A 258,228-nucleotide genomic window follows, 5' to 3' on the forward strand; every position below is an offset into this window, starting at 1 on the left:
TAAGTTACCAAGTCTGTGATGGATGGATTGCCTGGGTTTTGCAAGGCCCCGAGAAGCTCCCTGCAGCGGCTTAGCAGGTCACAGCCAGCCCCCAGGTTCCCAACCCCTGCTTTAGAGGCAAAGGCGCTAACTATCATTTGCCAATTTGGGCACCATGTCCAACTATGTTGAGAGAATATGAAGTAGGGAGTGTGTGCGAATAGAGCTCAAGAGCCTTTGGCGCCTTCCAGAACCTCCGACTGTAGCTCTTAAGACATCTGAACCAGGCCATTATGTTGAACTGGCATTCTTTTATAAGACGATAATGTGGTCGGACACTTATTTTAACCGCAGTGCTGTTTGATTTATAGTTTCCCATTTGGCATTTTAGCTGAACTTGGAGCGGTAAGGCCTGACCGATAAACTTATTGCTTTTGCTGAAGGGACCAGCCCATGACATGTTTGGTGCAATCCATCAGGCCAAGGCAGATACTGGGGCCCTGCGCCCTGCTACGCTTCTTAAGGTCCCTTTCTGCTGTCTTCCTCAATTTCAGTATATAGCGTAGAAGGCGAGTGCAAGGGTTGGATAGTACCCTGAAATAAATGTCTTCTTTCAATAATCATAGCCTCAACCCAGCTTCTCATTTCCAAGAGTCTAGCTGGACCATAAAGAAGGCTGATTACCGAAGAATTGATGTTTTTGAATTCTGGTGTGGGAGGAGACTCTTGAGAGTCCCATGGACTGCAAGAAGATCAAACCTATCCATTCTTAAGGAAATCAGCCCTGAGTGCTCACTGGAAGGACAGATCATGCAGCTGAGGCTCCAATACTTTGGCCACCTCATGAGAAGAGAAGACTCCCTGGAAAAGACCCTGATGTTGGGAAAGATGGAGAAGGGACGACAGAGGCCGAGATGGTTGGATAGTTGGACAGTGTTCTCGAAGCTACCAGCATGAGTTTGACCAAACTGTGGGAGGCAGTGGAAGTCAGGAGTGCCTGGCATTCTCTGGTCCATGGGGTCACAAAGAGTTGGACACGACAAAACGACTAAACAACAACAACAACAAAGGGCTCTGAATTCAATACCAACCAGGCTCAAAACCATGGTTTGGAACCATGGTTCAATGTAGGTTTGCAAGACGTGATCTAGAGGCAGTGCTAAACATAGCTTGGCAATTTGGACATCCTGGCAAACTACGATTAGAGCGTGCCAAGCGACCAAAGAGGAGGAACATAGGAAACTGCCTTATATCAAGTCAGACCAACCTAGCCCAGTGTTGTCTACATTGACTGGCAACAGCTCTCCAGGGTTTCCGGCAGGGAATGTTTTCTCAGAGATGCAGGGGACTGAGCCACTGAGTTACAGGCCTGGAAACATGAGGGAGCGAGGCTGGTGCTGGTGGATTGGGTTCATGTCAACTGAACTGGGAGAGTTTCCTTCCTGCAACTATGCATGCTATGCATGCTCTAAACCAGCAAGAATTCCAATGTCTCCAGAATGTTTGTTTGTCTCCCCCAGTTTGAGGCGTTTTGTTGCCTCGTGTGCATAGTCAAGTTCTCTGCGGATCAACGATTTAGCATCCTTTGATGATTTACAACATCCACATGAGAGACTCCGCATATCTAGCCACAGGGGCTCCAGCAAGGCTTTGCCTAAATCCATTTTCCAGAAGAGAACTATGGACAGAGAGGGGTGGGTGGACTCGCATGAACTCAATGTGATTTCTCTCCCTCAAGTCACCTCACATCAGGAATCCCATGGAACTAGCTTGTTGTTGGCAACCTATGATGTCCAGAAAGCAGTAGACTGTGTTTGCCTAGCCTTCACCGTTGTTGCCAGTTCACTTAAACATAACTTTGCTTTCAAAACTTAAAAGGCTTTGGCAGAGCACATTTAGCAGAGTAAAGCAACAAAAGCCACTTGCCTGCAATTCCATATACCAATACTCTGGGATTGTGCTTCTGTAGGCAAAACCACTCCACCAAAAGAGAAGGGAGATGTATTGGCAGACCCCAACATACACACATATTCAAAAACATTGAAAATATTTTTTTGCCGGGGGGGGGGGGGGACGGGACTAAGGGGGTAGGCAAGACCCCAAAACAGCCTCATAACAACTTGTTGGCATGGAAAGTTGAGAAACTGATGTGGTGGGCGCTGGGGGGACGGGACACTCTGACATTTGGGTGGTGTTAGCTGCACATAAGGTGTCCATGAAGATGAGGTAGTGCACATTATTCAGTCACGATAATACTCAATAGGTATTGGGGGATGTGCATAATGCGCCAACATTCTCTAGGCATTATACATAATCTCCAACAGAGATTGTTTTGAAATAATACACCTTGACTGGGCCAATATGCAGATTGACTGGGGAATGTGCACAATTCCCGCTTCATGGAGAGATTGTGTGTTGAACGTGCACAATGACCTGTTGGCATGCGCATGAACATACATAATGTTCTACCTCTAACATACATAAAGAGTAGGAAGAACCATCTCACTGTCTGGAGGGATCGTGTCCCAGTTCATAAGGAGAACTGAGATGTCCTCAGGGGCAGATCTGCCCATAAACTTCAAGAGAGAAAGCAAATAATTGAAGTTGCTGGGATTCAGAGCAGGAGTGTGCAGCCCAACCACCCAGGATTGAGCATCAGGGTATCCAACTGTCCATCCAAATGAAGCAAAAATGGAGGGGACCCCCCCAAAAAACAGTAAGACCCCAGTGAGGACAGAGCTACTAGCTTAGTGAGCGCAGAATATTGATTGACCTGGGGGAGGGGAGACAGAATGGAGTGACAGGAACCCTGATGAGAAGCACTGCACGCTGCAACAATTTTGATGCAGTGCCCAATTTGTTTTTCTGATCAACAAGTCTTCCTAGCAGGCTTGAGGGCATAATGTGGAAGCCTTGGAAGCTGCTGGGGTCTTAGCTCCCTGGCAGAGCCCACCGGTAGAGTAGAAGAAGAGGAAGAAGAGTTTGGGTTTGATATCCTGCTTTATCACTACCCTAAGGAGTCTCAAACATTCTCCTTTCCCTTCCTCCCACAACAAACACTCTGTGAGGTGAGTGGGGCTGAGAGACTTCAGAGAAGTGTGACTAGCCCAAGGTAACCCAGCAGCTGCATGTTGAGCGGAGACGCGAACCCGGTTCCCCAGATTACGAGTGTACCGCTCTTAACCAGTACACCACACTGATGTAGTGTAGTGTAGTGTAGTGTAGTGTAGTGTAGTGTAGTGTAGTGTAGTGTAGTGTAGTGTAGTGTGCCCTGCTAAATTTCCCACAATGTTCAGTGCTTCCCCAGGGCATTGTGGGAAATGTAAATGGCCGATTTACAGTCACCTGCTGCTGTAGTCAGGTAAGCCCACAGTCGGGGCACCCCACCAACGTACGAGGGGCCCACCACTTTGTCAAGGTTGTCCTCTCAACCGTGGAGCTGATCCTGCTCCCTAGCTATATGTATCAACAGCTTCATGGCCAGTGGCGTAGCGTGGGGGGTGCCAGGGGTGCCGACCGCACCGGGCGCAACATCTGGGGGGGGGGCGCGAGTCCAGAGGGAAGGGACAAGTTCCTTCCTCCGCCGGGCTCCCCGCCGCCACCGCCAGCCTTGCGCCCTAGCGTGCGCGCCCCCCGCCGTTGCTGTGGCTGCGCTCCACTCACTGCTCGCAGGAGGAGCAGCCGCTGCAGCAGCGCCGACGCCGCCACCGACGCCTGGCCGGGCACGGGCAGCCTCTGCACCCTGCCGCCGCCGCCATCCCCTCGGCCCAGCCACAGGCGGCGGCTGCTTCTGCCTCCATCCTCCTCCGGGCAAGCAGCGTTGTTTGCGCGGCAACTCGCAGGTTAGGGGTTGGGGGGGCGCAAATTACTTGCCTTGCCCCGGGTGCTGACAACTCACGCTACGCCGCTGTTCATGGCAACCCACTAGTTCAGAATCCACACATATTTCTGTTTAGTGGCAGCTGCCTCAAATAAGACCACTGGGTATACGTTACGTATTTATTTTGCCCACTAAGCAAATAAACTGATTCCAGCTATGCTATATGTTTATGCAGCATACTTGGCACTTTGCAGAGGATCATAAGCCTACCCTGAGGAGTTTACAATATACATTTCAACAGCGGAGGAGGCATCAGGGGAGGAAAGGGGAGAGCCAAAGGGAACCAAGGCTGAATATCTGCTGGGCAGCCAGAGGTTGTGTAAGCGCCATACATTCAGTTAAAGCACATGGCTTCCCCCAGAGAATTCTGCGAGCTGCAGTGTATCCCTCAAGAACTACATCTCCCAGCACTCTTAAACTACAGTTCCTACAGTTCCTGATGAGGCCCTAAGCTCCTGAAGGTAATGGGGCCCTTTATATGTCCAGCTGTCCTTTGTCAACAACAAATTGTCGCTGTTTTTTGTGCTTTAATATGTGCTATATAAGGACCCGGGTGGCGCTGTGGCTTAAACCACAGAGCCTAGGACTTGCTGATCAGAAGGTCGGTGGTTCGAATCCCCGCGATGGGGTGAGCTCCTGTTGCTCAGTGCCTGCTCCTGCCAACCTAGCAGTTCGAAAGCACGTCAAGTGCAAGTAGATAAATAGGTACCACTCCGGCAGGAAGGTAAACGGCATTTCCATGCGCTGCTCTGGTTCTCCAGAAGCGGCTTAGTCCTGCTGGCCACATGACCTGGAAGCTGTATGCCGGCTCTCTCGGCCGATAAAGCGAGATGAGCGCCGCAATCCCAGAGTCGGTCAAGACTAGACCTAATGGTCAGGGGTCCCTTTACCTTTGCCTTTATGTGCTATATGGTAATTTATGGACCTAATAGGTATCTAAAGCCATTTGCACATAGCAAAATATGTATTTTATCAAAGTAATTGTTGAACTGAAATACAATTAAGAAGAAGTATATTAATAGTGAAATTTGGTGGGGCCTCCCAAGAGAGTGGGGTCCTAAGCTATAGCTTGTTTAGCTTAAACGTAAATCCAGCACTGGTTCCTATGTTTCTTTGGGGTGGCTATGTGTTTTAAATGTCCTATATGGTGTGTACACACCCACAGATACATTGGTCAGCTCCAATGTATCGGGTGGAGCTGCCCTTGGCGTTAACTTCAATAGGGGGCGAGAATGAAAAGCCACAGAAGACGTGGCAACTGAAGGGATGCTGTGTGTGTGTGTGTGAGTGAGAGAGGGAGAGAGAGAGAGAGAGAGAGAGAGAGAGAGAGAGAGAGAGAGAGAAAGAGAAAGAGACGGACAGACAGAAAGAAAGGGACTGAGACAGATAGGTAGTTCCACTTAGGAATTATAGATCCTAGAGGGCAGCCCGTATCATGTCCTCCCTAGGGATGGGAGCCACTCCTCTGGTTTGCCAAGAGGTCACTGTAGAGGTGGCATTGGAGGGGGCATGGAGGTGGTTGACATTGCCTCCAAAGAACGTGCCTTGGATTTTCTGTCTCTGTGGATCCTGCTGCCTGAGGTGGTTGCCTCACCTTGTATCATGAGCGGGCTGGCCCTGTATCACACCATGCTATCCATCTCACCCAGCAGTCTCACAACAACCCTCCAGGTTTCAGGCAAAGAATCTTTCACCTCATCGGTTCCTTCACTGAATATGCCAAGTGTTGAAGGTGGCACTTTCTGCATGCAAGGCCTGTGCTCTTCCATGGAGCTCAGGGTTGCCTAAGGGTGTATAGCCCAAGGAGTTTCCTTCTAGGCATGTTTCTGTAGGCCACATGCCACTTCTGGGCAGGGCCAGGGGCAAACGCGGGCAGCGTGAGCAATGAATGTCAACTTTACTTTTGTCCAGGCTAGCTTCTACAGACATACACGTACCCCTCTCTAATCTCCACCAAAGGAAGCAAGCGATGTTGTCAGAGTCCAAGGACACAATCCAGCCAGGCACTCAAGAAGAGGGTGGAGCGGTGTAAGCAGAGACATCCAGAGGACCACATTTGATCAGGCAGTTGTAGACCAGAGCACTGCCAGGCACATAACTACATTTGCAGCAATCTATCATTCTATGGCTATTCGGGTTGCAGGAACCCAACTTCTTGCACCAACCCTGATCTCTTCTCCTCCTTGTCTCCTTTTGCTGATTCCTAGCTTGCTGGTGCTTCTCTAGACCCAAGAGCTGCCTTGTGGTTGTGTCTATACTCTGCTTAACCTACCCAAAGCCAGCATCTCTTTGCTCTGTGCCTTATCTTAAACCAGAATCTGGCACGGCTGTACCTGAGCTCCCATTGCAGCCTCCAGCCCAACACCTTGTTGTTGTTGTTGTTTAGTCGTTTAGTCATGTCCGACTCTTCGTGACCCCATGGACCAGAGCACGCCAGGCACTCCTGTCTTCCACTGCCTCCCGCAGTTTGATCAAACTCATGCTGGTAGCTGCAAGAACACTGTTCAACCATCTCGTCCTCTGTCATCCCCTTTGCCTTGTGCCTTCAATCTTCCCCAATGTCAGGGTCTTTTCCAGGGAGTCTTCTCTTCTCATGAGGTGGCCAAAGTATTGGAGCCTCAGCTTCAGGATCTGTCCTTCCAGTGAGCACTCAGGGCTGATTTCCTTAAGAATGGAAAAGTTTGATCTTCTTGCAGTCTATGGGACTCTCAAGAGTCTCCTCCAGCACCATAATTCAAAAGCGTCAATTCTTTGGCGATCAGCCTTCTTTATGGTCCAGCCCAACACCTAGTATCAACAAGTTTATTAAATTTGTGAGGTCCATGCCTTTACACAAAATACCATAAAACATTATTAAAAGATAAACAATAAAATTATAAAAGTAAGCTAAAATTTGTGCCATGCTGTCCCAGCAAGGAAACTACCCAATAAACCCCACCATTCAGGGAAGAAGATACAGCAACAGGTTAGGAGAGCAATGGGAGGGACCTCATCGTTTCATCCAGAAACCATACCCTAGTTTTCATAGCCTTCACCACAAAAACCGCTACCACGTGAGAAATCCGTGGATCAGCATCCACCAGTAAAAACTTTACTTGGTCCTCAGAGTTGACTATTGATTTAGGAATAGTTTGTAACATCGCATCCCTGAAGGCCGAATAGATGGGACAATACAGCATGTAATGTATGAGATCCTCTGGTTCTCATATGACAAGGACATATACGCTGCTCTACTGGGATTTTTGCATATCTGCCTGACAGATAGGCCGTAGGAATGGTTTGAAAACGGGCCATAGTAAAGGCTCTCCGAAGAGTGGGATTGATGATATTCACCAAGTAATTGGCGCAGATTTTGACTGCTTTCAGTCGGGGAAACCAGTGGGAGGACCCTAGGGTCTGTATCTTTGTGATATCTAACAGAGCATCTCTCTCCAGGATCTAACACCTAGTATCCCCAAAGACTGACACCTGGGTCTTGACTTTTTGCATGATGATTGCGCTTCTGGTTTCATCCCTCCATTTTGCTGCTTTCCCTGGCTTGATTTCCTAACCTGACCATTTGTCTGAACCTTATCAGTATCTAGGAGAATCTCGTTTGGGTTTTTCTTTGTTCGCTGAATAGTACGCCAGCCCTCATCCTGAGCCAAATCACTCTTAGCCTTAATTTTGCAAGCACACCCCCTGCAACTTGGAAGCTTGCAGCAAGCCCTATTTGCAGCAGCAAGGCAACCTAACAATTCAATTTATCTGGACCCAAATCCTTTCACATTTGGATCCTGAGCGCAGAATCCTGGGTTTCCGTGGCACAATAGTGGCACAATACATGTCTCCTGTATGCCGTTCCATTTGTGGCCTCCCACTCTTGTACAGTGCAATGGAAAACACAGCCCTTACTTAGGTTTATTTAAAACAGATGCTTAGACATGTGTTTCCAAGTTGGTCACCAATGACATTTTTAATTTATTTTAAAAAAACACCCTTTTAAAAATTCCAAATTATGCTGGAAAAGAGGAAATTAATGATGTGTCATCTTCATGTTCTTTTTGGCTTAATAGCATTGCTGCTGTCGGGAGTTACAGAATATAACATTTAAGGAGAGAAAGAGAGGGGAGGAAGAATTCTGCTTCTTTGGATAATTGTGCAGAGTTTTCCTTTTTAATCACCTACTAATAAAGCATAATGAATTCCATCATCTAGTGCAGGCATAGTCACTGTAGTGCCCTCCAGATATTGGAGCCCAGCTCCCCTCAGCTATAGCCAGCATTGGCCCAAGACAAGGGTTGATGACAGTAGTGGCCAACTCTGGAGTGAAGCATGTTGTCTGCTCCAGGCCTAGGGAATAGCATTTTAAAGAACCAATGAAGAGAAATGAGAAACAGAGCATGAGGAAGGTTATGCAAAGAAAAAATACATCAGGAAAGAACATCTTCAATGTTTTGCAGTGATTTTGTGGAGAGTGTGCATCCTGCACAGATGAAATATGCAGCTGAGGCAAGGATAGCATTAAAAGGAATGATGCACATCTTACAATCGATGTGCCTTCATCTTGCTCATAGGCAAGAACCTACCCATGTAGAAAAAACATGTGTATGCCTAGGCTAATTCAGAAGTAATGCTCAGTGCACATAGGGATTGGGAGAGGTGCCAGTAGGTGCATGCGGGTATGATCCTGCTCCCCTCCCTCTATGCACATTGATGCTTCACACATGTACTTGGTGTACTTAGAATGATCATAGAATCATAGAGTTGGAAGAGACCACAAGGGCCATCGAGTCCAACCCCCTGCCAAGCAGGAAACACCATCAGAGCACTCCTGACATATGGTTGTCAAGCCTCTGCTTAAAGACCTCCAAAGTAGGAGACTCCACCACACTCCTTGGCAGCAAATTCCACTGTCGAACAGCTCTTACTGTCAGGAAGTTCTTCCTAATGTTTAGGTGGAATCTTCTTTCTTGTAGTTTGGATCCATTGCTCCGTGTCCGCTTCTCCGGAGCAGCAGAAAACAACCTTTCTCCCTCCTCTATGTGACATCCTTTTATATATTTGAACATGGCTATCATATCACCCCTTAACCTCCTCTTCTCCAGGCTAAACATGCCCAGCTCCCTTAGCCGTTCCTCATAAGGCATCGTTTCCAGGCCTTTGATCATTTTGGTTGCCCTCCTCTGGACACGTTCCAGTTTGGGGGTGTGGGGTGGGTATTTTGTGTGTCTTCCAAGATCTGGGAAGCGATGTTACTGCTTCTCTCAGCTCTTGCAAGAAGACCTCTTTTGGAGTATTGCATTAAGGTCTGGGAAACAGCAGCTGGAGTCCGATGTTGACACCTTGGAAAAGATTCAAAAGAGAGCTAAGAGCATCATGAGATGTGTAGAAGGCAAATCCTGTGAGGAAACGTTGAGGTAACTAAATAGGCTTTGCTGAGTGGGGAGCAGGGGAGGCTGAAGGTCTGTACATTGATTGTTTCCAAATATTTAAAAAAGATGTCAGAAATAAGAGAGGTTGAACGTTCAGGAGTAGGGATGGGTGAAACTAACAGTTTCAGCTTTTCTGCTTCTCATTTTCCCAAACCTAAATTCAGTTCTCCATATTTCCACACTAGTTTGTGATCAATAAAATTCCTAGTGAAAATTCACCAGCAGCTTACCCGGAAGCTGTCTGTGGACAAAGGCCGGCTCCCTCGGCCAATAAAGCGAGAAGAGCACTGCAACCCCAGAGTTGTCCGCGACTGGACTTAACAGTCAGTGGTCCCTTTACCTTTACCTTTTCGTGTACCTTTATCCCAATGTACACATTTTTGTATGCGATTTTGCATAGTAAACATAGTTTTGCAAAGCAACTTCCCCCCAACAGAATGCTAATAATTGCATTTCTATGGGCACTTTACCCTACGACAGGGATGGGGAACCTCCTCTTCATGGGCCAAACTGGGCCTGCCAGGGAGTACAAATTGGCCCTGGAATCTCACACTGCTCACAGATTGGGGTGGTGCACAACAATGCTATCTTCAGACATGATTCCATAAGGTGAGAACAAAATCACTGCAATGCAGTTGCCTATGTGTTTGTAGCAGTCCAGAAAGATTTGAGGGTTTATAGCAGAGAGTGGGGGGAGCTCGCCATACCATTTTTGGATTGGAATTCCCCTGCTCCAAATCCTGGGAATGTAGGATGGAAGAAAAAGAAAACAATGCCCGACCTGAAGAATTTGAAGCAAATGATTCAGCAATGGAAACACAGCCCAGAATAACTAAGGGGATAGTACAAGAATACTTGGCTAGTTTAGATGTATTCAAGTCTCCAGGGCCAGATGAACTGCATCCAAGAGTATTAAAAGAACTGGCAGATGTGATCTCAGAACCACTGGCAGTCATCTTTGAGAATTCCTGGAGAACAGGCGAAGTCCCGGCAGACTGGAGGAGGGCAAATGTTGTCCCTATTTTCAAAAAGGGGAAAAGAGAGGACCCAAATAATTACCGCCCAGTCAGTCTGACATCAATACCAGGGAAGATTCTGGAGCAGATCATTAAGCAAACAGTCTGTGAGCACCTAGAAAGGAATGCTGTGATCACCAATAGTCAGCATGGATTTCTGAAAAATAAGTCATGTCAGACTAACCTGATCTCGTTTTTTGACAGAATTACAAGCCTGGTAGATGAAGGGAACGCAGTGGATGTAGCCTACCTTGATTTCAGCAAGGCATTTGACAAGGTGCCCCATGATATTCTTGTAAAGAAGCTGGTAAAATGCGGTCTTGACTATGCTACCACTCAGTGGATTTGTAACTGGCTGACTGACCGAACCCAAAGGGTGCTTATCAATGGTTCCTCTTCATCCTGGAGAAGAGTGACTAGTGGGGTGCCACAGGGTTCTGTCTTGGGCCCGGTCTTATTTAACATCTTTATCAACGACGTGGATGATGGACTCAAGGGCATCCTGATCCAGTTTGCAGATGACACCAAACTGGGAGGGGTGGCTAACACCCCAGAGGACAGGATCACACTTCAAAACGACCTTGACAGATTAGAGAACTGGGCCAAAACAAACAAGATGAATTTTAACAGGGAGAAATGTAAAGTATTGCACTTGGGCAAAAAAAATTAGAGGCACAAATACAAGATGGGTGACACCTGGCTTGAGAGCAGTACATGTGAAAAGGATCTAGGAGTCTTGGTTGACCATAAACTTGACATGAGCCAACAGTGTGACGCGGCAGCTAAAAAAGTCAATGCAATTCTGGGCTGCATCAATAGGAGTATAGCATCTAGATCAAGGGAAGTAATAGTGCCACTGTATTCTGCTCTGGTCAGACCTCACCTAGAGTACTGTGTCCAGTTCTGGGCACCACAATTCAAGAAGGACACTGACAAACTGGAACGTGTCCAGAGGAGGGCAACCAAAATGGTCAAAGGCCTGGAAACGATGCCTTATGAGGAACGGCTAAGGGAGCTGGGCATGTTTAGCCTGGAGAAGAGGAGGTTATAGGGTGATATGATAGCCATGTTCAAATATATAAAAGGATGTCACATAGAGGAGGGAGAAAGGTTGTTTTCTGCTGCTCCAGAGAAGCGGACACGGAGCAATGGATCCAAACTACAAGAAAGAAGATTCCACCTAAACATTAGGAAGAACTTCCTGACAGTAAGAGCTGTTCGACAGTGGAATTTGCTGCCAAGGAGTGTGGTGGAGTCTCCTACTTTGGAGGTCTTTAAGCAGAGGCTTGACAACCATATATCAGGAGTGCTCTGATGGGGTTTCCTGCTTGGCAGGGGGTTGGACTCGATGGCCCTTGTGGTCTCTTCCAACTCTATGATTCTATGAAAAGAAAATTATCAGTATCCATAAAGGACAACTCTCTGGACTCTTTCAGTGAAGCCTTTCAAAGCCACGACAATTAGAGTCACATATGTGAACCGAACGCTTTTGTCTCCTGTATGTTTTAAGCAGCACTCGTGGGATCAGACTCAATGCCAGAATTTAATTCCGTACATCAAAATAAGTACATCTATTCAAAGTAGAGTGATGAAACAGCCTTCAGAACATCAGACCTTTTTGTTGTGCCAGAGCTGGAGAAGCCTGACGTTAATATCAGCAAATTCCGAATGTTCCAAATCATTTCAATGGCCTTGTGGTTTGAGCCGAGACTCATTTAGCTTCTTTCTTCAGCTAATTAGGCAACTGGGAGATTTATGATGTAATTTAGTCTATTAAATGTTTTCTTCAATTTGACATCTAATTCATCAATGTCCACTGCCTCTTCAGGTGTAATTTAAATTCTCCCATACTAATGCACAGCATTTTCTTATTATCAGAGGAAGTGCATTGAATTCTCCAGGACCACCATACATTTTTTGACCATACTGGAGACAAATTCTAGTAGTTCCCTTTCATATGTTTCTTTAAAAAATGCTGGGGTGTATGGAAGGGAAGGAATGAGATTTAGATGTCTGTGTGCTTTCCTAACCTAAGCAGTACCCTCTATATACCTGGGCAAATCGCTTCTCGGCCTTTTGGCTAAGATCAAGTGTACCATATACATGGGCAACTGCTTCTGAATATTGAGGAACACCTCACCATTGGTGAAACCCACAGGGGAATCACATGACTGAATGCTTTCTCATGTCAGAAATTCCCTCCCAGTGGAAAGATAGCAAGTCTGAGAGAAGGGATCCTAGCTTAGCTTTTTAATCGATGTGCTAGTTTTCTAACCATAGGGTTTCAGCTCCAGCGGAAAGCCTTGAACATGTATATGAAACTTAATTGTCCTATATTTGTATGCAATGAATTTCGTAAACTGGCTTGGGAGGGTTTTTCCTGACAGGCAGCATCTAAATATTATGAATGAATGAATGAATGAATGAATGAATGAATGAATGTGGGCCCCTCCAGACTGTTGGGTGGGTTTGTTTTGCAGGTGTACCGTATTTTTCGCTCTATAGGACGCACTTTTTCTCCTCCAAAAATTAAGGGGAAATGTGTGTGCATCCTATGGAGCGAATGCAGGCTCCTTGGCTTCGGGTTCCATTCACTGAAGTTGGGAGAGCAAGACTCTCCTGGCTTCAGCGAAAGGAACCCGAAGCCTTTGGATCGCAGCGCGAGGTCCCGCTGCGCTCCAAAGGCTTCAGCCACGCGCCTGCCTGGAAGCCTTCTCCAGCTTCGCTTGAAGGGGCGCTGCACAGTTCTCCCTCTCTGCGCAGTGCCCCTTCAGCCACGTGCCTGCCCTGGCTTCTGCCTTAGCCGCATGCAGCCTCTTTGGGCAGGGGGAGCCTTCATCCCACTGCCCTGAAGAGGCTTGGCACGGTTATCCCAGAAGCCAGAACAGCCACATGGCATCCCAGAAACCAGATCCCTCTTGCTGTTCTGGCTTCTGGGATGCAAAATATTTTTTTTTCTTGTCCCCCCCCCCCAATTAGGTGCGTCCTATCATCTGGTGCGTCATATTGAGTGAAAAATACGGTACGGTATTTTACAACATGTCATAGATGCCATAACATCGCATTCGTGGTGGATTTATTCTGAACTGTCCACACATTGTTCGGCTTTATGCGTTGATCTGTGATGCTGCCCAAACGATACTGCATTGTCATCCAGAGGGGAACTTGTTCTAGCCAGAGTAAAGACATGCATCTTTAGCATACATCAAAAACTGTATAATGAAGGTGCCAAACATACACCTCTGCAGAGAAGGAATTCCACAACTCTTGCACTATAGAGCAACGAAAACAGGACAGCCTCCCCCCCAACCTGGATATTCTAGGATTTCAGCAAGAAGCTACAGGACATGCATGGAGCATGAAACAGTATTGAATGCAGGATTAATACCATGATCCCATCATGAGTACAAATCATCACAAAATTCGGAGGGCCCCCCAAAATAAAATGGCAGCAGCTGCCGCAGTGGATTGCTCCCATACTAATATGAGGATCTGTAAGTTTTTTCACTCCACTTTGGTGACTCCGCTGCCATGCCGATGCGTCGCCCCTTCTGAGATCCATCACTTTGTGTGGATGAGGTCAGCTATACCCTCCAACATTTCTCTGATGAAAATAGGGACATCCCGTTCCATAATAATAATTTTACTAGTTATACCCCACACATCTTACTGGGTGCCCCAGCCACTCTGGGCAGCTTCCAACACATATAAAAACATAATTAAACATTAAACATTAAAATAACACCCTTCCCTATACAGTGGCACCTCAGGTTAAGTACTTAATTCGTTCTGGAGGTCCGTACTTAACCTGAAACTGCTCTTAACCTGAAGCACCACTTTAGCTAATGGGGCCTCCTGCTGCTGCCGCACCGCTGGAGCACGATTTCTGTTCTCGTCCTGAAGCAAAGTTCTTAACCTGAAGCACTATTTCTGGGTTAGCGGAGTCTGTAACCTGAAGCGCATGTAACCCAAGGTACCACTGTACAGTGGTACCTCGGGTTAAGAACTTAATTCGTTCTGGAGGCCTGTTCTTAACCTGAAACTGTTCTTAACCTGAGGTACCACTTTAGCTAATGGGGCCTCCTGCTGCTGCCACACAATTTCTGTTCTCATCCTGAAGCAAAGTTCTTAAACCAAGGTACTTTTTCTGAGTTAGCGGAGTCTGTAACCTGAAGCGTCTGTAACCCGAAGTACCACTGTACAGGATTGCCTTCAAACAGTTCAAGGGTTGGATAACTCCATACTCTCCAACATTTCTTGGATGAAAATAGGGACATCCTAAGGAAAAGTGGGGGGAAAGTCTCGGGATCAAATCAGAAACCGGGACGTCTTCTTTAAATCAGGGACGTCCCTGGAAAACAGGGACACTTGGAGGGTCTGGAGATCAGAAGCACGCAGGTGGAGGCAAAGGAATCAGGCATGGAACCAGCTGCCAGAAGGAGGCATCCAGGGGCCCTCAGAATGCTGAGCTGAAACAGATTCCATTCTCTTTAAAGGGGCTTCTATCAGCAGATCTGTGCACATTTTGCTTGGATTAGTCAACCTAGTCATGCTATTCCCAGAAGTGGAAATGTGTCTGGAGTCAATGGTTTGGATCATTCCAAACTCATGAGAAGACATGGTGCAGAGAGGGACAAAGGAGTAGCATTCCTTCGCTTCTACCATTAGTTCACACATTTCATATGGCTGGAGGACGTCTTATTTCGCCGTTAAATCTGGCTTGTAAAATAATCGTATGCACCCGAGAGGCCTCGGTGGACAGAAACACCTTGGCACAACAGTTCTTATCAGCTTTACAATTCCATGTTTACTGAAACGGCACTCCTGTTGGTGTGTCCGTTGCAACATTTCCATTTCTGCTGTGCCAGCTTTTCTCCCTCTTCTGGCCTCAGCCAGTTCCACCCACCCACAGCCGTGGGGGACCTGCTGCCTAGTAGCAATCTTGGAGAGATGACATTTGCATCCCCCGCCCCTGCTGCAGCCGATTTGCCAGTTAGCTGGGACTCTGAAGAGGCGTGAGCCAAGGCAGTATTTGCCAAGGTCCTCATATGTTTCCATTTTGCTCTCCTTTTTACAGCCAGTGAGGCCAGAAGGGACTGTCACTGCCATTTATCATTGCGGGAGACAGAAGGGTCAAGGCAAACGTTCTTTGCATAACATGACACAAGGAATAAAAGTGCTGATGGCACCTAGCGGGGAAATTTGCACATGGTCTACAGTAATGGAGCTGAGCACCGTGACACGTTTGGATTTGGGTCAAAAGAAAGCTCAGGAATGTCCAGATATCTTCGGTTTTGGAGAGGGGAGAAGGGGCGGAAAAGGGTTGGCTGGCAATGGTTGGATGGGCTTGTTTGTGTCAACCCTCTGTGCAGCTCAGATTTGAACACAATGTTAAAAAATCATTTCTTCTGGGAATTAATTTCTCTTCCCTTCTCAGCTTTATGTAAGCAGCATTTTGGAAGGCTGGCCATATAGGCAAGGGGATAGAGATGTTGTTGTTGTTTTAAAATTTAATGGGATTTACTGTATAGTGTGAGTTAAGTGGATTGCCTACTTCTAAGTTTTCACAGTTTTCGCTTTACACTAATCCAAACATGAGGAATTCGTACCTGTTATGTACTGAAGTTCTCACCCTGGGCCAGCAGGGGGATACTGTAGATAGTTATGCAAATGAAGGATTGAAAGTGACATTCCGTGATTGGATAGATACTGTAGATAGTTATGCAAATGAAGGATCGAAAGTGACGTTCAGTGATTGGATAGTTTGAGAAAGTTGCTACAGTAACGTTGTACCCTAGCTCTATATAAGCAGGCTGACTGAGCCCTTCAGTTCAGTTCTGTTCTGGCCTCTGAATAAAGAAGAGCTGTTTGAAGAATCGCTGTGTCGTCTGATATGTTCACCCACAACTTAACAGTACCCAAACCTCACTATAAACTCTGCAGATTCAGATATCTGAACAGTGAGCATTTTTTAACGTCCTTGTTTGCCTTTTGCTGGTTGGCTGAGGAATTAAGGGTGGGGGAAGGGGCATGATTGGATAAATCAGAGAGTGTTTGGGAGAGGGTTCCCGGTGTCCCCCCCTTTTTCCTTTTTCTTTTGGGGGTCAAAGTTCCATGGTTGGGAAATTTCCCCATAAGAATCAATGGAAATTGTTAACTTGTAATCCAAATGCTTGTGTAACGAACAATTTGCAGGGAATGCATTGTGTTTGGTAAGCAGGGCCTGCATGTATCTGTGGCAAAGCAGGAGTGGCAAAGCCATTTACCTCAGAGCGATAACACTGTAATAGTTACTGGGGGGTGAACTATGCTTGCAGTCAAGTCCTCCTCAAACATCAGAGCAAGCCAGAGGGCCGCCGACACAGCCTTCCACATGGCGGCTTTTCGGTGGCCATTTTGCGAAAACAATTAAGGGCCCATCTCCCTCTAGCAGAAGGATGTGGAACCTACGGTCCTCCAAATCTTGTTGGACTACAACTCCCATCATCCCCGACCATTGGCCATTCCGGCTGGGGCTGATGGCAGCTGGAGTTTCCCATTCCTGGCACTTGCAGAAGTTTGCAGAGGGGCTTGTAATGGTTCAGTCAACCCTCAGGCCTCTCCATGGAAGGTCCTCATGTCAGCTGGTAGCAAAGGAATGCAGAAGCAGAAGCCTACACAGATAAAATAGGGTTGATGAGATGGAGAAATTTGGGGCTGTGATGGCAGGACCAATCAGAGGAACCTGTCCTGAAATTCATTGCTGGAGATGGAAGGGCCATTTCTTCTCTCACAGGAAATATCGTGAGAAGCAGGATTCTATTCCGTATGTGGGAACAGAGTGGATTAACTATGTTGACTCTTGTGTATTCATTTAAAGGGAAAATGTACTTTTTAAAAAACAGCCCTGACAGCGAAATGTTTCTTGGCTTTAGAGGGTCTCCGTTCTGGGAAACCTGTTGGCATTTTATTGTCTTGCACATTTGTTTGTGTGTTGTTGCCGTCTTTTGCTCTGAATACCACAAGATGATTGCTATATGTGTGTGTTTTTTAAAACAACCCACCTCCCACAGTTTGGTATTTTCAACAAAGGAAAACAAAACCCTCATTCTTTCCCAGTAAAATGATTATATGTTGCTTTGGTGAAAGTTAAATTGCATTATTCCATTTCAAGGGCAAGTTGTGCAAGCTAGATGAAGAATTGTTTCCTGGGAAAGAAGAATATTGCCCTTCTGTAGCCAACCGAAGGTTGGTTTTAGACCAGAAAACTGGGAGGGCTGGAGGGAGGGGTCCCCATTCCTTTCTCAAGAGTGGCTGCTGACATCTGTGGGGGTAAGGTCAGGACCAATAATGGAAAAAAACCAAATAAAAGTCAATATATAGAGCCACATAATTCTTCATAAAAGGTGCTCCGGTCCAGTGCGTTTGCGGGTTGTAATTTTGGATGAAGCTTTCTTAAAGCCCATGCTAGGACTGATGCTCTGCTCAGGAGGTAAATTGAATAACTTTTAAAATGTGGAACACGTAATCCTTATTTCCTGCTTGCGTTTCTTTTCTTTTCTTTAGCCATTTGCCAGTGTGACATTTGTTTTGATGGCTGTTTTCCCTGAATAACTAAGAATAGAGTGGAACCTTGGTTCTCGACTCCCAAAATGTTCAAAAACCAAGGCTTGGCTTTCGGTTGGCTGCAGAAGCTTCCTGAACTCAAGCGGAAGCCATATCAGATGTTTGGCTTCCAAAAAATGTTCGAAAACCGGAACACTTACTTCCAGGTTTTTAGTGTTAGGGAGCTGATTTGTTCGACGACTAAGCTGTTCGAGAACCAAGGTTCCACTGTATAGGAAGCTGCTGTGCTGAGTCAGTCCACTGGTCCATCAAACTCAGTATTGTCTACATTGACTTGCAGCGACCACCCAGGGGTCTCTCCCAGACCTGCCTCCCTCTTTTCCAGGGCACCCCCTCCTTTCCTGCCGTCCTGCAGCCTTGGCCTAGACCTGACACCCCACAAGCCCCCACAGCGGAATTGGCTGCTGCCACCTACTAGCATCCTGGTGGGGTGAGGGAGCGGTGTGCAGGCAGGGCATGCTGTCATCCCCTGGTGAGCACCTAGCTCAGTCTCTCAGGGTCAGCCTCCGGCCAGGTTGCGCCGCCTCCTGCACCCAGAGCCCAACTGCTCAGGTCTTGGAAGCAGCGCAGCCTCTGTCAGGTTGGGGGGCCCCCTCAGCCTGGACTTGGCTCCAGCCTCCCTCCCTTCGTCTATTGGGAGACCTTCTGGCAGGGGGTGGAGCAAGAGGCTGCCCCAATATTTTATTCAAGTTGGTGCCACTCTCCTGGGAAGTGTAGTTTACCTCTTAAAGGTAAAGAGTAAAGGGACCCCTGACCATTAGGTCCAGTCGTGGCCGACTCTGGGGTTGTGGCGCTCGTCTTGCTTTATTGGCCGAAGGAGCCGGCGTACAGCTTCCAGGTCATGTGGCCAGCATGACTAAGCCGCTTCTAGCGAACCAGAGCAGCACATGGAAATGCCGTTTACCTGCCCGCTGGAGTGCTACCTATTTATCTACTTGCACTTTGAGGTGCTTTCAAACTGCTAGGTTGGCAGGAGCAGGGACCGAGCAACGGGAGCTCACCCCGTCGCGGGGATTCGAACCGCCGACCTTCTGATCGGCAAGTCCTAGGCTCTGTGGTTTAACCCACAGCGCCACCCGCATCCCTTTTAGTTTACCTCTTAGAGAGCTTCAATTCCCAGCACACTGAGGAAACTCCAGTTCCCCATGTGCTTTAAATTTCTGGTGTGTGCGCAAACAAATGAGGATGAATGCTCAATAAAAGGGTTGTTTGGAAGCAAGTGAACGCATACTAGCCTCTTGGGAGGATGAACCGAGTCTGGATTGGGCCTCCGAATTTCCCCTCCTTCCCCATCAAGCCACTGAACAGCAGGGTACAAGCTGTTTTTATAGTGCTGCTGTGCGGTGCACATAAAATTGATCACAATTGCACTCATAAAACTAGAACGCAACGGGTTGGCAACAATAACATCCGGATCTTCTGTTTTAAAAAAACCTCCAAGCCAAAACTGAACTGAGGGACGAGTTCTGTTCCAGACCAAATGGCTAGCATGGGTGCACAACCTTGATAATCCAATATAAACTGCATAACAATGGCATTCTGAGCTCTGCAGCTTTCAGGCTGAGTATGGACATTACTTTGAATGTCACACTGAAAAAACAAAACCCTATAAAAGTTTATTTGGCAGTTGAAGTATAAAATATGCAGCGGTGGGATATATACACATATACTTTGACAGCTTCCTCTGTATTCTGATTGATGCCTTTTTGCTTATGTCTTTCCAGAAGGGCAACGCGAAAGCGCGGCAATGATGTTTCCCTTTTATTGTATTCCAAGGTATAATCGACTACAGGGGGACCCAGCTTATGCTTCTTATTTCATGCAATTATGTTTGGCTCTGAAGCAGGGGGTCTCTTCAGTTTCGCAGTTTTATGTTCCATATTGTTCCAATAACACTTAGGCTGAAGGGAAGGATTTAAGATGGCTGATGATAGCTTTAGTGAAATAATGGGCTGCAAAATTGGGACAATTTCACACAAAATTCTGCTGGAGTAAGGGAACCGTAATTTTGTTCCAAAGGTTTCAGCATCCACGTGGATTTCAAATTACTCAAAGTACCACTGCTTACGAAATAAATTAAATGGTCCCCCCCCCCCCGGCAACACAGGTATCGGCCTGCCCCCTGCCCCGCCACAATGCTCCCGCTAATACATTACCACATTGTAAGATGATTGAAAAGCACCTCAGAGATGAAGCTGCCTAACACCAGGTCCAGCCAAGTCAGAGTATATTGGTCCATCAGGGACGCGGGTGGCGCTGTGGTCTAAACCACTGAGCCTCTTGGGCTTGCTGGTCGGAAGGTCGGCGGTTTGAAACCCTTGAAGGGGTGAGCTCCCATTGCTTGGTCCCAGCTCCTGCCAACCTAGCAGTTTGAAAGCACATCAAAGTGCAAGTAGATAAATAGGTACTGCTTCGGTGGGAAGGTAAACAGCGTTTCCGTGCGCTCTGGTTTCCGTCACGGTGTTCTGTTGCACCAGAAATGGTTTAGTTATGCTGGCCACATGACCCAGAAAACTGTGTGGACAAATGCTGAGCTCCATCGGCCTGAAAGTGAGATGAGTGTCGCAACCCCATGGTTGCCTTTGACTGGACATGACCTTCCAGGGGTCCTTTTCCTTTACCTTTTTACCTGTATTGGTCCATCTAGCCTAGCACTGTCTACACTCACTGGCAGCAGTTGTCAGGGGTTTCAGATAAGGATTCCCCCTGCCCCACCTGAAAATGCTGGGAACTGAACCTGAATTTTTCTGTGTTACACATGAGGCATGTGCTGTCCCAAGGAGCTTCATCCCTTCTGCATGCAGATGCCGCAAGTTGGCAGAAGCTGGGGAGTGGGCAGTGCCATTTCATTCACTCATTCATTTCAGCTATTTCATTCATTGTATCTATAACCCCCCCTTTTTATTCCCAGGAGCTCATGGTGGTATGCATGGTCCATCAGCTCCTCCTTTAATCCCTGTAACAACCCTGTGATGTAGGTTACACCGAGGGGCAACGACTAGCCCAAAGTCACCCAGCGAGCTTCATGGCCAAGTGGGGATTTGAACCCTGGCCTCTCCCAGGTCCTAGTCCAATGCTCTAACCACTACGCCATCTGGGCTTTCTGCAAAACAGATGCTGTTTACATTGCTTTCCCTGTACCCCCTAAACTAGCCTGCTGTCCTTGGGTGCAGTGGAAGACACTGTCCCATCACAAGATTCATCAACCAGTCCAGCTGGTTTCTTTATATGAAACTGGAGGGCATCTTGCTCGTTGCCCAAGGTAGCAAAATGTCTTCAGCTGGCCATGAACCTCATTATATAGAGCCCCCAATTTATGTGCTCTCTTTTTAAGGGACCAGAACTGACTGGATTGGGAATGATCATGTGGATGATAAAAAGGAGGGGTGGCACCATGAGTATTCAGAGTCTTAGGACACTTAGAAATAAGAATCTGGATACTTATCAAGTGGGTGTAGTTTAGTTTTATGATTCCTTCTTTGCCTACAGCCATTATCTGACTCTCATTCTCCCTTCCAGAATCCCCTTTGTCCTATTGGGGCACTCATACAAGGGGGAAAAAAGTTTCCAACATAATTAACCAAATAAATTGATGTCCCCAGTTTGATGTCCCCAAGTTCTCAAGGACTGTCTCTTCCCATATGAACCAACCAGGACGCTGCGATCATCATCTGAGGCCCTTCTTTGTCAGCCACCTCCACCAGAGGTCTGGAGGGTGGCAACACGAAAATGGGCCTTTTCTGTGCTGGCTCCCCATTTGTGGAATGTTTTCCCTGGGGAAACTCACCTGGCACCTTCATTGCATATCTTTAGGCACCAGGGAAAAATGTTCCTCTACTCCCAGGCCTTTTGCTAATTAAGCAAACTATGGCCTTTTAAGCTATAGGTGTGTTTGTGCATGTGCAGACATGTGTACTGTCTTTGTTACTATGTTACTACAGTATGTTACGTATTTTTTGTGTTTTTCTATTGTAAACTGCCCAGTGATCCTCGGATGAATGGCGGTATAGAAATCTAATAAAATCTAATAAATCTAATCTCCTTATGTAGGCACCTCGTGCTGCCTTCGCTGTGTGTCTGTTTTGAGCATCTATCACAGCCTTTCTCAACCTGTGGGTCCCCAGATGTTGTTGAACTACAACTCCCATCACCCCTAGCTAGCAAGGCCAGAGCTCAGGGATGATGGAGTTGTAGCCCAACAACATCTGGGGACCCACAGGTTGAGAACCGCTGATCTATCACATCAGCCTGCAACACACTCACATTACTAATGATGTGGGATCATGACTTAGGAAGCTGCCTTAGTCAGACCATTGGTCTGACCAGCTCACCACTGTCTTCCACACTGTCTGGCAGGGTTTCAGACAAAAGTCCCCTCCCCACACATTGTCCTACCTGGAGATGCTGCAGAATGAACCTGGGACCTTTTGCAAACCATGCACCACTGAGATACCTGCCTTCCACAAAGCGACTTCTACTTCCTCCATTGTGCGACGTACACTCATTTATCTGTGAGCCACAGAAAGCAGAGGACTGCCAGTTTGGAATGTGGTCAGCCCCTGCGCAATCTGGATCTCCTAATTGTCCTGAGTTGATTTTGTGTGGGGTGAATTGGCTCTTTGTCTTGGCTGTGCCCACTGTCTTCCCCCATGGCAAGGAATAAGTTCAGTTTTCCAGATTCTTAACAGTGGCCTTTCAGGCAACTGAAGTTAGCTATCATTACAGGAAAGACGACGTAATATATTTTCCTCCCTTGTGCTTCAGAGATGTAAGGTGCCCTACAAAGGGTAGTGTTTCTATTCCCCAAACTGGCAGATAATCTGCTTCCATTATCAGGAATTAACAGTAATTCCTAGGCAAGGATTCTGTTCTTGTAGGATAAGACAAATCTAATGTTGATTTATGGCTTCTGACGTCAACTGCAGCAAAGGAACAGGAGGAGGTTGTGTAGGCATCATCCATTTAAAGAACATTGCTTTCAAGACATTCAGCTAATTTTTACTCAGAGCCAACCTGTTGAAACTAATGAGCATGGCTATGTTAGATCTGTTAATTTAAATAGGACTACTCTCAGTAAAGCTTAGTTCAGTATTGCCCATTGTGTGTATGCACATTTCAAAACTTGTGGAGCTAAATGTTCTTTACTCCAGTTATTCCAAGAACCTTAAAATTTCAGAATTGTCTTTAGGCATCCAAAGCAGCTGAGAGAGTCTGGACTTGGTTAAAAAGCTGTAGTGGTTGCTTGTCAGATTTCCTTCTTCCCTAACCCACATCATTAGTGCCATTGTTAACTTTTATCTCTCTTTATCAGTAAATATCCTGTTGGTCTCAAAGTTCTCCCAAATCTCACATTCTGGGGTTTTTTGTTCTCAGTCACACACCGTGTGACATGATTTAGCATGACTTCCTGTTCCAATTACAGTGTGAAGACCGGGAATAAGATATATTGTCTATCTGAGGCAGGGTCTGCTGCCAACCTTTTTGAAGGTGCAAGCCAAGTCTATAATTTGAAACGCTTTAAGGCATGTGTTTATGCTCTATGCTTGTGTTGCAGGTCGGGGAAACTTTGCCCAGAGAAATCCACATAAGTACTGCATTGATAGAGGTTCTGGCCTGTGAAATTCCTAGTGGAACCATGTTAAAACACACACATACACTAAAAAGTCAGATTCAGCAAAATGAACAACAACACCCAGGCACAGAAGAAATAACGAACACAAAGGAGGAACCACTCAGAGATTCCCCCCTCCCCTGCTTTCTGTTTGAGTTGGACTGGGAGAAGGTTGTTTCCCCCCTAAATCAACAATAGAGCAAGTCCAGGGACAGCTTGCAGCAGTGACAGAACACACACTTGGCTAATAAAATAGCCATGGCAGAACGTCCTGCATGAATGTGTGCTTTCAAAGCTTATTAAGCTAGCAACCACTGTAACATCTTGTGGCAATGGATCTGATTATGTGTTGCGCGCGCGCGCACACACACACAAAATGACATTTGGTTTGTATACCTTGCAAGAACTGGATGTCCTAAAGAGACCTACCTAAACATCTCTATGACGTGTCCTTGGATAGGGGGCGCAGCTCGTTTCCTTATGTACAATTACTTTTGACATTTTTCAACTGCAGTGTGACCGAGTTTTCTAATCAGGTTTTGCCAGGACTTGGCCCCCAGTGCAAGGACGTACTTCTTTCCCGATGTTCCTTACACAGTAATACAACGGTGGACAAGCACAGTTCTTAACTGGGCAGCAGACATTTCCAAATGGTAAAGAACAGACACTTTTCCACCCAGGGACTGAACGAATGGAGTAGAGGGATGCTTGGCAGAAAAAAATATGGCATACATCAAATTTAAAGATAAACTTCGGATAAGAAAGCTTTAAGGTAGAGGAAATTCCTAGATTTTAATTTAAACATTATTTTCTGAACAACATCCCCTCAGAAGAACAGTACACTTAAGGATACTGCAGTGTTAGAGATAACAAAATTAGATCAGCAGTGACATCCACATTCTACATTAATATTTTCATTTGCACATCCATGGAAGAGACTTGCATAGCCATGGGGATACAAAGCCTGTGGCTGGCGGGTATTTGTAAATCACATACGCAAATTAACACTTACTTGATTTTTGAAAAGGAATATTTTTAAAGTAATGAACTTTCCTCTGTTCATTAGAAGTACAATGGTCAATCCCAAACTCCAGGCTATCCATAGCTCCTGACTGCTCTCTCACCCTGCCATACATTAATATGGCAGCATGTAAGCTTTTTGCGGGCAGAGAACTTATTGCTTACGAGATGAAAACTCAAGGGCCTTGTACTGTCCTATATTGTTATTACTATTGTTATTTCTTCCTTCTATAATACTATCGGTGTATATGGTGCTTTGCAGAGTACACAGGCATAAAGATGAATGTGTACAACTGCAATTAACGTCCCCCAGTCTTGTTTTAGTGGAGGATAATGACCCAGGAGTTAAAAGGTAAATATAGGGGAGCTGAAAACACCAGGAGTTAAAACAATAATAATGAAGTAACTATTAACATATAGGAAACAGGCACAAAAATGATCTAACGCAAAGCCAGCATCATAAAAGTCTTTATGATGCTAAAATTCCAGCCCAATTTTGACATGCTTTGCAGATAAAGAGCCTGCCCCATTAACCCCAAGCCACATTACAGCAATGCCGAAAGGATGAGAAGCCTCTCTGGGCTCTGATGAGATATCTCCAGTGGAAAGATAAAGCAATCTGTGTATGGGGCTGGGCTTGTATTTTCACCCCCCACCCCACTTACAATGTTATCCATGGACTTTCCAATCAAAGTGCCAGAGGCATTAAATCCAGGCATAATATTTCAGAGTTCACCCACACTAGCAAAGACTCGAATTCATGAAGCGGGTGACCACCTGCAGTACTAGCCACAGCTGATAGGCTTGGGACACGTGTGGGTGTGTTTTGGCACATCAGCTTATACGTTCATCACAGGCACCAGAAACATTGTGCTTCAGTGGGAGGTGAAACCAGCAGCGGCGCAGCAAGCCGATTGGGCGCCTGGGGCGGCGCACGTGCCTTGCGCTCAGGGGCGGGGCCAGCCGGGGCAGGACACTCCACAGGGCCTCCAAGGAGTCTGCCTGCATCCTCCCACTCAGCCGCTCTACAGCTGGGGGGGGAGAGGCAGCGGGCAGATTGTCTGGGGTAGTGCAGAGCCTGTGGGCGCCCACGCCACTGCGTCACTCCCAGGAGAGATTTGTGGCTGGGGTGCACTGCAGGCCCCACAGTGAGTCCACCCAGCATTTTGTCACCCCCCTCAGTGGTGCCAGTCAGCCCAGCCTGTACCCACTGGACCCCCCTTCCCCAGAAACCAGAAGAGGTTTGTAGCTGAGGTTTATAAGGAAGCTGCACTGACTGCAGCGAGTTCAGCAAAGGTTTTAATTCCTGTGTTGTATTGGCTTGAATGAATTTACTCTCCTTTACATACCCCAGTGGGTAAGACAGATGGGCAGAACATCCTGTTTACCTCCAGCGCTTTCATAATCTACAATCTCTGTTGCTCACACGTCTGCGACTATCCTCAAAATATTCCAGGCCCAATTTCAATCAATGGGTGGAATTCAACAGTTGAAATTCAACTGATGAGATTGTTCCATCAGTACAAGCATTTCTGCTTGCCTGATGGAATCACTTCCCTTCTGGTTCTCCTACACACTGTTCTGGGGGTTCTCCCGACCCACTTGAATAAATTTTGGGGAGGCGTAGGGGGCGCATGGTGGGAGAAGGCCCAGTTGCATTACCGGGAGTCCTTGCACTGGCTTTTGCTGCTGGAACGGCTTAGCTGAATCCGGCCCAATGTGTACAGACAGGTGTGGCCTGGGAAGATCTCTCCACCCTGTCGCCATCTTGTTAGTGAGCAGTCCTGAGTTTGTGCTGGGTGCTATCGTGGTGGCAGGCCGGAGGCACAGAAGGTGGCAGGCAGGCGGGATACATGCAGTGATGTCAGGGCAAAACATATAGCAGAGGTCATGTACAAAGCCCACCTTGAGTGGGTCCTACATCCACCCAAAGTGCAGTCAAAGTCAGTCGAAAAAGGCTGTGTGGATAAACAGCTGTTGAGATGGTGGTGATAATAAGAGCCATTAATATCACCAGGGCGCACTTCAAGAAAGACATGGTTGGCAGAGCTGGTAAAAAAGTTAAAGGCCTCATACTGCCCCTGGAAAGCAGGGTCCAGGCACTGTGTCACTCTGCACACATGAACAGATTTCTATTGCATGCTACTTAAACAATACTCAGGACAAAGGCAATCTTATGTACATCTGTAGGTATTATCCAAGGAGCAAGATGTTGCTTCTGTAGTGTCCATGTTCGTTCTAGGCACAGAAATGCATTGGTCCCCCGAACAAGCACTGAGTGCACTCAGATATGGGGATTATTGTGATAGTTTTCTGGTTGTAATGCTAGCGCTTCTGTCCCTGTTTCCAACATTCCTTTTATGCTGCATTACCTGCTGCATACAGAACTGTAGCCTTTTGACAGATATATCACCATGCTGTGCTAAATTCCATTCGTATCAATGGCTGTGTCGTAACACAAAAGCAAACACCACTGTATGCATTGCATCCTTTGTGAGCATGCCTGCTTCTGTTCACCCATGAAAATGGTGGGAGACGAAAGTATGCCAGAACAGCACCACCATTTCACGTGAGAGCCAGTGATGGGGTCCGTGAAATTACAGCACAAGACTCCCACAGTTTTTCCAAGGGGTTAACAAAGTTGCAAATGGTTTTTTATTTTTTCTTCCTGGAAGCAATTAACGTGGAAACGAGTGTTGAACTTCCACTAGATTCTGCTAGATTTCCTGAAGTATGTGTGAATGATTGCATAAAACACAAAAATGTTCCAGTGTGGAAATGTCGAGAAAATAGAATAAAGTGCTGCCTGAATGCAGCCACTATAGAACAGGAGAGATTGGAAGCACATTTGTCAGTCTGAAGCAAGTATAGTGGACATGGCATTAGTTGCATTACTCCCCGCACCACTCCTCATAAACAAGGATGTTGCAATGGCGCCCAGCTTGAGCAATATTATCAATGAGGTCTTATATTGCCTTTTTTTCCTCCTTCCGTGACTCAGATGATGAGATATTTTACATATTTGTGTGTGCTATCCTTGTGAATCATATAAACAGGCCCAGAGTTCTTACAAATATGTGGTTGCTTCCCTGCTCTCCCTTTCTTTCGCTTGGGCAACTGCTACGTTAATGCACTGGAGCCATTCCTCGGCATTCTTCTCATCTTTGGCCTTGAAAACGTAGGTCTTGCTGTCCGTGAATATTTCAAAGGCCCGAGGGAGGCTGCGGTCCCTGCGTTTCTTGGCCACCACTTTGACACTCTGGACCTTGCTGAGCTCAATGGGGCAGTCGTCTGGGTCATCTTTCTAAAACAGAGAAGGAAGTGAAGATTGGGGGGGGGGGAGGTGAAACAGAGTTCAAGGTTTGTTCTGACTATACCGTATATACTTGAGTATAAGCTGACCCGAATATAAGCCAAGGCACCTAATTTTAGGGGGGGACGGGGACTGGGAAAACATATTGAATATAAGCCGGTTCACCACACCACAAACCTGGTGGTGGCGGCAGCGGAGGAGGAAGAACAAGCAGCCCAAAATGGCTGCTTTCAGGCTGCTCGTTCCTCCTCTGCCGCTGCTGACAGGGGCAAAGGTGATGGAGCAGGAAGGAGCAGCCTGAAAGGGCTCCTTTCAGGCTGCTTGTCCCTCCTCCGCTGCCACCGACAGCAGAAAAGGCAGAGGAGGAGGAAGGAGCAGCCCGAAAGGAGCCCTTTCTAACCTGACTGATAACCCTGGGCTATGAAGGGCTCCTTTTTCGCCGCTCGTCCCTCTGCCGCCATCCGCCTCACTCGAGTATAAGCCAAGGGAGGCTTTTTCAGCATAAAAAATATGCTGAAAAAGTCGGGTTATATTCGAGTATATATGGTACATGGTTGGTTAATCTGCCAAAAGTGGCCTGTTGCTGATGTGGTTCTTACATATTGTTCATCACCATGCTATTCCACAGTATTGAACTAGTTTAACACCATTTCCTTTCTCCAGCGAACCCGGGGAACTATAGCTGTATAATAAGGGAGAGGAGAAAATTCTCAGCACCCCTACCAAACCACAATTCTCAGGGCCCTTGGAGAGAAGCTGTGGCAGTTTAAATGGCATAACATCGCCAGACGTTTCTAGGGCAGATATACACTCAAAAGTCTCCAGGGAGGAAAAAAGAACTCTTAAAACATAATTTGTTCCACTGGAGTCAATCTTTAGGAGTGCGGCTTAATGAGACATCAATAAATTTTTGCATAGTTTAATGTGCGAGTTTCTCTTCTTTCAACATAAGCACAGTTCTCTAACTGAATCCAGAGATGTAGGATTTGGGCAATTTTCCCACCAGGGTTTAAAGCAGTATTAATGCATGTGAAAGATGCCCGACTGATAACCCTGGGCTATGAAGTGCTCTGTTTCTTCTCAGAGTCAACCTGGCACATGCAGAAGCGTATCCAGCAGGCTTCCACAGCCATGCCACCTGCAACGGTTCCTCTGGTGCAAAAGTACAAAATGTGACAGGAGGTGGGCCTTTAAGATACAAAGGCTTGAACCGAAGCCCATGGTTCATTTATCTCCATCCCATTAGCTGTATGTAAGCCCAGAGAAATTACTAGGGGAGCTAAATGGAGGTGCTGTACTTGTTCTCCTCTTCCAGGAATTGGCCTTGGTAGCATCTAGTGACGATCCATTGGAAAGCTTTGTGTGTTGCTGACAACCTGTTGGTGACCCACCAGTGATGCTTCCCTCTCCATTTTGCTCCATGGTGCCAGCTTTGCACAATGCAAGGCAAGAAGAGCTGGCATGAGGGCACTGACATTCTGGAGTATTGCAGGAGCTGCAATGCTGGCAAATTGGCACTGGGCACGATCTGCCATGGCAACAAGGCTATCATAACTCAGCACGCGAGTTCGCCATGATTATATTTGGTACACTGGTAACCATTTGTTGAGAGTGTAAGGATCCCTTGCCATCTTTACAGTGTATGTAAGGAACTTCAAGGCCCAACTAGGCTGGAGAAATCTTAGTAAAAAGGTAAAGGTAAAGGACCTCAACAGTTAAGTACAGTTGTGAACGACTCTGGGGTTGCGGCACTCATCTCGCTTTACTGGCTGAAGAGTTTGGATTTGATATCCCGCTTTATCACTACCCTAAGGAGTCTCAAAGCGGCTAACATTCTCCTTTCCCTTCCTCCCCACAACAAACACTCTGTGAGGTGAGTGAGGCTGAGAGACTTCAGAGAAGTGTGACTGGCCCAAGGTCACCCAGCAGCTGCATGTGGAGGTGCAGAGACGCAAACCTGGTTCACCAGATTACGAGTCTACTGCTCTTAACCACTACACCACACTGGCTCTGTGCCGAGGGAACCGGCATTTGTCCACAGACAGCTTCCGGGTCATGTGGCCAGCATGACTAAGCCACTTCTGGTGAAACCAGAGCAGTGCACGGAAACGCTGTTTACCTTCCTGCCGGAGCGGTACCTATTTATCTACTTGCACTGGCGTGCTTTCGAACTGCTAGGTTGGCAGGAGCTGGGACCAAGCAACGGGAGCTCACCCCGTTGCGGGGATTCGAAACACCGACCTTCCAATCGGCAAGCCCTAGGCTCAGTGGTTTAGACCACAGCGCCACAGAAATCTTAGTAGCTGTTACCTATTATATGCAAAAATTAAAAAGCGGACTGATCCACAGGGGATGATGCTGTCATTTTATTAGGTGAAACAGCTGGGTAATGGTGTGGGGCATGTAACCAGAGCTTTAATGAGTTTGCACCTGCCTCAATTGCACCTTAACCTAGAAATCCACATTAAAACTGTAATAATTCTGGATGAAATCCTGTTTATTGTTTTAGGCAGAAGAAGAGTGCTTAGAATGTTACTTGGGGGGGGGGGAAACCTGAACAAAAATTAATCTTTCTCTTTTAAAATCCTCAAGCCCGCTAGAAATGGTTGTTCAGCAATTCAAATCTGCCAAATCCATTTGCTTTCCAGAAAGATACCTACTCCTTTGATTTACAAATGAGATCACCCATAAAGAAACTCCTTGCCATTTTTAATGATGTGATATTCTTTTACCATTGAGAATAGAGGTACTTTTATGTGCCTCCTGCTCTGTTATGAAAGCAGGTCTAATTATCTTCCATTACGGCAAAAGTCCTTTTTCTAAGTCAATCAGATATGATACAATTGGTAGCAGAATTCATCCAATTAGGCTGGGAGAAAATCAACCTGAAGTCTGATGTATTCTTAAAACTAACCATCAGGCAATGGGATCAAGATGAGCAGGTGACAGCAAAGGTTGCAAGGTTTTAAGCCGGGGCAATTGGAATAAGATCCACTATTTGACTATTGATTCAAAAACCCCAAATCTATTTTATATAATAGACTTTTTGATTTTTATTCTTTGTATATCGTATTGTCGTTTTATTGTCATGGCCGATGGCTGGCGCAAATAAAAATTCATTCAGCCAATGGGTTAATCTATTTGTTATGGCTTAAGTTGGTTAACGCTTTACAAGACACATTTTAAGTGTTCCAGAAATATAACTCAGGGGATAAATCTACCAATTGTCTTATTTCTAGTTCTCTCTCAAGCCCACACCTCTCTCTTGACATTTCTGTTATATCTGTGACTCACAGGGGCACAACACGATCACAACCGCCTCCTCAAAGCAACCAATTCAGTTTCTGTGTCAAAACAAGGCACAGATTAATTAATTCGTCTCATCCAAGAGTGCCTGGAACAAAGTCAGCCCTGGGAAACCACTAAAAATTAGGGCAAAGTCCTTAATCATCAGCTGGTACTGCCCCGATTGAGTGATGAGCATACATGTTAACTCACTTTTGGTATGTTATGTATAATAAGCTTTTTCAGACATGTGAGTGTCTCGTTAAAGTTTGTGGTGTATGAGAAATAATCATCAAGACTTTTAAGGCCTGATTATGCAGGGACATTTCTAAATGATTTCTTTCCCCTCTCTCCCAACTTACAGATTTCCCTTTGCGAAAGAGAAGCTGATTCCCAGCAAGCGTGAAATAGCGGGTTTTCCACCTTTTGATGAATTTCCACCGAACTTGCTTTTCTTTCAGCTTGCCTTCAATTAAGGGTTGGCCATCTTGATTGACGACTGTGGAAATATGAGAGAGAGAAAGAGAGAGAGAGAGAGAGAGAGAGAGAGAGAGAGAGAGAGAGAGAGAATATTGTTATGAATTCTTGTTTCTCCTTTGGTGGCTCAGACTTTATAGAAAATTTAGAATCAGAAGCCCAGGATGTGGCATCTATATAAGCCATTTCTCTATATCCCCCCCCCCACAAAACAAGCAGCAACAGCAAAGAAACCATAGTTCAGATGAACCACAGTTTGCCTGGGTTTGGGTGACGTGACAAGCTATGGTTCATCTGAAACAGAAGGGGAACCTTCTAAACTCCTCATTGCGCTTGTGTTGGAAGAGGAGTACATGGGCTCAAAGCTTACTGGGTTTCATTTGTACAATAGGAAACTTTAGCGCTATGGCTGAATCAGCCCATTTTTTTCATACCAAGGAGTTAAACTTATTCCATCCATTTGCAAAATAATTTTCAAAATTTGATAAACAAGATTTCCCTTCCTTCTGTCCCTATGCAGCTGTTAGCAGCCAATCTCCCAGAGAACAAAGAGGACATTTGGTGGCTGAGGAATACTGTTCTTGTCAACTCTGAGAAAGAATTATGAAATTTAACAATGTATCTGTTTTTAGAATGTTTTTAATTTTTTAGAATGTTCTTGTGTAGGAATTGTAGATGTGTTTGATGTCCTGGCCTCCTTTGTGGCACAGGGCAGGATATAAATTCAACAAATAAAATAAATAATACACCCAGAATTTGTCTGCAAAAGTAAATCATTTTACACAAATATGCCTACTCTATTCTAGTTATAGATCTGGTGGTACCTGACTAGTGTTGTTTTTTAAAGGAATGGGTTCTAAGTAATGAGTCTTATTTTCTTTACTTTTAGCAAAGCCTGTTTATTTACAAGGGAGCCTGTCGACGCTGCTTTTAGAATTGCAAGAGATTCGATTATTTGCAGCAGGACAAGGTTGCATAAGCTTTGAGAAACGCAAGCTTTTGTGTGATGTTTGAAAAGCAGTTTCTTGTTATGAAACTTCAGGTCCAAGTGAATTTTCTTGGCCTTCTGATGCCACGTCTCAGCAACGTGGGGCGCAAGAAATTCTGTGTCACTGAAGAGCTATGGTGGCCAAGGACAACTTTTAATTCTAACTCCCACTGTGTATATTTGGATAAATCCATGGCTATGCAGAAATGTCAACTTTAAAGGGCGCCCTAACGGATGAGATGCCAACATGTCTGAGGGAGTAATTAAAACAAAAAAAGTTCAGAGGGTCACAATGAACTAGTATTCCAAATACTTCTTTTTTTATTTTCTTTGCAATTAAGCTGTCTAAACATGTACAGTTTTATACAGCAACCTTCTAACCTCCTTGTGGTAGAATCTTATGACTTTAATGGAAGCAACCTTTTCCATGGTATCTTAGTCACTGGATGAAGTGCTTTGGCCGGCATTGTAACAAAGCTTCTTATCTCAATCCGTCCGATTAAAAGTTAAATGCATTACCTTACCGTAATATTGATAAGAACAAAACTGGATACTAAGTGCCTCTCTGGCTAAAGACTTGTGGGCACGTGCATCAAGCAAAATATTCATTTGGGCTAACTAGGCTGGGATGAAGCCTAAGAATTCAAAGTCATGCACACCAAACAATTCACAAAGCAGACGTCACAATCTCATTTGCTGGTGTGGGGAAGGGGGGGGGAGTTCCGTTGCACAAGTGTAGATTCTTGCGCTGAAGGAACAAGTTACATAATGCTACTCTGGCTACAACTCTAGGTTTTGAGAGTGTTCCCTTAATATTCCATCAGCACCAAAGGAAATTTATCTCCTAAGAGGGCTAACAGCAGTTTGGGGGCATTTTAATAAGGGAAATGGCAGGGAAGAAAGGGTAATTTCCCCATGAGCAATGGTCCTGGCTCTTGATTTCTCCCTTCCCTGTCACATATCTGTTATTTGAAGAAAAAATTAAGGGACCAGATGTAAAAGTGAGTATGGAATTTGAGGTTTCCAACCATTTGTTTGAAGCATCCTGCATCAATTAACAACATTTCTCATTGGAACATGCCCAGACCAACCCATTTTTGCGAAATTTGCACATGAAAACACAAATGGCGCGCGTAGGCTATGTCCTAGTCAGCATCCCAGTTTGGGATTTTGTTGCATTAAGACTGCACTCCTACACCTACATACGTGGAATGAATATTCTTGGGGATTTACTTTGGGGTAGATATGTATAGGATTGTGCTGTCAGTGCTGCGTTTAGTTCGGCACTAGGTGATCATTAGAACGGCAGCCTTCTTGCGGTTGCTAAGTCACTGGAAATAAGAAATTACTGTCGATCTGCTGCACACCACCCAGAAACCTACTGTATGATCACCATTCCCCCCCCCCCAGCCTTCACTTCTTCCACAGCGCATGGAAGATGTGTGCTATTTGCATCTATCCTGAAATTTCAATACAGATATTCACAAAGCTCGTGTTTATGCAGACAGGATTCAAGGAAGTAAATGTTTAAATATTTGCCTAACTGGGAAATAAACGCTTCTCGCAACATACGACTTCATTGAGAATCCCTCAACAATGTGAAAAATGTTGGCTGAAAAGGAAAGTTAAACACGATTCTCCTACCCGCATACAAATGCTTTTATCAAGAGTTAGGTTCATAACCCGACAGTAAAGTGAGAACTAACCTTCACCCAAAGATCCCAGGGGCAGTTCACAACATAAAAATACAAAGTGAGAATACAAAATAAAACAAATACAGTGGTGCCCCGCAAGACGAATGCCTCGCAAGACGGAAAACTCGCTAGACGAAAGAGTATTCCGTTTTGGAGGTGCTTCGCAAAACGAATCTCCTATGGGCTTGCTTCGCAAGACGAAAATGTCTTACGAGTTCCTGAGGGTTTTTTCCCCTTCCCCCCTTTTTCTAAGCCGCTAAGCCACTTATCAGCTGATCCGATCAGCAGATAAGCCACTAAAAGCCGCTAATAGCGCTAATCCGTCAATGGGCTTGCTTCACAAGACAAAAAAACCGCTAGACGAAGAGAATCACAGAACGGATTCTTTTCGTCTTGCGAGGCACCACTGTACAAATACAAACTAATAACCCCTCTCGTACAAACACATTTTAAAAACCATAGAGAGGCCTCGATGGCAGCATTCGACCCCCAGGCCCAAGCTCCCCCACCCGGGGGTATAAAATACATGTGTTGGATCTGCTACTAATTTCCACAACATGACTTTTGTTTTTCTCTAAAGGGAAGGCTTTATAAGCCAATGTGAGAAAAAATATAGAACTACGTGTGCAAAAACAGTCTAAAGATGCAATTCTATACACACTTAACTGAGAGTGAGTCTGATTGAATCTACTCTCAATCCCCATAAATCTACTTTGCTAAAGAAAAGACAAGAAAATAAATTAAAACAGCACTGAATTTCTAAGAAACACATTTGCACATCATGTGTAGTTAGCCCCTCCACAGTATTTCCTAGGTAGTGAAGTGATTTAAGCTGTTAATGGAGAAAGGTTGATGTTGAAATATTGGGCTGTTAGAATATCAGCCAACTTTCTGTAACATCAGGCCAACTGGTGGCTGGGTACAGATGCACAAGCACAGGAGGGAAGAGAATGAAGTATGCTAGAAAAGGACCTGATTGGCTGGAAGACTTGAAGACCCAAATCTCAGTTCTTTCACTCAGTCTGGTTCATTTTGCTTCCTTAAATACATCTCTGGGGTTCCAGGGTCCAGACCATGGGTAGGCAAACTAAGGCCTGTGGGCCGGATCCAGCCCAGTCACCTTCTAAATCCAGCTTGCGGATGGTCCAGGAATCAGCGTCTTTTTACATGAGTAAAATGTGTCCTTTTATTTAAAATGCATCTCTGGGTTATTTGTGGGGCATAGAAATTTGTTCACCCCCCCCCATATAGTCTGTCCCCCACAAGGTCTGAGGGACAGTGGACCAGCCCTCTGCTGAAAAAGTCTGCTGACCCCTGGTCCAGACAATAAAACACTGTCAAGCTAGGGCATTCTATGGAATGGTCTTTGGCATCTTTAGGAAACTTTAGGATTGCAATTAAAACACGATATATATACAGTGGTACCTCGGATTACATACGCTTCAGGTTACATATGCTTCAGGTTACAGACTCCGCTAACCCAGAAATAGTACCTCGGGTTAAGAACTTTGCTTCAGGATGAGAACAGAAATCGTGCAGCGGCGGCGGGAGGCCCCATTAGCTAAAGTGGTGCTTCAGGTTAAGAAGTTTCAGGTTAAGAACAGACCTCCGGAACGAATTAAATATGTAACCAGAGGTACCACTGTATATTTCATCAATCTTATTAGCATCAATGAGGACTACACAACCTTAAAGGGATGTGTGGACTGTATGGCCCACCAGATGCAGTTGGACTTCAACTCCCATTACCCCTAGCCAGCATAGTCAATGCTTATGCCACGGGCCAGGAGTCAGCTTCGCCTGTTGAACAGCAGCCTGAAGGGGGAGAAGGCGGATTGACTCCACCTTCAGCTGATCAGCCTTCAAGGATACAGTGGAGAAGGCACTGGTGAGAACCAGCTGGCTTTAGCCTTCTTAAGCATAGCTTCCAGAAGCAGTCAGATGTTGGTAACATTTGTAGTTCCTGACCCTGCCTTGCTGCTTCCTGCTTGTCTTGACCATTGACCGCATGATCATCAGATTACCTGACCTTGGACCATCTGACCATGCGGCTTGCTGTTTGGTGGACCCTAGGACTGGACCTGACTTTGGAAGCTGACTCTACCTCCAGGCAAGTATAATTCAGAGACTCTTCTGGTTGGCTGACCTCCCACTCTCCTGAGCTCTGCATGCTGCTGCTCAGCAATGAGACAATGGCAGCTTAGCGATGATGGGAGTTGTTGTCCTTTAACATCTGGAGAGCCATAGGCTTTCCACTTTAGTCTAAAGTCTCCTTGAGTTATCTCTAGAAATCGGTGTATGAAGCAACTGAAGAAAAATGGTGCACAGTATATCCATCACCAATGAGGGCAGTGACTCTCATTGGAACTACTCAGTCCCTAATTACAAAACCAACTCAGTTGATCTCTGGCACAAACTGCTAGACCCTGGAAAATTTTCAGGATGTACAGGGATATTCATATATGGTATATTATTCACATTAAAATAGTTCATGAAGAACGAGATCTTCATTTCCAAGACTGACCCCACCACAACAGCCTTATAGAATGAGTTAGAAGAAAACTTAATATTTGTAAGGCACAGCAATTCACTAAATACAAGAAGTGTATCCTTCCAAACACAATGGAACAACCTTTCTACCCACTCAAAAATGCAATAAACACTGAGAAAGGAGTCTAGAATTTCCAACTTTGCCAGCTGAAGTTATTGTCAAGGGTACAAAATGTCCTGAAACAAGTCTTGAAATTCCTGACACAGCTACCATAAATCATCAGAGTTTCATTAAAGCAAATTATTCTCTTGTGAGTTTGTGCAAATGAGGATGGCATCGGTGGATTTACTGGAAGGGAGAATTAGCAGTGATGAGAAGAAGTCCTTGGCTGGCTGCGCTTTGATCCCATTGTGAGGTGGATATAACTGGGGGCTGCGTTTGAAAGCAAGAGTGCTGGAGGAAAATGGTCCATGAGTCATTTTCTGTTCTCTACACGTATGGGATATGGGTCCCTTCCAGATCATCTGCTTACTGAGCATTCATCCTGATTCATATGTACAAAGTTTGTGGAGAGGTTACATGATGTCAGTGGTCAAGCATTATGGCCAGGTCAAATGAAGTTGGCGATAGTCAACTTTCCAGCACATTTCCCCATGACTTTACTTACCACAAAAATCTGATTGGGGGTGGGGTGTTACTTGTTGTGCAAATGTGCCAAGCCAACTTTAATTGTGCGAATGTACTGGTTATGTGAGGGACGTGGGTGACGCTGTGGGTAAAACCTCAGTGCCTAGGACTTGCCGATCGTATGGTCAGCGGTTCGAATCCCCGCAGCAGGGTGAGCTCCCATCTTTCGGTCCCAGCTCCTGCCCACCTAGCAGTTCGAAAGCACCCCTAAGTGCAAGTAGATAAATAGGTACCGCTTTTATAGAGGAAAGGTAAACGGTGTTTCCGTGTGCTGCGCTGGTGCCAGTTCGCCAGAGCAGCTTCGTCACGCTGGCCACGTGACCCGGAAGTGTCTCCGGACAGCGCTGGCCCCCGGCCTCTTAAGTGAGATGGGTGCACAACCCTAGAGTCGGACACGACTGGCCCGTACGGGCCGGGGTACCTTTACCTTTACCGGTTATGTGATTGAATTTTGCTCGCAAATAGTGACCGGCTGAAAGTACATATGGAAAAGGAGACCCCAAAATAATATTTTAAGGAGCCATTGTATTGCCTGTTGGCTTTATGGCAGTGGTTCTCAAAGGGTGTGGTGCACCACACTGGCAGGAAGACTGAAGGACAAAGAAACATTTAACCATTCCAGTATAGTATGGTATGGTATGGTATGGTATGGTATCAATTTCTTTATTTACAGAATATGGATAGGTACCTTTTCAAAATGAGAGTAAGAGCATCAAGAGATACTGAGGACAATTCTAGTTGTGTTTACCAATGTATTTTTTATCTTATCAACAACAAAATTGGCTTGAGCAAATTTTTATTTCGAAAGTGTGACACAGAGAATAAAATTTGAGAACCACTACTTTATGGCCTTGGACACATCATCCCAACCTTTCTGTGCCTTGTGCTATTTTAAGTTCCGGATAATAATTTACAAATCCACACAAAGAGATTTCATGAGTAGGTTTGTTTTTTAAACTCTCTGGTTAAAAATGTGTTGCCTTTTAATTGCCTGTAAGAAAAGCTGTTTGGAGCAAAACTACACGTTTACGAAAAACATGGGGTTCCACCCAAAATGGAATCTCCGTGTTACATTTCCCCCCTCCTCCACTGGAGGCAGTGTGCCTCTGAATACTATTTGCTGGGAATCACAAGCAGGGAGTGTGCCATTGCACTCAGGTCCTGCTTGGGGACTTTGCATAGGCATCTGGTTGGCCACTGTGAGAACAGAGTGCTGGACTAGATGGGCCATTGGCCTGAACCAGCTGAGCTCTTCTTGATGTAAGCCTGTGCTCTGATGCCATAAGGTTGTGCTTTTCCTCATTCCACCATAACTGACGGGCAGTGAAAGGATGATGACAGTGTGAAGACATGTCTCACAATGTGTAATTCTACCCTTATATGATAGGGGCACGGGTGGCGCTGTGGGTTAAACCACAGAGCCTAGGACTTGCCGATCAGAAGGTCAGCGGTTCGAATCCCTGCGATGGGGTGAGCTCCTGTTGCTTGGTCCCTGCTCCTGCCAACCTAGCAGTTCAAAAGCACGTCAAAGTGCAAGTAGATAAATAGGTACCGCTCCGGCGGGAAGGTAAACTGTGTTTCCGTGTGCTGCTCTGGTTCACCAGAAGTGGCTTAGTCATGCTGGCCACATGACCTGGAAGCTGTACGCCAGCTCCCTCGGCCAATAAAGCAAGATGAGCGCTGCAACCCCAGAGTCGGCCACGACTGGACCTAATGGTCAGGGGTCCCTTTACCTTTACCCTTATATGAATCAGGCCCTGTTTGCACTTTTCCTGGAGCAGCTCCTCCAGATAATACCCATCTGCTGCCCACAGGGACCAGGGCAGATGGCAGAATTATGAACCACACTGACATTGCTCATCTGGACTCTTAAGGGTTTCTTTTTCCCAGCTTGGTACATGCATATCTGATCCGTCCTAACTCATGGCTGGCCTGTGCATTGGGAAGAGTGAGGAGATGACTCGGGGAGCTGATTTGAAGTCTGATGAAAGGTTTTCAAAATTGTTAATCATTTGATGGTTGTCCTTCTACTGACAGGGAGAGAGGTGTTTGTGGGCTTTTCTGCCTCAAGCGCCAAAGTACATTGCATGATGTCTTCAGCTGAATATTCTGGTTCCTTCCATTGGAAAGTATTCAACTTACATGAGCTGATGGGAAAGCTCTGCCTCTGGGATTTGAGGATGTGTTCACTGGATGATGAATACATGTGCAAACTCATCATTCAGTCACCTACAGCTGTCTCCTAAACCATACTTCTCAGGCTGGGCACCCCACTGGCCAGACCATTATCTCCATATACCCCCGCAGGCCAAGTCTGACACGTGGGCAACTTTCAATCATCTGATTGGGCAACCAACTTTCAATCATCTGACATCACAATGACAACACGTGTCCCACTTTTGTTCACATGGTTTGCACTCAAGCAGAATGGGCAGCGAAGTGTGCTTCCCAGGTGCTGGTGATCAGCTGATATTCAGCACAAGGTAAGTGCTGAGCATAGCGTTTTCCAGGGGCTGAATATCAGCTGGCAGCACTTGGTAAGGGCTGTGCAAGGGGCTTTGTAGGGACCACCGATCAGCTGGGCCAACAAAGCTCCGTTTTCCAAACTCCATCTTTACCTGGATCCACACTTGACAACATTTATGAGATTAAATGTGGGGCAGGAGGGCATGGCTTGGTTGAAACAGCCTGGCCTAGTTATGCCTACAGGTCAGAAGTCCTTCAGCCTTGCAGTACATAAAGCACTGGTTCAAGGTCCTTGCATTAATTTACAAAGTCCCGAGCAACTTAGGCCCAGGGAACCTTAGGGACCACCTGAACCTTTACATCCCACTTGATCACCTGCAGGAGCAGTGTTCCCTCAGCTGCCGAAGTTCATCTGATGACAACAAGGAACCAAGTCTTTGGTGTCTTCAATCTGCCAATAGAGATTCAGCAGGCACCTTTGGTGACAACTTTTAAACGCCTGCTGAAAGCTCTTCTATTCTGTCAGGCCTACAGAATACATCTTTTCATCAAATCTGATTTCTGTTTTTTTTATATATATATCGTTTTTACTGTATGGTTTTATGCACATCTGTCGTAAACAGGTTTTTTTATGAATAGTGGTGCACAAATATTTTTTTATAAATAATATTTTTTAAAATGTATATTTGGAAAGCTGGAAATTGGGAACACTCAGAGATGATAGACTTGGCTGGTAGCAAAACACAATACAGGCACGAAACAAGACGCAGGGTTTAAAGGACCAGTGGGTAAACCACATACACCACATTGAGCTCCTTGGAGGAAAACATGGGATAGAAGCGCACTAAAATAAAGAAATAAAATAACTACTATGAGGGAGCAAATGCTAAGGGGTGAGGCATGGACAGAGCTGCGCATGGTATGTCTCTGGTCGGATTTTAGTGCAGAAATCCCTTTTAAAACCCAGAACTCACATTCAATCCCAGTTCGTAACATAGGACCAAACATTTAGTTTTGATTATATACATGTCTGACTCCCCACAGTCTGCAGTCTGCATTTCTCCTATCCTCCTCCTTTCTTATTTCCTTTGCTTTTTTGCTTTTTCCTTCTTTTAAGAAAACTTAAACAAACAACACAAATGGCTGCAGTGTCACTGGGTGTGACCCACCTTAGGGTGGGTCACGACCCATCAGCTGAAGACAAAGGGTCTAATGGATATCAGTAGTCTCTAACATGTATTTCCAGGGTGAGGAGTCCAGCTGCCTGTAAAATAATATGCTCCCCATCTGGCAGATGACTACTCAAAAAATAAACCCATTTCATTTTTTTGCTATGACAGCAGGAAATGAGCAAAGAAAGCCCCCAATATAGTGAGGTTTCTAATGTCAAACATTTTGATTCAATATGTTCCACACTGGAGTGTTTGGATATATATATATATATATATCTCCTTGAAAGTGGCTACTTTTAAATAATAACTAAGAGAGACAGGAACTGGCAAAACCATACATTTAAGTCTTTTAAACAGACATTTTATGTCTTTTGAGCTGAACAATTTTCCTTAAGAACTATCAAAAGCAGACATAGCATTCCATTTAGGAAATTCAATATGTTAGGAGTCTACTGAAAAATTATGAATGCAGGCTTTTAACGACCTTTAGATTCCTCATTGATTTAGCTGCAGTTGCACATGCAACCAAATTTATTAATCAAAGTAATTTGTTACTCCAAGAGTTAATATTAGGCCCGCAACAATATTTTCTGATTTCAAAATTTGCATTTGATGCAGCCTGAGAGATGGCTGAAAGAGGATCCACCAAATGGAACATCTGATTTGTTTCGTTGCTGACTAGCACACTTTTGTTTCTGTAGTGACAACTCTTCAATTCCCAATTCCATTCTTTTCCTGCACTTGACATCATTTGTCCACACGGCTGTTTAATTAATTGATTTTACTTACAACTTTTTTGTGGTGACATATTGGGCAAAGTGTTGGCACAGCACTGTCAAAAGTACATCAGCTGGCATAGCTGTGAGCAAATTAAGCCATGAACCAGGAATTGGGAATTTGCCACTTTCCAGAACTTGCTGTAATATCATTCTTATCATCCCTGAGCTGCTAGATGGTGGCTGGACCTAATTGAAGTCCAACAACATGTTCATGCCATAGATAGTGAAGGCTGAGAAGAACGGAAATGGTGCCGAGAAGAACAGCATCAAAACCAAATGAATGTTGAACGTATTGGGACTTCCGGTTGAGCCACGGACCTGACGCAAGCGGGGCTTTCTTGGGAGAGAGAAAGTCCGGGTTCTTGAGGGTAAACTGGGGTGCTACAGGGCGCGGTAGCCCCCCAAAACCCCTCTGGAGGGAAACCAGAGGGTCAGGAGCCCAGCGGAGCCATTTGCAGATCGCCCGGCCGTCGGGTAACTCCGTAACAGGAGCGAAGAGAATGGTGGGCGGAGATTGCAGGCACCGGGGAAGCCATTGTCTCACCCTTGAGAACGCAGCCCCAGGCTTGCAGGGCGAGTGATCAATTCTCAAAAATAAAGAATCTAAGCCAAATTTGGATTTTGGAATATAATTGGAGCATACAAAAGGAAGGCTTTGGGAAAAGAAGGTGGAAAAAAGGTCAGTTTTTATCTGAAATCGGGGAACGACGCAAGACTATGAGCGGAGCGCGGAGAGGAGGTTGGTAACACAGCAAGCGGCTAGAACTTCTCCCTCTTAAAAAGCTTGCCAAAAGTGATATAAACTGCTGCAAAAAGTAACAAAGAGTTGCAGAAGAAGGGAATAATTAAAAGAGGGAGCAGAGGGTAACTATTTTATGACTTTAAAAGGCTCTCGATATAACGAAGGGTCTGAAGGAAGTAAAAAGAAAGGATACTTCTCGGTACTTTCACTTTTTTAAAAAACTGCGCAACAAAGTAGAACTTTTGTGCCTCCATTTTAATGGAAAGATAGAGTTACCCAGCTATAGGTAAAGTACGGAAAGTCAATACCAGGCAGCATAAATTATTATCTCACTATTTTTTACCCCTGCTTTCAAACAAATTTGACTGTTTAAACACAACGGGAAAGGATTGTGTTTGAATGAAGGCTTTACCTGCGTAACTGTTGTTTTTTTTTATGTGTATCTGCGGAATGAAATGAGAAAGAGCTGCCTAACAGGCTGTATGAAGGTCACTATTTTTATTTGGAGTTAAGTGAACCAGGATTTGAACTAACAAACTATTCCCTGTTATTTTTACTCGTTATTTATTATTATTATTATTTTGAAAGGGGAACAGTCTGGACTATTAAAAATCATTTTGCTTCTTTCTCCCCTCTACTTGTCTTTTACAGTTGAACTTAAATTTGATATTTTTAAATATGGAGCCCTTGGTAACTTTTGGGTCTATTTTTGGATAGATTCTTCTGGACATTTCCTCTTATTTCCTCTCTTTGGATATATTGGGTACCTTTGGATCCCCTTATTAATACCTTCAGTAACTTTTGCCATTTAATTGGATTATTTTTATTGGATTACAAGATACAGCTATTGGATTTTATTGGAGTATAATATACAGCTAATATACAGTTATCGGATTACAATAATTTGGGCAATATAATAATTGGGAAATCTACTTTTTCATAACAAACCAATATGGATTTAGCCTAAGTGGTGGCAAGAAGAAGGAAGGAAGGAAGAAAAGCTTTGGTGTGGGATTGGCATCTTCAGAGTTTAAATTCATAGGTTAAAAGGTGTTCCGCCATACAAGTAGAAATTATATCTGGAAAATTTATTTAGTAAAAATTTGTTTATATAAGTTAATTGACATATAAATTCAAGTGTATGAGAATCTGGGAGGGGGAAAATTTTATGTCTTTTTTATTTCATATATCATTTGTGGAAAAATGTCTTAATGGTTGAATATCTTGATTGAACATTTTACTACTATTGATTGTATATTAGGCGCTTGGATTTTGATTATAATGTCCCATACACAAAAGAAAGGGGGTGATGGGGGAACACCGGCAGAGAGGAGAGGTTCAAAACAATAAACGGACCTCAAAGGAGAGATTATGAAAATGTTTGCAGAGGTTAACTCCAACATTAAGCAGAGTGAAAAGAATATAGAAGCGAAATTGGAACAAATGGATAAGAGAATGGGCCAAATGGACAAAAAAATTGATGCTACAGTTGATGAACTGAAAGGGCAACTGAAGGACGTGAGTAAGAGGACACAGAACTTGGAAGAGGGAATGAAAAAGACAAGAGTGGAAATGAGGGAGGTGAAGAAGGAAGAAGAGAGAATATGGTCGGGAATGTCAGAAATTAATAAAACTCAAGAGGAGGTCTGGGATGCGATTTCTATGAATGAACTCAGGCAGAGAGAAGTGAATTTAAGATTGAGACTTGTCCCAGAGCTGCAAGGAGAAAATATTAAAGAGAAATTAATAAAAGAAATTGCACAATGGATGGAGATGGATATAGAAGAGGTGACAAAATCTGTGCAAAGTGCATATCGATTGAAGACAAGATCAGCTAAGGCAAGAAAGTTTCCAGGAGACTGCCTGATTACCTTTAAGGATAGGGAGATGAGAAACCAGATTCTCCAAAAGAATAGAGAGAAGAGACTAAATATCGAAGGAAATTATATAATTATTTTTAAAGACATCCCAATCAGGCTTCTTAAACGGAGACCCATATAAACCAACAGTACAGATCCTAAAAAAGAACAACATAGAATTCAGATGGGAATATCCGGAAGGGATCTCCTTTGTCTACAAAAGTAAAAGACATAGACTTACGAGCCTGGAAGAATTAGGGAAATACTTGAGAAAATACAAAGAGATACGAAGCGAGGACGAAGAAGCAAGAGGAATGGAACCAGGAATGGAGGCTGCAAGAGGAGTGGATCTGGAGGAGATAGAAAAAGAAAAAAAGAAAGAAGAAGAGGAAGAAGAAAAAGAAGAAGAGATAGACGGATTATAAAATTTATAACAAAGAATTCAAAATGGCTAAGACGGAGTTGAATTTATGGACTTGGAACATCAATGGGATTAACGATAAAAAAAGGAATAAAATTGAACAACATTTAAAAAAGAAAAAATTGGATATAATCTGTCTACAAGAAACTCATGTGGCGAGAAGGCATAAAAAATTTTAATCAATAAAAGACTGGGAAATGAATTTGTATCTTCAGATAAGAGTAAAAAGAGAGGGGTAGTTTTGTATATCAGGAAAAATATTGAAGCTCAACAAATTTTTAAAGATGAAGAAGGCAGAGTTATGGCAGTTCAAATAAAGTGGCAAGGAGAAGAAAAAAAAATTGTCGGGATCTATGCACCAAACGGAAATAAGACAGACTTTTACAAAAATTTAGAAGAAAAACTGTTCGAACATATGGATCAGAAAATCATAATAATGGGAGACCTGAATGGAGTGGTGTCAATGGAAATGGACAGATTGAAAACAACTGGGGTGAGCAAAGATGGAAAATTACCTAAGACTTTCTTTTCAATGATAAAGAATTGTAATTTGATCGATATTTGGAGACTCAGACACTCACTGGAGAAACAATTTACGTTTTATTCAGAACCAAATCAATCTCTGTCAAGAATAGACCAAATTTGGGTCTCAAATAAACTAACTGCAAGAATCTCGGAAGTTGAAATTCAACCAAGAGTGATTTCGGATCATAGTGCAATAAAACTCGAATTAAAAGGTTTTGAAGAAAGAACGTTTAGATGGAGAATGAGCGACTACCTTTTGGACGATCAGAAAGTAGTGGAAAATGCTCAAAAGTATTTGTCGGAGTATTTTTTGAATAATTGCAATAAGGGAACAAAAATTAATATGGTATGGGATGCCAGCAAAGCAGTGATGAGAGGATTCTTTATTCAGCAGAATGCTTTGAAAAATAAAAAGAGAGAGAAGAATAAGAAGGAAATACTAAAACAGATAATGGAGAATGAACAAAAACTGATAAAGAAACCAAATAATGAGAAGATAAGACAGAGTATAAAGACCCTACAAACACAATTTGCAATGATAATAAATAAGGAAGTAGAAGGGAATATAAAAAGAATGAGACAAAGAAATTTTGAATTCGCGAACAAATCAGGAAAATGGCTGGCGTGGCAGATTAAGAAAAGAAAGGAACAGAATACAGTAAATAAAATCATCATCGACCGCACAGAAATAGAAAACCCGAAAGAAATTAGAAAGGGATTCTTGGGTTTTTATAGACAATTGTATAAAAGCAAGGAGTGCAGAAGATCCCGACGGAGAAAAAAGAGTTATTGAACGCCCCAATTGAAACGGAAGAAATAAAAGAGGTAATAAAGGAACTGAAAAAAAGGAAAAGCCCCAGGATCAGATGGATTTACAGCTAGATATTATAAGGAAATGAGAAGCATCCTACTTGTACCATTGAAAGAAGTTATAAACAACATCTTAAAGAACAGTGAAATCCCGGAAACATGGAAAGAAGCCTTGATCACATTTATCCCAAAACAAGATTCGGACTTGACGCAGGTCAAAAATTATAGGCCTATTTCGTTGTTGAATAGTGATTATAAAATTTTTGCGAGTATATTAGCAAAGAGAATGAAAAAAGTACTGCAAGAATTTATACATAAGGATCAAGCGGGTTTTCTTCCTGGCAGACAGATGAAAGATAACATAAGAAACATAATAAATATATTGGAATATCTGAATGCCAGGAATGAAAAACAAGCTATCTTAATCTTTGTGGATGCTGAAAAGGCCTTTGACAATATATCATGGAACTTCATGTTAAAAAATTTAGAGTATATGGAAGTGGGTAAGGAATTTTATAATGGGATAAAGGCAATATATACAGAACAGAAAGCAAAGCTGATAGTAAACAACTATACTACAGAAGACATTAAAATAACCAAGGGTACAAGGCAGGGATGCCCATTGTTGCCATTATTATTCATTATGGTGCTGGAAGTTTAGTTAAAATCATTAAGAAAAAATGAAGATATAAAAGGGGTGTCTATAGGGAAAAATGAATACAAAGTTAAAGCATTTGCGGATGACCTGGTAATGACGGTAGAAGAACCAGTGGAAAGTGTCAAAAGAATCTTAGAAGAAATAGAGCAATTTGGTCGAGTCGCAGGATTCTACCTCAACAAAAAAAAAGATAAAAATTATTGCTAAAAACATGAATCAAGAATTAATTGAGGAAATACAACAAAGGACAGAGATAGAAGTGGTGAATAAAGTAAAGTATTTAGGAATATGGTTAACCCCCAAGAACATTGATTTGTTTCAAAACAACTATTTACCTGTTTGGAACCAAATAAAAAGGGATTTGGAGGTGTGGGGAAGACTGAAACTGTCCTTTTGGGGGAGAATATCTACGATAAAAATGAGTGTGCTGCCAAAGATTTTATTCCTTTTCCAATCAAAGGGGCATCAATTTTTAAAGAATGGCAAAAAATAATTTCAAGATATATCTGGCAGGGCAAGAAGCCAAGGATTCAGTTTAAGTTATTAACAGACGCGAAAGAAAGAGGTGGCTTTGCCCTGCCAGACTTGAAGTTATATTACGAAGCATCATGCCTCTGTTGGATAAAGGAATGGATTAAATTAGAGAATGGAGAGTTGTTAGATTTAGAAGGATTTGATAACAGATTTGGTTGGCATGCATATTTATGGTATGAAAAGAAAAAAATTCACAAGGGTTTTGAAAACCACATCTTTCAAAGATCATTGATAGAGGTGTGGGAGACCTATAAAAATTTGTTGGAACCTAGACTCCCCCACTGGATTTCACCATTAGAAGTGATGAGTGTGAAAAAAATCAATATGAGGGGGAGGTGGATAACATATGGAGAATTGGTAATAAGAGAGGGGGGGAATGGAAAATGAAAATTAATGAAGAGGTGAAACAATTTGTTTATGACTGGTTACATTACTATCAGATTAATGAAATGTTTAAAAAAGATTGTAAAATGTGTGGGTATGAAGGTAAAGAATCAAAATTTCAAGCGGAGGTATTGAATAATGAGTATAAAAATCTGTCCAAAATCAATAAAATGTTGCTGGAGTGGCATACAAAAGATGAAGAGGTAAAATCAGTAATGATACATTGGGCAAGAGATTTTGGTTATAATATACAATATGACGACTGGATGAAATTATGGAATGAAAGATTAAAATTTACGGCATGTACTGCGTTGAAAGAAAATGTAATGAAAATGGTTTACAGATGGTATATAACGCCAGTTAAGCTGGCTAAAATGTACAAAACATGCAATAAGTGTTGGAAATGTAAAGAAAAAGAAGGAACTTTCTATCATATGTGGTGGGAGTGTAAAAGGGTGAAAGGCTTCTGGGAAATGATATACAATGAATTGAAAAAGATGTTGAAATATACGTTTGTTAAAAAACCAGAGGCCTTCTTATTAGGAATGGTAGGAAACGAAATCAATAAGAGAGACTGTAAACTGTTTCAATATGCAGTGACTGCTGCAAGGATACTTCTGGCCCAAAGATGGAAGCAGGAAGAAATTCCAACAGTGGAAGAATGGAGAAGGAAATTGACTGAATATGCAGAATTGGATAAATTGACTGGGAAGATCCGATATCAGAAAGACCAAAAGTTTATCAAGGACTGGGGGAGATTTACAGAATATCTGAAAAACATATGTGATGTACAGACAACGCTTGTTGGTTTTGAAGAGACTCTGTGAGATAGTAAGAAATAGTGCAAAAAAGAGAGTAAGAGGAAAAGGAGTTCTAAAAGGCAATATTATGTTTTGAAATGCGTTAACAAATAGAAATTTTACGAAAGATTGACAGAGAAACTGAGGAAAGTCAAAAACTGAAAAAATGAGTGATAAATTAGGTGTTGATTGTATAAAATTGTTTGGAAAATGAATAAAAATTATTTTTTTTAAAAAAAAGAATGTTGAACATATTATCACGAAGCACTGAAAATAACAGAAACAGAAAGATGCTTTTTGACACTTGCAAAACAAGGGAAGCCATTTTGTCTCAGTCATAGTTTCTACATTCTACAATGGCGGGATTGAAAAGAGATTTGCCTATTGTCCAATACAATACTCTCCAGTGCATTTTCCCACCACTTCCCTTATTGCCAAAAGGTTCGGTTTTTGGGGGGAGAAGCAGGTTTGTTATGGAAGTGTGGCAAATCAACTGTAATTGCCCAACCTCAATTTGTCACTATGAGATTGAATCCCATATGAAAACAGCAACATTTTGGATTTGCCCTATACTTCACTTGGGACTGTAAGATCAGCCAGAAAAGGGAACTGGGGCCCAAACAGCTACCTAGATCCATGGATGGAGCTTGTCCTGGCTTAGTGGAATTCTTTCCTTTGAACAACTTGCATGGTAGAGTGCCTATTAGTTTGGAAAAGAAATGGGACTGTGCAAGAATAAGTTGTTGGTTTCTATTATCCCCAGATATATAGAAGTACATAAGTTTACAATTTATATATATTGTATAGAAAAGCTTGAAAACCAAAGAAAGATCAACAAGCACCTGTAAACTTCCAGGACTTATGTAACACTGATGACATAACTGATGAGCCCATGGAAATACAGTGGTGCCCCGCAAGACAAATTCCTCGCAAGATGAAAAACTCGCTAGATGAAAGGGTTTTGCGGTTTTTGACCTGCTTCGCAAGACGAATTTCCCTATGGGCTTGCTTTGCAAGACGAAAATGTCTTGCAAGTTTGTTTCCTTTTTCTTAACACCGTTAATACAGTTGCGACTTGACTTCGAGGAGCAACTCATAGAACGCGGTGTGGTAGCCTTTTTTGAGGTTTATGGTGATTTTTGAAGCTTTTCCAAAACTTTTCCGACACCGTGCTTCGCAAGACGAAAAATTCGCTAGACGAAAAAACTCGCGGAACGAATTAATTTCGTCTTGCGAGGCACCACTGTAACTCACCTCATTGTCCAGAGATGGAACTTCTGGACTTACATTAGACACTAAAAACAGGAACTCTTATTTTTTGTGGCTATGCTTTGTTTAGGAGATGGGGTAAGCATGACAAAATGATGCCCCAAATCCTGATCACTGCCCCCCCCCCATGATTGCCTACTGCCTGTGTCCAGAAAGTATGATTCTATAATATTCTATGCAGGTCCCCTGTTCTTAAAATGTCCAACAGTTGTAAAAGTAGTCTGCGATGTGGAATTGGGTCCACTCTTTGAGAAGTAAAAATGCCCTTCATTTAATTATTTGTTGGATCCTGGCCATTTTCAAGTTTGCGATACACAGGCACCTAAACAGCTGTTCTTCGTGGGTTGTCTTGAATCTCATAACAATTATGTTTCCTTTCGCTGTAATGGGATGAAATTTGGTGACTGAAGGTAAACTGGGTTTTAGCAGCCCTAGTTTGTATTTAGATTTTAACTGGTAATTTAGATGTCCTCAGTTTAAATTATTGTAAGTTAAACTCTCAGGATTGGGTAGGAAAACCTTTCAAACCCCTAATTAATTTCTTGGAAGTAAGCAACTTATTATTTACTCAAGTTCTATTAGTTTCACTGGAACATGCTTCCCTGTAGATGTGCTTAGGATTTTCAGTCTTAATTTATTTTGTCCAGGGATTGCATAGAAAAACTGCTTAATCGAGCAATGACTCTGTCTAGATCATACCCTTCAGCAGATTTGCTGCTGAATAAAATGAACCCAGTTTTCTTTGAAAAATGCTGGAAAATTAATTATGACTTGTGCTAAACCGAGCTGGGTAAAATACAATGAAAAGCACTTCACACAAATGCAAAACTCTCTGATGATGTTAGTGAAAATTTAGAAAGTCTTCAACTCTGTGTAATAGCCAACAGTCAGCATTAGAAAGTTGTCCAAACTCCCTAATTGCCAGCTGTTTCCACCCTGCTGTATGATTTCAGTAGTGTCACATCTTCAGATGGCAACTCATTTTAATTGGCATCTGTTTTCCCCCTCATATCTCCATCTGTCCCAAACCATGAAATTTTTTTTGTGCAAACATGCTGGCCCAAAAGAATAATTGGTGTAAGTCCATTTAACTGAGCCACACCCCAAAGAAGCAGAAATCAGTAATAAAGCAAGCCAAGTCATTATAGGAATTAGAGCTCATCGTTTACCAATGGGAAGCCAACCAACAGGTTTCAAAAATTACGTATAAAAAAATCATTATTATGGCTTCGCTGGGCATGGTTTCATTAGCTTAAATATTTTTAAATGGACACATGAAACATGGATAGGTACACTTGCATATGCACACTAGTTAAGTCCTCCAGTAATTTAGCCCACTACTTCCAGCAATATCTGGAGGGCCAAAGGTTCCCCATCCCTGCTATAGAGAGATAAAGTATTGCATTATATTTGTGTATATCAATGCTGGGGTTTTCTTTACCACAATTCTCCCCATGTAAATAAATGTTCAGCCAGTGGCGTAGCGTGGGTTGTCAGGACCCGGGGCAAGGCAAGTAATTTGCGCCCCCTAACCCGTGGATTTGCGCCTCCTAACCCCCAGATGTTGCGCCCGGTGCGGCCGGCCCCCCTGCACCCCCCACGCTACGCCACTGGTTCCAGCACCTTGATAATGTGGCACACAGATTTGCAGTTTGCCCTTTGAATTAAGAAGTACTGGCTTCCTGATCTGGTGAATTTCCACCAAAACATTCAGCCGAGATGCAATACACAGTGGAATTCTAAGCAGCTGTCCTTGGGAGAAAGTCCTATTGAATTCAAGGAGATCACCTCCATGTAAATGTGTTTTAGGATTGCAGCTGTAAGTGACTCTCCATTTGTACATGTTCATTACAGACATTAATGGTTTGGTCGCCTAATTCATATCGTCTGCACAGAGCAGCCCTCAGCACTGTCAGATTCTGAACATTATTACTTGTGTATCTCACTACTACAGGAAAAACTCGTTACCTGTTGCTTTTTCGGGGTTATTACACATGAAGCACTGCCAAGCCCCTGCTTCCTCGCTGTAACCAAATAAATCAAAGAACCTCACTTCTTCCAGATGTATCCACACATGGTCCAGATCCTAGGCAAGTTACAAAAAAGAAAACCGGGGGGGGGGAGGGGGAGAGAGAGAGACACCAACCCTGTTAGGAACAGACTTGACTGATGTGCAATTTATTACCTGCAAAATAAAAAGTAATAAGGTTAAGTACTTCTAGCAATGGGAACTGAAAGTAAAAGTTTATAAGCAATGGGAACTGAAAGTAAAAGTTTATAAGCAATGGATTCAAGCTCTCAGTCTCGTATAATATAGCAATTACGCTGTGTGCTGTTCTGTAACTACTCCAGTCAACTTTTTGGTGATTGACTAATGAAATTTTTAAAAGCTGTACAGAGTGCAGACTGAGCACTATGTCTGATCGCCTGGAAAGTGATTCTCCTGTGGCCCTCCAAATGAAAATGGCTTCTCAGCCCTGCCCCACAATGATTATTTTAGAGATCCTCAGTGTTGCAGAGTAGTCCACACTGAATGGTCTTCACTTTTGTACTAATGACAGGCTAAAGTGAAGGTGTCATTGTGGATTGCAGAGGATCCATGCTGTTGTTTGCTGGGCTATCTGGAATCTAGTGAGGAACATGTGTCCTTTGTTGTTGTTTAGTCGTTTAGTTGTGTCTGTCTCTTCATGACCCCATGGACCAGAGCATGCCAGGCACTCCTGTCTTCCACTGCCTCCCGCAGCTTGGTCAAACTCATGCTGGTAGCTTCGAGAACACTGTCCAACCATCTCGTCCTCTGTCGTCCCCTTCTCCTTGTGCCCTCCATCTTTCCCAACATCAGGGTCATTTCCAGGGAGTCTTCTCTTCTCATGAGGTGGCCAAAGTATTGGAGCCTCAGCTTCACGATCTGTCTTTCCAGTGAGCACTCAAGGCTAATTTCCTTAAGAATGGATGCGTTTGATCTTCTTGCAGTCCATGGGACTCTCAAGAGTCTCCTTCAGCACCATAATTCAAAAACATAAATTCTTCAGCGATCAGCCTTCTTTATGGTCCAGCTCTCACTTCCATGCATCACTACTGGGAAAACCATAGCTTTAACTATACGGACCTTCAAGCCCCTTCGCCACGGCAAGGCAGTGATCCATGAAGGGGAACACGTGTCCTTTCGGATGTCCTAAAACTAACCCAGAAAAACGAATTATTTTGAAGCTAAATTCATAGAATCAGTTGGAAGGGACCCCAGGGGTCATCTAGTCCAACTCCCTGCAATGCAGGAATCTCAGCTAAAGCATCCATGACAGATGACCATCCAACCTCTGCTTAGAAACCTCCAAGGAAGGAGAGTCCACAACCCACCGAGGGAGACTGTTCCCCTGTCGAACAGCTCTTACTGTCAGAAAGTTTTTCCGAATGTTTAGTCGGAAACTCCTTTCTTGTAACAGGCTGAATTTTATTAGAACAGGATCTCTTAGCTTGATGACAAAACAGAAATGCCATTTTATCTCCCACAAGAAACTTGTTCAAAGTTTTCTCTTCTTCCCCCTTTAGGGGAACTGTTACCTAGATTTTGTTGACGCCTTAAAGGACACAGAGTAAGATTTCCTTCGCAAATGACAGCATGAGCTAACACAAATGATTTCTAAATGAATCGCAAGGAGGTTGCCGTGTTTGTTTAAAAAGTAACATAGCCTATGTACTTTCATAAATATCCATGAAGCAATTGACCGGAAATCTGTTAGGAAATAAATACATCTGGAAACATTTTACTTACCAGAATATTTGAACTACGTTATAAAAATATTTTCTGCGGTATGTGCATACTGAAGAGTACAACACAACATTCTTTGCTAGCTAATTTCTTTTTTAAAAAAAGACTCTGTTTAACCCATATGCACTGATTTGGCCATATTCTGCAGTCTATTACAATTATACAAGTCATAAACCCTTTCACTGAAGTCACTGGGGTATGTTCTTTTGCCAGAGAAATTTGCTGATTGTGTAAACTTCAAGTTTACATGAGTGGAAGTAAAGAGAAAGAAGGAGGGGAAAAAGAGGGGGGGGGGAGAAGAACCTCTCACCAGAATTTAGCACCAGCAATTTTTAAAAATAAATCTAACTTAATACATCACCTGTGCATGTACTTATTCAGAAGTAAATTTCTTTGGGTTTGATCAGACTTATTCTCAAGAAAGTGTTGCATGGGATTTCAGCTTAAGAATAACAGGCTATTATTGTCAGGTAGCTGCATAATAAAACACTACTTGTGTATGATTGACAATATGATAAATTGAATGTCATCCTTGTATTTTATACTAGGGGCCTCAGCTCATGTTTCTTGCCAACCTCCCTAGACATCATTTTTGCTCCTTTTAATGGACAGGTGGGTTGTGCTCAGGATAGCATGTATGCTTCTCTGTGTCCATTTAATGCTCACAACAATCTTAGGAGGTAGGTGGTCCTCTCAAACCTTGGCTGAACCTGTCTTTTCCCTTCAGGTTAGGTGAAGCCAAGCAATGGTGACTGGCCCAAGGTCAACCAGAAAGCTTCATGACTGGAAGGCAATCTGAACCCAGTTTCCCCCATGCTGCCTCTTAATCACACCGATACCTGATTCTTCCTCCAAGGAGCTCAAGGAAGCTTACACATGGTTCCCCAGCAGTCTCCTAACTGAGCAGCTTACAGGACTAGGCCTGCTTAGCCTCAGTAGAATCCTGTGCCTTTCGGCCATTCTTGTTTCAACAAATTATTCTGGACCAGGGTAGATGTGCTGTGGGAAATCCACGACTGGCTTTCCAAATATGTTTCTCTTTGGCTGACGAAGCAGTTGCATGAGCCTCCAGTTTGGATTTGGCAGAGGTGCTTAACTCTTTCGTCACAATAGCCTACTAACAGAAATGTCCATCTAATGCACTGCTTTTTCTTGTACACACTGGGAGAAGATTTCCATCAGGGAAACAGCATTCCACGTAGGTGGGATAGTACAAGTCATGGTTTAACAAACCATAGTTTAACAAACCATGGTTTAGCATTATGCAGACTTGGGCACCAAGTGATGGGCAATGCAAAACTGCATCCTCACTAGTCTTTGGTACAAAGCACAATCCATTTTTTAAACCCCTTCAGAGCATCCATGTGCATTTTGAAAGCTACAGCTGGCATACGTCCAGAGGGAACTCTGCCAAATAACTGATAGACAGGATGGATAAGGTCTTCCCTACCTCCTGAGTAGTTGTGACAAATGTTTAAAAATGCTATTTCAATTGGCTAGGGTAAAATGAAGCCTTTAAAAAAAAATCCCCAGCAAAGTGAAGTTTCTTTAACCAGACTGCCCGGCATTCGAAATTTCTCTGACTGATATAAAACATCTGGCTGTCTCTGATGAAATGTAACAGAGGAGTGAAGTTGACATGCTTTATTATGATAGGACGGACTAGTTGTAAATTAAAATAAAAACACAAAATCACCATTCGCAAGTTTTCTTTGCTGTTTATCAATTTGCCTTTTCATGTTCCATTTTCCATTAAAAGGTCTTTCCCCCCAGAAGACCTTGCTTGAGCTGCAAAATTGGCATTCCACAACTGAAGCCAATGGAGTACAAATAATTCATGTCATAAAAACTTAAGAAGAGACCTGGATCAGACTAAAGGTCCATCTGGCCCAGCATCCTGTACTTACAGTGGTCAACCAGATGACTCTTGGATGCCCACAATCAAGACCTGAGCCCCACAGAACTCTTCCCACTTGTAATTTGCAACAGCTGGCATTTAGAGGCATACGGTCTCTGACATTGGCAGTGGTACACAGCAATCATAGCTAGTAACCATGGATTTGTCTAATCCACTTTTAAAGCCACCTAAGTTAGTGCGTAGGGGCACGGGTGGCACTGTGGGTTAAACCACAGAGCCTAGGACTTGCCAATCAGAAGGTCGGCGGTTCGAATCCCCGTGATGGGGTGAGCTCCTGTTGCCCGGTCCCTGCTCCTGCCAACCTAGCAGTTCAAAAGCACGTCAAAGTGCAAGTAGATAAATAGGTACCGCTCCGGCGGGAAGGTAAACGGCGTTTCCTTGCGCTGCTCTGGTTCGCCAGAAGCGGCTTAGTCCTGCTGGCCACATGACCCGGAAGCTGTACGCTGCCTCCTTCGGCCAATAAAGCGAGATGAGCGCTGCAACCCCAGAGTCGGCCACGACTGGACCTAATGGTCAGGGGTCCCGTTACCTTTAAGTTAGTGGGTATCACTACATTTTGTGGTGGTGCATTTCACACTTCAGCTGTGTGCTGAATAAAGAAGTACAGTCGTACCTTGGAAGTCGAACGGAATCTGTTCCAAAAGTCCGTTCGACTTCCAAAACGTTCAAAAACAAAGCTCCTGCAGCCAATCAGAAGCTGCGGAAGGCCCGTCAGGCATTCAGGTTCCAAAAGAATGTTCACAAACTGGAAAAATCACTTCTGGGTTCGCAGCGTTCGGGAGCCAAAATGTCCGAGTTCCAGGGCTTTCAGGATCCAAGGTACCACTGTACTTCATTTTTCCTGTTCTGAATTTTCCAACGTTCAGCTTCATTGGATGATCCCACAGTCTAGTATTATATGAGGGGAAGAAAAGCTTCTCCCCATCTACTTTCTCTACACCATGCATAACTTGATATACCCCAACCATGTTTTCTTTCTAAGCTAAAAAGCATAAGGTGTTATAATTGAACCTTTTCTATAATATTCTTTTTGAGGTATGGTGACTAGGATTGTATATAGTGTTCCAAGTGCAAACTATAGATTTGTATAATGCCCATTAGGATATCGGTCGTTTTATTTTCAACCCCTTCTCCCAGGTGGAAAAAGTCCTGCAAGGCAGGGAGCAGGTCTTCCAGGAATCACAGCCAAGATGTTAAAATAAGTTTAAAAGCATCAGTCTCAACTGAAATTCTTGAGTGCACCTACAGGTTCCTCTTCTGTGAAAAATATCAAATGATACCTGCTCTGTACATCTTGTTCTTTAAACAGTTACTGATCTGTAAGAGGACATGTCATTTGATCCCATGACTACTAAGCTTACTGTATTTTTCTGTGTATAAGACTATGTTTTTTCCTTTAAAAATCATGCTAAAAAGTTGTCTTATACATGGGTAGTGCATAGGGTAGTGCTCAACAACTCGAATTAATCCCCCAAAATAGAGGGCATCTTATACATGGGGGCATCTTATAGATAGAAAAGTATGGTACATGGGAGTCTTTGGTGAGGAATTTGTTGAAAGTTCAAGTTCCCAGTCTGGCTACATGGACTGGTAAGATGTATCTAGTACTTGGTGTCTTCTCAATTCCATAGAATCATAGACTTGTAGAATAGGAAGGGGTCTTAAGGGTCATTCTAGTTCAATTCCCTGAAATACAGGAATCACAGCTAAAGAATCCCTGGCATACAGCCATCCAACCTCTGTTTAAAAACCTCCAATGGAGGAGAGTCCATCACCTTCTGAGGTTTCCACTGTCAAAGTCCAGTTCATGGGTGATCGAAGTCCCGGCAGGGGACGTCAGGACCGGGGGCAAGATGGTGGGGTGGGAGCAGGAACGGGGGTCCAGAAGCCAGGAGTCAGGAAGCCAAGAGTCCGAGGGTCAGGAAGCAAGGAGGCACGAAGTCAGGGGTCCGAGGATCAAGAAGCAAGGAACTCAAGGGTCCAAGGATCAAGAAGCAGCGAGTCAAGAAGTCAATGTTCAAGGATCAGGAAGCAAGAAGCCAAACTCAGCAAGGCAGGAAATGTGTTGCTGTGGCAAAGAGCCAAAGGGAAATGCTGACCCTATATCCCTTCCCACCTCTTGCCACCAGGTGCTGTGAGTTACCAATCGGCGTCACCTGTGCCTCTTCAGAACAAACTTAGGAAGGCCCCAGTCCTGCAAAGTCCTATTGGCATAACCGTCAACTTTTCCCTTTTCTTGCGAGGAATCCTATTCAGAATAAGGGAATTTTCCTTTAAAAAAGGGAAACTTTGACAGCTATGCCTATTGGCCACAGGGCCTGGCTCCTGCACGCACACCTGACATCCACTGTCAAACAGCTCTTATCATCAGAAAGCTTTTCCTAATGTATATTCAGAATTTCCCCTCCTGTAATTTGAATCCACTGGTTTAGGTCCTACACTCTGGAGCCACAGGAAGCAAGCTTGCTCCGTCTTCCATGTAACAGCCTTTCCGGTGTTTGAAGATGACTATTATATCACTTCTCAGTCTTCTCTTCCCCAGGCTAAGCATACTCCGCTCTCTCAACCATTCCTGGTAAGGCTTGGTTTCCAGACCCTTCGTCACCTCTGCCATCCTGCTCTGAACACGTTCTAGCTTGCCAATATCCTTCGTAAACAGAAGTGTGTTTCTGCAGTACTATGAGGAGCAGCAGAAATTGGTAACCCTAGAAGCAGGAATGATGTGGGACTGAAGAACTTCATGCTGACAGCATTAACACTGGCATGCAGGCTGCACATGCCTCACTGTCTGCATGATTGTCTCCATACCTGCAGTGCACATATTCAGGCATCCCTGCAGACTGGCGGCAAACGCTGTACAAACCACAGGGAGTGGGGGAGATCGGATTCATATCAGAAGCACATAGGTACAGAACTAATCTTTGCAAAATCTTTGATGTAGTCCAGATGTTCTCTTGGAGAGCTTACATGAAAATTGCATCTCATCACACCTGAGGCTCTCTGGGCCTAGTTATTTACCCTATAAAGCACAAAACATTTAAGTCAATACTCTGGCTCTTAAGTCTGAGGAACACTGTAGAAATCTATGGGACTAAGGCTGCAATCCCAGACTTTCTTACTTGGAAGTAAGTCACAGTGAAAGCAATGGACCTGATTAGGATTAATTACCCTCCTGGTCATTCTTCTGGTTACAGGCCCAGACTTCTGCCCCAAAGTCCTGCCCTGATAGTCTCACTGCTAGGCTCTGACAATTACTGGAAATGGCTCCAACTGGAAGGAGGCAAAGTGGGAGGTGAGGGTCAGCACTCTGTTTGTTTTCTAAAAGATCCTCTGTGTCCCCAGCTTTGTACATAATTGAAGCTGAACTGCATCGAAACCGACAAGTTTTCTGCTTTCAGCTCTACTTTGGCTCTGACTTTTGGCTCTAGTTTTGGCTCGTCTTTCGTAGGATGAAGATATGCAACCACTTTCAGCGATAGCCAGCTTGTGATAGGCTTCCCCCTGCTTCCTCAGCATCAGGGAATTCCCAGTAAGAGAAAATAGCCATGAAGGGTTTTTTTTAATAAGACGCAAAGCCCACCCTTCAGAAGCTCAGCTGGCAAACAGAGGAGGTAGAAGGAGCTTCCAAAGTTTTCTACGAGGGTTTAGCATGCTCCAGTTCTGCAAAAACGAGACGGCTGTAGCGATAAGGAGACTCAGCACATATTTTTTTACAGAACGTGAGCAACAGGGCAAGCTTGTTCATCTTTCTTATGAGCCCTTGTTCTGCTCGTAATATGATTATGCAACTAATACATTTGAGAGCAATAGCACTTGCTGTTGCTGCATGTTCAATGTCTTTGGGGAATTTTGCATGATGTATTAGAATTCTGGCCAAGACGGATTTCACTTTCCTAAGCACTTTCCTCTCTCTTGGTGGTTCCCTCAGTCAAGTGCTGTGTCTCTAAAGCTCAAACTACACATTACACAGAGTGCCACCCTCAACTTTCTGCATTGTTTAAAAGCCAAAATGAGCTTGGGTAGGCTGTGGATCGGGGAGTAAGGAAGGGAAGACAGTGAGACCTTTCCACTCTAGTCACTTTCCAGCTCCAAATCCCTCTCCCCATCCTGCTTTGCTATCTATACTTTACCCAAAGTTCAAGGGAAGATCTAGCAGATCAAAGCATCACTGGGATGTGTGTGATTTTGAGCTGAAAGCAGCAGGAAACTGTAAGTGAAGAAGCTTCTCTCCCAATGTCCTATGCTCAGATACAACCCCTACTACACCTCATAGGGTTAAGAGCCAGGGTGGTCAATGCTGAACAAGGCTTATCATATTAGCATGTTATATTAAACTAGGAGAAGGACAATCCTTGGTCAAATTTTTACTGGGTGACCATGGTCAGCTCATTATCTCTCAGTCTAACCTACTTTGCAGGATAAAATGAAGGAGTGGAGTAGAAATGGATGCTTTTTGAAGAAAGGGCAGGAAAGATTTTTAAAATTATGATAAAACTACTAAAACTACTACTATTTTATTTATTAGACTTCTGTCCCACCCTTCCTCCCAAAGGAGCCCAGGATGGAAAACAACGAAGTAGGAAAATAAAATGAAAATAAAGAACATATTTCAAAAAATGTAAATGGCAGCAGGTTCACAACTAGTATGTGCAAGGTTGCAGAGAACAGCATCCTTCAGATTCCTAGATTTACTCATTAAATAATGCATGGGTGAGTAGGAAAGTTTTTTAGTTCCTCCTGGATGCTAATAATCAAGAGAGAGGGGAAGACAACTCACCAGGGATGCTTTCCACAAACAGGGAAATGCCACTGAGGAAGCTCTGCCATAGGTCAGTGCCAACCAGGCAACACTCACTCCACCAACAGAGCTTCCACTGCTGATTGTAGGTCCTGAGATGGCTGATACTGGGGAAAGTAAGCACTTCAAGTCCCAAGCCATTCAAGGCTTAGTAGGCTAGTAAAGGTAAAAAAAGGTAAAGAGCCCCTGGACGGTTAAGTCCAGTCAAAGGCAACTATAGGGTTGTGGCGCTCATCTTGCTTTCAGGCCAAGGGAGCCGGCGTTTGTCCACAGACAGCTTTCCGGATCATGTGGCCAGCATGACTAAACCGCTTCTGGCAAAACAGGACACCGTGATGGAAGCCAGAGCACACGGAAACGCCATTTACCTTCCTGCCACAGTGGTACCTATTTATCTACTTGCACTGGTGTGCTTTCGAACGGCTAGGTGGGCAGGAGCTGGGACAGCGCAACGGGAGCTCACTCCGCCATGCGGATTCGAACCGCTGACCTCCTGGTTGGCAGGCCCAAGAGGCTCAGTGGTTTAGACCACAGCGCCACCCACGTCCTACAACAAATACTACACCCTTGTCTTAGGCCTGGTAGCAGCAGCTACTACTACTACTAACTCATGGAACTCAGTCAAATGTTTAGCAGCAAATATAATAAGATTTCCAAAGATACTTCAGTCCTCTCAATAAGAATACAAATAAATTTTTTTATCCCCCCCTCAAAAACTCAAAGCCACACATTATTTCCTTGTCCTATTTTATACTTCTCCTCAAAGGAAACCCCACCCAAACTTTTTCTTAGCAGAAAAAAACATGTGACTTGATCTGATTGCTTTAAATTCAGTCCCACGTCGAATGCGTCTACTCCCATCTCTTGTCATGAGGCCTTTCCATCACAGCTGGAAAGTTAGGATTGGAGGAGTGAGGATTGCGTCAAAAATGTCCCAACATGGCATTAGGAGTATGCTTGTTCCCTGAGAAGTTTTGCTGTTTGCTTTTTATTTCACTGCGTTTTTGTGTAAGTAAGTAGCTCTGGACACAAAGTGAGTCTCTTGTTTGTAAAAAAAAAATAATTTTTTTTACTTACATCATTTTTGTTCAATTTGTGGGGACATTGGGAGGACTTAAATTATTATTTTTTAATGTGATGGTCAATCCTACAGCAGTTTAGCTTCATTCAGACAAAAGTTGCTATTTTCTGGTCTTCATGTTTTTTGGATCTTTTCTGTCAGTGAAAGTTTTAGAAAAGCATCTCTCCTTGCTTGACTTCAATAATACAATTTTAAGTTAGGTTTGTGCATATGTGTGTGTGTTTGTGTGCAGTTTTTCTATTTTTTAAAAGAAAATTGTAGGTAGTTAAGACTTACTTCAAATACATTTTTTAAAAAAATCCATGCTGGTCACTTGCTTGAACACCAATTAAAGGCTAATAGCTTTGACCAGAAATCTTTTGCTTTGCTTTGAAACAGAATTCTTTGCCATCTTTGAAATTGCAATTGCTTTGAAGCAGGGATATTTTTAAAGGGCAAAGGCTGACAGGACAGAGCATGCACAAATCATTACCCCTGCAGAGTCAGTGCCATAGCCCACAATTATGTGAATTTGCAAAAGGCAGCTGTTCTCTCTCTTTTTGTAAATAAGAGCAAAAGCCAAGTAGCATTTTCATTTTCCATACAGATATCAATTGCATGTGCAAGGGATTAGGGACAAAACTCAACGACCTTTCAAAAAACAGTACAAAGGACATCAATGCAAGCACTGACAAGTTCAGAAACTTATTAAACTTAGTTTAAGCAATACGATAGAAGTGCATAAAAGTATTCATGGCATGGATAGTGGACAGAGAAAAGTCCCTCCCCACTTTATTATTATTAATAGAATTATTATTATTATTCAAATTTGTATACTGCCCATCATCTGAAGATAACAGGGTGGTTCACAACAGATAAATACAAAATGAGAAAACAAAATATACAATAAAACGAACCAAAAAACCCTCTCACATTTAAAAGGTCATAGAAGGTTTAACTAGCTAAAGGCTGGTTATTAGAGGAACACTTTGCCTAGCGCCTAAAGATATGTAATGAAGGCGCCAGACGAGCCTCCCTAGGGAAAGCATTTCACAAATGGGGAGCCACAGCATAAAAGGCCCATTCTTCTGTTGCCACCCCCTGGACCTCTTGTGGAGGGAGCACACGAAGAAGGGCTTCATATGATGGTCACATGGTCTGGGTGGGTTCATATGGGAAGAGGCAGTCCTTGAGAACTTGGAGATATCAAATTAAACTGAATGCTGGAAGATTCAGAATAGACCAAAGAACGTGCTTCTTCAAACAGTAAAACTATGGGATCCACTCCTGACAAAAATAGTGAGGGCCACCAACTTTGATGAACTCGTAGAAGATATGACTGTGTTCCATCCCCACTGACAGAGGCAGCAGAGTTCTGATGCCAGTTGCTCTCCGCATGCTGCTGAGCTCAGATTCTGTTTGCAGGCTTCCCATCTTGTTGGCCATGGTGAGAACCGGATGCTGGACCAGATGGGCCACTGGCCTAATCCAGGAGGCTTTTCTTATGTTCTAACGTCCTCTGCCACTATGCCCCAGTAATGGAGGATGGGCCTATGGATTGGTATTAGCCATGATGGCTAAATGATCAAAGGCAACCTACCGTATTTTTCGCCCTATAGGACGCACTTTTCCCCCTCCAAAAATGAAGGGGAAATGTGTGTGCGTCCTATGGGGTGAATGCAGGCTTCAGGAGAGCCCCACCGCCAGCCCCACAAGCTCAGGGGACAGCAGGGAGGCGGAACGCCGCCATCCCACTGTCCCCCAACTGGTGGGGGGGGGAAAGCCTGCTCCTCCCCGTCACCAGCCCCACAAACTCAGGGGACAGCGGGAGAGGGGCAGCGCACCTTTCCCACTGTCCCCCGACTTGGTCAGAAGGCTGGCGGGGGGGGGGAAGCCTGCTCCTCCCCGTCACCAGCCCCACAAACTCAGGGGACAGCGGGAGAGGGGCAGCGCACCTTTCCCACTGTCCCCCGACTTGGTTAGAAGGCTGGCGGGGGGGGGGAGAAGCCTGCTCCTCCCCGTCGCCAGCCCCACAAATTCGGGGGACAGCGGGAGAGGTGTGGCATGGCTCTGGGTCCCGTTCTGGGGTCTGGGGTCAGGGGAAGCTCAGGCTTCCCCCGCCCCAGCCCCGCGCCTGGGGGGGGGGAATATTTTTTTCCCCTTTATTCCCCCCCCCAAATCTAGGTTCGTCCTATGGGCCGGTGCGTCCTATAGGGCGAAAAATACGGTACCTCTGAACAGCATTTAAAAACAAGAGACTGTGCCAAAATGAAAAAGGAGACAAGCTCTGCATGCAAGCTCACATGTGTCTATATAAAAGTATGTATTTACAAAAGTTCATTCCGGTAAGGTAGGTTAGTCAGACAAATGACCAAGATAAAAGGATAGCCTTCATCATTTTGGACAAACCCATATGCTTCCCCTCCTTTTCAGGCTCCAAAAGGTGATCAAAATAACGGCATGTCTAGGAGGTTGAGGGGAATAATACATTTGCACTAAATGACAAAAAAAGTCCACATGCAAGATTTGCTACCCATGAAGCAGAGAAAGAGACTGTGCCCTCTCCTATGTGGTGCTGTTAAAAGTACCGGTAGCAACTTTCTGTTCCCACTTTTATATTTGTGAACATGTGAAACGAAATGTATGCTATGTCCCTTCAAGTTTTCTACTTTATCTGAATTGTATACCCTCTTAACATGCACAGCTACACCACTCCCAGTACTTCTCTGTCCTTTCTAGAGAGTTCATATCTAGGGATAACAGCATCCAACTGATTCTCCCCATTTCCTCAGTTTTGATTATATCCACGCTCTTATTCACAACCATGAATTTTCAGTACTTGAATTCAGTGCTTCAAGAAGCCCATCTTGTCTCAGAGGCTTCTAGCATTCGCACATAAACTCCACACCCAATGGTCCACTAAAATTTCACTATGATCCTGAGGAGCAGCATTGATTTGATCTCTCTGTCCAGATTTGGTGGCCACTGCACTGATCTATCATATAGTAATGTACACATCATACCCTCATGAATGCTCACTGGGGGTGGGGAGGAAAGAGAAATACCTTTTGGTGTGGAAATGTAGACTGAACCATTGCAGTTTCAAAGCTGTGTGTTCCCTTCAGCTGGGTTTTCTCCCACAACGCTTTCAAGGCTTGTACAGAATTATTTTGCATGGACAAAGCTTCTGGGAACAAACTCTGCTGGGCAATATTGAAAGAAGAAAGTGTCATGAACAGTGTTTCCCCCCCAATCTGACAATTAATACAAAATACAGGTTAGAAAAGTTATGACATGCAACCCAGTTAATTATTTGGTGACTTCCCAAAACTCTCAGAGTCAATAGCAAAAGAAACAATCCTATTAATTTTTGTATCAGGGAGAGAGCAGTGGGACAATGGATAATTTAAACTTTCCCCCTTCTCATGTCTTTCTGAGGCTCAAGCTAAGGAAGCTGAGGTACAGGGAGGCATGGCAACCCCATCCTCAACACATTATAACTGATTCAAGCGACCGACACTATACAGTACATAAAACCTGAATCTGAAACCAGACTGTAACTGAAAGCAACAGGGTGATACTGTTATGCTCTGTCATTTTTAAAAAAGATAAAAATTATAACTCCCAGGAAGTTACAAAATAAAGGGAAACCAATGTGGCACAGCGACTGCAGTGCAATTATTAACCCAGTTTTTTTTTAAAAAAAAAATGTTTTATTTTCCACTGTGTTTACCTTCAATCTTCTAAATTCAATACAGTGGTGCCTCGCAAGACGAAAAGAATCCGTTCTGTGATTCTCTTCGTCTAGCGTTTTTTTTGTCTTGCGAAGCAAGCCCATTGACGGATTAGCGGATTAGCGCTATTAGCGCTTTTAGCGGCTTATCTGCTGATCGGATCAGCTGATAAGCGGCTTAGCGGCTTAGAAAAGGGGGGGAGGGGGGAAAACCGCAGGAACTCGCAAGACATTGTTGTCTTGCGAAGCAAGTCCATAGGAAATTCGTTTTGCGAAGCACCTCCAAAACGGAAAACTCTTTCGTCTAGCAAGTTTTCCGTCTTGCGAGGCATTCGTCTTGCGGGGCACCACTGTATTGTTAATACATGGCTTACACCCATCTGTCACCATGTTTTCCTCAGTGCTGATTTTCATCTGTATTTAACTATTTCACCTTATTATTTTCCCCAAGACCAGGTTTTAACCTTATTCTTCAGTGAACTTGCTGGAGTATAGTAGCTTCATTCATCAATGGTGTCTTTGCTCCTTGCATTCCGCCCCCCCCCCCATTCAACATTCTTTCCCCATTAGCTCCTCCAATATACACTTCCTTTTAATATTCTTTATTTCCTTTATTTGATTCAATTAATTCTCTATTCTGTTCAGATTCACTCGGATGCTTCAACCCTTACTTCAGTTTCTCTACTGATGTAGTTCCATATCCTTAACACCGATACCACAAGTTTCTCCTACCCTTGGCTCCTAAAATCCGCCTGGGGCAAGAAATATATTTTCTGATGTCTCAGAGACTGCTTCGGTGGGACCTTTGACAGAGTGCACACAATTATCTAAATAAACATCCAGTTTTTAGCCTCCGGTTAACTGTAAATAGATGAGACACTCAAAGGAAGCGTGCGACTTGAAAGTTTTGCTGAATCATTGCCATAGTACATAAATGCAAATGGAACTGTTCCAATAGGTGTTAAGCTACCTGCCGATTGGTGCTCTTGGGATTCATGCTAGTCCTGTTTCTTCAGCTTTGGCCAAGCATAATAGTCGTGCCACAGCTCAATAGCAGGATTTGTGAATGGCAGGAGTGTCAATTTGTGATTGACAGGAGTGTCAACAGTAGTGACGGGCAGGGGTAATTAAGGAGGAAGGAGAAGGCTGTGAAGAGCTTCCAAGAGGAAAAGAAGATTCCAGTTTCTGTGCCCCATGCTTTCTAGATTCAAATACCTGGTGAACAGGTCATGTTATTAAACACTGCACAATGTAAATAAATGCCAGCTATAACTTTGCGTGGCCAGGCAGAGACCACCCGACCCCAGGCGACCCCCGGGAGGAATAATGACTCATGACAACCTGTTATGGGATTAAAATTGGCCACAACTTTATTAAACTTTCAGATGTAGGGAGACCTTGGCTTAGGCATTGGGCGTTTATCTCTCCCAGCCCCCGTCCGGGGATCTAGGGAACAGCAGTGTGGGGATTGGGCTGGCTCTGGAAAATGTATGTTTAAGCAGAGAGCCCACCCCCCATTTCGCCGCAACACAGGGGAGAGCACTGACAACCTAATGGCGTATGGCCAGTGACTCCCTTCCACACAACCCCTTTAATGGGGAACCCTGGGGTCGCCGCCGCAGGGGGCGCGTGGGTCAGCGCTTCATGCCCCCCCCCCCAATTTAGGGAAGATAGACTAAAGGATTCCACCCAAGGCCTGAAACTGCCTTTGTTGTGATGTTTTGCTATGGGGAAGGCAAAACCTGCCAATGCAGGGAAATTCCTTCCCGGTCCTTCAACAGCAACCATCAATGACTGTAGCAGCGCCCGCATACCTGTAAAGAAGAGGTTAACCTGCAAAAGGTAGGTGTAAACTGAGGGAGGGCAGGGTGGGAGAAGCTCTGGAGCCGACTGAAGACTCCCAGGTAAGTTCCACCATCTATTGTGTGTGCAGGGCGGTCCTAACCCTACCTAGTCAACTTCCCTGGCAACACCTCCCCAACTGGGATTGGTTAACTGTCTGAGGTTAGGCTCCAGGCATCTAGTTTGGGGAGGCGAAGCCAGGCTGAATTGCCGAGGATCATGTAGGATTGAGGGGCTGCACACGACCCCACAAAAAGCGACCCCCCGTTTGAGGTGGGGAGGGGTGTGAGGACAGCCCCATGTCAGAGAAGAAATCTCTATAGGGGTGCTATTTCAGTGGCAGAGAGGCAAATAAATTTGTGCGTATGGATGAGTGGAAGATTCAAAGCAAAATTGTACAATCTTCTCTTTGCTATATTGAAGATTTACGGCACAATCCTGTACTCAGAAGTAAGTCCCAATGGGTTCAGTGGAGCTTACGTATTTCCCTTGTTGGGGATTAAGTACTATTGAACTTAACAGACCTTGCATCAGAGTGGGTATGTATATCACCACATTATAAATTGCCGAAATGCAATGTATTTTAAAATCACTATATATATATATATATATATATATATATATATATATATATATATATATATATAGGTTGTAGGGGGTGGGGGAGGACAACTCCGCCTCCTTCCTCTGGTGCCTTTGTGTCTTGATCATTTAATTTGTCTCTGAATTAGGATATGTAAGAATAAAATGAAATTTGACAGCACTGAAATTGGGTTGGGATTCCTGGACTAATGCGCAGACCGGCTCTCTTCCTGCACACTGCTTTTCCCTTCAGTGGGAATGGGATACTGATACTGAGCTGTGTTTTGCTTTTCATTTGCACTGCCTGTTATTCATACTGTATTTAGACTATTGTGTAGATAGGCGTCAAAATATGAGAGCTGGAATCATCACATGGTAACAAGAAAATCAGTCAAGAACATTAACATTGTTTGAAATGGGCCACATTTTCCATATTATTACAACTTGCATGCAAAAGCAATTTACATAGTCGGTCTTTATCCTTTTCCAGCATGATTGCAAAATCGAGTAAAATGTTGCGAAATAATTAAAATAAAATAAAAACCCAAACCGCCAGAAGCAGCATACAGTACAGTTAAAGCTAAAGGCATGTTAAACAGCATTATTAGCAGACGGAAAATCACAATAATGACAATCCTGGAAGTCTGAGGTAGACATAACACTGGTTCCCTGAAAAATGTAGATTGCAAATCAATAACCTGCCCCCATTTCTGGTGCAATTCCCCATCCATTGCCCTGTTGGTATTAATGGTTTCATGCTAGACCAATGCCAACTGTGCTTAATACAAGGACCAAAGTTCCTTGCAAAACCTCAAATTGCAAGCCCATTCCAAATTCTGCCTTACAAGGAAAGCATAGTTAGCAATGACCCCAGTTAGTATCAGGGCCCCAGTAACTGCAAACCCAGAATAATAATACTCACCTCACAACAACAGTGATAAGGGTCAACAGCATCTCCAAAGAGATAACAATTTAGACTTTAATTGGGGGTGGGGTGGGGGGAACCTTTAAATGATAAAAGTGCCACTGTTGATACGTACATATTGCACACACCTGTTGAAAGAGAAACATGATGTGGATCCAAAGCTGAGGCTGTTGACTGATGAGCGTAAAACTGGATTTACTGTACAGGCAGTAATGTCCTTTCAGGGGACAGCTGAAGAACAACTTTGCTACACAACTTCTGACGGTATCTGGGGAGGAAATACATGTCATTAGCGTCAGCTGTTATTATTCTCCGGGGCGAAAAGGGGCGAGCCGAGGGCTGCCCTGACCTTAAGTGGCCTTACTAAGGCCCGCCCCTGCCGCCAGCCGATTGGCTGGCGCACCGGGGTATGCTAATTGGGGGATTCCCGGGGCCTCCCGCGAGGCTGGCAATCGCCTCGCGAGAGAGTGTGGCGGTGTCGGGAACCCGCAACCCCCCCTCCTCCTGACGATCGGAATGGGCATTAGCGTCAGCTGTTATTATTTAATGGAAACCTAAGCATGATTATTTTACACTTAAGGCTTGCACTCTTCACTGATACCTAGTACTGTAATATTATGGCATGTGATAAAATTCATCCCTATGGAGAGGTGTGGTCAGGTAACATCCGCCAACAAACAACAAATCCATAACAAATATTATGGATGTGATTCTGAGCTCTGCACACGCATACTTTTCATTCTTTACTATGAAATTTCATTTGCATGTTAGAAGATGACCATACATCTAAGGACAAGTCCGTCTTATGGATAATAAATAAGAAGGCCATGTTCCTGTCTACATGGGGACCTGGATGCAACCCACTATTTGGATGTACCACTTCATGGTTGCATACAAGCTAAAAAGACATAATAAACAGCAGCAGTCTCTATCTCTGTCTGTGTTTTCTTAAGTGCATCTAAATTTCTGAGGTCATGAAGAAACGGATAGATCTCTCAGTGTGCTGTCACTTTGGCCCAAATGGACAAGCCAACGTATGCTCAGCTGTCTCCTCAGAATAGCGTTTGCAGAACGTCTTAGGTGGCAAACCATCACATTGGCAGTACTGAAGACCTGAACAATTGCCTGGCAATGATACTACAATAGGAGGAGGAGACTGCCAGATTCTTTTATCTTCTGTTGCTGCAACGAGTATTAAGTCCAATGGTAGGAATATTTTAAGTACAGTGGTACCTTGGGTTAAGTACTTAATTTGTTCCGGAGGTCTGTTCTTAACCTGAAACTGTTCTTAACCTGAAGCACCACTTTAGCTAATGGGGCCTCTCGCTGCTGCTGCGCCACCGCCACGCGATTTCTGTTCTCATCCTGAAGCAAAGTTCTTAACCCGAGGTACTCTTTCTGGGTTAGAGGAGTCTGTCACCTGAAGAGTATGTAACCTGAAGCATCTGTAACCCGAGGTACTACTGTACTATACTATACTGTAAATTACTGTACAGTACTATACTATAAATAGACTGTACTGTCTATACTGTAAATTACAGTATAGATCTGTTTTTTTGTTTATCTCATGCCTTATATTTATATGCCTAGACCCCTTAACATTCAAATGAGTTGTACACGACACACTCGCTTCTTCGACAAGTGGGACTCTTTACCACCTGATGCTTTCTTAAATAAATAAATCTGTATTCAGTTTGCATTCACAATCTTGCTTACTAAAGTATACTTGGTTAACCACTGTTCACTGTTCGTTATTGTTTAATCAGTGGGTTCCATGATTAAAAAGCTTCTTAATTTATGTTAACTAATAGGCTCTTTGAGGCCTAAAGCACATCTTCCAGTTTAAACATAATTTGTAGCTTTACTTTAAAACATGCAGCTGTCATCGTGGTCTTTTTTTATTTCTAGTAATTGTTAATTGAAGAAGAATCTTCCATTTTGTCCTTGAACAGAACCACAGTGAGACACAGAAGAAACGTATTTATGTGGCATCTATTTCGTGGCACTAGCCCAAACACAACGTTCATTCACATGAAACAAATCAGAAACCACAAGCCAGAATCTGCGAATTTCATTTCATTTAAAAAACAAACACACAAATGAAACATACATTTGGCAGTCTCTTATAGCTATCTTTTAACTCACATCTACTATATTCAGAAGTAATTTTCTTCCAAAAAAAAAAAAAAAAATGCAAGGACGAACTCATCCTCACCACAGTATCAAAGGGAGATCCACATGGGTCTGTGTGGCTGTGTTCAGACACCATGTTAAATTACAGTAGATTGGGTAGAGCTATCCCTTTGTTCAGTCCTGTCTGTCCGTTCCCCATTCCTGACTCTGGAGCAGACCACCCCACCAATAAATAGTAGAAGATAGTGTGCTAGAAAAACTGAGCCACAATGTCTTTAGCATGAAATATGTGGAGAAAGACCATCAGTTGTTTTTTTTTATTAGCATTTTAAATAGCGGGTAGATCACAATGACCTAAGCACACAGGAAGCTGAGGTTTAATGCTTTTTGCCGCAGCCTTATTACCGCTGAAAACCACCCCTCAAAAATGGCATTAGTCCCAGAGAAAAAGCTCCCACTGGTGCCAATGGGAGCAGGGGTCTGTGATAGCAGTGTGGTGACTGGTGAGAGTGATTTTTGTTGGGACCATGGTGGGTTGTGAAAGGGTTAAGTCTCCCCTTTCTACATATTGTGGTCCTGATGAAAATTGTGCCTCACCTACTATTATTGTTGTTGTTGTTTTTAAAAAATGATAGCTTCCTAATGAGATGTTTAAAATCACATATACCAGTTTGACCCCCCAAAACGTATCAAGTCTGAGCAACTTTGGACACTGCTGAATGGGAGAGGACGGATAAAATTCATCCTTTTTTCCTTTCCCCCCTGGAATTCCTGGAATTCTCTATATTGTCTGGAGTAGAACATTTTCTCTTGGGAAAGTTGTCCTTCCTGTTCCCCTGGCATTCCATAAGGTCCAAAGCCATTCTCGATTATTCTGTAATGCTTTCTCCACTCTGGATTCTATTATTTCTATCAGTGACTTTGAGACTTAAGAAGCTCACATAGGAACAGCTACCCGCAAGATAACCAAATATGTATATGATTAAGGTCCACAAAATGTAATAGTTTCCCAGACTTTCCTCTACCACTTAAAAGTTAGACAGGAGATGCCAACCATAGACAGGAGATGCCAACCATTAAACTTCATTTGATGCTGTTTTGAAGCAGTAAAGTCAACAATCTATTCAAGATGGAGCTGTCTATCGAAAGTAAAATTAGATAGATAGATTTATAGATAGATAGATAGATAGATAGATAGATAGATAGATAGATAGATGATAGATAGATAGATGATTGATAGATAGATAGATAGATAGATAGATAGATAGATAGATAGATAGATAGATGATAGATAGATAGATGATAGAATCAGTGCAGATTAATTGACCATTTAATTCTTTATATTCTTGAAAGCTCCAGTGAATCCCAGAATCTTGTCTTCTTTTAACAACAGTCTAATACTGTGGGTTAAACCACAGAGCCTAGGACTTGCCGGTCAGAAGGTTGGCGGTTCGAATCCCCACGACGGGGTGAGCTCCCGCTGCTCGGTCCCTGCCCCTGCCAACCTAACAGTTCGAAAGCACATCAAAGTGCAAGTAGATAAATAGGTACCGCTCCGGTGGGAAGGTAAACGGCATTTCCGTGTGCTGCTCTGCTTCGCCAGAAGCGGCTTAGTCATGCCAGCCACATGACCCGGAAGCTGTACGGCGGCTCCTTCGGTCAATAAAGCGAGATGAGTGCCGCAACCCCAGAGTCGGTCACGACTGGACCTAATGGTCAGGGGGTCCCTTTACCTTTAATACTGAATCTAGTCCTGTACCTAGAACTAGCTTACCTAATTTGTTTTCTAGAATCTTTGCCCCTCATGTGCTAAGCTTTGCATGTTCAGGGATATAGTAAGGAGTGATATTCAAGCATGTGATCCCCCAGGTGATGAATGGGGAAACTGAGGTCCTCCAGATGTTGTTGAACAACAGCTTTTTTTAAAAAAAAATATCAATTTATTATTTACACCCCGCCCACCTGGCTGGGTTTCCATCATCATGGTCTGCTGACAATGCTGGCTGGGACTTACTTGTGTTGAAGCCCATAACAAAGAGGCAGCATGAGAACTATTTCATCCATTCATATTCTTCAGCTTTCACTTTCTTCAAGCAACATCTCTGCTGACTCGTCTTTATGAATGTCCCAAGCTAAATTAGGCATTGAGGAAGATGGCTGTCATCTGTAAATGCAAGTGATTATACTATGCCTCTTCACCAAAGGCTCTGAATGACCAAAATATGCTTTCTGAAGTCGGCAAGAATTGAAGGCCATATACATGACATAAGCAGTGGGAACTGTAAGGTGCTGGGAATTATAGCTCTGTCAGGCATAAATGACAGTTCATAGAATTCTTCAGGGGAAGCTGTGTGCTTTAAACGTATGGTATGCATACAGTCTTAATGTCCTTAACTGTTATGTACCTTTTTATTGGGCTGTATGAATTTAATCTCGTCCCAGCAAAATGATCAACAAACAGTGGGAAGAGAACAGTAGCTGTATGCAAATAGAACAGAGATTAGCGTATTTGGGACCTGTGCTTTTTCACTTGTTTGTTAATGATCCAGAGTTTGGGGTAGGCACTGAGGTAGGCAAGATCGCTGGTGATACAAAATTGCTGAAGAAAAGGGAATTGTGGGGATCTCCAAACCTCCCATGCTGACAAAGCCGTACAAGGGGAGGAGGCAGACACACAGACACTTGTAAACATGATATTGGCTATTATTACAGATTGCTGATATACAGTATGGAAACTACCTTTGGAAATAGGTGGGACGTAATAAATAATAAAAGCCGCAGGCATTGCGATAAGCATTTATCACAAGCCATACCCTAAGCAGTAGGAAATCTCTGCACAATAAAAGAGACCCATCATGCTCTGAAATATGGGGAATTTCTTTAAATCAACAACATATGGTGACCTTACATAGTATCCCTTTCTGTGTTTTCCTTGTGGCAGTACGCAAGACGATTATTCGGTTATTGTGAACACATTTGACCTTTGCAGGTTAACAAAGGAAGGTTAGAAAATGCATTCCATGAAAGACAAAAGAGAAAAGGCAGAGCTCTAAAGCTACAGGAAAATGGCTGCATGGATGAATTTAAAATAACAGCCTGGATGAAGTGTGGATATTTCCCCTTGCTCAGACTGCTGCTTGCTCCTTATGTCATTGCTGGCATTTAGCTATCCACTTCTCTTGCATCAGATCTAAGCCTTGGCCCTTCTTTGGGATGGAAGACTCGCAATCAGAGACCAGGGAATGGTCCAACAGTATGAAGTGCCACTACCATTGTTAAGGCTTAGATGTGTCCCTGTTAGGATGGGAAGTGGGCCCTCATTTCATCTGCATTCATCTTCTTGGAGAAATAAAGGTGCAATACAGCTACTGCAATCCCTTATTTGACTTGTGCATTTTCAACCATACGCTGGTTGAAATTGTGCAAGCCAAGTCCCAGGCAAGGTGGGCAGCCCTTAAAAGCCCTTTTCACACCGGGTCCACTTGGGGTTTCCTGGCACAAAAAGAGCTTTCAGCTCACTGCCTTGCTTGCTGGTCAAAGCCCACTCACATGTTTGGTGGTACCTTGGTTTTCGAACAGCTTAGTTGTTGAACAAATCGGCTCCAGAACACTGCAAACCCAGAAGTAAGTGCTCCGGTTTGCGAACGTTTTCCAGAAGCTGAACATCTGACACGGCTTCCAATTGAGTGCAGGAAGCTTCTGCAGCCAATCAGAAGCCGCGCCTTGGTTTTCCAACGGTTTCAGGAGTCGAACGGACTCCCGGAATGGATTTAGTTCAAGAACCAAGGTACCACTGTACTTAAGAGTTTCTGTGCACATGGCAAACTGATTCATTCTAAATCCACAATTTTCAGGAGCATAACACCAGTCTTTAGAACAGCTTTAAAACACTGCATAACAACCCAAAATGCAATGGAAAGCAGCAGCAGCAGCAGAAGAAGAAGAAGATGAAGAAGAAGAAGAAGAATGCTAATCTAGGTGGTAATCAGTAGTGCAAGAAGCCAATGTCCATCCGAGTGTAACTGCCTGAGAAGGCAAAACTTGCAGATAAAAATGTCCATAGCTTCTTGAAGGGCAAGACGGAAATTTCCATATAAAGGAATAAATTCATAAAACATGAAAATAATCACCTGGGACATGTATAATCATGAGGATTTATTCTCTCTATGTGTCCATATGAACAGTCCAAACAAGGATATGCAGATATACTTCAGGATTCAGAGTATATCACAGGAAAAAGGCAGTAATAGGTGTAAAGTGTAATGCTGAAACCAGCCCTTTAGTTCGTTTCACAGTAGCTTAAAGTTTAATCAAAATGGCCAACAGCAAGCAACTTACGGTGCCTGTTTGGCAGCGGCATAAAGATTCAGCTGATGGGGAAACTGCTTACATCAGTGTTTACTACACACCCACCCACCCACTCACACCCACTCCACTTCTGATCCATTCCAAACCACCTCACAGAAACAGAACCTCTGCTCCCTTCCCAAGGAGTTTCTAGCTCTGAAGTAAGATTTCCCTAGCAATTAAAGCAAACATTTTAGGTGATGTGGGAGTTCCATGATAGGAATTATCAACCTATATTTCTTTTACAGAAAGCAGCTATTGAGAAGAGCCCCAGACAGGACTGTGGCATCAGGGGAAGAAGGTTTAACTCTTCCCCACATTGCACTTCCTCGCCCTCTGAAAATTATCCACTGAAGCTGCTATCCGCACCCATTGGAAAAGGTAAGGCCATGCTGAGCTGTGACATCTGGCTAAATAATGCCCCCCTCCTAGTCATGAAAATGGGGAAAGGTCCTTAGTTCTATTTCTGAGCAGCAGATTAGTGCCCCTCTTATAATACTGGCTGTGCTGCCATGGGTACTAAAGTGCAATTGGTAAAGGCAGCCTACATAGAAGAACCGGTTTGAGTGTTGGCATGTGAACTTTTCACAGTATGGGAACAGTACTTTTGGGTCTGGAGCTTAACATCAGATTTAAATAATAAGAGGCCAGCTAATTTTTTATTTTTGGCATAGTGAAAACACAACTGATTTTCAGAAATGCTGCTCTGCGTCTCTGCAAGTTTGTGGTTGCACTGAGCTAGCAGAAGCCCATGTGTTCTCAATCATGCTTTGGCTCATGCCATGCTTAAATTTATCAAAAGGTTCCAGAAGCAAGCACTGCAGGGGAGCAGTGATCTTTCCCATCTATCCCATCATATGGTACTAATTATCTCACAGCACAGCATAAAACATAACACCAACCAAATTCAGACCAAGGGCAGTCTTGCCCTAGTTATCAAGGGGAATTCTGTCATACACTCCATCAAATATTTGCTGTTTAAGTTTATATCCTACAGAAAATAATAAAAGCAAGGGGGGGAAAGCCAATGCAGAGCTTAAGACAAAACTTTACAACTGTCGTACCAATTTGCTTTCCCCCAATCTAACATAAAATGCACAATAACTCATCAAAACTACTTATGAAAACTATGCAGCATTGAAATATAATATGATGATTTATGCAACGGAATGCGAGCTATCATGGACACTGATGGGAATTTCATTTCAGCTGGTCACTTCAGTTGTAGGGCTTTCTAAAAGTTTTCATTCTTATGTTCAAGTTTTAGCTGGAAGTGGGAACCAGCTCCAAGGAAAATCCCCAAAGCCCTATTCAGGCAATCAGTATCTGTGGGTACCAAACAAATGAAACATCTTTTTGGAATGTGTGGGGCTAGCTCTCATGACAATCACAAATATGCCGGCCAATGCAATAATAGTCTTGCATGAGAATAGGGTTTCTGACACAGTCAGGAACCCTGTTTGACTAGGGCTCTTATTTACATGTTTGAAACCCTACATGCACAGAATCACCCATTCAGGCTAACACAATTCATGTGTCAGCCAGTGGCCTGGCTGGCAGTTGTGTTGTTGTCAAGAGGATGAGGCTAGACCTGTATGTTATCACAGGATCCTTCATGTGGTCAGAACCAAATGTCTGAATGAAGCTATCTTTGCTATCATACTAGCTCAATAGAAGGCTCTTAGGACAGAACCTTTTATGTGTAAAGTCCATAAAAACAGGCTAATGTCAATCAGATAATAGGTGGACACCTAAGGCCACTGCTTAAAATTAGCTGTGATTTTAGCAATACATTTCCCACTTGTTTCCTGTCTTACATGCTGTTGATCGTAAGGTCACAATATTGACTGCATTGATCTCATGTGTGCAGGCAACCTGAGAATGATCTCAAAATATGTCAAAGTAATCAATTTCTGTAAGATCAAACAGGAAAAAGAAAAATATCCTGTTCTACTAGATATATACAGAAATAGAACCGGCTGGAAATCCCAGCCAACAAAGTCCAAGTAGATTTAATAAACGAACTGGTTCTCCAGGAAATTATAAACCAGTAAGCCTAGCTTTGTAGTAAGCAAAATTCCTGAAACGCAGATAAGAAGGAAGATCGCAAGACATCTGGAGAAATATAAGCTGATGAAAACGACCCCTCCTTGTTTTGTTTTTAAATTAAAAGAGAAACAGGTGGAAAAGATGGTAATTTTTTGAAAGTAAGGAAGAAAGATGAAATATTGTGGTTGTCGGTGCATTGGATCTAGAAGCTATTTCATATATAAATATTAAATAAGTGATCTTGGATGGAATTAAGCAAGATGTAAAGCAGGTTCTTTATTAAATTTAACAGATCAGTTTTTTTAATGGTTTGGATCTTGTTTCTTCCCCATCTGAAATACCTAAGCACTAAACTTGAGCTCCAAGTTATGCAGCCCAATTCTAGAACTACTTCTGCTTACTGAGTGCCCTGGGACTTACTCCTAGCTAAGCATGTATAGGATTGCAACCTCATAGACATAAATATGAACCTGTGCCAGGTTGTCATGGGGTTTGATTTTCACAACAAAAGATAACATTTCTAGCCAAGCAAAGGACACTCCTAAACTAACGAAATAGCCATTCACTTCAAAATTGCTACCCAACTCCAGCAAAGTCCTTGCCAGGAACAGGAGGTGGGAGAGTTACTCTTAGGGTGGCCGCATAAGGCCTGCTAAAGAAGAAGTGTACCACTGAAAAGAGAGCAAAATAGGGTGCAGGAGTGCATAAAACTTGCACACACTAATTTATATGTGTTGATGCAAATTTGGAATAATTAACTGCTGTATAATTAACTAGAAAGGCTGTGCATCCCTCCACAGTGGGGCTGTGTGGCTTGTGTGCTTGCTGCTCAGGAGGTAACTGCTGAGGGGCAACGTCAAGCCGTCTGCTTCCATCCCTTCTTCTGGGTCTGTACTTTAAGAACTGGATGGGACAACTCTTCAAATAGAGGAGTCCTTCAAATTGTGGATTGTCCGCAGGCAACCCTTCAAATAGAGTGTTATCCTCTGTAAAGTGGGATACATAGTTATAAGAACCATAACAGCTAGGGCTTATCCACACTTACCTTTCCGCCACACTTTTCAGGCACAGTCTGCACTTTAAAGCTCTCTGTCTGACGGCCCCACTGTTTTTCTCTGAAGCTTGCCCCACGAAAACCTGCTCTTTAAAGCTGAATCGGAGCAAACAACAATCCACAGAAAACCTGAATAGCTGTTTGCTCCAATTCAGCTTTAAAGAGCGGGTTTTTTTGCTCTGGAGCAAAAAAAAGGGCACTTGGACATGGACCTGTGCCTGGAAAGAACCATAGAATTTTAGAGTTGTAAGGGACCCTGAGGATCGTCTAGTCCAACCCCTGCAATGCAGGAATAGGCAGCTGTCCCATACGGGGATCGAACCTGCAACCTTGGCATTATCAGAACCATGTTCCAACCAACTGAGTTATCCAGGCTGAGTGGGGCAAAAGTGTGGATAAGCCCATCGTTTAACTATGGCAAACTGAAGCTTTATGTGAATCACAATCCTTTTCCTTTCTTGCCAAGAGAGGACTCAATAGCAGGGCCTATATCACACCATTGCTAAATCATTGTATGAGAAAAGCTACCAGTGGAACAAGTTTCCTGCACTCTGGGATCTCCTAGGTCTTTGAAGGGGTCCTTAAATAGATTAAGTGAAGTTTCCCTAAAGAAATATAGAACAAGGAACTAAACTGGTTTCTCAACTGTAGGTTTCATTAAATCTTAAAGGCATTTCTATACAAATTATCAATGATTTGTTGACTAACTGCTCAAAGCTGCACCAGTAAGCAACACTCACCCGAATCCCAAGTGTGTTTACCCAACGTATACCCAACCCTCCAAATGCCCTGAAAATACTGGGATTGTCATGAAAATCCTTAAGCCATCATGGCTCTCACTTTCTCATGCACAGCCCCAAATTTCCAAGGGTCTTACTGGAAGTTCAGATATGTGCATCCATTTAACACATTTCTTAGATCTATGCCTCCTGCTCCCTTGCCCCTCCCACTCAACATGGTGTCACTTCCTGTTTTTATGTGCATGTGTGTAAACAAATATACTTGTGCCTACCTAGAGAGCACCCTGAATATGTATTTTTGAGTGGGATTATTTTGCTTTTCAAAATGATAGATGCTTCCTGAGAACACTAATCAAAGAAATAATGTTTCATTTTAAAGGTATATAGAACACAACTGAAGTGGCAGTTCTGAGAGCTCTTCATACCTTGTATATTGCAGTACAGTCATGTTGTAACAAACTGTTAGTCATGTGTGGTTTGACACAGATTGCGTATTCACCATACTCCTTACATTTAATCTTAATAAAATTGCAGCAAATTCCAGTTTGGCTAATGCAACACCAAACAGCTGTGTATTATTTGTAGCAGGAACTTGTGAACAGTTTCTTAAGAAATGGGTGGGATGAAGAAGAGCCTAGCTCTTGATGTACCAACTGCAGAAATTAAAGAAGTTCAGATTGCAGCCAAATTTCAGAACAAGTAGTTTATGGAGTTTTGGAAGTATTAGCTAAGTGCTCCACGTGCAATGGACATGAAGGCATGGCTGTGCATGTATGGAGTATCAGTCACATCAATCTTACAACGTGTCCTACTCTGGCCTCAATAATCGTACTTAAGGAATTCTCAGGAAATTACAACAGTAAAAGCAAATTCTACAATAATGGCACAGTTTAATTACTGGAGCCACCATGCTAAAAGCTTTGGTTCACATTGAAATGAACCCAATAGGAGACAACTGTGGGGAAATTAGGAGGGCTTCTCATTCATTTATTCATTTATTCATTCACTGAATTTATATACTGCCCTATACCCGGAGGTCTCAGGGCAGTTCACAAAAAAGATCACAATATATAAAATCAAAATAAAAGCAATAATCCAATAATGCCCCCCTCAAAAGGGCCACATTTTAAAGGGTATAGGATGTTGATTAGGTCAGCCAAAGGCCTGGTTAAAAAGGAACGTTTTTGCCTGGCGCCTAAAGATGTGTAATGAAGGCACCAGGTGAACTTCCACAGACGGGGAGCCACTGCAGAGAAGGCCTGTTCTCATGTTGCCACCCTCCGGACCTCTCAAGGAGGCCTCAGAAGGTGATCTCTCCAGGTGATCATGGTGATCTGGCCAGTGTAAAAGAAACAAGATGGTCTTTCAGGTAACCTGGTCCTAAACCTTTTAAGGCTTTATACACTAGCAGTAATACTTGGACCTTAGTTCATTGCGTTCATGACCAACCTATACATTACAGTGAGTCTACTACTCTGAGCATAAGCTAGTTAGATACAACCCATGAACAAGAGTCCTAGGAACTCTGAGCACAGATAGGACTTGATAGTGGAAGCACACAGCAAGCATGCAAGGGCAGCGTGCTAGCAGGTCCTTTATGGGATAAAGCACAATGAAGCACAGAAACAATGCAGAGGCAAGAAGGAATCTCAAGACAGTGCCTTTTAAAACAACGCCGTTATGCAGAAACACGTTTCAGCTAGTGAAAAGAACTCATGCTTAGAGGAGGCTGGTTGACAGCTTAAAAGAGGGTTCTAAAGTATTTTCTAAAATGCTCCCATCATTTCAAAGGGTCAGGCCTCTTACCTTCAATAACACACTCATCTGGGAGAGGAATTTTCTTCCCCATCTCCACGACATATGCTTTCACTTTAGAGAGATTTTCCTTTAAGTGAAGGTAAAGCTTATCTTGATACTCGGCAGGATTCTGTATTGTCTTCGGGCTCCCTTCATGGCAGTTTTCTTTAACGGGTTCTGGCAGATTCTCTGGTTCTGTACATTTGATACTTGGGTGCGAAAGTGAAGACTGTTCCAGCTGCGACTCTTCAGTGTCTGCACTGGAAGGCAATTTGTCGGCTTCTTGGCTCAGATAGATATCTGTGAAAGAGATGCCGGCTGTAACATCTCCATTCTCCATCTCTTGTCCATTGTCAGAATGAACACTCCTCAAACGGACAGCATGCAAAGCTAGACTTTTGGACCTGCAGTGTAAACAAAGGCAGGAACAAATGGCTTGGGGAAAAGGCAAAATGGACTGTGGTGCATGGGGGGGGGTATAAGAACCTTAATTAGCACCACACCATAATTAGCACCAAATGATAGTTGCTTTATAGGGATGCGGGTGGCGCTGTGGGTTAAACCACAGAGCCTAGGACTTGCCGATCAGGTCGGCGGTTCGAATCCCCGCGACGGTGTGAGCTCCCGTTGCTCGGTCCCTGCTCCTGCCAACCTAGCAGTTTGAAAGCACGTCAAAGTGCAAGTAGATAAATAGGTACCACTCTGGCGGGAAGGTAAACGGCGTTTCCGTGCGCTGCTCTGGTTCGCCAGAAGTGGCTTAGTCATGCTGGCCACATGACCCGGAAGCTGTCTGCAGACAAACGCCAGCTCCCTCAGCCAATAAAGCAAGATGAACCATTCAAAATGGCCATATCTACTGCAAGTATTTTTGTTTGTTAAACTTCTTTCCAATAATTAAGGAAATATACAGTTTTGTCCTTGAGAAATGAGCGAACCTTATAGATGATTCATCTTGTCTCGCTGAAAACAGATGTGACCTCTATTGAAAACTTAAACTTTTTAAAAAGTTTCAACTGATGTTGTTAGTTGCAACTTGCATGCCAAGCAAATTCGTAAGAATCGGTCTGGGATGTAAGTGCACTGCTTTAACGGAATTTCAGTGTAAATTTATGCTCTTCTGCCTTTGAGATTAACACAGAAAACTATCCAAGTTTCAACAAAGGCAAAAGCTGCTCCCTCCTTGCCACTCAGTGAAGCCTTCTATTATCAAATGAGTGGATGGCTTTTGCCAGTCTTATATCTGCCAGTTCTGCCCCTGCCCACTTGCAACTTGAGTCCTTTTGGGGTATTCACCCCTATGTTATTGAAATGAGGTGGAGGAGAGAGAATGGGCCTGTGCCACTAGTTCTGGCCTGGCTGTCATGTGCCATGCTGACTCTGATTCCCAGCATTTGTGCATCAGGGGGGATGTCTTGCTGTACATTCGCCATGTGATCAGGAGCCTTGATTGTGCAGTGTTCCATCTCACATCGAGAGCTACATACATATACACCAGGCTCACCTTTACCATTGTTTCCTTAATGTGTGGATGGTAGGAGATGTGATGGAAGAAGTGGAACCAGAGGGCACCGACCTGCTCCACCCCTCTATATCATTAAAGGTAAAGGTAAAGGAACCCCTGACCATTAGGTCCAGTCATGACCGACTCTGGGGTTGTGGTGCTCATCTCGCTTTATTGGCCGAGGGAGCCGGCGTACAGCTTCCGGGTCATGTAGCCAGCATGACTAAGCCGCTTCTGGCAAACCAGAGCAGCGAATGAAAACGCCATTTACCTTCCCGCTGGAGCGATACCTATTTATCTGCTTGCACGTTGGCGTGCTTTCAAACTGCTAGGTTGGCAGGAGCGTGGACCAAGAAATGGGAGCTCACCCCGTCGCGGGGATTCGAACCGCTGACCTTCTGATCAGCAAGTTTTAGGCTCTGCGGTTTAACCCACAGCGCGACCCGCATCCCATCTATATGATTACAATTGCCCTAAAAGGGTTTTGGTTGGTCTGGGACTGTATGGAAAAGGGTGGTAGTGGAAGAAAAGTTAGCAGTAGGAAAGGTTGGCATTGACAGAGATCTGCTACCAAGTCACCCCAAACTGAGCTGAAATTAGAGGGGCACATGGCTCAGATCATAATGGCCTTGGGATTTCAGAACTGGGACAGCTGGCATCTCTACTTAAAAATTCTTAACAGGGTTATTTATCAGAAATTGTTTTAAGAAACCTTGCCACTGTAGCAACTGCAATATCCTTGGGCTCCTGGGTGGCATTTTAACCAAAGAGGCAGAAGTGCCACTTTTGAACAGGAGCTAAGCTCAGCTCCCACCCATGGTTGCTGCCTCCCATTTTAATTTACCAGGAAATGCAACGCTCTAGTACAAAGATCTATGAAACCCATAGATTTCATAGCTCTGATGGGCTGGGGCATTGCATTTTTGGTCAATGAAAATGGTGGGGAGCCACTGCAGATGTGAGCCAAGCTTGACTCTCGTTCAGAAACAGCTATCCCACCATGAAAATGACTGAGGGGCCCAGCGAGGTGGCGGCAGGGTGGCACAGCTTAGTTGGGCTGCTGAAGGGCCCTTCTGAGCTCCTGGAGCCCTTGATCAGTGCCCAGTCTAGCTAACAGTTAGCGCAAGACCTGGCTTGTTCGATTGTTTAATTCAACATCTTAAAAAGCTGAAGATTAACATTATTTACAAAGAAATACTGCCCTAGATAGGACTTTCTTGTTTGGGGGTGGGTTTCTTTTGCTGTTGTTATCCCTAACACTTTACGTTACAATCTCTTTTAATGCTTTGTCTTTATTAATTTTGCATTATGCCAGATTAATTCTAACCAATTGTTTGCTGCATTTGTACCTTTCGTTTTCTCTGGATCTGCTTTGACTATATATTTATGTATATCTGCATACTTTTCCCTCGTTGACAGTGCTTATAAACCTGCTTTTAAGGTGTGCAAATTGCCAAAAGAATTTCGCCAACTATACTTACGGAAAGCGATCTTCATTTTTGCCTGAACTTTTTCAAATCCAGTGTTCCTTTGCACCTCCCCCTGCACTCTGGAGCACAAGGTAGGTTAAACAAATAACTCGGAGATCTTATCCAGCTCTTAGAGTTATTGACAAGATGTCTGGGTACAATTAAATGTCTGATGCCCATAGGTACTATGTAACTTGCCTGTTCACTTTAACATTTGGGGGTTTTCCCCCCTGAAAAATTATGTACAAAAAACTCACTAGACGAAAGGGTTTTTTGTTTTTTGAGCTGCTTCGCAAGACGATTTCCCCTATGGGCTTGCTTCGCAAGTTTGCAAGTTTGTTTCCTTTTTTCTTAACACTGCTAATACAGTTGCGACTTGACTTCGAGGAGCAACTCATAGAACGCGATGTGGTAGCCTTTTTTGAGGTTTTTAAAGACTTTGGTGATTTTTGAAGCTTTTCCAAAACTTTCCCGACACCGTGCTTCGCAAGACGAAAAAAATCGCAAGACGACAAAACTCGCGGAACGAATTAATTTTGTCTTGCAAGGCACCACTGTATGGGAAAACCAATCGGCATGCAAAACCGCTGACACCCTGCACTGAAGCATACCTGTTAAACCTCATGTCCTTCCTTTCTTCTTTAGAAACCTGGCCAAGACTATACCGGCCGACAGAGCCAGGCGTACTGCTGTCAATGTTTATTTTCTCTTCAAAAGCTTGTTTTTTAACCTGAAGCTTTTCATCGTCTTCATTCCCATTCATAGTGGATTTTAAGTCATCCAGCTGAGAAGGAGATTCTGTTTCAGCAACATCTTCTACCCTAGGAGAGGTGAAAAACTGGGGGGTTAACAGAAACATCGTCCTATTTTGCAGGTGGTAGAAATAAAAAATATATATGCATCTCTAAGGGTCCATATATATGCCAGCATTTATTCCAAGTGCATCTGTGGCCAGGTTCTTTCGAGGGATCATCATTCCCATTTAGTCCAGGCCTACACCTTTCTGACTTGTGCTATATAATTCTCTACTGTCGGTCTTACCTCACAGCTCCTTCCCATATGTCATATTTGGCCGAAGACTGGTGTAAAAATGTGCCAAAATAAATTAAAGGCTGTACCATATATCTGTCATAAGGAGTTGACTAAATTGACTTTAGAGGCAACTTTTACAAGATAATTTCAAACATTTCGCTCTGTGGAAATATATTACAATCAGTGAGGAGGAGGAGGAGGAGGAGGAGGAGGAGGAGGAGGAGAAGAAGAAGAAGAAGAAGAAGAAGAAGAAGAAGAAGAAGAAGAAGAGTAGTAGTAGTAGTAGTAGTAGTAGTAGTAGTAGTAGTAGTTTGGATTTGATATCCCGCTTTATCACTACCCGAAGGAGTCTCAAAGTGGCTAACATTCTCCTTTCCCTTTGTCTGGTGAGGTGAGTGGGGCTGAGAGACTTCAAAGAAGTGTGACTGGCCCAAGGTCACCCAGCAGCTGCATGTGGAGAAACGGAGACGCGAACCCGGTTCACCAGATTATGAGTCTACCGCTCTTAACCACTACACTACACTGGCGCTCGAGAACAAGGGACTTTTGACACCACCAGCTATAAGCTGTGAGGATGCCTAGACTGGCTTGCCCCTGCTTGAATGAATGGCATCATCACCTTGTGTACAGGCCTCTATGTGGGTGCAGTGTGGCTATGTCCGTATTGTGCAAACTGCATCAAGGGCTACTGCTGAATATATTACTAAGAGAACAATAGATGAGAAATAAATGTGGATGTCTAAGCAAAGAACTAGAGGAAGAATTCCCAGTGATATGATCTTGAATACCAGCTGGACATCTCTAAGGCAAGTATTCTAAAATGCAATTTAGAACAGATTAGTAAAAGTGCTATATATAACAAGCAGCCTTTAGACACCTGCAACTAATTTGCTGTCAATGTATATAAATGTGCATGTGTGTGTGTGTGTGTGTGTGTACACATAAAGGTAAAGGACCCCTGACCATTAGGTCCAGTCGTGGCCGACTCTGGGGTTGCGGAGCTCATCTAGCTTTATTGGCCGAGGGAGCCGGCGTACAGCTTCCAGGTCATGTGGCCAGCATGACTAAGCCGCTTCTGGCAAATCAGAGCAGCGCACGGAAACACCGTTTACCTTCCCGCCGGAGCGGTACCTATTTATCTACTTGCACTTTGAGGTGCTTTCGAACTGCCGGGTTGGCAGGAGCAGAGACCGAGCAATGGGAGCTCACGCCGTTGTGGGGATTCGAACCGCCAACCCTCTGATCGGCAAGTCCTAGGCTCTGTGGTTTAACCCACAGCGCCACCCGCGTCCCATAGGTGACACATATTCCTATATGTACATCAAAATAATAATTTTAACAATCTTTGTAGTGCCCTCCAGACAGACTGCAGGGCACACAAAATGTGGAGTGGGGAAGGGGGTTGCAAAGAACAAAGATGGAGTCTTCCAGTGGTGGCAGAAACAAGAGAGGCGTTCTCTCCCTTCAGTGGTTTGTGTGCTGGCATTTTCTTTCCCCCAGAGTGCCTGGAAGCAATGTTGTCCTGGTGCACTATGGCAAGAATACATAGCTGCGTGCACGCACACACACACACAAGTTGCACCTTGTTCCTGGACAAAACACAATCCATGGAATGGCTTCCAGTAATAAATCATATTCAAAACAAAAACTTGCATTACAATAAAAATCTAATTTACCCCAATAAAATGCAATAAAAGCATCATAGTACACAGATAAAAGACCACACTGTCAGACCATAAATCCCACAGTCAGTTTCGAAATAGCCATCTGCAAACAGTTTGCTAGAGCCTCACCAACATCAATATAAGTCAGAGCTTTTTTCCAGCAGGAACTCAGTTTTGGCACCCCTCAGGTGGGCACCATTGCCATTAAAGAGGACAAAGGAGGCGTTCATGGTGAGTTCCGGCACTTATTTCTCCCAGAATAATAGCACTGAATATAGTAGCAGGTTGGAAATAGCTGGTGTGTCCCTATGAAACTCTTTCCCTGAACTCAAAAAGACCACTGCAGGTTTGTGTCCCTTGAACCTCCAACCCAGAAAAAGGCATCACATTAAAAAAGCACCAAATTACAGTTGGAAAGGTGTGTTCCTGATCCTTTCTTCCTTCCTTCACAGGCTCAGCTTGCATTAAAACCAGGGTTGCAAAAAAAGGAAAGGAAGGAAGAACTTAGGGAGTGGACCCTAAGTGTGCTCCCAATTCCTTCTTTGAGGTGGTATCCTGGCATCATTGACAGGTGTCTGCCCTCACTCACCTGTCAAAGTGACCTGCTGAAGTCAGGTAACCCCTGAATCTACCCCCAGTTGGATCCAGTTCCCCATACAGTGGTGCCCCGCAAGACGAATGCCTCGCAAGACGGAAAACCCGCTAGACGAAAGGGTTTTCCGTTTTGGAGGTGCTTCGCAAAACGAATTTCCTATGGGCTTGCTTCGCAAGACGACAATGCCTTGCGAGTTCCTGCGGGGTTTTTCCCCTCCCCCCCTTTTTCTAAGCCGCTAATCAGCTGATCCGATCAGCAGATAAGCCGCTAAAAGCCACTAAAAGCCGCTAATAGCAGTAATCCGCTAATCCGTCAATGGGCTTGCTTTGCAAGACGAAAAAACCGCTAGACGAAGAGAATCACAGAACGGATTCTTTTCGTCTTGCGAGGCACCACTGTACCTGCCTTAAAAGGATAGGAGATACAGCTGTGCTAGCCATATTGTATTCTCTTTGATTCTATGTAGGGGTCCAAGATTGGAAAAGGGAGAGCTTATGGATGTTTTGTGATGGGGTTGACAAATGGCTGAAAGTTAAGGGTAAGTTAGGGTATAAAGCCTCATAAGCAACAGGGAGAGATGCCTACGTGCATTTGAGTGTACATGTATAGGCAATTTGTAGGTGTGCATTCACATACGCATACTAGGGTAGAGACATGTGGGGTATGATACTTTCTCCTGTATGCACATCCACTGAATACTTGGGGTCCCTCTGGAACCACATGAGAAGTGTTTAAACTCAACACTACATCTTGTGGCAGTGAACTGCATAAACTTTTCTGAGTTCCTACTATTAGATCCTCATTCTACTCATGAACTATATGGAGATCTGATTGAAAATTCACTTTTTACTTGGTATTATAGGTCAGGACATTAATAGGCAAGATGTTAAATTGTTTTTATATGCAACAACTGCGGCAAGAGTATTGTTAGCCCAGAAATGGAAACAAGAAGAAATTCCAATGAAAGAAAAATGGCAGACAAAATTAATGGACTTTGCAGAATTGGACAAAATGACAGGAAGGATTCGAAACCTGCGGGACCAGAGATTTACAGAGGATTGGAAGAAGTATATGAATTATTTGAAGAGCAACTGTAATCAACCAATTATGCTAGTAGGACTACAAGAAGTTTTGTAAGGAGAAATATAAGAAGTGTTACAAAGTAGAAAAAGATAGAGATATTGGTTATGAGTTTGAAATGTAATAGGGAAGATAAGAAATGCATACTGAGAGATTAGATTGGACAATTTTCAGACAGGATTGATGGGAAGTCAAAAATTTGAATAAGATGTAAAAGTATGTTTAATTACTGTTGAAAATGATATGTTAAAAAACCTAATAAAGATTATATTAAAAAAAAGAAAATTCACTAAATGTAATATGTAAAGGGTAAAATGTGTTCAAGGCAGCATAAGAGTCTGCATCAATGTCAGGTCATAGAAAGTAATGTTTGTAACAGTCTGTTGTTTTTAAAGGGACATTTTGTTCTACGTTTGCATGTACATTGTTTACTATGGCTTAGCAATCTATAAAGTATCTAACTTGGCTTAAGACTCCTCTAGTTAGCTAATATCACACAAGTGGAATTCTCAGAATAGAGGATTCTGTGCTGCCTCGCCAAAGCCAGCCCCAAAAATCTTGTCCCCGGAGATCCTCTTCAGGGGGTACAACATTGTATTCTGCTTGTTTACGTCCAGGCTGACCTCCAGAACAATGTGGTTTTCCAGGCAAACTGTTTGCTGGAAAGTAAGACTAATGGAACAAGCATGAAATGCTTCACTTATAGCCTTCATACTATGTACAACTGTGAGATATGTCTCCTCCTCTCTTGCCTCTTCTAGGAAAAGAGTCAGCAATAAAACTAATTACTGGTGAAAATTGTGAATAGGTTTCACTCCAAGATGTTCTGCCCAAACTCTAGGGTGGTATTCAGCTAATTTTCACTAAGAGTAGACCACTGAAATCAATGGCCCTAACTTAGCTAGGCTTATTAACTTCAGCAGGTCTACTCTAAGTAAATCATCATAGCCCTAGAATTTTGACATTTGGAAAAATATTTCATAAACTTGCCCGCTATGCCCGGAAATTGTTCTTAGTGCCTTTCATACATTATCTCAGCAATATTTACAGCAAGCTTGAGAGGCAGGCCAGTATTAAAATCTCCCTGCTACCAATATAGGAAGAGGTGGGAGCTCAGAGGCAAACTATCTAGCCCAAAGTGATTAGTATTCTGCTCTCCCTAAAGGACTTACGCTAAAATAAATTCTATAGGAGGATCTCTACTTAGAGTGATTTTAGTGGTTCTGAAAAAGCTTTGAACAATGGTGAAAAGTTGCTTGGTGAGCCCTGATATGAACCTTCCTAAGAGCAAATGATCATCATCAAGATGCATGGCCCTGGGGGAAAAATATCCTACACTGGATCATTTCCAAAGAGCACATCAATATCATCATGCACTTTCAACATTGCTTATCTTGGCAAAGCGCTGTCTTAAAATGGACGAATGGCAGTGAAAATAAAAGGTGCGAGGGCTGCAAGAGCCAAATCAGATATGGCAGCTCAAGCCTCACTTACAATGAAAAGGAATTCAGTTCATCCGGCTATTAAGAAAAATAAACAAAACAAAAAAAGGATACAATGAAAATTTCATGCCTTGTTATTCTCAAGAATTGTGGTTGGGAGGTTTCGGTAGATCTGCATTTTCTGTTTGTTGTTAAGTTGACCATGGTTGATTTCTAAGATGAAATCACTATGTATTAAAATTCTTCATTCACATTTGAATGATCTGAATCTTTGGGATCAGCAGGGGGCCGGGGCATTCTAATACTGCATGGTTTTCATTAACACATGGTTTTAATTACATCAGATAATATGCAAAATTCCCCATGTCAAAGGATTCAGGCCAACAATTACTGTATGAAAAGTCACTTCCCTATAAGTACAGTAACTGCAGGTTTCCTAAAGGAATGAATTATTGTCGACACACAAATTTTCAAATTACACTGTTAACTCAAAATCATCTTTTATATTTGCATCTGACCTCAGAGTCAGGGCTACTTCAAACACTGAATAATTATGAGGTGGAATGCTTTTCCATGTAAGAAATGGGTTCAGGCTGTACAACCATTGCGGATCTGTGTGCTTCACTATATAGGTAAAAAGGTAAAGGACTCCAGTCAAAGAGAACTATGGCTTTGTGGCACTCATATCACTTTCAGGCCAAGGCAGCCAGTGTTTGTCCACAGACAGCTTTCCGGGTCAGGTGGCCAGCATGACTAAACCACTTCTGGTGCAATGGAACACCGTGACGGAAACCAGAGCTCATGGAAACGCCATGTACCTTCCTGCCGCAGCGGTACCTATTTATCTACTTGAACTGGCATGCTTTCGAACTGCTAGGCTGGGACAGAGCAATGGGAGCTCACTCAGTTGCATGGATTCAAACCGCCAACCTTCTGATCAGCAAGCCCAAGAGGCTCAGTGGTTTAGACCACAATACCACCTTTGTCCGTTTCACTATATGGTGCATACTGAGTAAGCATGACAAGTGTCAACTTTTGAGCACGTTTACAGTCATTAGCAGGCGTCTGTGCACGTGCAGATGGTGAAAATCGCAGGCGAACACACTCATGCGTGCCCGCAATCCATGGAGGGATCTCCACAGGACCAATCCAGCCCAGGCAAGATAAATACAGTGGTGCCTCGCAAGACGAAATTAATTCGTTCCGCAAGTTTCTTCTTCTTGCGAGTTTTTCGTCTTGCGATGCACGGTTTCCCATAGGAATGCATTGAAAATCAATTAATGCGTTCCTAGGGAAACCGACTTCAGACCAGGTCCGGGGACAGTCTGTCCCCCGACCTCTTCTGAAGGGTGGGGGGGGGGACAAGGGCTTTTCTTCCCACCCCCAGCATTTTAAAAAACCCCGGGACAGCGGAGGGCTTCTCCGCTGTCCGGGGCGATCTTAAAATGCTGGCGGGCGGCATTTTAAAATCGCCCCAGGACAGCGGAGGACTTCTCCGCTGTCTGGGGTGATTTAAAAGCCCCTGGGAAGGCAGGCAGGGGCTTGCCTTCAAAAGCTGTCCGGCCAAGGCTTCGCGGAGCCTTGCCGGCATGCGGAAGCCTGCGCGCGCTGACATCAGCGCGCCCAGGCTTCGCGGACCGCTCCGCCAGCAGCGGCAACGCTGCCGCTGCTGGCGGAGCCTTGCCGGCATGCGGAAGCCTGCGCGCGCTGACATCAGCGCGCCCAGGCTTCGCGGACCGCTCCGCCAGCAGCGGCAACGCTTCCCTGCTATCCCGGACTGCTTTTAAAATGCTGGCGCTGGGGAGCAAAGCCTTTCGGCCCCCGCCAGCCTTCCTGGACCTCTTCTGAAGGCCGGAGGGGGGGGGAAGGCTTTGCTCCCCACCGCTAGCATTTAAAAGAGGTCCCCGGAGATTTCCCTATGGGCTTTCGTCTTGCGAAGCAAGCCCATAGGGAAATTCGTTTTGCGAAGCGCCTCCAAAACGGAAAACCCTTTCGTCTAGCGGGTTTTCCGTCTTGCGAGGCGTTCGTCTTGCGGGGTACCACTGTATTGCTGACCCCTGGTCATTAGGGTTTACACACAGGTTTCTGTATAGAATGGTACAGTGAAAATCTATAAATCTAGAGAAAACTAGAGGTAGAGATGAGCAGAAGATTTCTAAACAGCCATATCAACTTGAAGGCAGTGTTGACCTAAGTGTTGCCATTTTCCTATCACCACCTTTTCTTTCAGGAAAGAACAGCAGATAGCTTATGTGTGCACCCAGTCCAGCTTCGCAGCACTGAGTTTCTTCATCCCATGTTCAACTTCAAACAACCTTACACCATCTCTAATGGTTTAAAACAACAACCTGAGAGGCAGCCATTATTCCAGTTCACATACCAGTGACTTCAACTGGAGAGACGTATCTGAAGCACAAGCATAAACTACACCTATCAGATGACAGACAACGGATTGAAGCCAAGGAGTGTTAAGCTGAATATTTGTAAAAATGAAGTAACAGACGGGAAATAGTAACAAATGGAATCAACCTTCTTGTTCAAGAGCTGAGACCTATTGGTGCTGAACTGGCTTTGTGCATGTTCCTCCAGCAGGAAACACCAACTCATTTTACGTATAACTTTCTGTTGCTTCAGCTTTTGACAGCACACAAGACAGTTGCCTTGAAGGAAAAGGATTTGTCGTGTCCTGTCATCAATCCTGTGAGCAAACCAGTTTCATAAGACGAGAGATTTGCCCTCAACAAGAGGAGATTGTTTTAGAGGTCCCTAACAGATCCTGTTTTGGATCCTTGCCCTTGAAGACCAAATCCTGTTCTTACCTCTGAAATAATAAATCATAGCTCTGAGAAAAAACAGGACAACGCTGGTGTAAAACAATACTTGTCCCAAACTCCCAAAACCAGTTTCACACTTTCCCCTGGAGGTTTGGGGTGGGGTGGGGAGAAGGTCAAGGAGAGAATCTGCATTGTTCTGGTAGAAATGTAAGTTCTTCCTCCAATATAAGCCAACAAGATTTGAACTATAAAATGGTGGTTCTCTTGAGTCAAAATGAGAGTAGCCCTAAACATTTTTAGGGGGTAAAGCACTGCCTATAGGTGACCTGCAGAGGCACCACCACAGTGCCAGACAGCCAAACTCCTCATACCAGACTGTAAACAGGCAAGCCGTGTGTGTGTGTGTTTGTGTGTGTGTGTGTAATGACCAGAGTTGCAAGGCAATGCAATCCATGACTTTCCGAGTCTCCCTCAGCTTCCCATGGAAGATAACTTACAGGTCTCACTAAATTCAATAAGAATGTGTGCCAATCATCTTCATTAAAACATATCAGGACTTTATTAATCTGCCCTGAAGAACTGCAATAGGACAAGTGGTATTTGTATATTTAATTTTTTTGCATTATATTGTTACTAACTCACAGGACCACCACTGTTTAGGTGCAAAGTCGCTTGGCTTGTGCCAGAGTGCCAGATCAAAAGATGCTCATTTTTTGGTCTTGTGTGAGAACCAGCTGGCTCCCATGAAAGCTTGAGATGAAAAAACAAGTGTCCCAGTTTTGATCAGAGGGATGCTGAGGTGTATGCATTTTGAGAACATTTTATTTGTCAGCCAGTTAAGTTAAGGGCACTCCCATTGGAATCAATAGAGTTTAATTCTGACAGGTTTGTGTCCATAGTTTGTGCTGTTTTCTTTTTCATTTGGACACAATGACATTTTTAAGGAAGGCTTTGAAAATTGTATTTAACATGGGTTGTGTGTTTTTTGTATGCTTGCACTTAAAATGGCTATTTGCATCGAGTGCAAGGAACAGGACTTATTAGAAGTTCTATAAAATGTAACCATTTAAAGAGTTGAGCATATGAAAACATTTAAAACTTGCTTTGGGAAGCAAGTACAGCAAAGTGTTTATGAAGCTGAGTGCCGTAGAGCTAACGGACAGCTATTTGAAAAACAGCTGGGTATATCACGTTAATGAAAATATACCCCAGTGGAAAGTGAAATGAGATGTTTGCTGGGATTTTAAGGTATTAGATGTGAGACAGGAAGACTGGTGCTCATTGTTATGCTTGTAGCAGTTACAATAGGTTTTTCTAAAACTTTTATAATCCAATATTCAGCCTTAGCTAATGTTTATTGGGTTTATTAAGAAAGCAGACTTGAAAAACATCTGCTATGTTAAAAAGTGTAGCGTGTAGCTATATCAATACAGTTATAGGGTTGTGTCCAACACATCAGATTTTCAGTTACAGATAGGTAGCCGTGTTGGTCTGCCATAGTCAAAATAAAAAAGTTCCTTCCAGTAGCACCTTAAAGACCAACTAAGTTAGTTCTTGGTATGAGCTTTCGTGTGCTGTATCTGAAGAAGTGTGCATGCACACGAAAACTCATACCAAGAACTAACTTAGTTGGTCTTTAAGGTGCTACTGGAAGGAACTTTTTAATCAGATTTTCACTCGCACTTCCTCATCTTATCGTCTCCCCTGCAGCCTCCTTAAAATATGCTCCAGAGGGGTGGGGGCCCCTCCTCAAGCAGTGTTTAGGGGTACATGGGAAGGGAAAATCCCATTGTGCTAGTACTACTCCATTCATGAAGAACTGGATGCAACCCATAGACCAATACTATTTTATCTGCTTCCTTAAACATCTCCTGCAATCTCAAACTATGAATCTATAGTTCCCAGTTATTTATTTATTTCATAAAATGTACACATTACTTGATTGTAAAACAAACAAACAAACCCCAAAACCAAAACCCTCAAAGCAGTTTACACAAAGAAACAATGAACGATGTGTGAAGCAAGAAAGAGAATGTGACAATTTGGGTACTAGCTGTATTCCCTTCAAAGCGTGAAATGTCTGAGCAAATGGGCAAATTTCTTACAAGTAGCACCAAAAAGCTGGTATAACATAGTGGCTAAGAGAATGGCTCTGCCATAAATTTGCTAGGTGGCATTATTCAAGTTTCCGTTTTCTCATCCTTTGGTTACTGATATGGCAATAATTTAAAGAGGGCTACTCTAAGGTTTAAAGAGATAAGTTAGATGAAATACTTGGAACACTATATAGGTATATTACTATTAACTTTGGGTACAATCTAAAGGTGTATGAGGTAAACATTTCAGTGCACGGCAGAGTTGTTCTGTAGTTTTCCGCAGCTTCCTCTGCTAAGCACCCAAATTGCTTTGCCAACTCTATAGTTGACAAAGATGTTTGGGGTATTTGTGTGAGAGCGGCTGAATGGGAAAATGCCTGTGGTGTATCCTTGCTATTTTTTAAATGCATCCTTTCTTTCTGTAGTATATGAGCCAAAGTCCCTCAAAGTAATTGAACCATACTGCTAAATAATGGAGTCACACTTTCAAATACTTCCCAGAAAACAGACCTTTTTATCCTTCCCTTCTCAGGTACCTTAATAAGCTGACTGATATGAGATTTATTTGCATCTCTTCTACCACTTGTAAGGTAAGCTCTTTGCTGGCCATTGGAATCTCTTCCATGTATTCAATGCTCAATGTGTACAGTGAGGGACAGTGTGGTTTCAGGAAGTCTTACACCTGCACACTATGGCATGACAAGCTGTTTTCAAATATGCTGTCCTACAGAACTCACATGGGACGCGGGTGACACTGTGGGTTAAACCACAGAGCCTAGGACTTGCCGATCAGAAGGTCGGCGGTTCGAATCCCTGTGACGGGGTGAGCTCCCGTTGCTTGGTCCCAGCTCCTGCCAACCTAGCAGTTCGAAAGCACGTCAAAGTGCAAGTAGATAAATAGGTACCGCTCGGGCAGGAAGGTAAATGACGTTTCCGTGTGCTGCTCTGGTTCGCCAGAAGCGGCTTAGTCATGCTGGCCACATGAGCTGGAAGCTGTACGCTGGCTCCCTTGGCCAATAAAGCGAGATGAGCCCCAGAGTCGGCCATGACTGGACCTAATGGTCAGGGGTCCCTTTACCTTTACTTTACAGAACTCACATATGAGCTGGTAGCACATATTAAGGGTCTCCAGGGTTTAGATAAGAGCCTCCTCCTGAAACTTCAACAATTATAAAATCCTCCAATAACTGATTTACATGACCAATCATCAGACCACAGCTGATAAGAAAACACCATCCTTTAAGAAATGTGCCTTAGGTACATTTTATCATATGTAGTGGACTTGTAGAGTAGCTAAGTGATATTAGGAGATGATACATAATGAGATAAAAAAAATATTTAAGAGGTCTCTCCCCAAAATACCAGAATCTTTTCTTCTAGGGATAATTGGACCAGATGCACCAAAGAGCCAAAAGAATTTGTTTGTGTATGTGACTGCAGCAGCGAGAATATTATATGCCCCAAAACCCCTGGAGGAGGCAGTACCCATGAAAGGGGAATGGCAGTTGAAATTGATGGAATATGTAGAATCAGCAAGTTTGACTAGTAAATTAGAGAACAAAATGAGACAGCCTTCAAGGAGGATTGGAAAATGTCTGTAGATTATTAAAAATATATATACTGTAAACATGTTAGTAGGTTAGCAGGTGTGGCGTAAGTTCAGCAGTAAAAGTTAACTTGAGAATAAAGTTGAGAAAAGAAGGTGTTGATTAACTATAATACGCAGCAGTAAAAGATAACCATGACAAAACCATGGAAGGGGAGAAGGGAAGTCATTTTTTTAATTGAATGTTTATTGGAAAATGTTTGATTAATTGTATCTTTTCCCTGAAAAATTATAAATAAAATCTTTTTAAAAAGAAAGGCATCTGATGGTTAAATCCTTTTCAACTGATATACTACATGTGACAATAGCACATCTAAGATGCCACACATATTCATCAATGTGCTATGTTACCTATATAAAGGAACAAAAGAACTGGGCTTACCTGCTCTCAGCGGTGGCGTCGTTTTCCAGCTGTTGGATGAGAAGTTTTGCTATGGCTGTGAAACTGTTGCTCATACGATAAATGTCTCTGCTCTGGATACCCAGGATATTGGAGAAGGTGTCTGTGATGTGCTTGATCTCCAACAGAAGAATATGGTGAAATGAATGTTCCATGTTGGCCAGCTGATTAACCAAGTAGATCAGGCAGATCCTGGCTCTTTCCTATTCAATTGAGAAAAAGATGGTTTTATAAAGTGAACGCTGCTAGTTTCAAATCTTGTGACTACTTTACCAGAAAAAAAAAATCCACACAACACTTGTGGGGGAGGAATTCAAACCACTTGAGCATTTGTGTGAAAAATAAAAATCTCAAGTACAGCTGGGATAAACATGTTACACAGACTTAATGAAAGTCTTTGTTTAAATAACTCAAGCAAAATGTGTATAAAGATAGAAGGGGGAGCACTGACCCCTTTCAAATTCTCTAGTGTCTTGTATATTGTACACAGGGTAAATAAATGAGGAAAGTGATTGGCAACTATAAATCCTAGTTAGGGAATGAGGTTGTAGTGCTCTTCTAGCTTAGTAAAATTGGAAGAGGCCAAGAAGAAAGGAATACGATTCCAATGGGTGAACAGCCGATCTAGATCAGTAGGAACTGCCACAAGTGCAACATCTGTAAAAGAAAAGATGGGCAGTCTATGCCATACCCTCAAACATTTCTCTGATGAAAATGGGGACGTCCCATTCCATAATGATAATTTTACTATTTATACTCCACACATCCTACTGGGTTGCTCCAGCCACTGTGGGTAGCTTCCAACATATATAAAAACAATAAAACTTTAAACAATTAAAAAACCCTTCCCTATACAGGATTGCCTTGGAGATTGGATAACGCCATACCCTCCAACATTTCTCCAATGAAAATACAGTGGTACCTCAGGTTACATATACTTCAGGTTACATACGCTTCAGGTTACAGACTCCGCTAACCCAGAAATAGTGCTTCAGGTTAAGAACTTTGCTTTAGGATGAGAACAGAAATCGTGCTCCAGCTGCGCGGCGGCAACAAGAGCCCCCATTAGCTAAAGTGGTGCTTCAGGTTAAGAACAGTTTCAGGTTAAGTACGGACCTCCGGAACGAATTAAGTACTTAACCCGAGGTACCACTGCAGATACATCCTAAGGAAAAGAGGGACATTCCAGGGTCAAATCAGAAACCGGGATGGCTTCTCTAAATCAGGGATGTCCCTGGAAAATAGGGACAACTGGAGGGTCTGCTATGCTTGTTTAAAGGTAAAGGGTATTGGCCGAGGGAGCCAGCGTGCAGCTTCCAGGTCATGTGGCCAGCATGACTAAGCTGCTTCTGGCGAACCAGAGCAGCGCACGGAAACGCCGTTACTCAGATGTCATTCCCAGAATGGGCCTTACTCCCAAACAGTATACATAGGATTGTGGCTTAGATTTCCTCTCCAGTATCAGCCATGAAAACCTAGCAAGAAGCAGACACAGGGCCAAGCTACATGTTACACAGGAGATCTGTAGGTGGATCTCCTAGCATATTTTATTGTCAAAGGCCTTCTCCGCATCTATAAAAATCAACACTGCTTTTGTATTAATATTTGTTTGCAATAATTCCAAAATGTCAATGATGTTCCTAGTGTTATCAAACAAATGTCTACCAGGGAGAAAGCCTGCCTGATCTTTATGAATTACTTCATTTAGCACTTTTTTGAGTCTACTTGCCAAGATATCTGCAAAAAAAATTTAATCCACATTTAGGAGAGATATGGGACGGTAGTTCTTAAGTTGTGTCTTTTCAGTTTCCAATTTGGGTATCAATGTGATGAATGCTTCTTTCCACGATTCCGGTGCCTTCTTCCCCTCCATGATCTCATTGCAAACCTCCATTAGTGGTAGTATCAAATAATCTTTCAGTATCTTATAATATTTGGAGGTAAGCCCATCTGGCCCTGGAGATTGCTATGCTTGTTTAAAGGTAAAGGGTATTGGCCGAGGGAGCCCGCGTGCAGCTTCCAGGTCATGTGGCCAGCATGACTAAGCTGCTTCTGGCGAACCAGAGCAGCGCACGGAAACGCCGTTTACTCAGATGTCATTCCCAGAATGGGCCTTACTCCCAAACAGTATACATAGGATTGTGGCTTAGATTTCCTCTCCAGTATCAGCCATGAAAACCTAGCAAGAAGCAGACACAGGGCCAAGCTACATGTTACACAGGAGATCTGTAGGTGGATCTCCTAGCATATCTTCTTTTACTCAAATGGAAACATGGGGAACTGTCAATTTTGTCATGCAGCGGCTGCTTTCCCAATCAGGAACTACAGAAACAGCTGCTGATATATAGTGATTTGTTCCAAGGGGGTTTCATGAAGGTGTGAAAAACGGCCCACCTACTTCCTAATGGGAGTCGACTCCAGTGTTTTGAACTCAAAGACAGTTGGGGCAGCCAGCTTTTTGATAAAAACAACAACACGTGGAGAATAAATGAGCTATGGCCAGAAGAAGCTACTGTAAAAAGTTTGACAACCCCAACAGTCTTTCAGCTCAAAACCCTGAAAATGAATCTCATTAGGAAGTAGGCAATATTGAAGTATGAGTACAAGAAAGTTCTTGCCAATTCATTCCTCAGAAACAGCAGAGAGGACATAGAATATAGATCTCAAGAAGTGGGCTGAAAAATTAGAAAGTTTGCATTTAAAAGGTAGCTGATATATTTGGAAAGTCGTGATTTTATACTACCCATCTCTTCACTTTTTTTTTTAGGGCCAGAGAGATCAAGACATAAACAAGACCTTAAGTAATATTTAAAGAACAGTTCTGTTTCCCAGACAATATCTGCAGTAGACTCAAGAGGGCCAGGAAGCATCATCTAGCCATTTCCTACTTTGATCTAGCTGGAAGAAATCCAGAAGTGCTGAAATTCTGCTATGCATCTAGAGGAAATTGTCAAGGAATAATGAACTATACCATTATAGGATATGGAATTAATATGCACACACGTGCACACAAAAAGTCTATAAAAAAATTCTCATCGACTTAAAAGCAATAATCTTTAGCAAGACCAAGATCAGAAGTCTCTTGTAAAAATAATGCTTGCATTTTAGTTACCATTGTTATTGTAGGTTTGGTTTTTAAGTGGGTAGGCCTATGTTCCTTATGGGAAGCAGATTTTCTATTTTTATGGTATACAATTACATTTGTTGACAGGGGAATGATGTTCATATAAAGTGTTGCAACCGCTTAAGCTATTTTATTTTGCTGCATGAAAAAATATAAGGAAACAGCAGAAGACAAATGTGGAGTGACTCTAGATTTATCTTGGTAAAGTTATCGCCACTATTGGGCATTATAAAGGGTTGATAATTCAACTTTGGAGAATTTATTCAACAGACATTGCATTGTAAGATCTTTGCTAGAGGCAGTGGTGGAGCTTCATGCAGGTGGCGGCGTGGCACGCATCCCGGGGGCGTGGCGCACCACCCACAGGGGCGTGGTGCCCAGCACGGGGGGGTGGGGCAGCCACGATAGCACCCCACCGGGATCGTGGTGCCGGGGTCGCTGCGCTCCCCCTGCCCCCGTCTTCCTCCGACAGTGGCTAGAGGTTCCTACAAGATCAACTAAATTCAACAGCAAATCATGACTAACTTGGAAGAACATACCGTATATACTCGAGTATAATCTGACCCGAATATAAGCCGAGGCACCTAATTTTAGCACAAAAAAATGGGGAAACTTATTGACTTGAGTATAAGCCCGTTCACTACACCACAAACCTGGTGATGGCGGCAGTGGCGGTGGAGGAGGAAGGAGCAGCCCAAAAGGGCTCTTTTTGGCCGCTTGTTCCTCCACCGCTGCCTCTGCCGCTCACAAGAGCAGGCATAGGAGCCGCGGTTGGGAGAGGCACAGGGAAGCCTCTCCCAACCGCAGCTCCTGTGCCTGCCCTTGTGAGAGGCCGGTGGCGGCGGGACCAGCAGCGAGAAAGGGCTCCTTTTGGGCCGCTCGTCCCTCCACCGCCGCCGCCTGCCTCACTCGAGTATAAGCCGAGGGGGGCTTTTTCAGCATAAAAAATGTGCTGAAAAAGTCGGCTTATACTTGAGTATATACGGAAGGAAGATCCCTGCTGGTTCAGGCCAATGGTCCATCTAGTTTCTCACAGTGGCCACCCAGATACCTGTGGGAAACCCTCTAGCAGGAGCTGAGCACAAGAACACTCTCTCCTGATGGTGCAGGGCTCCAAATGGAGGGGTCCATGTCTTTAGTGCAAAACGTCATGCTTCAGACCTTCCGACCCAATGCATAGACGATGGGAGCTAGGGCCAGCAGGGGTTGTGACAGCAAAGTGGGGCAGTGGATTTCTGAAGGGGGAAGAAGGAGGGGGCATCTTATTGCATAATGCACATCATAGGTAAAGGGACCCCTGACCATTAGGTCCAGTCGTGACCGACTCTGGGGTTGGGTGCTCATCTCGCTTTATTGGGCGAGAGAGGCGGCATACAGCTTCTGGGTCATGTGGCCAGCATAACTAAGCTGCTTCTGGTGAACCAGAGCAGCGCATGGAAACGCCATTTACCTTTCCGCGGGAGCGGTACCTATTTATCTACTTGCACTTTGACCTGCTAGGTTGGCAGGAGTAGGGACTGAGCAACGGGAGCTCACCCCATCGCGGGGATTCAAACCGCCGACCTTCTGATCGGCAAGCCCTAGGCTCTACAGGTCAAAGAGGTGGGGGGTGGGAGACAGCCAAGTATGTTTAACCCACTGTTTACCAGACTGTTGCTTCGGACCAAGCCGACAGACAGGCACAGAGGCCTTACCTCAAGGCCGTACACTTCTGCAAGAAGAAATCAGAAGAAACCTGGCTACTTCCTTAAATAGGCCAGGAGCAGGTTGGGTGCAGCCCCCGACCCCCTGTGCCTGAATGGCCTTGTGGGCACTGCCTTTCCATACCTGAAAGGCCATTTGTGGCCAGAGGTAGGTGGTGCCAGGTGTCCATTCCCTCCTCTGGCCATGCTGGAAGATGGCGGCTTCCATGGACCCAGTGCAGCCACGCCATGCAGCAAATGCCACCCACCCAGAGCCCCAGGTGAGCACTTATTTGGGGAGAGGTTCTCAGTGACTTCCCAGAGACTAGCCAATCAGTACTGTGCACAGTCATCTTCTGTGCAGAATTGGGGGGGGGGGGGCTTTTTTCAGCAGAGCTCAACCATGGGGAAGAATCAGTGTTTTTGGTCTGAATGAAGTGGGGACATTTTGAAATCACCATCATTATCATGTTACACTTATCTTCTTCCTATAAACAAGGAAGTAGCAGCAAACCAATGCTACTTCCCTTAAACCTGCCTTAAATCATTACTTGTAACAGGCAGGGTGATGTATGAACAAAATCATAGTAATTTTAAGAAAAAACGCAGACAATTTGGGGAAAGGATTTCAGACACAGACTCTCCAAGCAAGATGAATCACTGGACTGAATGGAAAGATAAGGAAAAGGTCAGTGGGGTGACTATGTGGGTAGAAACTATTTTATTGCTTGTATTTCTCAACTGGACACTGCAATAAAAAAGTGACGTCTTTTGCCCTTTTGTTCTCATGCAATGCTTATAACTAGATAATCATGCTTATTATTTTTAATGGGTATTCTAATTATTTGTTTTGCAGAACAACTTCAGCTTTTACAGTGCCAGCTGTGTTTCTGTTTAATTCATCTCCAGTCCATTTTCAAATGAATAATAAACAACAACAAAAGACCACAAATTTAGTGGATTTTTGAAAAGATAAAAAGTGGTTTGGATTTATTTCATTTTAAAATATCTCTATCTAATCTTAAGTCATTAAAAGCTATATAAAAATTTAAAGGGTAGGGGAAAAAGAAATACCAGCACCATCTTTTTTTAAATCTGGGAGGAACAATTGCCTATGAAATCCAAGATTTGAAACTGCAGAGGATAAAGAGAGGAACAAATTGTACATCATTTTTAAGATCAATACATTTCCCTAACCCGTGTGTGAAAACTGGTAGAAGAATTTCATCCTGCAGTTGTTTCCTAATCCCGAGCAGTGGATTTGTTGCTTAAAGCATATGTTCCCATTCCAGTTTTGCCCAATGTAAATTATTTGCTTTAAGTAAAGGGGCCAGATGCACTTACATGTGCCACTCGCAGTCACACTGCAGTATGCATTATATCATTTTGCAATTGTAAACAAGAAACAACAAATTGTGCAATCAACATCCTCCTTCTGTTGTGTCTCGGTCAGCCACTACATCAGAGTTGTTTGGAGGTTGCAAAAACTGATATAAGACCAGTCTCTTCCCCTTGAGTTTACCATTTCCCAGGGAAGGCCTCTTGCAGTAGAGCCCAACTCATTTGTCTTATATCTTTGGGAGATGTGCTGAGAATGAGGACCACCCCATTTCCCATATTTAGCTCCCCCAAACCAGAGTAGGGTTCACTTTGAGAGGTAAGTCCTTTGCAGAGACGGGTCACATAGCTGTCAACTTTCAGATTTGAAAATAAGGAATCAGCAGCCTGGAAAATAAGGGATCAGCAGCCTCACCTGTCCCGGGGACAGTCTACGGGATATCTAACAATCCGGGATAGCAGCGGGAAGCAGTGGGAAACGGCGCTGGAATAAGGGAATTTCCCACCAAAAAAAGGGAAGGTTGACAGCTATGATGGGTCATATATTATGCCTCCAGTCTCTGTCAACTGAATGAGGGAACCTCTTAAGAATAAGCCAAATGTGACATTAATTATGAGAATGCAATTTATGTAGATGGCGAGGCATGGAAGAGTTAAAGTATTGTGAGAATAGACATGATTTGTTTCTGATGAATCCAATTTTTGCTTTCAAGAATGAAGGTGGTTTTTCACAAAACAGTTATGATTTTAAAGGAATGCAGACCTCACTAATTCATGTAAGCACAACATGAAAGATGTGTGGATTGGACCATGACCACTAGAATTTTTGGATAAGGTTTTGGAAGTGATGGAATGTGAATACTCAATAAATCTCATGCAAATTTCAGATTACATAGTAATGAGTCAAAGCTGAAAGAAGCACCCTCCTTATAGTTTAAAAGCAGCCCAATCAGAATAGTTAACTACCGTACCAGACAATCCAAAACTTCAAAATCAGCAAATTTCAACAACTAAAGGTGCAAGACCAAGGCAAGGACCAACTATCTTTGCCACAGTTAAGCATTCATTACTCAAATATTAACCAGTTAGTCATTAGGATCCAGTTATAAAGTGATATTACTTACGCCTTTTTATTTTTCAAAGTGTGAGGATGATAGATACTGAACTTGTGCTGGCAAGCTCCCCATTGCTGTTTTTTCCCTTGTCAGTTCCATAAATATTTTTAAATATCTCGTGAAAGGTCTTCCGGATGTCACTGAAACTGGACCTAGTGATGAAAATGCCCCATCTGTGCCATCCCTTCAAGTAAGCGTTACTCCTAATGCCACAGCCGGGCTGTAACCAAACACCTTACTAAGTCTGCATGTCAAAACTACTTAAGAGAATTCAGAATGTAATGTCAGCGACTAAACATTTAAGCAGATACATTAGGAGGAAATATCATTTTGCCCGCGGCAGGTATAAGGTCTAGGCACAGGCAATGCAGAGCTCAGCAACTCCGAAGGGATAAAATGGGAGTCTTTCCACTGAACGACATCTGCAGCTTACATTTCAGATCGCCTTATAGGATGCATGAGTCTTTTCCAGCCATTCAAATTGCACGCAGCATCAACTCAAGGAGAGCGAGCTGAAATGCACTTACTGTTCCTGCCCACAACTTCCCCATGTTAACCGGCTTTGTGGATATAATGACTGTGCATGTACGCTGTTGGAAGTAGAGTGGGACTGAACCACATGGTGTGTTTTCCTCTTCCTGGGTACGTCTTTCAGTTTGGTATTCCAGTGTCCTGTCCTCCTACCTTATCTCCCAAGGGAGGATGCAGGTTCTCTGCCTTCTCCTCCACTTATGAGCACTTTCCTACAATCAGAAGAGGTTGCAGCACCAGAGAAAACAACGAACAACCTATTAAGGTGTTGAAGATTTTGTTCCAAACTCTCCCAACTCTCTCTCCTTACTCAGGAGGGAAGCAAAAGGAGGGGAATGGCCCAGGGATGCTGACAACCAGCCCATTGACTGTCAGACGTACCCAGTTAAAGGGCCTGCCTAAGATCTAGAGGGAGCCAGACTCAGTCCTTGGCTAGGACTCAAGACTGGGAAAGAATCATGATGGGACAGTAACCAAACAAAGTACTGTATTTACTGGATTAGAAATAGTATCCTGCATGACGTAAGCAGCTCAATGTCTTGGGACACAGATTCTGTACTCTGTACACAGAACTTACTATGAGCAATGAGACAAAACCACTAACTATTCATCAGAGGTGGGAACAAATGCATTTAAAAAATTACCCTACATCTTATTGCATCTACTTCCTGCAATGAACAGAAGCCATTGCGGAATAAAGAAGAGTGTAGTGTATATTGTTAGCCAAGGAATAATTTTATTAGATGGCTCATAAATATTGTTTTGATTTCCAAGGGCAGCATATTAATACTGTCTTAGGAAGAGCCGCTCTCTCAATATATTGGTTTCAATCCAGAGTGTCCTTGGCATAAATTAAGAGAATTATTAACCAAGGCGGCTCCAATTTTCTGCTTTTTGGTATTGGTGGTTAGGCATTGGAATATGTTGTTGGTGTATGAAGGGCAGGGTGTGGCCATCGCCTACCCCTTCACTTTATGGGTATTCCATTAAAGGAATCCGGCGGTTGTGGATCCTGCCCAATGCCCTGCTGGTGGCTGAGGGCCATGGCACCACCCCCGGTGACATCAGGGGAGAGCTTACAGTTGTATTTGCATCAACAGGCTCCCGCTACTGGTGGTTAACCCTTGTTAGACTCACTCTGCCCTGAGGGGGTGGAGTCAAGCTCTGCTGTTTATCCAGTGCCTAAGCCAATACCTCTCACAATAAAGTTGTGGCCTTTTCTAGCCCATTAACCTTATATACTGTGTCCTTGTGTCTTTCTTATCCCCAAGTTGGGGGGGGGGGTCCTTGAATCACAAAGTTATATAAAAAATGATAAAGCTGAACATGGAGATAACACTCCAAGGCTTATTAGCGTATATGGAGGCACTGCTGGTGCTAATGTCACATAGTCACTTAATCACTGTTGCAAAGCAATCAGAAGGAAGGAATGTGAGGCATTTCCTGTATCTTCCCTGCTAAAGAAATCCACTCTCTTCTGACTGGAGCAGCTTGCAGTGGAAAGTATTGGTACAGGAACAAGTAAAAGATGCCTTGTGTCTTAACAGCTCTGTGGCTGATGACACAAATTAAACAGGGTAAGTCTTTTCAGTTGTAGAAATACAATTATGGGTGTGGCCTCTGATTTTATTTAGGACCCTATACTTCAGCACAGCAGCTTTTATCATCTACAATACTGTCTTATTTATTTTATAGTACAATACATTGATTATTGCTTTCATTTTATGGATCAATGGTCTCGTTAGATAGTAAAATTCATGTTAAATTGCTGTTTTAGGGGTTGTTTTTAAAAATCTGGAATGGATTAATCTGTTTTGCATTACTTTCTATGGAAAAGCACACCTTGGTTTTGGAACGCTTTGGCTTTGGAACGGACTTCCAGAACAAATTAAGTTTGTGAACCAAGGTAACACTGTACATTCTTTGTAGAACAAGAAAAAGGCAACTAATGTCATAACATAGAAAAAAACATGCAAACATATATTGATAGCTATCACATTTCCAGTTTTTCAGGAGCTTAAGGTATGCAGACAACATCAACTTCTGTTAAGTAGTTCAAAAACACTGAAGATGAATTTAGGATGCAATGTGCTGCAGACAAAGCAAGCACAGTCACCAGAGCAAATACTTAAAGTTTTGAGGCTGTGTATGCCTAGTGCCTAGGTCATCCAAGCTGTTTCTGACTACATTCCACACAGCCTTTGAAGTGTACAAAAAGAGAGAGAGAGTCACTTAGCCCTATATATCATCCCAATATGTCTGAGACAAAGTGTAATAGACTTCCAAACTCACCCTTTTTGTCTCATACTGTGATGGGCTGTACTGATACCCTCTCCTTAAGAATACTAATTAGAATATTAATTTGCCAGGGCAAGAGTTAAAAACAAATGATAAATTACAGTAGTTTATAAAGGAAATTTAAATGGGATATGTAAACAGGATACATAGCTATCTCAAGTAAATGCTTTAAGAGAAGACCACACAGGATATTCAAGGAAACAGGAAAGCAGATATAAAGTTAACACTCAATTGGCACACTAAAATAGGATTTCGGTTTCACTTGGAAATCTGCAATTGGTTCCAAGCAACATTTTTAGAAATACTGAAGACATGGAATTGTTGGAGCTTCTAAAACAGTTCACGTGCTGGGGGTGGGAAGGGAAGGAAATCAGCCACACACCCACACACACCCAACATATTATAGGATAAATTTTCTTTTTCTTTAAACAAGATTAGATGAGAAATGGCCATTGTTATAATACCAGGGGCCCTGTAGGTTTTCAGCGATACAGAAAAAACCACATTCCTAGCATTCCCCCAATTAAACTGGAGTAGAGACAAAACTAGGAAAATAGAATCACATTCCAGCCCTTGCAGGAAAGTGAATTGTGAAAGTCTCCAGGCACAATCAAACATGGAGCTAAGGACGTTTAAGCCCATTGATTTCTATGTCCCTAGGCACACTTAACTCCGTGTTGGATCATGGCCTCACAGTTTAAATGGCAAACTCATAGAAAGACGCCTCCATCAAAAGCTGTGTCACAAGGACACATTTTCTTCATTAAGTTTCTTATTTTTTATGTGCTCCTATTACACTGGTTATCTCTTGCCGTACCAGAGACAATGCTTAATACAACGTGCAATAACTTGATAAAGTGACACTGAATTACTCGAGGGTCTCCCTTGGTTCAGCCATCAGAAGTGGGCCTTCAAGTCTGAAGGCAGGTCATTTATCAGGGAGCTTACAATCTGTCTTCTAGTCTTGCCAATGGCTACATTCTCATAAAGTAAGATTTATTACTTGAAGGTGCTGTCAGCAAGCCACCCCATGACAATCTGCAGAACAAAGTATCACAGTCCATTCTACAGGATACCCAGGAAATATTATGGGGTGAAGCAAGATAGGTAAAAAGAGAAACAATATTGTCCCACAATACTTCTAGGTCAAAATCGCAATAATAATAATAATAAAAGGTCATGTTTCAAAGGTATCAGATCATAAAATAAGAAGAGAAGAGTCAGTAGAGAAAGAAGTAGAGAATTCTAGTCACAATCTTTTTGCAGTTAATTTCATAGGAAATATTTTAAAAATAAATTATGGGCTCTCCACTACCATTCTTAAAAGCAGTGCCTCTTGAAGTTTGAGGTGCTTCATAAAAAACAAAAAACCTTGCAAATTTTTCATGAAGCTGCACATTTGTTTCATGCTATATTATTATTATTATTATTATTATTATTATTATTATTATTATCAGGGCTTTTTTTTACCCAGAACTCAGTTCCAGCACCTCTCAGCCATTGCCATTGTAAGAGAACAAGAAAGGCATTCATGGTGAGTTCCGGCACCTCTTTTTCTGGAAAACTGCACACATCATGGCTTGTAGCTGTTGATAGCCTTCTCCTCCAGGAATTTGTCTAATCCTCTTTTAAAGCCATCAAAGTTGGCAGCCATCTCTGCCTCCTGTGGGAAGCGAGTTCCATAGCTATGTGCTGCACGAAGATTTTTCTTTAAAAATCTGTCCTAAACCTTGCAACATGCAGTCTTCCGTAGACTGTGGTTTGCCTTACCAATGTATAAGTTATGGGCCCAGGTAATCATCATGGGAGGTAGGGGGTAAGCAATTGGGAAATCTGTAGTCTCACTGTTGAGGTTCAGGGAAAGCTGGTGGTCAACAGCCTAGCACAATAGCTGCCTATACCTGATGTTGGACATCTCCCAGGCCCATTTCAATCCCTCCGTGGCAGCTGTTAGGGGCTCTGCTCTTACAGTCATACCTCGTGTTGCATCCGCTTCATGTTGTGTCTTTTCGCGTTACGTCCCATGGCAACCTGGAAGTACTGGAATGGGTTACTTCCGGGTTTCGCCGCTCACGCATGCGCAGAAGCACTAAATCACGTTGTGTGCCTGCACAGATGCAGCGCTTCGAGTTGTGGGCAGTTCACATTACGGACGGGCCTCCGGAACGGATCCCGTCCATAACACGAGGTACTGAAGAGATGTTCTCCTTATGTGCCAACTGTATTAGAATTTAAGCAGTCTTTTAGAACTATTATGGTAATTAGGATGGGAAGACATTCTTTCCCTCTACAACTAATTAATCTCCCCTCCAATGACTTTTTGAGCATCAAAGGGGCCAGAGCACTTAAATGCTTATAGCACCCTGAAGAGTGTGTGTGTGTGTGTTGAACGATATTCATCACTATTAGGGGATCAAGCAAGTTAGTTTCCACCCCTCAATTTTCCTCCCTTCCCTCCCTCATATGATGTGCAACTTCTCTCTACATTTTGTGCAACTTGAAGGGCAGTAGTCATGTGCAGGGCTATTGTTTAATTTACAACCCTTTTTCCTGCCTAGTACAGGGCCACACCCACTTTACTACTAGAAGAAATGATTGGATTTTCATATATTTCTAGAAATTTGAATGTACTGTATAGCTTCCTACCAAAATACTTAATATGTCCTGTGGTTCTCAAAACTCACTCATCCCATTCTGGTACACACAGATGTACGCACCAGGCATACAGATCTCATGGGAAGATTGTTTATTCCAGTGGTTTCGGGTGTAAGTACAATCTCAGAGCTAAAAGAAAACACTGCCTTTAGTTTCATCCATAAAACAAGAAAAACTGTTGTGTTGCGGGGGTGGGGGAAGAGCTCAAACCTATTAATTTATGGTAGCTGGCAAGGGACATCAGCAAAATTGGGAAAAAGTTTGTTTCATGATGTTACAGACAAAGCCAGTTTCTTGTGTGAGTTGCCATCATTTCTAGATTTGGGGCCGGGTGGATAGGTAAGAAATCAGTGAAACTAATGCTAAGAAGATCTGGAAAGTTCAGAACACAGAATAAACTATTCTGGTTGCTGTAACCTAGGCACTGTTTTTATGTTTCTTAAAATGTTTATCTTTACTACATTCCAGTCATTTTCTGGCTATAATCAAGCGTAGTCACAGAGCTACAAATCAGTCGTTTATCCAAGGCTATTGTAATGCCACAGTATGCAGCTTTCAGCTCAACCGACTCTTTAACTGCTGTGAGGCACACTGTGCGCTAAGGCTGCAAGCGGAGCCACGCTTACCTGGGAGTACGTCCCATTGAATTCGGCTGGACTTACTCCTGAGTGGACATTGTTAGAACTGCACTGCACTGTAATATACCTGGCCACAGGAATCATTCAAAAAAATCTCATTAAAAGCATGGTGTATCATAACGTCTATGCAATAGGTGTAACATCTTCAGAGCAAATAAGACCACATGTCATGAGAAACCTTTCGTAATTTCAGAAAGTTAATACCAGAATATTATTTGTTTAAAACTTCCACTTACCCACAAGACCCTGCATAACTCACCAAAGGCCAGTTCTTCCTTCTTAAGTACAGTGAAGATTTATTGTATAAATACTACAAAGTATTTAACATGCAGTTCATTCTTTCCCTTCTCAAGGGCTCAGGCTTAGAGTGTACCTCTAACATACAGTGCAGTTTATTCAGAAATTAATATACTATACCACATTTTCCTTTTCCTTTACTTTTCCTAGCCAGACTACCCACATGTCTTATTTTGCTGTATGTGAATAGTACTAGTTCCTTAAGCATTTAAACAGCAGTTACTTGTACTGGAAGTATTCCCCCCCCCCAAGCCCAATAATATTGATATTCAGCAGCCTTTTATATTAATTGATATACCAGAAATACCACAATTTCTGGTATATTCTGGGCACCACAATTCAAGAAGGACACTGACAAACTGGAACGTGTCCAGAGGAGGGCAACCAAAATGGTCAAAGGCCTGGAAACGATGCCTTATGAGGAATGGCTAAGGGAGCTGGGCATGTTTAGCCTGGAGAAGAGGAGGTTAAGGGGTGATATGATAGCCATGTTCAAATATATAAAAGGATGTCACATAGAGGAGGGAGAAAGGTTGTTTTCTGCTGCTCCAGAGAAGCGGACACGGAGCAATGAATCCAAACTACAAGAAAGAAGATTCCACCTAAACATTAGGAAGAACTTCCTGACAGTAAGAGCTGTTCGACAGTGGAATTTGCTGCCAAGGAGTGTGGTGGAGTCTCCTACTTTGGAGGTCTTTAAGCAGAGGCTTGACAACCATATGTCAGGAGTGCTCTGATGGTGTTTCCTGCTTGGCAGGGGGTTGGACTCGATGACCCTTGTGGTCTCTTCCAACTCTTCTATGATTCTATGAAATACACCTTTGTGGATTCTTCTGAGTCTGGGGCTGAACTAGCACCGCATGAGAGGTTGGGTCGTGTTTCTGGCTGATGCTGCGCCTGGTCAGAAGCCTGCAGAACCTGAGCCAAGACCCTTGTAGATGTCTTTCGCGAGACCCAACTTGCGCTTGCACCTGCACAATTGTTTCCTATAGTCCCTGTTGGGAAACTGCCAGGGAGATAGTGTCCATCATGAGCCCCCAAGCCGGAGTTCTGGACGTCCATCGGCCTCCCGTACTCACGCAGATCCAACAGTTAGGGGCACAAAGCCTTTGGAAATTCCTGGCATCATTCCTAGGCTGGTGCACCCTCTTTATCAGCAGAAACGCAGCCGAAAGCTTGCATCACAGAAGAGCAGAAGAGCATAATTTACAGACTTTATTTAGCGTTTAACAGAACAAAAGAAAACACGTCCATTCTGTCAGCGTGTCTGAGCCGACTGAAAACGAAAGGAAACAGCAAACATAAACATCCTGTCAACAGGACATGCGCAGACTCTGTTGCTTACAAAGCCTGCTCCCTTTTAAGGTGGAACGGAAATATCCTAACATCCTCCCCCTTTCCGTGTAACCTGTTGTACCTGTGGTTCACCCAATTGCAACCTTTGTACATAAACCTTATGTTGTTCTTTGTTAACAACCTTAGACAACAGATCAGCAGGAATTTCATTTCCTGCCATGTAGGACACCCGAATTAGTCCTTTCTGAATACACTCTCTTGCACGATGTAGCTTAATCTGCAAGTACTTGGTTCTCTGCTTGCAACTCTCGGAGTTCAGCAAAGCCAAACACGATCTATTGTCTTGATACACTTGTACAGGACATTTCACAGACACCCTGATGTCCTTAAACAGTTGCATCAACCATTCACAATCCATGAGTGAAAATGACAGAGCATTGAGTTCTGCTTCACAGGAACTTAGGCTCACTGTTGTTTGCTTCCTGCACAACCAGTCAAACAGGCAGTGGTTGTACATGTAGCATACTCCAGAAGTGCTTGTACCATCCGTGGTGTCACTTCCAAAACTTGCATCTGCAAAGATTTCAAGACCTCCAGTCTTTCGACTGGTGAACCTCAGCCTGTAGTGCATAGTCCCTTTCAAATAGCGGGCTATGCGCTTCAGAGCTTTCCAATCCTGAACTGTAGGATTGTTGGCATGTCTGCTAAGCAGATTACAGCTTACAGCTATGTCAGGTCTTGAACATCTGGCAATGAAATTCAGCTTGCCTAGAATGCATCTGTATAGCGTTGTGTCAGAAAACGCTTCAGCAGTACTGTCTACCTGGTAACCTGTCACCATCGGTGTGTCTGCTGGGTTTGCATCAACCAAATTCAACCTGGTTAACACAACAGCAATTTTCTGTGTTTGGTGTACCAGAAAATTACCTGCTTGGTCCTTCTCCACCTGCAGAGAAAGATAGTTGGATACCTCACCAAGATCCTTCATGTCAAAGTGCTCCTTCAGCTGAGCTAGGGTGCTTTGGTAGAAAGCCTGATTCTTCCAAAACATCAGAAGATCATCAACAAAACATAAACAATACAGTTTGTTTTGCCCCTCCTCCTTGACAAACACACATGGATCAGCTTTGCCCTGGTGAAAACCTAGAGAAAGCAATGTCTCAGTGAGTTTTGTGTTCCAACACCTGGCACTCTGCTTAAGACCATATAAGGATTTCCGCAGTTTACAGACCATACCCTTCTGTATCTCCATCCCATCAGGTGGAAGCATGAACAGCTGTTCATTCAAAATCCCGTACAAAAAAGCTGTATTAATGTCGTGGTGGGAAACATGCAGTTTCTCCTCCGCAGCGACCTTGAGCATCAGCCGAATGCTCTCATATTTGACTGTGGGAGAGTAGGTCTCGTGGTAATCCTGTCCTGGTACCTGTGAAAAACCTCTGGCAACCAATCTGGCTTTGTGTCTAACTACCTTGCCATTCTGGTCTGTCTTGGCCTTGAAGACCCATTTGCTGCCAACCAGTCTCATTCCTGGGACTACCGGTACCAATTCCCAAGTTTGGTTCCTGTTCAAGGAATCAACTTCAGCCTTCATGGCATTAAGCCAAGGCTCAGCATCTTTAGAGGTTAACTCCTGAACCTCTTTGAAGCTTGAAGGTTCCCACACCTTCTCTGAGCTACTAAGAACAGCAGTTGCTGTCTTAGCAAACTCATCAGCATACCTCTTTGGAGGTCTGCCTTTGGTCACCCTTTCAGATCTGCGTACTAGACGCAAGTCTTCTGGACTCATCTCCTCTTTCTTAGGAGAAAAATGACCAATGGTGAACAGTGGTTCTTCCAGTTCATTGTCAGATGCATCAGATGGTCTGACTGAGGCCTTTGCGCTCTGGTAGTCTGCTGTGTCATCACTGTCACTGACATCAGCAGCAGCGCCGCCCACTGAACTGGAATCCGAACTCTGATCATCATCATCATCATCCTCATCATCATCATCCTCAGCAGCTTCCTCAGCTTTAGCTGCTTGCTTGACATCACCTTCATCCTCCTCTGGGTAACTCTGGAAAATTCCCACATTTTCCCCCCACTTAGGATTGTACTCAACACTCCTTGTGAACTTAATGGATTTAGAGTCAGTCATCCATACCCTGTATGCACCTTTTTCGTACCCCATAAACAAACCATGTGCCCCACGCTTCCAAGCTTGTTGGTTTGTTGTGTGCGTACCCACATGTCCGAACCAAATATTTTCATGTGTTTGGTGTTGGGTTTCTTGCCAAACATCTTCTCATAGGGGGTACAACCAATGGGTGATGACAATCTGCGATTAAAGGAATAAACAAAATTCCCCAAAGCCTCCCCCCAAAACTTATCAGGGAGATTGGCATCATGCAACAAGGTTTTGATACCTTGCAGCAATGTTTGATTTGCTCTCTCCGCAAGACCATTCATCCATGGCGATCTGGGCGTTGACATGTCATGCTGGATTCCCTTCTCAGTCAGGAAAGCTTCAAACTGCTGAGAAGTAAACTCCCCGCCCCGATCAGTGAACAAACAAGAAATACGTTTACTGTGCACATTCTCCAACCAAGCACAGAATTCCTTAAACTTCGGAAACGCTTGCGATTTCTGTTCGAGCAAATACACATGAATGTACCTGGAAAAAGAATCAATCAGAATCATGAAGTACCTTGCTCCTCCTATAGAGGGCGCAAGTGGCCCAACCAGGTCCGCATGCACTAGCTGGTAGGGTTTGGAAGCCTGCCTGCTAGACTCCTTGCCTTTTGGAGCAACCTTCACCTTGTTCTCTGCACAAGATACACATTTCATGTGAAATTTACAGGGTTTGATGTTCAAACCCTCAACCACTTCTGGCATCTTGGCCAGTGCCTTCCAAGAGAGGTGACAAAACCTTCGATGCGCATCGTGAATGCAACCTGCATGAAGAACTTTGTTAGTTTGTGCAACACAACAAGAATCAGCATTTGACACAACAGCAGTGTCCTCATAAGTTATATGGAACAAACCATCCATAAACTTTGCATGCAAATAGTCCTCTTTGCCTTTACTGATGACACAGACGCTCCTCTTGAAGGAAATCTGAAAACCACGCCCAGTAAGCTGTGGGACACTCAACAAGTTGCTCGCAGCGCCTGGAACATATAGTACACCGCTGATGGTTGTGTGCAAACTTGCAAGTTTCACAGTCCCTTCTCCAGCAATTTGCAACGTCCTTCCATCAGCCAGGTGGATCTCACCTTCCTGAGGCTTGAAGGAGATAAAGAGATGCCTGTCCTTGGAAATATGGCGGCTGGCACCTGAGTCCACAATAAACCTGCCTTTGGCTGTTGGAGCAGTCTTTACAGCAAGCAAACCCTTGTTTTCCAGCGGTTTGGGCTTTTGCAGCTTGCCCCCCTGCTGCTCCTGGCCAGCAGACGTGCCTTTAGCCTTTGGTGAAGCTGTGCCAGCAAGCAAAACCTTGCTTTCCACTGGCGTGGGCTTTTGCAGCTCGCCCCCCTGCTTCTGGCCATCTGCAGACGTGCCTTTAGCCTTTGGTGAAGCTGTGCCAGCAAACAATGCTTTATTTTCCCCTTGCGCGGGCTCTTCACTCTCCCTCTGCTCCTGGCCATCTGCAGACGTCTGCGTCTGGCTCTGTTTACCTTTGCCTTTCCGGCCTCTGCAAAGGCGATGGCCTTGGTTCCCATGAGAAACAGAGCTCTCAGCTGCCGACTCCTTGGCTCCCCCTGGAGGCTGGAATGCTGCCTGGGATGACGTGACGGTCAGCTCCCCCTGCAGCTTGCAACTGGTGCCCTCAGCATCCCTGCATTCATTCGCATTCTGGGAAACAGCTAGGACCTCCGATGCAGTCAAACTCTGGGCTGGGACTATTGGCAAATGAGCTTTTTTTAAAGCATTCCACATTGCACGTGCAGTGGTGTTGCCAGCCAGCGTCTTAATTTCCTCAAGAGATACGGATAGGACTATTATGTCAATCGCTCTCGAATCAGCTGATCTCCATTTCTCTGTCAGAGGAACTGGGGGGGTTTCAGAAACAACATGCCACACCCCAAACTGACGCAGTAAACTCTCACACCATTTTGCCCAGGGTTCATAATTCTGCCCATCCAACTTAGGACACTGAGTGGCCTCTGAAGCTTCAAAAGCGTGGAAATACTCCATTCCAGCTTTTACTTTAGCCGCGAGTCTATTCTAAGTTGAAAGACTCCTTATCTTGGCAGCTCATTAATCACGAAGCCTTTCTGGCTCGGCTCCCAGGCCAATTAAGCCTTGCCGGAGAGGTAAACAGAAAAGCCAAAAGCCTCCCTCATTTCTTTCGCTTTTCCCACCGTACCTCTTGAACGCAGTCTGTTGCAGCTTTACTCTCCTGTAGGTGCCGTGAATCTGGGCCCGAAACCTTGTTGTTGGGAAACTGCCAGGGAGATAGTGTCCATCATGAGCCCCCAAGCCGGAGTTCTGGACGTCCATCGGCCTCCCGTACTCACGCAGATCCAACAGTTAGGGGCACAAAGCCTTTGGAAATTCCTGGCATCATTCCTAGGCTGGTGCACCCTCTTTATCAGCAGAAACACAGCCGAAAGCTTGCATCACAGAAGAGCAGAAGAGCATAATTTACAGACTTTATTTAGCGTTTAACAGAACAAAAGAAAACACGTCCATTCTGTCAGCGTGTCTGAGCCGACTGAAAACGAAAGGAAACAGCAAACATAAACATCCTGTCAACAGGACATGCGCAGACTCTGTTGCTTACAAAGCCTGCTCCCTTTTAAGGTGGAACGGAAATATCACTCATCTTTTCTTCTGCCTCCTCCCCTTCGCTCTCTGTTTCCTCCCTTGCCCGTGCCTCTGCTCCTAACAGTCCCTACATAGATAGGCAGGATATAACCCAAAAATACAAGTGGGCTTAGAGTTGTTATCTGTCACACAAGTCCACTGGAAAAGTGCCTTCAGCTATCAAACACTACAGTGGTGCTCCGTAAGACGAATGCCTCGCAAGACGGAAAACCCGCTAGACGAAAGGGTTTTCCGTTTTTGAGCTGCTTCGCAAGACGAATTTCCCTATGGGCTTGCTTCGCAAGACGAAAACGTCTTGCGAGCTGTCAGAGCTGCTTGAAGATCCTAGCTCACAGAGGATCACGCTAGCCAGCGATCATTAAGTAAAAGTCTTTATTGAATTACAGTTTCCATTCTCACGCTGCTGCGCGCAACTCTACGTCTAGTAGCTAGATCGGCGAAGCTCCGTCTGAGTCTCCGCCCCGTGTGCACCAACTTAATATCCTAGCCTTGCTCCACCTTTTCCGCCTGACTGTCCTCCTCTGGGTCCCTCTACCCCCCGGGGCTTCTTCCTTCCGGGATTCTTCTGACGCTGACCCGGACCCTCCTGCCTCCTTGCGCCGGGCTTTAGGACCTGGTTCCCTTTCGGGGCTGCTTACTGCGCCGCCTTCCTCTGCATTTGAACTTGGCGCGCGCGCCCAACCTTCCACTTTCCTCTTAACCGTTTCTTCGCTCCCCGATGGAGGTGTGGCCACTCCTGACTCATGCCCTCCCTCCTGTGGTGAGCTGCCAGCGCTTCCCCCCTGGCTCCTTTCCTCTTCCCTGCTTCCTGGCGGTGACGCTGGTCCCGATTTCCAGCTGCTCCCCCCTGAGTCCCCTCTGGCTCTATCTTCCTGGGGTGCCCCCCTAGACTCCCCCCTTGCCCTGGCCACTGGTGCTCCTTTCTGTGAATCCTCTGATTCACTGGAAAGACTAGGAGATCTCGGGTCGTCGTCATCACTCATCTTTTCTTCTGCCTCCTCCCCTTCGCTCTCTGTTTCCTCCCTTGCCCGTGCCTCTGCTCCTAAACCCCTGACATCCATCCCCCCCTCGAAGCCCCCCATTCCCCCCTCCCCTCCTTCCGGTGCTGGAGCTGGGGGCTGCTGTTGCAAAGGGACGAACGTCGGATATCGGTCGCTTCCCGTGGCGGGTCTCCATCTGAAGTCTCGCGGGTCTTCCTCCCTGCTCTCGTCGACAACGGTCACCTCCGCTTCCATCTCTGTGCCGCCGTGCTCGAAACCAGGGTCGTCCCCGAAAACGTCCATGTCCGTCTCTCCCTCACTTCCTCCTGGCGGTGTTGCTCGTCCTGGGCCTTCCAGCCACTGTCTGCGGAACTGCTCCTCTGGTCTATCGTCCCACCAATACGAGGGTTCTGATGCAGATCCCGAGGGTGACCCCTCCGGGGAACGGACGTCTTGTGTCGGGTCCTCGTCCGAGTCGAACCCCCGGAAAGTGCTGGCCGAAAGCGTGGGCGTGAAAAGCCAGTCGTCGAAAAAGTCTGCTGGCATAGGTCTATGGGGGAAGAGGGCATGAAACTCGTCTTTGAGGAGAGGTTCGTCCAAGGCGTAGCCCGGCACCCAGCTGTTCGCACTGGCCGGGGTGCCCTCCTTGGCGAGAAAGTATTCTACCCCCTCTTCCCCCCATCTGGAGTCCAAAATCTCCGTGACTTCGTTGATGCGCTCCTTCTGTGCCACTCCCGCGTGCCCTGTTCTGTCTCTGACCGGACTCGGCGCCGTTCCGGGTTCCTGGAACCTGTGCGGTGCCTTGTAGGGAGTGAGCACCGATCTGTGGAATACCGGATGCATTCTGGAACCCTCCGGAAGTGCCAGTCTGAACGCTACCGGGTTGACCTGCTCTTCGACTTGGTAGGGCCCCAGTTGTTTATGCCCTAGTTTCTTCTTGGCCAACGACCTGGCCGGCACTGCGTGGGCTGCTAACCAAACCCAGTCTCCCACGTGGAGCTCTTCGCCAACCCTTCTGTGCTTGTCCGCTTGTACCTTGTATGCGTGCTTGGCCAGCTCCAGGTGGCGCCTCAGCTGATCGTGGACTTCCTGCAGCTCTGACGCGAACGCATCTGCTGTCTGCGGCTCCCCCTCTCCCATTCTTTCCAGTCCCGGGAAGGTTCTGGGGTGCCTCCCGTTGTTGGCGAAGAACGGCGTGACCCCCGTGGACACGTGCTTCGTGTTGTTGTAGGCGAACTCGGCAAGCGGCAGGTAATCCACCCACGTCGCAGGCTGTTGATTTGCATAACATCTCAGGTACTGCTGCATGATGGCATTGACCCGCTCCGCTTGCCCGTTGGTCTGCGGGTGTCTCGCCGACGCCAGGTTGATCTTGACGTTCAGGAAGCCCATCAGCTTCTGCCAGAAATTCGAGATGAACTGCCGCCCCCGGTCGGACAGAATAGACCGTGGCAGACCGTGAACCTTGAACACGTGGTCTATGAACAGTTTGGCGGTTTGCTCCGCCGTGGCCACCTTAGCACACGGAATGAAATGCGCCATCTTGGAAAACAGGTCTACCACCACCAGCACTGCTGTCTTGCCCCTCGAGCTGGGCAGATCCGTGACAAAGTCCAGGGCCACCCTTTCCCAAGGTTCGACCGGAGTTTGCAGCGGTTCCAACAGTCCGGCCGGCGGTTTGTGCACTGGTTTGGCCCTCTGGCAGGTGTCACACCTCGCCACGTAGTCTGCGACCTCCCCTCTCATTCCAGGCCACCAGAAATCCCTGGCTACTAATTCCACCGTCTTCTCCTTGCCAAAGTGCCCGGCCGTGGGCGCGTCGTGCAGCTGCTGCAGCACCTTGGCGCGAAGGTCGTCTCCCGGCACGTAGATGGCCCCTTTACGGATGAGCAATCCATCTCGTAGCTGGAAACCGTCGGCCGCAGCCGTGCCCCTTTGCACCTCTGCCATCTTTGCTTGCGCGAAGGAGTCATCCTGCAACGCTCGTCGCACCGCCTCCAGGTCCACGGTGGCCGCGGCGCACGCCCATACTGTTGGTGCGAAGATGTGCATGGCGGCCGCTGGCGTTGCGTCCTCCAGATACTGTGGCTTACGGGAGAGGGCGTCCGCCATGATGTTAGTGTCCCCCGGGACATACTCTATGCGGAAGTCGAAGTTCGCAAAAAACTCAGCCCAACGTATCTGCCTCTGGTTTAGGAACTGTGCCGTGCGCCAGTGCTCCAGATTCTTGTGGTCCGTGCAAACCTGCACCGTGTGCTTGGCGCCGATCAGGAAGTGCCTCCACGCTTTGAACGCTGCATGAATGGCCAGCAACTCCCTGTCCCAGATGGTGTAGTTCTGCTCGGACTTGCTGAGCTTCCTGGAGTAAAACGCTGCCGGTCGCCACACCCCCTGCTGGTCCTTTTGCAGCAGGACCGCCCCCACGGCTCTGTCCGAGGCGTCTGTCTCCACCCTCATCGGCCTGCTGGGGTTGACGTGAAGCAGCTGCTCTTCCGACGCGAAGAGACGCTTGAGTGCCTGAAAGGACTGCTCCGCCTCCTCTGTCCAAACGAACTTCTTTTTCTTGGAGCTAAGCATGTCTGTGATGGCCGCTGTCTGCATAGCGAAGCCCTTGATAAACTTGCGATAGAAGTTCGCAAAGCCGACAAACCTCTGGACCTCCTTCCGGTTGCGTGGACTCTTCCAATCCAATACCGCGCGAACCTTGGCGCTGTCCATGGCGAGCCCCTTGTCAGACAACTTGTAGCCCAGAAAATCCACCTCCGTCACGTCAAATTGGCACTTCTCCAGCTTGGCGTAGAGCCTATGTTGCTTTAGTCTGGTCAGCACTTCCTTGACGTGTCTGTCATGCTCCTGCTGCGATTCCGAAAAGATCAGGATGTCATCTAAGAAACAGACGCACGTCTTGTAGAGAAGTCCCGCCAACACGTGATGCATGAAAGCTTGAAAAACGTGGGAGCCATTTTGCAATCCAAAGGGCATAACTCTGTATTCGTAGGTACCCAGTGGCGTGAACATGGCCGTCTTCCACTCATCTCCCTCCCGCATACGAATGAGGTTGTACGCCCCTCGCAGGTCTAACTTGGTGAACACTTTCCCCTTCCGCACCTTCGCCAGGAGGTCGTCGATTCGGGGCATGGGGAAGTCCGACGGCTTGGTCCCATTGTTTAAAATGCGATAGTCCACGACCAGTCTTTTTTGGGGCGTGTCTCGCTTTTTAACAAAGAATACTGGACTGCCCCCCGCTGCCTTGGACTCTCGGATGAAACCGCGCTCCAAATTATGATCTATGAACTGTTTGAGTTCCTGCAGCTCGTCCTCTGACATGGAATACAGTTTCCCCTTAGGCAGCGCCACCCCCGGCAGCAGGTCAATCTTGCAGTCATATGGTCTGTGAGGGGGTAGCCTGTCTGCCTCCTTCTCGCAGAAAACTTCCAAAAATTCTGCGTACTTGTGGGGAATCGCTTGCAGCGTGCCTAGCAGCAGCTGTGACTCCTCTTCCTCTCCTTCCTGCCGGGGCACGATGCAGTGTTCAGCACAAAAGGAAGAGCCGAAGATCAGCTGCCTCTGGTACCAAGCCAGCGTTGGGCTGTGCTTGTCCAGCCAACTCATTCCCAATACAATGGGCGTATCCGATAGTTGAGTGACATTGAAGCTGATGATTTCTTTGTGATTTCCAAGTCGCATCGCCATGGGCGGCGTCTGCTTCACCACTTGCCCCCCTAGCAACTCCCTGCCATCCACCGTGACAACCTGCAGGGGCAGTGTGGCCGGCAGCAACTGTATAGCGTGCTTGTCGACAAAGTCCTGCCCTATAAAGTCCGCGTTGCTGCCCGAGTCAACTGTGATGGGCACGTCAGTGGTGATTCCATTGGGCAGCTGGAGAGATGCGGTGAGCCTCACCACTGGTTTGGGCGGGAGGGGGTTCACGGGCTGTAAAACCTCTGGGGACTGCGTCACTAACACGTCTGGCTGGGCCCCAGGGCCTCTTCCTCCAGCCAGACTGCTTCGTTTCCCTGCTGTGGTCCCCCTTGCTGCGTTGCTGCAGTCACCATTGCCGAGGCTGCAGTAAGCTTGTGGAGCCTCTGGGGACACTCTTTTGCCATATGCCCTGGCTCCTCACAGACGTAACACTTCCTGTTCCCTCTAGGAGGCTTCGCTTTCACTGCTGCCGGTGCTAGGGCTCTGGTTGCTGACTGAGCCCTTGCACCTCCAACCTCCATAGGTTCGGCTCCTCCTCCTGGCGGAGGCGTGGATTGCGCCCGCGCTGCTTCTCTGGGAAGGAAGGAGGGGCCCCTGGCTGGTTCGCGCCCTCCACGCCCTTCGTCCCTGCTCCACGGACGTCCTTCCAGCCTCACCCCCACTGCCAGTGCCCTCTGAACGACCTCCTGGGTGGTTCGGGGTCTCTCCCCCCTCGCGATCTCATCTTTAATCGAGTTGTGCAGCCCCTCCCAAAAGAGGTCTCTTACAGGAGCCGAATCTCTGTCCCATTCCAGGGCACTGACCAAGGCGAAAAAGCGGGCATGATACTGCCTGACGCTGGCCCTCCCTTGTCTCAGCCCATGCACCTCCTTCCGTGCAAGATCCACGTCAATACTTGATAAAAAACACCCATCCATCGCTTTAATAAAGGCATCTGCATTCTGGAGCGCCGGATCCTTATCTCTCCATAAATTGCGTAGCCATGCTCTAGCATCCGCATGCAAATGGGACATGATGAATCCCACTCTCTCTTGCTCATCTCTAAAGTCTTTATGCAGCAGTTGCAGTGCGCACAGTATGTCGGCTCTAAAGTTGGGATACTGTTGCAGGTTCCCATCGAAGTGAGAGACCAGCCCGCCTGTCCGTCTCGCCAACCCAATTCCCTCCTGCCGGGGTGTCTGCTTTGTCAGCACGTCTAACCTGACCTGGAGATCCCTGCAGGCGGCAGCTGCCTCCTCCTCTCTCTTCCTGGATGCGAGAGCCTCGGCATTCAGTTGTGCCACTGCTTTTCTGAGTTCCTCTATCTGCTGCTCAGCCGTCATGTCGTCTGCCGTTCGTGAGCTCGCTAGTAGGCACCTGTTTCTCTCCCCTCCTCGAGGCTGTAGATGCCCACAATCGTGGGACGGAGCTTACTGTCAGAGCTGCTTGAAGATCCTAGCTCACAGAGGATCACGCTAGCCAGCGATCATTAAGTAAAAGTCTTTATTGAATTACAGTTTCCATTCTCACGCTGCTGCGCGCAACTCTACGTCTAGTAGCTAGATCGGCGAAGCTCCGTCTGAGTCTCCGCCCCGTGTGCACCAACTTAATATCCTAGCCTTGCTCCACCTTTTCCGCCTGACTGTCCTCCTCTGGGTCCCTCTACCCCCCGGGGCTTCTTCCTTCCGGGATTCTTCTGACGCTGACCCGGACCCTCCTGCCTCCTTGCGCCGGGCTTTAGGACCTGGTTCCCTTTCGGGGCTGCTTACTGCGCCGCCTTCCTCTGCATTTGAACTTGGCGCGCGCGCCCAACCTTCCACTTTCCTCTTAACCGTTTCTTCGCTCCCCGATGGAGGTGTGGCCACTCCTGACTCATGCCCTCCCTCCTGTGGTGAGCTGCCAGCGCTTCCCCCCTGGCTCCTTTCCTCTTCCCTGCTTCCTGGCGGTGACGCTGGTCCCGATTTCCAGCTGCTCCCCCCTGAGTCCCCTCTGGCTCTATCTTCCTGGGGTGCCCCCCTAGACTCCCCCCTTGCCCTGGCCACTGGTGCTCCTTTCTGTGAATCCTCTGATTCACTGGAAAGACTAGGAGATCTCGGGTCGTCGTCATCACTCATCTTTTCTTCTGCCTCCTCCCCTTCGCTCTCTGTTTCCTCCCTTGCCCGTGCCTCTGCTCCTAAACCCCTGACACGAGCGTTCCGATTTTTCCCCACTCCCCCCCTTTTTCTAAGCCGCTAAGCCGCTAAGCCACTAAGCCTCTAATAGCCTTTTAGCCGCTAAGCAGCTAAGCCTTTAATAGCTGCTAATCCGCTAAACCGCTAATAGCGCTAAGCCGCTAAGCCGCTAATAGGGTTGCTTCGCAAGACGAAAAAACTGCTAGACGAAGAGACTCACGGAACGGATTATTTTCGTCTTGCGAGGCACCACTGTATACAGTATCAACAGAGGGATTTTATTCTGAATATCCAGAGAGCATGCTTGCAACAGTCAGCTGTCTTAAGTGGAAGACAGAGTAGTGCTGGAGCAGATTAAATGGTCTAACAGCTAAATTGTAGGAACGGAAGGTATTTTTATACAGTCAGACGCGACGTGTGGTTAGAGGAGAGATGCACAAATTCACCATATAGATCCCCAGAGTGTGTTACATAAAACATTGTTTGTGGCTCAGACATGACCCGTGCAAGGAAAAGCACGGCATGGCAATAAGCATTCTACACTTCCCTTGGTGCAGGTCGGCCCTGGGTCAGAACTGCTTCCTGAAGTGCCTTGATTAGAATGCTCGAGAGAACACCACATGAATGTGCAACACAGCATTTTGCTGTCAGAGGGCAGAAGGTAAACTAATGTAATCTGCTCTGAGACAGACTGTAAGGGGGGGAACCCTCATAATATGATTTCTTATCCACAGCAACAATGTACTCATATACTGATGTGGAATGGAAACATACTGTCAGGGGACTGCCATTGAAAGGGGGGGCAGAAAAATACAGGGAGCCTCCGATGTTGCTGAGAAGTAGTGCTTTGTCAGGCAGTGGAGAGAGCCACGCCTCCAGCATAGCTGTCAACCTTCCCTTTTTTTGCGGGAAATTCCCTTATTCCAGCGCTGCTTCCCACTGCTATCCCGGATTGTTAGATACAGTGGTGCCTTGCAAGACGAAATTAATCTGTTCCGCGAGTCTCTTCGTCTTGTGGTTTTTTCGTCTTGCGAAGCACGGCTATTAGCGGCTTAGTGGCTTAGCGGCTATTAGCGGCTTAGCGGCTATTAACGGCTTAGCGGCTTTAAAAAGGAAACAAACTCGCAAGAACTCGCAAGACGTTTCATCTTGCGAAGCAAGCCCATAGGGAAATTCGTCTTGCGGAACGACTCAAAAAACGGAAAACTCTTTCGTCTTGCGCGTTTTTCGTCTTGCGAGGCATTCGTCTTGCGAGGTACCACTGTATCCCGTAGACTGTCCCCAGGACAGGTGAGGCTGCTGATCCCTTATTTTCGAGGCTGCTGATCCTTTATTTTCAAATCTGAAAGTTGACAGCTATGGCTTCCAATCAGCTTTCACTGTGCAACCTGAATTCGCTGGTATGTGACAGAATTCCACCCCAAAATAGTTACTGAACAGAAAGAGCCCATGACCCCAGAATTCTGTCTTAGGAGAAACTCATGAAAATGTATCCCACTGGGGGTTTTGGTCCACTGTGTTCCTCCAGAGAGGCTTTATTAAGTAGATCGCATCAAACTATCCCCCAGCCCATCATTATGAAGGCCAGAGGACTATTCCTTAAAATATGTTCAAAGTAGACACCACTCAGTTTGCCTTTGCTCTCAGTTCCCATATTCTCCTGGTAGCTGGCGACAGATTTACCCGTAAGTTCTGACTGCTGGCCAGTAACACTATAGGTAATAAGTTTATGAAAATTTATTCCTGGCACATAACGGTTTCCATACCTCATCAACATGTCCAATCGCTCCATAGATCTTGGCAGTTTGTCCAATCAGACTTGGGAAACTCTCCCCAATCTCCTTCAGTATTGGAAGCAAATTGGTCAATACTTCTGGTTCATAGTCCGATATTTCTATCAGTATATTTAGGATGAGGTCATTGTGATGGGGATCTCTTAGGTGACCAGTGAGAGCAGGGATACATTCTTTGAGCACCTAAAAAGAAAGAGGCAGAAGGAAATAGAAATGTTAATTTTTCAAAAACGTTCTACGTATTATTCTCCTTATATAGAATTATCCAAGAAGTCATTGCAAGTTCAGCTCAGCACAAGGCATATGGAGTAGGCTGCTGCCTGAGGTTATACATTCATAGATGTAGCATTTCATAATTAAGGAAATCCTTTGGTGTGTTTAAAAGAAGAAGAAGAAAAACACAGAAAATTCTCAAGTTTCTCCCCTTAGACTAGTATGAAGTTTTATTGATTTAAAAGAAGTTGGAATTATCCGATGACACAGTAAATGAAGGAATAACAGAAAACCCCATGGTCCCCAAGGAATCCTTAAAAACCTAGGTCTGATGCCTAGAGCAAAGAATGAAATTATGGAGCCAGACTCTGAGCTGGCTTAAATCAGTGTCAGTCCATACGCCGCAATGAAAGGACATAGATTCACAAGGGCAAGGACTAAGAACCTTGGCAATATGAGAAATAAGCATCATACCACTGTAAAAACAGGACACATTGGCCTGGCTTGGACAATCATTTGAGGCTTCATAAATCATGGCATGTGAAGCTGGGAACAAGCATCAGCACCAGTCAAGCTTCCCTGCCTTCTCCCTTCCTCCTGTTGTACTCTGGGATCAACACAAAGAACCTGGCTTGGAATAAGATAGAGGTCTCTGTTATGTATTGCTCTGGACTGCTGGTTAACCAATCAGGAAAAGAAGTATGATGGAGGGAGGAGGAGCGTGCCCAGTCCGGATACTTGCTCCTGTCTTAATAAACCGTATTATTTAAAGCCAAGAATGATAAAATAAAAAAATTCCTTCCAGTAGCACCTTAAAGACCAACTAAGTTAGTTCTTGGTATGAGCTTTCGTGTGCATGCACACTTCTTCAGATACCTGGTATCTGAAGAAGTGTGCATGCACACGAAAGCTCATACCAAGAACTAACTTAGTTGGTCTTTAAGGTGCTACTGGAAGGAATTTTTTTATTTTGACTATGGCAGACCAACACGGCTACCTATCTGTAACTGGAACCAAGAATGATAGTGCAAACCAGGCTATATTTGCAATAAAAGGGCAGCACTGTTCATCTGATGGCCCAAGAAATGTAATCAAAGTATGGAAACTTGGAATGCCTTGATGGAACGATTCTTGTGGGAATGTTCAGGGATGCAGGAGAGGATATATTGTTTGATTATAGCCTTTCCAACTTGTGTCAACAAGCTCCCAATTTTGCAGAGTAACATTCCCATTTTTAAATTCACAGCGGATGTGTTCGCTCAGGCTCGCTAAAGCCTCTATAATAACTGTTCTGGTATTTTCCCCTTACTCCCTCATAAAAGATAAGACACAGCACAGTCTTCTATAAAAGTATAAAAAGAGTTTACTCACATTCTGTTCACAATCAGATCCCAGAAGGCAGACTTAGCTTAGATAGGTAACATATACCTGGAAACTATCTCATAAGGAGACAGTCCCTCTGTCCTCTCTTGTGAAGCCAAGAGAGTGTCTATGGCTAAGCAGATGTTGCTTCTTCGATGCATGTAGACAAAGCGAGAGAGATGGCTGCCCTGCCCTGTGCTTTTGTCGTTACCTGCACAGGTGAGGCCACACCCACCTCTAGTCACATGCAGAGGAAGTCTGTCCCAGCCCAGAAGGAAACAGGAAGTTTACCTGCTGGCTGGACAAACATTCCTCCCCATGTGTAAACATGTTCACTCTAGGAATGCTGTACTAGACTGCTCTTGTGTTTCACATCCCACAATTCTTGCAATGTATTAACATGGTTTTTTATGTAAGAATTCTGCAAAATCAAAGGTCTGAACATCTTCCTTTTTTCTTAAAAGACCTTTGCTGCTAGATCCTGAAAGATAGTGGTATCTGTTTGATTCCATCCTCACAACAGCCCTGAGAAGTAGGCTAGGCTAAAATATGGCAAGGTGCCTAAAGTTCCAATTAGCTTCTGAATGAATCTAGATCTCCCTTATCTAAGTCTACCTCCTTATATGCTATACCATACAGCTGCTTCAAATTTTAAATTGCTTGATGGTGGATTTTTGTTTTGTTTTTTTGAAATGTCAGATGACATTTTTACAGAGCAGATCCCAAAGAGTCCCTGTAGTGTCGCAAACAGACATTAACAAGAGAATGGAGATTATGTTGAAAAGGTGTCACATGACCTAGGCTCCAAACAAAGGCTAAAATGGGCCTCATCAGGCTGGAAAGTCTATTTTATAGGAGGAGTTATATTTCCTCTGCAACTATATATTTTGAGAAGGTTCCCTTGTACGTACTGAAAGGTGGATATTAAATTCCTGGCTGTTGCAGTTTTTCTTATTTTTACAAAGACCGCTGAAATTTATACTCTGCAAACTAGGTATCCTTGAAGCTTGTTATAATGCCTATATCTCATAAACATCCTTGTGAACCATATCTGAAACATTCAATGTTTCTGTTGTGTATGTTTTTTGCTTCTTCAAATTCGGGCAAATTTTCACTGTAATCTCGTTCTAAAAACTACTGAAGCCTTTTAAAAACACCTTTAGATTGAACTACAATAACTGAGTAAGGAATTCATAAAATATTAAGAAGCTTTAATCAGAAGATGGCTTGATTATGACAGGCATGCTTACTCCCTTATGCCCCTTTTCTCCTCAATTTGGAAGGCAACAAAGTCAATCTTGATCATTCTGATACGTTTACGCACATCCCATTAAATCTCTTCTGATTCACTGAAGGACCTACCATAATTGGATCAATTCTCCATTAACACTGATTTTGATAACGTCACTCATCAGGCCAATAACATTTTGGAAACCAGTGACAGTTTATTTGGTAGAATTTATTGAACCCAACTCTCTTCTGCAAATTCATACTTACTGCAGTTCGTCGACTTACAAGAACTAAATGAATGGAAAGCCTTTATTTTTGTAGAATTATACTGCCTACCTCTGACTCAGTGCAGGATGCTGCAGATGGGCATTATAAAGATGCAATTAGTATTGTCATAAACATATGTAAATATATGTAGTTGTTTGAGGTTATGCAAATGCATCTAAATTTAGTTATACTTCTGCATAAATACATATGTTATACACACACACACACACACACACACACACACACACCTTCCTCAGATTAATAAAGCAAAAAAGAGCTTTTACTGCTTCAATTTTTCAAGGGCTTATGCGGCTTCAAAGCGAGAAACGGCTTTATGGCCAACTCTGCCACCAGGGCAAGGATCCATTTATACCAGGGGTTAGCAAACGTTTTCAGCACGGGGCCGGTCAACTGTCCCTCAGACCTCGTGGGGGACCAGATTATATTGGGGGGAGGTGGTGGAATATGAATGAATTCCTATTCTCCACAAATAACCCAGAGATGCATTTTAAATAAAAGCACACATTCTATTCATGTAAAAACACGCTGATTCCCAGACTGTCCATCGGCCGGATTTAGAAGGCGATTGGGCCGGATCCGACCCCCGGGCCTTAGTTTGCCTACCCATGATTTATACCCTTCTAAGTCAGGGCTGGGACGCGGGTGGTGCTGTGGGTTAAACCACAGAGCCTAGGACTTGCCAATCAGAAGGTTGGCGGTTCAAATCCCTGCGACGGGGTGAGCTCCCATTGCTCGGTCTCTGCTCCTGCCAACCTAGCAGTTCGAAAGCACATCAAATTGCAAGTAGATAAATAGGTACCGCTCCAGCAGGAAGGTAAACGGCATTTCTGTGCACTGCTCTGGTTCGCCAGAAGCGGCTTAGTCATGCTGGCCACATGACCCGGAAGCTGTACGCCGGCTCCCTCGGCCAATAAAGCGAGATGAGCGCTGCAACCCCAGAATTGGCCATGACTGGACCTAATGATCAGGGGTGCTTTACCTTTAAGTCAGGGCTGGGAAACCTATGGTGCTCCAGATGTTGTGGGATCCTGACTCCCATCAGCCCTAGCCAGCATGCTCAATGGTCAGGGATGGCTGGAACTGTAGTCCAGCAACATCTGCAGGGCTGTAAGTTCACAAACTCCATTTTAAGGCCATCTGTTTACATTTGTGTGCATAGTCTCAGGTGCACAAAATAAGTGTTACAGCTGGACAGATAATTACAAGCAGCGAACAGGCTGAGTAAACGCAGCATCACCTAGTATTTACCACAACGGAGTGATGTCCTGGAGAGAGGGAGGGTTTACGCCAGTGTGCAAAATTTCAGCACTCTCAGTGTGAGGACATAGTCACAGGGTGTGTGCAGCGAGCTGCAATTCTGCCAGAGAGAGTGCATTTTCCTGCTTCCCCCTCTTTGCGCCTAATCTCTAAACTGTTCGTGAACTCAGCAAGGTCTAAATGAAAGTTTAGGGTTCAAGGGGCACTACTTGAAAGGAAATACTGTTGTGTACTGAAGTTCTCACCCTGGGCCAGCAGGGGGATACTGTAGATAGTTCAGGTCCACATATGCAAATAAGGGATAGAAAGTGACGTTCAGTGATTGGATAGTTACAGAAAATGGTTACTGTTACGTTCTAGTGGAGCTCTATATAAGCAGGCTGGCTGAACCCTTCAGTTCAGTTCTGTTCTGTTCTGGCCTGTGAATAAACAAGAGCTATTTGAAGAATCGCTGTGTCGTCTGATATGTTCTCCCACAACTTAACAAATACATTGAACGGGCAAACAGAATCTTTGTGTGTGCTTCTCTGGAGGAGGGCCTAATAACATGGGAAAGTTGATTGTGCTGAAAAGGTATTTAAATTACAGACTCCCTTGAATGAACAGCCACCTACACTAAGGTGGAAAAATATGAATTAATAAGTGTTACCTCTGGTTGTTTTTTCTTTGCAACTATAAGCAAAAGCCGTAAAAGGTGCTGCTGTTCAGGTTGCTCCAGATGAGACATCAGCGATACCAGATCCTTCAGGTGGCTGTTAATTGGCTGCGACTGCTTTTCATACAAGCAGGGTAATACGCGTAGCAACATTGCATTCCCTGTCGAGAAAACGAGAATGAAAGAATGTATTGGTTTTTCTTGCCAGCAAGTCTCTCCCTTCATAACATCTCTCAAAGCGAAGAGATAAAGTAATAATGGAATTGGCATTTTATTACCCATGATTTCTGGGGAGGAGATTTGTGAAAACTGGTGTTTGTGTCGAAACATATGGCACAACAAAAGGAAAATACATATTGCATCAAGAAATCAAAACATTATCTAATGTGGAATGCGGCTAAGCGAGGCAACATGGCCTTGTGCATAAAAGCAAGCTGCTTAAATTTTTGAAAAAATATATCGATATTTAATTGAGCACTAAACCACTGCAAAGGTTACTGCTAAACAAGCATGAAAAGGAAGACAAGCCAATGCATTTTAGCTACCCCCTCCCCATTTGTTGGATTCTTTTTTTAAAGAAAACCAAATTAAAAGGAGGTCTGGAAACAATATTTGGTTTTTAAAAGTATAAAATTAGCAAAAAGGTAAACTGAAATACAACCAGTTAGGATGCAGTTTCTGGGGACTAGGGAGTTGCTCAAGCATGGAAAATGAAAGAGAACAACCAGGACAAAAAAATATATATTCTCACACACAGTTTTGAAGAGTGTGTTTGAAGATGTGCGTGCACAATTTAATTTGAAGCCAGGCTTCACAGAGAAATCTATAACATGAAACATTGTACAAGCTGGGCCTGGAGTGATTGAAGTTCCATGCTGACAGCATATGGGAAACATCTGCCTATCACTATATTACATGGTTTCACTCTCTAAATCTTCTAAACATACTGAAAGCCCCTATGGATTCACTTTCCAGCAAAAAAATGTGTATGCCGATCTCCTATGCTTTTTTTCATTTAAATTTGCTCACTCTCTTAACGTGGAAGACAACCAGGTCACTCATCAGTTGCATGATAGCAGAGTTTCAGGCTGTTTAGTAGAAACATCAGCTGTTAGGACATTCCTTCACCCTGTAATTACCTGCATCTGGAATGCCATATGTATAGTTCGACATCTCCAACAATTAAATCACAACTGTCCTAAAAGTCTATACTGTAAGTCAGGGCCAAATCAGAGTTAGCTTTATGGATAAAGGAGAAATTTATTTGGTTTGCATTTTAAAACAATTCACTGCTCCCAAACTTACATGCGTATTGAAATGCAACTATCGGTTGGACTGCACACTTTCCCAAAGTTTGCAAAGCAGTTTTGGTTCAAAAAAACAACACACCAAAATGTGTGTTGTTGTTGTTTTTTAAATGATTTTATTGAGATTTAAGAACACCAACACCAACCAACAAAAACATCATGTCTTATTACATATATCCTACGTTATGCTCCATAGAGCCGTTGACTTCCGTCCTTCCCTTCCACAAGTTTTCCTATTCCAATCTATAATTCACAGTTTCTTTAATTAAAAATTACACCGTGACATAAGATTTACTTCAATCCTGCCAACGTTTTCCTATTTGTACAGTTCTCACTTATATAAACCATAAATTTACTCCATTCTTTTTGGTACTTTGTCTCCTCCTGATTGCGAATTCTGTGTGTCAATTTAGCCATTTCAGCGTATTCGACCAGCTTTATCTGCCATCCAAAATGTATGTTTTAAGGGGGAAATGTGTATTTGAGGGGGAAATGCAGTGAGAAGAATACATAAATTTCTATTTCAGGGAAAGTACACATGTAAAATGTACATAATTGAAATGGAAAATCTTCAAATGTTTTTTGGAAACGCCTAAAGAACTGATATGGAATCAGATCCTGACTATCCCTCCTTCAATGAAATGTTTGTGCCTGCCTCAGTCCTAATGCTATTAGTTGAAAACCTTTTCAACTAAGGTGCTATTGCAAGGGATGCCTAAAGTGCCTTTTCAACGTTTTGCATTGCTTAGATGTTAATGTCAAATGCTGATAAGCATGTCTTCTCCATCAGCTGTTTCTTCTGGAATATGGCCTGGGACACACTGGGAACAGTTCAAGTAGTCTGCTTTGGGTTTTGAATGACACCCCTGCTCCACTGAGGCTGCAATCCTATACCCACTTATTTGGGTGTAAGCCTCACTGAACTCAACGGGACTTCCGAGTAAGCATGCAAAGAATTGCACCATGAGGCTCTGTGCCTGGGACCTATGGCAAACACTTCAATTGCTCATTAAACAGATACTAAACCACAGTATCTCAAGAGGGGAATGTTGTGTTCTTCAAGCCTGCAAGCTGTAATGGCAAGCTGCAGCGCCTTCCTAAAGTTAAGTTTAAATAACAGCACCCCCCCCCCAGCAGGCAGTTACAAGTGGCAGATTTGTCCGTTGTCATTTTTGTGCATGAAACACAGTGACATACATTGCTGGCATAAGTTTAGAATTATAGGGTAGAATTCAATGTAGTGCGAAGGCAACCAATGTAGTGCTAATGCAAGGATTTCTGCTTGCATAACAAAATATTTCCCCCCTCTTCTCCCTCCCTTAAATCTATTCTAGGGGCTCCCTCAACTCTCTGGAGCAGATTTTGGGAGGGCAAGGAGATGTGCAGGGGGAAGAGAAGGGGAAAAGTCTATTTGCAGAAGCAGAAATCCTGCACTGATGGGATGTATTAGTAGAGTAACACCCCCCCGCCCCCCTTTTTCTAGCCCTATTAGCAAAGGGACATGGATTCCACAGGACAGATTCAACTAAACCAGACATATCCAAAGTCTGTTTCGGGGTGTAAAATCCAAAAAAAGCTGAACAACATCAATCCTAAAAGAAGCTCAACAACTCACACATGTTCACCTCATCAAATCTGGCTCTCTTTGAAAAAAGTTTGGGCATCCCTGAAACAGTTGCACCAGCAGGAGCCAGCATATTGAGTCCCACTAGCACAATAGCCCCCCCCCCAGCTTCTCTCCCATATTAGCTCTTGGGGGGTCATGAAGCTCTTGGAGGTGGCAGAAGATCATTTCATCTGACAACCAGAAATGCTTGCACTGACAGACCAATCATAATAGCATGATGGTGAATTACACCCTATGTTCATTTGGGGTCAGTGGTGATCAGCAGCTCAAGAATGTGTTTCTTCAAGATGGCGTCTGTTCCTAGAAACCTGACACAGCTCATTCACCAGATGATTAGAATCAAATATAACACATTGAGAAGGGTATCTAAGTAGTACCTCCACATTCAGAGGCAGTTGTTGTTGTTTGCATTCCTTTACTGATTTATTTTTTAAAAAGAAAAATCTCAAAGCGGTTAACAACCTACATTAAAGCATCAAATAAAACAATCCAGAGTAAAACATTAATGAAGAAAGTTAAATATAAAGTATACATTCAAACCAACACAATTAATAGTAAACTAAAATATTACCTTGAAGATTTCAAAATTAAATATTACAAAGGTCAACTACGGAATGCATATTTAATGCATCAAAGTTAACTAAAACAAATTATCTTCAACATTTAAAAAGAAAACGTTACTAAAGGAAATCAAATATGAAATGCACATTTAAAACAACATAGTTAGCAAGAGAATAATACACTGTCATAAGTGTAGAACATATTTGCTGCTGTTGCGGCCAATCCTGCCAATACCAGTTCATGGTGGGGATGGCTGTGGAAGCTCAGGCTTGATGACCTGGGTCTCCACTAAGAGACAACAAAGATGGTATCTGGCCTCTTCAACAGCCTTGGCTTGTGTAGTTGGAGTCAATCAGGGCCACACCCTCCATGGCCAAGAAGGAAAAGGCCAGAAAAGCAGGGAGCAGGTCTCCCAGAACTCACAGCCAAGATAGCCATGAATGCCAGTTGTCAGGTGCCAAATAGAGAAGGAAGGAGATTGCCTTCATGCTTTGCTTGCCAGATTCCTGGAAAACTCTACCTGGTGGCCACCATTAGAAACAGGATGCTGGACCATGTGCCTAACTATGATTCAAATGCCTGCTTTAGATATTTCGTGTACACCCTACATCAATCATCTGTTACAAACAAAATTGTGCACACTGCATCATTCTGAAGAAACTTGCACTGCATGACGAGTAACTTCTCACCCTTGTCCTCTTCCACGTTGGATCCATGCCCCCATCGGAAAACGAACAGCATCATCAGTCTTTTAAGTCTAGGAATGTCTGAGTCAGCAGCAGATCGGGAAGGATTTCCTCATAGGCCTGATGGCTATCGCACAACTTTTTCCCGCTTCACAGCAAGTCAGTCACTATTGCCAATGCAGTGACTGGACCAGATGAAGACTGCCTCCAATTAAGTAAGCTCCCAGTGAGACAGCAGAACCAACACTCCTACTGGGTTTTGTGTTTTAATGAAAGAGATCTATGCCTTAACTTATCAGGCCTCCATGAACCAGTCCACTCCTGTTTTAACTATCGAAATTAGGTATCCAATTTTTCTTCACAATACTAGAATAATTCCAGAGGGGCTCTCTGGGATAAGAAGCCTGACATCATCATTACTCACCCATGTTTGTTAAGCCTCCATAGTGATTTGGAGCTAATGATATATTTCATACTTACTACTAATAGAAAAGAAGTGAGCATGAACCTGGGATTTCCAAATTGACTTCTTCTTTTTTAAAAAAGGATGTGAGCAGATGTTCATTCTTAAATCCAGAGGTGCCTTCAGATATAAACCTTGGAATGCAGTTGAGTCCTTGTGAATTAAAAGGTGTGAGGGAAAAGTTGGCCAATGGATTCTTCCGGGGGGGGGGGATTGTTTGGCATGAATTATGAAGATAAAAATGAAGCATCTCTTGCTCCCCTAGCCCATCTTTTGGAAGCTCTTGATGCTGCTATGTACAAAGTACTTTCAGATGACCAAATCGTGCCCTGTTGTTGACCCGACATACTACCACTACTGTGTATTCTGGCAAGATGTTTATCAGTCACAGCATAGATGATCGACATTGATAAAGGTTCTGGCAAAGCAGTCACCCATATCATGTTCATGAATTATGAAACCATGAGGCCACAGTTGGAAAGAACTCAGTTTTGTAACAGAAATGGCTAGATACCTACAGGGAACTGCTAGGTCTTTTGGAGCCTGTTTCATATGTTATCCATGTGAGGGGACGCCAGATAATTAAAGAGTTGTGCTGATGGCTCCACGCCCAACACTGCGCACGACTGCCCAGTTCTGCATCCCGCTCTCCGATCTCCATGTGTTGAGCGAAGGTCTGAAGGGAGACCATGCTGTAAACGTGGAGGCTCTTTCCTGCAATTGAGAGCCCCTAGCTACCCTTTAATCCTATGGCTCTTCTAAAAGGTGAGCAAAGGTACTTTGGGGCAGCTTCTCACTTTAGATTTCTATCTTTCTCAGAACTATGCATTATGTTCCTCGTCTCTTTGCACAATTCAAAAGTGAAACAAGGAGCATATATATTGCACTCATGGGTTCATATCCAGTGTTATTTTTAATCAGCACAGCCCCACTGAAAATACTGGACATCACTAACTTAAGTCCATTCATTTAAATGGGTCTGTTCCGAGTAGAACTAACGGTTATAACCCATGTATTTTTACTAGAGAACAAAACATGCCCACTCAGTAGGCAGCATGTATCCTGTGATGATGATTATAGAATTGTAGAGTGGGAAGGGAAGCTGAGGGTCATCCAGTCCAACCCCCTGCAATGCAGGAATCTCAACTAGATCATCCATGACTGATGGCCATCCAACCTCTGCTTAAAAACCTCCAAGGAAGGAAAGTCCACCACCTCTCGCGGGAGTCTGTTCCATTGTCGAACAGCTCTTGCTGTCAGGAAGTTCTTCCTGATGTTTAGTCGGAATCTCATTTATTGTAACTTGAAGCCATTGGTCCAGGTCCTAGCCTCTGGAGTAGGAGAAAACCAGCTTGCTCCATCTTCCATGTGACAGCCCTTTAGACACTTGGCGATAGCTATTATATCTGCTCTCAGTCCCCTCTCCTCCAGGCTAAACATACCCAACTCCCTCAACCGTTCTTCATAAGGCTCGGTTTCCAGACCCTTGGTCATCTGGGTTGCGCTCCTCTGCACATGATCTAGCTGATCAATATTCTTCTTAAATTGTATTCCCCTATTCCACAAAAGACTGTGCACAACGCAGCTTACAGATACACCGAAACCACAGCCAATTCATAAAGAACAAAGTAGGAGTAAATCAATGAACATTTTCACATATGAAAACCCTGACTGGCAGATCTGGAGGCCAATTCATATGTTAGCTAAATGGCACAGTTCTGCATAGTTGGAGAATGGCTGTATTTACATGGGCCTGTAATAATGTACGCTGAGCCAAAGCTACGCAGGCTAGAAGCCATGCAACGACTCAAAAACAGCAGCCTCATATCTTCTGATCCTCTCTCTGCCTTCCAGTAATGTCTACTGAACACATAACTTGTCATCACTATACTGCAAGCTCCCCCCCCCCCGCCTCTTCTTCATTGGTGGTTGCGCCTGCAGGGGCAGGAAAATCTTCAGCACAGTAGTATCGTTTTGCATATTTTATTTTATTGAACATTAATGAGAGAGGGCGGATGGCAGCTTGGGTCTGTATTTTGCATGTGTGTAAACCACACAACTCCTCTCACATCTAGTTCTCCAGCGGTATGAGTCATTAAAGACAATGAGTCATCAGTTCCCACTTAAGTCTTTCCATAAGTATGACTGTGCACCTTTCTGCAGAAGTGGATTTAGGGTAGCGCAACCGGTCACATTGGGTGTCACACTGCAGGGACAGCTAAAGCAATGCTGTAGAATGGAGTTCAAGAGGTTGGGGGGGGTGCCAAATTCTAGTGCGCGCAGGGCGCTTCTGAAATTTGAGAGCCCCAAAGTCTGCCACTGCTTTCTAGCAGGGATATCCTGATTCTCACAGAATGGAAATGAGTTCTTTTAAAGTTCAGTAGACTAATATATCATACAGGTGGCTAAGTATAAACTGGAAGCTGTCACAGACAGTTTCAGTCTCTAGAGAAGGCACCCCTCCTTGAATAGTTCTAGTATAGTGGATCGAATGTTCACTTTGATCATGCATTTTGAATTTCTGTTCCCCAAATTCCAGCTTAACCAGGTACATAGACTGAGGGTGCCCTTGAACAAGGGACATCTTAGAGCCTAAGCATTCCATCTGCAAACTAGGAAGCCCTGTGATCCATCTTGCAGGGCTGTTGTGAGTGTCAGCAAAATCAGGGTTATAATCTAAAGCCACCTGCAGACTACTGCCTAGGTGCAGCAAGGCATCTCTGTGGGTAGATGTCAAGGCTTCCTTGAGCAAGTCTTCTCAAGGAAGATAAGGATGCAGAAAAGAATGCTGGTGGCAAGGGTGGTGAGGAGAGGAACACATCCAGCGCCTGGCACTTTGTTAGCAGCAGCCCATCCTAGTTCCCAATTTATCCATGATTTGGGAGCCTGGATAGCTCAGTTGGTTAGAACATGGACTGATAACACCAAGGTTGAAGATTTGATCCCCCTATGGAATAGCAGCATATTCTTGCATTGCAGGGGGTTGGATGAGATGGTCGTCAGGATCCTTTCCAACTCTAGAAGTCTATGATTTCATGGTCTTATGATGGACAGCTGATTGCCAGTCTTAGGGGGGATGTAGAATATGTTCAATTGGTGATCATGGCTGGGACAACCCAGTCAGATAGGTGGGGTGTAAGTAATTATTATTATTATTATTATTATTATTATTATTATTATTATTATCTTCTATACAAGTGAGCAGCTGCAATTTCATATAGAAAAAGGGGTCTTAGTCCAACCCAATGTATCACTGATTATGATTATGATTAAGATATATTTAAATTACTGCATTAAAAAACCCAACCCAGTACACTTCAATTTGGAAAACTTCAAAGTTATGCAAAATCTCCTTTTAAAAAAAAAGGGATTGTAACTTGGAATGTACTCTAAAATGTTTTCGAACCATAGCTTGAAATTCCAGTCTCTCTTCATTTCAGCAAATTCACAATTTACTTGTTTTCTTGGCTTTTCATCCTTCAGAATATTTTTCAAGAAAAACTAGTCTCCAAGGAGCTTTGCAATTTGTAATAGGAGTTTTCCCCATGATTTCTCCCTTCACACTGCTAGGTAATCCAGCCACATTTCAAACTTTTAAGGTTCAGGATTGTGCAACTTCCCACCCCCCACCCCTTCTCCTCCCCACAACTCCCATCCAAAAAAAAAAAAAAATTAATAATAACCAGAAGCACTCCGATTACAGCACTAGCACTAGCATTACTCATTCATTCAGGTTCAGGCACTCTCAGAGTATTATTTAAGGGCTTTCTGCAACTCCCTCTCTTAGAATCATCTCTGCTCAGTTTCTTATTAGAGACCTTTTCATTCAGGAACACGCTGAGACTTTCAAGGAAACAGCTGGGGAATCCTAATTCAAAGAAATGCTTTCCTTTGTGATCCTGTTTTTTGCTCTCTGGTCTCCCTCAACTAGTCAGAACCAGGATGAGTACGATGACCTCTTTTTCTTCAATTTTGACAATGAAGTCGAAAGTGTAATTCCTGCAACGGAAGAAAGTAAGTAGTTCTTTTGCCTATTTCGTCTCAGTCTTGCAAGCTAGCTGTTTCTGTAGCCAGCGAAGGAAAGAACATTCAGAGTTCGTGTTTCTTACGCTTTCACTGTTGTAAAAGCTGTAGCCAGCTAACCCCCCCCCCCAAAAAAAGCATGGTGATTACAAGACCTTTATAGGTATAAGAAGGCAGACGCCTGTGTTCTTTTCTCTAGTTCCCTTTTACAATGCTAAGGTTGGCCACATAACACCACCAGCACTATTTGAACAAGTCATACCCTTGTCTTCTGGGGAAAGAAAGCAGTGGGAAGTTTTGAAGCACACCGAAAACAGTGTGCTCCAAAAGACTTCTTTCAAAGACAACTTTGCTCAAGGAAAAAAATAACCCACAGCACAGAAACATAGATTTAACAGCCGCAGTGTTTATTCTGCTCTAGGTATTTCGTGCGACTGCCAGCGAGAACACACAGAATGGGACAAACTCTTCATCATGCTTGAGAACTCCCAGATGAAAGAGAATATGCTGCTCCACTCCCTCGATGAAATCCTTAAGGTGGAGCTGCAAGCGGTGAGAGGGGAGATGCTCCAGTTAGTGCAGACCTTGGCTGGCACGTGCACCACTTCCACAGAGAAAGCTGCCTCCCAAATCGTCAGCCAAATGGGCCAGATGCTGGCCAAAAGCAGCAGGCAAACTGAGGACTTTCCCAGGGTGCCTCATGTATCTGCGGAAGGCAAGATCCTCAAAGAGATTCTGCAGCTGAGCCAAAACATGTCCAGCAGGCTGGGTCACACTGAGCACACTTGGCAGAGGGGAGCCGAGGTGGATGCGCAGCAGAGGGGCTTTCTGCAGAGAGACCGATCCAGAGACATGGCAAGTGGGGGCGGTTCCATCCTGAATTCGCTATGGCAAGAACTGCAGGAAACCAAAGCTGAACTGAAAGAAGCCCAGAAAAGGACCACACAGCACTTGTTGCCATTTGGTAAGTTAAACTATTGTTAGTTAGTAAGTTTCACATCCGTTGCCAAACAACTGTGTTTAAGCAACTCTTGTTAAATAGCGCCAATCCATGCTTTGATTATACAAGGGGAAGCATTATTGTGAAGCCTGAGCTGAAGGCATATTGTGTGGGAGCAAACTGTGTTTAGCAGATGCCCAGATTGTACAATATGGCAGCCAAAGAACACGAACACACAGCATAAAACCCATTTACAGGATGCCTAACAAGGAGACTATAGCTAGCATAATACTGGATGGTGCCAAAGGCAACATCATTTCCTATATTTGACCAACAGAAAGACTCCTGTACAGTGGTACCTCGGGTTACATACACTTCAGGTTACATACGCTTCAAGTTACACACTCCGCTAACCCAGAAATAGTGCTTCAGGTTAAAAACTTTGCTTCAGGATAAGAACAGAAATCGGTCTCCGTCGGTGCAGCAGCAGCAGGAGGCCCCATTAGCTAAAGTGGTGCTTCAGGTTAAGAACAGTTTCAGGTTAAGAACGGACCTCCGGAACGAATTAAGTACTTAACCCGAGGTACCACTGTACTGGTCTACAGCTTACACATTTCCAAGGCCTTAATGTCTTCTTGACTCCTGGCTTCCAGCTATAGACTTTCCCTTGTGTTTACAAGAATAAGAACAATAATCCACAAAAAGAAACTTCTTATTCCATTCCATTTCGGTCCCTTCTTTTCCTTCCTCTTCCCAGCAACCTACCTGCTGCCTCCTTCGCAGCATTCCTCAGAGGCTATTTATGAACAAAACTTGACCCCGTGAGCTCACCGATTATGTCAACACGCTATTCATCAATTCTCATGCTTCAGGGCATAAACAGATTCTCCACAGGGGTTCGGGAAGGCAGAATAGCTTTCACCCTGTGCAGCCCAACTGCATAGTGATCCATCACAAAAATTCCCCTGCAACTTTTCTTTGAAATACCAGCACCATTCAAGTGCTTGGGCAGAAGTCACCATTATGCACGTCATGACTCATGTTACGATGAATAGAATAACCATTTTCATAAAATAGTTTTTGAACTTATCCTTCTCTGCTCCTATTTACAACCCAACGAGGATTTTTAAGGCAATACCTAGATGAATATCAATTCCTGAAGTAATCGAGGAAATATTCCACTAAAGGAAAAATCAAGATACTTATAATACTAAGTTAATATAGAGAGGAAGGCTCCTGCGTTTAGAACTAGCCACACAGAACCAGCATTTACCACAGTTCAAGGGTGCCTGCAGCTCTGTGGGGTAAATGATGCCAACTGCAGATTTTGGTTGGCAGTGCCAATCACTGGCCTCCAAAGCATCAGTTGCCTGTGAAACTGAAACATAAAAGTTTCTTTTGTTTTATTTGACTACAGTGGGACCGAAAAGCAAACAGATGGCTGAATAAACCCATACCATGTGTTGTGCATTCATTAGTCGAAATAGGTAAAATCTCACTGCACAGATATTCCTTTTATACTCATTGATAGAAAGCAGTAGTATGAGAATGGACTCCTGCACATTCAAGAGAAAGTTTGCAAGAACTACAGGCAACTTCTTAAATTCAAGAAACAAAAGACTATAAGGAAAAAGTGTTGGTTTGTTTTTTAATTTATATGAGAGAGAGGGGGAGCGAGGACATTTTGGTGGAGGGGTGGGGTGCAGGGAAAGTACCCTGTAGCACAGACTGGTGCATACTGACTTTCAAAATATAAGGCCAAATTAAAATATAGTGGTTAAAATGCATTTTTGCATGCACCAGTTTCTACTTTGAATAGAGCAATTCCTAAGGACCTCTAAGAAATTCTTATTGGCCCTTTGATTATTTTAACAGGTGAGCTAACAAATGGATATTAACAGCTCACTTTTCCCTGGATCAACATTCTGAGTTGCTTAAAGAAGGAGGCATCAGACTAACATTACTTTTGCAAACCTTTGCAGCTGTGAAATAAAGGTGAAACCACTCATTTTCACTATACTTAAGAGTAACAATCATACAGGTATGATCCAGCCAAAGGTAAGCCCATTTAACGCTTGTGGACTTCAATGGGAAAGTTACGCCGGAACTAAATGGCGTGGCTGATGTGTGCCTGCTTTTTTAAGGGCGATCCTGTATCTCCCCCTTCCCTTCTCCTTTGTAACATTTGGTAACGCAAAATATATGACGCAACATCACCTTGCAAGGTTCCTCCCACTCCACTTCATTGGCTGCTGCTTGAGAGGTGGGGGAACTCACAATGCAATGATGTCACACATGTTTCACATTATTAGACATTATAGAGGAGAAAGGAGGAGGAGGGGGAGATTTGGGATTTCTGTTTTCTACAGCAGCCGCATGTCAGCTGCAATGTGCAGTCCTGGCTTCAAGCCCATAGAAATTAACAGGACATAAAAACTCTTAACTTTGGCTGGATTCCTTTCTGCATTTTTGCCCAACTGATGAAGTCAGTGTGAAGTCCAGAATAACTCAGCCGAATTCACAGGACCTGCTCTTAATTCACAACAGACTGACTACAGACAGAATTTCATTCCATATGTTTTGATAGGAGGAGGAAGGAAAGTCGTAATATGATTAAGAACAAGAAGAGTGTATTTTTGAAATACCCCACAGATCCCCCTGGAAATCTTTTCTAAAAGAGTTTTCAACAACTGGTTTTGATTTCTTGTGTATCGTGGATTCCTGCCAGGCGGACTCTTAAGGGGTTTTTCTGATCACACTGTTGCTGGTGTCTTATGAAGCTGTTTTTAATTTTGGCTACCCCTTGATAATATAGCCAGAAATACTGCTAATTAAAAAGCCATGTCTCTTCACACAGCTCTGTTCTCTGTAAAGAAGAGTCCCCACAGAATCATGTCCTAATGCCCCACTTCTCAGTGGTCAAAAGGTTGTTAACACAGTCAAAGCCAAAAGCACGTGACTGGCCCGGTTATTACAGCTGTGATTTCAAGATGCATTTTAGCTCTAGGAACTTGACATACAAATGTTCATTGCTCATACATAGTTCATTGCTCATACAATAATATGTCCCCTCCAAAAAAAATCCTGTGATCTCTTTATTAGAGCACTTCTATGATTGACCACCACCAGTCCCATAATACACTGATGGCCAAACTTGGCCCTCCAGCTTTTGGGGACTACAATTCCCATCATTCCTGGCCACTGGTCCTGTTAGCTAGGGATGATGGGAGTTGTAGTCCAAAAACAGCTGGAGGGCCAAGTTTGGCCATCAGTGCTTGAATAGTTGGGGCCAGAATAGCCCTCATTTTGTTTTGAATTTGTTCTTTGGTCACTTATATCCCATCAAATAACATGCAGTTCTTGAGGACTACTTTCAACATTGTAAGGTGATATTTGCAAGGTGCCTTTTCTATGTGGTTTTTGAGGTACTACACTCTTTCTGTGTAATACTACTGTTTATTTGGTGTAATACAAGTAATCTCAAACAGGAAATAACATACAATAAAAGTGCCCTAAACAAAGCATCTAATGATGTGCTGATCCTATAAACGTTTTATGGACACTCGTTTAAAAAAAGATGCACTGATCAAAATGTCAAGAACACAATCCACAATTGCAATAAATCTTTTCCATCTTCCACTGTCTGTCCTAAAATGTTGCTTCCTTCTATTGTGGGCTTTCAAAAGAACCTTAGTTTTGGAAAACTAAAACTTTCAGACTGGAATTTTGGTGAAAATTCATTTTTAAAATCCCCCAAATTCAGTGGTGGAATATATGTCCTTTTTTTTTAAACCAACAAACAGAACTTCATACAAGCAACTCCCAGTTTGCATTGGGGTTGCATTCCAGGTCATTCAAGGTCGTAGATATGGAGATGTATGGATGGTGCCATTTTGGTTACCTAAGGAATGGCACTCATATAATTACTTTGGTTGTAACTTAACTAGTTGATGGTAACATCATTCCGTTATTTTTGCAGGTTGTGAGATGGCCCTTTTATTCCCAATGCGCTCCAAAAAGATATACGTGAGTGTTCACCCAACTTCCACAATGGTGCTCTACTCCTTCACTGTCTGCACATGGGTTAAAGTGACGGAAATTCTAGACAAAACTATTGTATTCTCCTATGGAACAAAGATAAATCCCCAAGAAATTCAGTTGTATCTGAGCAATGATTCAGCTGTTCTTGCTGTAAGCAATGACAACAACAAGGTCATCGCCCAACATGTCGTCTCTTCTGGACGGTGGATTCACCTTTGTGGCATTTGGAGCACAGTTAATGGAAGTATTTCACTGTGGGTAAACGGGAAGGTGGTGGCTGCCTCCACAGAAATTGCTGAGAACCACATCGTTCCAGATGGTGGGATTTTGAAGATTGGCCAAGAAAAGAATCGCTGCTGTGATGGAGGCAGTCTCGATGAATCTTTAGCTTTCTCCGGGAAAATAACTGGCTTTAATATTTGGAACAGAGTCCTCAGTGGCAAAGAGATAACAAGACAAGCTGGAGAAGAGGCTTGTAACATTCGTGGCAACTTAGTTGGGTGGGGGGTTACAGAGCTTCTGCCTCATGGAGGAGCTCAGTATGTTTTTGGGCCCTGAACAGATGCCCTTCAAAAGCCCATGTAAAGACATCAAATGCAGAAAATCTAGGAAGCCTGAATGTTTAAGGAACTGGTCATACAAAAGAGCTTCCACAGGGGAGTTGCTTTATATCTCAATAGACAAGCAGTGATATGGGGGTGGGGTGGGAATGCTTAATTCATGAGGTGCCACTTCAGCCTAGTCCACACGGGAACCCTTGGATAAGGCTCAGCATGGCAAAAAGCCTCCAAGTGACTGTAGCAGTTACAACTACATCACTCTAATATTTTCCCACTTTCCTCTGTTGTTCTGAGTCCAAGAAGGAAAAAAGTTGTGCCAGAGGGAGGGTAAGTTGATGAGTAGCACTGAGTGACGGTTAGAAGATAGCAGACATTATCTGCTGCTAGAACAAGTAGTTACTAAGTCAGTGGGAGGCCTTCTCACCACAAGGAACCTCATTCTCCGGGGCATAGAAACAGCTGCCATGAGGAACAATTTAAAATGGCTTCCATATGGCAGCCATACTATGTGCTCTTAAATATATCTCATGACAAGTTAGTACTGTAAGAATGCAGCAATAAATTGAGGTGTGGATGAAATGTTGTTTCAGCAAGCAAAAGTTAAAACATAATCAAAAGTAGTTTGTGAACCTATTCAATAATTATGTTGTAATAACAGTCTTTTGTGCAGAAGCTGTTCTCACTCATAGCAAATTGGTGCCATTCATGATAATCTGAGGGCAGATTTTGGCTCAATAACTTTCCTTAAGTAAATATATGCAAACAAATGGCTGGAGCTCTTTTTCTGCAGAGCTAATATGCTGTCTTCTGGATATCCCCTGTTTGTAGATTTTATATTAGTAATGTGAATTTTACAGATGTACCATATAAGAGTATTGAAGTAATGTTTGCTGTTTTGTTTTGTTTTTCGTTGCAACTGATATGTACACCTTAATAAAGCTAGTGCCGTGTCCAAGATATTATTTATACTGGAAACCAACCTAGCATTCAGATAATTGTAATTTTCTTGTTTGGAATGGATACAGCTGTACTATATTGTAAATTGATTTTGTACTAACATTATTGAAATTATTTTTTATAAAACTGTACTGTAAATAAAAATCCTTTATCAGACTGGCATTTCTTATAATTTTATTCAAGAGGTCTGAATTGCCAAAGCAAGCACAGCTCTGAAATGTCTCTTTCCTCTTGTCTTTCTTGTCCATACAATCTAGGTACAGTGATGCCTTGGTTCTCAAATGCCTTGGTTCCCAAACACCGAAAACCTGGAAGTAAGTGTACTGGTTTTCGAACGTTTTTCAGAAGCTGAATGTCCAATGCGGCTGTCTGCTATTGTTTCCAGGGCGCCTGCACCAATCAGAAGCTGTGCCTCGATTTTCAAACATTTCAGAAGTCAAATGGACTTCCGGAATGGATTAAGTTTGGCGCTTTTGTTTCTGCTATTTATTTTGCTATTTAGTTTTTGAGGCTTTTTCGGTTAATTTGTTTTTGTGACTGTGTGGAACCCAGTTCAGCTACTGATTGATTGATTGATTGATTGATTGACTGATTGATTGACTGTGTGACCGTGGAAATGGATAAAAGCCCCCTCCCCATCCAAACAATGATCATCAGTGCAGGTAAGATTTTTTTTTTTATCATCTACAATACTGTCTTATTTATTTTATAGTATAGTACATTGATTATTGCTTTCATTTTATGGATCAATGGTCTCGTTAGATAGTAAAATTCATGTTAAATTGCTGTTTTAGGGGTTGTTTTTAAAAGTCTGGAATGGATTAATCCATTTTGCATTACTTTCTATGGGAAAGCATGCCTTGGTTTTGGAACACTTTGGTTTTGGAACGGACTTCCGGAACGGATTAAGTTTGAGAACCAAGGTACCACTGTATGCTTCTCTGCATACAGAATAATCTCACGTAAGAGTTCATATTCAGGGGCCTGAGAAGTGAGTAATACTCAATGGCCACTGTCCAAATAAAACTGAACTAAACTAAGCCAGATGAAATCAAGGCCTGTACTAGATCTTTGGTCATTCCAGCAAAACCTGCTCTATGAGAACTTCAAAAGTTACTGTATGGGAACTAGAACAGCTGTCCCCAACCTCATGCTCTCCAGAAGTATTGGACTCCAAATCCCATTATCCCTGGCCATGCTGGCTGGGGCTGATAGGAGATGTTGTACAAAAGATCCAGAGGGCACCAAGATGGGGAAGGCAGGAACAGAAGACAGCAGGGATGAGGTCTCTGATTGTCCCATATAGGGAATTATCCTAAAAGGGAACAAGTAAATGGACTCCAGTGAGCTAGCTGGTCAGGAATAGAATCACTTTAAACTTCTGCACCAGCAGAAGGAGAAGCTGTGGTGGTATAGCAGATTATAGATAGCTTAATACCACCTTTGTGTCAACAGCTGCCAGTGCAAGGGGAAAGCCTTGCCACAGTAGTTAACACGTTGGTTACTTCACGACTGGATCACTGCAATGCGCTCTACGTGGGGCTTCCCTTGCACTTGAGCCAGAAGCTGCAGTTAGTGCAGAATGCTGCAATTGCTGATTACATCAGCTCAAGGGCAGCAAGGGAACCACAGATGTACTTATACCAAGCCCCTTAAAGCCCAGTCCTTTAAACAGCTGTGCTAGCAAAACATGAAGTTTTAATCCCAGTTAATTGCACTAAAGAAACTGAAAAGCTCTTGGGTACTTTTAAAGGAAAGATTTTAGCTTGGTTGAGCATCTGGTTTGCATATTTTGTTTAGTCGTTTAGTCGTGTCCGACTCTTCGTGACCCCATGGACCAGAGCACGCCAGGCACTCCTGTCTTCCACTGCCTCCCGCAGTTTGGTCAAACTCATGCTGGTAGCTTCGAGAACACTATCCAACCATCTCATCCTCTGTTGTCCCCTTCTTGTGCCCTCCATCTTTCCCAATATCAGGGTCTTTTCCAGGGAGTCTTCTCTTCTCAAGAGGTGGCCAAAGTATTGGAGCCTCAGCTTCAGGATCTGTCCTTCCAGTGAGCACTCAGGGCTGATTTCCTTAAGAATGCATAGGTTTGATCTTCTTGCAGTCCATGGGAAGCTATGAACTATGGCGTGCAGGGCCACCCAAGATGAACAGGTCATACTGGAGAGCTTTGACCAAACGTGATCCACCTGGAGCAGGAACTGGCAAGCCACTCCAGGATCCCTGCCAAGAAAACTCCATGGACAAAGAGAACAGGCTTTGCATATAGAAGGTCCTAAATTCAATCCTGGGATAGGTCAGTCAGTAGAGCATGAGACTCTTAATCCCAGGGTTGTGGGTTCAAATCCCACGTTGGGCAAAAGAATTCCTGCATTGCAGGGGCTTCAACTAGATGACCCTCATGGTCCCTTCCAACTCTACAATTCTGTGATTCTGTGATTTCAAAGTACGACTGGGAGAGATAGCCAAAGTAGAGGAATCTGAACCCAGTCTCAACTGTCCAGGTCCCAAACAGCTGGCCAACACTATCATAGATATAACAGCTCTATGCACACACACCCCACAACTGGAATCTTGCACCTAGCATCCAACTGCATACACAAAAATGCAGACAAGTTAGGAACATGTGCACAGAAGCACATTTCTGCATGCACATAGGCTGTCTATGGATTAGAGTGTCTGCTCATTCATGTATATATATTTTTCAAATTCTCCCGCTTTCTTACAAATAATAATAACAACAGAAGGCAGCCTGCTTATTTCTTAGTTCCCACAGCATCTCTACAAAACTAAACATTCCTTGCAATTTCATCTTAGATATCCAGAGCAACACCTACTGGTCGAATGATGGAAATGAAAAGAAGAAAGAAAATAAATGGGATATAAGTTAAATACTACGAAGAACTCTTAACTACGGTATATTTAAGTTAATGATAGAGTCATTGTTGCACGTAATTTATAAAAAATTGACCCATAGCAAGCAAGGAATGGCATGAAAGTGGTAGACACAGGAGTAAACAACAGCCTAGTTTTTACACACACACTCAGGGTATGTACACAATGCCCTTTATTATTATTATTATTAATTGAATTTATATACCGCCCTATACCCGGAGGTCTCAGGGTGGTTTACTCTGGCTTCAGCGCATTGCCACCTCTGTTCTTTGAACTCAAGTACACTTGACGTTATCCACAATTACGCACAATCCATTGGTTTCTTCTGAAAATGCTGCATTTTGATGCGTTTTCCCTCAGACTAGTTTCACTCTGACTCCAAAATTGTTTGAGTGGTGAATTCCAGGTGTATACAGTGGAACGATCTCCTGGGGTTGACCCAGCATGCCTGATGTGGTGGGGTGCAGTGCTTCTTCTTCTTTTTTTAATAGAAAGAAATATGCCAGGACTCACCATGAAGTTGTCACCTTTAAACATTGGGGGCGGGGTGGGCAAGGTGCTGGTATTGCATACCCTTAAGTGCCCCCAGAAAAAAAGTGCTGGTGGGATGTGTGTGTGCATATCATGGAGGAGTATCCCACTTCCCACCCACTGCAATCTTACCAGTGTCTCCTCATAAGGACGTATTCATTGGGACTTACTCCTTGGTAAGGGGGTAGGATTGTGCTCATTTTTTAAAAAGAGGTGGTAATTCTACTCAGCAGAATTATGCCCAAATTAAAAAAAAGAAAAGAAAGTGTTTGCTCTTGTTGTCAGGTTTCACCAATTCCGTCAATGCATTTATGGGTGCTTTGTAGCTATAGAAACCAATCCGGAACCTCTGGAATGCCTGTGTGAATCCTCTTGCAGACACTCCCTGGTGTGAGATTCTGAGCTATGTAGAAAGTCGCTATCTGTTTCGAGTGGAAGGGGTGATTTGCAGGCATGGAGGGGGCCAGACAAGATAACATCTGGAGTTCCTTCCAACTCTTTAATTCTCTGATTCCATAATGCAGCCTTCCCTGACCATTGTCCATTATGCCCAGGGATTTAGAAGTTGTAGCCCAACACATCTGGAAGACACTATGGAGTGGAAGGCTGCGCACACACACACACACAGGCATAGCCAGGGGGGCAGGAGGGCAGCTGCCCCCCAAAATCAATACAAAGCAATCTGAGCTTCTCCCCCCCCAACAAAAGGCCTGCCCCCCCTTACACACACACACACACACACACACAACATTACCCATTATGTTACATTACATTACTCACCCTGAAGGGGCCCACACATTGACAGGGAAGTGAGACCTTGTTTTTGCTCCAATCTCACATACACTGTCTAACCCACTCCTGAAGTCCAAACTCAATCTGCATCAAGGACTGAGCCAGGAATCTGCAAAATTTGGGGGCAGTATGGCCAAGAACATGGCCCCATAATCACATGGAGTCCCCTGAACATGACTTCATGAACATGAAATCTAAGGCATGCATTCAGATTGCTGTTTCTGAAACCATCTTGACTGTAAAACTTTAGATTTTATTTATCTATTTAAAAAAAAAACACAGCACATGTATAGAAAACCTTACAGGACCAAATAGGCAAATCAGAATAGAGCAATTCTGATATTTCTTACCTTGCAGGACACTTTTTACAATGGTTTCTGTGTGCTCGGCCAGCAGATCTGCTTTGCTAATTGCAGCAAGGGAGAGATAACTCGACATGTTCCTGCACAGTTCTTTGTTACCCCTCTGCAGAAACTTGACTGCGATGGGGACAGCCAATGCCATGATGGGAGGACGGTTATAATTCTGTTGAGGAAAACAGAAGCACCAAAAAAGCAACATTTATTACAAGTCATTGAACCAGAATCTGCTTGGGTCCATCAGCTAAGACCATGGAGCTTCTCTAAACATGTTCCTTTTAGCACCATCTTGGGATTCTCTTGGACTCTCCTTTTAATATTAGCTGTGAAAATTATCACAAGTTTTTACACGCTATTGTAGAAAAGCAGCAATGGTCCGTCTATGTAAAAACTGAAGGAATGGTTTTTCAAGACAAAGCTGCAATGTTTTGACCTGAGAGCAGCAGTAGGGGGAGGGGTGGGGTGATGGGACTCATCCAACCTCCGCTTGCAAGTGTCACTGCTGTATAGTAGAACATAGAAGGTCAAGGTGGCAGTGAGGCTGGTGCAGTGCAAACAGACCAGCAGGAGTGCTGGACTGGCTCTGTTGGTTTGCACTGAGCCAACCTCACTGCTGACTTTTTTCTACTCGCATCAGTATGCAGCAGCAAGGTGAACAACTGGGGGCCAGGTGAGCATTACCACCCACCCCACTGTCCACTATGGCCTAAAAGGTGTGCCCTGAGATCCCTCACAATGTTTCAGACGATGTGGGACCATCAATGCGGCCATGCACAGATGCACATAACTTGAGAGCTGGATCCTAGCGATGTGGAAAGCTGCATTATACCATGTCATACTATTTGCTCAGATAGACTAGTATTGTCCACTGACTGGCAGTGGCTCTCCAAGATCTCAGGTGGGTTTTCCCCCCAGTCACTGGCCACTTGATCCTTTTAACTTGAGATGCTAGGGGTGGTGAGCCAATGTTCCAAAGGCCACATGTCAGGGGTGCAAGGGGCCAGGTGCAAAAGTGAAGCCACAAAAGTGAATGTTACTAAGCCTAGTTCCTGTACACACTCACTCACCCCTCTCTGCCCTCCATCCAAGCAAAGAAGTGGCATTATTGAGCATGTTGCAGCCAGGCAAAAACACTCAAGGGTGATGGGAAGAAGTGAGGAATGTGGCCTGGGAAGAATCCTGAGGGCCAAACTGTGAAGTAGTGGGTGAACATATCAGACGACACAGTGATTCTTCAAACAGCTCTTGTTTATTCACAGGCCAGAACAGAACTGAACTGAACTGAAGGGTTCAGCCAGCCTGCTTATATAGAGCTCCACTAGAACGCAACAGTAACCATTTTCTGTAACTATCCAATCACTGAACGTCACTCTCGATCCCTTATTTGCATATGTGGACCTGAACTATCTACAGTATCCCCCTGCTGGCCCAGGGTGAGAACTTCAGTACATAACACAGACAAGAGAGGACTTGATGGGCTGCATTTGGTCTCTAGGCCCAAGGTGCTACAATTACACCTTGTGTAATCACTGTGCTACGATTACACCTGGGAACTTCTGCAGGCCACATATGTGCTCTACAATGAGCTACGATTTGTTTTGGTTTTGCACCAACACAAAAAGGCAATTGCACTTTGCAATCCCTTTCCCAATAGCTTGGATTTCTCAGGCAACTTGTACCATCTCTGGACTTTCTGGCAGGAACGGAAACTGATAGCATTTCTCTCTTTGTCTCTCTCAGGTGTACTTCTTTGTATAAAAATACTGTAATGGGAATAACTTACTTAGGAGATTGCAGCCTAAGGAGCATCAAATTCAGTGGGAGGCTTTTGATCACATGCCCCTTGTTTGCGTCTTGATTACAAGTACAACTGATTTTAAGGCAATTAATATACTCCAGGCAACAAGGCCCTTTGTTTTGACAGCGTTACAATAACAAGCGAAGTGGAGACAATGGGGGCTTGTTCTGTTTATTAAAGAGTTATATTTCTGGAAATCAACACCTGTCTTGGATCCAGGATAATTTTTTCAACTTCCATTGCATAAAATGTTTATTTGGACCTCGTCCTAGAATTCTGAAGCTGAAACAGAGAGAACTGGGCATACAGAGAGTTTTAATTTGCCACCGCACTGATGGGAAACCAGGTCTAGGAGCCCTTTTTCTCCCTCTCCAATATCATGTTCTCTACCTTTTGGATGAAAACAACCAAGAGTCAAAACAGATTAGTATGATTTTTAAAGCAAGACAAATCTTTGGGGTTAGTCCTGAATGGGAGCCAGGGTGAGATAGCAAGAAACATTTTAGTGCTGTTGAAAGTTTGCAGTCAGGAATGGCAGGATTAAGAATTAAGACTGAAAACAAGGGTGTATTCACATGACCAAGTTAGAGAACAGGAAACTTGTTGGTTTTTTCAGGTGTGTTTCACAGCGCTGCCCCCCCCCCAGCTGCTCACATCAACATAGCAATTAGTGTCTGATACACTTCAATTTGGGTACACACAGGGAGGCATTGAAACAAAGGGATGTGTTTACCCTTTGTGAAGTTGTTCGCATTTTGGCTGGAGATGACTTAGGAATGGCTTAAGGACTTCAACTGGTGTGAAGCTGGTTTTAAAAACAATGCACCAAACAATTCACAGCAAAATACAGGATATATATGCACTGATAAGGCTATGTGATAAGACACATTCACCACTGAATTCCTGGTAAAAGGTAAAGGTAAAGGTACCCCTGACCATTAGGTCCAGTCGTGGACGACTCTGGGGTTGCGAGCTCATCTTGCTCTATAGGCTGAGGGAGCCGGTGTTTGTCTGCAGACAGCTTCCAGGTCATGTGGCCAGCATGACTAAGCTGCTTCTGGTGAACCAGAGCAGCACACGGAAACACTGTTTACCTTCCCGCCAGAGTGGTACCTATTTATCTACTTGCACTTTGATGTGCTTTTGACCTGCTAGGTGGGCAGGAGCTGGGACTAACAACAGGAGCTCACCCCATCGCGGGGATTCGAATCACCGACCTTCCGATCGGCAAGTCATAGGCTCTGTGGTTTAGACCACAGCGCCACCCACATCCCTGAATGCCTGGAGATAACCCAAAAGGTGAGCTGGGCTGTGTGAGAGAGGAAGAGTTACCGCATTGGCCCGAATATAAGCCACACTTTCCCGCCAAATTCTGATCCGGAAAAGTTAAAGTGTGGCTTATATTTGCAATCGCAACCTTATGATATTGCTGCTGAAACAGCTGCCCAGGAGGGCGGGGGGGTCAGAAAAAAAGTGCAGCACCCGCCCACAACTCCCAAGCCTCCCCCAGCTGTCAAAACGAACGGGGAAGACTGCTGCTCCCAAGCCTTTGCAAAGAAAGGGGAAGGCGGGTATTGTCTTTTTTCCCTTTTCCTCCCTCCAATTTTAAAGGTGCAGCTTATATTCGTGTGCGGCTTATTTTCAGACCAATACGGTACCTGAGAAAGCCTGTGACTATGGGGAGGTTCCAAATCAAGTCTAGGGCAGTTCTCCAGTCAACCAAAAGCTGGTTGTTTGTGGAAAAAAAGCATTGCCAAGGACAATGTGCTTTGGTATAACACTCTCACCTGCAAAATGCAGCTCATAATATCAGAAGCAATCTTTGCGTGTGGTGTATCTTCATCTTTCCCCGAAGGTTTCAGATTGTGCTCTAAGCAAGATTCCCAGAGTGCAACAAGGGCTTTCCCATGTTTCTCTATGGATTCTGTTTCCCTGATGGCCGTTGTGATTCGAGTGATACAGATCTCCACAACTGCCTGGTCGTTGTCATTTGTTTGGTAGTCCTGATTGAGGCAAAACAGTTTGTGAGGCTTAGGTACGGTACTCAAGTGTCATCAGAATGAACCAAGGAGGTTAAATCTCTCCCATACACCATACCAATCTATAGCTTTAGACAGAACTTTCAATTTTATTTATGTCACTGCTCTATGAGAAGGTTTTCTCTGGATTGACATTTGCTCCCATCTAGCTCTAAAGAGCGTGTTTTCTGAGGGAAAGCGGCGTGGCAAAAGCAAAACCAGTCTGACCCAAACCTAGAAAGCATGAGACAAATGGGAAACTGCTCGGACCCTTGCTTTCTCAGTACTGGACATGCAGAAGTGTAGACGAGCCCTATAAATTGGTGACACACTGTGGATGGTACTACTTTCCTCTGATCCTACTGCCAATCAGTTTGAAGGAATGACCTCATGTGCTGGTGTTGATGTGAACTTATTATCAGCCCCTCTCACGTTCCTTCCCAATCTTTCTTTCTTCCCACCCCCCAAGCGGAAAAGGCTCAAATTCTTATTCCATCCTTTGAAAGGAAAAGGTTCTCTATCCTACTCATTTTATTCATTCCTTTCTGCCCATCTCCATAATTTTTCTTTGGGGGAATGTTGGAGAATAATGATATCTGTAATTTTCTAAGGCTTCATTCACGTGACATCTTAACTGAATTATCTGAATTTGGAAATCATATGGAAGCGTGTGTGCAACGAAAAATATGTATCACTGGTGCCCTCTAGTGGGAATTAACTTTTAGACTTTTGGTTTTTTAAGCAAAATCTTTTTATGAAATGGTTTTCAAATGTTAAGAACTAAGAGTTGGTGCAATGTAAAGGAGCACGTGCAAAATGAGGGGGGGATACCTATTTTCCCCTTCCCCACCATGCTAAAAATGGACTTCTTTTCAGGTGTACATAATTGAGGCTGGCCCATTTTGAAACCCTCACACTACTATAAAAACTATCTTGCTCGTCCCCCCCCCCCCCTTTTCTCCCATTTCAGGCAGTGGATGACTGGAAATTTATTCTCACAATAATCGTGTAAAGCTCGGTCCCATTTTACCTATGGTAAACTGAGGGTGAAATTCTGCATCCACTGTGTGTGTGTGATTGTACCCTCACATTCTTCAGCTCTTTTGAGATGCTCACGTTTTCCGATCCATTATTATACATTCCATCTCACAATCAAAGAAGGGGCAATAAATGCATTACTTACTGGAGATGAACTAATAGTTTTGATTTGCTCGAGAGCTTCTGACAGACATCCTTCTATTTCAGAATCGTCTAAGGAGAAGAGGTCCCCTGCACGGGAAAGATCCTTTTGTCCCAAAACGAGTCCAAAGAGATGGTGCATAGTTGATTGTTCGGCCAGAACGTGCTTCAGTCAATAATCCATCATCAAGAACATGCCCCTCTCCCACACATAGGATTCTTTTTCACATATTTTTGGACTTCTGCTATAATCTGAGAAGAAGAAATAGATTAACAAGAATGCTTGGCTCTATAAAAAAATTTTAAAAAAATAAATAATCATGGACATAACCACAAAGACACGAGTACTATATTAATTTTTATTACAGTTATACAGTATTTAATAGGGACACGGGTGGCACTGTGGGTTAAACCACAGAGCCTAGGGCTTGCCAATCAGAAGGTCGGCAGTTAGAATTCCAGGGTGAGCTCCCGTTGCTCAGTCCCAGCTCCTGCCAACCTAGCAGTTCGAAAGCACATCAAAGTGCAAGTAGATAAATAGGTACCGCTCCAGCGGGAAGTGTGTGTTTCTGTGAGCTTCTCTGGTTCGCCAGAAGCGGCTTAGACATGCTGGCCACATGACCCGGAAGCTGTATGCCGGCTCCCTCGGCCAGTAAAGCGAGATGAGCACCGCAACCCCAGAGTCGTCTGCGACTGGACCTAATGGTTGGGGGGTCCCTTTACCTTTTTACAGTATTTAATATTTAACACAGTACTATATTAAATTTTTAAGCATTTCAATGCAGAAGTGAAATGCACTCAACTACATATCGTAACTTATTAAAAACAATTAAATACGTTTAAATAAACAAAACAATTTATTGGTCTTTTTTCTTTTCTTAAAGCAGAATCTGTTTTTTATTCATGTAATGAGCTGCTTTGGGTCCTGCACTGGGAGAAAGGCAGGATATAAAATAAATAAATATTCCCCACCCATCTAACCAGGTTATGAAATTAGATGTGTTTTGCCGAAGATAAATAACGGAATAGCAAGATCTGCCCCAAACTTTCTTGATTTCAACAGGAATTATATGCTGATGATGGAAGCATTACAGAAAATATATGGAGCATTAAAGAACAAAGAAGATGCCAATGGTGAGGAAATATACTAGTGAATGGTAAGACAACAGGAATACTCCTTTGACCCTAAAAGGCAAAACCACATGTGCTTCTCAGAAACATTTGCAGCAAATATTTTCTGTGCGTTATTAAGATCCCTCCCACCCTGCCTCCAGTAAGAAGGGCTGGAAACTTACGATACTTAAAATGAAAAGTTATACTTGGGGGAGCGGAGGGGGAACCATATTCTATGCTATGCAAAGTGATCACAAGTAGACCTTTAGTTCGTCAGGCTGAGTTGGTTTTCGTGAGAAAGTGCATTTCATCTGCTTTCCCTGCCCTTGTCAAATTCGCTGCTATCTGCATATTCTTAATTTGTGACTGCAATGTTGTGATTTTTGCATTGTTGTAATATTTTTATTTTGCAGTTTTAACTGATGGGAGCCACTTTGTGCAACGCATATCTGTTAGAAAGGTGGGGGACAAATCAACTATATAGACTCCTTAAGCTTTGAATTGATACCCCCCTATTCAATGGGTTCATGCATGAGTTCTGTTGTACAATGGAACCCACATGCACAAGCACCAGAGGAAGGGGCGATTGCTTAATGGCCCAGCAGATGTTTTGCACTGAGGTTGCAGGTTCACTATCCAGCATCTCAAGTTAAATGGAACCCTGGCAGAAGACTAAGGAAGGCCAATACAAGTCAGAAAGGCCAGGCGTTTCATTCCTTATGAGGTCGTATTATCTCTTCATACATTTCAATGGAAAATAAAATTTGGAATTCCCATTATTTTGGGCTGGAACCATGTGTTAGCATCTAACTGCAAGGCTTTTGAGCTAACGTCCCCATGTATTTTGATAGAATGGAGCAGAATGGAGCACTTTCATTGGTGAAAGCACTCTCCTCCGTTGGCATTTATTTGTCCTCCCTCTAGTTTGTGCCATAGTACAGTGGTGGAGCATTCCCCGCTGGCACAAGAGGCAGGCATGCGCCTGTAGGAACTAAGCAGGGCCAAGCTGCATCTGGCCACACAGCGGAGAGCACGGCCGCCCGACTCAGATAATGCTGCTCTGCTTTGAGAGGTGCACTCACGGCACCCTGCAAGCCCAACATCGCTTTGCGAGACTCGCAAAAACGGAGCAGGGCTGGCAGGGCACATTCCTGTTGCATCCTCCTCAAGCCGCCAGCTCAAGCCTGTTGCGTCCTCCTCCACCAGCTGGGGAGCAGGTGAGAAGGACGCAACAGCTCATTGCACTCTGCAAACACAGCACTGCTGTGTGCCCTGCCCTGTGCATCCTTCTCAACTGCCCCTCAGGCTGCAGCGTGCCGTGAGAAGCACAACAGCTCACGACATGGCAGGGTGTCAGGAGGAATGTGCCCCTGCCAGCACCCCCATGTTACCCCTCTGCCATGATAGAATATGTTGTTGGACCTATTTATCCAGACTTTCTCTACAGATGCACACAGCAGGAGCCCACAATGGACCCCTCCTGCAGAGTCTGGATCTTGCATCCCCAATCTAATCCTTGTCTTTTGCAGCCTGATCATGCCCTGTCATTAGGGCAAGGGCACCTTACTTGCCAGCAACAGCAACAGCCAAGTTGAAGGGTCTCTCTCTCTCTCTCTCACACACACACACACACGTACGTCACTGATGGCTGTGCAATTATAGCAGCTACACAGGCCATGGTGCAAACAACAACCTCCTGTAAAAACTCACTTAGCCAGGTCTGTGCAATATGTATAGCACATTTTTAAAAGAAAACAAATGTCAAGGGTAGCCACATAAACCTGCAGGATCTGGGTTCAGTCAACTTTTCAACTGCTAGCAATCTGTCATCATGAGGATATTTTTAAAAAATACAACAGGACTTAGAAAAGAAGAAGCCTCAATATTTTGCATTCAGCAAAAAACCCACCTATATAATATATATATATAAAAGAACCTATTGGTTTTTGCTTTTCCTGGCTTCGTACCTGAAATAATAACAGATGGTGTGCCATCAGGCTTCCTGCAACTCGATCTCTTCAGTGTATAATTAGAATTAGAGGCAAATGTACCTCTTTTCAGCAGAGTTTTGCTCTAAACAAATAGCTGGTTTATACATCATGGCAAGGTTTGCACACGACTGCCATGGGAGTATACAGTAGCCTAAAGTACAGTAGCCTGATGGGAGCATCGGTTCACACAAACACCTTTACCATATGAGCACAGCACAAAAGCGATCTGACAGCCGCCCCACAAACTTCCAGATTGAGTTCAGGGCCGCTCCTGAGCTCTCAGCTGTGATGTATGAAGAAGAGCCAGTGTAGCGTAGTGGTTTGATTGTTGGATTAGGATGTGGGAGAGCAGGGTTCAAAGCCCCACTGAGCCATGAAACTCACTGGATGCTCCTGGGCCACTCACAGTATCTCAGACCAATTTACCTCCCAGGGCTGTTCTGAAGATAATTAACAAGGAGACCTACAGGTGCCACCTTGAGCTCCTTGGAAGATGGGTGCAATATATTGTAATGATAAATATAAACATGAATTCAGCACATCTCAGAACTCATGTTGTCAATGTTAGCACATTGTACACTGGACACACACGCACCCAACAGTGCCTGTGGTATAAAGTCAGGCTTACAATCCCGCTTACAATTTGCAAAAGTCTGCGGCTGGCTGCCTTAGTAGAGTAGAGAGATAACCACTCCAAGGCACAAGCAATGCCACTCTCTAATTTTTTAATCTGGCATGTGCCCGCTAATGAACTGATGGATTTAATAAAATAAAAAAAAATCTCATGTCACTAATCTCATGGGCTAATTGACACCCAGAGCAAAAAAGCAAGTTTGCCTATTCACCCTTGTGATTGTTATTCTCTCTGAGTGATACTCTTATCACTGATAAGAGGGCTATGTGAATATCCTAAATGCAATCCAACTTCTTACTTCCCTATGACCCTTCTCTTTACCCTGCTAAAGAAAAGCAGCCCCTTTTCAGTTCTTGGCAACACTGCACATGGAAGTATAAGCTAAATTTTTAAAATGCTACCTTGCTTTGCACACTCACTTCCCTGTCCATTGCAATCCAGTCTTGTGTATATACTGATATATATATATATATATATATATATATATATATATATATACACACACACACACACACACACACCGTATTTTTTGCACCATAACACTCACTTTTTTCCTCCTAGAAAGTAAGGGGAAATATCTGTGCGTGTTATGGAGCGAATGCCAGCGGGTGGCAGGGGGGATCTGCTGCAGTCATGAGCAGAGGATCCATGGTTCCCTTTCCTTCCCTCCTCCGTGGTTACAAAGCACGGATCCACATGGCTCCTCAGGATTTTTGCATTGGGCTACTCCAAACTGTCAGATCACATGTCTGTGGCCACAGCATGAACCACAAAAATCATATATCCACTATTTCATTTAGAATATTTTTTTTCTTGTTTTTCTCCTCTAAAAACTACGTGCGTGTTATGGTCTGGTGCGTGTTATAGAGCGAAAAATACGGTGTGTGTGTGTGTGTGTGTGTGTGTATATATATATATATATATATATATCAGTATATATCAGTGTGTGTGTGTGTGTGTGTGTGAATGATAGGCCACATTATGGAATGGAAGCCACCTTCCCATTTATATAATTCTGCTAGGCATGCAGTAGGAAGAGGTCACCTCCAGCACACATTTCACTGCCAGTACCTTTCAGTCCTGGTACAAAATGTAGTCACAGCGGCTCTAAGCTCAAAAAGCACACAGTCTTTTCCTGACTCTTCCTGAGAAAAACATTCAAATTGTATCTCACCTAAAATGTCAGTCTGACCTTTAACTGCAAAGCTGGAAGAGTAAAATAGTTTGTACTGAACCACCTCCTTCCATTAGTCCCAATGACACTGATTTAATACCATTCATGTCAATAGAAGTTAAAAAGAAAATTGTGTAGAACACAATAAAGTATAGTGGCAGGAAATGCCTCTATAAAAACATCCAGTTTGTGTATTATTTTTCCTGCCATAAAATGGACACCTGTCATCTTTTCCTCTTGCCCTTTTAAAAACTAATATTACAGAGTTATCCATAAATGAGTATGCATCTTGGTAATTAACAAACACAGCCTAGCAATAAAACAAGAGGCAGGGGGTAAATCAAAACTGCACTGCCAAGTCAGGTTCTCTGTCTGATTCAGTAGCCTAAATGACAAAACACTTGAAATTAACAAAAGTACTGTGGCATGAGAAAACAGGTTCAAAATAGAGGTGCTTTTTCAGCATTTCTGATTTTACTTTAGAAAGGAACCCTTTTAGAAAGGAAGCATATACAATGCTTTACCTGAACATGACTCCAGAACAGCATCCACAGGTAGGGTTTTTTGGTTTCTCTCTCTCTCTTTTTTTTTTGCAGCGGCAAAGTTGCGTATTTTAGGAATCAGGGTTGATGTGCAGCTTTGCCTGTTTGTTGCAACAGTCCAGCATCCAAGGGCACAACAAGTGGAAAGTTATGGAATCTACTGTTAACGCAGTGAACCTGAAGCTGTTAATTACAGGGCCACGAATAAAGAATTTGAGGAATGCAGCCTAAAGCAGCCTTAAAAAGTTACCAAGGGCTTCGTCAGGTGACCAGAAAGGACCTAAAAGCAGAGCAGCCTTAACTGTGAATGAAAGCCTCTATTATTGGGACAAAAGCCGAAAAAGCCTGTTCGACTTGAGTGCCTGTTGTTTCCAGTGGATAAAAGAGAGCTCTCTGTTGATGGAAAACTATCCTCTCCTGGGAAGAAACCCCAGTGGGCTTGCAATATTTTTTGTTCTTTGAAAGAGAGCAAATGAATGAAACTTCTATGGAGAAGCCATTATTTCTCCAAAGAATAAAACAGCTCATGAATACAAAAAAGGCCTGAAGGAGCTGCCTGCAGCCCTCTTGGGTCAGTTTATGATATGTAATACCCACAACCCCAACATATTTGTGCACTTCAACATGAACATGTCATAGCACTGCAACTCAGGAAGCCTCTACACACAGAGAGAGTTCAATTGGTTTGTCATTTCCTCGAAACCAGGGAATCTTGGGAACTGTAGTTCTGTGCAGATTTTAACAAGAGAATTATCAGTGCCCTCAGTTCTCAGGACTGGAGTAGCCATAGCAACAGAGCTCTTCTGAAGCCAATATAACAAGGCTGGCCTACCCATGCCACCTCATGAGAAGAGAAGACTCCCTGGAAAAGACCCTGATGTTGGGAAAGATGGAGGGCACAAGGTGCGGCAACCACCTCAGGCGGCAGTATCAACGGCGGGGGGCACACTTTTTTGAAAAAATCCTAATGTGTAATACGGCCCCAGTATTACAATTCCTGAATTCGTTTCAGCCTCTCGTTTCTTTATACATTCCAGGAATAAACACAAGATGGAAGTGAAATGAAGCGTCAGCAACTGCTGTCAAAATCAGTGTTTCTCATCTTGGCCCACCATCATTTTGTCCAAGGATAGGGAACTCTCCAGATAGCTGCTCTCCAGATGTAGATCCACTCCCACTAACCCCAGCCAGCATGGCCAATGTTCAGGGATGATGGGAATTATAATCCAACAACATCTGGAGGGTCACAGATTTCCCAGCCCAATAGGAGGCTGGTGAGTGGAATCCACAGCTTTTGATTTTCACATTACAGTGCGGCGCAGCCCTTACCACAAGATCGTGTTTCTTTAAAAACATGGAAAGCTGTCTTAGTCAACCATTGATCCATCCAGCCTGGTGCTGTCTGCTTTGACTGACAATGGTTTTTTGGGGTCTTGGGCAGTGGCCTTTCTTCATCTTTTCAACTAGAGATGTCCAGGAATAAATCTGGGACCTTTGCATGTGCTCTACTGCTAAACTCTAGTTCTTCCCTGAAGGAGGGTTTTTTTTGGGGGGGGGATTCATCCCAGATGTATTTTGCAATGTGTTTATTAGGTATATATGACACAATATAAGGTGTGCTGCCTGCCTCTGGGGCCTATATAAGCCTTGTGTCATTTACCTCTTATCACTAGAGCCTGAATAGAACTAGATTAAGTGATTTATAGCACAAAGCAAACTTGCCGGCTTACATTTTTTGCCCCTTTGCTTTAAGGAAACAGGAACAATTCTAAGAAAAATGCATTTGGCTCAAGCAGTTATTTAAGGAAGTTATAAATGAGACTTGCCCTTTTAGGTGTAACATGTTTCAGTCAAAGGTTTTTCCCTCAAGCTTTGTTTTTTCCTCCTAATATTTTCTTCCAGAAAAATAAAACCTTCTTCCTCATGCTAACTGAACAAGAGAATAATTGTTACATGTTTTGAAGGCAACTTCTACATATTTGAAATTTATCACTTGCCCTCCCTGCTCTCCTTAATTTTCTTCACGTTAACTAGCAAACATTCACTTCCTTCAACCTTTCATTTTATGTCTTGCTTCTCAACCTTCTCCAAAAAAGACCTTACTGTTCAGGTACTGTACTTACATATGGGAGAAGAGGGTATTCTTGATAAACTGATCCCAAGTTGTTTAGGGCTTTAAAGATTAAAACCAGTACTTTAAATTGGGCCCACAAATGGATGGGGAGCCAGGGCAGCTGACAAGGACAGACATAAATGGTCAAAGGGACCGGTACCACTTAATAACCTTGCAGTATTAGTCTGAGCTAACTGTTCCAGACCATCTTTAAAGGCAGCCCCATCCACCACACATTACATTAGTCTAAACAGGAGGTTACCAGAGCATGGGCTAATTGCAGCCCAGGCTCTCTCCTTCCAGCTTAGATCACAGCTGGTATATGAGATGAGGCAAACTGTGTGGAGGTTTCAACAACACACATTTAAAACTAGCTTTTACATTCTGATAGTTTATGTCCGTGCCTTTAAAAGTAACATAGCAGCAATATGTTTGCAGGGAATGTTTTGCCCAAGGATGGTGGGGCTACCTAACTTGACTGTGGGGAAAGTAGCTTCTAGACAGTGGGATGAACCCAACACAACAATGTCTCACCTGATGGCCTGTTTGTTCTGATGCTGAAAACAGATGTGTGAATCTACATTCTACACAATTTATTAATCACAAATTCTCTAACCGAACCTTAAATATGAAACACAACCCAGACCTGACTTTGTTCAACATAAATGTCATGTTTGCATTGATTTTAATGAAATGATGCAGGCATTCTGGCTAGCAAGGTTTATGCTAAAACTAGACTGGTTTCAATCCTTCATCAGACACGTGGCAAATTGTAACTTTTGAGTACCAAGTGTTCATTTTCTCATTCTGGATAATATTAAAGTCCTATCAGGGGAAAAGGCAAGGTATAAATAAATAACTATATAATAGTAATAATAATAAATTTTCCTCTTTGGCCATAACATGTTTGCCATCCTTTGCATCCTTCCAGAGCAACATAAGTTGTTTTATTTTTATTGTTGTAGAATTCATAGAATCTCCCAGGCAACTTTTCAACAACATTCACAAATATGTTTCCAGTGAAAGGAAAGGATTAACAATATCTTGAAAGAGAGCATCTTACTTCCACAAAGCATGTATGGTCTACTGCAGTTCCCATGGGATCAGACACATACATTGAGACACTTCCTACAAAACAGCCATTGTTTCTTACATGTCTCTCAGTTTCCTTCTGTCACGACGGGTTCCTGCCCTTCATTTTGACTAACCAGGCCATAGACAGCATGTAAACTCACGTAAGCAAATAAAGATGCCAGCTGCAACCAAAGTATTCAGCGAAGTGATTCAGTCCAAGTTGTTCTGCATATGTTTTATACTTTGCACTTGTAAATTCAGCTCTTTATACTGCTTATAGTTAATGAAGCTGTTCCCAAGAGTTAGTTTTCATCTATATGGTTCACTATACAGTGGTACCTCGGGTTACATACACTTCAGGTTACATACGCTTCAGGTTACACACTCCGCTAACCCAGAAATATTGCTTCAGGTTAAGAACTTTGCTTCAGGATAAAAACAGAAATCGGGCTCCGGCGGCCCGGCGGCAGCAGGAGGCCCCATTAGCTAAAGTGGTACCTCAGGTTAAGAACAGTTTCAGGTTAAGAACAGACCTCCGGAACGAATTAAGTACTTAACCCGAGGTACCACTGTACACACACTGTCATTTTCAGCTACAAATTTCACATTACTAACTTAAAAGATTCCTTACCATATTGAAAGGGGGAGATTTATTACAGAGGGAAAGTTATTATAAAGATGGTTTTCTTATAGTAGAGTCTAATTTGGGGGTATATACCGTATTTTTCGCTCTATAACACGTACCCGACCATAACACGCACGTAGTTTTCAGAGGAGGAAAATCCGTAGGCATGCCACCCGTAGGCATTCCCTCCAAAACACGCACAGACATTTCCCCTTACTTTTTAGGAGGAAAAAAGTGAGTGTTATGGTGCAAAAAATACGGTACATGTCTTTCATTGTCGTTAGAGCTTATGTTCCTGTAGATGGGCAAAACCCAAAGATCCACAGTGGTAGAGTATGTGTTTTGCAAGCCTGAGATTCCAGGTTTAGTCCCTGGCATCTCCAGGTAGAACAACCGGGAATGTCCCATCTGGAACCCTGGAGAGCTGCTGCCAGTCATTGCAGACAAGCTGAGCTAGATCAGCCTTTCTCAACCTTGGGTACCCAGAAGTTGTTGGACTACAAATCCCATCATCCGTGACCACTGCTCCTGCTAGCTAGGGGTGATGGGAGTTGTAGTCCAACAAATCTGGGGACCCAAGGTTAAGAAAGGCTGGGCTAGATAGACCAGAAGTCTGACTTATTATATTACATTCTAGACCCATTTAGGGGCTGCCTCTGCTGCAGCGCTGGTAGGAAACGAAAAGTTGGAAATCGACAATATGCAAGAGTTTCTTTAAATCTCAGCGTACATTTTAGCATCCTTCTGGTGTGGCCAACTTGAAAGGCTGCCTTCTCTCATATGAACCTGTCCAAACACTGCAGTTATTCAGAATGCCTTGCTTCACATCCTGTTATGTTCAGAGGCTCATCAGGCTGCTGGAGTGCAAGACAGGATCTTGTCGTTTGTTGTGCCCACAACTCCCAGGCAGCCAGATGGACCTTTCTTCATGTTTTTTTTTAAAATGAATTTAAAAACAAAAACAAAACAAAACCACATACACACACCTTTGCTTCACCAGATCTCTGCTAGTCTGGGGTTTTATTCCTCTTCTGTGAAATCTTTTGATAGCTTTAATTTTAGGGGATTAAAAAAATTAGTGACTGTATTTTTTTAACCTTATGTTTGTATTTAATGATGTTTTAAACTTTTTGATGATTAAAAGATGCCCTGAAGGTCAATCTGGGCAGAAAACTGATGTAAAAATATTTAAATACAATAAATAAGATTTTTTTTAAAAGGGTTTTTCAAAATACTGGTGTTCAGCATCAGGGATGGGCAGAACAGCTGGAACCCAACAGGTGTGAGGCACAGTGTAGAAAAAGATAGACTTTACCTCCTCTCCAGACACCACTATGGGTGACATGATAAAATACAGTTTCACTGGTTGGGCCACTAACATATTTCCTGGTTGGTAGGCCTACCTGTATCCAAATTACCCAGCGTCAGTTTCTGGTGATGCCTCATAGGTAAATAGTTTGACTTCAGAGGAATAGAAGGACTGACCTAGTCCACTGAAAGCCTCCAGTTCTACATTCCAGTTTTTGAACACTAATCAATTATAGAAAGAAAAAACAAATCAATCAGATGTAGATGCTTAGGGAGCAATCCTAAATATGGAAGCCAGCATAAATTATGATGGTTTAAATTAAGATGGCATAAAGTATGCTAGATCCAAACTCTGTTCAGGGGCAGGGCTACTATTGGCTGGAGCTGGCCTAAATCCCAGCAGAAGCTGTAAAATAGTTTGTTAAAGTAAAGGGACCCTGACCATTAGGTCCAGTCGTGACCGATTCTGGGGCTGCGGCGCTCATCTCGCTTTATTGTCCGAGGAAGGTGGCGTACAGCTTCCGGTTCATGTGGCCAGCATGACTATGCCGCTTCTGGCGAACCAGAGCAGCGCACGGAAACGCCGTTTACCTTCCCGCCGGAGAGGTACCTATTTATCTACTTGCACTTTGACGTGCTTTTGAACTGCTAGGTTGGCAGGAGCTGGGACCAAGCAATGGGAGCTCACCCCGTCATGGGGATTCAAACTGCTGACCTTCTGATCAGCAAGTCCTAGGCTCTGTGGTTTATCCCACAGCGCCACCCAAAATAGTTTGTTACAGCCCCCTTTTTACTGGATTAATTTATGCCACATCATGTGACAATGCTGGAGAAACTTAGGATCCAGCCTAAAACTTCCTCCTGTCCCACTCCACAACACCCTCAGAATGCCTGCTTTTCAGCACTTATATCAGCTTAAGAACCACCAGGCTTGGTTCAGCCAGCTGTGTCCCAGCTGAGCCAAGCTAAGAAGTAGATATGCTCAGCTGGAGATCTGCTAGACCCTAACCTGGGGGATATAGCTTTAGGATTGTCTTTAGTCTATATAATATTTAGCATGAGGATGTAGTCTTCCTTCCTTGACAAAAGGAGGTCATAAAATCCACTCCACTTTGTTAAATTAAAATACAGTGGTACCTCAGGTTAAGTACCGGTACTTAATTCGTTCCGGAGGTCCGTTCTTAACCTGAAACTGTTCTTAACCTGAAGCACCACTTTAACTAATGGGGCCTCCTGCTGCTGCTGCGCCACCACAGCACAATTTCTGTTCTTATCCTGAAGCAAAGTTCTTAACCTGAAGCGCTATTTCTGGCTTAGTGGAGTGTGTAACCTGAAGAGTATGTAACCCGAGGTACCACTGTAAACCTACATTTTAAAGGCTATGAATATATTATATATTTTTATTTGTGAGGTGATTCTTCAGCCAGAATCAGAAGCAAACACTGCCCCCTTTTAACCATTAGATTAGAAACATGACCAACACCTGGGATCAGGTACAGGCAATATGTCCTTCCGAATTTAGTTGACCAACATAAATGCCCATAATCAGGTTATTACAGGACAACAGTTCTTTGAGGACTATCGCCTGAAATGCTGAAACAAATGTAGCTAACTTTTGTTACAGTATTTGAGCCGCTCATGTATCCTTCTGAGCTGTTTAGTGACAACTGAGCAGTAACAATACATTTGCAGAAGATGAAGGAATATCACAATGTTATTTTATAATCTTCTACAGTACTTTGCAATACTTCTGCATTGAATATTCAATCACAAATTAATGTTTCTATAAAGAGTTGAAGGTTAAGAGGTGCAGAGTTGACAAAACGTAAGTAAATAAGGATATAACCCTAGAAACACTTACCTGGGAGTAAGCCCCACTGAATTTATGGGGCTGAATTCATGCTGGATTGCGCTGTTAGCATGAAGTCTTGTATTCACTGACCTGGAAGTGTGGGTGGGGAGAAATTCAATTCAGTTCACATTTAAAGGTGAACCAACCTAATTCATACATTGCTAAACAAATTTGTAAACCGAAATACAGCTATCCTTTGAAATTCACACTTCTCCAAATTTTGCAGTGCAGTTCTCCAGCCAAGTAATATGTACCAAGAGACATATACTTGCGTAAAGCGTGCATAAAAATAATATATTAGTGAAAAATAATATACAAAAATGCATTATATTTGGGGGAAAATCCATATGCAAAAAACATTACATTGTGCAAAATTGCATAAAAAATGCATATCTTAGGGAAAATTTGCACTATAATTCTGCTTACTTTTCACAAGAATTTTTTTAAAATTGGAAACTGATATCAAAATATGGAGAAATGAACTTAAAATGGGAACAATGAGAAACCAAAATACAATTCCACATACAATCTGGGAGTAAGCCCCTTTGAACACAATGAAACTTACCTCTGAGTAAGCATGCATAACATGTTGTTGTTAGTTATTATTTATTTTCATAATATTTAGTGTATTAGTACTTAGGTGAGCCAAAACAGTTCTAGACACGTTACAAACTTATAGCTAAACTTGATTTTGGTTTAAACTGGAGGCAGACAGAATGAAGCATCCCAGAGAAGCCTAAACTCAGAAAAAGTTCAATTCAAAATATCACAATCAGTCGACTGGGACCCTCAGAATCCATTGTGAGTGGATACTACATAGCGTTTCCTCAATGCTCTTGGGGTCTGCCTCAGTGACTGGCAACTAGACATCTATTAAAGAAACTCTGCAATGAAACAATGATATTTTTGTTCTCCTAAACTGAACTTGCCCCCAAATTAAGGCTGCCACAATACAGCATTTTGTAAACAAAGGCGGCGGGAGAGAAAATGCGTTGTCCTGGAGAACTGAAGTGAAATTAAGAAAGGTGAAAAGAATCCATCTATATGTACACAGTGAAACATTGCGGTCTAAACAGAGCCTGCTTCCTCTTCCAGTAGCATCTGAACCCAATTCACGCCATAGCCAGCCCACATATTAAAGAGCAACGTTAATGCCAGTTCACACACAAACATCTGTAGCAATAGCCATGTCGTTTCCCAAACCGCCACAACTTCTAAGGTTGCGTTTTATGCTCCCTCAGAAATCAACTTTGGTGTTTTGACATGCAGAAATCTGAGGCTCTGCCCCCCCCCAACCCCGCACACAATTCATTATTCATCAGTGAAAAAAACTAATAGGAATGCATATTGGTTTAAGTTAATAGTCATTCATTACCTCACAGAAAGAGGGGCAAACAACCCCTCTGCAAAGCATTAATAATTGAAGAGAAAACAGTCAAGCCTTTGGAGAAATTCTGATAAAATCCATTACAACTGTCAGAGTCCCCCTGCCAACCCCCTGCCTCTGGTATGTGAAGCTGCTGGCTGAATGTTCTGCCTTGTCAAACCAACCGTACAGTCTATTCAGTTACCCTGGAGTTGTCATGTGGAATCAAGCAAACAAATATCTTCCCTCTGTTTCTCTCCCCAAACTCCGCCACTCCAAAACCAGATTAATTGGTTACAAAACTTAAGTGGCCAGAGTGAAAAAGGCAACAGGAGTAGATTTGCGCCTTTGAATCATTACAGTTCTAATAGTACAGGGTTGGGGTTCTTTGTTTTGTTTTTCTTCCTGAAAGAGGAGATGAGTGCTTCTCTATTCAGTTAATGAATAAACTGCTCAACGTAGCAAAGAGCATTTTTTAGAAGTTAATATAAGTCGTAGGGCCTCTTATCAGGGAAAGAAAAGTTAGGAGACTGAACTTTTTCTCTCTTTTTTTTTTAAGGAATACAAGAGGCTAAAGAAGGAGAGTGGAGAGCCTTTCAAAAACAGTAGCTGGCATTGCACCAAACCCCCAATTTAAAACTTAAAGTGTTATGTGGATTTATGCAAACGCTGGATCCTTGGATATGACAGACTGTGTTGGCATGACCTATATAGCCCTAATAGGACTGGCTTCTGAGGGCAGCCAGTTTGAGCAACTGTCAGATGCATTTATGGGAAGGGCAATAGCTTAAGCAGTACAGCATTTCTCTTGCAAGCAGGTCCCAGGTTCAGTCACTGGCATCTCCAAGTGCGGACAATAGTCGACGTATTATAACGCAGCATCATTTTTTTTCCATTTGGCAAAAGATCCAGTGGCCACAAAATTAAAAGACGCCTGCTTCTTGGGAGAAAAGCAATGACAAACCTAGACGGCATCTTAAAAAGCAGAGACATCACCTTGCCAAGAAAGATCTGTATAGTTAAAGCTATGGTTTTCCCAATAGTGATGTACAGAAGTGAGAGCTGGACCATAAAGAAGGCTGATCGCCGAAGAATTGATGCTTTTGAATTATGGTGCTGGAGGAGACTCTTGAGAGTCCCATGGACTGCAAGAAGATCAAACCTATCCATTCTTAAGGAAATCAGCCCTGAGTGCTCACTGGAAAGACAGATCCTGAAGCTGAGGCTCCAATACTTTGGCCACCTCATGAGAAGAGAAGACTCCCTGGAAAAGACCCTGATGTTGGGAAAGATGGAGGGCACAAGGAGAAGGGGACAACAGAGGACGAGATGGTTGGATAGTGTTCTCGAAGCTACCAGCATGAGTTTGACCAAACTGCGGGAGGCAGTGGAAGACAGGAGTGCCTGGCGTGCTCTGGTCCATGGAGTCACGAAGAGTCGGACATGACAAAACGACTAAACAACAACAACAACAACCAGTGGCCCTGTTCTCGTTTTGCCCAAGAATCCCAAGAAACTCAAAGGCACTATGCGAAAATTCACACATGAGATCAGAAGGGGTTCCCTGGGTGTGCCTTCTCCAAAGCTCCCCCTGGCGTACAAATCCTGGAGCTGAGCCCTCATTTGAGTCTCCTGATTTCCCCTGCCATGTCTGCTCATTAACATCGGTCCTGTCCGTTTCGCTCTCTGATTCCTACCAGGTGGTTTCCTACTAGGTGATTCCTTGCCAGTGTGGTTACTGTCAGACTAGGACCTGGGAGATCAGGCTTCAATCCCTGCTTGTCCATGATGCTTGGGCCAGTCATTGTCCCTCAGCCTAGTCCATCTCACAGGGTTGGTGTGGAGATTAAAGGAAGAGGGCAGGGGGAAAGCATGTGTGCCACCTTAAGCTCCTTGGAGGAAAAAGTGGGGTATAAATGCAATAAAATAATCAATGTCGTAAGTAGCCTGTAGCCATCAAAAACAATACCAACAGCAGGTGGATACAATCAAGGTGTGCAGGTATGAGAGATTTCCTTTGTTTCAAGGATGTTTTTGTTTTGGATATGAAAGACGCGCCAGCAGGAAGAACTTTCCCTCTGAATTCAAATAGCAGCATTGTTGGTGAAGGAGGCCATTTTCATTCTCTGCAAGGTGAAGTGGGAGGGATTATAAACCTTTTCCTCCCCACCCATTGCAGTGCCAAGGGTGCTTCACCTTTGCATGAAAGAGTGAAGCAATGATTCTTCAACATCAGCTTCGCTGGACTGGTCATGTTGTGTGGATGCCTGATTATCGTCTTCCAAAGCAACTACTCTATTCCGAACTTATAAATGGTAAGTGTAATGCTGGTGGTCAACAAAGGAGGCTCAAAGACTCTCTCAAGGCAAACCTTTAAAAAGTGTAGTATAAACACAGACAACTGGGAAACACTGGCCTGCGAGCACTCCAGTTGGAGAACAGCCGCTACCAAAGGTGTCATGGGCTTTGAAGACTCTCGAACTCGGGACAAAAGGGAGAAACGCGCTAAGAGGAAGACACGCTTGGCAAACCCTCGCCGTGATCCACTCCCACCCAGAAACCTATGTCCCCACTGTGGAAGGACATGTGGATCCAGAATTGGTCTCCATAGTCACTTACAGACTCACTGTTAAAACGTGTCCATGGAAGAAAATCTTACTTGGCTACGAGTGATCACCAAAGAAGAAGCAAATGTGTGTGTGTGTGTGTGTGTGTGTGTGTGTTAGCTGCATCCACACAATTAACGTCATGTTGAGTTTGGCCCTTAGACTGAAGTTTAAAGCATGAGCCAGTCAGATATATAAGCATATGCTCAACAATCCACTTGACATCAACAGGACTTAAAAATGCTTAACTTGGCTGGACGGTGCCCATTTATGCTAAATATAGAAACAGCCTCTTGGCCCCATTTTTGCACAGTGTCTCTTTTGTTCCCCTGTTCAGGAATGAGAATGCTTGCTAGCAAGCAAATTATGATAATTACTTGGTCTGCTGCATCCTTTGCCTGACTAGCTAGCAAGAAAAGGGGAACAATCTGTGTACATGAATGCAATTTTAAATTCACTCCAAATGCTGCTGAGATAGTGATATTGAGAAAGTTTTTCTTTATAACCTGGTTGGATAGGACTCATAAATTAGTTATGCTAGGAGTATTAGCTAATGTGGTTTTGGAATATTAGAAATAAAACACCCGCATATTTGTTTTATGGTGGATTTGCAGTTGCTTATGGCTAAGGCAAATAATTAAAATAATTGATAATCTCAGAAAGGATACCACAAAATTAGAAAAGGTGTAGAAAAGAGCAAGGAAAATTATTAAACACTTGCAACTCGATTTGTTCTTTTATAGAGAGTTGCAGTGTTGCATTTACTGTCCTAGGGCTGAAATAGAGAAACTATTTTACCTAGATGTAATTATGTACTGATAGGGAGAAAAACGTTTTAGTATTCATGACACTTAAACTAAATGAGGTATGTTAACTACTTCTCAAAGAATGCATTTTAATTTTAATAATGGTAATGCTGACACTTACAATTTCATTTTAAACTGAAACTTGCTTGTAAATAATTAACCATTATGGTCTATCAATTGAATGTTTTAATTTTAAAAATAAGCTCTGTTGATTTCATATAAGTAGGAAATCATACTGGAAACATATAATCTTGAAAGAAAGAAAAAACACCACACATTGATGCATGCCATCAGATATAAGATTATAAGATAACACACAACAAGACCAGGACTGGGTCTCTTTGCATTAGGGCCAAACCAAACAAATAAATGAAATCACATTACAAAAGAAAATGTATACACCAGACTATAGCCAGTGCTTCCCCCCCCCCTAAAATATGTTTAGGGGTACTCTCATTTTCCTACTCATATTGAAATATTGCCCCTCAATGAGACCAAACTTAAGTCCACAAAATGTTTAGGGGTATGCGTATCTCTGCGTCCTCCCAGAAAAAAGCACTGATTATAGCCTAGCCAAACCTTAAAAGGGTTGCCTCAAGTTGATTTTTAGTTGAGATGCAGCCCATTAACAAAGTAGGAAATTTAGCAAAAACGCCACAACATATCGGTTTTGAGCTATTTTTATGGGGAAACGGCAAAAACGGCACTGCTGACATGGGCTCCCATACGTCAAGATATTCCTGGACCCTGAATTCTAACGGGCAAGTCTCTAAATCATACAGAATGTCAATTCAGCAAGTTACAGGGGACTAAACAATGTTCTGAAATTGTGGGAGTCAGAGGGATGATTTCTGATGGTAAGTTTTGAAGTTCCAAGATGAAGTTCCAAGCCACCTTCTTGTACAACCACATTCCTCCATTCCTCAACTGAGTCATTTTTATTATTCAAAATTTACTGTTGTCCACATTATGTATAGTTGTGGTGGGAATCCAAACTGCACCATTTGTGATGTGGTGGAGCATACAGGTATGTGCACCAGATGTGCCAGGTCTGTTTGGGGATCGTGAAAAGGGGTGAGTATGCATTAGACACATAGCTAACAGATTTGAAAATAAGGGACCAGCAGCCAAAATAAGGTATTTTAGTCAATCAGCTCCTTTCCTTTTCCCCTTAACAGTCAATCGAAGAAACCTCCAAAACAAATCCAAAAGCCCCACCTCCCACGAGATCGCCACCCGCCATTGTACTGAACTAGCTCCTTTCCTTTTCCCACACCATGTGCCCCCACTCCAGACAGACCTTTTCCCCGGCAAGGGTGAGTGGGCCGTTGATGACGTATCCATCCGATTCCAAGGACAGGCATGTTCAACTTTTGAGCCCCTCCAAGCCAAAGGCAGAAAGCCCAGCCAGCAGCCAAACGAAGCCTCAAGCGGTGGTTCCCACAGCGCAGCAACCCAGCAAAGAGGATGCAGCAAGGAAAACCACCGTCACCTCTCTGCTGGGAAGCGCTGAGCAAAGGCGAGTCCCCAGGCAACGCGGCCGATTTGATTGGCACAAGGCATGCAAGCTCCCCCCCCCAGTCGTTCTTAGACTCCTTATTGGGTGAGCAACACAGCCAAGCAACACATAGAATCATAGAATCATAGAGTTGGAATAGACCACAAGGGCCATCGAGTCCAACCCCCTGCCACAGTTGGAGCCTCCCTCCTCCCTGGCCAGCAGGGAGGGAGGGAGAGGAGCTGTTTCCTTTGAAACCTGGGAAATTTAAGGGACATCATCAGTAAGGGACAGGAAAGGACATCATCAGTAAGGGACGGGAAACGGCGCTGGGATAAGGGAGTTTCCCGCCAAATAAGGGACAGTTGACAGCTATGATTAGACACCTGGCTCGCTTAGCTTCCGTGAGAAGTGGCAGTAGGGAAGAAAGCAAGCAGACAGAGATACTGGCAGAAGAAAAACACCTGGATGGATCCTGAATGGATCTGCAGTGTCTGGTGTTTCTGTATCTGGAAGTGGTGGTGGCCATGGGGTGACTGGCTCCAATGGCAGCAGCAATGGAGGAGGAGGGACTCCTCCAGTGCCAATCACCCCACCACTGCTTCTAAAGACAGACAGACATTGCAGATCCATTCCAGCCTTTTTCTTCTGCCTGCACCTGTCTCTGTCTCATGACCCTGTCTCTCCCTTCTTCCACCACCTACCAAGCTCACCACCTTTTGTGGAGACTCTCTAGGACAGGAAAATGAAGAAACCTTCATCTGCTTTGGTCAATCTCGGTTAGTTCACTATCTGGTTAAAGATAAAGATCATGAAAATTGACTATCTCTTTGCATATGCCTGATTATCACTGCAGCAACAAATGATATTTTGTATCTCATTTTTTTAAGTTTCTTAGTTTAGTTGTTAGTTTCAAAAGTTTTAATTTATTTAGTTTGTTTGATGAATTAAAAATAGTGTCATTTAGTATTGAGCATGAACATTCAATAAATGTTTGCAAAATAAAAAATAAAAATCCCCTGGATGCACACCCTAATGAAATGTGTTGTGCATGCCTATGGTGGAACATCTCTTTTCCATGCAGAAGGTCCCAGGTTCAAACCCTGACATTTGCACTCAGGACTGAGAAAGGTTTCTGTCTGAAACTCTGGAGAGCTACTGCCAATCAACAGTGAGCTAAACAGACCAATGGTCTGACTCCGTATAAGGCAGCTTCCTATGTTCCCTGCTCATAGTAAATTAACACGAATAATCTCTGACATGTTAACAATTTTTTCCATGAGAAAACATTTTTTTAAAGGTGTATATTGGTTGATTATGTTAGCTGCTGCCTTTGCACAAAGAGGTTCGAAATGGACTGTAACACACCTATGTACAATAACCATGAGTAAAACAGAAAAGCACAATTCACAACTATAATTTAAAAATATAATTCCCCACCTGCAATTTGAAGTGGTACTATTCAGAATTCTACCACCTGATTCCATGCAAAGTGTAGATCAATTCTCAGTAAGCCAGGGGCGCACAGATCAGCAAAGGAATGGTAAAACTGAGCAAGTATCACGGTTGGTATTTCTCATCCCCATCATACAAACACGACAACTGTTGTTAATGGATAGGCTGAAAATTTAACTAGTCATCCATCTTCTAGTTGGAAGATCAAGTTACATATTTTAATTTTCAACCTGCATGGATTGCTAATTGAGCTGCATATTTTATTGGCCTGGAGAACTGCATTTCATGTCACTATTGTTACCAATCCAGGGAGCTTTGCTAATTGAGTTGCATACTTGATGAACTCTGGAGCACTCTGTGCTAACTGAAGAGCATTACTGAGCTGCTGAGCTCCTAGGTGATGCTTTGAACTCACAGAAGTATGAGGCATGGTTGGACGTGCCATTTGAGATACGTACTCCACTACTGGAGTACCTGACCAGTTCAGCTGGCAAAATGTTGCATACTTTTCTTATTATATTTTAAAAGCTCCAGGAGTTGCACTGAAGACCACCTGCCTTGAGCAAATACTTCCCAAGTATGACTAAGGTAAGCAGTACAGTTTAATTCAACTTTAAGAGAAAAGTACTTCTGCTGTATAACTAATGCCTGATTATTTCTGATTCTGATATTGCACTCTGAATGCCAAGAAAAGGTCTCAAAAGCTCAGCATAGAACACCTATTCTGCATGCAAGAAGTCCCAGGCATTAAAAGTTATGGGAAAGATTCTAGAAAACATTTGCCTCTTAGACAACACTGGGCTAGATGAGCAAATAGACTGAGACATAGATCTGATATGTGGCAGCTTCTTACATACCTATTACGAAAAAGGGGATATGGGATTGGAACAAGGGCAAACAATACTTTTCTTCATCTGTCTGTCGTCTTGTATATAAAGATCTTGGCCCACCACGTGGGAATCAGAAGTGAGAGGAATTGTCATAATCCACTTGTAATAACAGAGCTGATTTATAAAATTAAGGATTTTATACTATTTCAGAATTTAATTTTGATTTATTTTTTTCAGTGCTGGGCCTTTTCAGATTGACTGTTGAAATTTGCCTTGGAAGAACCCCCATGTAACAATGTAGATCTTGAGGACCAACAACTAAAATAAGAGTGTTAAGGATGCAATGATTTTTGCAAGCCCCCTAAATTCAAGAATATCCTTAATTTCTAATAATGAAATAGTTCAAATTTGGAGAACATGTGCGTTAAATACAGCGGGAGGATTAAAAGTGCATAAAAACACATCTTAGTTGTAATCATTGTTTTAGGCAGTAGGAATCTCAAGAAGGTTTCTTTATGTTGCTGCCACCGCAAAAATCAGAGTCAGGTCACAAGGCTATGAACTATGATACCTATGATTTATGATTCGCCAAATGTTTCGCTAACACATTGTGACTTAACTGAGAGGCCTTTTATGGAGTTTTTACACCTTTCCTCACTCCAGTTCTCCCTCACCCCGACCACTGGAAAACCAGATTAGCATGAGAACACCTTACTCCAGACTTACTCTTTTAGTACACTGAAACACACCATAGATCATGAATTGCCACCACTTGCTGATTTTTGATGTTGTTTACTAAGACATTTTAGATATGCTGGATCAGAAATCTAGGTTGCATTCACAAAGTTCCAGCTCTCCAGTCCCTATCAAAATTAATCAAATATGATAATATTTTACAAGTATCTTAATCACATTATCAGGTAGTAAGGTGGGGAAACCTGAGCTTTTATTTAAAATTACAGTGAGGCAGTAGAACAAGCAGCAAATGACGGGCTACTGGAAATGGCAGAAGATTTCTGGATCCTGGCCATACTGGTTATTACAGTCCTCCCATGCTATCTTTATCCTGTGTCTCATTACTCTGCTATTCAATAAAAAAAAAACCAAGTTAGTTCAATATTATCTCCCAAGAAAGAGACCATTATTTTAAAATGATACACAACTTCTAGTAAGCACCTGAACAGAAAAAAGACTCACTAAACTTCTACAATATATTGTGGAGGATCAATTTTTTTCCTCATAAGGTTAAAAAATTTAAACCAATAATCTCTATTATATAAGTCAACAGATAGTCCTTTGCGTTCACAATATAACTTGGTAGCGCTGTCCCCAAGGTTTGAATTTATCAAGTGCCCAAGCATACACATTGCATAAAAATTGAGAAGCAGAAAATTGAGCACTGGCCTTTCAGCCCAGCTCAGTAGTAAAAACGATTGAATTTTGCTGTCAAGTACATTAGGGAGAGAGATCGCAAAATGGAGATAAATCAGATTAACACTTTAAAAGATAAATGGTACTCTAGCCAAGTTTAATCTTACTTTTGAAATGTGCAAACTCATCACAAACCTTTATTGTAGATCAAAAACATGGTGCAGTGCCCTGGAAGTCACTATAGGACACGTAATCACCCTCTCATCATGTTCAGGGCTTCCCCTGGCAAATATCATGGATACAATTAGTTCGCTACATCACAGGAATGATGCACTGGTGGAGGAAGAGGAGTGCAGGGGGAGCGCCCCGCCCCCGGCAGTGCATTCCCGGTGGGGTGCCATCATGGCTGACCCCCCAACCCGCCACACCCCCAGGACGTGTGCCCACCCCTGCCTGCTGCCCGCCACTGGAATGATGTTCCAAAATCCAGGTCAACCAGTAGCCACAAATACATTTTCTTCCCCCCAGTCCTTATATTGTTGCCTTCCAAGCTCTGCTTGTGGGTTTCTTGGTGACATCTGGTTAGCATCTGTAGGAAAGAATATTGGATGAAATGGACTGTTGGTTTGATTTGGCAGTGCTCTTCTTAGAGTCACTTGATAAGAAAAGAATTACGGTGCATTAAAAAATAGCCTTAATTAAAAATATAATGACTTTGAGAATCTTTTTTTTTATAATACAAGAGAAAGCTGTGCCCTAATGTTAAGAAGAAAAAAACTTTATTGGTTGAATATGTTGGTTCAAGACCTAGACCTTCCATTGTCTACCTTGGTGTCTTGCATAAAGTGCTCATCTTGGGTGGTTCAGGATCTAGACCTTCCATTGCCTACCATGGTGTCTTGCATAAAGTGCTCTGTTTGGGTGGAAGCAGACTGCCACTGACTTGGGAGTGAATTGGGAGCTTCAATTCAGCTAGACTTGTCTTGGTGGACTACCTGGGACAGTACATTTTCAGGTCTCGAAACCAGCTTCAGGCACAGAGGGTATTAGTAATATGGAATACCACCACCCCACAGTTGGGAGCAAGGATTGACCAAGTTTGCTGTAGATGCTGGGAGTTTGGCCCTTAGCCTTGCTTACCCAATAGACCAGAGCAGTAACTTCTGCCTGCTGTACTACACCAGTTGACCACTGATACCCTGGAGAAGACACCCATAAGGTTTAGATTTTGACACAGCTACTTAGGGCCCACACTAATAAAGAAAACTTAGAACTACAGAATAGCTGAGATGATGGTAACTATAATATGAACGACAGGGCTTGAACAACAGGCTTGGGGGAACTATCAGTTTAGCTATCAGCATACACAGAATTGCAGCAGTATTCACATTTTGTCTGTTTAAAAAATACATCAAAGTTGCAAGAAGCTCATAATTTCAGAATTATGTATTATTCATTTTGCTATTGCATGGCAGGTGAACCAAATCATCTCCATAAATACGTAATGTTGTATCCCACTTTTCATATTTATTAAACGTAACTCACATTACAAAAAATAACCTGACTTCATTCAAACAGAATGAATGAAAATAGCTGCCGTGTAGAACACTGGTTTAGATGGAGCTCAGGATGAACCTTGGCCAGTTGATGAGTTCCTGAATATGCTGAATTTGGAGTTGTTGTTCCACATTACTCTACACCCATTCCATGGCAGCTTCTATGCAGTTTCCCTAAAAACTCATTATAATTAAAGGCAGTCTGGGCCTAATAGGCCTGGTAAAAACCTAGATTGGCCTCTATTTTTGAATAACTTTGTTGAGCTCACTTCTGGAGCTGGGTCAGGTCCTTAAGGATGGCTTTGGGTCCATCATGCAGATGTTGTTTAGAGGACTGCTCATGTTTTCCATCTGCCTTGTGACGCCATTGACTGTGCCTCCTCTCCATGCCCACTAGGAATTAAGGGCCTTTTCTGATTCCCTTTCCTTTCCCCATCCTTCCCTGCAGTTTAAAATCCATTTACTGTATCCATTTACTCTATAGATTTACCAACTGCAGAGGCACAAGAAAACTGGAAGCCATTTCTAGTAGCGGCACTGACTCACTGCTCATGTACTTTAAAAAACGTGTTAGTATCCAGATTTCCAGTGAATGAATGGAAAGGGGGGGGGGACCAACGATTTTCAGTTATGAAAAAACCTATTTCATTCACAACTCTAGCTCCTTGAGTAATTGTGCGAGTAGCAAGTAGTAGGGCATGTGCTTTCCAGACAACACAGATGAGGTTTGAACAAGTAATCAGGAAATTTAACAGTGCCAAGCAAATCTGCTTCACTGCCAAAGACAACAGTAAGCAATTGACTGGGCAGTAATTAAACCAGAACAAAACACGTCCCCCAAGCTTTTGATAATTCATTTCAAAAATACCATGCTAATCTTTCAGACCATAAGCTTACAGAATTCCTTAGTATCATGGACACTATGTGAAGTGCCTCGGTTAGCTTTACTGAAAACTATCTGCTACCATATTTGAATTTGATCAGCTGTGTCTGTCTGGCAGTCAGCTTCTGTTCTGATTCATCCTAGAATCTTGGGAACTGTAGTTTACTCCCACCAGTGCTACAATTCCCAGCATGTTTAACCAAGTACTGTACAGTTCCCAATATTCTTTGGTGTGTGTGCTTTAAATGTATGGTGTAAATGCAGGCTTGCAGTCTGCTGTCCAGGTGATCGTTTATTGATGGGCAATGCTAGGACCCCTGCTCTCTCCTCTTATACTTTCTTATCTTTAGATCAGACAACCTTTCTATTATTAAACATGGGGGGCGAGAGAGAGAAGAGAAGCAAAATTGTATGGGTGGATCTCCTAAACAAACTATGGGAACTATTGAAGGAAAGAAGATAATTTAAGTCACTTTTTACTTTGGGTTTACCGGGAGCAATAGCAACTCCTGATTCCAAATGTGTTCAAAGATGTCACAAAAGGATTCTCAACTCGTAGCATTCTAATAAAATCTCAATAACTGCTAATTTATTTTTATTTATAAGGGGACTTAGCATTAGATAAAAGCCATCTGTCTGTTCATAGGACAGAAGCACCCCAACAATTGGAGAGAGATGAATAAATTATTCCAGTAGACACTTTGCATTTTCCTTTATACTTTGGATCTCAAATGTTTGACTGCTTCTTCTAGAGACTGAAGTGCTTCAGTATTTAACCACTGCTAGAGCTCCATAGTAGGTAGGAAGGCAAAGTTGAGGATTATATTGATGTAATAAATAGAAATAATGCTATTGGTTTTGATAGAATGTCCTTCCACACAATGGATTTCAGGCTGGAGTGTTAAATTGCCAAGCAGTTTTCAGAGGTGAGCTTAGTATCCATTGCCTTACAGTGGTTGCTAGCGAGCTATTCCAATTTCAGTTGTGTTTTGCATTCTAACAGAATAGGACAGACAACAGAGTTCGTGTAATTCTCCTCTCTCTATAAAACAGGGTTGTTGTTTTTTTCGCAGTTTTCATACAGCACATTCATGATTTCTGGACTTGCTGTGACATAATGTGGAAGTAACCAATGGTATAAGGGGATTCAGAGATTGCCGCTTTAAGCGAACAACAACAACAGGCAGTGTGGGGTAACTACCTCACTACCTCAGTTACCCCTGAGGAAGGTGTTACCCATTCCTGATCCCCTCTCTCCCCTCCATACCTCTTGCCCAGGGGAGCTGCCTCCTCATGTCCAGACTAACTTGTTGTTTAGTCATTTAGTCGTGTCCGACTCTTTGTGACCCCATGGACCAGAGCACACCAGGCACTCCTGTCTTCCACTGCCTCCTGCAGCTTGGTCAAACTCATGCTGGTAGCTTCAAGAACAGTGTCCAACCATCTCGTCCTCTGTCGTCCCCTTCTCCTTGTGCCCTCCATCTTTCCCAACATCAGGGTCTTTTCCAGGGAGTCTTCTCTTCTCATGAGGCGGCCAAAGTATTGGAGCCTCAGCTTCAGGATCTGTCCTTCCAGTGAGCAATCAGGGCTGATTTCCTTAAGAATGGATAGGTTTGATCTTCTTGCGGTCCATGGGACTCTCAAGAGTCTCCTCCAGCACCACAATTCAAAAGCATCAATTCTTCTGTGATCAGCCTTCTTTATGGTTCAGCTCTCACCTCCATACATCACTGCTGGGAAAACCATGGCTTTAACTATATGGACCTTTGTTGGCAAGGTGATGTCCCCCCTAAAGCTGTAATCCTCCACCCACTTACCTAAGGGTAAGTGCCACCAAATTCAATGTAACTTACTTCTCAGTAGGCATACATACACTTGCGCTGCAAGATACCATTTAGGGGCAGTCACCACCTTCCCACAATCCATGTTATATAGTCCACATATGATTCTTACTCGTAATACAACTGTGGCCAGCTCACTGGTTTTAGAAACTGAATATTAAGTGGCCCACGAAGTAAGTTTCTGTTCATGAAAACTTCTTCTCAGTAATGTCTTCTGAAACTTTGCAGCTGGTTAAGGACCTGATTCAGAAACATACTCTTCAGAAAATCCACCCACCTAGCAAACCATTTAATACATTCTTTCAGTGCATTTACCATTCCCAAACAGGCATGTTCCCTACCCCCAATCACAGCTGCGTTCAGCCATGAATGCTATAGTAAATGTAGGGTGACTCACATCAGATCATATACTATGATACGTGGTTTCAGAAACCAGGCTTTGGGGAAACAGACATTGAGCATTCTGAATGAACTAAAGAGACAGTGTCATCTTGCTCAGCTAGTTAAGTCTATACACTTACCTGGGGATTAGTATAATTGAACTCAGTGGGATTTATCTCTGACTGTGCTGTGTAAAAGCTTTAGCAAACCAGGTCTATCTGAACCAGCAGCCTATTACAGAGTACTATTCCACATGCTTCAATGAAACAATTGTCAACAGAAGATCAAAATGGCAAAATTCTCTATCTGCTGTCAGTCATTCACAACTTTCAACATTTTAAAGTTTAAAATTGGGCATCATTTCAGATTTGGGATAGTGGTAGGGGTTTTCAGTAAGAGGTGCAAGATTAAGCAAGGTCCAAATCGCGAGTCTTGGAACTGCAAGATATGAGTATGTACTTATTGCATGCATCCCCTTCTTCATGAGGGTCTTCTAGTTTTGACAAGGCTATTTTGGAGCCATTGCATCTTAAACTTGTCGCTGTTATGGCACAGCAGCTTTTTAAAAATAAAAATTTGGAGCCACTCCAACATTTCTCTGGCTTTTATAATAACTCATAGTGAAGACAGATTAGTGAGAAAACTGCAGGCGAGGCAATTAGTGGTGTATGGTAAATGTAATTTATCACATGATGTTATTCATCACACTGATGGCATCAAGGCTACTAGGTACAGTATACAGTACTGTATTGACAAAGCAGATGTCCAGCAGAGGGCAGTAGTATGTAAGTGCAAAGCTATTTATTAGATGGTGCCTTGCTTCATTCATAATAAGCAATATATAGTACTACTGTTGCATTGAATTTCTTTAATAAGAACTGAAGGCAGCTTTGCACATGTATTTAACATGTTGATGTTAATTTTAAAAGATGTGCAATGCTTGCAGATGTAGAAGAAGAAGAAGAAGAGTTTGGATTTGATATCCCGCTTTATCACTACCCGAAGGAGTCTCAAAGCGGCTAACATTCTCCTTTCCCTTCCTCCCCCACAACAAACACTCTGTGAGGTGAGTGGGGCTGAGAGACTTCAGAGAAGTGTGACTGGCCCAAGGTCACCCAGCAGCGGCATGTGGAGGAGCGGAGACGCGAACCCGGTTCACCAGATTATGAGTCTATCGCTCTTAACCACTACACCACACTGGCTCTCAACTGGATAGACAACTGTATAGACAAATGTATAGACAACTGGATGTTCAATCAAAGCCATTCTTAAAAGAAGATGCTAATGAATACTTTGGATTGTGATACAGACTGTTATAAAGTGTTTGAGGAACTATAAAACTCAATGCATGGTGAAACAGAAAAGCCTGTGCTAACCTCAGATAACATTGGTTTCCTCGCTCACTGAGGTTACTACTAGAACTAGTGTCATCAAAAATAGTTAGGAGAACTCCTCTGAGGCCAATCCACAGAAAGTATCTTTTTCTCAAGCTAGCCGGTAAGTGATATGTGGCTTTATGGCTAAACCTGCCAAGTGGCTTTTTCAGATCAACTTTTCAGATATAAGTTTGCAGGGCTACAAGGCAATCTTCTTTTCAGTGCGGCTATATAGCTGATGAAATAAGCAGCGGGAAAGTAAGCAACAACTCAGGATCTATAAGGTTTCAGTCCTAAACACATGGTAAGTCCGAGTGAAGTAAGTCCGACTGAATTTGCAGACATGCAGCTCTAAATAAACAGGAATAAAATCAGGATACCTGCAATGAACATGGATAGAAAGTTTTTCTAGATTTCCCCCCACTAATCCTCCTTACATTTACTATTGAAAACACAGGACTCCTATATCACGTTCTGCAGTAAGAGTAATTGGGCATCCAGTGCCAATTTTGTGCTGGCAGATGCTTGTTTGATTTCTTTTCTATGAGTGCCTAGTGGGAAACATGGATCACAAATACAATTGTGTGTGTTGAAACATTGCATTCGAAATATATTAGGATCAACGTAGAAGAGATACAAAACAGCTATGGTAAATATGTAAAATATGGGGGGGGGGGTCCTTAAAGATGATTTAGGTGGTAAAGGGAGAACCACTAGCCTTACTTCATTTCCTAGCCTTGTACAACTTCCCTCTCCCCAGGGGAGATGACTTTGTGGAGGCGATCCCTGCTTGCAGGCTGGTATGCTCAGGCCGGTATTATAGTCTAACCCACGTTCAAAACAATTGTGCCCTCCAAGTGTGACCAGATGTTGCAAAATTAGATGAATTTCCGTTTTTTGTGCTTGCACAGGGGAGGGAAATTTTGGCAGGCGCGGAGGGGGCGAGGTGAAAAGAAGAAAGCATGCTCCAATAATAATAATAATAATAATAATAATAATAATAATAATAATATGTTATTTATACCTCGCCCTCCCTGGCCAGAGCTGGGCTCAGGGCGGCTAACACCAGAAAGCATTTTCCATTGTGGAACCGTAATAGAAATCCTAATGGGTCCAGGTGCGAATTGAAGCAACTGGACAAGGTTGCTGGAAGCATCCAGATTTCCACACCTCAGATTTTTCATGAGAAATAATAATAATAATAATAATAATAATAATAATAATAATAATAATAAACAAACAACAACAATAATAATAATTCATAATAATAATAAACTTATTATTATCATCATCAACAACAACAACAAATGAGAGGCACAAATACAAGATGGGTGACACCTGGCTTGAGAGCAGTACATGTGAAAAGGATCTAGGAGTCTTGGTTGACCACAAACTTGACATGAGCCAACAGTGTGACACGGCAGCTAAAAAAGCCAATGCAATTCTGGGCTGCATCAATAGGAGTATAGCATCTAGATCAAGGGAAGTAATAGTGCCACTGTATTCTGCTCTGGTCAGACCTCACCTGGAGTACTGTGTCCAGTTCTGGGCACCACAGTTCAAGAAGGACACTGACAAACTGGAACATGTCCAGAGGAGGGCAACCAAAATGGTCAAAGGCCTGGAAACGATGCCTTATGAGGAACGGCTAAGGGAGCTGGGCATGTTTAGCCTGGAGAAGAGGAGGTTAAGGGGTGATATGATAGCCATGTTCAAATATATAAAAGGATGTCACATAGAGGAGGGAGAAAGGTTGTTTTCTGCTGCTCCAGAGAAGCGGACACGGAGCAATGGATCCAAACTACAAGAAAGAAGATTCCACCTAAACATTAGGAAGAACTTCGTGACAGTAAGAGCTGTTCGACAGTGGAATTTGCTGCCAAGGAGTGTGGTGGAGTCTCCTACTTTGGAGGTCTTTAAGCAGAGGCTTGACAACCATATGTCAGGAGTGCTCTGATGGTGTTTCCTGCTTGGCAGGGGGTTGGACTCGATGGCCCTTGTGGTCTCTTCCAACTCTATGATTCTATGAACAGCCGTTCTTTTTACTCCAAAGGAAGCCCCTCACGACGACCGAGCGGAGCAGGGCCCTAGGCCGCCTACTCTCTCGGAGCCCCCGCGGCCTTTCCTCTCCTCCTCCTCCTGCTCGGAGGTTTCCCTCAGGGAAGGCGGCCAACTGTCAGCAGAGGGAGCTGCAGGCCAGCCGGCGCCATCTCCGGCTTCTCTCCCGCAGCTCCGGGCTTGGACAGCAGGGAGAGGAAGGAAGAGGCCTGCCTGGGCTGCCGGCCCTCCTCGCCGCGCTCGGTCTCAGCCCGGCTCAACGGCAACGGATTCGGCTGCTGCGACGAAGCCTTTCCCGCGACCGGCTCTCTCTCTCGGCTTGCGGGGGTGGGTGCCTCTCCTATACTGGGGGGTGGGCTGGGGTAGCGGCTTCATCCTTAATAGAGTTTCTAAAATATGTTTTTCTCCACAAAAGCTGGAGCCGGGTTCTCTTCCTGGGTGTAAAATAAACGGCATTGTGGTGAGATCTCCGTTGCGTCTAGGGCAAAGTGTCAGAAACTTCCATCTGCCTGGATGGATGGATTGATTGATTGATTTACAAATGTTTTGTTTCTGACATCTTTTCTCCGCACAGGCTCCGCCCTCGTGGAATGTAACGTGTGAACGCCCGCAAATCAGCTGGGGTTGAGGGTTTAGCATCTTCCCGGGACCAGATCGAAAGGTAAAGAAACTCCCGCAGCCACCTCTCTTCCTGTTCACACGTAGCCTTACCCGGGAGGTGGGCATATGTGGAGAAGGGGGGGGGGGTTGGCTTCACACCTGCTGCCCCTGTTTCTGACCTCCTGGGTGCTCGTTCAGAAGATCAAATGAATGCGTGGAGCTTTGGAGAAGGGAAAGCAGGTGCACCCCCCAAAAAAATCCATTCACTGTTCATCCAAAAAGGTTGACGTTAACGTTTTTCTGGTAGGCCAGTGAATAGGTGAAAAATGTAAACGCAGCAAGAATTTCTTAATCCCAGCACCTCTGGGTGCCCTTGTGTTTATTGTGGGATAGGTACACTCATACATTCTTATTTATTTATTGCTGCATCCACACAACACCATTGACATCTAAAGGCCAGTCTATGCACTCATCCCTCCCTTAAACTGGATGTACCCTTTCCAGGATCTTTTGAGAAGTAAATAATAATAATAATAATAATAATAATAATAATAATAATAATAATAGTAGCAACAATCCTGTAGCCAATGTTCCATTTCAGGCGCGGGGTGGGGACTATATATTCACAGTAAAAAAATAATAATACAGTAATTTAAAAGTGGTGGGATGATCCTGATCACACAGTGTCACCAAAGTTTTAAGAGCTATCTATGTGTTTACTTACCACCCATGTCACTGCAGGAATGCTCCCTTTACAAGAAGTGATCCTGTCTATGCTTATCTACCCTTGCATTTTGGTAGTTCTGGCCTGTTTTTGGTGTAGCTGCATATTGTTCTTAACAGCACAATCCTAAGCTTGTTCAGAAGCACCTTTCTGTTAAATGCGGTTTCCTTCCAGGTAAAGTGATACAGCTTTGAAGCTAAAGCAAGAAGTCTTGAATTTCCACCCTCCTTGATAAGCCCTTGAAGCTGAGCCTATGTAGGTGAAGTGCAGGATTTGGCAAAAAGCATCTAAGTGTCTTGACCAGCTGACAGGTTTTCTATGAAAGCTTTTAGTTGATACTAAGCATACTCCTTGACAATGGCTGGTGTTGCATAAATGTTAACTAGCAAAAGACAACAGAATAACATGCACCAGAGGAGATGTTGTGCAGCAGGGGGCCAAAGGCCAGACCTTCAGCCTCCTGAGGATTGTCAGCTTACCTGTATAATTCCTTTTGAACTGCTTGCTTCCTATAATAACTGGTGCTGGTTAGCGTCCTGATGTGTCAGGTTAAACATGAAAAGCAAGTTACCCAAGATGACTGTAGATATTTAGCTATACTTTCAGTAAGTACTGAGGTATTCACCTGACTAAACCAGAATGTGCTCTCCCCCCCCCCCCCACTTCCAGGTCACATGATGCTAATTCCCAACAATATTAACTGCTAGTTTGATACTCCAACATGTACCACGTTGTGTTGTTAGAGCTACCACAGAGGCCTCCCAGGGATATGCAAGCCCCGAGGTAATGAAGTGAGTTCTACTTTAATAATGCATTGCATTGATTTTTTTCCCAGTGTATTAGACTTTTAGTTTTATGGTTGTTATCTTGGATTTTTTTTCCAGTTTGATTTTTCTTTGTCTCCATTTCAAATTTGAAAAGAGCCAGGGAAATAATACAGTCTGGTGGCGCTTTTTTTTTTTTCCTTAATAGGTTGTTGCCAATGCCTTTAATGCGTGGCAGAGGGGAAACTTTCAAAGGAACGAAGGTAATAAAGTCAAGTAGAAAGGAAATATGTAGCTATCTTTGTTTACATAAAATGGGACGATACCTTATGTACCTTTAGATTAAAAAGTGGGGTTGCGGCACCTTGGGTAGATCAGGGTAGATCAAATGGGTAATTTGTAGCAGCTCGGTAACGAGTTCTAAGTTCCAGTTTTTCCATATGCCCTGTTTATTAAGCATTCATTCTGATTTGTTTGCAGATGACTTTGTGTCAAAGCAAGCATTGTCCCACAATTTCCAGTACACCCCCCCCCATCACTTTCCATATTGCAAAAAGTCTGGTTTATGGGCAAAGGGGTTTGTTGCACAAGACTTCACAATCAACTCATGGAGGACATGGAATGGAGATTTAGCCTATTGGTGTGTGTAATTCTTAGCTAACACTGTAAAATCTCAAGAGAATGATGCAGTCCCATGCTATATCCTTCTCTTCTGCTAAACACACTGTGCTGCAAATCAACCTTGTACCAGCAGCCCCTCTTTGTTTTCCCACCCCTTCATACAGTTCTATTTGTGCTAATTATTACACTTAAGAGACAAGACTCAAAGGAATCCAAAGTTTTGTAATAATATTTTCCCTCCATAATATTTTGTGAATTTTAGAGAGTACCAGCAACATGACATACTGCTGTTACCTTCCAAAGCACCTTCATATTTTATTAAATAAATTTTTGAACTCTAGAGATTTATATGAAAATCCTAGCTTTAATTTGCAGTACAAATTAGTCACATAGGATGCAGATAACTGTATAAATTTTACTCGTTAAAGCCCTTGAACCACTCTATACAGTACTTAACAGTTAGTCTGGCAAAAGGTTGGGTCACAGATGAGGGATTTGTATCCATATCTGTGGTTGCAAGCATGGGATCAGTGACTGCCAGTTATTCCGTATTACTTAACAAACAATATAAAAATATGGTGCTTAGTTTTAATTTATTTTGTTCTGTAGTACATATTCACATCGCAAATGTTCTACCATTTTTCTTCTCTTTTTCTTTTTTCCCTTTGCTTTAGGATTAATTGTTTTAATAATAAAAACAATTAATCAAAGTGTTATTTAGACAGCATGAAGACATATACAAGAAGGCTGTAAATGAGAAGAAACTGAAACATTCCAAAACAAGTTTACAAACCCCATCCAAGTCATATTGACTGCATCAAATATTGCCTCCCAATTTAACGTTTAAAACTAGGGTAACAGTGGCAAGTCAACTGGACTATGAGCCATGCAAGAGTATTGTAGCTGCTGTTTACTTCAACAGGGCTTGTACTGGAGAATTTCCAGATGGATTGATCCCTCTGTTATTAGCTTATGAAAAGTCTTGGGGGCAAGGAAGGAAATGAAAAATACAATCAGTAAACTGCTGCACCCAGGCAAATATGAAGCTTCTCCCACCGCACCCCCATGTCATTAGTGTTAAGTAATGACATAAAATGGAATTTATGCAATATGCAATGTAGCAAATGATATTAAGGAAAACCATTATAAACAGTTCAACACTTGTTTTTCCTTCTGTTACTCTAATGCAGTTGTTTGTTTATTTATAGTAATACATCCCATATATGAATGTATCATGCTTTCAAAGGTGGAGAAATGTTAAATTACAATTTTGCTGTAGTGGACACTTTAGCAGGTACAACTATATTACTGTTTTTACAGTTCTCCGACTGTCTTATGATAGCAAAGTAATGGCACTTAAGAAACTGCGCCCTGAGATCCAGTATAGAAAAGTGGCCCATTTCAACTGGCATAAGAATACTCAAATACTGAGTGGGTTAACATCTATATTTTAAATTTTCTTTCTTGCTTTGGAGTTTGCCTTTCATATGTGTCCAAATAGAATAATTAGCTGGATTTGTCTTTTAAATTGATGTATGAATGCTGGATGTATTTTATTTTCTTTGAATTTGGCAGGCCCTCCTGTGAGGTTGGAAACAAATTGTTGTACCCAATCATCCATCTGGATGTGGGAGCTTTGAAGGGGAAGAGAGAATATTCAGAACTGGTAAATGGATTTGCATGGGGTTCAGAACTGAGCCAACTTCTGAAATAATATCCCTCAACTTGAATAGATGGCTCTTCAGCAGCCTCCACATGCTTTTAATATCTCCCCAGTCGCGGATAGGAGATTGTGTCTAAATGGAACACCCTGGATTTGGCATCTCCTGGAAGAGTGTGTCGGGAATGCGTGGGAGTATTGGAGTGTTGTCATAGGCCTGATCTCCATTGTCTGCTTTCTGTTTGCTGCACTACCGTGAGTTTAAAATCTTTAAGTACTTCTCAGATTCATACATGAGTAATCTTGCCTGAAGCTCTTCTCAGAAGCTGCCTCTCTCTCTCTCTCTTTTTTTTTAAGGTTCATTCTTTGATGCATTTCTGTCCCTATCTGCATCGAATAAATAGGATATGCCAGAGCAGCATGTTTCTCCTGTTTAAAGCAATATTTGATGGTTGACAAATTAGCTTGCTACACTCTACTGTTGTGGTGACTTACGCTAATCTTTGCTATTTGGAGCAAATAAAAACACGTCACCCCCTTCTCCTTTGATCTCTGCATCATTAAAACGTGTGATTTCACACACTTAAATGGAGAGGGCAGAGTACATTATTATTATTATTATTATTATTATTATTATTATTATTATATAATAGTAACAACAACAACAATTTGTTATTTATACCCCACCCATCTGGCTGGGTTTCCCCAGCCACTCTGGGTGGACCCCAACAGAATAATAATAATAATAATAATAATAATAATAATAATAATAATAAAGCGATAAAACATAAAACATTAAAAACTTCCCTAAACAGGGCTGCCTTCAGATGTCCTCTAAAAGTTAGATAGTTGTTTATTTCCTTGGCATCTGGTGGGAGGGCGTTCCACAGGGTGGGCACCACTAGCGAGAAGGCCCTCTGCCTAGTTCCCTCTAACCTCATACCTCGCAGGGAGGGAACCGCTAGAAGGCCCTCGGAGCTGGACCTCAGTATCCGGGCTGAACAATGGGAGGTGGAGACGCTCCTTCAGGTATACTGGGCCGAGGCAGTATTCTGTCCATTCTGTTGTTTGGTTCAAATGACAAGCTGCCACACCTGTGTTTCTTCCCGCACCCCGACTGCAAGGAGACTGACCCACATATGGTGGGGATAAAAAGTAGAGGTAGGAGTGTGTAACATAGTATTCTGGAATCAGGTGCCCTCAAGATGCTGTTGGAGTGTAACTTTCATCCTCTCTGGCAACCATTGAGTGCAGAGGAAGAAGTGCTGTTTTTCCCGCTCCACCAGCCTGCACCTGTATGCAATTCCTCATCACCTATGGTTCCAGGCAGGAACTTAAATACAACGTTTGTGCTGCAGTTTGTTTCCCCGGTACATACATCACTTGCAGTAACAAAGTATAACAATCTAGCTGGTTGAACCTGAAGAGGTCATAAAAGAGTTTTAAGTCACCTACTGTGATAGTCTTCTCTTGGAAAAGAGCAACCAACTTCCCCCCTGGTATCATGATGTAACCCAGGGGTAGGAAATGCCCTCCAGGTGTTTTGAACTGCAACTCCTGTCCTCCCTGAACAGTCGCCATGCTGGTCAGGACTGATGGGAGTTTGGGCATAAAGTATAGAGTCTTGGGTTTGGAAGGCTAGGTTCAAAAAAGATTTCATTCAGTGATGAATTCGCTCTCTCAATTCCTCACTTGTACAACAGGAATACCAGAGACCATCACCACAGGTTTATTGGGAGGGAAAATGGGAGGTTTGTAAAACACTTCGCTCAGTGAAATATTGTGAAAATGGATACAGCCATTGTCACATAGCAAGAAAGAGAGGGGAAGAAGAATGTGTTTTCCCCATTGATATCACTGGAGCTTACTTCTGAGTAGATATTTAGCACTGCAGCTCCCCTATTCTTCCTTCTGCTTTCTGCCAATGTTCTCTCTAACCTACAGAGCGTTGAAATTGTTCAAAGCAATCCATATCCCATTTGAGATCAATGGCAAAATTCCCATTGATTCTTTTCCTGGATTGCCCCCATTGTACCACTTATTGCTTCTCTTTCAATTGCTGGTTAGTCTCTGTGCATTCATTTCAAGTATGTAGGTTGGCAATAGCAGGAACAGAGCATGGAATTCTCCCAGCAGGGAGGAAATGGCTGAAGTTAAGTGGGATTCATTTTGAAGTCTGTTATCTTGGGGAAGCCTGTAACTTATTGAACCAACTGTCTGGAAATTTGTGCCGAATAAAACCTGTGTTGCAAAGCCTTTGAGCCCCTTGGGTTTTACTCAAAAGGGGCGTCGTCATTAAAAATGTCACTTTTTGTAGAATGGGATTTTTTTTTATGGGTCACTTTTGGTAATGAGCTCCATGAACAGTTTAACAATTCAAAGACTTGAATAAAGCTCTCAAGTCTGTTATGAAAGCTTTGTGTGACCCTAGCCATTTTTAAGTGTGAATGTGCACTTTTTCAGGATTACTGAGCGTGACAACTGAAGCATTATAAAAGCTGTTGCTCATAGCTCCTTCTTGTCTTTATTTCTGTGCTGTTAGTATGTATGATATGTTTATATATTTTTCATTAGGGCTGATTAGCAAAGTGTAAGAACTATTACTGTGCTATTCATTTTATGTATTATTAATTACAATTTCCAACCCCACACTTCTTGAGCTAGTGAACTCACAATGATTAGCAGCACAGAAATAATCAGAGCAGTATTAGAACATTATATGATAAACACTTATAACTGTTTTGAACATGTTTGGTGTGAGCTTCCTTGGGGGCTGCCCACTTCACATCTTCTGCAGTTTGCACTTATTTTTAGATTTTATTTGTGTATAATGCAGCGCATCCTTTGGATTATTTTTTTTCTCCCCCAGTCAACTGTATGTTGCCTATCGGAATGGAAAAGTGGATCAAGCACTTTCATTGGGCTTTCTGCTATGCTGGATTGCTGGAGACCTCACCAGTTTTATTGGGTGCTACTTGACAAATCAACTTCCAATACAGGTAAGTAGTCCAAGTTTTCAATACAGTGGTACCACGGGATGCGAACGGGATCCATTCCAGAGCCCCGTTCACATCCCGAATGGAACGTAAGACACAACGGCGCATCTGCGCATGCGCTGGTCATGTTTTGCTGCTTCCCCACATGCGTGTGACGTCATTTTGAGCGTCTGCGCATGCGTGAGCGGCAAAACCTGGAAGTAACATGATCCATTACTTCCGGGTTGCCACAGTGCGCAACCCGAAAGCGCTCAAACTGAACCACATTCAACCTGAGGTATGCCTGTATCTGGCTTAGTAGAGACCTGAGGCCAATTTTGCCTGTTTTTTTTAATTTCACCAACTCAACGGGAGTCATTAACCATGAAAAAGACCCCCCCCCATTTTTTTACACTCGGTGCTTCTTTTAAGCCAGTGCTCTATTAATGCTCCCTCTCTTTGTACTCCATAGCACGCTCTCTCTTCCCTCTCTCCCCGCACCACCACAGATATATATGAACCCCTTTGTTAACCTTTCCTTCCTCTTCTCTTTACACCTCATTGTGTACCCTCTTCTATTTCTCTCTTCACTCCCATCCGGTTGCCAATGAGAGAACAAAATGCTGGGTTTGCTAGGCCTTTGGCCCGGTTCAGCAGGCCTCCTCTTATATTCTTATCTCTGTCTTTGTCTCGCTTCTCACACACAAATCTCTTTGAAGTTCATCTCTGTAGCAACCCTCCCTTTCTCTCTACAACCCACAGAGTACTCTCCAACCTCCTGGCCTCCTATCCTTGTTCCTCGCTTCCTGCCACTTTTCTCACCTCCGCTCTTCTTCAGCATAAGAGGTTTTTGCTCTCCCTTCACCTCACACTCTCTCTGTTAAGAGATTGGGCCACATGGTGTCGTGGGGCTGGTTGGCAGCAACAGGCTGGGAAGTTGGCACCCAGTCTGCCATAGATTTCTGAATACGCAGAAGGAAAGGAGCAATGTGGACATAGTGATATAGTCAATCCTTGCCCCACATTTCATAGCCTTCCTTTGGTCTTAAATTCCCCCCCCCCCCAAGAGGTGGAAAAGGACCACAGACAACAGAAGTTTGGAATTCTTTTTTATTGCCTGTTACCTTGATTTGCATAAAAGATAAAAATGGGATATAAGTAAAGATGCTATTTTGCCTACTTTGGATGTTTTGCACTAAAGTATGCACCGTTCTTTTCATCTTTTTCAGATAATCACTGCCATCTTTTACGTTAACATGGACATTATTATGATATCCCAGTTTGCCTATTATAAGCTAAAAAATCAGAAGACGACAAAATGTGAGTGTTGATTGGAGACTGCAGCTGGATGTAATTTGCTGCTGCTTTTAAAAATAAACTCTTAACACTTAGAAACTGCTTTAACCCCGGGTGTGTTTTTAAATAGCATGCTTGCAGTAGATAGCTTAGACTTGAGATGCCTTAAACACTAAATGTTCTTGCAGTTAGGATGCACCTACTTCTAGAAAAGGTTGCATTCCTGAATTATGAGAGTTGCACACATTCTCTTCCTGGCACTAAACAAGGGAAGAAGAACTTGGGACCAGCATTAAAAACTCCCATTGTTCTAGGCATGTTTTGTGACAGGGAATTTCATTAGCGTGAGCAGTTTCCGAGCTCTGGGTGCAGTCCTGCGCCTAAGATTTCAGATTAAAACTGCACAGTGGAAGGAAAGGGGGACGTTTTTCTGCCTCCCCACTTCCAGCCACTCTCTGGAGAAGACTGGAGAAGAGATCTTCTTAAGAATATTAGAGGGGCAGGCAGGGGACGCACGGCTTTGGTTTTTGCAATCTTCAGATGAGGACTAAACCATGTGAAAAATGAACATAATATTTTAGCTGCAGTTCATTCATTTTCAGCTTTGTAGTCTTGTTATAAAAAAGCGTGCCTGGACATTCTGTTGTCGCTCCCATACACTGCTTGGGACTCATTTATTTTAAATAGATATCCTGGATAATGATTGGATAGTAAACGGGTTGCTAAATCAATCCAGAAAATATGCCCAGGTTTAGGCTACAACCCTAACCGCCCCCCCCTACTGAGTAAAATACAATTGAACTCAGTAAGGCTAACTTCAGAGCAGACTGACATAGGATTGCACTGTCCTGCATTCATCCATGTTCCATGGTTTACTACTTTTAGCATGATAGTTACTTGTATAATTTGCTAATAACGCTCAGCTGCTTTTTGTAGACAAGCCTTTGTGCTTTATGGGATCCACTCCAGAGGGCCCCAGACTTGGGAGGCAGTTTTGAGGGAGGGTCTGGCATTTGAAAGGAAGAGGGGGGGGGGTTGTTTGTTTTTTTAAAAAAAACCATGCTATTGCCACCAGTTCAGATGCTGGCCTGAAACTATTGGTATCACATATTATGTCTCTGTATTTCACAAACAAATGTTAGATTTCTTTAAAAGCAATAATGAAGTACTTAGTTGGCCCTGATTTTCATTTGCTTTTCAAGGTGGCATAAACTTGAAAAACTGTTGTGTCATCTGGGTCTTGATGTGCATCATACTCGGTTTGATTTTACCTGGTCCGTTACTGCTGCGGAACCAAGTCCAGAATACTCTTTCAGGAACGAATGAGGTACAACTTTTAAATGTTTCTATTTTATTACTTTGCTTGTGCTGTTCTTGATACTGATGGTAAGGTAAAGGTAAAGGGACCCCTGACCATTAGGTCCAGTCATGGCCGACTCTGGCGTTGCGGCGCTCATCTCGCTTTACTGGCCGAGGGAGCTGGTGTACAGCTTCTGGGTCATGTGGCCAGCATGACTAAGCCGCTTCTGGCAAACCAGAGCAGTGCATGGAAATGCCGTTTACCTTCCCGCCGGAGCGGTACCTATTTATCTACTTGCACTTTGATGTGCTTTCGAACTGCTAGGTTGGCAGGAGCAGGGACCAAACAATGGGAGCTCACCCCGTCGCAGGGATTCACACCGCCAACCTTCTTATCTGCAAGTCCTAGGCTCTGTGGTTTAACCCACAGCGCCACCCACGTCCCTACACTGATGGTAGTGTGGTATAACTATTTCCAATTTCCCTACACTGATTTCCCTACACTGATGGTAGTGTGGTATAAAATGTCCAAGTAGTTAAAACCCCAATGCTAACTAGCAGACTCAGTTTAGCACCACTTTCCCCCATTTATTTAAATGATTTCTTAATTAATTGCATTGACTGCTGTGCATAGGTTAGGAGGAAATGCTGCCTTTTGTGTTTAAACTTCTGTCAGTCTTGAAATTATTATTTTTCTCTCTGTGTGTGTGCGTTTTGTTATCTTCAGAAGTCTCATGGCATGATTGAGATGTCAGGATTTGTGTGTGGCTACATATCGTGTCTCTTTTATTTGGGATCTAGAATTCCCCAGCTGTATAAAAATGTAAGTATTTTATTACTTATTTCTAAAGACAGTGCACGCCACATGCAACATTTATTGATCAAGTTGGGGGTCAGCTGCAGAGACTGGGAGCACTGGATTGTTCGGCATTTGAGGCTAATTTGAATAAATTCCTATAATTCCACTAAAGGTAGCAAAGATTTAATAGGTTGCCTATTAGGTTTACGATGCTGTATCTATAAAGGTAAAGGGACCCCTGACCATTAGGTCCGGTCATGGCTGGCTCTGGGGTTGCGGTGCTCATCTCGCTTTATTGGCCAAGGGAGCCAGCGTACAGCTTCCGGGTCAGGTGGCCAACATGACTAAGCTGCTTCTGGCGAGCCAGAGCAGCGCACGGAAATGCCGTTTACCTTCCCGCTGGAGCAGTACCTATTTATCTACTTGCACTTTGATGTGCTTTCGAACTGCTAGATTGGCAGGAGCAGGGACCAAGCAACGGGAGCACACCCCGTCGCGTGGATTCAAACCGCTGACCTTCTTATCTGCAAGTCCTAGGCTCTGTGGTTTAACCCATAGTGGCCTGTAAATTTGGGAAAGTATTTAGTAGTAGAAAGCCTGTTTTGCATGCCAAGGTTCTAGATTCAATTCTTGACATCGCCTGGTAGGGCTGGGGGGAATCCCTTTGTGGAATCCCAGAGAGCTGATCCCAGTCATTGTAGACAGTGTTGAGCTAGATGAACCAATAGTAAAAAGTTATTCCTGTGTTCCTTTCTTACTCTTAAAAGGTTGCCAATGAGAAAGACACATGGAGGCCAAGATAGTTATCACAGGATTCCTAATTTATTTCTGGTCATGCATGTAAAAGAAAAAGAAAAAAGTATGTGTGGTTTTGCTATAACACTGCTTTCACATTTATTTTTTAGTTCCAAAGAAGATCCACAGAAGGCACCTCTTATCTGCTTTTTGCTTTAGCCATGATGGGAAACTGTACCTATGGTCTAAGCATTGTCTTAAAGATGCCTACAACACAGCATCTCATAAATCTTTATTTCTGGCATCATCTCCCCTGGCTTATTGGGAGCTTTGGGGTTTTGTTTTTAGATATTTTTGTATCCTTTTCAGATGAAAATGACTAGTATCACTGCAGCCTCCTGGTAAATAGCATTTTGCAGGCATATGATGAAGTAATAGCTTTTAGGTGAAAAGGCCTTTGGGACTGTAGTAAGGAAACAGTATTCAGTAGGGTACCCTGTCATCAAATCCTTGCCCAGTTGGCACAGGTTTACCAAGTTTAGCTTCAGGTAGGTAGCTGTGTTGGTCAGTTTAAATAAATAAATAAAATTAAAAAATTGTCCAGTAGCACCTTAGAGACCAACTAAGTTTGTTCTGGGTATAAGCTTTCGTGTATCTGAAGAAGTGTGCATGCACACGAAAGCTTATACCCAGAACGAACTTAGTTGGTCTCTAAGGTGCTACTGGACAATTTTTAAATATTTTTATTTATTTAGCTGTTATATCATAGCACACACATTTGTTCAGTTTGCTTGGTTGAGAACACATCTTTGAATGTGTTCAGCCTATATTTGTTGTTATATGGGATTCAAAAAGGTATATCACATCCATCTGTCCATATACTGTATCATTATACTTGAAAGTGTGGCTTTGAAAAACTGTCAGAAGGAAGAAGAATGCTTAAGTCTACAATCTTAACGTAGAAACTTCCCTGGGAGATAAGCTCTACTGAACACAGCTGAGATTTACTTCTGAGTAAACATGCATACGATTGAGCCCTACGTCTGCTACCCTGTATATACACCAAGTCCCGTTGTATAGGATTGGGCTGTAAAATACATACAATTTTATATAGCATGTAGCACACCTACCATAAAGTTTTGTGGTTACAAGTTGATTAATAAGTAATTGAGGACAACCTTAAATCATGGGTCTCTAGCATAATTTGCACCAGGAAGCATTCATTAAATAAATGCTGTACCTTATTGGCTTGACCTATGCTGTTTGTTTCTGGTTTTGGTTTGGCAAATTGCACTCTGTCCCAGATAAAAGCTTATGGTTAGTCTATAAAGCCATCTGCTAAATGACACAAAATGCTCCAGAATTAGAGGAGGGGGGAGGAATCTTTTCACCAAATGAAATATGGTTGGCTTCACATTCCATATATGTGCTTCATGCCCACTCTAATATATAAAGGAATTGTTTCAGATAAGCCTTAATTTTGTTAAAGAAGTGCATTTTTTAAACAGCTGGCATTATCTATCAGAATACTTGTTCAGATTAAAGCGCCAGACTAGACTGTCAAGTCTTTAAACCCAGAAAAAGAACATTTTAGTCCACTCCACTTTATTCGTTTGCTAGGGTAATAATACGTATGTCTAACAATCCACTCCATAACACAGTTCAGTGACATTACTCCACTTCGGTGGGTTATATTGACTTTAATCCAACAGGTTTCACTTAACCTGAGTGAGCTGCACCTTGAGCTTTAAATGTTGCTTTACAGCCATCTCCTATTCACTAAAGGTAAAAGGTAAAGGACCTCTGACAGTTAAGTCCAGTGGTGAACAACTCTGGGGTTGCGGCACTCATCTTGCTTTACTGGCTGAGGGAGCCGACGTTTGTCTGCAGACAGTTTTTCTGGGTCATGTGGCCAGCATGACTAAGCCGTTTCTGGCGAAACCAGAGCAGCGCACGGAAATGCCATTTACCTATTTATGCCGGTACCTATTTATCTACTTGCACTTTGACGTGCTTTCGAACTGCTAGGTTGGCAGGAGCAGGGACCGAGCAACGGGAGCTCACCCCATCGTGGGGATTTGAACCGCCGACCTTCCGATCGGCAAGCCCTAGGCTCTGTGGTTTAGACCACAGCACCACCCACATCCCTTCTCCTATCCCCTGGTTAACAATAAACTGCTAGCATAATTACCAAAAGGTTAATTAACCAAAGATGGTTGGGAGGCTAGGTTTTCATTTTTGATAAGTCAAAGCAGACTTGATAACATGGCTGCGGCAGATCAGCCAATATTGTGTTTAAGTGTGCCCTGTCAAGAGAATAATAGAAGTGCCAAAGGGGGTGGAAGCCACTCAGTATTGGTGTAGAAAAAGCTGCATGTGTCCTGTGATACACTTAGTGCATCGTTCCGTGAATATGCACAGCACTGGGAGAACCAAGACAAATCATGGCAAAGCGCAAGAACTGAGGTCCCATAGGCCCCTCTCTTTTAATTCTTACTTTAATTGAAATGAATCCTAGTTAACAGGCTTGAAGCAGTCCATAATTCCCACTGTAGTACAAAAACAGTGTTGCCTGCTGCTGTGGTCGTTTTGCCTATTGGCAGCCTTCTGGAATGTATGGCTTCTAGCCATAGTTTGAACAAAAAGCATTTTATTCCCCCAACGGTGAAAACCATGTCCAGGTCTATTTGGCTTTAGCTGGAAACATAACACTGGGAGGATTTTTCTCTCAAAAATCTGCTTCTGACCTCCGTGACCATGGCGGTGTGTTTCTTGCCCGTTTTCTAACGTTTTACGGCACTGAACTTAAAAGGACTTGAAAAGCACTAGCCACAAAGTTCTCCATGAGCAAAATGGCACACAATTCCCTGGCCACAAATATCTGCGCAGATTATTCTGTTGTGTGTCCTGTGTGAAGTCTGAATTGAATCTTAACGGTGGATGATATCCAATTGTGGTCATCTGTTAGTAGGATGACTTTAAAGGGAGGTTAGTCAAATTCATGGAAATTAAGGATATTGGTGGCTACAATTCTCATGGCCATATTTTGTCCAGTAACGGAGGCAGTTTGCCTCCGAATACCAGTTGATTGCTGGGGTTTATAAGCAGGAGAGTTCTTCTGTGCTCATGTCTTGCTTGTGGGTTTCCACTCTGCATCTGGTTGACTACTGTGGGAACAGAATATTAGACTTGATGGGCCTTTCAGGACGCTTCTAATGTCCTTCTGGCTGCTTAATTTAAACATTCACTTTTGTTGCTCGTAACTCGAAAGCGATCACTGTATAAATTGTCTTTCTGTCTCAAGTGACTAATAATTTCCCTGACTTCAGCACCCAGATAACTGCACAGTTTATTTTGTATCGCAAGCGGAAGGAGAGAAGACCCAGCTTGGTGGCCTTGGAAGTTGAACCTCTGCTCATAAATGAAGATTCCTAACCTCCATATTTTTGCAGCGTTTCATTCTGAAGTCTGGAAGGCTTTTCTTAAGCAAGGGGTGATGCTCATTAAAGACTCAACATACCATCAGGTGCTTACGCTTGGACAGATACAATATCACAAAGGAGGGGGAAAGCCAAAGCTAAAGTTCCAGGATATTGTTTGAGCTTCGGTTACTGGACTTCAAGAAGAGCTAACTCTTAAGGGGATTTCCATCCCAAAAATAAAGTTATTTCCCCCCCCCCCAATATTAAATCCATAGTTGCAAATATTTTATTTACTTTTTAACTACTTGGTTCATTCCTGCAATCTAGATCTGCATTTCTTTTCTATGTGACAGTGTGATTCTAGTGACATTCTAGTGATATCCTGGCTTTAGTCATTCTCAGTCTAAAACATTTTACAGTGGTACCTCTGGTTACGTACTTAATTCGTTCCAGAGGTCCGTTCTTAACCTGAAACTGTTCTTAACCTGAAGCACCACTTTAGCTAATGGGGCCTCCTGCTGCTGCCGCACTGCTGCAGCACGATTTCTGTTCTCATCCTGAAGCAAAGTTCTTAACCCAAGGTACTATTTCTGGGTTAGCGGAGTCTGTAACCTGAAGTGTATGTAACCTGAAGCATATGTAACCCGAGGTACCACTGTACTACTACTACTTCTCCTCCTCCTCCTTCTTCGGCAACCACTCATAACTGAGTAAGATTGTCTTCCATGAATGTGTTCTTACCAGTGTGTCTGTAAGTGACTGTGGAGGCCAATTGTGGATCTGCACATCCTTCCACAGTGGGAACACAGTAGGTTTCCAGGTGGGAGTTGATCACAGTGAGGATTTGTCAAACATGCCTTCTTTGCTCGCTTCTCCCTTTCGTCCTGAGTTCGTGCTTCTTCAAAGTCCACAATGTCTTTGGTTAAGGCTGTTCTTCAGTTGGAGCACTCGCAGGCCAGTGATTTCCAGTTGTCGGTGTTTATACTGCATTTTTAAAGATTTGCCTTAAGAGCATATTTAAACCTCTTTTGTTGTCCACCAGCGTTACCATTTGGGATACTAAGGTTCTCAAACTGTGAGATGGGCCACCTTAAAGGACACAGTACAGTAGAACAGGCACAGTCTGATGCCTAGCCCTGATTAAAAAATATGAACATGAAGAAACAGACAAACAAAAGTTCATAAAATTAAAAAATTGTGATGTTCAGATCCCCCTCTCCATATATGCAAAATAACTACAGCCCAACCTCCCCAAAAAACAGGCCAATAGAGGAAACAACTCTTTCTGCAACCAAACAAGAAAGTTCTTGCCTGTGAATCCCATGATTCCCATGTAGCAACCAAGTGAGTCTAAGACATCAGAGCACATCTTTTCATCTCTCTGGGATTTTAAAACTTGGAATATTCCTTTCCCTGTCCAGTTTTTAAGTCAAAAGAGAGTATTTATTGTATATATCCCTCTCCACTTGTACTTCAGGTACAGCACCAGTGGGCTGCATTCTCCATGGGTGCAGCATCTGTGGATCAGGTCCATGTGTTTACTGTATACATATTTTACTATGTGCAATGTTTCTTAATTGTTCCACTGTATGGGGGGCGGGCACACCAAATTTTATATGGATTTTCTAGCTAGAACTGTAAATAAACTGATTTTCTGGGGTGGGGGAGTACAGTACAGTCTAACTTGGAGACAGATGTTGTTTCGGTTGTTGCTATTTTTCTAGAAAAAGAGGTGCTGGAACTCACCATGAAAACTTCCCTTAATCTGTCACAATGGCATTGGTGCCCAAATGAGAGGTGCTAGTACTGAGTTTCCACAAGTTCCAGCTGGGAAAAAAAGCCCTGGTTTCGGTTGAGCTGGGCTACGCAATTAAGGCAGTGGGTTAACTTTCTGAACCAGATCTTCTAGGGCATTTATTCACAGAACCACATGGATTTTGAACTGACCTCAGGCAATTCAAGTAAGAACCATGTTCAGTGTATTGTAGAAATCCTTTCAGACTTAGGGTATATTGAATGATGGTACCTTCCTATTGTCTCAGTTCCATATTTCCGTTGTGTGAAGTGTCCAGATTTAGTTGCCGCATTTCAAGACACATTCCCCAGAGCAGAAGGAGATGCAGAAGAGGACAAAGAGAAGAAGCTGAAGGTTTTAGGATACAGGCGTATTTTAGACCTCGAACGCCTTGGTACTCAGAACGCCACAAACTCAGAAGTGAGTGTTCTGGTTTGCTAACGTTCTTTGGAACACAAACATCCAATGGTGCTTCCACGGCTTCTGATTGGCTGCTAGAGCTTCCTGCAGCCAATCAGAAGCCGCACTTTGGTTTCCGGACATTTTGGAAGTTGAACGGACTTTCGGAACGGATTCTGTTTGACTTCCAAGATATGACTGTACTTTCCTTATAAAGAAAAGCTAAAGAGATTGTGGAGGCTCAGTTTTGAGTGTGTGTGTGTGTGTGTGTGTTTAGATAGATAGATAGATAGATAGATAGATGAGACACAATATAGTTTTATCACATTATGAGCAACATGGCAAGAGTGAAAAGAAGGAATCTCACTCTTAGAAAAAACTATTGGTATCAGGTTTTTGGTGTGATCCCATGCTGCAGATATCCCTCCCTTCATTCCTCACCATTGGCCATGCTGCCTGGGATTGATGGTAACTGGAGTCCCAACAACATCGTGGGAGATCCCTGAACTAGAGCATGACAAAGACAAGCCCTAATAATAGGATTTCATTACTATGCTTATCTGGAAATGAGCCTACGAGGTGCGGGAGTGGAACAATGTAGTCAGATAATGAGGGTTTGGGGTGACATCTTTTAATTTAGCTTTTAATTTCCTTATAATGCAGGATTTACACTGCAGCCTGTGGCAGCTCCTTGCAGTATCACGGTGAACCTGGGATGCTATGATAATTGGTAACTATTACATCTGATGTACCATAATGACTTGGCATATCACATTGCTAGGTCTTGTGTTAATTTTCCTGGTCCACCAAATGTTGACAAATGTCAAAGTAAACTTGTGTTCCCTGTGGATTTCATTTTTCTTTTGTAGATTTCTAAAAGCATAATAACTGTCATGAAATCTGGCAGCCGGGCACTGGGATATTTTTAAGTCTCTGGTTTCAGGCAAAATTCCTAGAACGGATCAGATTCCATTATCTGAAACTGACTCTAAAGCAAGAGACCTCATTACTAGGAAAGAAAGAAAAAAAAGACTGTTGTGCAATGCCTATGAATTCTGGTTCATGAGTATTTCCAACCAATTCTTTTGACATTTAGTGTATCACTGAGTTTCTGTATAACAAGAAAGGTAACTGTATCGCTATCAGCGTGGAGCGTTCACGATGATGCAGATTGTTCATGAATAATAATTTTGAGCACAAATTCTTGCTCCAGAGATGCTATCTTTATGCATGGTTCCAGCAAATTAAGAACCCCACATATTATGATCCAAGAATGCATAGGGATCTTATGTTTCAGATCCCTGATCTTAGCATACTTGGGTCCGCATGAATCAGCTGTGTTGATATTGCTCAGGCTGCTGGGCCTCTGCTCCTAAAACTAACACAGGTGAGCTATATGACCTGCCTATCAAACATTAAAAGATGCTAACCCACCAACAGGTCGTGGGCCATCAACCACCCAGACTTGGACAGGTTTTTTACTGTTTACTGCTAAAGATAGCTGCTGCTGTTTTTATCTATTATTATTTTTTTGTACCCCACTGTTCAGGTACCTAACAGCAATAAAATATTGACACAATTGTTATTTGCTTGTTGCCGTTTTTTTATTTTTTATCCTGCTCTTTTGGCGGTGGGGGGGAGCACCCTGAGTGGCTTACAAAGATCAGTGATAAGACGATCCTTGCCTCCAAGCTTACAATCTTACAGTGCAGCAGGAGAGCGGCTGGGGGCAGGGAATTGCATCTGGCAACCCATGAGCTTCTTTGGTTTCAAGGAATGCGGGTGGTGCTGTGATCTAAACCACTGCACCTCTTGGGCATGCTGATCAGAAGGTCGACGGTTTAAATCCCCGCAATGGAGTGAGCCTCCGTTGCTCTGTCCCAGCTCGTGCCAACCTAGCAGTTTGAAAGCATGCCAGCACAAGTAGATAAATAGGTACTGCTGTGGCGGGAAGGTAAACTCTGTGCGCTCTGGCTTCCGTCACGGTGTTCCGTTGCGCCAGAAGCGATTTAGTCATGCTGGCCACATGACCCGGAAAGCTGTCTGTGGACAAACACCGACTCCCTCAGCCTGAAAGTGAGATGAACACCGCAACCCCATAGTCACCTTTGACTGGACTTAACCGTCCAGGAGTCCTTTACCTTTTACCTTTACCTTACCCTTTGGTTTCAGATAGTACATGGGCAGACGAGTCTAAAAAGCCTGGGACACAAATTTTCATGGCCCTCTAGCAGCTATGGTGGCTCATTTACCAGAAGTAATGTATTTAGTATTAACTCTGGAAGTGTAAACTCGATTCTGCAGCTGCCTAGAGCAAAATATACCATATTTCCCTGTGTATAAGACTAGGGTTTTTCCCTAAAAAACAATGTATAAAATTTGGGGGCATCTTAGACATGGGGGCCATCTCCCCCCATTTTCTTAAATCAGAGTCCCCCAAAATAGGGGGGTGTTATACATGGGGGAATCTTATAGACGGAAAATACGGTAAAGTGGTACCTCGGGTTACAAATGCTTCAGGTTACATACACTTCAGGTTACAGACTCCGCTAACCCAAAAATAATACCTTGGGATAAGAACTTTACTTCAGGGCGACAACAGAAATCGCGCAGCGGCGGCGGCGGCACGGCTGCAGCAGGAGGCCCCATTATCGAAAGTGGTACCTCAGGTTAAGAACAGTTTCAGGTTAAGAACGGACCTCCAGAATGAATTAAGTTCTTAACCCGAGGTACCACTGTACATACATTTGTGTCCCGGGCTTTTTAGACTTGTCTACCCATTTACTATCTGAAACCAAAGGGGCGCATGGGTTGCCAGATGTGAAGTATATTGGCATTATTTTCAGCTCTCCTACCCTACTATAAAAGACATGACACAAGCGGGGGGGAGGGGGGAGGGAGGAGGAAGAAAGCAAGCTCATGCATCAGTTCTTATAGTGACCTGCTTGGATGGAAAACAGTTGAGGCAGCCAGATGGAAAAGCTAATTTCAATAGGCACCTGGGCTTGAAGGTGGGCACCATTTGCTGTTCCATCGCAGGTAGCAAAATGTGTTTGACTGACCTTGGGAGGAGTGCCTATTAACTCTTTGCCAATGCCTCCAGCTAGAAACATGAGGAAACAACATATGGTTTGGCCCTCTCTGGTGTTATATCAAAAGGAAAAGACACATACAATCAGATGTTTTAAGATTCTTCTTTCATTTTCCGCCCCCACCCTCATAATTTCTGAAATAACATTTTCTTAAAAAAATAATATGCAACCAGAAGTGGAAATAAACAACAGATTTTCATCTGCTGCTTGCTCTTTTCAACAACTGTCAGTAAATCAATATTTTAAGGTCCTCCACATTCCATTAGATTTACAAAAGGCAAGATCTCCATTTAAAGTAGTGGGGAAATGTAGGTTTTCTGGGTTATCGGCAAATCTCGCCTCTGACATATTGAAAAGACCTCGGTACACTACTGCGGCAGGCTTGTTGAAGTTTTGGCAGATGAACTTTTCAGGAACGGAAACGTCTGTTTCGGGGATGCTTTCAAAATTGCTGTGTCTAACCTGAACCTTTCAAGTTGGTTCAGTAAAGATGTGCACCCCCAGGGATATTCCCAAACACCTTGCACGGGTGTAATCCTGCTGAACCTAATTGAACTAAATCAGTGTAAGCAGCCTGTTCAGTGAGAATTTTTGCTGCTTATTCACTTAGCAGGCTTACCAATGTAACGGGCCATGTGTTTTTTTCTTTTCTTTTGTACTCCCGGGACTTTGTTAATAAGGAGCTTATGATAACTGCAAGATCATTTATTTTCACAGGAACTCGTCAGACAGTCTCTCTGGTCCCTACTTAGACGTTTTCTAACGTTGCTTACCAATTTCTTAGTGTCTACTAAATTTGTAAGCAGTCTTGCAGCAGTCCACAGGCAAGGCATCAAACAAATTTCCTTCTGTTTAGCCCATATTCTGACATGATCCTAGTTCTAGCGTCCAGGGAATGGAAAGAGACGCTGCAAATCTCAGCAACAGTGAGTGCTGTTTGATGGCGCTCTAATCTGAATCCAGCTAGATGCTATGAGGAGACATCTGGGGCACCATCAGTGGGAAAGTTAAATAGGGACAGCGCGAGAAGGATTCACTTTTCATAAATGTTCTCAGCAACATGAAACAGCACCCCACTTTTTAAGTAATATTTTAAGGGCGGCATTAAAAGATGAAAACATGCAGTTGTACAGAATGACGGCAACAAGTCATCTAAGTGTCTGGATCCTCCATATGGACAATCTCCTTTCTTTCTCAATCAACTTCACTTGTCGTTAGTGACATCACATGGCCAAATCTGAATGGCTGCATAGCACCGTGATGTCATCATATATATACAGTGGTACCTCAGGTTAAGTACTTAATTCGTTCCGGAGGTCTGTTCTTAACCTGAAACTGTTCTTAACCTGAAGCACCACTTTAGCTAATGGGGCCTCCTGCTGCCGCTGCGCTGCCACTGCACGATTTCTGTTCTCACCTGAAGCAAAGTTCTCAACCTGAGGTAATATTTCTGGGTTAGCAGAGTCTGTAACCTGAAGCGTATGTAACCTGAAGCGTATGTAACCCGAGGTACCACTGTATATATACCGCTGATTGGCTGGGATAACTCTATGAAGGAGAAAGAAACCCCAAGCTAAGTAAAAATGACACCAAAACTATGAAAATAAAGTTGAACAGTAATCAATAGGCTTGAAGCAAAGTGGTGAAATATATTTTCCGACACCACTTCAGGAATCAGGTGGTGTAACAGATAATACATGTTTAATGCAACATAGCTTAGTCAGTAAATTTATTACACTTCTATCTGTTTGTCTTCTGGGGGTGTCGGAGCCATTTACGTACAAGACAGTAGCCAAACAGTAGAAGAAACTTCTTAACAGGAAGTTCAGTTTGACAAATGCTTTGGGGGGCTGGTGTCCTTCATTGAGGGTCTTCAGACAGAGGCTTGACCAGAACCTGCTCTAGCTCTGTCATCAAGCTCAGAGCTAGACTAGATGGCTCTACCTCCCATCTCTATGATTCTAGATGCATTCTCCTATCAAAGCCAAACCCAATGATAACCAGCAGTTGAAAACGAGTCCCATATAGCCCCCAACATTTTCTGCAACATATAAGTGGCTAAACTAACACTGTTCCCTCCACCAATTCCATCCATAATTTGCTAATAACAGCTAGATTGTGCCTATGATGTTGGGAATCTGTGTACGTGCAGCTACTCACACAGTCAATTAAGGTTTGGCAGATAGCCAAACAGTCATGTGAAGGAGTAAGTCTGCCTGGTGATACAGAAGGCATGGAGACAGCTCCATGATTGGTCAAGCTCTCTCAAGGGAGTGATAATTAATGGCCTACTAACTGGAATGTGTTAGTTCAGAAGTTCAGTGGTTCAGTGAGTGTAGGAGTTGTGAGTCGTGTATGAGAGAGCTACCTAAAGATCCATGTTCTGTTTCTGTTCCACTGTATATAATAAACACCTAACTACAAGTTCCTGTTTCGTCTGTCCTGTCTGCAGCCAAGTTGCCAATTGCTTCTGTGGATTCTGCATTTACTCTGCTAGGTCTGGCTAAGGTCCTGCAACTAGTCAGAAAGTTGCGAAACATCAATAGGTTTTGCCAATATATGATTCCAATAGGGCTACTTTTAAAAATAATAAAGTAATAAAATAATAATTATTATAATAGCAAAATTTAGAACTTGCTTCTTATGAAGAGAATGGGGTGGGGGTGAGGAGAGAGAACGCTAACCCATTAATGGATGGCTTATTCACGTGACTAATTTGTGAATGCTATCATTCAGGAAAGATCCTGAATATCCAGAATGTGCTTGCTTCCTTGCCATCTGGACCCATCTTTAAGTATGCCAAAGGCCAGCATTTGCCAACACCTACTGACGGGTGAATCCTGCACATGGTTGCATGAAAGGTGACCCCAAGCAAGGACTCAGGATGCTCTCTTGACCACTGTGTCTAGAACAGTCCAGTTAAAAGGACCTTGGTAGTGTTATAGGAATTCTAAGGTCATATATATATATATATATATATATATATATATATATATATATATGCAGGTTTTGGTGTCTTCGGGTGTCTTCCCGTGTAAGAGTTGGGGTGTCTAGGTGACGTTTCGACGAGGTCTCACTCGTCATCTTCAGGCTGGTGCTTTCGGCTTCTTGTTACTGGAACAGAGCAGGATCTCAGTGTTTGAGTTCCTATAAATACTGTGGAGGGGGTGTGGTGTATAGCCTCCAACGTTCTGGGCAGAGAGTCTCTGCCCAGAACGTTGGAGGCTATACACCACACCCCCTCCACAGTATTTATAGGAACTCAAACACTGAGATCCTGCTCTGTTCCAGTAACAAGAAGCCGAAAGCACCAGCCTGAAGATGACGAGTGAGACCTCGTCGAAACGTCGCCTAGACACCCCAACTCTTACACGGGAAGACACCCGAAGACACCAAAACCTGCATTCCTGTACCCGTGAAAATCTACGAAAGCATATATATATATATATATATATATATATATATATATATATATATATAATGTTCATAAATGTACAAGGTAAACATTTACATAAGTATATAAACACATACATAAGTATATAAACCATGTGTCTGAAATAGTATAGGAGAGCAACCCTGAAGCCATTTTGACTCTTCCAGTTGCCCAGTGACCTCAAATATTCCTCTGCAGTGATGAAGCCTCCCCATCATCTCTTTACTAACAAATCCTGTCTTAAGGGCATATTTGTGCATGAATAGGGTGAGCCTGGATTCAGGAACTAAGTATTTAGCATCTCAAACGGAATGGCCAGGCTGCCCAGGTAAAGCAATCAGTGACCATTACCAGATATCCTGACAAACAGGATTTCTGTTGGAGACTGCCTCCTTCTGTGATGTATGTATGATGTTTTTTGGGGTGGTCTGGAGCTACAGGGTGGGCAATTTCTAAAGCCTACATAAGGGCTTGCACACCATTGTTCTGGGTTCCTCCTCCCTTCTGTGTGTGGTGAGTGAGGGCCCTGTTACAACAGTTTAATAAAGATCAGGCTTACTAGCTGCTTTTCTTCTCAATATACGCTGGTTGGCCTCTGTTATTTTCTCCTTCCAATAGGGAAACTACTTAAGGACTCTATACCGGCTCTTGGGTACCCCATAAGGGAAAAGGAGCAAATCTTCGTGGTGTGTCTAAGCTAGAAAATAAGACGCTGCCTTATTAGATGGTTGGTCCATCTAGTTTGGTATTATCTCCTTTGCCTGGTTAGGGGTTCATCAGGTTTCAAATAGCAGTCTTTCTCAGCATCACCTGTAGATGCCAGCAACTGAACCTGGGACCTTCCTCATGCTTTGTGTTCTACCACTTATTGACAGCCTTTACCCTATCACTGTGGACAGTCAAACTATGCCTAAGCTTCCTTGAACCACACCAGGCATAGGCAAACTCCAGCCCTCCAGATGTTTGAGACTACAATTCCCATCATCCCTATCTAACAGGACCGGTGGTCAGGGATGATGGGAATTGTAGTCCCAAACATCTGGAGGGCCGGAGTTTGCCTATGCCTGAACTACACTGATAAAGGGCCAGATTAGTCGATATACAGATTTCCCCAGGCAACTAATACCAGTGGAGAAATTACTTCAGTTCCATCCCAGAGCTACTTCAAGCACCATTAGGAGACTTGCAGCGGGCAGATTGCTGGTTTTGTGCACGGCACGTTGATTTCTCATATGTAGTTGAGCATTGTGATGTTCAAGCTCCTCTTTCCACCAGATGTCATTTCGAATATGCTTGCAGAAAAGTTCTTGCATCCAACTTTGAATTGCCTTTTCAGACAGGTTTCCCATTCTGCGGAAAGTTTACCTCTCTTCCTGCAGTTGATCTTCTCGAATGGCAGTGTTTGCATATGTTCTGTTTGTGTGTTCCCTTCCCCACCTAGAAAGCAAATAAAGTTCTGAAAACGCCTCTCGTAGTTTCGCTATCTTTGTCCATATGTTTGACTGCTTCTGCAGAAATCATCTGATGTGTTGTTTGAGCATCAGCACAGAATCTGACTTCCAAGCTTGCAATACATAGAGTTTTCAGCTCTCTACTTTGTGGTTAGACAGTCTCTGGCTTTTCACCATTTCCCTGGGTAGTTATTTCTTAGATGCCTGTCATCATTTTGAGTCTGCTGGGGTTAGAGTTACTGACATTGAGGCTATGCAGTCCTAGGCTTGTAAATTCCTCTTCACATGCCTCTGGACAAGAGGACTAGGGATCGAATACTCTTTATTATTCCTTTGCAACCTATAAAGCAGGACTATCCCAAACCCTTGTTAGTGCAGATCCCGCAAATTATCCCGTCTGTCCACAGAACTGTCTACAGAGTACCGATAATGACAGTATGTGTGATTCTGATTTACAAATTTGATTAGCTAGGATGCTGACAGAGGGTGGTATCCAAGAGGCATCAGATGATCAGAGAGTAATCTCCAGGTCAGGGTTTGTCACCTGCTGGGGAATCACTGTCAGCGAGAGATCATTTGGAACAAGATGGGGAAGTGCAAGGGAGAGGCAAGCTTGAAGCCAGAATCTATTAATATTATTGTTAATTAAATTTATATACCGCCCTTCCCCCAAACATCACCGGGTGGTTCACAATATAAAAATAAAAACAAAACAAAAACAAACCAATAACCCCCCTCCCACAAAAACATTGAAAAATACAGTAGTGCCCCGCAAGACGAATGCCTCGCAAGACGGAAAACCCGCTAGACGAAAGGGTTTTCCGTTTTGGAGGTGCTTCACAAAACGAATTTCCTATGGGCTTGCTTCGCAAGACGACAATGTCTTGCGAGTTCCTGCTGGTTTTTTCCCCCTTCCCCCCCTTTTCTAAGCCGCTGAGCCGCTTATCAGCTGATCCGATCAGCAGATAAGACGCTAAAAACCGCTAAAAGCCGCTAATAGCTCTAATCCGCTAATCCGTCAATGGGCTTGCTTCGCAAGACGAAAAAACCGCTAGACGAAGAGAATCACAGAACGGATTCTTTTCGTCTTGCGAGGCACCACTGTACCCAGAATGTTTAATCAGCCAAAGGCCTGGTTACAAAGAAACCTTTTTGTCTGGTGCCTGAAGATATGTAATGAAGGAGGCAGCCAAACCTCTCTGGAGAGAGCATTTCACCAACAGGGGGCCACCACAGAGAAGGCCCATTCTTGTGTTGCTATGCTCTGGACCTCTTGTGGAGGAGGTACATGAAGAAGGACCTCAGATTACGATCTCAGGGCCCAGGTCAGTTCATATGAGGAGAGGCGGTCCATGAGGTATTGTGGTCCTGAGCCGTATGTTTTAGGCGAGGAATAGATGGACAAACTAGCTATGAGTCTGTACACAGACCAGCAAGCAACTGTGCAAGCAGAAGTGTTTTTCCTGCATGCTTGGGATCCAGCTCCTAGTTTCCAGAATTGTCTCATTGACACACACACACACAAACACTCTAAGCTGACTTCTCAGATTATCACCAGTTGTGCATCGTCTTACTTGTTTGGATTGATGGTGCTGCATTAAAACCTGCTAGACAATACTTGGGATAAAACACAACTGCTGTTGGCCAAATGAAGCAAGTGTGATAGGAAGCTCAGTGTCTTAATTTTGGTGGCAGCACCAACATGGAACTGCTAAACTGCATTCCTCCTCAGTGCATACACAAACACACACACACACACACACACACACACACACACACACACACACTTGAGACTGACTCTTTTTAAAAAACAACAACCCACAAACCTGTGATTTCAATAATTATAATTGCAGAAAGTTCATAAGCTGTAACGTTTTATTAAGATACAAAGACCAACTGATGTTTGCAAAAGAAAACCATTAACCACTAGATGGAGCACTTGTGATTCTGAAATGAAATATCAGGCCATAAAGAGCTTAAAGCTGTTTAGAAAAGGGGGGGGGGAGCTATTCTGCCTATCAATCTCCAGCTGCATTAACAAGAGGGACCCCATATGCCTTGAAGACTATTCTTTCTGTTCCCCGCCTTGGTACATTTTTCTACCTCCCCTTGGGCCAGGTCAGCTGTGCTGTGCCACACACATTGGGAAGTTGCTGCCTACCTATGGTATTATTTTTTTCCAGCTGGCCACATCTTAATGTTAAACGATTGACTGATATTATTCACTCCTTGACGATTCGCTACTAGCTGTGTGCACAGCTGATCACATAATCATAACAAGTCCCAACACCACCACCACCACCCAGGATGCAATAAACAAGACAGGGTGGAAATAGACCTTACCCTTGACATGACCTCCACCAAGAGGCCTCTCTCCATCCCTGCCCATGCCTGCATCTGGCTGCAATGCTTCTGATGGAGAGGAGCAGCATTTCAGGGTCTGCCTGTGAAGATCCCTCTACCTTCTGGGCACAGCTCCAGAGAAACCATCACCCAGTCCACTCCACTCTGCAGCACCTCTTTAAAAACGGGCATTGAGGAGGTGATGGCCTGTAAAAGGCTCCATTTTTTGGATGTCTTTTTGGACCACTTCCTTATTTGTGGTACGGTTATGGGGTGTTTCATTTTTGCTGTTGTTTTGTTTTTTTTAAATAGATTTGATGTTTAAAATGTCGTTTTTCACTTTGTTTAGCCTGGCCTTGTCCCTTAAGCCATTCGGTCAACTTTGATTGCGAGCACGCTGGTGGGGAGGGACTACTAACAGTTTCCATTTACACACGAATGAATGAATCTTCAGAATAATAAATGGGATTAGAGAGATTCACAGAAGACAAGGCGGCCAATGGCTACTAGCCACTGTCAGAGACATTATGCCTCTGAATACTAGTTGCTGAGAATCACAGATGGGCAGACTCGTGTTGTGCTTATGTTCATCTTGCAGGCTTCCAACGGGCATCTGGTCAGCCACTGTGGGACCAGGATGGTAGGCTTGATCCAATAAACTCATTTTACATTCTTCTGTGGCATCATTAAACTGTACATTTCCTTGCTCGTGCTCCACATCTTTGATTGGTTGTGCAGGTGAGATGCAGAATGTGACAACAGTGGTGAGAAAGCCAATCTTCTGGAGATTCTCAACACAAGGTTGCCATTTTCCTGTTAGCAACTGATTTGAATAAGGCTCACTGTTCCATTATCTGCATCCTTTGAAATTATAAGATACCCAACCAAACAAAAAACCGGGGCCTGATTCAACAGTTTCTTCATTTCTTACTTGAGGTGTGTGGAGTAGAAACTCTCAGTTCACATTTAACAGACTACCTGATTGGCCACAGTCAACCGATACAGACCAAAAGTTCAAAATCTGTGGAAAAAGTCAACAAAATCAAAATTGATCATTCCAAACAGTTCAGGCACTCCCTGTACAGTGTTCCTCAGAAAGACACACATCGCTTAATTTACAATAGAAGTAATTAACCCTTGTCAATTACAGTGTAATTACTCAGTGACTTGAGTGTCTAATTGACACTGATAATTAACTTTTCACACCATTAGGTGAATTGTGATTTAGTTTTTCCTGAACAGCGTTGAATAAGTCATTTGAACCAAAGTGGACACACAGATCAGCCCATAACATGTGATCACCTTATGTGTTTAATTACTAGAGTGTAGTAACTGAAGGAGTATAAATATTATGACACATGATTCATCTTTTTTTAATTTTAATTTGTGTGGTGCGTAATGAGTCAACAATGGTCGCTGACTGCAGGATCAGCCATATCTGTTTATAGTTTCCCTCACATGAGCATTATTTCATTAAAAGCTTAGATTATTCTTCAGGATGAGATCTTTGAAGTATTGCTTCATTTAGGAAATTCCAGACTTCTCTCTCTCAGCTGATTTTGCTTCATTGTGGAAGGAGGCACCTTCTGTTTCAGCCTTTAAATGCCTGCAGAATGCTTTTCTATTCTGCCAAGCTTAGACTGAATTCAAACAGCAGTTTATTTCACATTCTCGATGTTTCCCTAACTGTTAATTTCCACATGATGCCTATTGGAGCGTTCACACGATGTAAAAACCATTTCTGGAAATATAATGGAATGTACTGCAAATTCAGTGCTCCTTTCCATGTTATTTGCTTCAGGAAAAAAATCTGCTTGCAAATAACACAGAAATAAGCACTAAACTTGCTCAAATATAACATGCAAGTTAACAGTAAGGAAAATGGAAATAGCTTCTGTGCGACTACAGCCTTATGCAGGCAATTAAGAATACATATTTCCATTACAGTTATTTGATAGTCCCTGATGTTGGTTTTTATGTCTTTTTGTTCTATCTGGATATTATTCTAAATTGCTTTGATTTTAAAAAATCATATAGCATTGTATAAACAATTGTATAAAATTAAAATAAAGGAAAGGAAAGGGCACAAGGACTCTTGAATACTTAGCTCTTCAGTGCATGAATCTGTCAGTTTGGGTTCTCTCAGTTTCTCATTTTTTTTCAATCTTAAATTCAGTTTTCCACATTACTGCAGCAATCTGCGGTATTTTTTAAAATCCTTATTAAAACTCACCAGCATTTTAGTGCAAATTTCTCCTAAGAAACACATTTTTTTGATGCAGTTTTGGCTAACGTGTACATTTATGCAACCAGTCCTCCCGAATGGAATGTTGGAAGCCTCCCAGAGTGGCTTGGGCAACCCAGTCAGAGGGGTGGGGTATAAATAGTAACATTATTATTATGGAATAGGATGTCCCTATTTTCATTGGAGAAATGTTGGAGGGTATAGGGTGACGGGACCAAGAGAAGGGCCTGCCCCAAAGATTTTAAAACCTGGACAGATTTGTACGAGGGAATAAGGTCTTTCAGATAGCTTGGACCTAAGGCATGTGGGACTTTATAGGTCATAATTAGTACTTCCAATCGTGCCCGGAAACAGATTGGCCTGGTTATGACCTATAAAGTCCTACACGTCCAAAGCTATTCTGAACACACAGAGCTAGTCCCATAGCTTTCCAGATTGCTACCTTTCCTGTCGTTACTTAGTTAGAAAGGTAGGCATTGCTAGATACAGGAACATGTTTACTGTTCTATAGTGATGTGTCAAACTGTTCAAGCCCAACTAATACTACACTGTTACACAAAGGAGATTGAGGAGTATCATAGTTTCAATCAGCATTAGGGTTACATTAGGGTTGTGCACCCAATTTGTCCAAGGTACATTATTTAATATAAGAGCTTGGTCGTGTAAATGATCGCGTCAGTAATCTACTGGAAATTGTTACCAGTTTTCACATAGTACGTTATAAGCAGCTATCTGTGGAATGTACACCAGTAACAAGATGATTGATCTCAGCTAGAAGTATTTCTGCAACAAGGGAAATAACACTGGATCAGTAACTCAAAATAATAAGGGAAGTTCCTATTATCAGTATTAGTACATAGGTGGGAGTAATCAAATATACTCCATTATCTTTCTAAGTTCTTTCAATGCACGGATACACTAAGTCACTGCTGATAAAATCCAGAATGAGCTATAATATCACATCATGAAACTATAGTTTGTTTATTAGATCTATTGCTAAGCCACATTTTACGGTAGGTATCTATGAGTCCAAATTTACAGATACTCCTAAAGTTAGGGTGGTTTCTCAGTAGAAAGCTTTTTGGGGCAATCTGAGGTTGAGTGGTTCCTGCTTACTCTCTTGAAATATTGCCCTTTTTGTTGTTGCTTCATTTTTCTTTTGGTCTAGTTTATTGTGTATTTTTAACTAGGCATCTCACTGATTCTAACATCGTTTTAACTGATTTTAATATTGCATTTTTCTTTTGTTGATTTATTTATTTATAAAAAGTGTTTCTGTATCACCAGCTCATACAATACAACATGATAGAGAAAGTACAAAACACCATAAAACCAGTACAAAATGATCATTAACTTGACTGGCTGGTGGGGGCAGGGAAACTAAACAGTTGCATGCATGGACTTAGACAGGATTTATGCTGGGGGGGGGGGCTGGCCAGGACACCCACCTGTCATCAACATCTGACTCTAGCAGATTTGGAATGAAATGTTTTAAATCACTTTCTATTGAACCTGAGTGCTCAGAAAAATCTGTCAAAATCTTTCTACAGTTTCTACGTTTAGTCAAGTATTTTTATTTATTTACCTGATGTGGGGGGCAGCTGCCCCCCTGTCCCCTGGCTATGCCCATGGTTGCATAGGACTAACTACATAAAAAGGTCTTTGAGAGGCATCTGACAATCAAAAGTGACGGTGCCTGCGAAATCACTGCTGGAACAGTATTTCACAGTGTGGGATGTTAAATGTTGTAACCCAATTAGTAATAACAATATATTATTACTATTACTATTAGTTTATTCAAGTACAGGAAAAACCTGCTCCTGGCACTGAGCAACATGACTTCTTCTTTAATTTAAATAACTGATAACTAAGCAGCTCACAAAGAGGCAATACAAAAAATAAAAATCAGTTCAAACTATAAAACCAAACCACAGTATTTAGTAGGTGCTGGAAGTTCAACAGGGAGGGAGCCTGCCTGACCTCAACTGGAGTCCCATAAAACGAGGACTACCATACTAAACACTTAGCCCTAATGATTGCACTCAAAGGCTTCATATAGACGTTAAATATCTGATAGGGACCTCACAGCCAGAGGATGGAGCAATGGGCACCGCAGTATTTTTCTTTTACTTCTTCCCACTTGCCATAATTAGAGGTGTTTTGATCTTTAAAAGTCATCTGTAAAAGAAAGGATATAGTTGAATACTATACTTTCCCCCCCTTGCGCAAGGTCTTAGATTGTTGGGTTCTCTCCCCCACCCACATCCCTGAAAAGGATATCCTTAAGATATAGAAATAATATCTGAGATGACCTGCCAGTTTTCTGAACTGCTGTAATGGTTATACTGTAAAGAAACTCTTGACAATGATGAATAACCGCTGAAACTTCAGAATAGTGGGCTTTGTTTATTTTGCCATCTTGTTGCATTTATGTCAGGTTTTTCACTTGGGGCTACACTTATTCTTTGAAAGCTGAACTGGTTCTCTGTCATTTAACATTCTCTTCCCCCTTCCCTCCTCTTCCCTCCCTCCCACCCTACCTTACTTTTCTGAGGCATTACATGGAAAAATGATGGCTTAAGATGTTGCAATTTGGACTTTCACATTGATTATCTGCTGCTGCAAACCTTTGAAAAAGCTGGGGCTAGGCCCCACGGCAGGGCTTCTCTCCACGAGAAGAGGGCTCAGTACGTGTGCATTTCTGGACTGGAAATTTCAAGGACTCCTGTTCTGCGCTGCTAGGCTGAATATGTTTCTGCTTGATGGTTGCTACCCTCCAACCACTGAGAACTTTTTGGTTCTTTTGGCCGCGTGTACACAAATGTGTCCTCAGCCTGCTACCTGTTCCATGGGGTGAGCCCTGAAACAAAAGCAGGAAACCAACCACAGAACCAGAGTGGCACCCTTATTTGGGGGAGAATAGGAAAGTCTCATTCATAAGCGAAATGTCAGTGATTCAAGACAACCCTACATACAACCATACAATAAAAAAGTATTAAAAGGTTAAAACCAGAAATCAGAAAACCGAAATAAGGTATGAAACAAACAAATAAATATGCACAGAACCACCACCCACCCATATTCAGTGAACGTGTGAGGGGTTAGTGGGATTGTGTCTATTTGTCATGCCCTTGATAATAAACAAATACCGGTATGTGACTTTTAGAAGACATCTGAAGGCAATCCTGTTCAGGGAAGTTTTTAATGTTTGATGTTTTATTGTGTTTTAAATATTCTGTTAGGAGCCGCCCAGAGTGGCTGGGGAAACCCAACCAGATGGGCAGGGTATAAATAAAATGTTGTTGTTGTTGTTGTTGTTGTTGTTGTTGTTGTTGTTGTTGTTGTTGTTGTTGCTGTTGTTGTTGTTGTTGTTGTTGTTGTTGTTGCTGCTGCTGCTGCTGCTGGTTGGCCATGCCTCTTTAGCCACACATTCAACATTCATGTGAAATCCCACCTCTTCAACTTCGCTATCCAATCTGGAACATTGCTTAGCTGCACTTCCCAATGGCATAGAGGAACTCTACTCACATACATCACAGCAATTTGAGCCTGAGCATAGAAGGCCCCTTTCACACTAATGCTGTACATAGGGCATTCAACCAATCTGTGCTGTCAGAGCCAGGATTTCTACCTGCTCAATGGGACTTTCCTGCCTCCCCTTCCTCTGCGTTCTCCCCAGAGGGTTGGCAGAACCCTTACAACAGATTTAGGGGTCTGTGGGGGCGGAAATGCATTGTGCAACTGGAAATCCTTGTGCTGATGGGACACTCAGTGCTCCTTTGGAAACAAACAACCCAGGGTCTTTGGGTGTGTAGCCAGCAAGTGTGTTAGCATGGAGGTGTGGCCAGTGAGCAAGACTTGCTCCTTCCCTGACGTGTTCCCTGAATACATGCTTGATGTAGTTTCTCAGTCTACCAAGGCTCAGAAAAAAGGCACCCACTGGAAACTAAATTAACCTTACTTTAAAAAATGAATGAATGAAAAGCCTGCCTAGCTTTCTCAGGAGGTTCTTGTTTAACGTCCCCTCCCTCCCTTTTTCGAAAGGAAGACAATTTCACCTCATTTAATTTGGCCAAAGAAAAGGAAAAACAAGTACAAGGAAATGGTCTGAAGATGCAGATTAAGTTTGGTGGGTTGAAGCGTGCTGAGATGCAAGGAGGTCAGTTTTTGAATTGCAATTGGCTCTGAGGCAACAACTTTCCCTCACCCGCATTGAGCAAACAAAACAGCATTGTGTGTGGAGATGAGGAGCCAAATGGCCTGGCCATGGGAATAAACCCAGAGGGCGAATGGCATGGCAACTTAAAATAACACAACACTGTATTTGAGTTCCAGACCAAAGGACTAATAGCTCCTTCTGATAAAGCTGTGGTAATTAATACCTCTGTGGTTTATTACAGGACCTCTATTCTTGCTCTGCGCTATTGAAGGGTGTAAGACGTGACCCTGGGTGGTTTGTGGAACAGTTTGATTTCTGGTGTCTGAGGAAGAGAAGATCCAGTAAGCCTGGAAAAAAGAGAGTTTCCAAGAAAAAGCATGATTTGGCCTGTCACCTTCAAACCCGAAGGTAAAAATCCCCTGGCAGGAGGAATATCATATGGAATTTATATTTGGGCTGCTGCATTCTTACAGAGCTCAAACACAGGTACGGCTACACAATCAATACGGCACATGGCAATTGGCAAGTGCGGCGGCATTGTGTAAATGCTACAAAGAGATAGTCTAGTGCTGTGGGCAAGTGGCTGTAGCCAAGCTACCTCTTCATTGCATTTAAACCTTTTAACTGCAGAAGGACAACAGCATCTTTCTAGGTTTTTTATGACCCTGGATTAAGTGGCACTATTATTTTCAATATGGCCTTTTCATTTTGCCGCAGCGTCTTCCCCCTTCTCTTCCACACTATCCTCAGTCCTCAGGACTGCAGATTTTATAAATCTGGAATGTGCAACAAAGGAACTTGGTTGGGTCTGGTAAATTTAGAAACTCCTCTTCACTAAGCGTTATTGAAGGCACAATTTCCTATCTAAAACAACTCACAAAGAATGATGTGCAGCTTCAGAGCAGCGGCCATACTGCCAGTAAAATCATTGAAATCTAGCATAACCCATCCAAACGCAACTCAAATCAGGTATAAAACATGCTGGAACAGTTGCCCAACTTTTAAAAAGTCATTTTCTGGTAATGAAAAGTTGTAAGCGTTGGCAGCAGGCGAGCTTTTCTGGGGAAGACAGTGATTGTGTTAGGCACCCATGACTGAGAAGGCCACCCTCCTGGGTACGTCTCTGCACATAACAGGTGATATCTGATGGTAATCCTACTCAGAGTAAACCCTTTGAAACCAATGACTTACTGGGATATTACCCAATAAATTTAACTTGACCTACATCTAATGCCACAACAGCCATTTAGTGGCCAAAGTCCTATTGGAACAAGGAAGTATTTGCCTGCTGGCAAAAGAAAAGCAGAGAGGAGGCTAGTCTAAGCCAGATGGAAGAGAGTGTCACAACTGGGAGCAGCCACCAAGAAGGCCCTCTGTCATCTCCTCATCACATGTGTCTGTGAAGGTGGTGGGACTGAGAGAAAAGCCTCCCCAGAAGAGCTCAAAACATGGGCAAGCTCATGTAGAGGAGATACAGTCCTTCAAATAGCCTGGATCCAAGCTACATCGGACTGTGTTGGTCATAACTGTGCCTGGAAACAGTTAATCTGCCAGCTCATCCCACACCTGATACCAAGTGTGCCCACCCAACTCTGCCCTCCTGGCGTTATTTGCCTAAATTTGTAGCTCTAAGCTTTGAGAGGGCATGCCATAATTTGGTCTGGTGCTCATAAAAACCAAGTTGCAAAACTTTCAAAATGATAATAATAATAATAATAATAATAATAATAATAATAATAATAATAAACACAAGTGTCTAAATCTGAGGCCTCCTGTTGAACTTGAGGTCCAAGCCTCCTGCCCTCACCCTGGGCACTGGCACCCTCCACTCAGAGGGCTAATGATGGCTTCTCTTACCAATGAACCCTTTAAGCTTCACTAGAACTTCGAAAGAAACCTTTTCTTGTTTTCCTTTACCTTATTCTTAAAAGTTTTCATTCACTGCTAATTCTAGAAGCTAATGTACTGCTAATTTATTTAGTAAAGGTCAACCCTATTTTCCTGTTATATCCCATTTTTGTTGTTTTGCTATTTCTGTTTTGTTTTCTAATAGTACATCAGAATAACTGATAAGGTCAGGTAAGTTGTCCAAGCCCATGTCTAATTAATAGTAATATTTATATTTTAAAGGATCAATACCAGCGCTTGACCTCAATGTACAATTTAAGCTATTACTACATCACTAAATATGAAATGAACTATAATACATTTGAGAGGCAAACCACTTATATCGAACCCAGTTAATACTGATGACGATCTTTTATTATACCAAATGAAAGTGGTGTGGTTCAATTTAAATACAACAAATAAATGAAAGGGTGCATTGAAAGATTTTTCCATAGTTAATTTACTGAGGAGGAGGCTAACCGGGGCCTTCAATATGCATTATCCTTCCCAAGGAAGAAAAACAAACGTTTCCATGTGATAGACCATACAACCTGGACTGACGAAAATAGCTCACTAATGTATTCCAAATATAGTGCTTACAGTATATAGAAGAAACTATAAATTTTGGTGGGAGAATAAAAGCAGACTACAAAGCACAATGAAGGAATTTAATTTCAGTTATAAGATGCCAGCCAGTATGTTTATCACAAACACTGTTAGCTGACTGAATGCAGTACTCAAAAGCTATTTACTCAATGGTGTGAGATAACTTTTTGACTCATGGATTTCCCCTTCCTCCAACACACACTAACATAAAAAGAAAATGTGTGGTTATATTGACTGGACTATGTTTAAAGGTAAAGGGACGCCTGACCATTAGGTCCAGTCATGACCGACTCTGGGGTTCCGGCGCTCATCTCGCTTTATTGGCCAAGGGAGCTGGCGTACAGCTTCCAGGTCATGTGGCCAGCATGACTAAGCCGCTTCTGGCGAACCAGAGCAGCACACGGAAAAGCCGTTTACCTTCCCGCCGGTAGGTACTTTGCACTTTGATGTGCTTTCGAACTGCTAGGTTGGCAGGAGCAGGGACTGAACAATGGGAGCTCACCACGTCACGGGGATTCGAACCGCCGACCTTCTGATCGGCAAGTCCTACGCTCTGTGGTTTAACCCACAGTGCCACCCGCGTCCCTGGACTATGTTTACTCAAGAGTATATTTTCATCAACAGGAAATAAGAGAGTTAGACCCACTGAATCTAATGGACCCAAGTTATTCATGTCCATTAATTTCAAAGGGTCTATTTTGAGTATGAAGAATATTGGATACAGCCCTTACAATGAACTGGTAAAAATCAGAATGACTTCACTATCAACTTCTGCCATTGTGTTCAGAGTCACTACAAGGAAAAGCCACTCCATCTAGCAACTCTGGTTCCAAAGGAAGGTCTCCAAGGAAGGAGAGAGAATCCATCCTAGAAACTGGGTCCACGTTCTTAAGAAATATCATTGTATTGTTCATTTTGGCAGCCGCTTAGGACATTCCTGAATAGCTGGGAATTTACTTGAGACTCATTCACAACACACTGCCACAACCTACAACATTTGATTCCTGATGGCAGTGTGCCAGAGTTGGACGCACTGGTTGGTTACCTCTGTTCCTTTCATTTCACAGCACTCATAAACAATGTGTTCACACTGTTCCCCCCCCCGCCCAACGACTTCTGCAATATTCATATGAAAGGGTCTCCAATGAAAAGAGTCCATACTCTCCTTACATGGAGGACAAAATTAAGTACTTTGAGGGACTGTAGCCAGTGTGTGCTGGTCCTAGAGCAGTCCTAGAGCGGGGTGACTATGGTTGAACAAGATCTTCTGAGATTCCCACTTCTTTTAGGAACCCACAATGTCACTTACCATGTCAGGCTCCCCTTCCATAGAATGAATGCAATGGCAATGTATTGTACCATTAATCATTTATCGGAATCATGGATCATTTCAGACAATCCTTCGCTATGGGGATCCCACTGCATGGTTGCTGCAAAAATAGCTGCTGTGGGGTGGAGGGAATGTTAGTCACCACTAATGTGATAGATCTGATATAATGAAGAGTAGTGAGCAAAAGCTACCATCCTTGCAGACCTGGGTTTCAATCTGCATGAAATGAATGAGTGAGTGAAGGAGCTCAGAATTATTGCATATCCTTCTCAGGAGAAATACTGCACAAAGTCAATAGACCCACTGTAATCAACAGACTTAAGTCATGGCCAGCTTACGTGCAATGGGCTGGATTCAGCTAAGTTGTGCTAGCAGAAGCCAGTGTAATGAATCCTAAGTTGCCCAACAAGACTTTCTCCCTTCTGCTCCTCCACATGATCCCCATGTCCTCCCCAGATCTCCTTTAGAGGGTTGGAAGAAGTCCTAGACCATGGTGGAGCTGGGAGGAGAGGGAATATCTGCAAGAAAAGCTTGCCCTGACAAAACGACCATCTTAGCGTGACGTCAAATTCTACCCATTGGTTGACTCTATCAGAGATGTCCCATCTTTTATCATGTAAGATTGCCTTTAGAAATAATTGGCCTGACTATAACAATAACATTTGTGGTAAGCATAAACATTGTAATGAAATCTTGGTACGAATAAGAAACCAAAGAACCGATTGTTGAGAAATGATCTAAATAACAATTGACAAAGAAAGTAATTTAATCTCTCCCTTTCTCTCTGCCGCCCTCTCTCTAATGCGCTAAAGGTTTGTCATCAATAACATACTCCTAATTAACTGTAAGTTTAAAAGTTTTTTCCCCTACCACATGGGTAAGCAATCTCTCGGAGTAATATAAGGGTTGTCAATTATTCTTTTATGTTCAAAACCCCCTATATTGTACTGTAGGTCAATGAGAAGCCACAAAAGGTGAAAATTGTTCAATACTCATGGCCTAAGGTCTGCAGAAATTTCCATAATATAAAAATGGAATCTGCTGGGACAAGAATGCTAAAATACAACCTGACTCCAGGCGATTGGTGTTATGTTGCTTAGTGTGCCATAAACATTTCTAATGAACCTTTTTTTCAGAGGTGGATTTTAAAAAAACAAACACACACAGTGTTTGTAATTAAAGCATTATCTCTGCAATAGTACTTCAGCCATAAAATTAGGCAGATTTATCAGAGAATGCAGTTTCATGGGGAAAGCATATGACCTTTGGGGGGAAAATATTGGGCATTTACATAGAATGTATTCCTTCCATTAAATGAACAAAGGGCACCATTTTAAGTTTCAGACTGGAAAGTGTGGGGGGTACTTTCACAACATGCTTCAAAGGCCTAATCTTCAAGAGAAACTCCCTCCCTCAACCCCCATGTATTTAATTGAATTAGTCATGGTTGCATTTTATATTTGCTGGTTTGTTTGTTTACAAATCTGTGCCCTGGTCTTCAGCCCTGAAGGGTTCTCAGAGTGGCCAACACAGCAATCAATTTAAAACAGCCCATCATTGATATTAAAGCAGCAGACCATTAACAAACAAGATAGGAAGATTTTTTTTTTAAGCACATTATCAACAGCAGCTAAAAGGCCTTGACAAAAATAAAAGGGGTAGTCACATGGTGCTTAAAGGATAGCATAATCAGGGCTAGGTGAGCATCCTTTGGTAGGGCATTACAATAATGTAAAAATACATTATTATGGATTGTGAACAGCCTCACTACAGATGGTAGGGTAACCTGTGAAATACTGATGAGTCCTTCACCTCCTTCAGGAATGCTGAAACACAGGGGCATGAGAAGTGCTGCCCTAGCCTCCCTAAATTCCCTCCTTATGCTATTTATTATTTAATCTATGAAGACTCAATTTGAATGCATTGGCCACTCTGGTTTTCTTACATTTCTACCCTGCCTTTCTTTCATCGTGGAACCCAAGGCAGCATACATGTGGTTTTGAGGCAGTCATCCATCCAAATACTGACCACAATCAAACCTTGCTAAATTTTGCCATGCGCCTTGAGACCATAACTAGGGACTATCCAATATTCTTTATTAGGTAGGGTAACCTAGTTTGTTTTCATCATTCATTCAGCCACTCATTCATCAGAGATAGCATGATATTCAGTTGAAGATGATGAGCAATTGGAGGAATTACCCTTAGTTATAGTTGTATCACAGTCTTTGAGAGCCACTGGATGGCAGAACAATGAGAAGGACCACTTCCGCTGATCTTAATGTGTGATAGAGAGTAGGGATGGGTGAATCTATCCATTTTAGTTTCTCTCAGTTTCCCATTTTTCCACTCATAAGTGCAATTCTTCACATTGCTGCAATGTTAAGAAAAAGGTCCTCGTGAAAATTCGCCAGTTAATTTATCCTAATATACACACATTCACATGCAATTTTTTGCCTAATGTACATGTTTTTGCAAAGCAATTTCTTCTAACATAACTCAGTTTTAATATTTTCACTAATATATGCATTTTATCTTAGCATATGCATTTGTGTACACGTTAGCGGGCTGAAGAACTGCAAAATTCAGAGAACTGCGAATTTCAAAGGCTGGCTGTGCTTCAGTTCATGGATAGATTGGGAAAGTAAGAACTAAGTAGGTTCACCTTTAAATGCAAACTTAAATGAATTTCTTCCCCCATCCCCAATAAAGAGGCAGGTATTCCTTCAGATATCTGGGCCCCAAGTCATTTAGAGATCTGCATGTTCATGTAAATATCTTAAATGTGCTCATCAGTGTACCAGCAACAAAGGCAGGCTCCACAGGACCAGTCTTATATGGTCTCATCTGGCTTTGCCACTCAATGTCATGTTGAAGCAGGAAGGGCAAAATAAGGGAGGCTATTCTCAGTATAAAAATATTGAGGACCTCTCCCTCAAATCAGTAAGCACTGTGCCATACTAACAACTTAAGACAGTGGCAGCCTCTGTTCCTCCCAGGCAAATATTATCTTCCTAAGCCTTGCTTTTCTCTGCCTGCGGTATAAAATGAGGGGGTTTTCCCTCGCATGTACCATCCCAAAGGAAAGGTTTGTGAGTGAATGCTGATCACTCCTCTTTAGTTTAAATTAATTAAACGACACTGCTATCTATTGTATGATATAAATGGGAATCATTTTACATTGTATATTGTATAGAGTGATTAGGAAGTATTGGAAAACAATGTAGTTGAGCTTGCTAGAACATGGTCTATAGAGTGCAGGGGGATGTCTTGCAACGGCTTGTTAGCAGCAAGGCACCGTAATCCATCTTGGCTTAATAACTAACATGACAAATATATAATCTGGAGTAATGTACAGCATTGAAAGTACAACTTGCATGTGACTTCGACTTCATGCAAACCATGTGTTAGTGGCCAACTTCCGTGCGCTGCGTTATCAAAAAAGAAATACTGAACCGGTGCCAAGGGTAACATTTATCAATTGTCATGTGAGCTGTGTAACTTTGTTAATGTGTTCGGTCTGTGCTAAATTAATTACACAATGTGATTTTTACATTATTATTATCCAGGCTGAGCCAAAACTACTAACTCATTTCAGTGAATGTTTTTGGCAGCACCAACAAACGCCTCTTTTTTTTGTCAAGATTTCTCAGCGCAATTGTTCACTTATTTATCGATTTGATTTAGTAGACTTGCATGCTGATTTTCAGGATAGTATCCTCACAAAGCAGCTAGAAAAGTACACAAACTGAAGAAACCATAAATGATAGGATCATCAAAAAGGCGAATATTCATAAATATTGTTTCAGGAGCTCCTATCATTAAAGTAAATAAGGCAGCTTGCGCAAGCCGTGAAGCTCCTGTTGTGCATGAATATTTGTTTTTGGTGAATGCAAGAAGGAAGCATCCTTATCATCGACTGATGCAAAAACTTGGACAACTCAAATTTGTCCAGCCTGAGCATCACCCTCAGGAATTCAGGGTGAATTCAGATGCAATGGCCAATACATATGGAGACAGCCGCATTATATACAGTTAGTAGGTGATACAGTGATGGGGATCCAGTCCAGTATTCTTGGGCTGATGTTCTTTAAGCTTCAAGCTCTCCTGAGAATGATCCACAAGTCACAGAGACAACAGGCTTAGTTATTGTGGTTTGTATCCACCATGCCTTCAGGCTCCTATTTGGATAATTCATGAAGCAATTCACAGCATTCTCATTTTTCATTATCTAACTGCAAAAGTATGTTAACATTCTACCCTTTTTATTTAATATGTTATTAGGTAAAGGTAAAGGGACCCCTGACCATTAGGTCCAGTCATGACTGACTCTGGGGTTGCGGTGCTCATCTCACTTTATTGGCCGAGGGAGCTGGCGTACAGCTTCTGGGTCATGTGGTCAGCATGACTAAGCTGCTTCTGATGAACCAGAGCAGCGCACAGAAATGCCGTTTACCTTCCTGCTGGAGCGGTACCTATTTATCTACTTGCACTTTGACGTGCTTTCAAACTGCTAGGTTGGCAGGAGCAGGGACCGAGCAACGGGAGCTCACCCCGTTGCAGGGATTCGAACCGCCGACCTTCTGATTAGCAAGTCCTAGGCTCTGTGGTTTAACCCACAGCACCACCTGTGTCCCTAATACGTTATTATATCCCCCCCCAATTTATTTGTGTAACTTCTATTGCACAGTAAATTTATTTATCTGAAAGCTTTGTTTTCTTTTTAAAAAATGACATGGTAAGATTGCAATGGAAGTTACCTGGAAGTAAATCCCACTCAGTGGGACTTGTGGTTTTTTCCTGAGGAGACACGTATAGGACACTTTTGCCTTTGCACAATGCCTCCACAAACTTGGTCATTGGAAACTTGGCCCTGGCTTGGCCTGGCCTCGTTCTTTCTATTTATTCTGAGGGCAGAAGGATGGGGACAATCTCAGTATGCCACTGTGAATGAGTCAAGTTTGGTTAAACTGTTTTTGCATGAAACATTCCAAGAGCCACCAAGAGCTCTGTGTTTACACATATATATATATCCTCTGGTTTTTGACTCTGTGGACATTTTGGATCCACTAAAATCATTTGGATGGATACTGTTGTAAGACAGAAGAATCAATACAATCATTCAGCCAACACAGAAACATTTCTGGCGAAACAATGTTGGGATCTAGAAGCATTCCAAAAGGTTTCTTGGCTATAAATAGTAGACTAGGCTTTGTGAAAAACTGATGTACCAGATTAGCAAATAAGAGTTTTACTATATACTTCATAATGTCAAAGCCCAGTGTTGAGGTTCTTTCAGAAGCAACGTGAGACTGTTTTTGGTATTGATTTCCTGGCTAGTGATAAGATGATATGGTATGGAATTTTAACATCTGTAAACTTTTATCTTGTAATTGGTGCATAATATATACAACCTTTTCACATGTGGTCAGCCACATGATGTTTGAATGAGGCAGACTATGCACTGAATGAATGAAATCAGTATTTATTAATGGTTTCTAACAATTTCCAGTGGGGTAGTCATGCTAGTCTGATGCAGCAACTAGTCGTGAGGCACCCTGAAAACTAACCAATTTAGAAGGGCAAGAATATTTGTGAGCCGTAATCCATTTCAACACATGCACGATGCATCTGATGAAGTGAACTCTGGCCTGTGAAAGCTTATGGCATATTATTATGTCTACTAATATTCCGGGGTGTATGGGGCATTGGGGGAGGGGTAGTACTTCTAGTGAGGGGACATGTCATGTTCCTTCTGGAGTAGTTTGTCCACCTTTGGTCCCCATCCTGAACCCAGCTCTCACCTGTGGCTCACAGAAACTGCCAGCATGTGACAGCAGCCACACCGTGGAAACAGCTTTGACTACTGGCCGGCTAAACCAGGTGAGGGTAACCAATGGGTCTCAAACCCTTGGTGAATTAGAGACTTCCCCCACATGCAAAGACAGTGGATTGAGTGGATGGGATCAATAGTGGGTCCAATGATCAAGAAGGCACTTTCTGAATATGCTGAAGAGGGAAGTGAGGGGCAGATGGGTCTCATCAACCTGGGAAGGTGTCCCATCTAGAATGAAGACTCTGATCCTAAACCTCTGCTGCTTTGCGGGATATCTTTGGGAGAAGAAAAGTCTAAAGGGTAAACCCTACACAAATCTAGAGTGGAGTCCCTAAGACGGTTGGATGGTGCCTTGTATGCCTTCCTTTGGCAGCTCCTGCAGCCCCACTGGTGCCAAGTCTCGTCTTCATCAGCAAGGCTGAGAGGTGGGACTTGTCATTTGGGCAGCCCAGGAGCTCCATACACACTGCCCAGGTTTTCGCCTTGAGGAGGTCACTTTGGCGCTGCTAGCACAGTGGTTTGACTTCACCCCCAGAGGCGCACTCTGTTGTTGTTCTCATCACACCACGTTCAATGACAGAAAGGTGTTGAGGTATCGAAAGATACGTTTAGAATGTCTATGCTGCTTAAAACATTCCATGGCGGCTCATAGAACAGCAGCTTATGAATGCACAGTTGGAGTTTACACAGCCTCGCCCCAATCCAACTCAGAAGATCTGCATATGGAATCAAGCTTCCTCATGGACAACTGCTGCACATGTTTCCTGTTAGGTGTGCTGCAACAGAGAGGGGAAATGTCCCAAGCAGTTTTTGTCAAGAAGCGTAACATTTCCCCCTTGATAAAGAATTTCCTCAGAATGCATTGGGAACTGTATCCATCTGTGCAGCTGCCTCCCCTCCTTCAGTGCTTTTAAATTGAATTTGAGTTTTTATGTTTTCAGTTGGAATGCTCATTTTTATTTTTATTTTTAAAGAGAACTGGCTCCTCGTAGAATCAGAGGTATCCTGGACCTCCTAGAAAAATAGGCGTCATTGCAGCAAGTGGTTGGCCTTTGTTAGGGAGATTGCTTGCTAATAGCCCAGAATAGTTGGTGTGGCGTTAACACATGAGAGTGCTGGTGGTGAAATAGTTAAAAAGGTTACCCAATCAGGACCCAGGGGGTGGAGTCAGAGGGACTATAAAACCAGCTCTGGGAGGGGCAAAGGGAGGAGTTCTTTGGGAGTTGGGTGGTTGGTTGGAGTGGGAGTGAATTGGGATAGAGTTTGTGGGTAGGTTGAGTTGGTGTTGCGAAATAAGCTGAGTCAGGAACAGTTAGGGGCTAGGAAGACAAGTAAATATCTGAGAGGTGGTTTAGTGAGTGAGACCAGGTAGCGGAAGTTATAGGTCTGGATAGGCACTCCGTGACTGTAATTGACCGATACCGTTTATGAAACCACACGCTTGTTAAACTGCAATAAATAAACAAAAGTTTATGTTCCAATTTAACACTGACTGGACTCAGTATTGTACTAGGTAGGGCCTGGGTGGTGGCAGCAAGAAATAAAGTGGTGGCACAGGGATCAATAGATGGTGAAACATCTGGGGACCCTATGTGATACCAGTTGGTTACAATTTTCTCAGTGTCTGGTAACGGATGGGAATCTCATCTGCATGTTTTGAATGAGATACGCATCAGAACTTAGAGAAGGTGACACCCAGGGCCTGCCCAAGACATTTTGCCATCTAAGGCAAAGGACAAGATGGTGCCTCATTCCACCTACAGAACCTGATGTGATTGGAAGGTTCAACATTGATGACAGGACAACATCATCTCCTGTACCTGAAGCAGCAGGACAGATTACGGGTCCCAAGACAGGCTGTGTGTCAACAGAGGGGAATGGCAGGGGAGCTCAGAAGAGACCCAGGAGGCTGCTGCTGTCCTTTGCCCAAGTATCTGCAACCTATGGCGAATGGCTCATTCTGCCAATTAGTAGGGGCATCCATAGCGACCCCTTCTGTAGCTAAGTGGGGAGAGACTGCTTAAAAGTGTCAAAATAAATAAATAAATAAAAATTGTCCAGTAGCACCTTAGAGACTACTAAGAGGTAGACTAACTAAGTTTGTTCTGGGTATAAGCTTTTGTTTGCATGCACACTTCTTCAGATACACTAAAGCTTATACCCAGAACAAACTTAGTTGGTCTCTAAGGTGCTACTGGGACGCGGGTGGCGCTGTGGGTTAAACCACAGAGCCTAGGACTTGCTGCTCAGAAGGTCGGCGGTTCGAATCCCTGTGACGGGGTGAGTTCCCGTTGCTTGGTCTCTGCTCCTGCCAACCTAGCAGTTCAAAAGCACATCAAAGTGCAAGTAGATAAGTACCGCTCGGGCGGGAAGGTAAACGGTGTTTCCTTGCGCTGCTCTGGTTTGCCAGAAGCGGCTTAGTCATCTGGCCACATGACCTGGAAGCTGTACACCGGCTCCCTCGGCCAATAAAGCGAGATGAGCGCCGCAACCCCAGAGTCGGTCACGACTGGACCTAATGGTCAGGGGTCCCCTTTAAGGTGCTACTGGACAATTTTTTAATTTATTTCGACTGCGCCTGATCAACATGGCTACCTACCTGAATGCTTAAAAGTGTGAGAGAGACATAGGGAGAGTAAGGGCAGATACAGCAGCTTTTGCAGAATATTGGGTAGGGTTTTGGGCTGCCAACACAGGGACAGCTTTGTTGGTAGAGCATGAAACTCTTAATCTCATTAGTTGTGGGTTCAAGCCCCATGTTGGGTTGGACTAGATTCCTGCACTGAAGGGGGTTGGATGAGATGATTCCATTCATCTCTACAATTCTGTGATTCTGTGACTTTGGGGCAGTTTTCCAGGGCCCCACTCAGCAAAATGAGCAGGAGTTTTCCCAAACATGGCAGGGCTGGATTGACACATTTTCAAGTAGGTGAAGTTACACAGGTTACCATTTAAAGAGGGGAGCCAGTAAGACTATGAAATCAGGAGTCTAAATATATATATAAACTGGTTTGGTACTATAGGAAATGCAGTTAAGCATAAAAATGTAAGCATCACATACAGCCGCCAGCCCTTATTTACTCAACCATATCCCCTTAGAAAGTTTATCGTATATGTTCTGCAAGTTAAATGCATTTTCAAAAGGTATGCTGAAATAATAATAAAAAAGGATAAAAGGATAAACCACCCTTTGCATTTCCCCCCTCTTTCCGCCCAGGCATAACGTTGCATTGAAAATGAGCTACTAAAGGACTAATATTGAACCTTGTAAGCAAAAGCAGCAGATCCAGTCAATGTAAATACGGGCTTGTGCGACACGTTTCAAATGAATATGAGTTGATGAATCCTTTGCTGCTGACCTGTTCGAAAGAGCCCCAGTCGCAAATGAATGGACTGCTTCTCCAAGAGAGGTAGACACCAGTTGCAGCCTGGGGAAAGAGGAAGCACATAAAAGCAAATCTAGATTTGCCTTGCAATGACAGCTGCATATTAATCTAAAGAATTTCTCAAAAATCAAAAAGACATTTTTCAGCAAAATACACCCCTAGAGCCGCTATCATAAAGCAGGGGAATAAACTTGAAACGGGATTGATTTCATCTTAAAGGGAATATCTCTTTGAAACGCTACCAGCTGCAGTTGTCTTATTTGGTTTTCAATACTATAACAAAATTATGCCATATTGTGTCAAATAAGGAGATAATATAACAGCTTTAAACAAATTTTGTAATTATGGGATCAGTCAAAAAAAATGAATTAGATTTGTATGCATTAGGTAAGTAATGTCACCGAATATTGAATAGATCCAAACACCAACTTTCCCCCCCCCTTTCTCTTCCTGCTTTGAAGACCTGTCATTCTAAATATGGCCTTTTAAAAATAATAGAATGACAACCATAAAGGGAGAAAAAGGTACATGCAAATTTTAACTACTGAGAAGTTCAATGCAATCTTTTGCCAAAAGATCACAAACAAATCCCTTTTTGTTAATACAATGAAAGAGAAATATTGAACATGATTTGTATCAAAAATATATATATCCAAACAGCCCTTCCCCTTCTGTATTTGCTTGGTTTAGCTGCCAGGGCAGTGACTTGGAATGTACTCACTGCTCATTTTGTATAGCGTCTTCATGGTGCTAGACTGCTATTAAGTTGTAAGAAGAGTAAAACATTCTGTTCACGTGTGATGCTTACTTTTCCTCCAATTACCTGGAGTTGAATTTTAGCATCTGGTGTTTAAAAAGCCTTTTATCTGGAAACTGCATATCGCCCAGACACAGGTGTTGTGATATCTCCCTTCCAGGTGGGACAGAGGTGTGGAGGGAACAGGAACCATGGGGGATTTCTGCTTCCTTTACCCTTCAGAACACCACCCCGTCGCAAAAGATCTGATGAACCAGGAGCCAACCCTCTGAAAGGACACCCGACTAAATAATGTAGCTTGCCTTTTCGACTAAGAAGAACTCACCTTAGGCTATAGGCTTCCTCACATGCTATTTGCATGAGGAAGGTAAGTGTGCTGACAAGAAGGGGTCTGAATTTGATTTGAACGAATCCCCCCAAAAAGCAGGCAACTCTGGAGAGATGTGAGAATTGCCTCAGCTGAAGTAGGAGTTCTATGAAGCAAAGCGATTCGGAACAATTTGGACATTTGCAAAAACTGCAGACATTTGAAACATTTGATCCCAAGTTTTCCACAAAAGATAAATATGAAGGGGAGGGAGCTCTTTGGTGACTGACAGGCCTAGCTTCTAATCACGCAGAATGGTTTTACAAGAGCTGTTCAAACACAGCGCTTTGGGGAAGGGATATTGAAGCAGAGTGTAGCAGACCCACCACTTAATACCACCAACTAATAATGGGGCGGATCCAGTCCCGCTAACTGCCCCCAATTAAATATAGTACACCCACCTCACAATACACCAATTACACAAATTTCAACAATTTACCACAGATTATCTAGTGGGGGACTTGTGTGAGGGAAAACTTAATGATTTAGAGTGCCAGGCTTCTAGAATATTCAGGTTTCTAGAATAGATGGTAGAATGCTCAACTCCGTTTCTGTCACTTAGATGTTACAATCAAAAAACCTTCAACACCATACTGCTTCCTTCACAGCTGAATACTTTGATTCAGGAGCGAGGGGCACTTCTCCTCAGTTAACAATCCCACACCTGAGGTCTTCTAAATGGTATAACAGACTCACCCCTTGTTACTGGTTTGGGAGTCTTCTGTACCTAGAAGAACTCTCCCCTCCTGCCTATACTGAGGCCCAGGTAGCCTGTATTCCCATAGGATCTACCTCTCCCGTTCCATCACAGACTCCTGTCTGTATATCTGTCAGGATGTTGTCAGCAGCTCCCAGCTGGTTGCTCGGGAAAGTATAAAGACAAGGAAAAGTTTCTTACTGTGCTTTTTATTTCAGTCTTTACAGAGAGAGGCTATAGAACCCAGCTTCTTGGATAATGGCATTGTCCCGAGTGAATCTCCACCCCCACCCGGTCTCTCCCACTTCCTCATTCGTCACTTCTACAGGTGCTGCTACATGGCCTCTGCATCTGATCTCTTTGCCCTCCTACTTTTAAGGCTCGTCAGGTTCTGGGAGATGGAGGGTCTGAAATACTTTCTAATGGTAACATGTTAGCCGGGTGTTGTTCTGGCTGTCTCATGATTTCCCAGCTTACCCCCTCATTTGCCTCTGAGCTGTTACCTCCCTCAAACCCCTGTTGCAAACCCATTCTGTCTTCCTCTTCCTCCTCCATGAAAGGGTCAGGATGGGGAGGTGGTCTCTACCATTCCTCCTGTGCCCAGACAATACCTTCCCCAGACCCTCAACCCAGTCTCCCTATCCAAGCTGTGAGGCTTTGTCATCTCGCTTTGGATAGTCTCCTCAATGTGTATGCTTAACTTTACTCAGAACCAATTCTCCCTCAGTCAAATCCTATAGTACTCCTCAAATCCAGCCCTATCTCCAAAACCAAACCCTATCTAACCCCCTCCCTCCAAAACTGCTCCTTTTATTCTCCACCCGATAAAAATGCTGTTCTTCCCCTTGCTTGTTGACTCTGTTGCCCATAACCAAGAGGCTCCAGCATTCTGGTAGAGTTTCTTTTTTTTCTTTTTTATATATATTTTATTAGTTTTTTAACATAGCATTTTCAACAATTATTAAACATATTTTAATATCTTATACAATTTTTTTGACTTCCATCAATCACATCTGAAAATTTTCCAATTTACATTTCTTACTTTCACTATTACATTTAAATATCATAATTAATGTCTCTCTTCTTTCTCTTCTTTGCAGTATTTCATATATTTCTCATTACAAAACTTCTTGTAGTCCTACTAGCGTAATTTGTTGATTACAGTTGCTCTTCAAATAATTCGTACATTTCTTCCAATCTTCTGTAAATCTCTGGTCCCGCAGGTTTCAAATCCTTCCTGTCATTTTATCCAATTCTGCGTAGTCCCTTAATTTTGTCTGCCATTCTTCTTTCATCAGTATTTCTTCTTGCTTCCATTTCTGGGCCAACAATACTCTTGCCGCTGTTGTTGCGTATAAAAACAATTTAACATCCTGTCTATTAATTTCCTCACTTATAATACCAAATAAAAATGCTTCTGGTTTTTTAAAAAATGTATATTTCAACATCTTTTTCATTTCATTATATATCATTTCCCAGAAGTTAGAGTTTCAGAGGGACTGCATTACCAGACTCTTATCTGGCTCTGCTGTCCATCACACAGAGTATCACAGCTTGTTCTTGCCTGTACTACTGTACTGTCATCTTTGCTTGTTCTGGTTGTAGGTGGAAATTTCAGGCAAAATATATATATATATATATATATATATATATATATATATATATGTGCTGTGCTAGCAATTCTTGTCCCTTCAAACCTGGAAGTCCTTTGGTAGAGTTGAAATACTTCCTATTTCCTAATGGTTATAGATTTACATGGTCACATATGCACATACTGAGCCCAGAGTTTTATTAAGCTTCACATAGTATTCTCTATATTTTTCATTTTCCATTCTAGAGGAAAGGGGAAAATCTAGTTGATTTCAATGGGAATCGGAGTCAAACCAGTGCTGGCTTTATCTGAAAATTCCAGCTGTGGCTCAAGGGGCAATAAAGCCTTCTACTGACACTGAGCTGGAAAACCATTAATCCTCCTTCCTCGAATTTCTTCCAACAAGCTCTTGAACAATATCAAGTCTGAATTTCAGTGCACCATTAAGTAACTGTGTGCATTTCAGAGGATTTACATAAACACACACACACACACACAGAGAGAGAGAGAGAGAGAGAGAATTAAAAGGCAAAATACAGAGATTTCAAACATAATGGTAATAACATCTTGGGTGCGGGGTGCTTTTCCTGTCCTGGTCATTAGTTTAAAATGATACTTTAATGGTGTTATATGACCTTGAGTAGCCCTTCCTGGTAGGCTATATCTCCCATCAGTTCCAGGCAGCATGGACAATGGTCAGGGATGATGGGAATTGTGGTCCAAAACACTGGGAGGGTACTAGGTTGGGGGAGACCTAGGGAGGTTGTGGACTCTTCTTCACTGGAAGTTTTTAAGCAGAGGTTGGGTGGCCATCTGTCATGGATGCTTTAGCTGAGATTCCTGCATTGCAGGGGGTTGGACTAGATGATCCATGGTTTCTCTTCCATCTCTACAATTCTATGATCGTGAGTATATACCCTAGGAGAGAGGTAGATTTGTCACATTACTTTACGCCTAATTCAAGGCAGCACTTCACTTTCTAAGGGAGTATTGACATAGATTTTATGCCTGACTAAATTTTATGCTCTCTAGATGGGCAGTAACCGGAGCAATCTCCCAGAAGATACTATCAATCGGACATTGTTATGGCTATTCTAGGTTGAACCCAATGCATTTTAAAGACACCAAATAACAAAATAAATAAAAATGATTACACTATGTTATCCAGTCTCTGCCGGGAGTAATCCTCGTCAAAAAATAACGCAAACAATAAGGTTCTGCAGTGTTTTTGGAAGATGCTCGGGTACCAACTTTAGCTAGTATCCAGAGAATGGGAGTCCAAGAGTTTGGAAGCAGCCACTGAATATGCATTGTATATGTAATGTTGCAATTTTTGCATGAAATATATTACTTGTTTTCTTAATGCATTTCATACTACTCTGCTGTCGGCTCCATGTCTCCAGCATAATACCGTATTTTTTGCTCTATAAGACTCACTTTTTCCCTCCTAAAATGTAAGGGGAAATGTGTGTGCGTCTTATGGAGCAAATGCTGGTTGCGCAGCTATCCCAGAAGCCAGAACAGCAAGAGGGATTGCTGCTTTCACTGCACAGCGATCCCTCTTGCTGTTCTGGCTTCTGAGATTCAGAATATTTTTTTTCTTGTTTTCCTCCTCCAAAAACTAGGTGCGTCTTGTGGTCTCGTGTGTCTTATAGAGCGAAAAATACGGTACTTCATCTTCACTTTCCTATCACTCCAAATGCTCTTTTCAGAGGCTTCAGTGCCGCGATTTCCTCCTCCAAGTTGCTTTGTGTTTAAGCAGCACAGCTGCCTTCAATGCTGCTAACAGTTTGAATTTCCCCCTTGCTTGGTTCCTCAGATTTCTACACTTGTTGTCTAGCCTGGCTTTTCTTTATTGCCTAAAGAGATAAAGGAACTGAACTCACAAGTTTTAAGACACGCTTTGCCAGACTCGAGGAAACACAGAAGTGAATTCCTCCCTCCCAGCTGTAATGCACTCTGTGTCCAGTTGAAAGAAAAGGGATAATGGGTTTTGCATGGAGTAAAATTACATCGCGCTAGAGAAAATGCAGCTGCGGGTATTATCTACAGCATGCATGCCAAATAAGCAGACTTAGTCTTGTTCGCAGTTTAAAGTTAGGTAAAAGCACTGCCAAACAAATTCAGCTATTTGAGCAGTAGAATAAATGGTCAAGCATCTCAGATATATAGTAAGAAGTGTTGGTTGGTTTATTCTTTTCTTTTTTTAAGGAACATCAGCTTCAGGCAACAAAAGGCCAATATGAAGTCCACAATTTCACTTGTACGTAGCATATATGATAGCAAGAATCAATGGCACACAATGGAATAAGACAAAGCAAAAAATCTTTGTCAGAAGAGGAGAGAACTTCACAGACACTCTTAGCAGAGAATTACAAAGCATAAAACAGCCTCTAGTCTTTTTTACCCCACAGTTACTCAAATAGCATTAACCTCCACAGTTAGCTTTTTTCTGAAGTTATAATTACCTGGGAAAACCAAGTCCAGTATTTACTAGTCAAACTAATTACTGTCCAAAGGCAGATAATAAGGATCACCAAAATCACACAGGTTTCTGAAGCAGTTGGAGAAAGCACTTTTTAATACCCTTAGGGCTGCTGGTTTTAATCCATGGTTTTGATGTAGCTTATGAGGGAAATGAACCAGAAAAAAACAACAAAGAGAGTGTGTGCAATATTTCTAGCTTGCCTCTTCAGGAAAAACCCTCCCAAGGCGGCTTGCATAAAAAGGACAATGCATAATTTCAATAAAAAGAATCAAAACAACAGTTAAAATTGATAAAAGTTTTCGGTGCTGCTGTGGGTTTGCTATGCTGATTTTATCTTCTTTTTCTCCTACTATGCTGTGCTAACTGTTATGTTTTAATTTCTGTATTTGTGGTCTAGAAACGCCATACATAAATATCTTAAGCAGTGACGTAGCACAGTTTGCTAGCACCCGGGGCTACACAGAGGGTGGGGGTGGGAGGGAGGGAAATGGACAGAGTACGCATACGCATTCAACTGTGAATGTCAGCTGTGTGTGTCACCCAGGAGATCGAAACTGAAATTGTCTGGAGGTGTTACTTCCTGGTTTGCACAGAGAAGCTGTTTTCAATGGAGTCCAGTGATGGACGCACACAGGTGTATTGAGTCAGCATTGAGTGTTGAAATTTTGCACCCCTGACAAATTTGCCCCCAGAGCAACCGCCCCATGCTACACTACTGATCTTAAGTGCCACCTGATTCCTTACATCCCTGCTCAATGAATGAGGTCTTTGGGGACTGTTCATGGTCCCCGATTGCTTAGACAAATAGTTCATACCCACCAAAAGCTATGTGTTCAGTACTGTGGGCCCAATTCTGTGGAATTCTCTCACAGCAGAGATCTGAGAGGCCCAACGCTTGTTGAATTTCAAATGCTTGGTGAAGACTATTTTATTTCAGCAGACATTTTAAGTGCATTTTTCTGATTTTAATGCTACGTTTTACTGTTTTTATCCCTGTGGTATCATTTTTGTAACCTTCTTGTAGATAAGTTAATAACTAGGTGCAAAGCAGTATATAAATTGTTGAAATTTGCATTGCACGGGGTCGCTTCCAACTCTACAATTGTATTTATTATTCTATGAAATAAATATGAATTTTGTTTGTCCCCTTCTAAAGACATCTAAGAGACTGGCCACCACCACATCTCATGACAGAAAACTATATAAATCAATTACATCTCGTAGGCAGAAATACTCCATTTTGTTGGTTCTGTGGCCTGATTTTGGCCAGCAAGCTCAGCAGTAAATTCCTGATTTCTCTTCCCTCCATCGGGCCATTCCTGTGGTTAATGTCAGTGCCTCCTTTTCTGTACCTGAATCCTACTACTTTGCAGGCTGCAGAAAGCCCACTTAAAGTAAAGTATTAAATAAACATTATTGCACGCTAACTTGCTAGTGCATACAATCCTTTAGATCGGACATGCCTCCAGGTTCATGATATGTTAGAAAAAGAGATATGACCTTTAATTGATCTGTGTCTCTGTTTCACTACGCAACCCCCAAATTTAAACAGAAGTATGCAGTGGTCAAACTGATGGCACCGAAAAGCTTTCTCTCTCCTCTAATTATCCCTGACATTTTAAGGAGTTAGAGACTAGAATTGCAAAGCACAACTATGGATCAGACCTGCCTCCCCAAACCCGGAGTTCTTTTCAGCTTTTGACATAGCAGAGGAGCAGTGGAGAAGTTCAGCAGCGCCCATAGTTCAAGGCGTTGCAAGCGTCTGTATTCAGGTTCACTGCTAATTTGTAACCAAAGTGGTTTTTTGCTGACCTGACATTTACTTGAATTTTATATCAAGTCAATATTCATGCAGCCCATGAGCCACCTGCACAATCTAGGTCTTGAGTCAGCGAGTGAGTGAACAGAGGAGAGTAACATTTTTTCCATGCTTCTTTTGCATGTAATGTGTTGTGTCTGGTGCCCAAGTGTTTGGAGTCTAGGACGTTCTGGGATTTAGCCATCTAAGGGCCTTCTTCTTGAGATTTAGGACAGATGTGATAGCTCCGTTGGTAGAGCGCGAGACTCTTAATCTCAGGTTCGTGGGTCAAGCCCCATTTTGGATGAAAGATTCCTGCATTTTAGGGAATGGGACGCGATGACCCTCGTAGTCCCTACTCTACAATTCTATGATTCTATGCTGCTCTAAGTGTTCCAGTGCAGAGTATTCAAGGCAGTAGAGCAGCCTTTCTCAACCTGTGGGTCCTCAGATGTTGTTGAACTACAACTCCCATCACCCCTAGCTAGCAAGGCCAGAGCTCAGGGATGATGGGAGTTATAGTCCAACAACATCTGAGGACCCACAGGTTGAGAACCACTGCGGTGGAGGTTCTTCCCACCCATTCACTGGTTCTGTTATCTGCTACCTCCTGCAACTGATGTGTAACATAACTGGAGACCTGCTTGTCCTGTCAACTGAGGGCTAGAGGGCAGATGAAAAGGTGAGAGCTGTTGTGTGTGCCTTCGCACCCACTGCACTGTGGTGTTTAAAGGTGTCCATTCAGTATCTAGTGTGGGAAGTGAAACCCATAACTTCTCTCACCAGAAACCAGGATTGGGCTGAAGGGGAAGACTCCTGACCCATTTGTCAACAGCACAGTTACTTCTATTAGTGCCCCCGTGTTTCTGCTCCATGGTTCAGTGGTTCTTTTAAAGGACTTTTACCTGGCCTTCCTTGGGGCAGGGAGGAAATGAGGAGATTTGGAAGCTTCCTCGGTGAATGGATACTTGGAAGAACTTAGGGCAGTGTTGGCCAAACTTGGGTCTCCAGCTGTTTTTGGACTACAATCCCCATCACCCCTGACCACTGGTCCTGCTAGCTAGGGATGATGGGAGTTGCAGTCCAAAATCAGCTGGAGACCCAAGTTTGGCCAACACTGACTTAGGGCATTGGCAGAGGTGACCCTAGTTTGGTTGCTGATCACAGGTGGCTTTACTTCCAACATTGTGTAGTAGCAGTGACCCTAGTTTGGATGTTGAGAAGAGGCATCCTTAGTTGTGGCATCGTGCAGAGTGGGGATGCTGAGCAGACCAGACCCTAGTTTCGTGGTGATTCAGCTTTTCTCTTTCCATGTTGCCATGATTAATAAAAAGAGCACTGTCGTGGTAAGGTTTGGTACCATTCTGAGAACCAACACAATGCACACCACCAGAGTCCATTAGTGAGGCCGCCACCTCAGATGTTAACCCCTGCAAAGAAGTGCTGGTCTCCCTGGCCTCTAGGTGCAGAGAGGGATTGGCAGCAAAACTCTGAGGAACACCTCCCCTTCTGACGAATCAAGATGGAAGAAGCCTGCCAAATTCCCACCACTGGGCAGGATCAGGGGATAAAGGCGGAATTACGGCAGCAGGACCAAATCTGCTGCACTGGGTACTGCTTACGGGGCACTGCAAATATGACGTAGTGAATTGAGCAGAACAGAAGGCGAGAGGCAGGAGGGGTGCCAGATTTTGGTCTCACACGGGACGCCACTGAAATTTGAAAGACCAAAGTCTGCAGAGGATCTGGAAAAGATATTTCCCCCCTCTCCAGCCAGGCAGTGTGGTGGGGCTTCATAGGAGCAGCAGCAGGGTGTTTTGCCTCCGGGACCAAAATGCCTTGGGCTGCCCATTTTTGATGATTTTTGTTTCTTTCTTTAGAATACTTACATTATACTTTATAGCCCAAGGAGGCTCTCATAACATCTCAGAAAAGAGTACTACTACTACTACTACTACTACTACTACTACTAATTTATTACTTATACCCCACCCATCTGACCAGGCCTCCCCAGCCACTCTGGGCGGCTTCCAACAAAATATTAAAGTACAGTAGTCCGCCAAACATTAAAAGCTTCCCTAAACAGGGAACATTAAAAGCTTCCCTAAACAGGGCTGTCTTCAGATGTCTTCTAGAAGTCTGGTAGTTGTTGTTCTCTTTGACATCTGGTGGGAGGGTGTTCCACAGGGCGGGTTCCACTACCGAGAAGGCCCTCTGCCTGGTTCCCTGTAACTTGGCTTCTCGCAGCGAGGGAACCGCCAGAAGGCCTCAACCCCAGGCAGAACAATGGGGGTGGAGACTGAAATAAAATCACACTCAAACCTAGTACATGAACAGAAAAGGTGTGGTGTCCAGTTGGAAGCAGGATCATGGCAGGCAGCATTTCTTGCTCTTCTTTTCCTCCAATTTCATCCCAGACATCTCCCACCTTAACCTTCTGAAACATGGCAATGGGGCCTAGCAGTTGGATCTTGCTCAGACTGCCATCTAATGAACACAGACTAAGTTCAGATTCTTATTTCAACTTCTTATTTCTAAGAGCCCCACACTTCTGAATATATCAGGGAGGTGTGGTGTGGTAAGTCTTATATAAGAAGCCTTGGTGGATTCGAAGGTTCTGACCTTACATAGTCAGTTGAAATCCTATATAAAAGTAATACATTTCACAGTTTGTTCTGCTTGCTGAGCTTGTGGTACCTCCTACTTCCCAGCAAGGCAGAGTGCTTTTTGAGGGGGTCGGGGTGTTTAAAAATGTTGCTATGTATATATACACAACATTTCTTGGTTCAAGTGCAAAGAATAACATTCTAATCAGCTGGTTTCCTCTCACTTAAACCTAATTAGTTTGACATAAGCATCCTGAATAAGCAAGTATTGAGCACTTAGTAATCATTAGGAAAAAGACAAATCACACACAGAGCTTTGCAAACAAAAGATTAAGAGGGAGAACATTTATAATTTTTTACAGATGACACACTCGATGGAATGCACGTATGATCTCCCTCAGGAAGCCTCAGACAACCCTGGAATAGAGTAAAAAATAAAATAAAAGGAAGGCACTATTAAAAATTTCATTTTAATGAGCTTCTGATATATATTTTACTCCGTTTATAAACAAGTTTAATGGGGTGCCATGCTGTTAGCAATACTGATTAAATTTAGATAAGTTACCATCTCATTGGAAGAAATTCTAAAGCAAGGAAGAAGGGTGGTCCTTCACAAATATTCACTGCACACAGCACATTAACATTTATATTATATTGGGTGTACATTTCACCAAAACGGTGTACTGTAGATTTCTTGATTCTCCAATACGGCTTTCTTTTGTCATTCTAAAAATAACATGGAGAAATGATGAGAGCTTCTCTGCTTTTGCTTGCCACAGAATTAATGACCAGTGGGAAATGGGGGGAACAGAAGAAGCAGACTGGTTTCACTAGTCAGCTTTTTCTCCAGGGATGCCACCTTTCCAAGAAGCTCATTTGCACTATGGCCTCCCTCTGCGCATAGGTGGCCTGGGCAGCTGTCATAGGAACCAGGCCATCATGGCCTCCCATAATCTTTGGTCACTCCCAGTTAGCGATGGCCAAATTGATCAGTTTCACTCAGTTTCTCATTCTTCTAGTCGTAAGTTCAGCTCTCTACATTTCCAAATTTATTTGTTTGTTTGTTTCTGTTGGAAGTCCAATGGCAGGCTCCCCAAAAAGTATGTATGTATGTATGCATTTAAATGAATAAATAAAAGTCCTCATGCAGATTCATCAGTATAATGGCGTGAATTTTTCCTAATATACACATGCTTCTATGCCATTCTGCCTAATACATTTTTGCAAAACATGTTTTCCATAATATTATAATATTTGTATTTTCCTTATGCTTATATGTTATTTTCACTAACATACACATTTGTGTGCATCTTTTACTACACTACAGGCATTTTGGATTCTTTTATTAAAAATTTCCAACATATAATACAGTAAAAACCAAACTGTTCTATGTGTTTTGTGAGTTCCCCAACAGCCAAGCCTAACACCTGACAGCAAAACCAGCCCTGTGGAAGTCCTTGTTCTGTCCCCAACCTCTTCTTACTATTAGGCAGCGTGAGGTGGCATTTTGAAAACCCACCCACCCCATCTCTCCAGCTTGAAGAAGTGTAAATGGCTTTCCCCCCATCATTGCTAATAAGCTGATGACTGGCTCACTCTAGTCCACCATGTGTTTGCCTTTAAAGTGTCTTCATGACCTCTTACTGGTTTTGTGACAGCAGACTAAGATGGCTAACATAGGAACCTGTTACTCCCAAAAGGTGTTCATGAGAATCACGGAAGCCGTGGGAATGAAAACCATGCATAACCTTGCAGGATTAGTTTCCTAAAATAGCAGTCACATTCAACATCAGCTTGGATATGATAATAAATTCAAGATCACTTTGCATTGTCATGTGCCTACTGTATAAAGTCTCTGTATCCACCTCTGGCATTTGTAGAGCTACAATGGGGATTTTTTGGTGAGTCAAGTCTACGATGTTGTGCGATGGGTGTGTAAGCCTTCCGAGGTCTAGGACTGATTCACACTGTTGGTGATATCTCCTTTGCAGCAAGAGCTGTTTGAAAATCAAGGTGGGAATTGTCATTTAGCTGTGCTTTTCTTAAAATAAAAAAACACAAAAATTACATCTCAAACATATTCCCCTAAGCTATTGAATTTTTGAAGATTGAAGACTTTCCCTTAATAGGAATATAAATTAGGATATTTCACTTAAAGGTCTCTCTGGAGCTTTTTAAATAAAACACCCACTAGAATGAGTATTATTCTAAGTGAAAACTTAAATTATGGTCCAAGTAACAGACTACAGTGGTGAAATGTCCCATGGATGGAATACATCTCTGACTGCTCATTATCATGTAGAATATTAACTTGCTTCAAAGAAGAAAACCCGCATTTGCTCTCATAGGCAAATGAGCCCCTCAACTTGCTACTGCTGCCGAGACGCACATGAGCAAAACATATCAGTGCCGGGAAAGAAATCCCCACCATCATCACTGCATTAGCTGCAGCTTGTTAACCAATTAACGTTTTGTGAGGATGCCAAGAGCAGCATTTGTTTTCCAAATGCTTCCATCCATTTTGCCCCGGCTGTCAGTCTTCATCATGAATGCACCTGCTTTAAGCGAACAGAGCCAAATCAGCATTAATAGGCGTTTGTATAGAGGGCAGAGATCATATTTATTAAATCAGTGTTATCCACTTGTCCATCACCCGGTTGCCAATTTACCCCATGTTGATTGATTTCACACTTCATAAAATTAGCCCCAAGGTGCCATTAGAGAATTTTTGTTGCTGTTGCCCCACAGAGTGTGCTTTAGATCTATCTGTCTGTCTATCTAAGCATGTCATCTATGGCCTGAATGTTTCCGCCTAAGTGTGCGAAGAAGAAACCAGTCTAAGCCTACAACAAAAAGTAAGGGCTTAGAGGAAGTCTTTCAGCCAGAAGCTGGCCTTCTGGGTCATAGCTGTTTCCCTTAAAAAGGCCATGTGACAGATATTTGGTTCATAATGCACCTCTGACCTCAGAGACAACTCTGACATAAGAGAGAGAGAAGCCTAATGTTGGAGCCTTCCTCTCCGATGATGATGCCCTGGACCAACTGATGTCAGAGCTCCAAAACTGGTAGGGTCCAAAAGGGAGTATTTTCTTGGTTCAAAGCTCTCCTGGTCCCCAATTGGGGGCAAATTTAGACATGCTTCTCAGTGAATCTAAACCTCTCCCTCTCATTATTTTGAATGGAAGGGAAAATGAACAGCAAATTAAAAATTAAAGGCTTGAAATGGACAGAGGAACACAAAGCAAATCCTGTCCCCTCACTTTGACACTCTTGGCAGCATCCGGAAGGATGAACCTTAAAATTTAATTAGTGTCTGAAAAATGCAGCTATATTAAAGTTTGGACAATATGCAATTTGTTTAAATCTAATCACATTGTTAGACAGTTTGAAGGCATATATTAACAAATAGATATTATGCTGTTGATGCTTTGGTGGTGAAAGATCATGGGCAGTTTAAAAATCACTGTTAGCCACCATCCTGCTGTTGCTAGTCTGCTAGAAGTGCCATTAATAATAATAATAATAATAATAATAATAATAATAATAATAATAATAATAACAACAACCCTATATAATAGCCATCTTGATTCCACTGTGTTGATGAGAACAATGGTAATTGTGATCAATATTATTGAAGAAGGACTTTGGTACTAGAATCATTAATGAAGTCCTGGCAATTTACTTTAATGCTGCAAAGGAAAGCTCTTCCATGTGGCCTGGTGGCAGCTGCTTTCACCTAGGCACACTTTCCCAAGAAAACAGGGTTCCTGCATCTGTAATTAGAACTCGGCCCTTTGTTGTTAGCAATAGCCACACCAAAGCGTGAGATGCGCGGAGAAAACTATGGCACAAGCTAACACTCGTTTGCAGAAGCTGGGATGTACCGTTACCTTGTCTTCCAACCTGCAGCTGGTCAGTTGAATAGTTTTGCAGCTTGTTGTATAAATAGAATGTTTGTTCTACATAATGGATTTCGGTGTGATATGGTAAATATCGACTCCCGGGTGGGCTGAAATGCATAATTCATTGTGCAGCGCATTCCGACCACTCTGCCTCTTGCATGATTAACACGGGAGGAATACATTTCACTTTTTCCAGGGACGTAGAGACTAGCATAGAAAGTTACGGAGATGAATGCCTAATGCTCAGATGTGCTGCAGAAAATTACCCGGCTCCGTTGCAGGATATCTTCGGCAACCAGCCACCTCTGTCACTTCCAAACATTATCATTAAGGCAATGCGGTGATTTTAAGGATTCGGAGATTGAATGTGCCTCGGTCAGGCCACCCCAAAACGGTTATCTTGGCCACATTGCACATATTGCTCTCTGTGCTATACATGAATAAGTAAAGGTAATATGTTATGGTTTGCATTTAATAAGAAAAAGAGCCACATAATTCATTAAATAATAGTGGGGAACGTAGATTTCCAATAAAAGGGAACTTTTCAAATGCGTTGGGGGAGGATTCACTCAAACAATAAGGTGGTCTATGATGGAAAGGCAGTGTGTTTCTAAGACAGTCACTGCCTGGTTGATTTTACATTACTAACTTCTATTGGTTTAATGCCAATTTAACTTTCCATAATCTTTATTGGTTTAGGCTCCCTTGTATCCTAGGAGCAACTTCAGTCCTCCAACTGCTCCTGGGTGAGGTTTTCAGCCCAGCTGAACTGACAACTTTCTCCTTCCTCACAGAAATTGGACTGCAAAACTCTTTAGTCCCTCAGCAACCAAACATTCTGAGTCGTTATTTTAGTTCAACCAATAAGTGCCAGAGCCTTTCCCCCATGAGCACAATGCAATCTCATCTCAGCCCCATATAACTTTAAGCCCAATTTTTTTTTATTATTATTATTATTATTATTATTATTATTATTATTATTATTATTATTATTATTATTTTGCAGAAGACTCAATCAATGCATAGAGGTGGGGGGGGGGGTGTTAGCTGGTACAATTCTGACCCTCGCTCGCATGCAGTGATTGCACACTGAATTGTAATCTGCATAGGGATTATATGAAACAATATAACTTTTCAACAGACAGATTTCATGAAACTATAAGTTGCGTCATTTAGAAAGAGCCATTCATCTCTAACTTATGCTCAGCAGAGAAAGGCAGACACTGAGCGCTTCAAACTTCAGGATTTTGAAAACAGCATTGATCCTCATTTATCTGTGTGAGGTCTACATCAAAAGCCCAACATAGTCTTGACTTTGTACCTTTTGAAATATTTGATGTGTGTCATAATTAATCAAGCTCTTGCTTAACATCCTATAGATTTCTTCAGAATTGTCCCTGTTCTTGTTTGCAGAAGCTCCTAATTCACAAAGTCAGAGACTCTCCCTGCTGCCAAGTTGCACTAGTTGAGGGGAAACTGTCAGGTCCTTGTGATTACTGGATAGTTCAAGAGAGGCCCAAATAGACTAGCTGTAATTACTTGTTCCTCGAGCTTCTGTAAATGAGAGAACAGATGGTGTCAAGCAATTGCTAACATTTTCAGTACAAATAATTTCCTTTTTGCAGGAAACACCAAAAGAATTACCAGTGTTCACTCTCTCTTTTCTCTCTCTCTCTCTCCAATCACTAGCCCATTATAAGGGCTGGTGTTGTAGGGAAATAACTGGGAATACCAGTTAATCCTGAAGTCCCATATATGTGGGGAAATGCAAAAGAATAATGGCTGCCTCACTCTCTATACAAAAAAACAAAAACAAACCTCAGCAGAGTTTAAAACAGAAATATACCCAGTGTTTACAAAGCACGGGAAATATAGGTTGTTAGACCCTTAAATGCCCCAGTATTAAGCACTTACAATTGTGCTCTCCCAATAGACCACAACCTTAAGTAAGTTTAAATGCTTTACTTACATGAATAAGTGGTCTCACTCATGCATCATCAATGCCACATCAGAAACAACACAGGTAAGGTATGTTGGGTTACAAAATGCAGAAGTTAGTCTCAAACAGAAGATCTGAGTCCCGAGCCCCAGCTTTAGATGTCTGCTCAGTTACATGGTTCAATGAGGAGAGAGAAAGTAACAGGTAACAACTCTTATTTCTTCCCTCCCCCCTAGCCCCCGGAGGTGAGGGATCATGACTAATCTGAGTCTTCTCTAGCAATTTAGAACTCTGTGATCCTTAACCCCTTTCTCACTGCCAATTATGCACAGTTATGTTTGGCTGCATATATCTCCCACAGGTGTGTGTGTGTGTGTGTGTGTGTGTGTGAGAGAGAGAGAGAGAGAGAGAGAGAGAGAGAGAGAGCGCTGTTATATTGTGCGTACTAAGTGGCTTGGTGTTTTTGCAACCTATGATGCACTGAATTGCAGGGAGAGTAGTTTTTAAGTGGAGTACAGTGGTACCTCTGGTTGCGAACGGGATCCATTCCAGAGGCCCATTCGCAACATGAAAAGAGCGCAACCCACAGTGGCACGTCTGTGCACGTGCGGGCTGTGATTTGCCGCTTCTGTGCATGACATAATTTTGCACTTCTGTGTATGCGCAAGTGGCGAAACACGGAAGTAACCCTTTCCGGTACTTCCGGGTTGCCACGGGACGTAACCTGAAAGAACGTAACATGAAGCGGACGTAACATGAGGTATGACTGTATATGTTTTTAGCTTTTTAAAGAGCTTTGCTCTGTCATATTATTTCCTATAGACATGTTAAATCACATCTCTGAGATGTGTTTGCTCACATGATTGCTTTGATAGTGACTTTCCCCTGCATGGTGCTTTGTGGTGTGTGTGTGTGTGTGTGTGTGTGTGTTTCTATGCTGTGGCCCCAACCCGAAACGCCATGTGGAAAACTGTTTTTGAAACTGAAGCTGTGGGAAGGATGAGCTTTTTGAAGGAAAGCAAGTTTTCAAAAGATCAGAACTAAACCAGGCAGATGCCTCTTGCATGAGCCTAACTGGCTCTCTGACCCATTTTACTTATGGTATTTGGAGTATAGGAAGCTGCCTTACACCAAGTCAGTCCATTGGTCCATCTAGCTCAGTAATGTTGGCACTGACTGGCAGCAGCTCACCAGGAGGTCCTTCCCAGCCCTACCTACAGACACTAGAAATTGAAACCATTTGGATGCATAGCATGTGCTCTCTAATACTCAGCTGTAGCCCTTTGGAATTGACCTGTTTTCCTCTTAGTCCAAGACTATATTTAAGTCAAGTTTTTCTGCTACTTTACTGGGTATTTGCTTCTCTTCCATATTCTCTTTTTCGCTTTTTCACTCATGTAATGGCAGCATAACAAAAAGCCATCTTGGTAAATGAAAGAAATGTCATTCAGCAATGTAGTTTAAGGCCTCAATAAGTCAGATGTTAAACACCTAAGGGGTATCATCTCCTTTTAATGTGAGCACGGTCCCCATTAACATTAATGGGGGTTATTCTGGAGCTTCAAAAGGAAATGGTGCACCTAAAATTGCAAATGATCCCTTACAAACTCCACTGATAAATTATTCATGCATATCATTAAAGCCAAGCCACGCCTCCACAGGCCGCGGCAAAACCAGCCTCAGCATTCCTTCTTTAAAACAAGAGGGAAGCTATGTTCCAGCAGGCAAAATGAATTTTATGTAAATATTGATTGATTAATGAATTAAATTTCTATCCTGGCCTTCTTTCCCCAAAGAGCCCAGGTTAACAAACAACACAAAAGCAAAACCATACTTTTTAAAAAATTAAAATAAAATAAAACCTTGGAAAACACAGAAAACATTTGAAAATGCTTACCTGAGCTCTGATGGGCTTAACTTTTGATACTAGGAATACATATTTAGAAGTAAGACTCACTGATTTAACAGAGCGTTCCAAGCTCCCAGGTTCGCGAGGTAGAGAGGTGGCTTACTCTATAGGGATTGCACCCCTCTGAAATGGCCTGGGACTCCTAGATCCAACATTGTCACGAGAGGCTCGGGTAGTTTCGGTCGCTACGACTTTCAATTTCAGCTTTGGCCAGTTCAGCAGCTCCAACCCAATTTGGGCACAGATGACTTGGCCACCGTACTATGGTGTGCTCCAGATTAGGCTATCACAACACGCTGTAGCATGTGATGCTGCTCTTGGAAACCACTTGGAAGTCGCAGCTGGTGCACAACACAGCAGCCAAGTTGTCAGTGGAGATGGCTGTGAGAACAAACCATTTGTCCATGATTAAATAAGCATTTGGGACACGGGTGGCGCTGTGGTCTAAACCACTGAGCCTCTTGGGCTTGCCGATCAGAAGGTCGGTGGTTTGAATCCCCGCAACAGGGTGAGCTCCTGTTGCTCGGTCCCAGCTCCTGCCCACCCAGCAGTTCGAAAGCACGTAAAAGTGCAAGTAGATAAATAGGTACTGCTCCGGTAGGAAGGTAAACAGCGTTTCCGTGTGCTGCTCTGGTTCGCCAGAAGCGGCTTGGTCATGCTGGCCACATGACTCGGAAACTGTCTGTGGACAAACGCCAGCTCCCTTGGCCTATAGAGCGAGATGAGCACGCAACCCCAGAGTCATCCGCGACTGGACCTAATGGTCAGGGGTACCTTTACCTAAAAAAGCATTTGATATGTCCCCTATGTTTCACTCCTTCGTGGATCACTGCCTTGTCGTGGCAAAGGGGCTTGAATAACTCAGAGAAGCTATGAGCTATGCCGTGCAGGGCCACCCAAGATGGACAGGTCATAGTGGAGAGTTTTGATTCAGCTGGAGCAGGAACCGGCAAGCCACTCCAGTATCCCTGCCAAGAAAACTCCATGGACAAAAACAACTGGCATATAGAAGTTATGACGCTGGAAGATGAGCCCCTCAGGTTGGAAGGCGTCCAACATGTAGCTACTAACATGAGTTTGACCAAACTGTGGGAGGCAGTGAAAGACAGGAGTTCCTGGCGTGCTCTGGTTCATGGGGTTACAAAGAGTCGGACATGACTAAACAACTAAACACCAACAATGTTTCACATCTAACTGATTTTCAGGTTGCCTAATCATCAATATTTGTCAAAATTGCAACTTCTCTCCAGAAGGCAACCATAGCCAGTGGCATAGTGTGGGGGGGTGGACACAGGGGCAGTCACCCCAAGTACAAAATGGTTTGGGATGCAAAATTTCAACACCCGGTGCTGCCTCAATACAGCTGCCAGCTTTCTTCGCTGTGCTCTGTTGAAAACATCTTCTCCATGAGAACCAAGAAGTAACTTCTCCAGACAACAGAATGATACTTCTTATCTCTACAGCTGCAATCTCCTGGGTGACATAGACACCATTAGGCAGTTGAACGTGCATGCATACTCCATCCATTTCCCTCCTTCCTATCCTCCTTCCACACGGCCCTAGGCGCCGACAACCCACGCTATGCCACTGCCAATAGCAACTTATCATGTTCTTCACCAACAGTAACTTTTCCTCACAGGAGAGTTGCTCCAACCCCTTGTTAATTTTGAATGCCTTCTTCTGAACCTTTTCCAGCTCTATATGCTTTCTGAGGTGTAATGACCAAAACGGTACACAGTATTCCAAGTGTGGCTGCATGATAGATTCATATATATGGCCTAGGACCCTCGTACCTATGGGACCGCGTCTCCTGGTATGCCCCACAGAGGACCTTAAGGTCTGCAAATAATAACACCCTGAAGATTCCAGGCCCCAGGGAGATTAGACTGGCCTCGACCAGAGCCAGGGCCTTTTTGGCCGTGGCCCTGGCCTGGTGGAACACTCTCTCACAAGAGACCAGGGCCCTGCATGATTTGACATCTTTCCACAGGGCCTGCAAGACGGAACTATTCCATCAGGCCTTTGGTCAGGGTTCAGTCTGATTCTTTTCTTTCTGTATAAGAACAAGCATTAAAGAGGCCGCTCACAGGTCCTTTATAAGACCAGTGGTAACAGTTGGCCCTGGAGAATATTAACCACTCTCAATTTTACCCGTGGACTGCCATCTGACCAGATTTTAATTAGCTCTGAACTAATTTTAAGATGTATTTTAATTAATTGATTGCCTGTTTTTATGTTTTTATGTTCTTTGTATACTGTATTAGTTTATGATGTTAGCCGCCCTGAGCCTGGCTCTGACTGGGGAGGGCAGGGTACAAATTTATTTATTTATTTATTATTATTATTATTATTATTATTATTATTATTATTATTATTATTATTTAAAAGTATGATATTGGAAGTTTTATTTTTGAAGTTTTCCCTCTGCACATGAGAGGTAGAGGTTTGCATTCTTCCCAAACCCTATTTATCAATACTGTTATGTCACCAATTCAAAGCCTTGCCTCACTGACACTTCAGTGCTGTAGGGGGGAGGAGTGTTAAAAAAAACCAAAAGCCCTCAACTTTTATGTCTTTTTTAATGAGTCTAAATTAACTAGAATGAAGCACATTCCCTTTCTCATTGCTTTCCAAGGCTAGGAAACCCATTTGAGCTTAGGGACAATTTTTTAATTATTGTGCAGATTAAGTTTAATAAACAACCAACAACGACATGTTTAAAACCCATGATACTAAAAATATGTTATCCCCCTAATAGAAGACTATTAATTAGGAAATGTTGACCTAATGAGCTGTGTTCATTTGGTGGATGATAAACATTGCTTTTAATCAGAGCTTTTACAAGCCGGCAATTGTTAACTTCAGGTTGTTAATTATTCACACTTTTAAATGTTAAGGTGGATAGAATATTTCATGAATGCTCTCTTTTTAATAAAAAGTGACACTGGGTTTTTATGAGCTTGGAATCGCACTTACTAATTTACAGTCATTTTGCACTTCTGTGCCAGTCGTTTATAATTAACTCTCTCTTTAAAAATAATAAATGACCTCTAGCTCGCTATTGTCTGTCATAATTAGCATACTGTCTTTTAAAGAGGAAAGTCTGTTTTCTCTTCATTAACAGTAATACTACCTAGGCAGACAATCAGTAAGTCCATGATCTGGAAACCGCGGTGGACGCCAAATTACCCTCTCTACCAGGACAAAATCAATTAACACCACAAGGGATGTCATTATTGTCACATTATGTCACCTGATATCCTCCAGGGTAAATAAATGATTTGTGGAATTTTTAATGAAACAAAAACACACGAGAACTTTGGCTGAATTATGCATTCTTTAGTGTGCTATGATATGCCAGAGATTCTGAATGCTGGAGAAGTCTCCCTCTTGCTATTGTGGGTATCTCGACAATCCCACTTGTCCAGTCTATGCCACCCTGGAGCAGTAGAGGCTCCGCCATTAGGGCAAGTGGGGAACTGCCCCACCACCCTCGGCTAGCCCTCACCTGCCTGCCTTCTTGCTTCTAACTACTCTTTGAGGTGGGCGTTACTGTCAGGGGCTCGTCCTACACTCGAGTAGGACACTGGTAGAGACACATGCGGGACTGACATGTTCTCTCCCTCCTGGTCGTTCATATGGGAGCTTCAAAAGCTTTCTTCAGCCTGAACATCACAGCAACCGATGCCAACAGACACCGGCACACTTAGGGATCCGCAGAGTCTTCATAGCTTGCGTATCAGACCTCAGCAACTCAGCATTTTGGCTAATCTACTTTATTTACATATAAACACACACGGAGCACTGCAACATGCTCCCTGTCTCTCTAGCATCAGAGAGCAAAAAGAGAAAACAAAGGACAATAGTCCCACTTCACGGAACACAGTAACACAAAACATCCTGTCTCCATCACTTCCCACTCTGTGGAATGAAAACATACACCATCATGTGATAGACAACCATCCTATGACTGCAATCTCGGAGCAGGAATCTTAACAGTTACTGCCTGTCAGCTTATTTCCCCTCCATCTTGCTGTTGTAGAACTCAGCAGAGAGTAGACGGTGGGACGATGACGATATTGGCTTGTTCGTCCTTGGCCCTGGCTTGGCTCCACCAGTCCTGGAGTTTGGCCCCACCTCCCAGGTTGGCCTCCCTCCCAGGTCCCATGGTCACATGGGAATTTATTAATTTCAGTCACAGACTAGTTCCAGCTCACATACAATATCAGGGAAGTCATAAGACACGATAGTGATACATTTGAATTTGCAGTTGGGTATAACAGGAACAATACAGATATAGCAGCAGTTAAAAATATGTAAGTTAAATCTCAATCACTAAAATATAACCTAAAACTGTCATTCAAAGCCTTAGCAACCACCTGTGCAATGAAGACTGGACGCATTCCCTTGCCTCCAGAAATCCCCTCCCCTTAAATTAGCATTTCTGCAAGTGAGTTAAAACAGATTTCTTTGGTATAAATTAAATAATTGGAGAGCCCCAGTCAGTGTAGACTATACCGATTTTGATGGACCAATGGTCCGGCTTGGATTTAGGCATATTCCTATATTCTTCTACTAGATGACTACTTCTTCTTCTTCTTCTTCTTCTTCTTCTTCTTCTTCTTCTTCTTCTTCTTCTTCTTCTTCTTTATATGCCGCCCATCTGACGGGGTTGCCCCAGCCACTATGCTTAACCCTACATGTTAACTGGGTGCACTTGAACACAAAAAAGGCATGGAATACATCCACTATCACAGTTTTCCTTTCTTTACCCATGTTCTGGTCCAAATTCCAGCACATTGTTACGTGAACTGTTTTCATTTCAATTGGTTTTCAATAAGATATTAAGCCGGAGCTTGAACACGGAGAAGAAACACTCCTTCTTCTTAAGGGATATATTTAAAGACAAAAGGACACCATCTTCTTTCGTAGGGGACATCTTCAATATCCAGTCATGTCTTGATGTGTGAGGCAGGACCACAGCGAATCTGTCATGGGGTTGACCTCCCATTTTGAATTCCAGTGGCTAAATACCAGGAGAAATATGTCCCAAATTTCATACATAATGTGTGACATTAATCAGGGGGAAGGCATATCATTAATTTTATTTGATCCCATTGCCTCCTCCCCTCCCCCATCCCCCTGCATTCGCTTAATCAGTGTGGCTTAGTGGTTGTAATACAATTTATTTTTAAACAACTACAGGACATTTGGGGGGGGGGAGGTTGTTGGTTATATATTTTTGTTTCCCAGCTGCATTTAATAACATTCACATCTCTTTTAAAGAAAAGTATACACAACTTCTATATTTTTGGCCTACATCAGGGGGTATTTAATTAAGTCTATTCTGTCTAACATGATCTGATGTCATTGTACAAGGATATGTTCTTTGTTAGCAGCACTCTTAGTTTCAGACTCCTCTGTGTATTTGAAACCATGGTAACAGAACAGTAAGCTAAAGCCAATGAGATAATGAGATATTCTCATTGTAATTGTGTTTCATGAGGGCACACAATCCCATGGGTGGTATCTGACTGCCTTACAACTGCTAACAGAATTTAAGAAACAGGCATATATTAACATGGTACAATTTTTCACAACAGTAAACACTTCTGACATGGCATTTTTTTTTAGTTGTTTCCAGCATGTTCAAGTCCATAATATGCCTTTATGTCGCAGGAAGCCGTTCTATTAATGAATATCAATATTTTAAAATCCTCAGAACTTCAAGGAACTTAAGGTCTGCAATGCATTAATGAGACTGAGAGATGCTGTTTTGCATTATAATTATGGTCTGGGTTCTAGCTGGTGCCCAGCAGAAGCTGTGGAGGCAAAAAGCCGGGGAGGAGGGTAAATGAATTTAAACCACCACAACTCTTGAACATGAAAAAATGCTTAAGTCAGAATTCAGATTTACAAAGAAAGAGCTCAAGCAGCTCCTTGTATCTTTATCCCACGGTTTTGTGTTCTAATTATAAACTTTGACAAGGCTTTTAATTGTACAACTTTGGGGGGAAACCGGTCATAAATAAGGCATGCGACTGTTACGTGGTTTCCCCACTGTCTGTTCAGAAAAATGGGGAAAAAAAGAACGATGGGATTAGGTTTGAAATATTTGAAGTTTATCAACCATCCCCTGTCCACCCCCCACCCCTTTTGAAGTAAGGAAAGAAGGTTGCCACATTTTATTCCCAAGTGTGGCTAAAGACACTTTAATCCTGTTTATGCTACTGGCCCTGTATGACTTTTTTGTCCTTTAATCAATAATTTAAAATTATTTTAAATATATATTCAGAGATGATAAGAAAACAGCGGGATGAATTAAGCAGGGCTCCGGCTAATATTCTCCAACAAAGGGGTTGGATTGTAATGTCACCGGAGCCACTCATGGCCCCATGTTTGTCCTTACAGAAGTAAAAGAGGCTTAAGACCCTGAATTACAAGTACTCTGAAATATTTATGTGAATGTTACTAGCGAGTCTAACGTGAATTATAAGCCTTTTGGGCAAAGGGGCTCCTTTTCCTTTTCTAATTACAGTATTTCACTATGAGAACCCAAAGGAAGCCCATGCAAAAGTTGGTGCCTAAAATGTATTTAATGGCGGGTGGAAAACTAACTTACCTCTTAGCTCACGTGGTTTTACATAAGAGGGACCCTGACTCTGGGTTGGCTGTCTTTGTCCTACACCGGGAATGAAGGTTGGACACATAGATACGATTAAAGGTTGACGTATAACAAGGGAAATCTCTGTCAAAGCAAAGTGTGAGCAGACATAACCTAGGCTAGCAGGCAGAAAATCCCATGCCTCTTGCAGAGGGCAAAACTGCCCCAGAGAAACTTCCTTACAGAAGCTACAATGATGGATGGTGAAACCATCTTTCCACAAAGGGAAGTTGTAGGTGTATGACCTGGCGGGTGCCAGCTACCCCTGCTGTTTGGCGAGTGGCACGTGCCAGTTCGCAAGAGCGCCACACCAAGCAGCTAGACTGGTGACTGGGGGCGGCCACCAAGACCATATAACACCAGTCCTGAAAGATCTTCATTGGCTCCCAGTACGTTTCTGAGCACAATTCAAAGTGTTGGTGCTGACCTTTAAAGCCCTAAACGGCCTCGGTCCTGTATACCTGAAGAAGCATCTCCACCCCCATCATCCAGCCTGGATACTGAGGTCCAGTGCCAAGGGCCTTCTGGCGGTTCCCTCGCTGCAAGAAGTGAGGTTACAGTGAACCAGGCAGAGGGCCTTCTCGGTAGTGGCGTCTGCCCTGTGGAACGCCCTCCCAGCAGATGTCAAGGCAATAAACAACTATTTTACTTTTAAAAGACAACTGAAGGCGACCCTGTTTAGGGAAGTTTTTAATGTCTGATGCTGTATTGTTTTTAATATTCAGTTGGAAGCCGCCCAGAGTGGCTGGGGAAACCCAGGCAAATGGGCGGGGTATAAAGCAATGACAAACCTAGACAGCATCTTAAAAAGCAGACATCACCTTGCCAACAAAGGTCCGTATAGTTAAAGCTATGGTTTTCCCAGTAGTGATGTATGGAAGTGAGAGCTGGACCATAAAGAAGGCTGATCACCGAAGAATTGATGCTTTTGAATTATGGTGCTGGAGGAGGCTCTTGAGAGTCCCATGGACTGCAAGAAGATCAAACCTCTCCATTCTGAAGGAAATCAGCCCTGAGTGCTCACTGGAAGGACAGATCGTGAAGCTGAGGCTCCAATACTTTGGCCACCTCATGAGAAGAGAAGACTCCCTGGAAAAGACCCTGATGTTGGGAAAGATGGAGGGCACAAGGAGAAGGGGGTGACAGAGGATGAGATGGTTGGACAGTGTCCTCGAAGCTATGAACATGAGTTTGACCAAACTGCGGGAGGCAGTGGAAGACAGGAGTGCCTGGCATGATCTGGTCCATGGGGTCACGAAGAGTCGGACACGACTAAACGACTAAACAACAACAACATTATTATTATTATTATTATTATTATTATTATTATTTATTATCAATTGACAACAGGGTGTGTGTGTGTGTGTGTGTGTGTGTGTAGTGCCTTCAACCCAGCATACCTCAGGGTGCTGGCCCTTGTCTAAACCTGCCTGTACTTAATACCAAATAAACCAACCAGCCAGATTTAGCTCTATCCCACCATCAAATTCAGAGCAAAGTAGGTGAAAAATGGAACTCCAAATTCAGGGTGATTCCCCCTCCCCTCAAAAATCCTAGTCAGTTCCATTCAGCAGCTGTCTAAACCCATTCTGCACCAGCCCCAATGCCAGTGTCTCCTCCTGAACGGAGCAACAACTTCAATGCAATTTTCAGGATGAAACCGGTGGGAAGGGAAAGGGTTAAAGCCCCTCTCTTTGCACCCCATGAACCGGACCCAGATGAGTCCCCCACCCCTACAGCTCCTACTTAACTCTCAAAACCAA

The 258,228-nt window shown here is 43.3% G+C and overlaps 3 protein-coding genes across 20 annotated transcripts; 2 read left to right on the forward strand and 1 right to left on the reverse strand.

Moving 5' to 3' along the window:
• Positions 1 to 24,271: 24,271 nt before the first annotated feature.
• On the reverse strand, positions 24,272 to 186,470 carry VEPH1 (ventricular zone expressed PH domain containing 1). Of its 11 annotated transcripts, none has more exons than XR_014526375.1 (16): positions 168,240 to 168,577; positions 166,874 to 166,954; positions 165,108 to 165,234; positions 154,443 to 154,690; positions 153,029 to 153,244; positions 149,435 to 149,609; positions 129,693 to 129,859; positions 124,667 to 124,876; positions 96,268 to 96,488; positions 84,208 to 84,417; positions 80,636 to 81,030; positions 68,622 to 68,774; positions 64,490 to 64,624; positions 51,848 to 51,965; positions 31,486 to 31,622; positions 24,272 to 27,829 (listed from the first exon to the last, which is right to left on the reverse strand). XR_014526375.1 is itself a non-coding variant. In XM_083504048.1 (16 exons), exons 4-16 carry the CDS (start codon positions 154,578 to 154,580, stop codon positions 27,593 to 27,595), a joined length of 2,499 nt encoding a protein of 832 aa, XP_083360174.1. In that variant the 5' UTR covers positions 154,581 to 154,690; positions 165,108 to 165,234; positions 166,874 to 166,954; positions 185,431 to 185,566; the 3' UTR covers positions 24,272 to 27,592. The 11 variants fall into 11 exon arrangements, 9 of the variants coding, with proteins under 9 accessions (XP_083360174.1, XP_083360173.1, XP_083360175.1 ...); XM_083504048.1 differs by lacking the exon at positions 168,240 to 168,577 and adding an exon at positions 185,431 to 185,566 and having other exon boundaries at positions 68,635 to 68,774; XM_083504047.1 differs by lacking the exons at positions 165,108 to 165,234; positions 168,240 to 168,577 and adding exons at positions 177,309 to 177,385; positions 185,431 to 185,553 and having other exon boundaries at positions 68,635 to 68,774.
• On the forward strand, positions 138,047 to 145,019 carry PTX3 (pentraxin 3). The gene is made up of 3 exons (XM_083504402.1): positions 138,047 to 138,356; positions 138,787 to 139,329; positions 143,285 to 145,019. The coding sequence occupies exons 1-3, from the start codon at positions 138,224 to 138,226 to the stop codon at positions 143,902 to 143,904; spliced, it is 1,296 nt and encodes a 431-aa protein (XP_083360528.1). The 5' UTR covers positions 138,047 to 138,223; the 3' UTR covers positions 143,905 to 145,019.
• On the forward strand, positions 185,256 to 200,042 carry LOC310707392 (lysosomal amino acid transporter 1 homolog). Of its 8 annotated transcripts, none has more exons than XM_083504553.1 (11): positions 185,256 to 185,552; positions 186,885 to 186,998; positions 187,188 to 187,242; positions 188,809 to 188,894; positions 189,377 to 189,515; positions 192,130 to 192,259; positions 193,465 to 193,555; positions 194,734 to 194,858; positions 195,558 to 195,653; positions 196,535 to 196,720; positions 199,701 to 200,042. In XM_083504553.1, exons 4-11 carry the CDS (start codon positions 188,828 to 188,830, stop codon positions 199,797 to 199,799), a joined length of 933 nt encoding a protein of 310 aa, XP_083360679.1. In that variant the 5' UTR covers positions 185,256 to 185,552; positions 186,885 to 186,998; positions 187,188 to 187,242; positions 188,809 to 188,827; the 3' UTR covers positions 199,800 to 200,042. The 8 variants fall into 8 exon arrangements, with proteins under 8 accessions (XP_083360679.1, XP_083360682.1, XP_083360681.1 ...); XM_083504556.1 differs by having other exon boundaries at positions 185,257 to 185,552; positions 189,176 to 189,515; XM_083504552.1 differs by having other exon boundaries at positions 185,466 to 185,552; positions 186,885 to 187,006.
• Positions 200,043 to 258,228: the final 58,186 nt, after the last annotated feature.

Source organism: Podarcis liolepis (genome assembly GCF_965112155.1).
Source record: "Podarcis liolepis genome assembly, chromosome: 5".
Classification (NCBI taxonomy): Eukaryota; Metazoa; Chordata; class Lepidosauria; order Squamata; family Lacertidae; genus Podarcis; species Podarcis liolepis.

Excerpts from the sequence above, each read along its gene's own strand:
- PTX3 (XM_083504402.1), top strand. The coding sequence starts at position 138,224 with ATGCTTTCCTTTGTGATCCTGTTTTTTGCTCTCTGGTCTCCCTCAACT. Across the intron at positions 138,357-138,786 it reads AATTCCTGCAACGGAAGAAA|GTATTTCGTGCGACTGCCAG; the intron begins GTAAGTAGTTCT and ends ATTCTGCTCTAG. Across the intron at positions 139,330-143,284 it reads ACAGCACTTGTTGCCATTTG|GTTGTGAGATGGCCCTTTTA; the intron begins GTAAGTTAAACT and ends TTATTTTTGCAG.
- VEPH1 (XM_083504052.1), bottom strand. The coding sequence starts at position 154,580 with ATGCACCATCTCTTTGGACTCGTTTTGGGACAAAAGGATCTTTCCCGT. Across the intron at positions 149,610-153,028 it reads TTATGAGCTGCATTTTGCAG|AATTATAACCGTCCTCCCAT; the intron begins GTGAGAGTGTTA and ends TTTCCTCAACAG. Across the intron at positions 129,860-149,434 it reads TGTAAAAAGTGTCCTGCAAG|GGAATGCAATGTTGCTACGC; the intron begins GTAAGAAATATC and ends TTTTCTCGACAG.
- LOC310707392 (XM_083504553.1), top strand. The coding sequence starts at position 188,828 with ATGTATCATGCTTTCAAAGGTGGAGAAATGTTAAATTACAATTTTGCT. Across the intron at positions 192,260-193,464 it reads CAAATCAACTTCCAATACAG|ATAATCACTGCCATCTTTTA; the intron begins GTAAGTAGTCCA and ends CATCTTTTTCAG. Across the intron at positions 194,859-195,557 it reads CTCTTTCAGGAACGAATGAG|AAGTCTCATGGCATGATTGA; the intron begins GTACAACTTTTA and ends TGTTATCTTCAG.